This window comes from Hippoglossus hippoglossus, chromosome 12 (genome assembly GCF_009819705.1).
Source record: "Hippoglossus hippoglossus isolate fHipHip1 chromosome 12, fHipHip1.pri, whole genome shotgun sequence".
Taxonomy (NCBI): Eukaryota; Metazoa; Chordata; class Actinopteri; order Pleuronectiformes; family Pleuronectidae; genus Hippoglossus; species Hippoglossus hippoglossus.
The window spans coordinates 4,991,751-5,280,108 of record NC_047162.1 but is presented as its reverse complement, the minus strand read 5'-3'; the positions used below and the strand labels follow the sequence as shown (position 1 = coordinate 5,280,108).

The window sequence follows — 288,358 nt, the reverse complement described above, 5'->3', positions numbered from 1 at the left end:
TATAAAAAGGAGATAGTATCGCAAGGCAGAAAAACCTCATAGTATAATAAGGTATAAAAAGTTAATAGAATAGTAAGGCATAAAATCCTAAGAGAATAGTAAGGCACAGAAAATGCCATAGCGTAGTCAGGTATAAAAAGTTAATTGTGTAGTAAGGTATAAAAAGGCCATAGTTTAGTAAGGTGTATGAAGCCCATAGGAGGGTGTAAAAAGCTTATAGTGTAGTAAGGTATTTAAAGTTCATAGTCTAGTAATGTACAAAAACGCCTCAGTATAGAAAGATACAAACATGCTATATAATAAGGTATAAATAAGGCCATAGTTTAAGGTATACAAAGCTCATAGTATTGTAAGGCATAAAAAGTTAATTGTGTAGTAAGGTATAAAATGGCCAAAGTATAGAAAGGTATAAAAATGCTATTATAGATTAAGGTATAAAGGGCTCAAAGTTCGAGTAAGGCAATAAAAGGCCATAATATAGTATAAAAAAGGTCATATTATAGGATGGTATTAAATCCTCATAGTATAGTGAGGTATAAGAATGTGTAGTACGGCGTGAAAGTCGTAAGGTAGAGTAAGTAGAGCTAATTGTCATTGTCATGCACACAAACTTCAAAGTATAGGAAGCAAAAACGATAACAATACACTGTATTCCATTCCTCAGCCTTATATGCTGAGGGAATAACAAGAGTACATCATCATCTTTGATTCAACGACAAAACCAAAACAAGAGATGTTTCTTTAAAAAGAAGTGTTTTATTTTGTTTTTAACAAAGCCCAATACAGATTTGAAGCAAAACTGGGGAACACTGGTGAATCTCAATCCAATTATCATGTCTGGGACACCCACAAAAGATGAGCCTTAAATTAAAAAAAAGACACCTAAAATAATCATACAACCCAGAATTGGGGTAAGGAGAATAATGGTGCATGTTGTCCAAGAACTAAACAAAAGAAAAAGAAAATATTTTCACAATAAAAGTTCATGCCAGCAGCTGTTGGGGAGGTTAATTAAAGTCAGACGACTTCTTGTAAAAAGAAATGTCGGATATGACGTAATAAAGAACCAATAAAACCTAGGATAAATGAGGGTTAATATCAATTTGCTAAAAATGTAATCTCGGCTGAATAATTTGGTCAAGTGTATCTACATTTTACACTTTGAACTCAGTTGTGTACAGTTCGTGCTGTACAACTGACCTGTCATCGGGGGGGGTGGGGGGGCTGTTTTTCCATGCTTCAATTTCTCACATGGTCGTATTTCACAGCGGTTTTCTCAGAACAGGTGAAACACTGGTATCGTTTCTTGTCCACATTTCTTTAGACAGGAGGCGAAACAAGCAGCGACTGTTGTTAGCCTGTTTACACATGTAGACCTTTAACTACAAATAGAAATAAGTGTGCCGGCCGAAGAAAGCAATAATCAAGATTACATTTACAACTCATTTGTTTACGCAAAGATATATGAACAGTTTAGCTCGACAACTGTGTGGACCATGCCTACATTTTGAGGGACAAACCTTTTGAATCATTTCATGGCAGGTATATCTATGATTTAAAATAGGTTTATAAAATATATACTATAAACAGCAGACATTTTGTCATCTGAGTGATCCAATTTGCAATTTTTCCCACTTAACAAGGGGGACAAAAGTAGTTCTGGTGCCCTGACACTTAAAACACTGAGTCGTTTTCAACTATTTTCTGAGGTCTCCACCAGCCCACTGGGTCGTCACCATTTGTACCAATCACGTGATGGTGGACGTGTAAAACTAGATTAAAGATGGGGTCAAGTTAGGATTCCACTGGCACGTGTTATCTTTGAACTATGAATTACAGACTATCTGAAATGAGCTGCTCCACCCATGTAAGCACAGTGATTTTCTGATACAGAAAAATACTAAGCGGACAATGTATAGTGATCCTTAATAACAATATCCATCGGTTTGAAAACACCAGTCTACTTTCATATATTCTCATGTGGGAACATATATATTTTATAACAAAATAAATCTATACTGTTTTCATGGTTGTGGTTGATAAGGGTTTTACAATCCCATCATCCCATTCTGAGTCATCGAACCTTCTTTGTCTATTTCAACCAAGAACTGCATGTAGGCTTAGCTCTGAGAAATTGTGACTGAAGCAGCTCGAATACTCAAAAGGCTCTGCCTGAGAAGAACATTAGTTTGAAGCCAGAAAAGACTAATAAAATACTAATTTTTCCATCTGTATACCTGCTGTTAAAGTAAAATAATAATTTCTATTATCTTTAAAAATCATAAGCAGTTTTCTTATTGTATCTCGGCATTTTGACACAAAATATCCTCTTGGATATTTACACAGGAAAATATATTTTACAAGCAATAAAACAAGCTTATATTGTGGGTTGCAACAGAATAAAACAATTCTGAAGAAAACAATGGAGAAAGAATTGCATAGCAGATCAGAATATAACTAAATAGGAACTGATCCTTTTTGGTATGGTGCACTTTGATACATGACTTCCAACATTTTCACAGATGTACATGAAATAGTGAGTCCATTCATAGTTTCACCTGCCCACAGTAAAGATCCAGTTTACTTCTGCGCTTCAATGCTCAACAGTTAGAAGGCAGGATGCCGACGTCTTGTCCACTCTGCTCTTGAAAAGTACATAGGAGTCTTTTCCAAAAAACAAAAATAAAATAAAATTAAACTTTGTTTAAAAGTGCCATTTTGCTACATTTATTAGCTGATCCATGGTTTGCTACTGAACGGTTAACACAAGTGAATGTGTTACACAGCCCCTGACATCACACAGTTTCCTGATTCTATGAGTTTTGGTCACATGGACAATCACACACTCACTCAGCTACATACACACAAACACTTGTGCAGAAACAAACGCATACATACACACACACACACATACATACACACACAGAAACACACAAATGATGTGAAAGGAAAAAGAAAGTGGAAAAAGAAAATTGTGGCCGGTGGGTACAGTTCCATCTGAAGAGTTTATCTGCTGCGATTAGACATTCCGGCTGGTAAAGCTTTGAAAAAGAACAAGCACCGTTGGGAAAAGGCCTCATATGTCCTCCACTGGGGGAGTTCAGCAGTTTCCGCTTGATTCTGTGCTCCCACAAAATGCAAAAGAGAAATCTACATTCAGACTCGCCTCGGGCTCGTGGTCAGGCAGAGTCATTGAAATGTTTCAGACTTTATTGCGTCTTTTCCTCCGTTTAAGTCTGAGTTAGGCACTAGAGCCTTGTTTTTAAATCACGGAGTCCCAGGACTTGAATCTCCAACTCCCATGAGGCCTTTTCTTGTGTGTCCATGTGGCTAAATCCAGGTCCTCACCGTCTCTGCTGGGTATAGACTGGGTACGCTAGCGTCACATTCAGAGAGTCATTGTGCTGGACCAAAGACGTGTGCTGGTAGTGAAGTACGAGTTCCTTTAATGAGCTGTACAGGTTGTACGGCTCGGCAAAGCCAAAACCTGAGGGGGTCTTGTTGATGACGCAGTGCTTCACCTCACCGTCCACGCTGCAAAGACAACAACAGTCACAGTCAGAATATGCAGTGTTGTTTCTGACCACTTTTTACTTGACAGACTTTTAATATCTTGCTCAACCATTAAGATATAGATTCATAATTTTTTTTTAAACAAATTATGGGCTCAAAATTACATCTGAAGAGCTTCTGATTGCTGTAATCATTTCTCCTGTTCAAATCAAATAATTGTTTGGTTCAAATATGTATTCCAAGCCTGATCGTAAAGTAGAGAGGGATCAGCAGTGACTTGTTTGGATTAACTTGTTTATACATAAGGAAAGATTTTAAATGTCCATTAAGAACAGGAGGAATTATTCCAGCAATCTAAATATTGTTGTGAATATTTTTTCAGACAGGATTTAAAAACGATTCTATCCTTTATCAGCAGTTTGAACAGAGCACATAAACTGTACATACACAACACTGCAGGCATAGCATCCTGCTTTGCTGCTGTCTCGAACCAGGAATGTTCCGTCTCTCTTGCCCTGGAGGAGAGCCTCCGCCTGTAGTCGATTGATGTTGCCCAGTTTCCAGGCCCGCTCATCGTGATGAGGAAGGTCTTCGTCATCGTCCACCATGGAATATTGACTAGAAAAAACGTGATGTACGCGAATGTTAGTTGTGAGGCAATACCACTTGCATCGTGTGCCATTTTGTTCAAAGTTAAATGACACTCACTCTTCTGTGTTCTCGTTCTTGATTCCAAGCCACTCGTTGAGTTTCTTCTGTCTGACTCCCTTCTGGGTCAACCACCTGAGAGAGGGAGAACACGAGGACGTTAGAAACCAGGACAGACTGATTTTGATTTTCTCTGGAGGGAAGCACACGGTGAGTTCCAGAAGCAGCGGCGCCTCTGTGAGAGTGCTACACTTACATGAGATATTGGTCTCTGGTCTTGCGGAGCTGGATGAGGTCGGGCTTGATGCTGTTCATCCTCTTGTCGATCTCTCTGTAGTCTGCTGCCTGTTTCTTCAGATCTTCCTCCAGTCGGCGTTTGCTGTCTACGATTTCACTTATCCTCGATTTCAACTTTTCGTAGTTCCCCATGATCCTGAAAACAACAGATTTCTTATTAATGAAACTTATTTTGTGTGAATGTTGCATCTTTTCAGCTGACATGGAAAGTGTGGCATCTTCTTACCTCTGGATCTCCTTGTCGTTGCCCTCTCTCCTAAATTTCTCAATATACTCTTTGCTGTACCGCTCTTGTGTTTGGCATTGCTCCTCGAAGATCTTTATGGTTTCGTTAAATGCTTCTATCGCCGTTCTTTTCATTTGGATTTCCTGGAAGAAGGAAGCACAGTATTAGTGCATGGTGTTCAGATGTCAGTGTCAAATTCTTGATAGTATTCAGACTAAGGGTTGTACTCACTTGTGATGTGCGGGTGTATTCTTCATACAGGCGGTCGTACTCCTTGTTCTTCTCCTGGTACTGCTGGTGGTACTCACAGAGCTTCCTCCCAACAGCTTCAATGTTGTCTTCTTTCACCACCTGATCCTAAAATCCATACGATTTGTGATCAACAAATGCAAAAGGCTGCTGCTAAAATGCTTTAAAAATAAGCATTTTAAATGTGGTAGTTTTTAAATGAGCTAAAGTCCTACCTGCTGGTGTTTGGAGACCGGGTACAGCAGCTTGACATCCAGCTTGGGGTTGTACTGAGCCAGTGACTCATTGCGATAGTGGTTGATGAGCTCAACAACTGAGCTGAAAGTCAGTGGGTCAGAGAAGCCGTACTTCCCATCCCGGTGGAATATCTTAATGAGCTTGTTGTTACCTCCTTTCCTGTTGACAAAAACGAGAGCAGAGAAATTGTTAAACCAACCGCCAACAATAAAGCGGTGTAGACAAGAGGAAATGATTCCAAACTGAAGGAAGGAGGGGGCTCACCTCAGAGTCAGAGTGTAGTCTCCGTGCATCTTCGTCGAGGCATCGCGCACCAAAAATGTACCATCAGCGGTGTCCCTCAGTTTTTCATTGACCTCCTCTCTCGAGATGTCTCCCCAGTACCATTCGGCGTCTTGCAGAGCCATGTTGTTGTTCATACCGTTGTTAGTCACAGATGTGGGCTTGGGCGGCTTAGGAGGTAGAGCTGTGAGGACGAGAGGAGTGGGAAGAGAATGTAAATAAACAGGCTGCAGAGGAACTGGAGCCTGTGTGCGCTCAGTTTTACAATAACCCGCCCACAGCTTGAATTAAATGCCTGATTTTTTCCTGACTCATAATGATGCATCTAATGAGACTGGAGCTATTTCTGCTGCAGAAAATACACAACACCAAAATTGACAGCCACAATGTTTGTATTTAATTTTGCAGGAAAAATCAAGCATCCTGCAGTCGTCTAAATCTCACACACACACACACACACACACACACACACACACACACACACACACACACACACACACACACACACACACACACACACACACACACACACACACACACACACACACACACACACACACACACACACACATCCTTTTTCCATTGATTTAATAGGGCTGGAAAAACACAGCACCTCTTCAGCAGAGAGAGACAGGCAGTGGGAGGAGAGATTGGGTGTGAGTCAGGGAGAATGAATTTCATTCAAGAAAAGGGGCTCAGTCAAAATATTAGCTGCTAATACAGCTGTGCATTATTATGCACATAAAACTGATGGCAATGAACACTGACACCAAAAACACAACCTTTTCTCATTCAGAAAGCAGGAAAAGGGTTTAAACACAGCAATTTTTTCTATTAACACTGTTTTTCCAGCAGCAATAATTCAGCTTTAATATTGAATAACCAGTACACAATAACCAGAATAATCAGCTTTTCCTGCTGCAGCTTTAAAGCAGCACTCAAGAGTAACATTGTGTCTGTAAAGAATCTTAAATCTGCAGCGGCTGCTCACAAGCTGACAGCTTCTCAGTAAAGCTAGCAGAAGCAGAACTAAGGTAGCAGGTTATTTTTAACTCACAGATCTGCACTGCCTTTGTTCATTCCCTCTGCATTAACACCATTGCTGCTGCTGCTGCTATAGACTTTTCTCATTGAAACTGCAAGCACCATTCATCAGACTGTGACATGGCATAAAATGCAGAGGTTTATAATCTCTGTAGAATGTAGCCTGGCAAATCAACCACACATACACATGTTTCTTATTCACTCCTCAATTCATCTGCTTTCCAACCTGATCTCACTTCATCTCTCAATTTCTAATTCTTTAAACCAGTCATGTGAACAATCCAGTCTTAAACATCTTCCTGCCAACAGCGTCACACTCACATTTCAATAAAAATACACCAATATAACATTAACTGCAACAATCTCCCTAAAGAGGCACAATAAACAGTTTTTTCATACATCCAGCTAAACGTCAATCTGAAAAACCATTAAGGGCAGCCTGCTCAGTAACGTGTTACATCACTTACCACAGCCAATCACACTGGGGGTCTGTCACCAACCACTCCTGCATCTTTCATTTCCTGAGAGCGATGAGGTCATTCTGAAAGCCCATTACCTTTTACCTCCCTGCTTCAATTCTTCACAACGCAGCAGCTAAATAGAAAACTGGAATAACTCATATTTCTCTCTCTGCAGCATCCAGCATCCATCTTAAGAGCAAATGCTCAGCATCTCTCAACTAGCAGAGGGGGGAAGGACCTGTTCCATGCTTTTTCTCTCTGATCCTCTCTCTCTCTCTCTGTCTCTGTGTGAGCTCAGTCGTTCGCTCTCCTGCAGGTTGCTCGGCCCCTCCTCTCTGCGTGCCGTGCAGAGGTTTAGTCCGTCCTACTGCTGGCACTCAGACAAAGCCAGCTCTGCTGCAGCAGCACGTACGCAGCTAAATTATAATGCTTGGCCTGGTCAGTGGCACCCAGAGCTCCCAAATACGCCTGTAATCCCACAGCGTGACACTCAGTAAGACAGAGATAGCTCCCTTGATTTCCTGAGTGAAATTAAAATAGAGCTAGTTCCTGGTAAAGTCTGAGGATTCAAGTGGAGCGCAGCCGCCATCCTTCTACATTCAATTAAAAGACGGTTCTTAAAACGCTACATGCTTAAGAAGTAATGAAAGAGATCACACTCAAAACAAACCAGTCTATTTGAATAAATGTTTAATAATGTCAAAATCTGAGACCTAAATGAGGAAGACAGCTAAAAGACAGCAAGTCTTCAACTATTTCTACAGGGTTTAAATAAGTTATAAATCTATTGTAGCCTCACACAACCTATTGTAGGGCCCATTTGAGCAGTAGGTCTGACAGTGAACTCTTAATATTCATCAGCATGTCTCAGAGAGAGCAATACAGAGTTATTAATACAGAAAGTAAGAATAGCTCATATCTACACGACATGCAAAGTGGCTCTGGGCAAATCTGTTCGCTGATAGCTATGAATAGAAGCTTGAAAGAAAACAAAAGCCTTTTATTCTTGATCTATTTTCTTAAGCTGTGGTATTTGTGTCTTATTCTACCCATGCAGCCCTTTTTGTCATAGCCCCCAGGCAAACGCAGCAGTCACACATTGATCCACTTTCGTGAGACATTTTTAAGAAGGTAAAAAAAGAAAAGCGGATCGTCAAACTTACGTTGCAAGTTGTGCATGTTTTGGTGAATCAACGCTTTCTTCTTTGTAGCTTCTCTTTTATTCCCACAAGGTGAATTAAATCCAACAGAGTTACTTTCAAGTCCGCCAGTAAAGCTCCATTTCATAGTTTAGGCCACAGAGAAAACTGGATGTGGCTTGTTTTAATTCTTAGAAGGCTACGGCTTTATGTGCTTCTTAATGAAATCCAGGTAATCCCCTCGGTGTGAAGCAGGTGCAACATGCGACTGTCTAGCTTACTGACTGCTCGGCTCCTGCTGCGAGTGTGGTAAGGCCAAGTCTCCTCCTCTATGCCTGCCTCTTTCAGAGCTTGGTGAGGCTAAGGCCTGCTTGCATGGAGGCAGGTAGTTAATGATTAACAGTAGCTGCTCTGGTGTCAGCACTGCCTCTTCTGAAAGCAGCCACTCGTGCCAGCTGTGTGTGTGCCTGCGTGTCTCTCTCTGACTCTTTGGTCACTCCCTCTCTCCCTTCGTCTCTGTTTGTAAAGGAGGAGGCAGGAGGGGGGTGTTCAGTCTTATGATTAACTTGCAAAGTTTCAAATATTTGCTGAGCTGAGCACTTTGAGGCAGGGAGGACATGTGGAGATCTAGGCAGAGGGAGGACCGATGGGGGGAGGAGAGCGGCCCTAGAAACTAGAAGCAGCCCTCGGTTAACAAGAAGTGCTCTGTGGAGTAGGCCGACTTTCAAGCCAACCAAATCAAAGTGGGCCTTTTGTTGCTTACTTAAAATAGGCACGCAGTAACTGGGAGGAGGCACGCAGACACCCCAACACACACACACACACACACACACACACACACACACACACACACACACACACACACACACACACACACACACACACACACACACACACACACACACACACACACACACACACACACACACACACACTTACTTCACACTTCACACTTCACAGAAACACATGTACAGAATGTTCATATGTGTTTACAAAGTAGGCTATTCTTTCTCTCTCTCATGTGGTGTCTGCATGACACAGGTGACTGAAACCAGTTTAGCACTCCTGAACTCAATTGTATGTTTGCCGGGGCAATGTATTAGCGTATGTGTGTCAGTGTGTATGTGTAAAAAAGAACTAAAAGCCTTTTGGTCTTTGCCCGTCTGTCCATTCACCCTTCTATCATTCACCCTACCATCTGTCCCACTGCCAAAGTGCTCCCGCAGGTGCAAATTACTGACAGCTGAGAGTGGGCCATGCACAGGACCATTATAAATAGCTCTAACAGGTAATAAAATGTTTAAACAGCCACAGCCAGTCCCAGGCCTCTGGCCCAGGCAACGACAGTGCTTTTAACTAGCACTGTAAAAACATAACTGTGCCACGCAACGGGCTGCACTCACACCACCACACCAGCTTCATCTATGCAGACCACCACTATAACAGCCATGAAAACTGACTTTGTGCAGTTTAGCATTTGAAATATTACCAGCCAGAATATCAAACAAGATTTTATCAATGGGCTTCTTCACATGCATTTTGCAGTTAAATTCAAAAGCTATACGAACACAAAAATCCAAACTATAGCAACATTGTAACACAAATTTGTACTTTGTAGCCAACACATTTCTATTGGAACCTTGTACATAATTGCACCATGTCCTTAACTTCTGAAGAAGTGTTGTTTATTTCTGATAAAGTAATTTGTAAGGTGCAGCTTAAACTTTAGAAACACTGTCTCCCTAATGCAAACTGTTCTCTATTAAAGATTAGGACATGTGTATCCACTAACCAGTACATGATAAAATACAAACATGTTAAACCAAACAAACCTAACAATGTCAGTAGTTTACGACGGCAGTGACCCAGTGGCCCTTCACAACTGCAGCAGTAGTAAGTCTCAACACCTTTCTTGAGCTATTAATAGGGTTCAAGTCTCAGGGTGTTCAGTTCATATTCTGCAGGAATTTAGTCCCTGCATAACATGCGACCATTTACTTCATCCGATAACAAATGCAGCAGCAATCCTTTACCAAAGAGCAGCAAAAATGCTTGATTTTATTTTTAATTAAACAAATTAAAGTTAATGTGTACTGTTGTGAGCAACAACACTAAAATCTGCAGAATTTAAATACTTTATGCAAAAGTGACATTTCAACTACCTGGAGCAGCCGGACTTTCACTCCACTCACTGGTCACCAGAACCTCGATGATCTTGATGTGAGTATCCAGGCTGGGTTCACAACTGTAGGGGGAGAGCAGGTTAAATTAAGTTTGTTTTACATCCCAGGTGACTTAGTGTCTCTGCTCCTCTGTGCTGGTTTCAATCTGATGGTAATTCTGGCTTAGCTACGATAATTGTGCAGCACAGCTGGTAAGTAGAAAAGCCCCAACCTATATCCATGTACAGCTAAAACCCATGAGTGCCTGACAGACTGTGTTCTGAATGTGTGTGCAAGTGTGTGTAAGTGTGTGTGTGTGTGTGTGTGTGTGTGTGTGTGTGTGTGTGTGTGTGTGTGTGTGTGTGTGTGTGTGTGTGTGTGTGTGTGTGTGTGTGTGTGTGTGTGTGCCTGCCTGCACAAATGACAGCGGCTGCAGGAGTGCATGTTTGAGTCTGTATGTCTCAGTGTGGCATGACTGAGCCTGCACACTTGTCTGTCGGCTGTCTGAGTGTCTATCTTTGACAGAGCAGAGTATGTAGAGGTGGTGCATGGTCCGGCTGCTTTGACACCAACCTGGTGGCTTGCTGTCTGAAAAACACAGGGCTGAAGATCTCGCCTAGGGCTCTAGCAGAGAGCAAGTTCTTGGAGCTGTTATGGCACACTCTAGTGAAATGCCTTAGCAGACAGTGGAGAGTTAGCCAGTATTGTGGAGGCAGGCTCGGGGTGCTGGCAATGCGACGTAGCAGCTGTGCACATTCTTCAGGATTCGCTACCTCTGTTGAAACAGATGAGAACGACAAAAAAGGTCAGCATGACAGTAAAAAAAACTGATAGAACATTAAACCCTACCAAGATCTAAGAGGAGTGTTAAATGAAACATGTTTCTTTAAACAATGAAGAAGTGGAAAAAGTGTCATGTGCAGTTCGGATTGAAGACCGCAGAGAGATTGTGTGGTTGACAATGAGCGTAAGGTACACTGGCAGGTGATTGGCTGCTTAGAGATGCTTGAGATAAGCTTTCAGACTTGTTTTAGTTCCTATTAACCACAGATATCCTGTTTCTGGCCATGTGACGGCAAGAGAATGCAGCGTTGCGGAACAGTGTGTGGTGTGAGAATTGTGTCTGCACTTGCAACCAATGCAGCAAGACACAGAGCAAGAAAATACACGGATTATATATTGTTTATAACATTGAGGATAAAGTGCATGAAGATATAAAAAGAAAAAGAGAGTGACAATGTTAATGTCTTCTTTACGGCCCTCAGGACACTCATGAGGTCTTGTGGTTTTTTGTTCAAAGTACTAAGTGGAGCATGGGTACATTACGTAAGCACTTCTGTTTCAGACACACTGTACCGAACACAAATGATCACTGAATCCGCTCTGACGTTTGTTCTCACCTTTGGCTGTGAGGACCATCTGAGCATATATTGCAGTGGGGATGATGGGCTGTGGAAGATCCTGCAGGTACCTACGCAGACCATCACATAGGGCCGAAAGTTCAAACTGATCCAGGTCTGCTGAGGGGGGATCTGAAATGCAAAACAACAAGCAGACAGAGTTGAATACTATAATTCATTCTTGCACAGTGAAATCATTAAATACAATCTTAGGTATAATCTCCAAAGTTATATAATGCAAAATGTAAACATGAGCATGGATGCAATAAAACCTTCACAAAACATGTCTCTCTCTCTTCTTTTTATTAATCTACGGTGTCTGCACACAGACATCTCTTTTACGTCACCTCACACATTTAGCTCTTTCCATCGTCACTGACTTTGTCAATAACTTTTTGTAATCTGTGAGACTTCCTCTTCTGTTCTGGTCTCACGCACACAATCTTCGGAAATTTGCAAGTTTCATATAGGTTGAAAAAAAGAGTTGATAAAAAAAAAAAAGGCTTACCACATTCGAAATACTGTCTCACTTCAAGTCCAGCTCCAGCAGTGAATGTTCGATATAAAGTGGGGTTATCCAGACCTGCAAATAATCAGTATAAGACCATTCATTAACATTTACTGACAAAACTTATAACTTTTACTTCATGAAGTCATATAAGTCATGGGTCATACAAGTCCAGTCAAATGTGGTTAAAAAGAGAAAATCAATTTTAGTCAATATGAATATGATGAACAAGTGCAGCAGAATGTCAGGATGTCGGACTCACCTTTCCTCTCGATGGTTTCCAGCAGTCTGGCCAGCATGGGTGGAGCGGTCTCTGGAGGGGAAAACTGCTCCGTTACGTCCAGCAGAGAGAGGCCTGGAGGAGACAAAAACATAGAAGATTTGTAAAGAAATAAAATTGGGCTCCTGCTAATTCTTCATTGTTTCAGTGCTTTGTCTAATGAACCTTTTTTTTTTCTGACACAAAATGCTGCCTACCGGTAAAAAGTTATCAACCAATCCCGACTGAAAAACTAAAACCATGGATATAGCATTTAGGGCATTAAAAATCATTATGGGTGTAATTCCAATATCAATCTGAGCCACATAACATATCTGCTACCAAATAATGTAGTGATAACCATTTCACCTATCTGAAATAAATTATTTTGCATTGAGAGTAGTGCATCTAAGGTTTTTTTATCCACACCGTTTTTCATTACTGTGGCAGGCTTTATTATTATTTTTACTACAAAAACCTTGTAGGATTATTTACTAGATGAATATATTAATTGTTGATGCCTTCAAATAGCTATTTTTCCAAACACACAAAACGTCAAGTTTCCCAGTTTATTAACACAAATAAAACAGCAAACACCAACAGTTACAAAACTCTTTTATATGAAGCCCATTTTTAAAATAGTCTAGCATCAGCTATTTGGCTTGAAATTGACTCATTTCAGCTATAATTAGCAATTTACAATAAAAGGCTTTATTATTCGGTGTATTAAATAATACCTCAGATGAACGACTGATGAAAGAATGAGAATTTGAGCAATGAGAGAGAGAACAGTTTTTCTCCTTTGCTACAAATGATTTTTCACATTAATGTAAAATGTATGAATATCTTCCACAGCATTTAAAGTATAGAAGAGCTTTGTTTGAAAAGCTTTTAAATTTAGACCTAATAAACAATACAAGGCCTGATCCTTCTGGCATTGAGTGTTCACAATGAATGGGTTGTACACAATTTAGGTGATTTATAAGTCATAACATATCAGCAAATTCATGCAACGGAATGAAGTCAGAATCTATGGTGAATGTTTATGGTAAATGAAAGAGCGAGGGCTGAAGTTGATCTGAACCAGTAACTGTTGATTAGGTGCAAGACTTATGAAGTACTGAGAACTTCAAAAGAAGCAGGTACGAGACCAAAGCACTGCTTTCAAAAGTAAAGGTGAATATTTACAACAGACTTATTGAAAAAAATGAGGTGCTGAGCACTGAAGTTAAGGTTTGCTGGACCAAGGAACTAAGCAAATACCCTGTGATATGAGGTAAGCCAGGTCTGACTTTTTTCCTCATTTTTCCTTTAGAACTTCGTACCCAGGTGTGGACTTGAAAGGATGCAGGGGTTGGCAAGGACTTTATTTGGATTTGCAAAAGTACATTTTGAAAGGGCACCCTTTCTGAAAGGCTCAACTGTTCAACGTAGAGTCTGCAGATTCAAAATGTTGAGAAACTATGAATGGAAGCCTTTCTAACAACCATATTTGTCTTTCTTTCTACCTTAAAAATTGCCACATTTTTTTGGAATCGCATATTAAAACTTCCAGCTACTGCTTGCATTTATGCATGCATGCTAGTCATTACCGAGGACCTATACTCTCCTACCAAAGAATGTTTAATCATGCAAATAATGAACCACTTCATCCAATTCCACATCCTCTTTGGCCAGCACAGCACACAGGCTGGCATGTTGCGTGTGAAGAAACTGGATTACCAAAGTCCTTCTAACCACAGAACGCACAAAAAACTCCATGTAGGACAACTGGTCATCTGGAAGACATTATTGGAACTGCAGAGCGGGAGGGGGGTTTTCTCAGAAGCAGTGAACTCTGAGATGGAACACCAAAGTTTCCCTAAATAGAGATCGAGACACGCAGTGCTGCCATCGCACACCTTGGAAGTGTAACCTTTCTCTCAGACAAGATATCCAACACGGCTGCCATTTTACAGCCAACCTTTTTCTGAGAAACTCAAATCACAACCTGAAGCTAAATTTAAACCCGAGACTCACCCACCTTTGCACTGTTCATATCTATAAAAATCACCAACGGCAAAATTCCAGGGTTGCCTGGTTTTATTAAAGATAACATTTCTGACAAAAAAAGACCGGACACTATAGACATATAATAAAACATCTGCTTGCAGCTTGCTAATAACTCCTAAAAACAAAAGACTGTTCAAACTGCTCCCAAGGTTTGTGTTTATTTACTCTATCCACCGATGGCCTATAAGTGACATAGTACAGGCTGAAGATAGAGTTGCTTCTTGGTACTGTCAACGATGTGATAGTTTCGGCGCCAATGGAATTGTATCAAGTAGCAGACAAAATATGACAGAAATGTTTCAAGCTATCAGTGATGATTTCTGAGATGCCTTGGCCCGAAATCAAACGATCAACATGCTCCGACAGGTCAAATCTTCTAACCATGGAAACGCATACAAATACACACAAATTACCAAATTTAGATGCTAAAACTAGGCAGCTTTTACTGCCAGGGAGCAAGCAGGTGTAACAAGTTTTACTAAAATGTTTTATAGTAGTTGCAAATGGCACATTAGAAGGATGCATTTTTTTGTAAATGTTGCATTGAAAATAACTTGCATTAGTAGAAAGATTATAATCTCTCTCGTCGATGTAATCAATGCCAGAAACAATATCAAATAGTCGTCTTTAATTTTATCCAGAGTTAGTGCAGTAACAATATCTATTACTGTTGTTTTGCTGTGTGGAACAGCTGAGGGGCTACACACATTATGAGACTGTTCAGATTTCCTATGGAAGCTGGGTTCTGTGGCAATTTGGGAGGGGAAAGTACGAAGACAGGGGCCCCTTGGACGTGTCTCTACAAGCCTGCATGTTTGCCAGACTCATGGTATCCCAAAAAGCCTCCGCCAGTCAGTAGTCAGTCAGTCAGTCAACCACAGGTCGAGGAAGTCAATGCAGCTGCCACTGGTGCTGCTGCGGTGCGAGGGGGACAATCACCCCGGCTCAAACGGTATGTCTAAACCGAACAAACTGCAGACTGTGGGCAGGACAGGGCTGGGGCACCACGGACAAACTAAAGATAGCACACACTTAGGTTAAATTTAGAGGGCCCACTCAAGTAACCTGCATTTTCAGGTTATGCCACTTCTTCGTGTCTGAAAAAGGTCTAGTTGTGGCACGCCAGTAAAAGTTGATAACCCACTGAAAGGACATCACACCATATATGACAGCACATTATAGAGCAAGAAGTACAAATTAAAATGCAAAAGTATAAATGTGGAGTACAGTCTCTGCAGTGTTATTTATGAAAAGGGCTGCAACTAAACTGAAGGTAAAGCATTAAGCACTCAGCAATAAAAAACGGAACTATAAAAGAATTGGCATGGGAGCACTGACATACTTTAACGGCTAGTAGTGAATGAGTGATACAGCTCTAGTCTGAGGTAAGTACAAAAAGGGAAGGCAATGTCGCCTTCTGCAGGTTGGAAGATGAAATGCAAAAGCTTAGCAACAGCCAATGAGATGACTGTTGCTACATATTGACAATTAACCCTATAGGGATCAGACTGTCACTGAGCAACAACCCTACATGTGTAACCAGTTTTCTAGCTTGTAAATGAGTTTGAATCACGATTCAGGCCAAATTTAAAATCTATTACTGGTTGAAGTTCATATTGCTTTTGTTTAACAGTTGTGTTGAAATTGCAAGGCACCCCATACAAATGATAACGCTTTTAATTATAATAAAATGAAAATGTAGAGAGATAATGTTTGAACAACTGATCAGTGAGCACAGACTGAGGGATGTGTCCCTTTCAATACTGGCTAAACTATTTAAGAATCATTGAAAACATTGTAAAACTGCAGCTCACTTTCCAAACTTCTGCCATAATGCAGACTCTGATTTAATTTTAGTGGCATTGTCAAAGCTGACATCTCTTTCAGTATCTTGTTCGGTCAGCTCTATACAAAAAATATAGAGAAGAGAAACAGAAACCACTTGAAAACATTTCCCTTTTTGTGCCATATACAACAAGTTAAATACGAGACATGGTTTTTTTCGCAGTCCAGTATTTCCCATTTGTCCTGTCAAACTGTGAAAAAACTAAAACAAATATATATATTAAATATGCTCAGTGATGATGAAAATAACTTAATGTGTCCTTTTGTTTGATAAATATATTTGAGTCTCAAGGAGAGACAGTGTAGAGGTATTTCATAATACTGGTAGTTATTTAACCCTCTGAACTTTAAGCAAAGTTTCTGAGTGTTTTTGCTCTTGTTAAATTGTTTTACTCGCTGTGGGCTCATTTTTGACTGCAATATAAAGTCCTGCAGTTATAATATCATAAACCAATACATAAGAAAAAAGGATGGTGATGTTTTTTTATGTTATATTTTCTAAAACCTGAAAAAATGTATTATGCCTTCAACCCTTTTTGTGGAAAGTAGTGAAACTCCAGTGTGAGTTTTACACTGAAAGGGTGTGCTCTAACTGCTCTGACAGTATTCCTCTGCTTTGCAAGTCCTTGCACATTGAGAGGTAGGAGAAGTAAAGTAATTGATTACATTTTTAATAGAAGTGACTGGCACCGTGACAGGAACTAGATAATTTACTTCTAGGTTGAGTATAACTGAAATGTTTCAAAAGAGCCTATGATCTATCAGGCTCAGATCATTATGTAACACCACACCTCCACAGCACGTGGCTCCACACACATATAGTATCTAGCTCCCTCTCTTAATACATAACATATTTCAAATACCCTTTCTGTTCCCCTTGACTTTGAGATCCTCTCTAATCTCACCTCTGCCTTATTGTACCCCTTCTTCATGTCTCTCTGTCTTATTCTCACTCTTTCTTAAACCTGCTTGCAGACATGCTCTGGCTCCAGTAAAGAAGATTTGCTAATTCAGCTTTGTGCATTTTTCGTGCATAACAGTTTCATTACTTGATTGTGTGCAGAGACTACACAATCAAGTAATGAAACTGTTATGCACGCTTTAATGCACACAATACCCTACAAGTCTGGATTTATTCACTAGTGCAGTTGGTGAAGAAAAATAACAAAGTACTGAGCTGAGCTCCTGAATATCTTTAGCCACTGGTAGCACAGGTTCTTCCAAGTTAAGAGCACATTATTCGAATGTTTGTGAACGAGAGTTGTTCTTGTACTTGGCTATAGGCAGTGTTGACGGTGATGACCATTTACAGGTGATGAATCGGTCCTTGCAGGTTTTGCGTTTATTACTGTTATTGTGCAACTTCAAAGTTTCAAGAATTGTGTTGAGCTGGAAAAAACTTGTAAGAAATGTTGTCGTTTTTCTTGTTCATAGGCTCAGCCACTCTCCCTGCAGCCTGCACTCTCATCATTTGTGTCTGAGTCAGGGACCTTTTGTTGGCTCTGTTGTTGTTTTTTTTAAATAATCGGCTGTAGAATGCTTCATATTTTAATCACAGTGACAGCTAAATGGATTGGTTGGTCCGGATTTGCAGGCAGGAAGAGGGCAGGTAGGGTAAGACCGAGTGAGCCAGTTATGAAAAAAAGTGTTACTTTTAACCACAATGTAGTACCTTTGCCGGAGGGGCGGGGGGGGGAAAAAGCCAACTGATTATCATGCACTCACACAAATGTGACCACGTGAAATTTTAACTCACACTCAAAAAACTTTGCAGTCTGGAGCCATACTCAGGCCTTAAATCATATTCCCTTTCTTCCTCTGGCACATCAGTAAACAGCAAAATATTGTAAGGCTCAGGGGCAGTGTAAAAATCAGAATCACAAGATGAGAATGTGCCAATTTTTATTTTTAGCATTTTGCTATTTTGAAACGAATGATAGTTGTCGTCCTAATTGTAGGCATTTACGACACTTTTAATTTAGATGAACCAACCAACCAACAACTATAATCAAGGAAATGAATTCCCTCTCAAGTGCTTTTGTTACAATTATAAGAAGCATAAATCTGTCTTTTACACATATTTTCCCAAACATACGCACTCACATTTAACGCTTCAAAACATTAATTTCAGACACTTCAGTCCTGCACCTCCAACTAACGACTGTAATGCTAAATAATAATATTTAGCAACTACAAAAAAAGAAATAGAACAATAAATTGCTTTACACCTAATAAAAAAATAATCTACCAATTAAAAAAGACAAAACTAATCCAAATGAGTCAAAATTAGCCTCGTACCAGCAGCATGTACACTGATAACAATGACAGTGTAAAACAGCAATCGCTGGGCTCCTATTCAGTGTGCAACCATTTATTGTCCAGTTGCATTGTGCACCAAGTTACTGCAATCAGCACTTAGCACAATACTGATTCATCACAAAGCTACAAATCAGTCTACCATGCAGTCTGTGCACACCCCTCCACACCAAATGAAGGGCCAACACATTCCTGGCCCCAGCTGCTTTTAGTTCCACAGTTGACACTATCAGTGCAAACTATCATGTTATAAAAGTCCTGCTTTGCTCATTCTGCCACTGACTTGGCTGGATTTAGTGATACTTGCATGTCCTTTCTGGAGAGAACTGCATTATATACCATTTTGAAACCATAACCAAAATTGTTGCATGTCCAGTCTTAAAGAGGGGTGAATTCTTATTGCAGAAAGAAAAAAATCAACAGCACTGACAGAAAGAGTGTTCAATACAGCAGATGTCAGCCTGAGTACCAAAGAGGCCCAGAGAAGGAGAGCTACGTTATCTCAATCTCCAGCTATGCAGTGTGCTCTCTCTGCAACAGCCTCAGTTGTATAGTGTGATCTCTCTCTGTCCAGTAGCCCCTTTCAAAATGTTTATTTTTCAAACAAACGTTCCATATAGTTTGCTTATGGCAAAAATATAGTGTAAATCCACACACATACGTAATGTTTACATAGAAGAAACTACCTATAAAATGCACCGACGACGGCCTTTTAAATACAGTGATTTATTTTAAACATCACCTGCAATGTCATTTTGTACGTAATGTGATGCAATGTTAGCCACACAAAAACATACTGATGAGCCTCAGTCATGCGAGAGGAGATAGCCCGAGGGCATCAAATATTTCCTTAAACAAGACCCGGCAAGTAAACTGAACCTTGTGAGAGCATGTAGAGTAACCACCAGTTATTCACATTTTTATCTCTAACATTTGGAAGAATGTTCACACAGACGGGCTGTTGGAAGATAAAGGGCAATTTTACTCAAAAAAACAACAGTGAACACAGAGAACCCAAAACATTTAACCATTTAGAGCCAACGTGCGGCAAAATTAATATCTGACTGTCGCTGAACTTCACTGTTATATAGTTTGATAAAATGATGACATGATGGACCCTTATTTAACACATTTCCCTAGACTTATGGTATGCATGAATTGTGTTTAGAACCATACTATGACTCTAAATTGAGAAAACTCTCAAAGACTATTATTTTCCATCTTTGATTTTCATTCTTTGTTACTTATACATTTGTTTTGCATCTGTAAAAATTATGCTTTAAAGGGTGATAAACAAAAATAAAAAACATTTGATCAATCCTGGCTTTCTGTATGAAATCAAACAAGCAAATGCAGCAATAGTTTGAAGTAAGAGGAGCTTCATTCTTTGGGTTTCATTCTTTGAGTTCTCTCTTGGCGGGCTCAAACATATGTATATTCTCCAAAGTGAGAGGCCCAGAAAAGGCGCAACACTTTAATGTAAAAAAAAAAAAAAAAGGCTGGGAGCTGGAATGAGGCAGAATAGTTTCCCAGCCCGGCCCTCTTCTCTTTCTCTCTTACCCTCTCCACATCTGCTGCACTCATGTAAACCCCTGTGGCTCAGAGAGAAGAGGCCCCTTTCCAAGCCTCCATTCTCCACCTCTTTTCCCCCTGCCAGAGCTGACTGTAGGAACTATCAAAACATTAAAAAAAGAGGAGGAGGAGGAAGAAGAAAAAAAGCTGAGGAGTAGGAGGAAGGGAGCGAGATCCCTTGGTGGTGTGCAATAAATCACAAACACTCTGGGAGCAACAAGAGCCCTGCCTCCATCATAGCGCCCTCAGCCCCTCTTCAAAGCCCCCTTGAGCATGCAGAGCCCTCCACCCCATTCCTGCTTCGGCCCCTCTGCCAAGCCCCTAACTCTGTTCCAGTCCTGATCCTTTTGCACACTATGCTGTGCACCGACCCTTTAGCTAGCACAGGGACTCCGTCTCCTTTACCCACAACCTTGGGGCCCCTTCTTCTCCCCCCTCCTCTCTGTCTCTCAGAGCCCAGGACACAGAGACTTTTCTTCTCCCAGTGCTACATTCACCCTCGCTCCGGGCTCAGCACTGCCACTCAACCACGACACGGCCATTCAACACATGCCCCCTTCATACTGCTCCTCGCTTACCCTGCAAACCACAGCAAAGAATTTCACAACAGTACCGCAAAGGGCAAAGACTGGAAACCTGGCCAATGACGGCTGCTCTTTAGGTGAGCAGTGAGCTTTAGGCACACATTCAGGCAAGCCAGAGCGCTTTTAAAAAGATACTAGGTTTGATTGCAGTTGACATTTGTGGTCTGAGAAATATCGCATTTAAACTTCAAGGGGTAATTTTCATATGCAGCCAACTTGAAATTCATAGAGCCGGAAATAAGATGTGTTAAAGTTCCAATACAGAGAACAAAAGCACTAGCATAGTATTGTGGTTATTGTAATGGAAAAATCCCATTATTGAACACAGTGAGCTGTCTAGCTTGCATATGAACACACCGACGTTTGGCTTGTTTGCCATCATGTATTAAGTCAAATCGATCAGATGTAGTCATTAGCCTGGCTTAGCACTGACAGGGAGGTTCACCACTTATCAAACTTTGTTAAAACTGAAAACAGCTCCACAGTTGTTATATTTACTCGCTCTATTTTGTCTAATGTGTGTACAAACAAAGATGTGAAAAAGAGCTGTTGGGGTTTCTGGATATATACTGTAGTACCTTCTGACCGAGAGCCACAGCATGCAGTGACAGCCTGGAGCATCTCAAAGGTCCTGTGCTCATAGAGCAGGTTGGTAAGTTAACCATAACCCTGTCATAAGCAAAACTCTTGTGACATGAAAATGTTGATGACTAGCTTGGTAGCTAACCAACTACAAGAAGTGAATAAGACAGCGATAAAGACATAGGAAGGCATGTCTAATTTCAGGTTTGCCTTGCTGTTCCACCCGGGCTTTCAGAGTAATTTGCCTTAATCACCCATACATAGTGATCTAATCATCTGACTCAACAGTAGATAAGGGAATTTAATTCCCTTAAGATGCAGCTTTGCACAGAAACACAGATGATATCCTCTGGTAACATATGGCTGGCACGAGATGCTCGAGTGTACTATAGCTTGGATGTTTGCCAGCACCATTGTCCTCTGGGGCTGAGCTTGGTTCACATTCAGTGCAGCTGGACAGAAATGGATAGAGATACTTGTTCTCAAAGACTGAAACGGTTGTGCGAAATCAGCAGTATTCCCTCACTTTATTCACGCAACTCCAGATATACAAGCCTCTCATTTCTGTTTTCACTCAACAATCAGTTATCAACATGGAGTCCGTGGACGGTCGGAGAAAGATCGAGAAGAATATTTACATCGAAACGCAACACACAAAAACACACAACCACCTATTAACACTTGACAAAAATGTGAATAAAATGTCATACTCCACGATATAAACTACAACTGAGCAAACTTGTCTGAAGTTCTGGAAAAAACGACTGTAATGACCCAATGAATGACGTTTTTGGACCACTTGAAAAAGCTAATTTAGCACGTCATTCATACAGCCATCTCATTTCTTCCTTCATCCTTCATGACCAGTAATATTTTCAAATTTAAATATAAACTCTCACTGATGTCAGATCCCATGTTTAGCTTTGTTCAAATGTCCATGTAACAGGCTATGTTTCTCTCTCAAACTCGTATGCTGAAATGCGAAACTTAACCAATCAATATGACTGATCCAGAAACAAGAAGATTATAGTACCATGTTCACAACTATAGATTTCATGGCTCGGTTATATAGATTTCACTGGCGCCAACAAAGAACAATGAAGCAACTGTCACAATACATAAAATAAGAACCTATATTTAAACTTTTGCTAAATATAGGGCTTGATTAAGTTGTGTAACAAATTCAATTTCTGCGCCATTACTGTTTCACTGTAGATCAACACAGTAGAACGACAATAACCACAACGACACTTAACTATTGGCGATACAATGTGTGATTCAGAGGAGTTTAGCCGTTTTCAGACATGACCTAAGGGAGGAACTCCGGAGAAATGTGTCCAGACTTTCTCTGCAGTTTGCCTTTCACACATGAACAAAGCAGAAGGAGGTTCTCCGCTCAGACGCATTCACAAAAGCAACAAATCCTCTATAGGATTCAGGTGAGGGGGGTTGCAGCAGGCTCTTATCACCAGAAACCCTCTTTGCCATCTTTGTAGATGTCTTCTAAGTGTATGGCTCTGCTTTTTCATCCAGAGATTTTGTATTGCTTTGGGGTTTTTTGTGTGTTAAAGCATCATCAACCCCCCACCCCACTTGCTCACAGTGAACACTACAGAGGATGTCTTGCTGTGTGCTCACATCGGCTGCTCTAGAGTTCCTGCTGATTTTATACTAGGGGGCCAGGCGAAAAAAAGAAACTCCAGAGGCCCTTACTCGGACATTTGCTTTCACAATCACTTTGACAGGAAACACACTATCTTAGGCTTTCTAACTATTGATCCCACTCTGACACATCTGATAATGTGTTTGTAGAAATTGTGATGTTTGATGTGATTAAGAAAATAAGTTAATTTTATTTTAACATGAATCAATAATTAAATTATTGGCACCGGCAGCCATTCAAATTATCTGTGTTCTGGTGTTAAACTCACCTTGCTCTGAGTCAGAGTCTGCCTCTGCCTTGCAGGTAGCTGGAGCAACAGGTAGGGGTCTGAGGGGCCTGGGCTTGGGTGTGGGGGGAGATATCCGTTTCTTCCCGAGGTACTCGACATATGTCCCAGGGAAGTCCCCTTTTTCCTGAGTGGTTTCATTGAAGCCTGGCAGCCATCCAATCTCATCTGGCCTCTGTTCCAGCCCATCAGTGTACCCAAGAGCCACCAGAGCTCCTTTGCTTACCAACAATGTGTCCCCCACATGCAGATTAATGTCCTCCTCCCTCTCCTTCTTGTAGTCATAAAGCGCTCTGTATTGATATCCTTCAGCACTCATACTGACAGTGTGGTGCGAAGGTGTTCTGTTCGAAGATGATCTTCAACCAGCGCAGTTACTTTTCAGGTTTCCCTGATTCTGCGTACAGTCAAAGTATGCTTCCAAGAAAACTAGTCTTCAAGAGTTTTTTTTAGAGACAAGATCTAGCTCGTCTTCATTCTTCGACAGTTGTTGTCTTTTCGGAGTGATTTGCAGTGCTCTTGGCGTGTCGCCTCACAGTATGTACCCATCGGTGAATGGCCTGCAGCTGCGATCCTGAGAATTCTCTCCAGACCTGTAAGATGAGAGTGGAGGCCATTTGCAACACATTGCATAAGAAAACTATTCATCACATAAAGGGTTTGGATGTGAAAGTTTGTGACTTCAGAATGTTATAAACATAATAATAACAGTGGATCTTCACGTATAAGCAGCATTTATATTCACAGTAAGAAAAGCATTGAAATGAATACATACTGCCTTGACTCAGTAATGTGCAGTAGGAATATATACTGATGACATTTTATTCAGCGTGTTTTAACCATTTAAATCACTGACTTTTACTTTTCTTATAACTTTATAATAACTATTGCAACTATGCCACAAGCCAAATTTGTGTTAAACCATATTGGCTTCGACAAAAAGGCATTTGAAAGGTTTTGAATTGAATTTGTAATTGTTATTTCATAAAATATTTTCATCAGCTACAATTTCTGTCAAGTTTCCACCAACTTGGGACAATAAGGTTCTTGGTACAGAGATCCGCACTGATTCGTTGTAATTACATCTCACAGTTTCTGACTCACTGGGTCGACTTAAATGCTTCTCAGCCAACATATGGTTGCTAACGTTAGCATTGTGCGTGACAGGTTAGAGTCACAGCGCTGTCAAGACTTTTTTCTTAAATAACAAACCAGCCCCGCGGTTCTATGTTGCGTTAATGTTGGCTGAAAGGTTTTCTCGGCCAAAGTGTGGCTTTGCAAACGTTTGCATGGTCGCAAGTTAATTCTGGTTTAACTTCAGAGTCCAGAGCTGCGTCTGTCGAGGGCTAGCTGAGTTAGCGGCTTGCTAACACCATCGCCTAGGAGATTAACTTCATGTCTAAAGTAAACACGATGATACTTTAGTAGAAGTTGAACTTGAAGCTAAACAGAAGCAAAGGGCAACGTGTCGTAGTTACAGAGGAGGAGAAAGGGAGCTTTACAGAGCTGGAGGAGAACCCGAGCCAACGCGAGAGAGAGAAAAGTGAGTGAACGCACTTTGAGGAGCGTGTCCATCTCATGACGAGCAGCAGCACGTACTTAGCAAACTGGACTTCAGCCCTTTAACCAAGTGGGTTAAACCCGAACACCTGCGAGTTACGTACCGAATCTGCACGAATCCCGCGGCTCCTTCTTCCTCCCAACACTTAAAAACGCTTCCGCTTGGTTAAACTTCACGGTGCAGGCGCGTTACCATCGAGACGCAGCCGCAGCCAGGTCCTCTACCGACATGGCCACGAGCGAAAAAACTCCTCCGGTCGTGTTTGAATCCGGTTGAACGAGAAGTACAAACTGTTACAGGTTCGACATAACGGCTCGGCTGCCCCGTCCCGAACAAACGCTCCCTTCTGCCTCCGCGGCGAAGGGGGGGGGAGACAAAGAGCGGGCGCGCATTGGCCCGCGTCCCCGTCAATCACGAACAGCACATAATCGGACCAATCGGCTCCTCGCTCGCGGCGGACACACCCCCCTTTAAGGCACTCCTGCACGCAACCCGAAACACCTATGGACATTACATAACTTGTGAGCCCAGACCTAATGTAAACCCTTTTTAGTTTGTACTCACAGACTAATATTTGACTTTCATTCATTTTACAGCTTTATAATCCAATAAGAAGTGGAGCTGGAGTTCAGATATCAGTTTACAGTGAGTGTGGAAAGCTACACGGGGCCTCCAGAGCACTTAACACCATCATCTCCTGTTGAATATGATTTTCTGCTTTGTTTTTTCTATAACTCCACGCTACTCTGAAAGATATAGTTGGGATACTACATTATGTTTTCAGGAAGTTAATATCCAGCACAAGAGAGCCTTTGTGTTCTTTCCAGAAACAGATATAGCCGGTACTGTGTTTTCTATAAATCATTATATGTTCTCAGGGTGGAAGCTCCCAAAAATCTTAAAGAGTCACCATCTGAGGCGCATGACTGTGAATGTGGGTGGCCTAATTATAGTAGGGAAAAGAGGGCTGGCTTGCAGAAATCCCCTATCAAGTATAAACCCTACTGTCCTGGCTGTGCTAAAAGAGGCTCTAAGCAGCTTTATGCAAGAGAAGGCCCCTTCAAGTGCGCCACAGTCACATCAGTGGCCGTCACGTCGGAGAATAGAGGAAGGAGCAGAGAAAACAAGAGGAACGCTGGTGTTGAAATCCACTGTTACTTGGAAACTTCAAATTTCAGCCATGGTGCATAGAGCCCTGTTAAAAAGCACCTTTGACGTCTTTATATGAGTCACGCTAGCAGTTTGCAATAGAAAAGTGCAAATGTTGCATTTGTCATCTACAACGTTAAACCACGGCTGCATTTCTTTTCAGTCCTTACTCCACGTATGTGATTGATGTCACAGGAGAGAGTATAAACTAGTTGTTCTCTCTTTCAGGTACCACATCAGACAGTGCCCAGTGTATAGCCACTGAATATTTAAAAATGACTTGTATTTCTTCTGCAGATGACGGAAATGAATATTTGAAGCACCAGACCATGTAATCCCCCACTTTGCCAGCACCACACCTCACCCCCTCATTAAATAGCCAGGCTCTGGTGACCCATCTGCTGCCCTGCACATACCCAAACTGCATTTTTAGGGAATATCTGTCACTGTACCCAGACAAAACATTCATCGCACTGGACTTTGTTCATGTTTTCCAACAGACGTTTCAGTGTGAAACAAAAGTACATCACACCTCCCATAAACTTTTGTTTGGCTTATTGCACAAGCAAGCTGTGTCAATATGGTGGTTATTCTACAAACAGAAAGCTATTCATTAAGTGTTGAGTGCAAGTGTTTGTATAGGAGGTGAAATCCTTGAACTTAAATTCATATGTCAAACAATGTTTCCATAAACCTGTCAGCATATCGGTTGTTATATTATGACTTTTCCATGAAGCATTTTCATATTTAATGCAAAGCTAAGAAGCTTACAATGCAAACATCCCTTATGCAGCTCTCTATCCTGCATACCGCTGAACTGGTCAATGGATATTTTGTAGTCACTATGTTTCCGTTTGCATCATTCATCAGAGGTTGCAGTAGATGGCCTAGCGCTTCCTTTTTGTACAGATTCAACAGACAAGATAAAACATGTTCACTCGTGAGCTTCAGAGGTGCAGCTCAGCAGATTTTGTTACGTTGAGCCAAGTTTGCTCTGTTTTGAGTCTCCACGATAAGCCAAGCTTAACAGCTGCCATCAGGTGGCTTAATGCGAGAGTGGTAGGGATCTTCGCAATTCGGCAAGAAAGTGACAAAGCAAATTCCCCAGAATGTTGGACTATTGCCACAAGTACTCACAGATTTTACACAGATCAGTTTTTTTAATTGTGTTTAATTCTTTCCTTGTAGAAAACCAACAAATTTCGCTTTTTGAACAACTCTTGATGTTTGTGGTCACTTAAATAATTCACTGGATAAGCACTTTCTGCACTTTCCGTTGACATACATTTCATGAAAAGAACTTGAGATCAGCCAAACTGTCAGGCCTCCCCGGCTTTTATCATGGTAATTTCCAAAGTGTGAAGTGCTCTTGGACCACCTACTGTGTCACAGCATTCCAAAACAATCTGAAATAGGTCAACAACCTCATACCTCAGAAATATTGCAAAAGCATTTAAAATCTCATCGTATATTAAATGGATAAAAACATATTGGATTGACGCCCACATACATAAACATGTGCTGCAGAAAGATTCAAATGGGTTTCAGCATCATTTCTCCACCTCTAAGCAAGTATGAGTTTGTGTTACGTTAAATAAAGAGGGGGGAAGTGCAAAAACAAACAAGAGGCACTTTCCTCTTCCAGAAGCTGTCAAAATAGTTTTCCTCTGGGGAGTTGAAGTGTTGTATGGGCCCTCAGACACTGAATTATAGCTGCAGGTATACGGCAGAGGGTTCCTTTCATGATGTGACAGTGGGACTTACTTTTTAAAGAATTCCCTCTGCGTGGATCGGCCCCTTAAACCATTAATCTATGCAGTGTTTTCAGCGTTTTAATAATGGCTAACTTTAGTGTACAGAGCTCTCGGGCTCCCGGCTGTTTATCCTCCCCCCATTCATTGATTCTTTTACTTTTGTGAGCAAGCTGAGAATTCTCACATGGGTAACCCCTTAATGCTCACCAACATAAGATGAACTTGTGAAATGCATCACCCACCAACGCCTATTCAAACACAAACCCTCAGAAAAGGAAAAAAATTATACTTCCTCCTTATGTTTTAAACTCAGTCAGCTTTCTGTGAAGTGGCCATTATCCACTGAGAGTAATGTAATAAAAAGGGACAACTTGAAAACATATTTAAGCATCTGTACAAATGTATAAATATGGGAACAAAATGTTATTTACTGTTCATTAGACATTTGTGCAACATTGAAATTCATTTATGTTCTGTCAAAGTTGTACTTTAATTGCCGTAGGTACTTTGTAAAATGACTCTAACTTAATAATGCTTCTTTCTGGTACTCTGGGGTTTCCATCCATCCAAACACAAATTCACATTGTCTGGAATGAACCTTCATTAGTGCAACATTTCTTTCCTAATTGATGATTTTCTGTCGCTAATTCAGCATCCTGCGAATTCTTCAGCTCAGGGCACAGACTTGCTTGTGTGCTTGTCTGTATAAGAACATTCCTCTGGTATGAAGGAACACTTCTCTCTACTCAACCATCAACTCATCAGATGCGGCAGACAATGACCTTCTTCACTGGACCGGTCCATAAATCATTCATTTTCACTATTAGTTACAGCTCAAGTGTTTTCTAGCCTAAGAAGTCCTGCATGCTTTGGAGACCATACATACAATGGAACAGGAGGGTTTGACTACAGCAGAAGCTGCATCTCAGAATCTGTGAATCTCCATTGCATGTTAGTGCTAACAATATGTAGACAGAATCTTATCGTACTGCTTGTCTCTCTGGTCCATTTGAACCAAATTTGTTTCTGTCAGTGGCAAGTTGTTGTATTTCCACATTTAAAATTTCAACTAACTAACTAATAAGTAACTGGAAGCTGAAGAAACAACCTTTAAACACAAAAGTGACCCGAAATCAACTTTTAAATAAACAAACTGTCGCCTCTACACATCCAGTACACAGAGTATTCATTTGGAGTCATGTTTCTGGCTACATGAATTATGGAAGACCATTGTTCACTTGCTTTTAGCTCCGCTTTGGTCTCCACTGACTCCTGAAAGAATCGTCTGTCTACTGCTGGGCTGGTAGTGCACAATACATTTTTTGAGATTTCACAGATTTTTTTTGTTTTACGTTTTGCTGCATCTGGAGGGGAAAAAACCCTGATGAGAGTGGACACAATAAAGACTGTGAGACTGAGGGGACCTGCAGAGCTGGTGAAACTCTGTTGGTTCATCATGAGTTACTACTTTCATATACACATTGTAATTTGAGCCATTGAACATATACAACTATTGATTATAGCAGCTTTAAAAGAAGTGATAATCTGGCATATATCAATGCACAGTGCTCTTCACATATGTTGTAAATTCACTGTGCAGATTATCAGATTATTTACATGTTATGGAAGATGTAACTACTGGAACACCCTGGATCTACAACGTGTTTCCGTACTGTGAAAAGTACTTGTTTTCTTTTTATGGTTTTTGCAATTGATAGAAATATAAACAATTCCATTGTAGATGAAACACTTTAATATTCAGTATAATGATAAATAATTCACCAAAAAAGTGGAGTGAGGAAGAAAATGGGAGGTTTGTGTACTGCCACGTCTCACACGAACACTGCTCCAAAAATCGACCAACTTCTGCCCTGCACTAACAAGACGTCTTGGAACCAAACACTGCGCGGGGATTAATGAATAATGTTGGCAAGGTGCAGTGGAGACTTCTGGGAAATCACTAACAGGTAGAAACCTGAACTCTCATCTAGAGTGAATGTTTGAACAGTTATTCTTTTATATTCTGTCTGTCCTCATTCTATCTTCTTCAAATAATTTGCAGCAGGTTTGATATATCACTCCTTAAACAGAAACTGCGACTGATTAGTCAGTTGTTCAGAAATGCTGTGCAGGTCATTTTGAAGTGTACTTTCCACATAGAGATTCCTTTGCATGTTTAAAACCTCAAGACTTCCTTTTGCAGTTCCACCAAACCTTTCTTCTTATTTCTGCCATCTCTTTACACTTCCTCTTTTTTTCTTTCCCTTTCTTTTCCTCAATGGATGTTCCCCTCCATGTTAATGCACCCCCCCCCCCCCCCCCCCCTCTTCTACTGCATGCCAAGGGAGCAAGAGGTGGGGACATGTCACGTAAACAAAAGAGGAAAAAATGGGCCACATCATGTGGAGGTGCAGCACAGAAAGTCGCACAGACAGCCAATGCGGCACTGGAGGCCCCCGTTTCATGTGTGCGCACGGAGAACAGTGACCTAGTTCGGCAGTGACATGTTTATGGCTGATGAGCACAGGCCAGTGATTTTGCGAGGAGAGATTGCACCCTTGCTCCAGGGCCCTCTCATTTGGAGCAGTAGGGCTTGAAACCATTCCAAGAGGCGAGACATGATTCTTGTAGGGTGGAACCTGGATACTCCTTCATGCCTGCCCCTGTGTCTTCTCTTGCTTTCTCTGCCTTTATGTCTCTATCTTAACCTTTCTGTTTGCAGCCACACATGGCTTTTGTTCTGTACAGACATTCATGGTCCCCAGAGGAACTCATTTAACGTTTGTGATCCCAAAACCTTTCCACTAGTGCCACCAGTAGGTCAAATATTCCATGTATCCAGTGAAATATCTCTTCTATAAATTGATTTACAAAACACTTCATGGTTCAGAGGATGAATCCAATTGACTTTGGTGAGCCCAACCTTTTTCTTTAATGCAATGAGTGTCAGCTGTACCTTGTGTTTTGTGCTAATGATCAAATATTAGCATGCTGTTAACACACTTAATTAAGATGGTTAATATGACAAACAATATACCTGCATAGCATCAGGATGTTTCATTGTGAGCATGTCAGCGTGGTTAAATCACATTTGTCACTAATCACCACTGTGCCCTGTGTAAAGCCTCCCTGAGTCCATTCATAATTTAATTCACTTTGTGACTTCATTGCCAATTCTTCTTATTTTGCAGACTTTTATCATTGTGATTCACTCTTTCAGATTTAGGTTAGGCTTACCGCTCTTTGTTCGTCCCTATATGCAGGTCCTTCATAGTAGTTTCCTTAAGTGCCTCTGGAGGGAACATCTCTTCTTAAATTAATAATTTATTATCTAACCAACGTGAGACAAAAGCATTTAGCTATCTCTCTGAATCGACATACAGTGAATGACAAGAGAAAACAGTGACCCATCAGATGCTCATTTTCCTTTCCTTGTCAAAATATATGTTGACTTCTTTATCACACAAGAGGGAATGGTGACATCAATTGCCCTATTCCCTATTACTTTAAAATTATACTTAATGCTCATTACACAAGTTCACTGGTTCAAGAGCAATAATGAGTCCTAATTCCTATGGCTGCGTTTCATGGTGTCCAAGGCCATGTGTGAGTTGCCACAGGGCCTGGATGATAGCCTGAGTGTATTCATTTTTCAGATTAAAGCCTCTGATGAAGAGGCCTGTTCTATAATTACAGGCAACGCCGCAGCCACTCTTTGCGAGATTCATGTTACCAAGGAAACAAGCAAATTAAATATGTCCCAGAGGGGAGTAAATATACCCTTGCTGTATGAGTGTAAGCTTATTTGATGTGTTTGCCACAACGCGCTCCCTGTGAGGGAGGAGATAATTCACCAAGATTGGATAGGAGAGAGGGCCAAGAGAGCGAGCCCACTGTGTAAGCCTGTCATACCATCGGTCAGAGAATAGGAAAGACGTTTTACTGCAGAACGAGCCTTCTCTTTTGACATTAATAATACTATTACAAAACCACAATGAATGATAACTTCATGTGGTTGACTTGGCGTCAAGATCAATTTCCACTGCTAGTCCCTCTGTTCAGTGGGGATTTATTTGGCCATGTTTGAAATGTATTCTGCGTTGAAAGAAAACTGGTCAACAGAATGGCCCGTCGTGGATTCTTACATCTGTGGTGCAGCCCAACGGATGGTGATGCCAGTCAAAATGTATCAACAACGATTGGGTGGACTGCCATGAATGTTACAGTCATGATTCCCAGAGTTTGAAGCTTAATTTTTTGACCCTCTGATGCCACCATGACGTAGACCCTTTTGGTTTATAGTGAAATGTCAGTGAGTTCACTTCTTTGGTCTACATTAGAATATCTAAAACCTAAATTATTGGATACAATGCAATGAAATTTGGTACAGATATACATGGTCCCCAGATGATGAATCCTAATGACTCAAAAGATCCCTTGAATCTTATTACACCACCACCAGCCTGTTTTTCTACTTCAGCAGACATTCACTTTTTTGTGTCCGAACCTGACCTGAGCTCGAACTCCTCCCAGATTACAAACATGTGTTGGGTACAAAATCAAGTAGATGGCTCAGCCAATGTAATGAAACCCGACCAGATCCGGAAAAAAAATGTGTTCACACCTGTTCAGAACAGGTCTCCACAGGGGTCGGTTATCTACACTCAAACTCAACCTCAACTGAATTTTGTGTTCAGTGCTTTGTAGCCAATTTTAGCATGCTAACACACGAAAGAAAGATGATAGACATGGTAAACAATATAACTTCAAAATATTAGCATGTCACTGTGGGCCCTCCTAGTACGCTGAAGATTAAATATGCAGCTTGACAGAGCTACAAGCAAGGCTTTACTTATCTTGATTTCTCAGCTTCTCTTAAAATATTTTTTTGCAGTAGCTATATTAGCTTTTATTATTTTTCTACACTGTATTATTAGTTTTGGAGTAACTTTTGGAAGAAGTAATGGAAATGTATGCAGGAATTTGACCCGTAAAGTAGGACACCACTATTACTTTGTCAGCAGAAACACTAGGTTGAAATATATTTGAGTGATATGCTGCATGTAATATTTCATAGCTAATAACATCAATTAATGAACTTTGCTATAGATAGTCCCAGGATTTCCTCAGCACTCAGGACAGAGCATGCACTGTTCTGTGCCCCTCTCTCTCTACGCCAACACCGGGATCTGTCCAGCTATTTCTCACCTGCATTTCAAATTCGTCAGCAACATACAGCGAGGGGTTTCAAACTGTCGATTTGAATTACATGAGGGGGCTATAAGATCCAGCTGCAAATTGAATTTCCTGGTAGATACTCATCCATCCCCCCTGTCACTGGCACTGCAGGACTGCTGTTACATTTTCAGTCAGATTGGAAGATACATTGTTGGAGAGATTCTGTTAGAGCCAGTCTCGCTGACATATTCTACAGCTTTTAAAGTGAGTAATGTGTTAATAGTGCAAACGTATTCAGTTCTGTAAATGTTCGAGTCAAAAATGTATAATGTGCACTATCAGTGCATACTAGTCTTATGCAAAATGGAACTCTTGGTTATAAGACAGACAATTTTGGTGATGACATATAAAATTATACACAGTCGACAATCAACAAAAAATCTAATATTGACATCTCCATGTTATTATCTTGCCCTTGTGTTGTCTCGATCGCCCTGAAATTGATGTTTAGTTTTATTGCAGAAATAGCTCTTACTCACAAGTGCTCTTACTCACAAGTACAAGGAATTAGGAATGGGCAAACCTTCCAGAGCACAGTCAACCACTGAAAAACAGTGTGGTGGTAGAGATCCGACGTGGGCACCTACCATGACTTAAACATGACTAGAAGCGCACAACAAAGACCGCCACCAGATGGAAACCACCTGGGAAACAAGGTTGGTCCAAAACAACATGGCGGCGAAATGTGACGGCCGAGCTGAAACAGACTGATCTGACAGGAGATGCCCAACACGTAGCCCAGGACAGGCCCAGATGTAAACAATGCCTTCTGCCCCTTAAGGGACGAAGAGGACTAAGTAAGTAGGTACTCCTCATCATCATCCTACACTTGCAGTCAAATGAAAACATATATTTGCATCTAAAAATGAATATTTTTAGTAGCCCATGGAAAAAACTGATGAACATAAAGGAATGTAGTTTTCTTAATACAATCTTAACTTGCTAATTGGTAATCTTGTGTTGCTGAATGAGCTGAGAGTTTCACATTTTGTGTGGGTAGATTCTCAAATGTGGAAACAAGCCTTTGGTTTGAGCCCAAAGTCAGAGGTAAAACTAGGATCTATCAACTGTGACACCCAAGATATCCTCTCTTTTTAGTTTGATTGCAGAGATACAGCCTCTTTCATTATGTTCAACTTTATGACTCCAAAAGGCAAACAGGGCTCTCACTCTGCCTGCTAACTTACATTTTAACCCAACTCTGACAGCAGATGGCAAGAGAATCAAAACACGTCGAGAAGATGGCAGAAGGAAGAACAACTGAGGCAACAGGAGAAGCGAGGCTTTGATAGCGGCGGTGAAAGAGAGGGTGTGGGCTCCAGAGACCAGTTAAAGCAACGGATGAGCAATGAGCTGCTTCTTTCATCTGGACTACACATCCAGTTCCCACCACATAGGTATCAGTGTGCGGGACATGATGGAGAGGGCACTGCATTGTGTGTAAGGCCAACCATCTGGCATCATAAAAAAAACGCTGGGAACAGAGAGGCCCCGCAGAATGTCCATCATGTGCGGCAAACACAAGCTACATTGAATAGTACTTGTCAAGACTGACTTGTGGGTTTTGCCCTAACAGCGATTTTTGTCAGAAGTAGGGCAAACGCATGAAATATTTCCTTTTTGAAATTCAAGGAGGAAGGGGTTGAAATTCATAAAACACACTATGAAATGCATCCTATATCTAAATTGTTTATGAATTAAAAAACAAAGATGTTTACGTTATGTGCTGCATTCTGTCTTCTTGGTTAGAGGGGGAGAGAGAGAGAGAGAAACATTTCCTGGGTTACAATAAACAAACCAGGTTTGGGTTGGGCTTAGTTAGTTTTCTCTCAGGCTTGGTTGGGTTTGAACATAAAATTGCAGGCACGCTCGCATAGCAAACCATGAAGCATGTAAACAGGTGCTGAACTGACAGAAAACTGATCCTCAACCATTTTATTAGTTGAGTAACCTATTGAGTTTATTAGCAAGAAAAAAAAATGCTAACCAGTGTGCTTTTCTTTATTTTCATTGTAAGATTCATATGTTTTGGTTTTGGACAAAATAAATTGTCAAGATGTAACCTTGGAATCTGAGGAGTTGTGATCTTGTTTTTTGACATTTTATAGACATATTATATTGGATAAACAAATAATCAAATCATCAGCCGATTGGTAAATAAAACAAAGTAAAGTAAAATAAAACAAATGTCTGTTGAAGCCCTGATTGTGATTTAGTCAATAGTTATATTTTGTCAGTCCTTTTTCCTTCTGACTAAAGCATGATAAAAAAAGATTCACTTATTTACAATACAATGTTTTGTTAAAGCCAATGCAGGATGTCATTGACTTTGCTATGTAAAGGTATAGTTTCTCATAACATTTTATGGAAACGCGAAAATAACTAAAATCTGTAATCTGCGATTTACAGAAACATTGTGCTCCAGTGGTCCCATCCATTAAAAGGTCTCTGGACTAAATGTAAAATTGTAGACAGCTCACGTCTGGTGCCACTGAATGTGCAAGCTTGCACAGGTCTGCATGACTGGAGGCGCAGACTGTCTGTGAAACTGGAATAGACCCATAAAACTGGATCGAGCATTGTTTGCTCCATATAATATTAATTCAGCAGTGCAGCCCTCTGCCAGGGCGTGACTGACATTTATGAACATCGCTCCAAGGTTGTTTATCTTTCTAGGAAATGATATTAAAAAAACATTGCAGCTCAATCTCCCTGTCTGATCATGGCACAGATGTCACATCTACCAAGTACAGACTAGGCCGAGAGACTAGTTTGAGGCCTTGGCGGATGCTTTTATCCAAAGCGACTTACAATTAGTGCATTCAACATCTATGAGGGACCATTTAGGGGTTCAGTATCTTGCCGAAGGACACTTCCATTTTTTACAGAGCAGGCTACATCAAATATCTCTTCTTTCCTACTAAATAGCAATTAAACAAAATCCTTTTGATTCTTTTATCCCACTGGAAATTTTGTTTTATACACAAGTTAATCAAATATACCTTGGCAAAGTTCAGGTCCACCATTTGTATGGACACTGACATCATATTTGCAATTAATCCCTGGCCTTTTTAAGAAGAGGAGGTGCATGTGTGAAGAGTGAGAGGCTCTGACACGCTTCGAACACGTGACTCAAAAATGAAAAATACAAAAAGAAAACAAATACCTGCGATTGAAAAAGCGTAGCATATACGTAGAAGACACACGAAGATGCCTGGAGAGTTTGTGGTGATAAGAGCTGATGCCAGTGAAAGGCAAACTCTGGGTAAACTCCATAGTCACTTCTCCGGATTTTACCCGCAGGTCAAACAGCTATATACTAAACATTGGCTTAAATTACAAAGGTTCACGAACAAGATGTTGTGATTTCCTGAACCCCTTACTAAAGCAGCCTTGTTGCTTAAGAAGACATTTGGTTTTTCTTGGTTTTTTTGGCAGTGGTACTGCCTTTGATTTGGCCGTCTCTTGGGACAGTACCATATCTGATGAAGGGTGTAGAGAGGGTATGACAGAGGGTTCCAGTCTCTGTTTAGAATCAGACATCCTGTCTGCTCAACCCTCTCCCTGCCAAACTCCTTTCTAATATTAGGTCCTCCTCAACTCTAAACAATTATAACATCTCTCCTCTCTGGAGCTGCCCCCTCTGCTATTTGATCTCCTTACAAAAAAGTGTATATGTTTGGAAACGCTCAGCTTTCAAAAGTGCATGTTAACGTTCAGTACATGCTTCACTGTGTCTGTAACAAGACTGTCTATGGCCATGCTGGCAGCTTAGTGAGGCTTTGTGAGGCACTTGAGCTAAATGCTAACATCTGCATGCTAACATACGGCCTGTAATAACACCCTGATGTTAAGTACAGCTGAGGCTGAGAGGTAAAACGATCACCAAAGGCTTCAGAATTCATCCTCTGGGAGCCATGAGTATATATCAGAACTTCCTGTCATTGTAGAGAAATGTATGCCGATACAAATAAAGTTATTACATGTAAGCTAAAAAGAGTGGTGGGTTAGAGGTAGGAGTGTGAAGCCTGGAAGGACCCCAGGCCCAGCAGGATAGATTTTACTGTACAGGTGCTTTACAGTACAGTTTTTGCCACTTTTCCCATTAACACACATTCCTACAGTGCATAGATGTGCAGCACTTTCTCCCTCACACATCACTCATTCACTGTCAGCACAGCCGTTAGGGGCAATTTACAGTTTAGCATCTTGCCCATGGATACTCTGGGGAAACTGGGGTTGAACCCGCAACATTCCCGTTTTTGGACAACCTGCTCTACCTCCTAAGCCACCGCGAACCCAAAATGAGCCCAGATGAGGTGCCCTGCAGCCAGTAGCCCCTCACCTTAACCCCTGACTGTATTGGAACATCTCTCCAGCCAACAGATAGGATTTTGGTCATCTTGAAGGTATGAATGTGTTTAAGTAAACTTATCATCAACATCATCCCCACCATCATCTGTGTTGGATGACCGAACCCTGAACCACGTGTCTCAGAACTCCCCTCCTCCATTTCCAGTGTTGGAATTGAAGACAAAATACACAGATTTTTGTTATCGTCTTCAACAGTGTTGGAATGAACTGTCTGAGTAATCTGATTTCCATAGTAGAATTAATGTCACAAGTATGTTTCGAGTGAAAATAAAACTGATTTAATTTTGTTTCATAAAAACATACTATGCTCCCTTGTATTCAAAACCTCCGAATGCTTATTTGTTCTGAGCTTAAATCTCAGAAACATTGAGACATTGAATTATGTAAATTTAATTAAAATGGAGGAATTCTACGACTTATTAACAGTGATGTATATAAAAGTAGGAGAGAGGTCACTCGTGGTGATGAACCCAGGCAGAATTATCACTGGACTCTGCAGCTTTCCTCTCTCTACTGAGCGTTTCAGCATCATTCAGCACATTACTCTGGTTTTGCATCCCACAGATTTACTGTTTTGGTTCACTTCCACCGCTGCCATCAACATTGGTTCCAGATGCAGCAGCGGTGTTGGTGTTCCCAACTAAATAGCTCTGAAAAACCTTCTGTACACAGCTTGCTCAGGACTGAACAGCAGACAAAATTAACAATGAGCTGGTGGACATGTAGTTGAGGATTAGGCAGAAGAGCCAAGAGCCAGATAGTGGTGGAGAGGAAATCAGAGCCAAAAGAAGGGTGTTTATTGGATAGTATAGCCACATACACAACTCCAGGTATTGTTATTCCATGTCTGTTGAAAAAAGACAACAGTTTTCTGACTTGTTCATTAGATCAACTTATAATTTGCCAGTGCTGCGTGTGCAGAGTGTTCCAGCTTTACTCCAGATTTAACTTTCAAGATTGTCCAGTTGTGTAAAATGTTTGTGTTTTGATGGTTTACACACTTGGCCCTTCATCTCTTGCTATGAGTATATTTTTGTTCATGTTTTTCTGTCTCTTGACTACTGCTCACAACAAAGGGTTACATTAATGGATAGAGCAAAATTAGTGGCATAAAATCCAAACAGACACTCTGTTGTAACACTACAGGGCAAACAGCAACTTCTTCTAAGGGCTTATTACTGGATAATTGGAATGCACATCAATATAATTAGCTGCCTGCTCCTGACTTCATGCATTCATGTGTGTAAAATGGTTAAGTATTCTTTCTTAGCAGCCTTGCGTTTTTCACAGCCTTGTATTTTTTTTCACATGAGCGGTCTGCATGCCACAGGAAATGTTATTAGGGACAAAATCAGTTCAATGTTGACTGAAGCCTCCATGTAAAATCTGATTTCCATCGTTCTGAATGACTCTGACCCAAAGCCCAAATCGATCTTTATATACTGTCGCACAGTTGCCGCTCAGATAACTACAGGCCCTACAGTTTTTCTATCCATGCTTTGTCAAATATCTCCAGATTGAAAACAGATAACAAACACGGGGGAGGCTTTTAAGTGCAACTCCCCTGGGCTCATTGGACCATGTTCTTGTCAACAACTAGCATGATAGAAATGGTTCCCTGAGCGCTGAGGGAGGATCAGAAATAGATCTAGTCATTATAGATGTTAGCCTGCAGGCTTTTAATGCACGCTTTTAAATAAATACTACAGAGTAAGTGGTGGTGGTGTGGGCAGTATATCTCTTAACATCTAAATAACACCATCTACCACACTCTACAGCTATTTTTCTATAAGACCAGTGGATACTGTGTCCCTGTGGGCAGGCTGTGTATTTTGACATTGCTGTCCACTTAGGATGTTGAGGATGCTACATCATCGGGCTCAGAGCAAAGCACTGAGAGAAGGCGTTTTTTAAAGGTAGAGTAAGCCATTCTTATAATATACACGTCTTTTCAAAGTCAGTGAATATCTTCTCTTGATCAACGGATCCAGAATTATTATCATTTGGCTTATTTCCTAGTTTGCCAAGATGTTTTGTTCGGGTGGTGTTAGCTACAGTGAGGTTGTTGGTATCACTGTCTGCAGTCTGGCAATGTGAGAACATCACTTCCTCTCTGCATGTTAGCTTTAACCCAACAATGTATAGACCATTAATTATTTGTTCCACCTTGATCAGCTAAGGTTGTTATTTCCTTTGTTGTTGAGTTTAAATATCAGTCTCCAAATTTGTTGAATCCACCTTCAATGCCTAGTTTACACCTACAGGCGATTTACACTACATGAGTTTTAGCTGAATTCTTTTGGAACTCGTTGTCAACCCCAAGTCAACAGCCAATCACCAAACACGATGTAGGAACTGTTTAAGACCGGATTTGAGAGACCCGTCGACACGTCGCCACCTCCGACAAGATTTCTTGCAGGTATAATATCTAGATGAATTTGCGACAACGACAGCCATTCGGTTGCGTGTGACCACCTGTCACCCGTCAGTCGAGTAGAACGCACAATGATCGCAAGACTCCTGATTGTAAGACTGAAAGAAGGAAGCTGCGTAGTCTGAACTTGGCATTAGAGAATAGGCTGAAGGCTTCTGCTCTTGCCGTCTACTCATCCTATAAAAATCTGCACTCTTGTTTTCCCTGCACTCCAGTAAAGAGCCCGGGAAAGTGACTGTGCATTAAATTTTTAGATATGCTTCCAACAAATCCGGGTTATGCAGTGCGCGATAGCACAATCTGCAGTTTTATGGATGTGCAGTATTTCGGGATCAAATGTTAATTTCATAATGCCAAGTCATCAATTCATTATGTCTTGGTTGTAATAATCCACTTAGAGGGCAGCAAAATTAACCTCACTTTAGGAAGTTGATGAAAAAGAGAAAAAGAGCTCCTTCTACACTATCATGCCATAAATACTGCATTAGTGGGGCCACGTTTTTGTAGAATTTTCCAAGAAAGTGTTACAGCCTGAAAGGAAAACAAGGCTATTGAGGTAGTCCCTGGGGGGACTACCTCAAAAGCCACAACACATTGGCAAAAGCTAAAACTTAGCTACAAAAGTCACACAACGGAACACAACAACAATGGAGACAATCGAGTTACTTACTAATAAAGGCGTTTACATTTTTCAACAGCACGAGTGCCTGGGTTGATTTCTTTGTTTGTATTAAAGTGTGTTACATTCGTTTTAAATGACTGCACCTGTTTCCCTTTGTCTTACAAGACTTGAGACCACACCTCTATGGGTTCCCCCTATTTTTAATAAAGACTGTGGTCTTTCAGTTTGAGAGCAGGACTTATTGATTTCGTGTTCAGATTTTGGAAAGCTCTCACTCAAAACCCCACTGAATTATTGACCTGTTGACCCCCGCCAAGTACAAGTACAGGTCCAACACGCGACACGCGGGAGAGAACCAATTTTTCCAAGTGATTTGTGGGGCTTTCATGAATTGTCATTTGTCTGGCCCTTGTGACCAGTTTGCCTTTAAGTATTGGTCAAGCATGAGATGTGTCTACATGATCAGTTGGAAATGGCTCCAGTGTGTTGGATTTTTCTGTACATTTACAAAATCGCACTGGTCCGCACACTTCATCATTTATTTCTCTAATTTGATTACTTTTCCTCTGCGAGTTAAAAGAATAAAAACTTGCACTTGTACAGTTTCCAGTGAGCACAAAGACCTCTGCATCTTTGTCTGTCACTCAGGGCCACTGGTAATGAGAGACTGCACACGTCTCCACCAAGCTGATTATTGCACAAGCCTATAATCTGTGAACATCTGCAGCTTGACTAGTCTGTCGCCACTGGTCTGCGCAGTGTGAGAAATCAGCCAATCCCACATTTTGTGGACTTTGGCTGCAAAGAATGACCTCATAGTCTTTGCTCAATTTCAGCACACATGGAAACACAGGGCGCCATATTGATCAGGGTTGATTCAGGATAATCCCTCATATAGTGTTAGTGGGACTTAATTAGAAGTGTATCACAGCAGTGCTTTGCATACATAAAATACATCATACTTACATACAGTACATAAGTATTTCCATTTTCTGCCACTTGACAATTCTACTTCACAACATTTCCGAAGAATATATATTGTACATTTTAATCCAACAAATAGCTATAGTTCCCTTTTACAATTTTACAGAAAAAACATTTGATGACCTTATAAAATATGATGTGTTGTTATAGATAAACAACCCAGCAGTGCATTGAGTATTTATTTAGCTCCAACCAGCTACAAAAATAAAATTCTATTTATACACTTTGTACAAGCATTAACAATCCAATAGTACAATATTATTTCAACATTGTGACAGTGATACTTTTATTACCGAGGAGGATATGTTTGAATCCCGGTCAGCTTGTTTGTAGATTCATTTGGTTTTCTGTTACCAAGATTACACAAGAACAACTGGACACATTTCCACAAAACTTGGTGGGGGAATGTGTTATGGGTCAGGATAGAAACAATTCAAGTTTGAGTGGATCCAGACCAGCCAGTAGGTCCAGGATATTTTTGACACTTCCTTTATCACTGTGAGACGGGACTTTTTTCAATATTTTCCTCAAAGAATTATTCACGGATCTTGATTTAAAAAATCTGTTTTCACCATATTTATGGTTGTGCGCAATTTGATGCAGATCCAAATAAAAATCAAGATTTTGTGAATGTGATTGTGTTTTCATAAGGGGACTGTTTGGACTGGAATGAACTCTACTGAGTGAAATCATAGTTTAAATATAGGATGTGAATACCTCTTCAAGTTAACTGGAGAGCTGAAGCTGTGACAGCGAATTATATTCCAAAATCTATAGTGAGGAATAATATACACTACATGAAACCAGGAGCAGTTTAGCATCATGCATAAACCATTAAAAACAACAAATCCCAAAAAATAAAATCTCCACCTAGTAAGGATGAAAACCTGGTATTGCAAATATCTGCTCAACACAAATGTGACCTTAATAAGGTGCTTCATTAGCTGTACTTTTTCCCAGGTTTCTATTCCAACAGTAGCTCATTGTTGTGTTAGATCTTTAGCTGATGAACCGAGCAGCTACGTGTTCCTGGGACCGTTAAGACTGTGCCACGCTGGCAGAGCAGGCGAGGCGAATACGGTCGACTCCAACTTAAACAGCAGAGCGTTTTACTCCACTTACTGAGGTAAGTGCATTACCCACTAATCAGTGCCTGGTCGTACTTGTTAGTGCACGACCTTCCCCCATCATCATGCCAAGGTAAGTGCTTCTGGCAAATTAGCTCAGATTTGGTATTCATAAGCAAAGCATTTATCTTTGAAATTAAGGGAATTAGTTTTCTGGTTTCTCGCTTCTGCAGCCAGGACACATTAATGCACACATTATATACTGTTGTAAACAAACATAATGAATGAGTTTGGAGTTACTCACCTAAGCACAAGTGTCCTTAAACATGCAAGAACTGATTTCTTTTGTGATGTAAATGTTAACATCATGTTTACACAATTTCTTTTTTTGGGATCGGACCGGTCAGGTGGAAACAAATCAGGCTGTTAGCACCTGAAGAGACAACAGAGGGGGGAGAGAAGGAAAGCACATCCGCCCTTTGCTCCTGTCTGGCATGAAGCAGATATCATGCTCATGTCTCTATGCTAACTATGTAGCTGTAGAGCCACCACATTGTCAGCGTAGCTTAGCATAGCATAAACACTGGAATCAAGGAAACAGCAAGGATGGCTCCCCAAAGTAAAAAAAAGAGAAGAAATCTGCAAACCAGCTCTTCTGAAGCTCAGGATAGTTACACTACATAATAAAAACCACAGTGTCTTATCTCTACATAGTGAGCTTTAAAGGTGCTGGTAGGTGTATTGTTGTAGATACACCAGGATATGATATGATATGATACATTATAATACGATACGATACTACAGTACAATACTAGAGTACAAGACTACTATACTACAATGCAACACAACTCAATAAGATACGATACAATGTGAGGCGAGCAATATGATACGGTACGATACATTACAATATGACACGATACGATGTGATATGATATGAGGTCATGCAATATGATACGATACAAAACGATACAATGGGATGCGATACAAGAGACTTCATTAATCCCTCAGGGGGGACATGGAATGAAAAGGACAGGCAGGAGAAAATCAAACATGTCTTTAGTACAAGATTAGTGGAAAGCACAGCAGCACGGTACCAATCAATGAGATATGTAAATAGCAACATTACCACATCGTCTGGAAACCATCTATCATCGTCATCGGTGACAGTGTTCATTAAAAAATGCCCTGCAGCAGGTACAAAGTGTCCCTGGATCTCTCACAACCCCCTCGGCTTAGATCTGTCACTGAAAGAGCTCCTCAGCTCACTGAGAAACATTTCAGGGGTCAAACCAATAATGGATCCTTCCTTCTTCATCGGTTTATTGACTAAATAGCCAAGTTAGCTGTTCACTCCTGCTTTCAGTCTTTATGCTAATCTAGGCTAAACATCTGCAGTAGTTTCATATTTATATTAAGTGTAGAATCCTTATCCATGTGCTAACAGATAAAGTAGCTATCATACTTTTATGGTCAGTATAGCTGCACTAAGAACTTCATATGAAATTCTGATGGAGTCATCCAGCAGAATCTTAAAAACTGTGCGTACTTTATGACATCAGTTGTGCTCTCATTTTCCCTTTCACAGTCCAAGAACATTCAGGTGAAACATTTACTTAGGGCGGCTCGTATTACAATCCAGTACATAACCTTTAGACAACCCCTGAACAAGTTTTGGCAATCAGTCATGGCAAAAGAGCCTCTTTTGATTCCCTGGTTATCTGGGACAACCTCGATCCTGCACTTACGCTAATCCGTCCGTTTCAGTGCCATGCAGCCGGTGCCTGTGACACAGGACTGAACCAAAGCAGATTTCCAGTGATCTACAAACCGTGGCATACACAGGGTCTGAGCCAGGGCCTCTTACGCAAATTCAGCCAGCTGTGGCTGTTTGGGCAGTGAGTGCTGGGAATGTGTTTATATAACTCTCATTTGGGCTTTTTTCACTTCACACAGCAGGTTCTATAGATAGCTGAGAGCATGCAGTTAGGATTCTTTTTACTTAATAGCCTTTTTTTCATGACTACTTTGTTTTAAGGCAACAACAACTTTTAAAACGTTGGTCCGCTGCAATCAGCGTTTATTTGTTTTGACCTCAATATGACCTCAAATGCATAAAACATACAGTATGGCGCATTAGTGATGCTTATACCAGTTCATACATCATAAACACACTTATTAATTAGTGGCACTTCTGTCTTTTAACACACATGTGATTTGCAGTGTAGATTCAGTCCCAAGACGTGGTGACAGACTGTATATATGTGTATATGAGCACGTACAAGTCGACCAGCTCATCGTGGAGTTCAAAGTCTGGTTTCAGTTACTATTTGAGCAGGACAGTTGCAGCTTTGCATGACAGAATTACAAAACACAACCTTTAAACTCGCCAACCAACTTCCATGCCACAGAGACAGGGTTTGTTTTCCTCTGTAAATATATAAAAAAAATCCCAAATTATCTTTAAATTATTTAACATACAAGGTTCTAGGCAGCAATAATGACAATAAATGGATTTTGTTTTTGCACATTGCTTCATACTACACGTACTGTTCAGTCAGTGGTAAATACAAAGGAATAATCAACAAGGACAACGGGTGCTTACATTACCGGCGATGACTCACACTTTGCTGTGGGCTCAATATGTCCCTGTGTACAAACAATCCGCAGGTCTGCCTCACTGCAGATGGGTGTTTTTAATCAATCTGATTTGTGAAATATTGAAAACAAATTCCCACATCATACTAAGATCTAAAGCTAAATCATGCCCATAAGTGAAGGCTGTGCCGAATGTTAGCGGGTGAAAGATTTAGATTTTTAAAAGGTCAACCTTTGGTCAAACCTCTGATGTGATTAAGATTGAATGCAGATGGTTTGATCAAAATATTGGATTATGGACACTTTACCATGAACCCTGTATGACTGCATTTTCCATGCAATGATAATCCACTGAACATTTTTTTTTACTGGACTGTGGTTTTCCTACTGCTAACATGTAATTACACGGATGCACAGCTTCAGAGATAAAATTAGCTTGATGAAATTTGTAGTTCTTTCTGGCAGAAATGTTCCACCAGTTCAGATACAAGCTTCTCCTTCAGTGTTCGCTGTATTTTTAAAGACACTGTGACATTATCATACATTATAAAGCATTTTAGTTTACTTAGCATTAAGCATTGATGTTTACTCACATCAAGTGTGTGGGCCTGAATGTATCACTCCATCAAAAATAAAAGCCTCAAATAAAAAACCTTTATGCGATCCTTTTACACTATACACACATCTGGCACAGTGTTGTGCACTGGCATGATCAAGGGGCATAATAATTGTAGACAAAAAGCAGAAATTAGGTCAGCATTGAGGACCTACCAACATTCTCTTATCTAAGTCTTGGACTCTCCTAGTGATTCGCTAGGAGAGTCATCAGTGTCCTGGTCGCCAGCATCAGAGGATTCCTCCCCCCTTACCCAGCTGTATCTGCCCCAGCATGAGGGCAAAGTCTTCAGCAGACGGTGCTGGATCGGGTGTTAAGTGTGGAAGGTCTGTCGAGGGTGGCTGCGTTGCTCTCAAGAAAGATAGAGTTAATGATTTCAGAGGACAAACAATCGATTGTATGTAAAGATGAGCGACATGACTGCTCCCAAAAAGGGACGCCAAAGCCACCTGGTGGCTGGTTACAGTATTGGTGACAAATCTCGCCTCCTCCATGTTAGTTGATGGGACATGTAGCAAACCAAAAATTCAAAGTAGTTCTTATCACACTGATGTTTGTCCAAGTGCTTGTTTTTCAGATAAGTTTGGTTTCAATTAGGTATTTTATGTTATAATAAATTACAGCTGAGTGGGACTTATGGTTGGTTGAGCACGTACATTCACTCCATCCCCCGATCACAAGGACGCAGACTCTGGCTGTCAATGACATCTTTGGCACAAAATGGCAGCGTTTGTATCTGGGATATTTTAGCTTCATTTCTGGACAGTGGGAGGAAGTGAATGTGATGGGTTACTGTAGGTCATTTTCATGGCAGACATTTTGGCACTTCATGCTTGAACTGAACAGAGACATTGTTAATATAAATAATTTCAATTGTATGTTACCATTTATCAATATGATAGTTTTCATGGCAATATAAAGTGAAAATCAATCGACGAGTCATTATCAAAATGAACAACATGTTAAGATTCATAGAAGTTAACTACTTGCTTTTCTCCCTTTATTCTGCAGTGTTTCTAACCTGCCACTGTCAGAGGAAGCAGAAATACATATGTACTGCATATACGACAAATCGCATGTGTGATCTTTTGCATTCTAATTACACTGAGTTAACGTGTTCTCGTCCTGGATCAAGTCCACAGCCATATCTGCACGTCTCTCCCACCATGTATCACCGCCTCCATAACAGTGGCTCAGACTCACGTCCTATTTTTCCTGAGGCAGAGAATCAGCGCCTGATCTGCACTAAGCCCTGGACCTTAAATCCCTCTCAGACGCTCATTAATGCGCTCGGTGTGTGGAACCACACTGAGGTCGTTTCATTCTTCACTCTCCTAAGCCCAGACCCCTGTCTTCTGTCTGACAGGGGGATCTTCCCCATCCCCCGGTCCTCCCCCTCTTTTTTCATCCTCTTTCGTTTCCTCTTTAACCGCTGTCTTCAGTTTGACTATCTTAGCCACAGTTTCAGAACGGGTTACAGGTTTAAAGCAAAATGTGTGGCAAGAAGATACGTGTTATGTTACGTTTAACAACAGATCCCATGTCTGTGCTTTGATTCCCATGTAAACAGAGACAAAGAGGACTCTGAAGACTCACAGTGGAGGTGGTTTAAAGTTTAGTCAGGCCCATGGTTTCCTGACTCAAACCAAAAGAAAGCAAAAAGAGTTCTGTGGTCAGCTGAGCTGCGAGTGTGACTGGGCAGCAGAATGTTAACAGATATTTCTGTTTGCAGTTTTGGTTCATTTCAACAGTGATAAAACTACACATAGGAACCAACACGTTTAAAATAATTACCTTGTGTGCCATTTCAAACAATGACATTCTGACACTGTGCTCAACGGGAGGCAAAGTTCAGCTCTTTGGAGGAAGGATACATCCTCAGAGAACTGCTGATCATATGAGAGCCATATGTTGACCATGTGTGTGAAATCCCCTTTTGGTAAATGGAGATATGATATGTCTTTAAGTAAAAGCCAACTTGGTCAGGAGAGGTTTTCTTCTCTTCTTTTTAACTTCAGGGCCTGAACTTTGTTTGTACCCACGGTCATTTGGCAAAAATAATAAGCACTAATCAATATTCTAATAAAAGCATGATGCTGATCATCCGGATAAACCTACAGATAATTACTTCCAGACTCACCTCTACAGAGCATTTTAACATCTTTCAGATCATTATCATCAATATTTATGATTCACAAAATGAACAGTTTTGGTTCACTCTTACTCTTCATGTCATTGTCTTTGTTTCCAGATGCATTTTTTTTATCTTCGGCAAAAAAAACTAAGCATCACACTCTACACAAAAAAAGTCACAGAAAGATATTTCCCTCAGGTTGGTGGAGACCAAAACTGAGGTAAAAGAAGGTTGGAGATTGGACTAACATTCATTAAAAAACTAATCAACTCCAACTAATGTTCATCTGTGTCCATTTCTGTAAACAGCCAATACGTAACAAAGTTCTGTTTACATTCAGAGTTACTCACCAAAATGCTCTGTGCGCATCCTTGAGGCCTGATGAAGATTGAATACATTTCATTTTGCTTAAAAAATTTGCAAAGCCAGTTTTTGTTTAACCTACATTTTACATTGTTTACATCCATGTTGGCTCACTGCACTTTTCTTCTTCCTTTTGTTTGTACAATTATTTTTGACGCTCCCATGCAGATTGCTGCCACCAACTGTTGGTTACTGGAACAGCGTGAAACCAGTGTCAGAACAGTTCATCACATCCATTGAGTTTCCAAAGCTTTGTCTAAAGCTCCACTTTCATGCAACAGACTTAAATCCATTTCCTATTGTTAACATCAGCAGATAGACATGGGCTAAAGCTTGTGGGGGGTTAAGTGAAATCCAAGTGAGCGCATTTCAATTGCCCAATGAAGACCAGCAAGTTGAAACCTGTTAAACTCCTGATCTTATCTCTCAGACTCAGAGAAGTTTCTGTTTCTATTAGAAATCATGTCTCGTCCTCGGCTCCACTGATGTGAGGGGTGCCACAAGGTTCTATTCTTGGTTTTATTCTTCAGCACAGGGCCAGCCAATCTACCTGTCTTTTAAGCCAGACAATGTCAGCCGCTTGACTGTCTTAACAGAGTGCCGAACTGCCATAAGGAATGGATAACATTTAACTTCCTTCAGCCAAATTCAAACAAAACAGAAATAATAATCTTCCGTCCCGATCAGCTAGCAGGCAAATTACAAGAATTTCTCGGCCCCCTGGCAACCAATATAAGAACAGCAAAAAATATAGGCATCACATTTGATTCTCAACTGAATTTTGAAGATGTCTGATCCACTGAGCAGGCATTCCCTCAGGTTCGTCTTTTAACGTTATTGTGATAAAAAGGCCCAAACACCTGATGACGCCAAGGTACAATTTAAGATTGAATTTACATTACACTCACCAGTCTGACAGAGCTTAAATATGGTTATCAACAATTCCTGGTCTCTCCCCCCCCCCCCCTCTCTTCTCTTCCCCATTTTCTATGCTCACTCCAAAGTTATTATTATATTATTTAAAAAGCCAGTAAGAGGACCTTGAGGTAAAGGGGAACAATGCCGATTTTACACATAAAAAATGAAATGAATCACGATCACCAGACCTCTGTAGCCTTCCCCTAGTGACATGAAGCTACACAACCCGATCTCCAACCAAACTGCAAAGCACCAGCTTCTGATCAAAACATAAAAAAACAGCTACTCTGGATTTATGCTTCCTGTTTCCTACAGAACATTGTAAAATGAAGTCAAGATATAATGATGCAACTAAATATAACATACTGTAATGACACAAGCAGATGAAACAGCATAAACTCACTATCACAGACACTGTGCATCCCACATGCAAGTTTAAAAGAAAGTATTTGATGACCCAGATTCTCATTCAGTGATGTACACACATAGTTTGTAAATACACCCAACATTTAGCAGCCGTACACAGAAACCACTGTATCATCCCGTCATACATCATCCTCTCCTCTCACTGCAGGTTTTAATCTGCATGCTCTCTCTCTATTTTGAGCTTTTCACGTCCCACACGTCTATTTCAAACTGAGCATTACTTCATCGCAGCTGCAGGAATCTCACTTATAACTTGAAAACTGTTTGTTTATTTTATTGTTGCAACACAGGCCTTTTTCTATGAGTTCTGAAAATAATAATCCGCTGCTGCTATTCAAGACCCTTCACAGCCTCCATATTGTGTACTTTAACATTCACCTCGCCCACATTCAACCAGCTGCCGTCCGCCCCCACACACAAACACACACTTCTCCTCGTGTCTACATTGCATCACTCCTGTTACTTTGCAGCGAGGAGAGAAAGACTGTGCGTTACAGACGTACGTTTGTGGGAACTGTTGCTGAATATGGGCACGTATCACAGGATCGACGTCCACGCTATGGGGAACTCATGACGGTTTGAACTGCGTAATCGTGGATGTTGTCACCACTGATTCATTTGTTCTACTTAGTGACCAAGAGGAACTAAATTAGCTGCGCAGGCTTTAAGGAGCACAGTCAGGGTGGTGTTGTCTTGAAGAAACTAACAACAAAGAAAGTGGAAAAACACAGAAACCAGATATAAAGTTGTGTTCCCTCACAGCAGCACTAGTTTTTAATCATTCTAGTGTGAGAGCGAAGCCTGTCCCACATAATAAGCCCGCCCCTCCCTGTGTGCGTGATGGTCCGAAGCTCAACTAGAAGCCATTAGTTGCAACATGAGATATGAGAGCTGGCCTGGAGTTCTGGCTTCCCCCCAAATCACAGAATGTACTTGAACGAATTCCAGCAGCAAAAGTTAATATGGGCCAGAGTGGATTAGTGTATCTGTGTCTCAGATTGCATGTGTCTACAGAAACAAGTAATCTTCCCAACACTGTTTTCAATGTGTTCTATTTTAGTATCACTCACTTTTCTCTGTTGTTTTAAAGACATTTTTAAGAGGTAAAGTCAGGTTTCAAGTGAAAACACCAGAGCTACAATACATTACTGTTTACATGCTGCATGAGGCGTTTGAGAATGTTTGAGGCCCGAGGCATTTGCTGGCTTTGCCAATTTTCTTGCGACACCCCCGATTGCCTGATTAGTTGACATTCATGGTTCCAGTGGTTGAATTTTAATGAGTTTTTTTATCCACTGACCTTATATTGTGCCACATTTTGAATTTATTTGTTGAAATCTCACACATCTACTGGACAGACTGGCACAGCATTTGGTAGAAACATTTATGGTTCTCTGAGGATGTCTCCTAATTACTTTGATGATAAACTTGTCTTTTATTTTGAAGGAGTCGAGTCTCTTGAGGTGGCAATACCAGTTGGTTTGGTTCAGACTCAAATATAACAACAACTTTTCAATGGATTGCCATTAGATTTGTTTCAAGGGACTTTGGCGCTCCCCAGGCAAAAAGGACCTGGGGGGCCCTACAGATTTGTCCTTGCTGTAGACTAATGTAATCAGCCATTCTCGGGGGGCCCTCTCAGTTTGGGGCCCCAGGCAAATTGCCTGCTTTGCCAACCTTGTTGCAACACCCCTGATGCAATGTAGAGTTTTTTGACATTCAAGCTCCCAGAGGTTAAATCTTTAAAAGTTTTGTGATTCACTGACTTCATATAGTGCCACATTTTGAACATATTTGAGGATGTATCTTACCGACTTTGGTGATCCTCTGACTTTTCTGCTAGCTCCATCTAGAGGTTGCCTTTTTTAGTTTTAGGTTAAATGTCTCAACAATTATGACAAGAATTGCCAAGAGAATTTGTTTACATTACCGTCGCCCTACAGGTGATTGGTGACGTGCTAGACTTTTCATCTAATGCCAGGGGCAGATCCAGAGGCGGGGTCAAGAGGCCATTTGCACCAGCTGAAATCTCATTGGCCTCTGAAGCGCCCCTGTCCTGTCAGTAGTCTTTAAAGAACTAGGCTCTTACTAATAGCCTACTAACAATGAATATGAAATAAGTTGTTGTTCACAAGAATTTTTTTAAAGCTTCTTTTAAGTTCACCATGTGTAGAAGAAGAAACAATTAAAAAAAAAAATTCACATATGTGTGGCTTTGCTCAAAGTTATAGAGTTAACAGTAAACAGTGTATGACTTAAATGTGCACCTCACTGAATCAGGAACTGTGTCATGGAGGTTGGACATACGATTGGCCCCTCTGTGTAAAGTGTGTCCCCTTTATGGCCCCTGATATAGAACAATCCTGTCACTGTCTAACCAGAAATTAGTCCAATACTTTACGTCTAAATACTTGCAAAACTAAACCCATTCTCCTCGCCCTCAGCTCTAGCCTGCGTTTTATTTATAGTGCTAGTTAGCAAAATGTTAACATGCTAGACCAAGGTGTTGAACGTGGTAAAAATACAGCATGTAATATTAGCATTTAGCTCAAACCACGGCCGCGCCTGATTACAGCCTCACAGCTGCTAAAGTGGCTGTAGACTCCCACTCATTCATGGTTTCTAACTCGTGTGTCTGTTTGCACACGTATGCACTTCCCCGCTTTCAGCCCCACGCCGTGTTGATAACGATGCACATGGTTGGTCACATCATTAGTATTGATCTGTCTCTCTAAAATGGATAAAAAAAACCCAGCCAGCCTCCGCTCTGCGTGGCAGTCGGACCGACAGCGGAGATACATTTTATTTTCCTCACGATCTATTGCTTAAAAAACTATTTGTTGTGTTTTCAAGTGGAATTAGGGGGGGGGGAGGACACTGAGAGACAAAAGGGAAGAAGAGTCAAAGCTATTTATTCATACTAATGAAGGAATAGGGATGGGGGGGTATATGATAGACTTTAAAGATTGGATGACATGCTAGCTCCCTAAAAAAAAAAAGCCTAAGCATCTTGATTGCCCCCTTGTGGCGGCCTGCAGCATGGTCCATAAATCCCTTCTCCATGCTAACAGGACATGGGCCAAACTAAAAAGTCAAAGTGTACCGCAAATACATTTTTCTTAAAGATGCTTTCTGTCCTTTTAAGGTCGTTCTTATCACACTGAAGTTTGTTGAAGTGTTCAAGTTGGGTTGTAAAAATGCCATTATGATTGACAGCTGAGACTGATTTGTGATTCGTTGAGCTCCATCCCTCAATTGATTCTGAGCAGACTCTGGCTCCAACTGCACATGATGGCAGTGATATTTTGGATGGTGGGGAGAAGTGGAGATCCGTCGTCCATCTTTAAACAGTCTACGGTTTGTAGGAGATGGTTTTGTTTTCCCTGTAACACAAAACAAAAACAAATTGACACGCTTTAAAAATATATGTTGATAAATGATGTGAGAGAATGACATCATCGAGATGTTGTTTATCATGCCGTGTTTTACATAAATCAGCGAAGAGAGCGTGTCAAAGAAAGTGAGATATTAAGAATGTTGCAGCTAATGGTATTCTGATATCCACAGATTAGAGGACGGGGGGTTAACACTGTGTGGATTGCAGCCATGATGATATATAGGCCTACAGCTGCAGTGAAACATCAGAATGGGGAAATTGCTCCCTGCTGAGAAACAAGTCAAAGATGCAGCACATGGTAAATTAATGATAATAAATGAGATACCACTGCACCCTCCTCTCCCAGGGGCCCACCCCATTCCCAAGCTCTAAGAGGATTTATCCCTATTCATTCCTCCGTTTAATATTTTTTGCTTAGTAATCAGTCTGTGGGGAGACGGCTCCATCTGCACCATCAACACTCTAATCGTGTATAAAGACAGTCGCTGAGGATCAACAGGGACTTAAAGGGCCAGATATGTCAAATAATGCAGGGAATATTAATTGTTTTCAGCAGAAAGCACCTGTGATTTATAGATGCAGGAAACAAATGATAGATTATAATTTAGTTTAAAATACAAGCGGAACAAAGATTAATGTTCTTTATTTTACTGTTTGGACTTAGTAACTAGTAATCTGTATGAAAGAGGCAGTTTAAATATGCAGCTTTATCAGATTCGCCTTAATCTCCAGAGGATTTCCGTTCACTATGTTGCACCACATCAGACCTCTGTATCTGTGCTGCCTACATGTTGCATAACACAGGGCCTATCTAAGCAGTGATGTTTGCACACAAGTGGAAACATACTGCCCCCTGTTGGTAATACCCTCTACACCATATACATATATAGTATACATCTTTTTGCATCATTCCATAAAAACTGAATAATAAAAGAAAAATTAAGTAATTGCTTTCTTAGCATCTGCTATTTTTTTACTAAAAGCTCATTTTAAAATGTATATCTGGATTTGCCTGTTCAGATGACACATGTTCTAACACACTGACAGTAAATGGAATTTATTACATTTGGGTGTCCAATTTGAACAATGGTTTGTTTTGTGTCCAATTCCAACAGATATACATTTCTTTTTTTTTTAATTTGAAAACAATTTATGTTTTTGCTAAATTATTTGGAAATCAAGGACACATAATATAAACAGACACAGCTTTTTCAATGGTTGTAGAGATGTTTGTGATCGTATTAGGATTAGAGGCAATTGAGTCCAATAATTTGACCCTAACCCACAGGTAAGTTGATTAAGCTATCAAAACCTAGTTAGTTTTTTTTTTCAGTTACAGTAAATGGAATTACACTGAAGGGCACCATTTGAACACTGCTTGTTATTCAATATATTCATACAAAATAACATTTAAATTTTTTTTCTAATTTAAAACCTTTTTATGAACATAAATTCTTTATTTTGTCAAGTACAACTCACTTATCCAACTTTAATAGCATGCATTTCAATGGTTTTGGATTATTCCATGTACTCGTAGCAGGCCTTGCAGGCATTAAGTCCAGTATTCTGATACAGGCGATCTTTAACTATCAATACTTAGTCATTACAAGCAGTGTAATAACCTTTCTGTCACAGTTTGCCAACTGACACCAAGGTACCCTGTTTTATTTTTTTTAACTCATTAATTGTAAAATGTACACTACATTGTCTGCTGTCATACTTGTAAATATTAAGCAGTACATTGTTCTTTCCAGAAAAGTTTTTTTTTTTTTACATGCAAGGATAAACAAATTAAAATTTGAGAGAATAATTTATAATTCCATTTTATTTTCAGTATTACGCAACATTAGAAGTATAAATATCTGTTTTAATATACAACATCTATGACATCCATAGAGCTTTCCTTGAGCAAAATACAAAACTCAAAACACTTTTATTGCACATGTTCTAAAAGACAAACCAATGTAAGCGAGTTCATCTAATACTAGTTTTGCACAGAGGAGGAAAAAAACGAAAGACAACCGAGGAGACGAGCAGACAAAGAAGAACCTGACGTAAGAAAAAGACATTGATTACGGCACAAACAAATGTTCTCATTACACATGGTGGTGGTGGCAGGGGAGCAAAGTCTCACACTACTATAAACAACATCATCTGTGACACAGAACAGAGATTTGGCAAATCAACAATATACAAAATATACATCCATGATGCTTTGTAAACAAACATTGAATGTGCTTCGAGGATTTTAAATATCAGTCATCACAGAAAATGAAGAAAACCTGCATGTTTAACTGGTCAAATAAAAGTCAGTGATTCGTTTCAGTGGGGAATCCATAAACCAGTTTTCAGTTCCAATTTTCCTCTTTTCTCACCTTCTGAACTGACGCCTGGCAAAAAATTAAGGTGCATTTATTCTTTATTCACAAAACATTAGCAATACATTTCTAAGATCTAATGCAGGTACACATCAGATTCTTTCAACATTAAAATCTCTGCCGCCTCACGTGTCATTCTCGGACGCAGATAAACTATTTTCTGTGTCCTGTTAAATGAAGTATTTTCTCTTTGACTTGTCAACATTGAGTATATGTAGTAGACAAGGTTATTGTTATTATATAGCCAGCACAACAGAGCAAATACTGCATTACATACTTAGTGTCCTAGACTACTTTCTGGCTGTCATTTTAGGGTTTGTGATGTAAAAGGCATCTACAGAAACGTGTGTAAATTGCAGAAAGTGAATGCTGATATATGACGGCCTATATGTATAGTACCAAGTATTTGCACATTAACATCAAATGTATGTCATGGATATGAACTATGCAAATAATCAGGATTCCTTATAGAAAATCTTCTGCTCATTACGAAGAGTCTGAAACACAAACACAACATTTTTAACAACACTGACTGAAGCCTGACATCAAAGCTCTTTGAAACACCGACAGTGAAGCACTCTGGGAACTCGCTCTTACTCGCGATTGAGCCGATATCACTCTACACGGATGGAACCACGGATGATGCCCAGAGACTTTAGAAAAACAAAACACTAGACTGCAGTTTTGGCCGTTGGCGAACGTGTGCGGAGCTGCGGGTTCGTCTCATTTATCAGACACAATATTTCATATTTTACACAGTCGTCATTCTACAAGCTGCTGTCAGCCGGCGACCACGCCATCAGCGGGAAAGACATTCCTGGGAAACGCAGACAGCCCTCACAGTTTTCTTATAACAATGCTACATTTTTTTTTAGAAATAGCCCAGTGACCCCCTCGTGCCTTTTCTTATCTCTCTTCAAGTGGATTTTGGAACATGTCAGGAGGAGGGTGCCTCTGATGAGATACATCACGTTAGCTTAGTTATCAAGCGGATACTCTAAATACAAACATGACACTGCAAAAATCTATACATATGATACAAACAACAATCATGAAAGCCCATGTATCCCAGTTTTACAGTATTATCATATATTTTCACCATATTGCATAAAAATCAAAACTATATGTACAGATGTCAGAGGAATGTGAATAAACACCACATCTTGCTAAGAACAGCACGTTTGATTTCCCATAATTCTAAGGCCCCCACACTAATTCATGATTTCAGAGATAATTCTGTGTTTTAAATTTTTTTAAGTTTTAGGTGAAAAGCACAGGTGTTCCCTCCGAGTACCACGGCTCAAAACCCAACTTTAAAAGTGTCTGGTTTGACCAAACAGACACGTGATACATTTATTTAACTGCTGAGCAAAATCGCGTGGTCTACTGCATTAAAACGACTTCAACATCAGGTCCTTCAGGTCTCGAAGTAAGAGTGCAATTCAAAATCATTCATGGCACTGACTACAGTATGTCATAACCTCCAAGGCTCCTCTCTATTGCCTCTGACAGACTGATTGCACGAAGCATTCTGTGACGAACACCGACTTCCAAACATTCGCTTAAAAGTTACTCACTTCAGAAAACACCAGAAATGATCGGTGACATTCAGACCTAAACATTTACATATGTTGTCATATCTCATAAGATGCACACAGGTGCACGCACAGACGCATCTACCTCTTTATCAGCGTGTAACAGCTTGCCCGGTCCTCAAAAATATACAAAAAAAAACAAAAACAAAAGGCATGATGATGTTTGTATGAACCGTTTCTAACATTTTATTACATCTGGATTCTGTGAGCTGATAACGTCAGCTGCTGTTTTTCTCCTTGCTCTTTACTTTTTGTTGCCGGAGCTACGTGGTGACTCCTTCTGCTGCTTGCACCTGCCGCCATCTTTGTCTGAACTGTCTTTCTGTGCGGCAGGAGCGGCTCTGGATGTGTCTCGTTTTGTGTTTTTCTGCACGGACGCCACATCTTGAACCGTTTCTTTTTTCTTCCTCTCAGCCTGCTCCTTGCGGCCAGAGGATGCCAGTTTGTCAGGGGCGGCGGTTCTGGTGTCCAGGCCCTTGTGACTGTCTGGTTTGAGCACGTCAGCTTTGGATATCTTGGCTACCGTCTCCTGGGCTGAACAGGTGGAGAGCCTGGATGAGGCGGCTCCACTGCTTGGCGAAGGCGTTTCTTTCTTCACAGCAGGTTTTGGCAGCACAGGAGGTGGATGAGGCTGAGAGGAAACATCCCACAGCGCCCTGAGCTGCTGCTGCTGATGTGGAGGACCAGCATGAGGGGAGTGAACGTCTTTTGGTTTTGAGTCGTGATGGTCTTTAACCACTGGGGCTTGCTTTTTGGGTGAGGGGTCTTTATGTTTGAAATCAAGACTTTGTTTAACAAACTGTGCTGGAGCTGGAGAAGTCTTAAGAGTCGATGATGAAGGGACAGTTTTCTGAGGGAGAGATTTTGGCTTCAAGTCAGTGTTTTCTTTTCCTATAACAGCTGTGGTTGCTACAGAGCTTTTGGGCTGGGTCTCTCTTTGCTTCACGTCGGCGACAGTGGAAGAATGCGTCAGCTGCACCGATTCCTCCCGCTTCACGTCAGCTCCGGCGGACGGCAGCGAGGCTTCTTTCCGTTTGGCGTCATGGGTTATTTGAACGTTTGCAGTCGACAGCGCAGACTCTTTAGACAGATGTCTCTGTTTTGAATTTGGACTGACCTTTACGAGTGAGAGAGGAGCAGCTACACTGTGAGGTTTCACTTCAAGTGGTTTTGACTCCCTCTCTGTCTTCCCAGCGCCGTGTGGAGCAGGTTGTGGCCCAGTTGCAGTTGCTGAAGCGGAACTTTTCAGTTTGGTTGAAAGAAACACATTGTTTTCTTTCACACTGATAACAGTGTTCTCTCTCTTAAAGGTGCCGAGTTCTGAATCAGATGATTTGTGTAGTGTTTTTACAGCTGGACAGTTTTTAGAACTCTGCTCTGAATCTGTCACGTTCTTTATCTTTGCTGGTACAGGATCGTCTTTCTTCTGCAGTGACGTGCTGTTGCTCTCTCTTTGACCAACGAACACAGTGTTATCCTTTTTATTCAGGCTCAGTGGGACTTCTGCAACATTTTGTGATGAGGCGTTTACTGCAGCAACGTCTCTCTTAAGCAACACTTTTGAAACCGTGGCACATCTGTTGATTTCATTCTTCGAGCCTGAGCTTCCTGTATTAGCGACCACTTTGACAGACTGCACAGTGTCCTTACTAACGGGTCTCTCACAGCTGTCCTGGGCTTCTGGTTTCAAACCGCAGGATTTCTTGTCGTGTACAGAGCCTGAAGTGAATGCAGATGTTGTGATAGAAACCTGAGGTTCGGGATTTGATGAGCAGATGTTCGGCTGTTGCAGTTTTGAAAGCAAATTCTCAGGAACGTGTGCAGATGCTGGTTTGTTCTGTACATTAACCATTGAAGCAGAGGTCATGTGCTGTGTAGTTGTATCTGGTTGTTTCGCGCAGCCCTGACGCTGAACTGTGTCCACACCGGAGTTAATAGTCTGTTGCAGTGAGACTGGTGATGCATCATTGGCAGCTGCAGCTGGAGTCTCCACTTGTGCGGGTGCTGGGGAAGTTTTTACCTCTGGCTTTGGTGAAGTGAAAGAGACGACTGTCTTGGAGCTGGCACTACTTTGTGACGCTGTGTGTGCTGTGACCTCCTGCTGCTCCACTTCATCCTCCTGATCTTCATTGCTGACTTCCCGTATGGACGGTGTTTTTCCACAGGAGGAGAAGTGGGAGCTGTGCCGAGGGCCTCTGTGTTCGTGAGCCAGCGATGAAGTGGCCTTCATACCAGCCCTGCTCTCTTGTTTAATAGTAAAAGTTGAGGCCTCCACTTTGCTGGTTGGAGCCTTTAATGAGTCACTGTGTCTGTCATGTGTTTTCTCATCACTTCTGCTTGTTTTAACCTCTGAGGGTGAATTATTTGATTGCTCTTTGGAGACAACTATGCTATTTAGAGAAGAAACAGCTTCAGGGCTGGGGGAACATGTCAGGGGGCTCTTCAGCTTGTCTGCAGTTTTCAACTGGGGGATGGTTAACTGTCTCTCAGTGGGGCTCTGGAGCCAAATTGGAGGACTTGCACAAACAGAGTCGCTTGTGTTCTCCGTCATCTTGGATAAACAAGTTTCTGTTTTGGAGACTCTGGGCCCAGAGAGCAGGCCGATATCGAGGGTGCCCTCTAGAGGTTTGAGAGAGGAGACATGGCGCCCTTCGAGTTTATATTCAGACGATGTCTTTCGGAGGGGAGACTCTGCTGAGGAGATGAGCTGTAGTTTTTCCACAGCGCTCTCTCCTCTACCGGAAAACAGCTTTGGGGTGAGGCCTTCAGGGCTGGAGTGAACACTGCCCAGTGCTGCCTTCATGTGCTCGTGAGACATGGCTGTGTCCAGCTGGAGGCTCTTTGACCTGGTGGAGCCAAAGTGGAGGTTCTCATGGATGCCGGCAGAGAGTCGACAGATGCAATCTTCTCGATCTTCGAATGACAATCTCTTCCTGGTGAACTCGATATTGGGAGCTTTGAAGTCCAGTCTGTCTGGCTTCATATTGTCTTTACCCTGCCTGCAGTGCTGCCACTCTGGGTGAATAGAGCAGAGAGTTGTTCGGAGTCCTCCTTCGTTTTCACTGCAGCCACCAGATGGTTCAGCGAGGCCCTCGGAGACTCGTGTGTTGAGTTTCTTATACAGAACGTCTTTAAGGGCGGTGCTGGCACCTTTGGCTTCCAGAGGGCCACACTCTGGGCTGCTTTGAGATTTGTTTTGAACTCTGACCAAAAAACTTTCATCCCTGTCATCACCACACAAGGGGGATGAGTCAGATTCTCGCAGGGCGTCTTGCTTCTGTAGCGACTCCCTCCTCTCCGACCACTCCTGTCTCTTCACAACTATCTTGGACTTCAGTTTGTCCTTGTCGAGCTCCTCTACTGACTCCTGCCAGCCCATCTTGCGGCAGGTGGGCCTCTTTAAGCAGCCCTGCTCAACAGGCCGTACACGGCTGATTGCTTGTGGCTCGCAGGCAGTTTCTTCCACACTCTGCAGGATGGTGTAATCCCGCTCCCCAGGCCTCAGCTCCTCATCCTGCACCTCTTCTTGGGTCACTTCCAGGCTGTGTTTTCTGGGACACAGGTGCTTCTTGTCTCCTGTGTAAGAGGGGGACAGCTTCTCCTCAGACTGGACTCGTTTTAGCAGGGGTGACCGAGGAGGCTCAGCACTTTTGGGGCGTACAATGTGGCGCACAATCGTTGGTGGGGAATGTATTTTGGCGGGGAAGGCTTGATTCGTCTTGGAAATGGCAACAGAATGTCCACTGAGAAGGGAGAGAGGGTGAGCGCTGAGGTGATGTCGGCTGGGGGGTGGTGAAGGTGTGCGAGCCAAAGGAGAAAGAGGAATGCTACCAGCAGACTTGCGGCGCCCCTGACGGAGCCGCTGACCCGGCAGTTTGGGGCCAAGGCCGTGGAGCGTGCTGGGACGAATGTGGCCAGAGCCTGCAGGGGAGTTTGGAGCGCTGGAGCTGGGAGAGCTGCTCTGGGAGGAGTTGCCACCTGGAGGGTTAAAAGGATAAAAACAGAGGACAGCAGTAATTAAGTATAGTATATGGAAAAATAACAATATTCATGCTCATCACAATAAGCTAAGATCTCCACCTGACTGGGTGAAATCTGGTGTGGGGCGGAGGGCAGCGGTAGGGGAGCGAGGGGAGATACTGTGGGTGGGGGAGCCGGGGAGACTCTCACCAGATGACAGAGAGTGGTTGAGAGAAGAGAAACTGCGGCTTGTGTGCAGGAGAGGAGAGGGCTGCATGGCAAAACGCCTGAACAGGGAGCGACGCCTGGAACAAAAAGAAAAAAGAAATTAGTTCACTTTGAAAAACTGAAAATTCCCTTTTTTATAACACCTTCATCAAAGAATAAACCCACAACTTATAACAGTTACTAAAAAGGACTTTAGGTAGAGCTAATAAGTAGTATAATGTGTACTTTTATTATTCAATACTGAAAATCGATAAAGTTGTGCTTATATATATTATTATAATTATTATATATTATGTATTTTCTAATTTTGTAGAGCATGGACTTTGCATTTCCAGGTTCTTTTAAGTTATTTTTTAGAAGTAAAACAACCTGTTAGGGTCCTACAGGCTAATCACACACACCAAGATTCCTTCAGTGTTGTCCATCTGCCCCCTAGAGGCCAACAGGAAAGAAATATCTAGACACTGAGATCACATAATTTGCTCACCTCTTTAAAACAATTAGTTTTTCTACAATGTACCAGTGCTTACAGAAGTCTGAGCACGGCAACATTTTCCTCATGAATTTGAGATATGAGTTAATTTAGCCAAGCTTCAGACTATCATGTTCAGGACATTTACACATCAACACTGTGTGTATATATTTTGAAACCACACATCTATTGTACAGAGAATCAGAATCTGTGAGTTTATGATTTCTGTACCTTTCTGGTGTTTTCTCCTTCTTGGGTTTCTTGGCACATCTGACCATCTTGCTTCTGTAGCTGTTCCTCCGGGCTGGACCCGTTTTTATTGACGTGTTCTCGAAGGGGGTTGTGGAGATGGCCACTTTACTACCACTCTGAAAAGGAAGGGCACAGCCGTGAATCAACAGGACCCTTCATATCCAAAGTAATGAAACCACATTACTGTGCTTTATATGCGTTGTTAAAAGATCAAAATTGAGATCAAACTACTCAACTGTTAATTTGTGATATCAGTCAGAATAGGCATTACATTGTGTATAGTAAATATGCAATCCCAAATGTCAATCTATTAATATTAAGTATTGTATCGCCTGAAGTTCAAAGATGGTTTTTGAGACTAACAACTCCAGTTAATTCTGGACTTTGTTACTGACCTTGTTCCCTTTCTAAAGAGTTACTGATCACTTGGTTGTAACATTTTAAATGAAAATCTACACTCAGTAATTTTACCACATAAACTTCAGCATCTATTATTCTCATCAAACTCAGCCAGTATTGTGACAGTGTATGAGCAACTGGTCCTTACATTAATAGGTTGGATAATTCAACTGTTCCCTAATGTAATTCTGAATTACATTATCAATTTCATCATCCACGCACCATGAAGAATATCATTATTACCTGAGGTGTAATGTATTAGTTGAAATTCATGGCCTTAGGCAGAAGGAGATGAGTTACACAGCTCTAGTTTCATGCACGTGCAGTTCAACACTTTTATGTCATTATTCAGAAAGTTTTACAGTTAATAACTTTTTCTGGTATTTGTGTTTCAAGGAATTGAAAACTGCAAGTCAGCACTGTCTGAGAAAATTAACAAAATCAGTCTTTGTGCAGTCATCGTCTCCGTCTGTCTCAAGAGCTTAACAACGAGGACATGGTGGTAACACTGGAAGAAGGTTCATCTTCTTCCAGGATGGTGAGGAGGAAGGCTGCTGAATTCAAATGTGGCAGAGAGAACCTGGAAGATGGTCCCTATCCTGGAGAGTTGGTCACATCACTGCTCCATTAACGCTGGACTAAAATTCACTCCTTCTATCTCAGGCCATGAACTTATTGTATTATTTATAATAGACTAACTGCAGGTTAAAGATAAAGACATGTTCTCATTTACCTTGAGCAGGAGCTCCACCACTTCAGTGTGGACCAGACCGTGGACTGGTTCTCCGTTGACATGAGTAATGAGGTCTCCAGCTTTAAGTCCTGCTTTATGTGCAGGTCCAGCGTCCTCGACATTCTGATCGACAGAGACAAGAGACATTTATTATGATCGGTTTGTCCCTGTAGTTCTGTTTAGAACATGGAAAACAAGTTATAAATGTAACTTTCGGCTCTGATCTGGTTCATATTCCCGCTGACTTATTCCAAACAAATCAAGATAAGGAAACATCAAACCATATAGACTTACAAGTGATTCACAGAGTTCTGTTGACTGACAAATATAAATTTGGTGTCTCACAGCCTTTTATTGAATGTAATGCGTTTCTTAATCCTCTCTGGTGGTAAAAGGATTATTAATTGAGACTGAAACTGGACATCATATATCATACACTGTGACCTGGTACTTACAGTTTACTAGACTATTAACGGTACAGGTTAAAGTGGGCCTTACCCAGACCATGTGATAGACAGTGTAGATGTCACTGTCACAGGCATACACCCGGATTGCCCTCAGCGTGAAGCCAAACTTCTTCCCAGAGCTGTGGATGATGATGGGCTGCCGTGGGTTGGTGGTACAGAGGGAGGAGTCTCGGCTGGGAGAGGAGTCTCGTGAGGACAGGTCTGATGAGAGGGAGTAAGGGGACAGGGGGCTGGCCAGCGGAGACACCCCGAAGATATCTGGAAGAATAAGAGATGATCAGCGCCTGAGCAGGTTCTTTTATTTAATCAATGCCCTCGAGTCAGCAGTGAGGTGTTGCTATAAAGCTCATGAGCCGGGTTCATTCTACTCCTGCTGTGGGTGACACTAATGGGATTTTCTCTCTCCCAGCGAGGCCTCTTGCTCCTACCCTGCCTGTTTACTCCCCTTGTCAGCAGCTTGCACTCTGCAAATAGCTCACAGCCACTCTGTAAAATGGAACTCACAGCAGGATTCATGTTGGGCCAATTTCACACAGATCTGTGGTCTGCCTTCATCTCTTTCATCCTGTTGCTCTTATTGTAATTCTCTAATCTTTACTACTTTGACAGTTTAGCTTCAATAAATGGGAGAACATTTTTCAGTCAACGTATGCGTATCTGTCTGTATGTCCACGCACGCTCTTCCACTTACCTCCAGGGATCATCAGAGAGAGGGTCCCAGTTGACACAGACTTCGGGACTTTAGCCACAGCTCCGGCCTTTTCTGCAGCGCTCTCCGGCCGCAGGGAGCTGCTCTGAGCACCCTGGTCTGCGGCGGTATGACTGGAACAGTCAGGGCTCATCATCTCTTCACCTCTGGGTGTCAGCTGGTCCAGATGTTCTGAGAAGCTACCTAATTATTACAGACAAACAAAACTATACTCAACTTTTTTTTTCTTTGTCTATCATTAATCAGTGATCAATTATAGCACCAGGGAGGTTTTGTTTACATCTCTGCTTTGTTTGTTGTTGGTTTGTTTGTTTGAAGATTAAACAAGAAGTACTGGACGGATTACCACGACACTTGGTGGAAGGATGCAGATTGGGTCACAGAAGATTAATAAAAGTTCGGATGCAGATCAGGGGAATTTGAAAAAAAAAACTTTCTTCAACGATGGATTTTTGTCAGCTTGGTTGGATTTGAGACGACTGTTGGGCCTTGGCGGAGGTACGTGCTCTGCTGATTGACATTCTAGTTCCTAAAGCAATATTTTTAGATTTTGGTAATACACTGCTCTCTTGCGATTGTTTAGAAGATTGACTGACCACTTTCATATCTGACTGATATATATATAAAGCTACAGTTGTTTCAGCTTAGCACAAAGACTGGAGAGAGGGAAAAGATAGCCTGGATCTGGAGGTAAGCTAAGCTAATCAGCTATTGGCCCTAGCTTCAATTTGACCCTGCAAACAAGGACCTCTTCTTCCAAGTGTCAGTGAGAAAGCAAGAAAAGCGTATTTTTCAAAGTGTAATATATCAATACTAGTCCGCAGTTGTAACAGAATAAGCCCATTCAGTCATCCTCAACAAATAATTATCATCATAATCAGTTTGTTGTTGCCAAGCCGACTCTACAGGACAATAAAAAACAGATACCTAGTGCTTTGTTTTCCCAGGCACCTTACAACTTATTGATTTTTCATATGAAACTATGCACATGTACAAAATCCCAGAGAAATATATTGCGGATTTCCAAACATTGTCATTTCGTACCAGAGAGCGTGGCTCCACTGTGGGTGCTGCCTGGGGTTGTAACATCAGGCTCATCTTGTGGCAGCTCTCCGATGGAGAAGGAGGTCTTGCTGGGGTCACCAATGCCTGAGGTCTCATCTCCTTCGCTCTCAGCGGAGATGGCAAACTTTGGCAGCAAGGTGGAGCGGGGGCCCTGATTCATATTGTCTGTGTCTGTCGAGTGGGACAACGAGGGCCTGAACAAAAGAGAGACAGGATTCTCATGAGATGAAAAGATCCTCATACTTTGTAAGAATGAAAATTTGTTAACTTAAACAATCTCTTAACTGTTTAATAACTTTACATAATTCCTGCTTGATTGAAGGTAGTTATACTTTTTGATATTAGTGGACCTCTAAGCATTTTAATGTGGTTTAGGGAAGAAAAGGTTATTTGTTAATATTTAATGATCTCTGCTGCAGAAAGATTGTGTTGTTTGACGATACTTTCCAGCTGTGAACCGTCAACAACAAGGCCCCGTACGCACCTGGTATTAACATGTGGTTTTTGTGATCCGATCACAAGTGGAGAGATCTAAGTACAGGTGTGAACGCACTCAGATCGGCTAGCGATCCAATCACACCAGACCACATTCTCTCCACATTATTCATGACAACAGAACTCAGATGTATCTGCTGGGGCTTGGCCACTTCACAGAACTACCTACCTGTATATAACATAATTAAAATTTGCTCCACCTTCCCTGCTTACAACAGTAAAATTGTACTCCTGCACTAATGCATTGTTATAACTGCACACTGTATGTTGTTTATGGATTCTAACATGAATCTTGATGGAGGTGAACATACATTTCAGCAAAGTCTGGCGTCCAGCTGGGAGAGTCCACAGTCAGTGGGCTCTCACTCTTCTTCTCCTCCGTCTCTCCTTTTTCCTCCAGGTGCCCACGAGACAAATCCAGGCTGCTGTAAACCTGACAACCGCACAGAAATAATGACTCAAGTTAGTACATGCAAGTGATAAATGCAGCACATACACATATATCTATACGCAGATGGTTGGAAACATACTGTCCGGTTTAGAATAAGTTACGAATATGACTGGTAAATGTAGTTATCCTGTATGCATAATGAAATAGTAATCGTGACCACGGCTGTTAACATTTGCATTTGAGGGGTGACCAGAAACACTGCACTGTCTGTGTAAATGGAGACTTTATCATGTCCTACAGACATGGAGTTCAGGTGCAGCTGAGGAGAAGGTTCACTTCCTCTGAGATGCTGCTTTTTGAGACACGCTCTAATGCTTTGTTTTGATGTGAGAGGGGAGCATACTGCAATGCAGCACAAAGACTCCAGGCTTGTATGACTGTATTGTGCATTGTGTTCCACATCAGAGAGGGGGAAAGAAGAAAAAAAAATCTGATTTGCGAGTGGAAAATATATGCAAAGCCGAAATCTACGCTTAATACTGTAGGGGTAAAGGGGAAGCTGGGAGACATGAATTTGCATACGAAATACCAATTGCTCATGTTTTCTCACCCACGAGAAAAGGGTCAAGGCAGATGAGGGCAATGACTCATATACATCACTAATGTCTTTGGCAGTAATGATGATGCAAACGTGTTAATGTCAGACTAGACACACCTTCGAGAATCTGTGAGAGCAGGAGGAGAACTGTCGCAGCTCCACATTGAAGTCTTCATCGTTTGTATCCTCTTCCTCTGTCTCCAGATGATGGTATCTCTCAGAGCGAGCTGGGAATGATGGGAAGTTTAGATTTCATATCTTTTTTCATGCACTCAGTTATTACAGGTTATTTTAAGTGCCAGGAGGTGATTTATGCAGAGGAAAATAGAATTTAAGGACGTTGAACTTCAGGCTTTTTTACTCAATTTTCACCCCCTTTCTTTTCAGGCTTTTAGTAAAGTCACTGCGTGTCTTAGACAGGCATGATATGAATTGTATTTATTTGTTGGGTGAATCAAAAATAACTTGACAAATTGACAAAACCTTGCCTGAAAGGATTCTGAGAAAATGTGTTTGTTCTTTCTCTTTTCTGATTTGTGAGATAACTCACTGTCAAAATAGCTGGTGTCATCTTCAGACTCCAGCTGAGGGATGAACTCAGCCTTCTGCCTCAGCAGCCCGTTCCAGTCCAGGTTGTAGAAAAAATGATGCTGCTTTACTTCAGCAGCTCCACCTGCAGAAGTTAAAAATACAATTTATTACTAGTTTTAATGTAATTTTCAGGACATATTTTGCTTGTGAGGAAAGAAAACACACACAACACTGGGCACTGACATTGAACTCTGTCAGTTGGACACAGGAGGTGAAGAAATGCTTATGCTATGTTTTCCTTTTCCCTCGTGGCTGCAGGCCAAAACCGATGTCATGACCATAAATTATGCAGTACAATTTCCTGCCTGTGACCTTTGGTGGAATAGCGGGAGCCTTTGTGAATGGCAGCCAGGCGAGGGGGGATGTAGATGAACACGGAGGTCCAGCTGTCTGCATGGTGCACAGGCTACATGCATCCCTCTGATTAAAAGCTTTTGTCCCGGGTCATGGCCACTTTTATAGTCTGCAGATTTACACTTTGCCTGTTCATGCATGGAGCTAGATTCATGGACTGGCAAGGTAATAATTGCAATTGATCAAAAGGAGGAGGTCAGGAGACCACAGGATAAACCGCTCTGCTGCTGGATGACCTCAATTTCTTCCCCGGTGACTTGGAATAATGAGCGGTGCTGAGGTGGCGCTAACGGTCACATGAGAATTTATGGTGGCCTGTCGAGTCCTAGCCGAGTTACTGGCTGTGCCACATGTCCTTTGCGTTTTTTATTTTTACCTGCGCCCATCCGATCCAGAGGGTTCTGTCTGAGCAGCAGGGTGATGAGCTCCTGAGCGTCCAGAGGTGGAGAATCCTCTCCTTCAGGCCAGTTAATCTCATCTGGAAAGACACGGCACATGCAACCAGCTTGAATCAGAAATGCTGCACATACATTACAAGCAGCGCATGAAGCTCAGTTTCTAATATAATTGTATGATTTGGTTTTGGAGCTGGAAATTGTAAATATGCCTTTGCTCATTAAACTAGAATGGCACTCAGTAGAGCTCATACATCTGCCACGAGCCAACAGTCCCCTTAAATCTACTTGTTTTTGTTATTTATTTGTTTTTATTTTCATGAAGACAAAAAATGGGGAAGCATAACCATAACTTTGCCCACACATTGAATAATAGGAAAATATTTGCTCCTCTTTATCTGATACTCAGGTACATATGAAAGCGAGGTTACATGGAACATACAAATGTACATTTACAGTAAATAGTATTGCTGTACACAAAGTAAGTGCAACTGTTCTAAATGCTGTCTGTGCATAAATTATCACTCGGGATTGGGAAATCTTTCAAACAATTAAATTATGATAAGAAGCATAAATGTATGTAAGATGACAACAATTGAGAATGGCTTTTCTCATTCTACAAATTAAATCTTATGTTTTAGTTTTGTACATTTTCCTGATGATGACGACTGCAACACTCACTTCAAAACAGCTTCACCAGCAGAGTCAAATCAAAGCTGGTAGGCTGTAAGCATAATGCTGAGTGGGATGATTTACATGTGCTCAAGCTATTAGGGAAACGCCACATAGTTAAGCAATGAGAAGGGGAGCAGAGCCCGCCTGTGCCATGCTGATTGTCAGCTCTGTGCACCGTTTGTCCCCCATTTTAATCAAATTTGGGAGGGGAGCTATGAATATGTATGTGAGGCCCGAGGCCACGGTGGCATGCATTCAGTGTGTGCAGGCCCCTTTAATTAACAGTCACTCTCAGAGGCTTGGTACAGTTTGATTGAGGGAATACCAAATCAGTCATGGCATGCCATTCATTTCCATGGCACAGACAGAGGCCGTTATAAAACAATTCATCTGAGCCGCACCGCTGACAAGACAAAAGCTCCTATTTTCAAGATAAAGATTTTCTCCACACCGCTGTCACCATGGGACAACAAGAGAACAAAGTAACATCATCATAATATAAAAACTTGTGGTCTAAAGTCAAGCTAAATCATTTACTGCCATCTGTTTTCTAGTGGCCCACAGAATTGATGAATTGAGAAATATACAGCAACTAATTCAATGTGGTCAAATGTTTAATTCATACCTACGTGAGGTTTGGGAATTTCTCCTGATGGGCTCAACAGAATATCTGTGCCAGATGCTGTGATACTTTGCCTAAATCAGCTCTTGCAGCAGAAAATATCCCGTTAAAGTCTGTATTATATAACGTAACTAACATAAATAAAATAGTTTATTTTCATCTTTAAATATAAACATCACAGAAGATGAAGAATTAGGCATCGCCTAATTTACTGGCAGAAATTAGCAAGGAAATCCGTTTGCTTCAAAGGCTTGATGATGACACTGGCCTGGGATCACACATCTATTAGTAAGGCTTGAGCAGCGGCCGAATATATTAAGAAATATCACAGAAAAGAAGAAGAGGGAGAGATAACACTGACCACTGATGACCTGTCCGAACAGCTCCTCCGGCGTGTCTCCAAAAAAAGGCACACAACCCACGAGGAACTCGTAGAGGATGATTCCCATCGCCCACCAGTCCACTGGCTTCCCATAACCTTGTCTCAGGATCACCTCAGGAGCAATATATTCAGGTGTTCCACACACCTGTAGAGAATAACAGTGCAAAGACGTATTATGAACATGATGAGGTTTGTAAATGATCACACTGTCCATCTCTGCAGTTAAATAGGATGTACCTGCTTGTCGGAGAACTCTCTGGCATCTTTCTCTATATGTCCCTCATACAGGTTAGTGGTCATGTTCATCAGCCCAACTTTAGACAACCCAAAATCTGTGAGCTTGATGTGGCCCATCGAGGTAACCAGCAAGCTGTGACGAAGAGAGACAAGAGGAAGAGGAGGAAAGGAAGGGAAGAAAATATGTTAAAATGTCACAATAAAATGTTTAAATCAGACTCCATGTCATAACCAGCAATTATCAGTTGTCTTGCTGGATGATTTCAAGATACTTTTCAGATATTTTTAGCATTTCGCCTTTATTGAAATGTGGAGAGAGAATGGCGAAGACAAGCAGTAAAGGGCCGATTGGGGCCGGAACCTGTTTCCACTGGAAGAATCAAGCTTCCATGCAGCAGTTTAAGCAAATGGACCAAGTTTATAAGTTTAACAATTAACTGAAGACTTTGAGTCTATGGCAGAAGTTCAGCTTTGAGATGCTTCACTTAGGCACAGCGCTTGTCAAGAAGAAATTTATGATGAAACTCATTGAAAAGTTATGAGTTTATCAAAGTTATTAGACTTAATTGAAATTGTGATTGATTTTGCCACATTTTTGGCAATTTATTCTGCAGCTGCCAAAGTATTTCATTCTTAACCTCGTGATGGCCGCAGGGAAAAGTCAGGGGACGACCTAAAACGATTTGGATTAATTCCCAACACACATTTAATGTCCGTACAAAATTTCCATGGCAATTGACAGACACACCGACATTACAATCCCAGGAGCTAAACCATCAAATTAAATTTATAATAATTTTATATCTATAATTAAGTAAAAAAAAATATTTCTACTTTAAGTAAAGGTCAATACACATAACTTTGTAGACCGCTCTTTGTACTGTGGATAAACTGGATATTTAATGAACAGATGCATTCAAAGAAATCTCTCTCCACACGACCTCTGATTTACAAAATATCGGCGTCCAAACAGGACGCATGCTAGGCCAGTAGTTAGCGATAAAGTCGACATCAAATATCCATCAATAAATACCAGAGAAGAACATTGTGAGCATGCTCAGTGAGCTTAGGGCCAAGTAATGTTGGGACGAAGCAGAATTACATTACTGAGTTAATGTCAGTAATGTGGCGCAGCGAAGCCTAATTTAGCTGCTAAACTGTAATTACACCTAGCAGCGCTAACCAATCAGAGAGAAACTGGTAAATTCAACGACATTGTCTGACACGTGCTCACTACACATAAGAACAATGGGCATGTGCGTGATGTCATCTTTTCCAAAATTCCTTTAACTTTGTAAAAATCTCAAACTTAAAAAGTGTGTGGACGGGGGAAGACGCTGCAGCCTCCTCCCCAGTGTGACAGCTGTGCAACAAATACTTTTCCCACAAGATCCTTTCAGAGTAAAGATGCAGTCATGTTGTTAAAGACTAAGAATATAAACATTTCTATTTTCATGGTAGTGTTAAAAATCCGTGAATTCTCACTTGTCTGGTTTTAGGTCCCGGTGGACAATGCCATAGTTGTGCAGATACTCCAGAGCCAGCACCGTCTCTGCAAAGTACATCCTGGCCATGTCCACAGGCAGAGGACCCATGTTCTTCAAAAGGGTGGCACAGTCTCCCCCTGTAAAGATCAATGGAGTGAAGTTACAGATGTCCTGGAGAATAGAGTATATTGCTTTCAGCAGCAGCAGCAGCACTGTGCACTGAAAAACATAGATGCTGACCTTCCACATATTCCATAACCATGCACAGGTGCCGGCGAGTCTCAAAGGAGCAGTACATGGACACTACAAACGGGTTCTCAGCAAAGGTGAGGATGTCTCTTTCCACAAAGGCCTGTTGTATCTGGTTCCTCAAAATCAGGTTCTGCTTGTTGATCTTTTTCATGGCAAAGCGCTGCTTAGATTCCTTGTGCCGAACCAGATAAACAGCTCTGAGAAAAGAACAGTTTACAAGTCAGTAGGGGAAAGAACCGATTAAGCTGTTTTGTTTGGCAGTGTCAGTGTCATATAGTGGAAACAGGGGGAAAAGAAACATAAAAGGGGGATGAATAAAAAAAGAAAAAGCTAAAGATAACAAAATTCTGAAGGGATTGTTTGTTTGTGTAAATAACATTTCATGACGCTTAGATAATCTTTTATAGAATAAAATGTCTTTACCCATAGGCACCATTGCTGATGAGTTTTGTCATCTCAAAGTCCAATTCACAGGGTTTTCTCCGTGACCGTAAGGCTGTGCTCAGGCTCTGACCCTGAGGGCAGCAAGAGACACACACATTAAAACAGATCAAAAAGATAAAATCTGTTTTTCACTGTTACGCCTGTAGATAAGACGGAGGAGATCAATACCACAATCAATTTCTGAGTACTCACAGAGTCGTCTGTTTCTGGGGTTTCTGCAATCCCACTGTCACAGCTGGTCAGCTGAGCAATTTCTATGGAGAAAACATAACTCATCACAGATGCAGTTTATAAATAAATCTCTCAAATGTTATTTTTACAGCATGTATTGTAAAAGTGAAATTCAAAATGTTTTGCAGAGGAAAGAGAAGCTGATAATAACAGAGTAAATATGTAAACTTGAAAGCAAACCGAATAGACTACTGCGCATGAGGAATACAAATTATGAGAATATGGTCACACAAATAATAGATTCAAAACAATTTACCAAATGAAAGACAATTGCAAATAAAACAAATAAGAGGAGAAAAACATTTTAAAACATGAATAAAATAAATGACTATGAGCATGTTGTCCAGTACAGTGTGAATCAGGGGGCAATTTTCTGTCCGAATCTGAGAAAACGAACCGATCCAGACCTACACCTGATAAGTATTCTGTTTTTTGTGTTTGATATTTTCCGCAATTACAGGCAACGCGACCAAACCTGACCACAACCTGGACGTCGTTTCAAAGCGTTTGTCTGAACCAGGTTCAACTCAACGGGACCCATCACCACATGGGTTTCTAACACTCTTTTGTGCAGCACAGACAAAATAAACTAAATGCTGAGGAATCAGGAAGTATAAACACAGCAAACTTTAGCCTTTATTCACCTATTAAGCCTGGGGTGCTGACTCCAATGTAATCGGAATTGAGAATAAATGAGGTGGAAATCAGATGTGGCGACAAAAACACATGTCTAAAATCACCACTCCAGAACAAGTGCTCATTATAAACCACCTTGCATCTTTCGAGTTTTTTCTCCCCTCTGTGTGTTTGTGTGCAACCATGCCAAAGTCCATGTGTGTAATTTCACAGGGGGCTGTGTGTCCTGTCCCCTGAGAGCCTGTAAACACATTTCCACTGCTATTTAACATCTGTCCTTCCTTGTAGGTTTGCTTCAGGCACACAAGGCATCGGGCAAACGGAACACAGGAGACACTCGGGGGAAATGAATGGAGACGCTGGCTGATGAGCCAGCCTGTGTGGATCTGTATAAGGTCTGTGGGGAGGCCATTCCTTTCTAATTAGTCGTAATGAATGTTGTTGGTTACTGAATCTGGTGAGACAGAGGGCCATTAAAAAGACAGTCTGTTCTATACAGGACATTAGCCAAGAATATCTTTTGTCTTTTAGTTCCCTCAGCTGAATTCCTTCATTTCTAAACAGCTTAATCTAAACAGTATTCGATTTGATCATATTTAATAAATGGTTGACAAGTTATTGTTGATGGAAGAAACAGAAATACTTCAGTGGATATATAAGAGCACTGTCGTTAATTCTCCTGTACCTTCCAGTGGATCTCGTGTGAGTCCCAGCTGACTGATGATGTAACGCGGGATGTCTGTTTTGATGCCCTGGCCCTCTTTAGCGTGCCCCTCTGCAGCCTCCAAAAGGTGGTAAAATTCCTCTGGGTCAAACTCCTGAAGACACAACAGCAGCAGCAGCAGCAGACTTTAGTATATTCTGCTATGAACATGCGTAGTTCAAGTAGAAAATGCAACATTTAATGGAGCTAAGCAACAAATATGTCCTACATTTACTCTCAATTATCTCAGTTTTTGGTTGTTATCATCTCCGGAGGGAAAAATCTACTAAATGCTCTATTTGTCTGTCTGTCTTTTACTCCTGAGCAGGTAGTGCACAGTGAGGGGAATAAAGTAAAACTCAGTATTAAACTCTATAAAATTTAGAAAAGCTGCAGGTGGTGACCAAACTCTTTTACATTACAATCATTTGATACCTTGTCATAAAAATGAAATCTATTGTTGCTGTATGTTCATTTAAGCAGGATGTCTACAAAATAATAATAACAATACTAACACACCTGAAAATGCATATCACGGTGACCTTTCGTGTACACTGTGCCAGTGTACACAGGAAGCAGATTGTCTCTTGAGTAGGTTGCTTAGTTACAACAAGGAGTTTATTTTCTTGGACCAACCATGAGGTAGAACATTCAGAACCAACAAGGAATCTAATGCAGGTGAGTCCATCATTGTTTCCAAATGTCTGTTTTTTTTTTTACCCCAGTTTCATTTTTAGATTTCTCCATTGATGATTTATTTTAACACTAAAACCTTGTTGTGTGGATGTAGCCTTAATTGCTTCAAATAACAGAAAATATTAACAAAAGTTTTAAGGGCAGTTGAGTGATATGAAACGTACCAGACATTCCAGCAACCGAGCAGGTCTGGCAATGACGATGAGGATCTTCTTCGCCAGCTCTCGGATGAAGTTTACCTCCTCGCTGTCGGATCTCTCTGTGGACTACATATGACCAGAGAAGATGCAACACCTCAGTATTTTACATGTTATGGTGGACTGGTCAAAGTAAGGTGTAGTCAAAAGGCAGCATGGTTCTCCTTAACCCTGGGTTTATGCTCATCATCTGTTTCCACTGAACAACACTAAACAATCCTAGGTCATTTCCCAACAACTAAACTGAAGGTACAACCTCATTAACACCGTTTCCACAAGACTTTCTGTAGAAAAGCCATGTTGATGTTTCGATTCCAAAAACATCTGCTTTCTGAAGACGTGCTCACCTCCAGAACAAGCCTCTCCAGTTTGTCAGTGAGTTCGCAGAAGTAGCTGGAGGTGATGAGTCCAAGCCGGCTCTTCTCCAGACAGTCACGGGCCAGCTCAATTATCTGGTGGTGGGCAAAGCCGAGCACGCCATCTGCCAAAGGGAGGACGCTCTCTGGAGAGTTGCTGCGGATGATATCCTGAATCCTTTCCTCCATCTGAGCTGTGGCCTGCAGTAAGAAGGGGAGGTGTAAGTTTGATAAAGCATTAGATAATGAACTTACTATAATATACTGTATTATTATATATAAATTATTTTGAACCTTTACCTTAGGAAACCGCTCCTTGTAGACGTGATTCATCATAATAATCTCATGGTCGTAACATGATGGAGATCTTCCCGGGCTGAAAAATAAATTAGAACAAAATCAGTGTCTCCAGTGGTGTGTATTACCACATGAATATAATGTTACATTTGCAGAAGTGAATTAAAAACCTGAGACTGCGTGAGCGGGGTCGCATTGCTGTCGCTCTGCGGCATTCATCCCCGGAGATGCTCTCAGTGCAGAAGTGCCTGGAGAGGAAGTGCAGTTCATCGGGTGTAGGCTGGAAGGGCAGCTGGTGCAGCTTCTCCTGTGATGAACAGGATGACTGGAAATGAAACAAATATATATTCAACATGAAAAGAAAAAAGAAGGAGATGGTATTTTTACATGGATCGAAAAAAGAAAAGACAAACAAAAAGGACAGTCCTGTATTTTGGCAGTTTCCCTCAGGTAACTGCCAAATCTACATTTTGGGAAATATGGGTTGTAGTTTTCTTGCAAAGGGTTTGATGAGAAGATTGATACAAACAAAATATCTGTGCATAAAATATGAAGGTACAGCCAGGGGTGGTCATCTTAGCTTAGCATAAAGTCTGGAAGTGTGTCCCTGTCACTCGGACAGCATCGACAGTTCACCACTGCTACATTCCCCAATGTGTGACAGTGAGTGAAAGACAAGTTCCTGCATGAGAGAGAGAACTGCGTTGCAAGCCATTTGCGGGTTACGTTGCAAATAGAGCTGCACACAGCTATACAATGCAGCAACTGAGCAAAACACCATGTTAGAGATCTCTGATATTATCATGAGAAATGTCAAAAGTTTGGGGTTCATTATGAAACTGTGGCAAGACAAATTTAGAATATGGCGGGTGAAACGCTGGGGAAATCAGAAGTTGTAAGATGCTATCAATCTCCTCATCTAACCCTGCTAACTCCAATGTCTGCATCACATTAACAGTGTATTTAAGAAACCGTTGTACTGAATGACTCAACTATGAGCCTGACTCACCAGTAATGCTTCTTATAGAACTTGACTCATGGGAGATGTGAGAGATATTTTACCAGAGCAACAACAACATGTTTCCTTCGATAGACGGGCTGAATGGCAGGAAATATATTTTTTGTCCAGACACCAGACAAAACAAAGACGCAATCTGTAATTCCAGTACATGTGTTGTCAGTGTGTGCACAAGTGTATATGCAGGCTGTGTCTGCTTCCTAAACTGAATATGCTGATTTATTTGAATACAATTGTTTTCTTTCGAAGTTGTAGAGCGAGAGAGAGAGAGATGCAGAGACAGAGGAAGTCGACACAATAAGAGACAGAGACGGGGGGGGTTGTGGGTGTTTGTGTTTGTTCGTGTGCCTGCTTGTAAGCCATGTTTTCTGTACAGCAAATCTTTTGGCCCTCTTACAGAGTGTTTGTACACAAAGACTCTCCATATGCATCCTCAGAGAAGACTAATCACTAGAGTGAGCCAGTCTCGTGTGAACAGAGCAAACATGAGAAAAGCTGAGTTGCACATTCAAGTCTTTTTATCTTCACTCTTTCTTTAGTTCTTCATAGAAACTATAAAGGAACCCGGAGAGCAACCACAAGGGTGATTGGCCACTTTATCAACATATTGCATATTCTGTATATGTACTGATATCTGATACATCTGGATCATTATCTGGATCTGCACCAAATTATATCTGTTAATAGATATTAACATATGCCTGATTTTCTTATAAAGATCTCTTCTAGAGAAATTCAGAATAATTTTGAAAATATCAATGTTAAAAAAGATGTTAATACAAATTTGGATCTGATCTGGATCCTCACCAAATCCAACAGGTTCTTTCCTGGCCACATCCTTACCGAGTTTTGTTGTAATCTGTCTAGTTTTGTGTAATGACACTAACCAACAGACAAAGAAAAAAAGAACTTTCACTGTGGTTTCAGCTGCAGTGCAGCAATTATAACTTAATGAGATGGCAAAACAACAACTGAGAAATCTTGGATATTTCCGTATTAGTATGCTCGGTCTTTGCACGACAGTGTGTGTGAACAGCAGCACATCTTTTTTCTACATAAACAATCAAGGTGAACGCCCCACATCAATACTAGACAGGTGTTGATTCGTCTAAATGACGGCTGGTGAAAAGACCTCTCTGAAAGTCTTTGGGAACATCATACCAGGACTAGAAGTTGTATTATTGAGTAATATGTATGACAGCTAAATAAAGACCTGTAGTTTAATTAAAATTAAATAATCAAAACATTGGTCAGAATAAATCCTCAAATCATTAAACCCATCTTTTAACTACTGGATCTTACAGATATGTTGGACCTTCTTTATTGTCTGATCAGTTGCGTCAGACTGGATGGAAGTATGATACTTACAGAGACAGTGGAGCTGGGCGTGTTGGTTCCATATCCAGAGGATGGGAGGGAGGCCAAAGACCAGCGGCGACCATCAGTCCTGTCCCACAACAGCACAGAAAAACAGCAAACTGTCACTTCCTAATCCAACACTGAATTGATAAACAAACAATGGATCAAAACACACATGTCCAGTTACTTAGAGTGATAGTCAGTGATGAGAATGTGTCTTAGTTCAAAGACAAATCAGCTAAATTGTCTTTAGGAACTGTAAATATGTCACATTTCCATGTTTGTAGGTAAAACATTTGACATAATTTCAACAGTCCTAATGATCAGATGGTTAAAGATGAACAATGCTCTGTCTCTGCTATTGTTCTGAATAAAGTCTTAACACTATACTGCACAGAAAAGCAGAAGATAGAGAAACAAATCAAGCGACTGAAGGTTAAACTGAAACTTGATGCAAAAATGACGTAAAACTAAATTTCAGAGTTCAGATGTAACAACTAATGAAGAATGGAGTATGAACTCTAACATGTACTTCACAAATGTGGGGAAATGAAAATACAAAAGCAAACTTAACCCTAATATGAAGTTACCTGTCTGCTCTGTGGCAATGACTGTGGGTTGTAATAAAAATACACAATAACATTATGGTGAGAAATGTTATGTATAAATCAACAGTTTTCGAAAACATAAACAGACTAAGGAAGCTGAATATTTAAACTTAGAGAAAAAAGTGTCTGAAACATTATTAATGTCTTTATTGGCCGATTTGTGTAGCAGTAAATCAGAGACTGTAAATAAAGATGGACGACTCTTCCTCCAACTGTCCAGAAATGAAGCCAAAATATCCTGGATACAAACACTGCCATCTTGTACCAAGGACATTATTTGGAGCCAGAGTCTGTGCAGGTGCAGTAAGACGATGGAGCTGCAGTGGCGAGGTCCTGCTGATAGCGTCAGTCTCTGCTGTCAATCATGATGTTTTACCCCATTTTTAAATCATAAAATAACTAACTAAAACCAAACTTATTAGAAAAATTAGCACTTGGACACATTATTATTTAAGAAAAATGTATTTGACGTGTACTTTGACTTTTAAGTTTGGTCCATGTCCCATCCACTAACATGGTGGAGGCAGGATTTATGACCTACACTGCAGCCAACCACCAGGTGGTGATCGAGAATGCTTGGCTTCACTTTTGGGGAGCAGTCATGTCGTCCACCTTTTATATACAGTCTGTGCTGTAAACTGAGTAATCGTCGTGTGTGTGTGTGTTACCTTCGTGCAAAGGAAAAATGAGCAGAGGCACTCGGGGAGAAATTTCTAGGACTGTCTTGTGGGCTTGTTCCTGCAGGAAAAAAGAGGAAGAAGAGATAAAATAAATTAAAAAAGGAAAACAAATTTTATGCAAAAAAGTCAACACTGGATTCCAAATCAATTGCAGCAAAAACATACAGACTGACAGCAAACCGCTCATGGTACAGTCAATTTTTTAAAGGTTACTGATGTCTGGACATTTTACTTGATATTCCATGAAAGATAAAAACTCTGTAATATCATTTATTATTGCAGTTCAGGTGATGAAAGAGCTATTCAGCTCAAGTGACATATAAATATGTGTAGGAAGTACTTTATACACTATTTTAAATTATAAATAATAAAACTTTATTTGTATAGTACCTTACATCCAAAAATGCAGCTCAAAGTGCTTTAGATACAATATAGATACAAATGTCCATCACTATGCGTAATTTACAAATGTAATTAATTGTTTGGTCTGCGTTTTTGCTATAATTTTTTTAAGCTTTGGGTGACCCCATCAAAATGCTCGTTTTGCAAATGAAAAAGCCCAGAAACCAAAGATGTTCTGTTTACTGTCACAGTGGAGCAAGAAAACCAACACCAAGACAATTGACTTCCTATTTATAGTAATAATAAAATCTTACCACAACAAACTTAATTTGAACTAGTACAGTGCCTGTTTTAAAGCTTACCTGTTGCTTGTCCTATGTTAATGCTCCGGAGCTACTTCAGAATTATTCCTTGTCATTAGTGAGTCTTCCTCAAATATACTGTCACTTTTTATTGTTTGTGTGCTGGATGTTGTGTGCGGAGTTTATAAATTGACAATACACATGCCAAGTGTGAAGCCGATAAAGTGAGATAAGTATTCCACATAGAGACAGTCAGACATATGTGGAATTAGTGGGTGGATGGACTAGAGGGTTATTGCATCTGACCCATACTTTAATCTGTCTCTAATCAACCTCAACATTAACCATGCTTTACATGAGAATACTAAATAGTAGTAAGTAAAGTAGGTTCAACAACAGTTGCTGTTGCTTGATGTATTACAGTAATAAATATTACAGTGAACTACTTTCACGAGTGTTTGAAACCAGGTCAGCAGCCGGGCAAACTTAATACATCCCCAGCTCATTCCAAAGTATCGTGTTCATAAACAACATCTTCCCTCATTGCACATTGTTGTGGAAATTTTGCAGCTACGCAGGCAGACTGTTTGGCTTCAAGTCAGATGTCATCTATATCCTCATATCTCTTATCCTACCTTACTGCCAGTAATTATAAAAACAGTATGCAGGGACCAATTTGTTGTGCAAAACTGTGTCTGAATGTCAAACAAGTGACGCCTGATGTCAGTGTACAGCGTCGTTGAATATTCTCTTCTCGCTGATCTTAAATGATTGAACTTCTGAGAGGCAGTGATTTGCTTTGCAGGTGTGATAAACCTGGAGAGGGCTGACACAGATAACTTATCAAAACTGCCTTGATGTTGCTCTAAAAATGTGTTCGAGAAACAAGGCAGGACCTTTATGTGCAGTTCAACTTCAACTTCAGGTTTATTTAAAGTGCACATCACGCAAAGAGCCTCTGCACATTTAGAAGGTTAAAATTTAACATCAGACTCTGAAAGTTCACATACACATATAACCGCACACAGGCAGAATCCCAAACATGCAGGTAGGACTGTTAATATAATAACAGGGCTGCCAATCCATTTAAAAACTTTAAAGTCTGGAGGGTTTGAAACTCAAGCCATCGCTTGTATTGAAGCCAGAATTGCCAGGCTGCCAAAAAATGAGAATTTGTGTTTCTTTTTTAAGTCGATTATAAAAATGTCACAGGTTTTGGGCTTGTTTTAAAAAATATGGTTGCTTGTTGAAGCTGTGGTTGCTTATTTGTCTTGTGAGAGTTGGCAACACTGTTGGTAGACATCAGCTCAGATTTGACATGACAAAATCTCTTGGATCTTGTTAAGGACTCTGGCAGCTGTGTTTTGGATCAAGTGAAGGCCTCTTGTTGCCGTCATGTTTAGGCCACAGAAACATGCATTGTAGCAGCTAATCCTGCATGTTATAGCAGCATCTATAAGGATTTGGGCTCTTGCACTGGACACAATGCGGGATCTTGAGTGTTTGACAGCTATAAGCTATTTTTCTCAGAAATGTAATACACACCATTGCTAGGTTCTCCTGTTGGTTACAGTGAAAGCTTTTGGTCAGATTAATGTTAATGTTCAATCTAGCTCCGATCAAACATAACAGCACATTTATGGAAATCCAGGTGCTTGCATGGTATTTGGCACAGAGAGAACTGCGATGTGTGAACACTGTGATGAAGAGTGTTGTGTGTGTGTTCTTTTACAGTCTGCATCACTGAATGTTTTTCAAACTTATTCAAACTTATTCAAACTAGTGGACGTTCGCTTCCTCTTCACACAGTGAATTCAATTTTCCTAATTTTATTAAAGAGCAGATTTTGCTGCCTGTTTAATAAATGCAACGTGCATAAGCATTGAATGACGAGATGTTGAGTTGAGACTGTTGTGTGTTTGCTAGATTCATTCATTTATTTATCAATGCAGACACTGCTGGTCCATAAAAACATATTTTTATGGTGGGAATGTGTTTAATAATAGTTAAATGTGTTGATTTCTTTTGGCCTAAAAGATGAGATAATTGTTTTACAATGATTTTAAAAGTGTTGACATCATCAGACAAATGTTTCTCGTTCTGTCCGTATGTTTTACTTTGTGCTGCTACAGCTTATATCTTGTGACATGTTCACAGTGTTATGGAAATACTACGAGGTTGATTTTGACTTATGTAAAAATACAAGACTCATGCGCTTATTCAGATGTGACATATTAAGTTAATGTGAATAAGTGCATGTCTGAAAGTAAGATAATAAAATATTTATGGTTTGAAGAGGATCACTTCCACTTACAGTATCTACATTATTTCCCCTAATAACTAAGCTGGCTTCTTTACCTACATTAGTTAGTCTTCATACTATTTTTACCTAGTTAAAAACAGAGGCTCAGGCCACTGAACGTATTATACTGCAGGGACTTTCTGTAGGGCACCAATTAGCCTTTTTGTTTCACATCCTTAGTGTAAAAACAAACCTATGGTCCAGTATTAATCAGGCATAATTACATCCCTCACTAAGGGGGGGGACCAAACAGTTAATTAACCACAAGCTACAATACCACCACCTCCTGTTATGATAAAGACGGGGCCTTTTCCTTTCTGGGGAACAATGATGGAGCCACTGAATCTTGTTAGTGATGAACGTCACCCATTTAATTGCACTATTATCTTGATTACAGCCAATTACACAGGATAACCTCCTCCTATGGGAGTTTGACGGCACCTTAACAGAGACTACACGTCATCTTCTCTGACTGCAAAACTTTGTCTGAGTGGAACAACATGAAATGTGGTTGTTCAAATTACATTACAGAATTACAAAGGTTTGATCTCCTAGACAACTACATGGAAGAAAAAGATCAGATCTACAGTATATAGAGACCTGCTCAATTATTGTACATGACAGGAATGTACAAGGATGTTTTTCTTACCTTTGGTACCGATATTACGTCTGAGCCACAATGTGAGGTCATCCCAAGCAGGAACACATTCGTTAGAGATGACCCTGTGCCTATCTGACTCTGAGTCCATCTTTACAGACTGAGCACTTTCGTTAGCTTGAAATACAGACTATAAACTCTGACATAGCCCCCTGCTTTCGCTGACCAATGCCAGGAAATAAAACGCCCTGTGGTAAATGAGGCCTCCCCTGCCTCTGCTCCTGTGCATTTCCTCTCTGCAGGCCACCACTTCCTCACCCAGCACAATCACTGCCTTTTTGCTCGCAACTGTACAGTTAAATTCTCACCCAAACACTACAGAGCTGACCTCGAACAGGGAAGGACAATAAATATTTTATGATTACTGTTTTAGTCCTTTGCTTTCTGCACCAGACAACCCAGTCTGCATCCTATGTTGTCAGCAGTGCTGCTACATTGTGTATGTTTTATTTCTCCATTAATAGGGTTTATCATGTGTGTATCTCTTGAATCAAAGAAATATAGATAAAACACATTAGTAGACATCTGTTTTGCACTGTACATATCCTTACCTGTAAGGGATGAGAGAGGTGAGTGAGGTCGTGGTAAACCTGAGGACTGACCGCTTCCTATCAGGCTTTTTCTGTTGCTCGTTCTGCAGCTGTAAAACCACAGAGGCAGATATTAGTCAAGACAATAGACAAAGAAACAACTTAGCACAAAATGCATTCACTGGACCCTGGTAACTGCAAGGCTTAGTTTTCAGGAAATCTTTTTATAACACAGAGGGATTATAGAACCAGCCAAAAGCCAGTGGAAGCAAAGAAAGGCCATGATCATTTCAATTTCAGAAGCACCAAAATATCTACGTTTTATTAATGATAACATTTAAATACCAGGGATTTTACTGAACTGACCCTCTCTCTGATTTGATGTGGTTTGAATTCCACTTTGAAAATTCCCATAAAAAATATTCCAAATTGTTGTTGTGACGACATGATGGAAATGTAGGTCACTCCACAACTGTGGTCCATAATAAAATAATCTTAGCAGTCCCAATGATTGCCTATTCATGGTCCCTCGGAAGATGAATCCTTCAGAATCCTTTTTTGTTTGCTGGTCATGTTAATACAGGGCTGTGACTCACGAGGAGCCACTGTGATCAGTAACATGTGACTCAAAAATGAAGCCCAGTTTTTGACCTTGAGTGAAAAATGAAATATTTTCAACAAACATGCAGACAGTGTTCAATGTCCCAATTAGTCATAGATTTATACTCTGAAATTAGAGAGTGTCAGTTGAAACGTATAAAGCCTGAAGAATATGAATTCACTTCAAGGTCAGAGACTCAGTGACATCCGCTTACATAACCTCCTCAGAGATCTGAACCAATTCCAACGGAATATTTAAAATGCTCTGTAGTAATTTCTGTCCTCTGCATATTATGAACAGCATAAATACAAATGTATACCATAGTTTTACTCAGAGTTTGAATATTGAAGCCAGGAGCTGTGAGGGGCATTAAAGGAAAGCAAGAGCAAATGCTGCCATGGCGACAGGATTGAGTCCTTTACTCCAGCGACAGCGATACATGACAACACTCCATGTAGGAGAGAGTGAGAGAGAAAGTGTCCAGTCACATTTTCAGCTCTCCCGCGTGTGTGTGCGCTGCAGCACTAATCACACACAACGATCACATGCACAAGGGCTTCTGCAATGATGCAGAAATGCATAAGCAGGCAGCCTTCATCTCTTTGTCAACACAGTGCTGCTGCAGAGACCTCAAAGCTTCAGTGTCACAGCAGCAAATACTAAAGAAGTGGTCATTTTTATTTGAGCTGACACTGATAATATAATTATTACATTTTGGATTCATCACTATCAATCATGGACTTTGGCTGATGTGAAACGTCCATGTTTGTTTTCTTTTACATGTCACAATATATTTTAGCAAGCCAGAGGTACACGTTTCACAAAGTGATAATTACAAACATTACACAGTGATAATTACACACATTACACATGAAAAACACATATGAGCTCTGATAGGGTGAAATATATTTGATTAGTTTTTTCAGATCATAAAAACTGCTGCATTTACAGTCACTAGTATCAGTATCACCCCTGTGGTTTGGGAAACTAATCAGCTTAAAATCATTCCGTGTGCCTCCAGCAAATCCTTCATCCTCACGCTCTCAAATTAATGAAAAATCACTACACCAATAGTCATATAAAATAAAATCAACATTTGACCCTGTCCTGAGGTCTTATAGCTGCTCCATTTGCAGTGCTAACAGTCCTGCTGTGTGAAAAATTTCACAGACGAATACACAAATCAGTCGTGTCTGGAAAAAAATCTAATCTTAGAGTTAGTTTTAGAGCCCTGAAGATCAAGCTGTTATTAATGCTTACTCTGCATGCATATTCGAGTGTTTGGGAGGGACAAGTGCAGATACACAGGGGGCCTGCGGTTTACTCCTGCTGGTGTTGATTATCTTTTGCGGACAATTTCCCACAAATGTGATGCATCGATTTAACATGAAACCAGACATATCAGTGGACACAGGGAGTTGGCTCCTGCTAAATGACTGAGCATTAGCCCCACACTAATGTTGACTCCATGACTATAGATGAGAGGATTCAAATTTCCAATGGTGCTTAGAGGTACACAACAAATTTCTGGTATTTCTATATTCCAACAAACAAAATGATCTTCAAGCAGGAGGTGATTAGTTTTCTAAATTGAAGTGATGAGGACCTGCTCACAATGAAATATAGAACATACCTGCAGAATATATTGAGAACGTTGCATTTTGAGGCTTGTGTGGAGAAGACGAGAGCCTTGTATCATGGTTTCACAAAAATGGTACGAGATTTGAATATTGAGGAAAACATCAGTTTGTACATGAGAGCCCCAAGAGTTTTCTCTTGCGCCCATTGGAGCCCAAGAGAAAACAAACTGAGCCTGGACCTGACGGACTGTTATATGGGGTCAGAACCCAACCCGAGCCTGGTAGAATGTATGTAGTCTGCACTGAGTTTGTGTGACCCTGTCCCTGACAGCAGACTCATGCAGTGTAGAAAAAAAATCAAAATAAATCAGGCCAGCCAACATGACTGACCCAACCCTGAATATCATTTCCAAATTTTGGTCCAAACGCTGCACATTTTGGGTATCCACACTCAATTATACATGCCCTGCAGTCTTGTTGATGGCCCTTTGTAAATGTGCTGCATTTGTATTCTAGTCTTAACGGCCACCGACCTTCAGATTAGTGGGACGGACCCACTCTACCTCCACAGCTGTAGCCTCCCCACTGTCACACCAAAATCTAAATTCATCTCCATAAATCAGAGGGGAAACCCAATTTGGACTTAAATCCTTGTTTACTCAAGTGGTTTTTCGGGCTAACCCCTGGGTTCAGCATCGTAGACACATGTCATGAATCATTTATCGTGGTGGGGAGGGAGTGAATAATATCTGGGTACACAGGTGCTCAGTCAAAGAGGATCAGATTTAACGAGGTCTATTTATACTCTCACTGTGGATTAGGCCAAGAGAAAGACACACTGCGGCCCAATCAACCCTCCTGTTGCCTCACCCTCTCACCAGCCATCCCAGTGTTTTGTACACCCATTAGAGAGCTGAGTGCCAGTCACGGAGACAATCACATGGATCACTTTACAGAAATCTGCCCACAGGTTATGATGGCATGCAGGTCGTCTTTGTCACAGTTGATGCTACGCTGAGCTCCGGTGGACGCACCTCTGTGGCCACAAACACGGAGTGATACTGTGATGGGATAGTGAGGCTTTAAACGGGGGATGAAGAAGCCCTGGGCGAAGATGATAGAGTGAAAGTAGGCCAGTGTTGTATGCTGTATACTGCAGATGTGTGATTCCTGGAACAGATCCATAGGAGGTTTAACAGTCTTGCTTATATGCTAAACCCTCAACCTCATCAAACCATTGTTGTATTACACATGAAATCTCCACAAGCCGACTACAGAGATTTTCTGCACTGACTAAAAATACTCTATAAAGATCTTATAATTTAAGTTATAGATACTTTAAATAAAGCATCATAGTTAAAATATTTACCAGCACTTATTTACTTTTTCCATCAGACTTTACAATGACCTACATTACTTCTACTCTTTATTATTACCAAAGTAATCTCAATCTGTCCAAGTCCAGTGTCTTAGATTTCATTGTGATTACTTATTTTTGGGTACGGGAAGATACAAAAATAAGATAAAAACCCTTTGATTCCCCGAATAACTGTGAATGTGGATAATCGGAAAATGTCTCATCCTGACCCATGTCAACGAAAAGCCACGATTCATCTTTTTACTTCTGCCAGTTTAGTTGCTCTTTATCAGAGCTGTCAGGTGAGCTGACAAAGCGCACTGCCAAATAAAATTGCTGTTTGTTGCGGACAAACCGAATATTCAAAGTCACAGACATATGACACATATGACTATTAATAGTAGTTTAAAAAAACTTGCTGCTTTGTAAGAAGCCCTGCAGATCATTTTTGTAACCAGCGACGACAGATGTTTACTTTAACTACTACCAGTTTCTCCATCTGAAGATGACATAGTCTCACAGAGATGCAGATTTGTCAAGTATCTTCTCATATAGTGCATGAGGTATCTACCTTAGCACCTGATAGAAAACATGCTTAAAAGTGGTAGATTGGTTCTTACATCTACAGTTTCTACAACGTTCATGAATTTCATATATACAGAATATATATATATATATAATGATGATATATATATATATATATATATATATATATATATATATATGAGTTCACCGTATTTTCTTTTCTACTTTGAAGATACACAACTACGTCAGCACTGAATTCCATATTTTGCTTATGATAAGTGAGTAAGTTATGATATGAGAAGTGTCAAACACTGTTTACTTATATCCGAATATTATTTACATAATAAAAATGCAAGCAAGGGATAGAGGACAATACTGTTGTGACATGAAGTGAAAAACATTCTCTACATGCAAAGTATTTTAAAGGTTAAAAGCCATTATAACTGATTTCATGTCAAGGTCATTTGCAATTTTTTTTATCTGGCCTCGGTATTAAATTCAATTAATCATCTTTACATTAATTTATAACAAAAAACATGGCTGCGTTTACAGCACAAATCTCCAGTTATCAATATCTACAGAACTAAATCTGACAGTGGTTTTCAAATGAAAAACATTCAGTAATGCAAGATGTCCAAAAGCAGCCAGTATTTCATGTTAAGCTGTTCTACACCATAAAATAGGTCAGGACAGGGATTAAAAATAAATATCAGTCATATGGGCTTCACCAATTCTGTAGTCCCACCATAAACAAAATACTGGGATAAAGTGGCTTAGCTACAAACCAGTGTCTCTACACTGACGGTAAATCCCATGAAGCTATAAAGCATTTTCTAAATTCGGCAAAGAAATGTTATAAAGTCAAACGAGACACAGTAGAAACAACATTTTCTCAGGCAGCATTTTGAAGAAGCAATTATCAATTTCTTGGCGATGGACAGAAATTACAACAACAAGAATCAGTAACAGCAATCTAAAAGAACAATCAGTGTTTCCAACTTTCAGATGTTAATCACTGGGGGTGACATAAGAGAAAGTACCTCCTGTGTAAAGAACATGATACCACCTCAACAAAAAACATTAAATTTACCCTTTTACTCACAAAGCAAATAATACACAATAGGAGAGCAGGGAACACCCAGCTTCTTATTCACGCTGGCCTCATAAAACAGCTCAGTTTACCTACTGTAAAAAAAAAATCATCCCTGCTGCAACTCACTGGTTGATGTTAATGTTAGAATTAACTCATGTCAAATCATCTGTTTGCTGGAAAACAAACAGAATTCTGTAACAAACGCAGTATCTCTTACAAAGAGTCAGGATCTGTAACAAATCACAGTTTGTAAATAAGTCTGTGAAGCTTCAGACCATATTACAGAAGAAATATGGTATTACTTCAAAATGTTTTGTTACCTCTTTGACCGGCGCAGACGGGCTCCACTGAAGAAATGTGGCATGTTAAAGTTGGACAGTACTGTCCACAGACTAGAATCCGACATTGTTTCCAAGTCATGCCAAAGAGGGAGAAGCAAAGATGGCTTTTGGAGACCGAGTGAGGAGGAGCGATGACTTTCAGGGTTCAGGAGGATGTAACCTCCAGTGCAGTCCTGACAGGTACTCCTACAGCAGCTCTCCTTAGGTCCAAACTTCCTCTGCACAGGCACATCTGCAGCCAGCTGCGGCATAAACACTCAGGCAGAGAGGACACGCTGTCCTCCTCTGTCCTCAAATAAAAAAGTAATCCAAGGAGGATCCGGAAAGGTACGCAGCGTGTGATCCAGGTCAGGTGTTGACAGCCTCCACTGTTGTGGGGATATGACACCTAATACCAGCGGATTTTTTGTTTTCTCGGCTCACTGTGACTGTGTGCTGTATCCCAAACACTCATCCTGCTGCCTTCACTCAACATGCTTCATATCATGTAACAGGCATCTACCACTTCACATCCTGTGGAGGGGGGGTTGTGAGGCAGAGGGGTACTGCATCATCAGCAGATGCTGCTGTGCATTCGCTGCTTTCACAAACTGGCACCCCTCCAAAAGTCTGGTGGGTCAGTGTATTAAGCAGGACCTATTTGAAATGGAAATGCTGTGCTTCTGCATGGATTTCTCCTGCTGCTGCATAAATTCATCCCTCAGCTGGTCCCTGCATAGACAGTCCATTCATGTGAATGGGAGCCTCACCTTAACTACATCACCTTTGATCCTTGACTCATGTTTTCTTATTGACTATCAGCAGATAAGCAGCCACACACAAACGACTACTGAAAGACAAGTACAGATCACAAGTTTCATCCAGCTTCATAATAACCACGTTTTAATTGTAAGCATTAAAAAAAGAGGTTAACTTTAATGATGTTAAATCTGACCTTTCAGAAAAGGAAAACTACCCTGGACTCGTGCGTGCACATGCACACGTAACACAGAAACTGGCCTTTCGTCAGTTCAGTGATGAATTTGATTTTCAAACCCTGCATGCATGTGTGAGTTTAGGAGTCGGCTCTAGACAGTAGCCTGTGGAGAGCAAAGTACCTCTGTATACTTTACAGTAGCTGCCAGGACTACAAAAAAAACATTCTAAACAAGATGAACCTAAATAAACCTCTCACTCAGAAACCTTAGTACCAAGACATTGATTACTTATATTCAAAGACTATTCTCCACAGGAGAGAGCAAAGTTCAGCCCTATAGACAGACTATTGGCTGAGGTGCAATGATTCAGTTCCAGAGCTGCGATAAAAGCAATGCATGTGTTTGCAGTCTGAGGAGTAGTGCATACAAAGTAGTTACTTTCATTTATCTTGTCTTAGAGATAAAAACTATAAAAACTGTCAATATTGTGCAATAATGTCAGATATCTATGAACCAAGTGAACGTCCCTTTTATTTGCCAAAAGTTCAACGGATTTCAAATATGCAAGAGTTTCAAAAGGCGCTTAAACAATTAGTCAACTAACAAAATTTAGACTAAATGAAGAAAATAATTTTCATTAATCAATATCTTCAAATTATTATCTTCATTTATCACACAAGGAGTAAAACATCAGGGGTAATATGCAGCACAATTTCCTAGAGCCCAGGATGTTGTTTTTAAATGTCTGGTTTTGTCTGACCTGCAGACCAAAGATATCAAATTTACTGTCACGTAAAACAAGCAAATTCTCACATTTGAGCAGCTGGCATACCAACATTTTTGGAAATGTGTAAATTTAAAATCAGGAGTTTAAGATACATCTTCTGGCAGAGGACAAATTTAATCATAAACCAAAATAAAGATGCAAAAACATATTTAGTGTGTGAAGCCTCAGTAGTTAAAAAACAATTACCCATGATGCTTGAAAATACATCCTCAGAATTACCTGGAGGTACAAATGAAAAATGACAAGGATTTCACAATACTGACAGCACCAGCTCTGTTGTCATATGATGGTCATAAAAATAAAATCAGGTGTCTAGTGTGACTGTTACAGTCACAGTTACAGTCAGACTAGAGAGACACACAGAACAGGAGAGACACATGGTGGAAAGCTTCACTATGGACGTGCACAGTCAGAGCTGAGGACCATCATGATGCTGCAGATGAGTAATCACTTGCTAAGAAGGAATCCAAAAGCTGAGGAGTAGAAACCGAGATCGAAATCGACAAAGGACCAGCACATAAAACCTGGTTCTACTTACATGTACCTCTTCTGTAATAAAGGCATTTTTTCAGTGTGACGTGTGTGACGTGTGTGTGTGTGTGTGTGTGTGTGTGTGTGTGTGTGTTCCCTCAGAGTGGCTCAGTCCGTCTCCCTACAGGCCAGTGTGACAGCCTTCACTCTAATTATGGCTCTGCTCTGTTTCTCTGTTCCACATAAGAAACGATGGCTCAGATGTTCAAAGTCAAACTTGCATAGAGCAGCATGAACAGGGAGGTCACCGGAAACAGCAGCTGAAAATGTGGGATACTGTCCTCTGACTCTCACTCACCAAAACTACCAGCTTTTTTGTTGACTGAAACCATTCATTTGTTTTTAAAAGGCTTTGATTGTGATATATTTGAGGGAGTGGAAGATGCACGGCTTCATACTGTATAGTACTGGTATTTATTTGAGTACAAAGGACTACTTTTATACAAGGAAATAGTGTAGTTATACCAGAACCTCAGAAAGGTTGCAGTTATATTAAAAGTTAACGTAAAGAGCTTCAGGTGATGGGTAGTAGTCTCACTCTCTTTCTCACACACACACACACGCACACACACACACACACACACACAGTAATTTTCAAGGCAACCCTATGTAAAAACATAGCGCTGCTGGCCGGAAAATAGAAAAGTACAAAATGTACCAAGTTAAAATAAACTGAAATGCTAGGTAGAGCTCATGGAAGCTAGTGTTAAATGTCAGTAGCCATCCTGATGAGCATTTTTACTTACAACTAGTCATGAAATCTATTGATAGAACAAAATATTGATCACAGCCACTAAACACTTGTAAGCTTTTTGATCCATGTAAGCAGATTAGCACTGCAAACATGAGAACAACAACAGAATACTCTTTCAGTAATTTGCTTTAATAAAAATATACAATACCTACATTGTGTCCATTTAGGAAATTACAAAATGACAACATATGGAAAAGAACTGTTGTAGCCCACTACTGCAACCTGTCATGTGCTTAGGCTCTCCTTCTTCCCACAAGGTTTTCAGGCCGTCAGTGTTTAACGACCATCCCTACCTGCTCTCAAATGAGTTCACTGTGTGTGAGTGTGTGTGTACGTACATGCCCTTGGTAGTCACACAGTGGCTCAGCGAGTTATTTTTCCATCTTGTTCCTGCTCTGCTAGCGTTTTGGGACTTTACAGTACATAACTATTGTTCTCTGTCATAGCAGCGGTATGTTACCTGAGTGGAGTGAAATCATTCACCCTTGTAACGGAGACACGGCAAAGTTAAAATTACCTTTAAATTAAATTGATAAAGTCGCAAAACTTGTCCGCCTCATAACTTTATATTCATGTAATACATATACAAATGTCATTTAAATGGTAATTGATGAAATAAAGAAAAGGGAAAAATATGGTTCCAATAATAATCCGCTTATAGTTTCCACTGTAATTCAGTTCATTGCACAGCATGACTGCAGTTTTGAATCGACAGCTCAGAGATATAACCGTGGCAGTCTCTAATATCTGATCATCGTGTAGGCTACATGTACACGGTCCTATGCTTAAATAATGATGAAGAGTAATGTCACATGTTAACTGGGCTTCTCATCTCTGATTGTAATACAAAGCATTGCAACATCAAACCTTGTGTGTTGAACATATCAGTCAATAAAAAAAGAACTGATTTCTCTACATACTTGTATGGAGCTGACTCAGTTAAATGCCTGGTGCACTTGACTCTGTATGAAAGCTGAGTGGAACAAGAGGAGATCAGAGGTGACGTGGGTGGGTGTTTCATCATTGATACAGAGAAAATTCTCAACATTGAGTGTTTTGAATGAGCTGGAGAAAAGAAAATGAGATTTCATACCAACATTTCTCATGACAAAATCTGCGTCAGTAGCAGCCTGAATAAAACCAACGAAACCTGAAAGAAAACATGGACTGTATCTCCCTTTTTATCAGTAAAACATAAAACACAATTCTCGTACGAGTCCAATTCTTTAGTTTTTAATGGTCGTGTTCTTTTCCTTTAGGGGTTCTGCAATTAAGTCACGGTTGGACTGTGGTTATGAGATATGAGTATTAGAGCCACGTTGAAAAAACAAGAGAAAAGATTTGCAGAATAAAGCAGTGATTTTACAAGAATAAGGTCATAATGTTGGCTACGTGTCATTTTACAGGGGGGATATCAGAAGATTAGTCTGTCGCCAGTGTTAAAATGGAGCATCTTGCTATAGAATAGGGGTCAAATAATGTCAAAACATTAAGCTATCATGATTTTCAGGACTTTGAAAAGATTGTTTAACAAATCATTACTGAGAAAGAACCACACAGACATGAAGTAAATTGGCACTTTTGTGGAGGAGGAAATGTTTGATATTGGTCGACTGTATAACATTGGTTACATCTGTGTGTTATTTAAAGAGGTTTCAATGTTTCACAAGAAACAATTACATTGGTTCAAGATTTTGGATCCTGGAGGAATGAAACTGTAGTGAGCGCAGATTCTCCAGACTGCATATTTAATTAAAAAAAAATGTCCCCTTTATTTTTGTAAAAATTACGACTTTATTATTTAATCTCAGAATTTTCTTCTTCGACATGGACCCAATACTCCATAGTAATGAGAAGCCGTTTCGGCAGAAAGTTTCTTAAAATGAATATGAAGTTGAATAAATTGCACAAAATGACAATGAACATGGTGAGAGAGACAGTACAGGTACACTGTAAGAAGAGAAAATCCACTAATCTAGAAGTATTGGCATTTCCTTTGACATCACACTCTATATTTGTACATAATTAACATTCAGATACAAAGCAGACAACACACTTGTACAAATTGATCATATAGGCCACACTTTAACCCTGTATCTGACAAACTAGTAAATACATTAAAACCAGTTAATTAACTTAGAACCACAACTAGATGGCTTCAACTTTAATTACCTATTTAAAGGTGAAACCCCAAATGAAGCCAGTCGTCGAACAAAGAGAGATTCAGAGCTTCTTGGAGTTTGAAGAGAGGACATGCTGTCCCAGACATCACTGATGCATGATAACCCCAGAGAAATTCCATATCAGTGACACAAAGCTCTTATCAGCAAACGCAGTAAGTACTAAATCAGAAACGAGTTTAGATTTAAGAAATAAGCTCGGAAATGGAACCATTACAGAATTTTTTTTTTAAATAGTGTTCGCTCCTAAATGAATCATTCGAGCCGGGACTCAGACAGATTGAGACCATTCTTCACTTTGATGTATTTCAAATGCCACAAATCCTACTTAGCACATGAAAGAGGAGCATAAACCTCTGAACAGTGAGGGGCAAGATGGGGGAAGGGGTGAAACTATCAACATTATGTAAGAGCCGTGTCCCCCTTTTTTCAGTGGCATTTCAAAGGCAGATGATTTGAGGCGGGCAGACGATATAACATATTTCAGCCTCGACAGATGAGCACAGGAGTGACTCAAACATGCACCAACAGGCCTTCACAACAAAATAGCTATGGTTGAAGAGCTCTTGCTTACCTCCAAAAATGAAAAGCGTGCAGAGGGCTGCACGGGCTGCAAGGGCTAGTGGGAGTGGGGCTCAAGCTTCGGGGAGTGAGGCTGCAAGTTAAATGGATTGTAGTGAATAGTTGTCTTTTATCTCACACACTCACACTCACACACACACACACACACACACACGACAGAAGCTAACCTAACCCCCCCCTCCAGCTCAGACATGTGTCTGGATGGAGACAGCAGCATCATGAAGAGTAAATATTCCCTGTCAGATGAAGTGAAATTGTGTTTATAGAGCAGATTCCCAAGGCATTTGTCTGGTTCTGTAATATTAGTTTGACATTGAGGATGTTTGACCCCCAATGCTGGTTCAATGTGAGCTACAATTGTATATGTAAGGAAGCCATTTGTGTGCTTTTTTTCTTAACATTTTCACTATATGATAACATGACATTTCACACAATATGTATGATTTTATCTGCTGTGGTGCTATGAATCTGAATCCACTTTGCCTATGGGGAAATTAATCTCATCTTATCCCTATTTTACTAATTTACTTACTAAAATTACTAAAGCCTTTACTGGGTGCTTGAAATCAAGCTTTAAACAGTGGCTCTCCTGTTATTTAAACTTCCACTGTTACCTATGTGATACCATGTATTCAGCTCTATTTAAACTAAACTTTCAGCAGTGGCACTGCAGAATATTAAATCAGGTAGAGGTGAGTAACCTCTACTGCAGTGGAAATCATCTAAAATCTAAATATTCACGTCTAATATGCTAAATTAATTGGGATTTTTCTTACTAACAATGAAGTATTTAAGTGTTTTCAGTGCATCCAAAACCTGATATCTCTTATTTCTCTGTGCCACAGAGCTCCATTGTTGTCCTAAAACTAATGAAAATGATAGAGACCTTCTGCACTGAGACATGTTTCTTCATTGTGGGCACTGTATTTGAATTCAATCCAACAAACACCCTTCTGTTGCAGTGAATACAAAACAATAGTGCACTAAATCTGGATTAATGATAAAAATAGTCCCCAATGAATGCAGTGTTTACTCCTGGTTGAGAAATGTTTGCTTAAAGCTACAATGCCCAGTTTAAGAAGTGTTTGTGACCCATTTGTCAAGATGCAGTGAGAACCAATAGGCTTGGAGTGTCACAGGGTGGTAGTGCACTACACAGGTAGTATTGAGTGCCAGACAAACACATTGTTGGTTGTGGTCTTTTTGTGGGATTTTTTTGGACCATGACAAAAATAAGGAGCCCTAATAATAATATATAATAATAATATATGTTGGCTGAACACAATGCATTGTCCTCATTGTCTATGAAAATTAGATAGAGGCCAATTAGAAGGATCATCAGTCACTTATCAGTCTCTCAATTTCAGGGTTTGAAGCCTCATGTGGAGGGAACCATAACAAATGCCTTGTTGACCTATATAAAAAAATGCATCAAGTCAATCAAATGACTGTGGCTTTGATGAAAGGGGAACCTGCCATGTAAACACAACCTTCAGTGAGTCACTGCCTTTTACCGTATTGATCACATCCAACAAACTAGACTCATCACAGGTGTGCTGTTAGCATGAGTGCGTTTTCTATGGATGTGTATGTCTGAGTGTGCATGTGCGTCACACCAGCAAATAAAGTACGTTGTGCGGCTGCGGCACTCTTCTGCGTGACACGTTATCTGTCTATCATCCACACGTGCATGGAGACATAAATGCATGAGCACGCACGCACACCAACACACACATACACACACAAGCCACTGTTGCCTAGCTGTGAAGGATTTGACATTAGACTTCCTGCTGCAGATGCTGCTGCTGCTAATGCTAACACAGAGCTTAAAGCAACACATATGACACAGAGACAGATGAAGCTGCACACTGCAGAGGAGCTGCCTGGTAGGATAACGGAGGAAAATACTCACTCTAGCGTCAGCCCTGGAATTCTCAGCCTCTCCCGCTGGGCTTTCATGGCTGAACTGTGCTCGTTTGCTCTGTTGTGGTCATGATATGCATTCACACTGCCTCCCTGCCTGCCTCCCTGCCTGCCTCATGCCTGCCGCCCCTCTTGCACTGACAAAGAGCCAAACCCAGCCACCACAGTGCGATGAGACGGATTGGCTTCCTTTCCCCCCACTGAAAGGGAGGGGGCAAAAAAGGGGGGGGTACACTTCTTGTTTTGGTCTTTCCACGTTCCACCTTGAAGCTGTCAAATGGGATCCTCAGCTGCCTGCAGAGGGCACAGAGGCAGGACAATACCCCTACTTCCCTCCCCTAATACACGCCCCCCCCCCCCTGCTCCCTCACATACGCATTCACATTTAACCCCCGGCCCCCCCCCGACCGCCACAGCGCCTCCCCCGGCTGGTGGCTTGCTACATAGCAGAAATGAGTGCAGTAAATTAAATTTACATTTTGTCTGCTGCTCCACACACAGTCACCTTGACAGAGGCTAGCAAGAGGCACGCGCCATACGATGCAATGTCACCACAACCAGTGATGTCATCTGTTAGGGAAAAACATAATGCACCACCATCTGCCGCTCCACATCAGTCAGTTCACACAACATCAACTGACTTCAGGTCAAAAAAAAAAAAAATACAAAAGCAGAGCTGAAAACTGAAGTTGCGGTGGAATTTTTTTATGACGTCATCTGTCCTTGCAGGCAAATAGAATAGTCAGTGTCGGTGCTTCAGAGAGGGAGAGGAGTGTTGGGTGTGATTGTGAAATCTAATAGTGAAAACAAATGTAATAAATCACGATGACGCAACAGATCGTCCTTGCTGCTGCACGGATTTAAAACGTCACTGAGGAGCTTATCATCAGTAAATCACAATGATGATGCATTCTAGCAACACTTATTTTGGCAGACACGTTACTGCCAAACCATCAAGATCCCAATAAGACTAAATGAATCATAACTTGGACAGGAAATTACCTAACAAGGTACATTATGACAAAAAGTGGGGAGTTATTCAGATTATTTGAGAGCACACTCTAAAAAAGTACCCAACTAAAATGTGTCTTCTGCAATAAGTCAGCTACAATAACTAACATCTGCTGTTAAACTTGGAGTGACGGGAATATAGAAATCAGAGCAGGACAGTAAGACATACAGATACTGCCTCACTCACTCATCCAGGATACCACTGAATTCTTTACCAGTGTGAGCATGTTTGAGGAGCAAAGAGCCACTGCAGATGTCAACAAACACTGAGGCAGGAACTGGAGCAGAAGAGGATGTAGAGCAGCAGGTCAGGAGAACAAACCCAGGGTCAACACTATTGTCCTATTTACTGTCCTCTAACTTTCAGGCATTTTCTTCCATCTTTAATCGTTTTCAACCTGATAAAATCTCCCTTGTCTTGCGTGGGTTTAGTTATGGACGTTATATTTAAATTTAGCAGAGGAGAATACATCAGACAGTATACACTGCATTTGTTTGTTGGAAAATGACCAAATGTCTATGAGACATAAATCCAACAGTTTCAGGAAGTTAGACAATTTCCTCTGCCCTACATGTGTCTAAATATGTTGCAGAGGGAGAAGAACTAATAGAGGGACATACAGTTTTAATACAGAGACATTCAGAGGCCCTGTTATATCCTTAAGTATACATGTAAACACTGCAACATCACTTAAGTCCCATAGCTATGGCAAACAGAAGTGTCACTTCTCAAGTTAAATATAAAACTATGCCACTAACTACACAGAATTTTCCACACAGTCTAAGCCACAGTACATTTCACAATAAGAAGTCTGTAAGGGCTCATCTGGTCAGTTTAATAGTCAAATAGAACTATCACATTTTATATATGAATTGATAAATCAAACACCCTCACCAGCTTAAAACCGTTTAATTTTGATGACACCAGTAAACAGGATAAAATGTATGCACTTGGAGATATGCATGTGTGTATAATTTCCTGCTACCACAGAAATGAGTTAATGCATTGAAACTAGATGGGTATCTACGACAACAAATCAGTGTGTTGCATGTACTTGCTATATGTAGCACACAATATTATAAAACAGACAAAAGAATAAATACTTAGCCAAGCTTATTCAACTGGACTGAAATCATTTCTGAAAGCTATTTGTCAGAGTAAATTTTGTTGTGGCTTTGGGTGAAGGTAGGTCACTCACCAAGCTTTTCATAATAATGCAGGAAAGCTACTGTACTTGGGTGAGAACAGCTTTCACTGACTCACAGCACAGTGTGCAGAGGAGCTTATATTATTCAGCCTGAATTCATTTGAAATCACTTCTACCTTGATGGAAAAGAAAAGTGGACTCTCATCAGTCATAGTTATCAGGTTTTTCATTGGCACAACACTACACACCATCATCTTACTTGTCCCTTGATTTGGAATGAGTCGTGTGTAGCTACACTTTATCAACTCATTTTAATTAATGCTGCAGCTCTTGTCTAAAGCTGCTCCGTTGTCACATTTTCTTGTAACGTCTTGTGACCACAGTATTTCATTGAGGTCACACTTTTTATTAAATATTTTAAAACATAGCATTAATGTTAAGAGAAGCTACAGTAGCTATTGAGACTTCCAGGACAACACATCATTTTAGCTGTAGGATATTTGTGAATAATTGCTGAAGCAGACAGCACTTTCCAGTCAGCACATGAGTTTATATCGTTAACTTTGTTACCTTGAGAACACTAGTGCTGATAACCCTGGAGAAGCTAGCAAGGGCAGGCCGCACTTTGAAAATATGCAACCGATAAATCCCACCCCCTCCGATTGGCCCTCTTGTCAAAGCTACGACCCCAAAACACATGAACGCCATATTTTCCTGCTTTGTTTTGGAATGGAAGTCGTTGTTTGTAGTGGAACTGGGAATTTTGGCTGCACTTTCTCTGCTATTTTTCTTTGACTCGCTCTGTAACTTTTGTTCATAGTTCTGTGCTTCAGCGGTGGACGTCTCTCCAGCTTGTGAAGACTCCGGTCATGCGCAGGAAGAGCATGTGCAGGCAGGCAGGTTGGTTAGTGACAGAGAGGTACGCCAGCCAATAATTTCATTCGATTGGTCCTGTTTATTACAGTCCTGCGTGGGCCATAGACACCAGCTATTTTTCATTTCTTTCAGACAACTGTATTTATTGATGGCTGAATCAGAATGTGAAGAGGATTTCAACACATAAGATAAAAGGTGTTTCAACAACTTACCAACCCTACTTTTAAACTTGGAATTCATTATCAGGTGCAAATTCTTCAGACAAGGACAGTGTGAGGCAATGCCAAATATGAATATTTGCAATACTGTGTCCTAGAGCTTTCATTTAACTTAGTATCAAGACATTTTAAGTATTTTTTCATTGAGCAGATATGGAGTTTCATTTAAAATCCATTTGTCATACGTGTTTTGACCCTCTGAGGTGAGACAAATACAAAATTAAATGATGAAAATTTCCATTAGTGCAACTTTAAAGTTGGAATCTATAACCTGGGCACATTTTTGAAAAGCAATGATAACAGTGCTGTTGTGGAGGACTTCACAAAAACCAGCTGAATCAGCCTGAGCAAAAGGTGAAAATGTGCCACCTAGCAAAGTGCAACACTAAGCCTGTGCTTGATTTAACATTTACATTATTCATTTCACATTTTGTTCAGACTATGTGTACGATCTCCTATACAAGTCTCATCAAGGAAATGACAGGATTTAGCAGGAGTAGGACGAATGAAAACGTGCATAGCAAATGAGTACTGGTAGATTTTGTAATAATCAAACGCAGACGTAAAAACAGAGCCTCCTTGGCAAGGGTAAAATCTCTGCATATGGTTAACCACTGACAACAACCTTATCTCATTCCAGTATCACTGAGGATTGATTTTAAAATTATATTACTTGTTTTTAAGTCTCTTAATGGTACAGCACCCTCATACATCTCTGATTGTTTATCGGGGTTAACCCTAACCCCACATATCAGACAAACTACCTCTGTTGATAGTTTTAGGAAACTAATCCTAAGTCTTTGTTTTAGTGACGTGTTCTTATTGATATCCTATTTCATGTCTTTGATTTTATTGTCAAGCACTTTGAGCTTCATTTTATGTATGAAAGGTGCTGTATAAATTAAATGTATTATTATTACTATTATTATTATTATTATCTGTAGTCGTTTGTCATAACGTTCATTAAGCATGGTTGACAGCATCTGTAGTTTGTGTATCACCATGAAACAGTATCCGTCATATCCTGTTGCATGGTGACGCAGCTCACGTAGTTGGGCAGCACAACATCTTTGCTGCCTCGGACGTGAAACTGCACCACCCTGTGTTTTGGATTTGTCAACAAATCCAGTGACCGCATATTGAGCTGCCAACACGAACAAATGATTGATTTTCAGTTATTTAATTCAACCCAGCAAAAGACTTCTAGTTATTAAGGTCAGCCTATGAATAGGTTTCAGTCATCGCTCTCCAATGACTCATGTTGAAAAAAACTTCACACATGACACGGTGTAAAAGGTACCATCCATCAGTCGCGAAATGTGGCAAAGGAATTTCAATAATGAATCCCACCACCGCTGCTGCTGCACCAGTCTGACACATTGAAATCAAGCGGTGCCCGACAGTCTTAGATGACAGCTACTTTATCAATCAAGAGAAGTCAATACATCCGTGTTAGAAGATATGGGCTGCGTCATGCTCACTTTTCTTGTTTTCAAAGTAACAAATAAAGAAAATATGGGACCGTTATTTAAATAAACTGCAGCTAAGATGAATCTGAAGCAGTCATATAAACTTTGTCATATCCAAACACCATCACCATGGTTACCAAGGTCAGTGGAGGCTCGGGCACTCTAAATAAAAACCAGTGCAGTTGGTGATCTCACAGCAGATCACTGCTAGTAATGGCTCACCTCCGTAACAGGAGATGTGAGGTGGCAGCGAGAGCAGCAAGGTGTCATGGGTAAATCTTTCTCTGCCATAAAATGTATCAGACTTAAACTAAAATCAATGACCAGGAAGTCCATTACACCTTCGCAGGGCTTAGAATATGTAACTCATCTGACATATCACTGGCCGAGTGTCACCTTTAAAAAAGCTACTGATAGAAATTTAACCGACCAGCAGAGGGACCAGTCGAGACCATTAGAGCCAACTTCATCCACGGTTTGATTCTGATTCAAACATAAAGTTAACCACATATATTGAAAAATGGAGTTCATTCTGTCCTCCAGCACTGAAACAGCGTGTCAAAGCACCTGAAGAAGAGTCCTCACACAGTGTGGAAAAACATTTTCTCAGAAAATGACGAATATGAATCTAGGAAGAGAGTTTGAATTTTTTTTTCTGATCTCTCACCCTGTAGTCAGAATGAGCCTCAGACTAACAGTAGAGTGCTGGAGAAATATCCTGGACATATTCTGCCTTGGGTAAGTGTCAGCGTGAAATAGTTAAAATGTTTGAAAAAGCCTGCTTCCACTTAAATAGAGTCTGACTCTTAGACATCTTTGGGGTATTTCCTCATAAAATGAAAGACAGGAGGAACAAGCTGCTGGTACAGTAGTAGAGAAGCCGTAATTAAAGAAAAAACATCCAACCCATAAAAGTTAATGCTGGTAGTTTAAAGTGACATTCATGTTATGATTACAGAATGAGGAGAAGGTTAAAAGAACTGTACACATGATAGGCAACACTGTGGCTGTCATAGAAATCACTCCCTCAGATTTGTCCAGCTTCATCTTTGTGTGTTTGTTCACTTTTTTACTGTATTATTTTTAAGGTTATCTTATTAGCCATTATCCTTAAAATCCTACGGTGGCCGAGACATCTCACACAAGCACATTAACAGAAAACACAAAAGCAACAACACAACTGAAGAAGCAACAACTTAACTACAAAAGCCACACAACGGAAAGACAAGGGAAGTGAGCGACAAGGGATGTTGACAATAAAACGTGCAGAGCTGCTTGTCTATTTGATGTATTATGGTGCATGTGCTTGGAGCAGCAAAAGGTGCTGTACCGTAACATCTCAGATGGACAAGCAGCACATTTTGAGAGGCGTTTTTACAAACAACAGCTCACTTGACTGCAGCAAGAAAAAGTAATTGACGGCAGACAGTAACTCAGTTGTCGCTCACTTCTATTGTGATTGTGTTTCTGTTGTGTTGCTTATGTAGTTGTGTTGTGGCTCTTGCATTCATGTTTTCTGTTAATGCGCTTGTGCAAGATGCGATATCCGGTAGAATAACGCAATGTTTCATCAAAACTAAACAGAAACTTAAAATGCAGTATGCTTACTTAGCAAGTTCCACTTGATGATTGCAAACCAACTCAAACTAAATTGGCTTTGCTAATTCTCTGCTGACACTGACTGAACGCAGAGTAGACTGATTGATAAAATGTGACCGGGCAACTGCAGAACATGTGAAACCAACAAGAACAACAAGAACCGTCACAAGTCACATGAGTGCCATCCGGATAAATGATGTAGCTGCTTTTGGGAGTCACTATAAAACGTGTTTATGATGCAGGTCAGTAGACTAAATATAAACACTTATTCATTAGATGTCAGACATATTTAGTGGCTCATTGGAGACCAAGAACATTAACATAGTCAGATCAGATTAAGTGAAGAGCTCACTCATACACTGGCAATAGATCTTGAGTGTGTATTCATAGTTCTTGAAATGATGTCACGTAACAGAGTTTCCGCACGTTTCAACAAGATACATGTAAGACTTTATGAGACCACAATGAATGACATGAAAGACCTATGTTAGGTGCGACAGATATGAAGGAATATGAAAGTCCCAGAAGTGCCAATTGAAGAAAAAGTGAAGTTGCCTAGAAGAGAATAACCCTGACTTTTGAAGACACGTGTAAAACCTGTTGACATAGAAACAGCTATATGATATATATCTTAAGCTATCAATTTGATAGAATTGATAAAATATTTCAAGTCGTATATTATCATATTCAAGAAGTTTAATATTACTTGAGTTAATATGAGTTGTAAATAACACTATAGCAGTGTGGAAAATAGAGGTTCAAGATTATTACATGAGGGTCCAGTTAATGAACACAGGCTACAGCAGATGCTTATATGCAACATATTTATAGGTACTTACAGACTGCCTCTTCTAGGTAGACTCAGCTCCTTCTGTAAAAGAAAAGACAAAAATCATTAGTATAAAAAAACAAACATCAAATAATATAATAGATTCACACAACACAGCCTTCCTCATGCATTTATTTCAAACATTTATACCAAAATTTGGTCATTTATCACGGAAAATGTTGCTTGGTTATTCACATGAAGTTGGTTGGACCTCAAAGCGACTTTGGAGTTAATAAAACACCAAAGCTGCATCACACTTTAAAGACAAAAATAAAGAAAGTGAAAATTAAGGAAGTGACTGAGGTTCTGTTGAAAAAACAGAAAACTGCCAACAGCCAACTGTGGCAGATTTAGAGCATCACAAACAGACACCATATGGAAGGAGATGACAGAGCAGTTGTGAAACTCTTACATCCCATCACAAACAACTGGGAATAAAGTTTAGAGACGGCATCTGGATTTTTAAACTGTTAAGTTAAATCACACAACAGCTCAACCAACAAAACAAATGAAAATACTCTCCCAAATCCCAATTACCTCTTAAATAGGTCCCTTATTAAAAAGGCATTAAACACCCAGATATAAATATTCAAATTGGAGTGTGGAAGTTAACTCTTAATTAATTGTCTTTTAGGAACAGACATCTTTGATTAAAAAAAACTAAAACTAAATTAAGTGTAAATTAAGCTCCGATAAGTCAGATAGTTACACAAATAAACTTAAATTTAAATGTCTGCTCATTTTCTGTAAATTAAACTATAGTTAATGTAAAACCTTTTGGATTCTTTAAGTAGGACTGTGTACAGCACACTGTATTTGTTCCTGAAACCCCCTTTGGAAGGCAGAGTTACTCAGAGGTCAGGGTTTGCTGTGTACTGAATCAGCTCAGCAAAATCACCAACAATGCTCCCATTGATTTATTGAGAGATTGTGCGTTCTCACAGGCGGAATACTTAGGGATAATACTGCATGCTGAAGCATTACAAAGTAAAGTATTTGCTTTGCATTTGTCATTAAACACATTTGACTCAGTGGGCAACACAATGTTGAAGTACTTTTCTTTTGGTCGATATTTTCTACAATTAATGATGAAATATCAAGACAATAATGAACCAATCAGCTTTAAACCTTTATTTTTAAGTGTATTTGCCTTCCTCCCTCCGGATTGTAACCTAGATTTAACTATATGCATGTTTCCTTATCCAATATTAGCGCTTTGTTTTGGTTTATATAATATTTATTATTATTCATTAATCATGTTTATCAATGATATATTGTAAGGTGTCCTCAGGTGTCTAGAAAGGTGCCAAGAAAAAATGTCTTTATTATTATTATCATTAAGATAGAAGTGTGTTTTTTTCCCATTGTTCCTACATTTGTCAAATGTGGACCTGATTCCAGGTTCAGTTGTATTGCAACAGGAGCATAAAGACTGATTTTCAATATCGTAATATACACTAAATGAAAGCTGTGGACACAGAGTCCTATATGGTCTCTATTCTCTCCCTAATACAATAGGGAATACAATCAGCTAACTCACAGATGGCAATTACAGCAAGTTAACTAAACTAAATGAATGTAGAAGAGTTTACATTTCAGAATCTTATTAGTTGTTATATTGGATCAATAAAAGCAAACAATCTTTTTTATTGAGTGAAGAGAGCATTTGGAAAGTATGTTTGTTACCCTTAAATATTCTGTCCTTGATAACTAGAAATGTGTCAGAAATCCCATGACACATTCCAACAACATGTTCCATACTTCTCTGTAAGCTGCCAGGAAGTAAAAAGTAAACTACATCAGACCACAACAGATGCTCCTGCAGCATCTGTTGATGTGCCAGTGCCACATGGACGACTGTGCACGACGACGAGCCACAGTGACAGGTAAGAACGCCTTGTACAGATCACTATATACCCTCAGATTTAACAGAGCTGTTTGTTTAGTAACAGCAGCTTTTTGTGAGGAAGGAGGTTGATTTATTTCACTGTTTTCTATTATAGCATTAGTCTGAGGCAAATATAAACTCCCCAGATCTTATTATTTCAAATCCCTCTCTCCTGATCTGTCCCTTTGCTGTAAAAGAGGGATGGTATACAACCCGGCTTTGGATCTGTTTTGTTTAGTGGCTACAAATCCCAATGATTTGATCAGTAGATGTTTCATTGTCTAATAATAACCTGGTAAGGGCGAGATCCTTTGTGTGAGACAGTCTAGGATGTGGGGTTGATGTGAATTGGTTGCTCCAGTCAGCAGAAAAAGTGCTAAGCCCCACTCTCCCTTTGCTATCAATTAGGGCTTAATGTCTGGCTTCCCCTGCTGCCTACTGAAGACCAAGGGCAGAGAGCTTCCTTGGGAGACATGACCGAGGCTCACACAACACTAATTACCAGCAGGGAATGACTTACACAGATGGGATATCCACCAGTCACAAAATCACAGTGTGAAGCCCATAATAAAGACAACCTGAGAGCAAAACCACCACCCCAATATACCAATTTATTAAAAAACACTTTGTAAATGTATACAGTATACTCGTGTCAAATATTTACATAGATGAAATAAGTGACTTTTCAATAATGCTTTTGAAGCTTGACACCATCAATACCTTTCTGAGTTAGAAGTTTCTTAAGTACTGAGGGTGAGTGTATTAAAAGTGCACCGTGTAACATGGTTTTAATGGAACAGTAGTGAGACACATCTAAACTCCAACTCTTCCTCTAACTAATGGTTGACTTTGTCTTTCTCTCAAAATATACAACAGTGATGATAACAATATGATATCAAATTCTTGCCACTGTAATGCTCAGCAATTTTTCTCGTCCAAATTCCAAAGCCGATACCTGGACTATATGCTTTATGAGATAATGTGCCAACACTTTGAAACTGAAGTCCTGCATACTGTCACATTTTTTTTAGCTGAGATTGTAGCCATATCTGACTACACTACCAGAAAATCACTTCTCCGCTGCTTTAAAAACAGTTCTTACTATAGTACCGAGAAAAGAGAAACTGCCACTTTGGGGCAGAGAAGAAGTAGTTTACGGGGGGAAAAAATTGTAGTTGTATCTGGGTGAAACTAACATACTTTAAAGACATGGTTTTGGATCCGTGCATTGATTCGCTAACTCGACAATCCCTGACCTGGCCTTTTGAGCAGTATCCGTGGCATTTCTGATGCTGTTATCGGTATCTGAACTTCTCAAAAGATTTCCACAAAAAAACAATCGTTTTTATATCATTCCTGGTCAGCATTTTTTTCTGGCAATGGCCATATAGTGTATTTTAAATATGACAACCACAGTTCCCACAGGTTACAATGGATGAACACAATCAACATTACGGTTTGTTGTTTTTATCAGTTTATCATCTATGAAAACTGCACCAGAGCTGTATTAAGTTAGTGCTAATACAAACCCTGTTTACTGCTGCTAGTTCACAAGTCACAGAGAGCAGTGTATTAGTCTGAGTGTAGTTCTGCCGAAGGAAAAATGCAATTGCATTAGATTTGGTCATTTTATGCATTCTTGACTATGGACCAGTTTGAAATAGAGCAGCTATTGATAGTAAATGAGGATCTGCAGGCAACAGATTTCACACCTTCAACTCCTGCAGCAGAGTTACCAGTTTCACTGTGTGGAAAAGAATGCAGGATGTCTGCAGTAAATCAGATGGTGGTTGCTCATGGCATAATGGAAAAAGGCTGATTATAGCCTGACTAATTAAAACTTATGGCTTATATTTAAACTGGGTGTGTTTGTTTTTCTGCAGTGTAAATAGATACCCGTAGTTCTGGTGTATTTCTGTAGCTGCTTGTCGTATTACACAACACTTCCGGTTACTACCAGTAGCCCATGACTGAAAACATAAGGCCTATAACTTCAGAGTCTCTGCACTCATTCACTGTAAACAGCACTAAGACCAGACGGGAGGAACAATTCAACGAGAGACCTCTAAATATTCAAGCAATAATCTGCAGGACTTTCCCTGAAAATCTACAAAAAAAAGTTTCCATTAGAATTTTACATAAAATGTTCTTATTTTTTTTCAAGTTTCGAATAAATGTTCTGTACGTCTGTAGTGTGGCTAGCATGCAGAGATGCAGTTTTTTCTTTCAGCTAAATCTTTTCATCGGGTCACTGTCTGTTCAGCATGTTCTCAAAAGAATCCTTACTTGAATACTCAATAACACTTGAAGCAAAAAACTTTGCATTGATCTTTTTTTAATTAAATCTGTAGTTTAAGGTTTATTGCAGATGATATCTTACAAGCTTCAAGCCGAGCCCTGCAAACAAATGATAAACAAGATTTAATTGAAGAGCCTTGGATTTGAAACTGAGTGAAAGTCGAGATTTACAATAATGAGACAAAAGTCCTGACGTGGTGTTTTCCCATTGCTTAACATAAATACAAGCAATTCCATTCAATTATATTATCTCTGTTACTGTAGACTACGGAGCCGTCAAATGAGCAAACTAGAGGGTTGTTACATGAAATCTTTTCATCTTAAAAACATCAGGAAGACACACCGGCGGTGAAAGTATACGTACATTGTTCATCCAGTAATGTTGAACATGTTGAACAGTCCTAACATGATGAGGCTGAAAAAGTTTATTGTTCCGCAGGGTAAATGTCAATGAATGACTTCTAGTAACGACACATCATCTCCAAGACACCACATCAAAGCTGTGCTATTGCTCTTGTGAAAAGGCCTATGTGCTTCATTAATAATTCTCCTTGATTCATCGAGGATGATCCTACATCTCAAGATCAAAAGTGGACTTGGTTGAACTGCGGTTTGCTCCTGACAGGCAGGAAAATCCTTATTCTCATATTAAGTCATAACGTGGTCAAATCAACAGTTTGCGTTACATCAGTATTTGTTCAGTCATTTTTGTTCTTCAGGCTCAGTGCTTCAGCACTTTCAGTTTGAAATAAAATAATGGATACTTCATCAAGGAGCAGAGGCTCAGATTTAACTTGAGTAGAATCACATCAATATTCTGTGTGAGAGATATCGCCTGCAGAACAAAAAAGTCTCAACTGTCCAAAGACTTAAGATCTAGAGAGTACATTCCCCTAATCTTTCCTATTGAATCTGGATGTAGCCTTGGGCTACATGTAATTTTAAAAGGGAGGAGGATTGTCAGGCAACACATGTCTATATCTAAAACACATGTTTTATGTTTTGTATCTATAGTTGATACATCACTACTCATTAGGTAAGTAGTCATAACTGCTCAGTGGAAAGGAAAACAAAGAACCAAATCAATGATTGTGCAACTGTATCAATTTCCTCCTCCCTTTCATTTGACCTCCAGTGGGTATGTTGTATGTTGTGAAGGTCTACTACAGAAATTATGACAGGCTGAAAAACAAATAACATGGTGTTTATGTTCATATTCATTAACTTTTAGGAATCAACCTACTTTATATTGAGTTAAATAAGAGTTTAAGTGGAATGTCTTCCTGGAGCAGAAGCCAAATCGATCAAGGAGTTTTTATTAAACTAACTTTGACTCAGTAAACATTAATCATGAAGGGGAGCAAGCTAGAAGATTGATTTTCCTACTGAATAAGTCCAAGTATAAAACATATCTATCCTGCATCATTTACACTTGTCATTTTGATGCATTTCCCGGCCAGCAGATAGTTACCGCATGTATGATCTTTAGTGTCACAGTTAAAAATGATTATAAAAATGGTCAGAGAAAATGCTTTGAAGTAAATGAATTCATCATTGGGAAATGGGCCCTTGGTTCATTGAGATGACAGCATATCTCATTTCTCATTTTATTATTTAGCATTTATATTCATTATTATGTTTTCTTTGTAATTGCATCAATTTGTTTTATCCTGTTAGAAACTAACTGTACCTTTGCGTTGAAAAGAGCCACATAAATTACGTTTTTTCTTATTATGAATATGGATGATGTAACCATGAAGTATAATGTGCTATCACAACGAATCCCTTTTGCAACAGAAATAAAGTGTTGACTAAGCATTCACACATTTTCAGCACAGTTCAGTGGTTTTATACTGTAATGAATAAACAAGCTTATTGTTCTTCAGAATTACCATTGGGAATAACAAAATAATATTAATCACAGATTTGAGCTTTGTTTTGTCTAAATGCTGCTTCAAAGACAGAGACCCCGGGTTTAACTGGAAATTAGAAGAGGTCACACTGATCAATGAAACCTGGTTAAAGTCTGGATGTTTATAAACCACCAATCACTTGAAATTTGATCATACAGACGCTGCACATGAGCAGTTGACTAATATTAACCCAGTTAACCCAAAACCTACTGTCTAAAGTCATATTTTCCACCATAGTGCCCAGCTAGATGTGAAAGATATTGATTTCTGCACCAGCGGGGGAAGATTCAACAGCAAAGCACACCGACACTGTTAGAAAGCTTTGCTGATTAAATCTGTTGGCATCCTCATATTTCTCCTCTCAGCGGGATATTAGGTGTCACAAATGTTTAATCCACTGCCTCATCCAATGTTGTAAGAGGAAAACAATTCATTTTAAAACTGGCACAGAGGATGATTGTTCTGTAATTTGATGATCCCCTGGTTTCTAATGAGGAGCTCCTTTTAATGCCATATTAAATCTAAAGCCAAAACAAATGAAGATATCCACATCCATATCCAGTCTAACTTCTTCATATACAAACGGGAGAGAAGTTATATTTCTATTTCGGTTAATACGAAAAATGTTCTGCAGTCGACCCCTGGTCTGATTCAATCCTCACCAACATGCATCAGGTAATATCCTGTACACCATTGTAAAAATGTAAAAACTCTCTGATGGCCACATTCAGTCTTGCTTGATAACTCATTTTCCACATCCACCATAGTAACATCTCATTAACACTGCCTGCAGATGAAAGCAAATGAAAGCAAAATGAAAGTATGAAAGGTGCCTCCAACCACAGTCTGGACCATACAATAAAGATTTAGCCCAACAAGAAGAGGTGGTCTCAGTCTAGATCGAACTGAACCATGTGGTCATCAACCATCAGGTTGGTGATGCTGGTAGTAATACCATAATGATATAACCGTTGCAATTTCTCCATTCAAACAGAAAGACTTCTATCTGCCAAATCATTAACACGGAAACGTCAGATGCACACACGCCTACAAACCAATCAATGTCAACCGTAGACACAGCCCATGTGGATGATGACAGGACGTATGTATGTCATAAAAAAGGTTTATGTGTGCTCCATAAATTGCAAAGTGATTAAATGTCATTATCAACAATATGAGGCTCTCAATATAAGTTATTGAATACTGTTGTGTCTAATGACATTGATATCATCTCACTTCTGTTACACGTTTGATTGCTATTGGTTGTCAATGAGGTTCCATTTGTTAAAATGCCAAAGGTATGCTATTGATTCATGACCGGCATTTGTATGTAACCGAATTCCAGACTAAACTGTCGCTGTTCAATGTTGACTGGTCTTTGTTAACATTTGACGAAGGAAATGTAAATGACAGATGCGACGTAACTCCGAAAGGATGAAGAGCTGGAGATGACAGAAGATTTACAAATGGAAGCAACTCAAAATGTCCAGTTTGTACAGTATTGACAGGACATTAAGATGTAAACTGTAGTAAAAAGTAGCACCGAATGGCAACAAAAAACTCAACAGTAGCTGTAAAAACCTTAAATCTTTCCCATGAACCATTCGACTTTTTTGACAAATATGAAAAATGAGCTTTCATGGCTGAGTTTATGAGATCGTTATTGATCCAGTAAAAGCTGCTGTTCTCCCCAGTAAATTTCAACCTTCTCCCCACATGGATGAGAGAAGAGGTAGTACAGCAACATTCAACATGGTCAGGATAATAATACACTAATTACACTGACCCTAAGAGCAGATACTGCATTTGTACAGCTGCTGTTAATCTACATAGAGAAGTCTGTCTTCATAGATAGCCAAATATAAGTTTTACTCTCCTTCTGATTATACATTCGCCTGATCAAATACATGAATTAATTGTTTATATACAACATTAATATGCTAAAAGAGCACACAAGAGGCAGTTCCTTGGATCAACACCAGAGGCTGCTATTGCACACAATTGTTAACAACAGCTTTGTGTACACTTTTATTTTCTGTGTAAAACAATCTCAATTATATTTCCTCTGCAGCAGTTAAACAAGGACATGTGTTTACAGAAAATATTATTATGAAAAATATGTATAAATCAATATTGACTGACGAAGTTTTGAACTTTCAAGTAAAAACAAAACAAAACTCAGTGTTTGGCTACTGTGAGCATCTGGCATTATATTCTATTCAATTTAATTTTCCAGTGGTGACGAACATTTTCTTTTATGATTTTTCTTCAAGGAGAACTTCATCTTTGAGTCTGACCCCTTTCACAGCATCAATAAAGTGCCACTGGAGCCCACACTAACTCACCATCACCAAGGACACTTCAGCAGAGAGGCGGCTTACCTCTTCTAACTAAAGAAAGGTTGTCTATCCCAGATGAGAGCATTTATTTGGTGCTTTAGTTAAATAATAAACTGTTAAATTGGCACAGAAACACTGTCTCAAAAACTGCCAGCTTTTAAATAAGGTTATGTTAACATGAACACGGTTTATGGTTGAGCCATCAAAACATACTCAAAAAACTGTAAGTAGACGTCCTCTCTGGTGCTGAACCATCATGTTCTGTCGGCCAGGCTGTATCCCACCAGCTGGCTCACACCACTTCACACAAACGGCTCTTTGGAGACACACAATGTCACTGCACTGGTGTGGTTAATACCTTTTATTATCAGGCAGAGTTAGATGGATGTCAGAAGCATAGTAAAGCTCACAATGACATATAGTAGCTTGTCAGGCTGCTGCTAATTAAGATGAAGGACATGCATATCATAGGCATCATTAAAATAGATACAAATCCTACAAATTGTATTTAATGAGGGAACATGGTGCCTGTACCACCAAAAACAGACTACAAACCAAGTGAGACACAAGAGATTCAACCACTAAGGTAATCATCTGGATATTGAAGTGGAGATCAGTCAAATACCTTCATTACAGATGCCTTGCAATAGGTACACTGACATATTTTTAAGGACAGAAGAAAACTGAATGAATGAATGAAGCATGAAATAACATCAAGCTTGGCAAAACCAGAGTAAAATACAATTCTGCCGACGTACTGCAAAATCAAATAATTTAAAGCATTGTCTTGTATGAATTATGTACCTATACACACACAGACACACACACACACACATACATATATATAAAAAAGACTTCACCTTATTCCACTCAGTCTCATCATTCACTGAGCTGAACTCAACAACACACTTTAGCTGAGCAATATATTTAGAGAACTCATTAATGGGTCTGATACTGGGATCCATAATTCTCCTGCGTATTATTAGTTAGTCTGGTTGTTTTCAACAAGTCTAAAAATAATTTCTGCACCCTGTCACATTCATTAGGCATCAACATGCACTGCAAAGCTTTCTGTACTCGTTCTTCATGACTGACGATCAAGTCAAAAAAAACAACCTGACGTCCTTAAGCTCGAATTTATCCACATTCGACAAGACATTGCTGAACACAAATGTACAATTTCATCTTTGTCAAGTTATCTTCATAGTTACTGTCAAAAAGACATAATGGCTTATTCAGTAGCTTTTCCCACAACCTTTAATGGGCTAAAACAAAACACTGCTTTCTGCAGTGGAATTTATACGTCATGTCCTGCCTCCTGCATGCTCTACACAGACGCCAGCCCTCGCCTGAGTATTCCAGAAATGTTGCAGTTGTTGTGAACGCCTCTGACCTACACAATCTCCTGCTGCCTTTTTCATAGGTGAAAACTGAACTCTGGAAAAATCCTCTGCCTTTTTTTAGGAGTTCATACAGAGAAACAGTCGGTATTGCACCCAGTGAGAAAGTGAATTAGCAGATTTCCCAAAAATGTTGAACTGTTTAGTTGTTAAATTAATCAATAAACAAGGTCTTGAAATATAAATAGAGCAAGAAGCACTACGTGACTTTTTTAAGATCAGCTTTGACAATGTTCTGAAATATATCAACAGTCTTCTTTTGAGGTTAAAGTTCTAAACGTCCACTCACATAAACCAGGTCTGACTGGAATGATGTCATCCCTTCCTGGCCTGAGAACGAATGGGAAATTGTGGAGCTGAACCGGTGAAACTCATTTGCTTGACAAACTAACTTCTGCGTTTCCTTTTGAATGTGAAAGTTAGCGCGCTGTGGCAGCTACAAACCACAGGGGCCACGACTGTGTTCGTTTGCTGCACGAAGGAGTCTTTGTCTCCAACAAAGGAAGAGAGAGATTAGGGCAACTGTGCACAAAATTACTGTTGGTAATCTTTTGATAAATACAGTTACAAAAAAGGTTATTGGTTTCTCCACAGAAACTCATTAAAAAATATTCAAAGAGCATAAATTAAATGTCAGCATTTGTGCACTTTAAATTTCATAAAGATTCATAATCACAGAGGAACAGATTGACACCAAATTCGTGACCATGAAAGTCAAATGTTAACAGCTTAATTCGAATAATTAAAACCTTTCTGAGGAAAAATGTGTTGTCAATATGAAAAACGTACCTTTGTTAATTGTGAAAGAAATGATGGATCAAAAAAGCCTATAGTGCAGACTTTTTAAATTGATCACAGCGTGTTTGTGATTTAAAACGCATGCAGTCGTTTGAGCTGAATTTAAATAAGGCTTCCTTATAACCTGTACACCAAAAACTGGAGTAAGCAAAATAATAAATCAAGAACAATTTATGCTTTTACTGTAACACCTACTGTAACACTCAGCTGGAGGAGATGATTAATGCCAAAAGGTCTTGGATTAAAGATCATATGTAAAAATACAAGCAATTGAATTCAGAACACTCTGTCCCCCTTCTCCACTTCCATTTATATCTCATTATTTGGTCGAGTACATAATTAGTTGTGACTGTTGTCCTGATCTGAGCTTAGACTTCACTTACGATGTCTGACACAAAGGCAGAAGCCTCAACTTGCATCCCATTAGAAAAAAAGTCAATAAACCTCAGGAAAGCCCTTGACACAACATACAGTAATCAATCTTGCTGTATGAACACACCGCTCTCATTCCCCCTGCTGGCAGCCAACACAAATAAAATGTGACAAATGAGGTTGAAGGAGGTTGTTTAAAAAGTAACAATGAATCTGTTCTCTCTTTATCTGTGCAGGGAAACAAAGTGATGCAGATTAAAACATTTGCAGCCTGGTTTCTGTCAGCTATTAGTTAATATCCTAATTATCCTCTTTGGTTCATCTAATGAGAACTGTCTGTACAGTTGAGCCAAGAGATTCTTACACATGCAGGACACAGGCACACGTCAACAGCGGAGCTAAGACGTGGCTCACTCTGTTCTGCCAAGTGTTAACACAGAAAGGTCTCAAAGTCCTAACCGTGTGCTGTAAAAAAGAGCAACCAACACAGGTGCCTCAGAAACAACACATACGTACAGAGTACAAAGTCAGCCTAGGGACACAGCGCCTCGCACACGCATGAGCTCATTTGCTTGCCTACCTGTAGCCCTCGTCTCCTCAGAATGCTTGACTCGTCCATGATACAGAGCTCCGACTTATCATGCCTCCCTACCGGTGCAGAGCCATGCTGCACTGCCTCGCTCCAGCCTCCCGCTCTCGCTCCCTCCCACAGGCTAAATCTGATCTTAGCAGCTGCTAAACACTTCCATCAGAAACTTATCTGATTGGAGGGGGGCAGTCAGCTGACACCTCCTCTTGTTCCTCTCCTCTGTAACTTCAGGAGTGAAGGAGAGATGGAGCGAGGAAGAGAAGAGAGAGAGAGAGAGAGAGAGAGAGAGAGAGAGAGAGAGAGAGAGAGAGAGAGAGAGAGAGAGAGAGAGAGATGGAAAGGGAGAGAATCAGAGGGAGGAGAGGCGGTTTTAATTTAGCGTAGCAACGGGTGGGGGCGAGTGGGGGTGTGGTGGGGACAAGTGGGAGCCCCAAGACTCATTTCTCTGTGCAGCCACGCTTTTTGGGCACTATAGGTGACCGTGAAAATAAGAGGATATCCTTCCAAGCATTGTTCTGCCTCAACCCCAACAATGAGTCTGGCATCCTGTCTGTGGCAGGCAGCCCAACAGATCCCCTGGTCTTATTCAAGTCAATGAGTTACATGGAGACTGCAAAATACCCACCTGAAGGTTAGGCGGGTGACAGAAACATGACGGCTGAGACTATAGCTCACACTGATTGTGGAAGCGAAAGGGGAAGACAGAGCATTGTGTATGGCAGAGGAAAATAATAGCCAGGCTGTTTAAGTAAAAAAAAAAAGGGCTCCAGACCTTTCAAACCTGCTGTGAGAATGTCACACAAACATATAGGAAACACCTCCTTCATTATAAACAACCCAATACTGAATCACTATAGGCGGAAATCAATCACACGTCGCTACATAACCTGTTGTGTACACAACTGCATATCCTGTGTCAATTTCCGACAATTTCATGCGCTGCTTCTTTCTCTCTCAGCGCAGAGTGACCACAGATTTTCACACTCTCTAATTCAATGTCCCCACACCCTCCTGAATTATTAGCATTTGGAAAATAAGTTGTTTCCAATGCCGCGCTGCCAATTCTAGCCTGTAATTCCGCATTCTGTTTCAGTCTGTGTTTTTCTTTGCCCCCCTTTCTCTTTTTCCAGCCTCTCTCACTCATTTCCTTTCACTGTGGTACTGCTCTGTGAATATTAAGTGGGCCCCTTCCATTCTCCTCATCTCCAGTCAAGCTCAAATTATTTCTTTTAGTGAGCATGGCCTGGGATGACAGCTACCAACCACTACGGCTGAGGTGCATGGGATTGTCAGACAGGTGACCACTACGTGGACCCGTACAACAGAAAGCTGATGTGTTGCATGGCCACCGTCATTTGTGCTGCTGCGCTGATAAGAAAGCCCAGAGTGAAAAGCGCAGGTCCGTGAAAGGCTAATCAGTCTGTTTTTGAATAAACCCCTTAAAAACTCAGAGGACGAGGATTACAGTAGTCAACTTTTTTCCAGCATGAACAATGCCGCCCAGATTACCTGAGGGAATTAACGAATCCTGTTATGTTCACCCGACAAATCTCGAGTCAATGCTCACTCTGTCTCTGCTTAAAGGAACAATTAGGGAAATTCAACATTGGACTTAATAATGAAGATGAGAAGCTGCAGGAACACAAGGGAGGGGTCATCTGTCTCATTCAATACACACAGACGGTCTATTTTTCTCTGCTGCATAATGTCTGTAACAAGCACTACAGCCACTAACCTTCTACTAAATGAAAGTATTGAATCTATTCATACATTGACAGAAATATTTTAACATTTAGCAAGAAAAAATACCAAATATTTGCTGCCTCTAATTGTTAGAATATGATTTTCTGGTGTTAGCATGCAGTACATGTCAGGAAAGAACCCATTAAACGTTGCCATCACATGCAACAGAGTCCAAGTGGCAGGTACACAGTCAAACACTAGTTCCTGAGTGCATGCCACTTGCGGGTACATGCACAACTGCAGCTGAAACTATGAGGTCTTGATTGTCTGCATGTACGGTGACAACTTTAGGGACGACAGCTTGAACACACACTGCCAATAATGCTGCACACAGCTATAGAAAATACCAAGGTAGAGATCCCTTACATTTTTATGAGCAGTGTAAAAAACGTTGTTTTGTTATGAAACATTAGCAGGACAAATTAGAATATGGCGAGCCAGCACAGTCTAGATAATTAATGGGAAACACTGCTTTGACATGGCGAGATAAAGCATTCGCCTTGGAGGAGGTATATGCACTCTTTTAGTTGTAATCTTAATGTCTTTGGGTGTTGCACGGTTGGTTGAAGAGAAAAGGCAATTTGTTATCGTGGGCTGTGAAAATTGTATTTTCAGTGTTTTCTGGCATGTTGGAGACAAAATTATATAAAGAAAAATAAGAAGAAGAAGAAGAAGAAGAACTTAGTACGTATACAGTGGTCAGTAAAAAAAAAACATCACACAAGAAAAGCTGCTTTGAGGTAGGTTTTGGGGGCAGCCATGAAAGCAGACAGTTTGTGCCAGTGGCCTTGGAGCTGGGCCACAGAATCGCCTCTGGGAAAGGTCCATGGGTTGTCTGTGACTCATTTCTTCCAAGCAGGTAGGCAGCTAGTATTTGCTTCTGACGCTGGAGAAAAAAGGGAGATCTGGCTCTGAGAGCATGCAGAGAGTACTGATTGAGTGACCCACAGGCTCTGCTCCGCCTGAGCTTATCAGACCAAGAGGCAACCTGCAGGTGTAAGGCAGGCAGAGGAGGGACACGGCCTATGAAGAGAGGGAAACAGTCAATTCCCTTCATACAAAGCAGAGCAAAGGATCCATCTGTCCAACACCAAAGGAGAGAGAATATCCAACCATGATAAAATTCTGTTCCAACCACCCAATGGATGAGGCAAGTCTTTAACCTTGACAACAATGCAAAGATAGTAACCAAGAAAAACCAATGGCTGCAATGCGTCACTATCAATTCAGTTCTGGTTTTTCCAATTTTTAATAAATTGAAATAGTCATGTAAATGTATGCATTGACAAGTTGAAGTGAGTCAAAAATCCAATATGTTTGCACTCAATTCATTTGAAAAGGAACAAAGTGACATTGAGCCTAACACAGTCACATCTGAATCTCAGACCAGAGAAGATTGTATCTCTAACACAGGGGATGACAGGAGCTGAACATCAGCTGTAACTACTTTATCAAGATTGACAGTTTCATTTCTGTCAAACCCACATGTTTACAGTAACGTTAAACTTGGTTGATAATTTTGGGATCTGTAGGGCCGATATATTTCCAAAGCTATTCGAACATAACAGGGCATGTGGACACAAGAGATTTAGAAGCACCTAATGAAAAGGAAGCTATATTATTTCATACAGTAACATAGTTAATACTATTCATGCTGCAGAAACTCCAATGCACAATTATACTAATGCTCCCTGCAGGGAAACTGCTAACTGTTATTAATTTATGAATTTATTTGGAGGCCTGATTCTCTTGAATATTTTCCTTCTCTAATTTGAAGGTTGGGGCATTTTGTGTATGTGTGTGTGTGTGTGCGCGTGTTTTCGTGTGGTTTACAATAAAGGCCATACACATTCTTGGGTAGAAGGCAGGTAAGATTAATTTATCTTCACAACATTGGAAAGAACTGCTGAAAAGGTAGTTAAAACATACAATATATACACCAGTCTAAACTGTATGTATAAACATTTTTACGTAAATGCTATTGCACCTCATGTTTGTTCACAAAAAGTCCAGATCCTTTCTTTGCAACAACAACCTGCTTCAACAACAATGATATCAGTAAAGGACATCACTGACTTCAATTATTAGGGAGAATGAGAGTCCACAAAGGCACAACATCAGGATTATGACAGTCTTATCTCCATATCACACCACAGGTGAAGTATTGATTTTCTGCCAAAGAGCATCACAGTCAAGAGAGATGTGCCACGCTAGTCAAATAGCCATGCACACCCAGGGGCATGACGGAGGAGCATGGAGGAGGAAAAGAGGCAAAAAGCAATAACGGGAGTCCTGTGAGGTGGAGGGGGGGGGGGGGGGCAAAGCCTGGCGGAACCAAAGGGGTCTTAAACCTGCAGTGAAGGTGTGGATGGGTAAGAGACTGAGGGACAAATCATGAAGTCCCTCTCCCTTTGTGTGTAGTTGACATTTTTTCTATCTTTCCACATTATTTTAACCAAAATATTAACAGCTGCTTATGTTAAATGCTTATACTACTGATGAAATCATAAGAATAGATATGTTTTGATACCAGCATGGGAAAAAGCCTGTGATGCTGCTGAAAATACCGGCGAGTATGCAAATCTATGTACCGATCTGTTATCATGTCTTTCAAGATTTTTCTTTTGAAGGCAATCACTTCTTCTAAACTTAAACATACAACATACAAACAAGAATTATAGCAATGTTTTTTTCTTTATGCACTGGTAAGTCTAGGTATACGGGAAAGGTGTAATGGTATCGGAGCATCTCTAGTGGTTGGAAATGACAATCTCAATCTCAGCAATCTAGATGCAGTAGCACAGTATTTGCTGGCAGCGCTCCATTTATTCATTGTCACAAAGTTCAGGGACTCAGTTCTTTGCAGTAATATAACAATCACTACAAATGACATAAAACTGCTCCGTCTGCATAACAGCATGAATCATCCGTTATTTTTTGGCACATTGAAGAAGCTGTTAAAATCCTTAAAGCACAGAATAAATCCCCAAAACAATACAAACGAGAGTAAATATTACCAAAATGTTCTCCTTGGGAATTTAATATCTCAGTGGAAAAAGAAATATAACGGCACCTTTCTTTTCAGCGCCCAGAAGCTGACGAGTTTGTCTCTTTCACTCCTCTCCGAAGGTCAACCAATTTACTGAAGGCAGGATGATACAATGACTGTAGATGAACCCCTGAGGTGCTACTGTAGCCAACTCGAATAGCAAAAGCTATGTTAGAGGTCCCACATTGTAGGAGTGTGAAATCTTTTTGATTGTAAAGCAGCTTGAGGTTCTATTCAAATACAGCAAAAGTATTAAAGTTGTTAATCCACGGAGAAATGCACAGTTCATTTTGAGAAACTGTGCCTTAAAATTAGCTGCTGAGCTTTCATAACTTCTTGACGTTACAATGGACTTCACTGCTCTTAGAATGCCCTCAGCACTGCCCTCGAGCATCCACCACCAGACCTTGCAGGATTTGGTGTTTACATGGATACATCTTTATTCGATCTTTATTGAGGACTCCGACACAGTCTCCAACAATCTTTTCAGCTTTTAAACTGTTGAATCCCTTCTAACCACCATTGGATGAATTATATTGCTGCTTTAAGTTTATTGTTCTATCATTTGTGTTGTATAATGACTTACACTTTGAACAGCTGTCTGTGGAGGCCAAACTTGCTTAATCACAGGGAGGAAATTCCCCGCCTGCAGTCAGAGCTCTGAAACAAGGATAAACTGATTGACAGCTTTGTCTCTGCAGCTGCTGCCAGGGCAAAGCATATTTCATATATGCAGTCATCTGCCTGATCATCCACCTTCTGATGTCACTGATTTTCACAGATTCTGTCGCTGTGCAAGCTTCCATGGCTGACCTCAACACACGCTGCCGGTCCACCCAGAGGGTCTTGCAGCCTAGGACAGAAAGCTGGAGGCAAGACAAGCAGGATCCACCCCTTCTGCATTGGACTTCAATTCTGCAACACCAAGGATGATCACCCTAACGCCACCAGATAATCTAAGGGTTTACATTAGAACCAGGCCCAAGACTCTGGTGTTTATCTCCACATCAAATCAGGGCAGAACATTTTTGTCTGAATTTGACCTTCTGATCGGCTCATTTCAGCAATGACTGACGATCTCAATCTGCCAGTGAGCTGTGGAACTCCCAGCCTGGAGATCTCTTCTTTTAAACCTCTGACCAAGAATCACTATTACTATATGGCATATTCTTATCTATGGGTGAAGTAAAATGGCACATGGTGGAGAGGGCATGTGATGCATCATGAGTGTGCACTACCACCCAATGCCCTTCTTAGTGACAAGCTCAATTTTCAGCCATATGTTTGCTAAATTAAATCTGCGAAAAATGATTGGGTGTTGTTCCTTGGTCCCAATCACCTTTACAGCCTCGCGAGGGGTGAGTGCAAAGTCTCCTGCATTAACTTTTGACTGAATGTATCATCTGCCATGCACATACTTTTATATCAAATACAATGTATTGGCAATATGTCCTAGAGCAATATACTCAATCCAAATACCTTCCAGTGTTAAATTACAGAACCTCACATCACAGATACCTGCTGTGGTGTGATGGTTTCAAAGTAAAAATGGTATTTACAGGCATCGGTAGATATTATTATATAAAACAGAATCTTAAAATTCTGGCAACCATTTCATTTAGCTGACGCTTTTATCCAAGTAGTGCATTCATCTATGAGGGGCCATTCGGGGTTGAGTATCTTACCCAAGGACACTTTAGCATGGGCTGGGATTCGAGCTACCGGCCTTCTGGTTGGAGGACGGCCACTCTACCCCTCAGCCACAGCCACATCATTGTTCAGATTTATTCAGGTCATTCATTGGTAAAACATAATGGTATCAATACATTGATTGGAGGATTTATTCATTGGAGGACAATTATGCTAGAGGAAATCATGAATTCATTCATTCACTATGCAGGGATATAACCAGAGGGATTCATTTGTGGCTTTTACAAATACAAGGATACTAGTGCCCCCCAGTGTAGGGAATGAGTGGGGATATTTTGTTCCTAAAATAACAGATACAAAATTAGATTATGTAAATAATCTGGAATGTCTTTGTGTTGTTAATGTTGTGTATTTTAAGTTAAGTAAACATACAAGATTATATCATCTTTTATTACACCTCAGACATAGTCTTAAGGATCATAAACTGTAGTAGTCTCATTACGTTGTTAGTGTAAACAAGGTAATGATGTCATAAGTCATCTGAGACACGCTCTTGGTTCAGGTTACAGTGGCTGTTTTTGCATTGACCCATTTAGATCATTAATGGTTTAAGTGTAAGTTCACAAAAATAAACTCTCAGTTAATATAAAAACACACACAAGCACACACAAACACAATCTTCACGAGCATTTCATTACATTAACCTTTTGTCTAACTGATAACACTCAGACACACACAGACACACACGGGGGAATGACTCATAGATTTACAGCATTGGATTAGCCTCTGCTTCTGATTACATCTCACTCCTCAGAAAACAAGATCACTACGGAGCACCTCAGGGTATCTATCAGTGTCATCTGAAAGAACGGTACGACCACGGTGAAGGTCATTTGCTTCATGACTTCATTCTCTTCAAACTAGAAATTCACACAGAGCTCTTCAAAATCTACTTTTCTGTATTTTTCTCTTTTTGCATTATTGTTTACGTTTGTTTACACTCCTCTAACTCAAACATGTATGCAACTATCGTAAGGGTTTATCTTTGGGTCTATTTATTCATCATTGAAAAATATGTTGTGTGGCTTGTCGTGTTTTATATATAAATAAATGTATTTATGGAGCACTTTTCAAAATAGTTCAGCTAAGTGCTTTATAAATCCAGCAGTGACAGTTAAATGCAAAATGTGTGAATCACACTCTAGTTTAGATTTTTCAGTTTGGCAAGACAAAGATTTACATTTTTTTTGGTTTTGAATAATTACACTACACAGTCCATTACAGTTTTCATATTTCTATTTAAACAAAATATAAAATTAAGGTTCACGTATCTATAGAGGTAAATGTATATATACATTTACAGCATGCACATTTAAATTGTTGTTGGTACATTATGTGTATTTCACACTGATGTTTGAAATCCGATATTCTGCTAACATCGCTGAACTGTGACAACCAGCTTCATCTCTGGACCTCCATAATGACAGATATCCTTTCAGAACATTTACTGAGATTACAAATAAGTATTGAATGTGACGGATAATGTAGTTTCATGCATATTTTTGGTTATGAAAAGTCCTGCTACACAACACCCCGTTCAGTGGAATTCACATGGAGCAGCTTTTGTTTTAACCGCACTCTGTTCCCAAAAAGAGGTAATTGGAGCATTCTGCTTTGATCGTGATAAGGGTCATTCTGAAGGTGTACTCACCAGGCTTGAGGTGAGGGAGGGGTCTGACTTTCCGAGATTCAGGGAGCACATGCGGACCAGGTTAGAGATCTCGGCCGATGGCTGCCATGCTGTGTGAGTCTGCTGAGGGTGTGTGGGTAGCAGAAGATACTTTCCTGCAGAAGAACAGCAGGATGAGAAGACTTAAAAACACTGACTAAAGCACATAACCAGCTGCAGAGGTAGAAAGTTGTGCTGAGAAATAAAACATGTGATAATGATCATTGCAATATAATTTTTATCAATAGCAATATAACAAATGTAAAATATATATCGATATAGTATTTAGCCATTGAGTAAGCACAATTAGGAGGTAGAACACATAATTGATCTACCTCAGATTTGTAAAATCTTTTGCTGTTTATCAAGTGTTTGTCATTCTCTGCCCCTAAAGAGAAGTTTAAAACCACAACTTTCACTCAGGCGCAAAAAATCTGAAATAATAAAAAAGAATCTGGTAATAACTTAAAAGAAATAATGTGACATTTATCATGATAATAACCGATCTCGACTGATAGGAACATTTATCATGAAATAGATTTTGGCCATTTCATCTCATAAAATAAAGTCTACTCAAGCACTATACTTGAGTACAACTTGTAGTACTTAATTTGTGTATTTCCAATCTGTGCTACTGTTCTTCTCCACTACATTTCAAAGTGAAATATTGTGTTTTTGCACTTTTATGTTATAGCTGTAGTTTCTAGTTACTTTTTATATTTATATTTCACATACATGAAAATATGTTCACCTTATAAAACATTTCCCGTCTAAACTTCTTGGTTTAATCTAAACAACTTCCCTCAGTGAAATTAGTCGTGAAACTATCCATTATTTCATTAATTCATTTCGTTTCTTGCCTCTCATGTCACAATGGCCGAGATTTGTCTTGTGACCCCCAGCTGCCAAATCCCAACGATGGAAACCACCAGGCCAAAATACTTGACTGTATGTAAATGTATAATTAAATGTCCAAAAAAACATATTTACATAAATGCCTCAATATAAACAATAAAGTGATGTAATGTATAGTAATAGATTTGTCAAATGGGAAATGTATATAATACAAATATACTTTTACTTTTTTTAAGCACGTTTAGGCTTCTACTACACTGCTGATGATCATTGTAATAATGTTTTTACTTAAGTAACATTTGAATCAAGTGGTACACATGTGGTGCATTTTTACATTAATGCAATGGTACTTTTACTTAAATAGAGGAGGTGTACAGTATTTACACCAGTGTGCAGGTGTCAACAAGCTACTAAATCCTAACCACTGTTTGTTCTAGAAAATACACTGAACAACTCCTGACCCACAAGAAGAGCGGGTAAATGGGGACTGAGGAGAGGGTCCAGTTCGTAAAATGAAGTAGAAACATTATCTCAACTGTCTGCTCAAGTTATAACTCTAAATCTGAAGCCCCTGACCCCTGACAGGTCAAAAGGTTAAATTAGGTCAGAGGAGAAGAAAGCCTATTAAGAGATCACTGACAATCCTAACTTTACATAACAGCAGCACCAGCACGCACCTCAAAGTCTCTTGAAAGAATGGATGCACCAACACAACAGCATAAACACAGAATAAGAATAATGTTTAAAAAATAATCTCCAAAGAATATCCAGTTTCAGTTTCCAGGGCTGACAGGTAGATGGCACTAAGTGCTCCTGCTATCGTTAATCGACTTCCAGCCACCCTCTTTATTCCTAAAACTGCAAGAAAAAGATTAACACATCATATAAACACCCTAAGCAGAGGAACCTGCAAATCATATTGTTCCACACTGGCACTCCATGAATTGATGATTCGTTTTTAGAAGTGTTGTCATATTTTATCCTCATGTGTATATTTCCATTTCCTGTTTAAACTCCGGGAGACGGAGAGGAGGAATAACAATCTTGACACAGTAAAGGAAGAGAAGATCTGTAGACTGTGCTCAACACACAAAGGGAATGTCTCATGCTTGTATGGCCTAAAGCTGGTATCTCCTTCATCCAGTGCAACTTGAAAAATCTGATTTGTAAAATGACAAGATTTCAAATGCTCTTGTTGTTTCAGAGGCATGAAAGTCTATTAGCCTTTTTTTCGGGAAACAATGACAGTCTGGGAAGAATTCAAAAGACATGGTGGAGAGAGTGAAAAATAGAACTGCCTCCGATGTTGTATAAGGCACACCATATCAGTGTTAAAGCATTTTTTTGCTTGGCTTTAAATTATGATTCATGCGGTTTTGTGTCATCCCAATTATTTCAGTAATTTTGCTGACACACAAACACCTGTAGAGCTGTGTTTAACTCATACACGGCCATTATTATTATGGGCAATTACTATTAATGTTCTGACATTTTGTTCCCTGCCTCTCTCTCCCCTCATTTCCTCCTGAAATATTTGTATGTATTTTCAAAACACACTGCACACAGTGCACAGAGATGTTAAATTATTCCCTTTCAAATTTAACAATCATTTATAAAAACAATACTTTGATGACAGATTGTGGATATTTTGTTCTGATGTGTTGTAAATGTGGCTACAAACCTATTTACTTCCAAAAAAATGTACATGTAACATTACTGTTGAAAATTGTTCAGAACATAGTGTTTAACCTGTGAATGGCTCTTCCTTGCTGCTCAGACTCTGTGCTTTGTTTATTTCACTGCCGTATATGAAAGTCAAGCTTCAGACACTTAGCTGTGATAGGAAATCCCCACCATTCCATATCATGAGTGCTTTTATTGTTGTTAGATGATAAATGTGTTCTTATCAGGGGGAAAACCTCACTGACCTTTATTGTGCTGCCATCAGCTGGTTTCATGGCTTGATGGCAGACAGGTTTTCATACCACATGGTAACATTTTGACATTAAACTGTTATTTTTAAATTTCTTGTTTTATTCTAGCAAAAACTGACAATTTCATTTTTTTAACCATGGGTGTTGTCCTCCTGACTGATCTGTAGATGATTAATTTTACAAAATTGCAAGGAAATATAATTTTAAAAAAGCACACTAAAACACTAAAAACAGACAAATATAGGTGTCAGTTCTGGACCTAAGTAAGTCAACCTCTGCAAAATATACAGCACATAAAGTAAGTGGATAAAAATATAGTAAAATGTTCTCCGCAGTTAAGACTGTGATCACTGCAGTAAAACCAAGAGAACTGAAGGGAGACCAAACAGGATGAGGAGGGAACGTTTTCCTCACTAGAGCCGTCACTTCACATCCCGGCATAAAGGAAATCTCTCGTCAGACACTAGTCAACACTTCTGGGAAGTCAGGTGTCAGGAGATTTGCGTAGGAGAGTTTCACATTCAACACAGGTATTTGCAAGGTCAGACCACTCTGTTCCCAGCCATGTGTTTTATCATTCCTGCATTAATGGTGTGAATTATACAGGAACAAATCAAATCTATACACGCAGTGCTGCTGCGGTCCTGTGTTTCAGGAATTTTTCATATAAGTATCTCAGTCAGACATCCCCTTGTTGTTTATCGTGTAAGACTCAAGGCTTTTGTCCCATCATTATCAATTCACAGACAAACTCTTTATTCCTCAGTGGTATTTAAAAGAAACGTCTTTTGTATTACATTTATTAAAGGCTGAAAGAAGCACTTGATGTCCTAACCACAACATTTTTAAAGCATGTGGTTATTCAGTACTTTCCTATATGACTAAATTTAGAAGCATATTTCAGCAAAATAATATATGTATTCAAAGCTTGTCTAAAGTTTGATCTTACTATCAACATTCAAGCATGTTATTTAATCAAATCAACCGAAGTTTTAAAAAAGCAACCTGACGTACTATCAAAATAACTCGGGTAAATTCAGTATACTGTAAAAACAAATTAAGTTATGTTCAAATCAATACCAAGAAGACAACTCCATCTCTATCACATCCTATCGCTAACTAGAAACAAAGACATCACAGTGATCTTGCTTTTATTACACAATCAAGACAATGGACTTGCGTCAGGTTCATGCTTGTTTATCCATCTTGTTTTTTTCTTCAATTAGTAACACGGTAAAGCACACATTCAAAGCTGTATCTAATGAAAACATAACCTTGAAAAGGTCAACACTTATAATCGGTGAGGTGAAGGCCGTGTGTGTACACCTCACATGAAAACTAAGCTGTATAGAAGCATTAAGCATCAACCTGTCTTCTGAATAGAAGCAAACAAAGCTGCGGTCAAAATATAAATCATCTGTTATCCTTCAGAAACAGGAATGTATCTATGCTCATGGGATCCACTCATTCATATCCAGAGGGAGGCTGAAACTGAGCAATTAAAGTATCAGTGTGTAGGATTTAGTGGGATCTATTTATAATTGTGTTTTTGTTAGTGTATAAATCTGAATATTGTATGACATTAAAACTCTCAGGGTTTTCATTAGCTTTGAATGAGTCCTTATCTACAGAGGAAGCAGGTCCACTTCCATGAAGACCACCATGTTGCACTGCATGTTTCTACAGTGGCACAGAAGGGACAAACTTTGACTTTTCTACATCTGAGGTCACTAATGTGCTGACTGCAGTTTAGATCCGGAAACAGGCACCATTCTCTCTGGATGAGGACATATAACTGAACAATCACTTAGAATTATTAAACCCAACAAAACATCTCTTTTGTTGCCACTGCAGCTTTTGTAGCCTTTACAGTATTGGTTTAGCATGCAGCCAGGGAAACTCACAGACCAATTGCATGTGTTGTGATTGCATGATGCTACTGATCATATACAGTTGGCTGCCATTTTCAAACCTCTCCACTAGGTGGCAATAAATCCTACACACTGGTTCTTTAATTACGTATCTCTTTTCATTTTGCAAGGATATTTGACATCAATTGATTGGTAGGCCCCATCTATTTATAAAATCACAAAACTAAGTTCTCTGCACACCTTACCTGACAGCACCCTCATTGAAACACACTATGTTTCATTAAAAAAGACCATGCAAAATGCTGTCCTGCTGACAGCCAAACAAAGTCAGTAAAAAGCTTGTTTGCCAACACATTCTTCCTTGAATCCTCATGGCTGCACAGATATATGTCAAGTCACCTTTTCCCAAATGTGTTACATAATCAAAGACCAAAAGGGAAGTAGGGATGCACGATATCTATCGGTCCGATATATTATCGGCTCGATAATGGGAATTTCATATTATTATTTACTTATTGGAATCGTAAATTATAGCCGATAAAACGTCCGATAAACACATCGCAGCTGGTCGCGCTCATGACGTCATTCATCCGTGCCTGTCCATACCAGCGTGATGTGTTTACGTCCACAGGCTAAAGCAATTGATGACAGTTTTTCGCTCTTGATGACCTTGATACATTGACATGTCTTATTTGACATGTCAAAATATTCAATTTAAATTCTTTTGAAGGAGAAATTTTCCTCCTCCACCTAAAGTTGTTTGACGTTTTCTGATGCACTTCACTAAAAAACTAAAACACTGAGTCAGAACAGTTTTGTTGTCTTAACAATGGGATATTAATTCATCCATATTTGCTTACCATATTTTGCAATTTTACCCTCAGATGTGGATGAACTACAGGCTATCAAAACTATCAGAAAGCATCCCACATACACAAAGTAAAAGGTTAAAACCATATGTGAAATGTATTACCTGTGAGACCGCCCCCAAGGCTCCTTCTTCGCACATTTCTTCCATCTTCACTAAGATGTCGTTTAAATTTGAGAGCAGGACTTAACCCATGAGTTATCTCTGGGTTACTGGACTTATGAAAGGACAAGGAGGGAGGGTAGAGGATGTGGTCCAACTAAAGAAAAAGACAAAAACAGCAGGGAATTAAAGATATATATGTATCCAGTTACTTTGTTAAAAAAAACAACACAAAAGTTCCTAAATAACGGTTTGTAGGGCCTTTATCAAGGTGTGGATATTTGCATATAGTCAACAAATACACCAAACAACAGTAAGCTATAGCACAGCTAGGATGCAATAAGTGAGCTAAGATCTTTACAAATAATGAGCTGGAAGGAAGTGAGGAGTTAAGATGGTGAATGATATAATGAATTAATTGGCCTATGAATATAGTTTAATTCTAATAATCAAGTACACACAATAAGTTCTGTTAAACTAGTTTATGAAGTGTTTAGTACGTTAGCGCTAATGTAAGTGCTTTGTCTTTATATTTTTGGTTTTCTCAGTCATGTACGCAGTGTCACAATTAGCGCTGCGGCAATTTATCATTTTCAATTTATCATTAGGGGTTTACAGATTGTCCAAATTTTATTCCTCCTTTTTCAGGTCTTATCCCAGAGTCATGGCTGGATCAATATTCACATGCATGCAATTGTAATGAGTTCTCCTCATTGAGTTAAATAATGAGAGATCAACAGGCTGCGCTATAGCGATTGCAGTGGGTTGGGATATCGTGGTTGCATGGTTCTGTAGCATGATACAAGATAGTGGACATTTGTATAAGATTGTTTCACAATCGATACACCCCAATTATCTATTCTTCCTTAAAGTTCTTCCTCGATTTCTTGATTAATCATGTTGTCTGTAAAAGCATCGGAAAAACAGAAGAAAACAGCCCTGATATATTTAACTGACAGTAATGTTAAGATGAGGAGAAACACTAATCAGGTATCAGGGGAAGTGTCAGAAATTTACACAGGGTAAAAATATAGAGCAAGAGGCTGTGAGAGTCTTGTCTTGTGAAGGGAGCATTGTGTTACAACCATGAGAAATACAGCTGCAAATCTAAAAACAGTAGGCAACCCAGAGGGCAAGGCTCAACTACTCAAGTGATCTAAGAGGGGGATTCCCAGGGAGTCCTCCATATCATGTTAATACTTATAGCTTAGGGGGGAAAAAAGCGTACGAGTTTCTCTCAAGTCAAAACTTGTGAGGTTTCCACACCCAGGGTGGCAGGATTTAAGAAGTAGGCCAGTATTCAAAACCTTCTGTGACAGTAATCAGTATGAATTCAAAAAAGAAATAGTCAGAAAGAGCAGAAGATAAAACATAAATGGTAAGAAAAGTAAAGCGCAATGCCTAAATAAAAGGACTATGCCAGGTTAGACATCCATTATTAACATACAATGCGGACTACAATGCATTTAACCAGCCCATATTGTTCTAAGAAGATAATGACCTTACATGACGCTCAGACCACATAACAATGCCCAGCGGAGTGAGGAAGAGGCCCTCCCTGAGAACACAAAGACACATAAATGGCTCAGAGCATGAGGTGAAGGGAAATAACCTCTGCCTCTCTACGGGATGATTTATGATCCCTGTGCCATTAATGACAACCAAGAGCTTTCTGTGTAGGTTGGCTACGCTTTGCCAAGAACGATGACATGAAGAGTAAGAGGCCCTGTTCAGACCTGGTATTAACATCCGTCCTGAGAGATCTGATCACAAGTTGACCGCATTAAGTTGTGTGATCACATCTGGTATTAAAATGTGTCCTTAATGTGTCTCCTGTGATCACGCATGATCAGCTCTAAAGATCTCATGACCCTTACATGCTACAACAGTGTTGTTCATTGTTTGCCTGAAATATATTATATACATTAAGGGAAAGAAGAGATATTACTGCAGATACCGACAATCCTGGGACTGAGCTCAGGCTGTGCTCTTACATTAGGAAGGGAGAAGAAACAGGGTCTTTAGCAGGATGGTGGAACATGTCTAAACAGACATCAACTCTATTTATACTGAGGTAGCACAGGCAGTACATTACATGGTCATATTTCATTTAGAAAGGATGTTTTAAATGTACAGTATGTATTCACAGAAGACATTTGCTTCATTATATAACATGCTTTACTGCTATACTATAAAAAGGGTTTCTGTGCAGAACATTCTAACAAGGACGTCAACTTGGGATTTGCAAATGAGCTGCTTTGTAGTGGTAATTTATGTAACACCGCAAGATGCCCTAAGTCATAGACAGATATACTCAGCGTTTTAAAATATGATTGGTGTGGTAGTCTCTGTCTGAACTGTGACCATTTTAAATATAAATCTTATATTGAGTTTGTATAAAAATACTTTAAAACTATATTCCTACAGTCATAGGTTTTTGTTGATCAATGTTTAAGTAAAATAAATGAAACCAAAATCGCAAACCTCTACCTGCAGCCTCATACATGTATTACTTATAATTTATTGTCTAACAAAAATTATGCCTTTCTCAAAAAGACAAGCACCATCACACACCCACAACCTAATGTTGAGCCAGTAACCACAGATGAGGCAGAGATGGAGAGCTGCGATACCCAAATGTTCATATGCATGTTTGTTTCAAATGATGTGGTGAAGCCTTAGTTTTTCCACTTTAGATAAGCCTACAATATATAAACATTTGCACAATAAATTAATCATATGAACATGTAGAAACCAAGAACTCAGAACATAAGTGCTAACAGGATATAATCTGGTAAACTCCTGCGTCACCCAGTCACATTGTTTACAGCCACAAGCATTTGGTTACAAACAGGTCATTATGACCGGAACACCTTGGATCATATTAATACACAAGCAGTGTGTGCCATCACCTGATGGAGGATGTCGCTCCGTCTCTACATCACAAAGGAAGTTGAAGACAATTCACAGAAAGCCTGCAGTGCTCTATGTATATTATGTTTAAGTCAGAGATATTTTAGTCACATTTTCATCAAAGCTTTTGAGTTAAAATTATTGAGCACAAGCTACGATATGACCATATCAATAATTACTGGTGTGTGATGTGAAATTATAAAAATAGGTAATATAGTCAACTATCAGTGTTATTTGTGCACTGCAGGGTCAAAGTCTGAAGTTTGGAGACCTGTGTATTTTACGTCAGAAATTGGCTTTCACTTGACTACGCAAACATGGAACAGCCAATAATCAATACCTTTAGCCACTTTCTCACTGCCTACTTAGAATGAGTAACACATCATGTATAACAATGTGAACCTAAAACACAAACACTAACACAGCTCTATATACTTTGTGATCCATGCAAAATGTTTGTCTTCGCCATCCTGACAAAGCAGAAATCAGTGGAAACTGGAGGGCTGCACAAGCTGGCCAGAGTTTCATCTGATTGTGGATTTGCTGAGCTTCAATGTTATCATCCAATTATACATGATCATCTGGTCGATCAGAACCCATGCAGCACCTTCAATGTATGTTACAAGACATTAGTGCAGTAATCTCCGTTATTAAAGGATATTTGTCAAATTTCTGCCAGTCCAGAACATCTGCACTGATTTTGAGAGTGGGTGTAAGCCCTTTAAAAACCTATTTAATTACATAGAAAAACTGCAGTGAGCCAATCTCCGTCTGCTTGCTGTGTGTACTGTGGGTAACACACACATTGCAGTTTTTGGCAGCAGCCATTGCACTTTCACCTACCACCATTTCTCCCTCCCTGCAGTAGAGCTCTTGTGTGCAAGATAAAAACCTGACCTGCTCCCCTTTCCTCCATCGACTGTTCCACCCTCAGCTTCAAACACAGTGGACAGTACCAACAATCCTTTGTTGTCAAAGCAAAGAACAGACAGCAAACACGTGAGACAAAGATGATGTAAAGCACAACACGCAAAGTCATCTGTGTTTACCCACTGAAAGATGGGGCAACCGTAACCTATTTGTATGTGACAAATAAGGTTTTATTACTATATTATATGTTTTTGCTTTAACACCATAATCATTTCTGAGAATACAGATTCTACCCTTTGTACACTAGACTGAACAGTCTGACATCCTGCTGCTCTTGTGGTCCACAGTACCTGGACCACAATATGCATGTCGCTTGAAACTCAACACTCTTACCCCCTTTCAATATTCCCTGCTACTCTAACGTGCATAAAAGTAAGGTTACACTAATCAACTAAACATTAAAATGAGAATAGCCATTTTTTGCCACTTAGGGACAGCAGACAAAAGTTGTGATACAATATTAACTGTTACTTTTGAAGTTGGTATGGTGACATTGTGTGCATGTATTTACACATCCAGCAGTTATGCAGCAGCATTATAGTTCATTTATAGTCCTTTTTCCTGGTAATCCAGAAACAGACTATTTTAGATTCTGCTGATACTTTCCTGTAGGTTCATCAATACAATTAACACTGTTCACATTATCACTTGATAAATATAAAATATTGGTTAAAGTAGCTTTAATAATCACTAACTCAAGATAACTTTAGGCTGCCAGTGAATGTTGTAAATATGAATTAAAAGGCTGTTGGAGTAGAAAGAATGAGTGGAATGGAGAAAAGTAGAGAGCCTCATACAGAAAAGGTGAATTAAGTCAGACAATTAGCAAAATAGAGTATAGTAAAAATAAAGAACTAAAGAATAATAAAAGTTAGTCAAGGATCTAGGGTGTATGCCAAGAGTCACCGAACCATTAATAGGAAAAGAGGAAAGGGAACCCTTCTAACATAGTGTAGATAAGACTGATCTGCAGAAAGCAGAGCAAACACTGAGGTTTTAACTCTGCTGTCGACCTTTACCAGCAAAACAACAAGACAAATGTTCGAGAGTTGGGAAAAGACACTCCACTGCAAAGATGAGAAACTTTTTTTCGATACCGGTGTATACACAAGCATGCACAGCTACCCAAACAAACTGACAAACAAAAGGACAGAACAGCAGGAAGAGCTGTACATACTTCACAGGCTAATACAAGAATGAAAGAGCAAGGCTGCACTTAGGGAAACAGTCCCCAAGGTCAAGTAATAAATACTCCAATGGTTCAAGCCAGAAAAAACTATGTGGTATTCACATACTTGTATGTGGTCCACGCACTGAGACCACTAGACTCAATTATGAAAACAACCCAAGTGCTGCTTGTAGTTGAAAACTGTGTTTTCCTTGAAACTATGTCAACAACATATTAGACATATTATGGTATACTTCACCTCCTCGCATGGTTCTGCTTTACAAGGTCAAAAGGTTTGGGTCATGATTTCCACATATAAAAATAGTAAATGTATATCATCAATACAAAGGGAAAATTTGCAAATGTATGCACACCCCAGGATATTAATTCCATTTGAAGCATTTGTGTTGACGTGTTGTAATCATTTCACTGAGATGGGAGAAAGGAGCCTTTTATGAGTATAGGAACACGGTCATTAGTCTGTTAGCGGTTGCTAAGATACAATGAGTAGCCATTTACCATAAAACAGGAAGAGACATCATTGGCTAATACTCCTAACCTATTTCCAGTCATCTCTGTCCCTGCCATTGTTTCTCCATCATACTCTTTCCTACACCCAACAGCTGAGAACAACATTCAGTGGTAATAATCACATCACACTTTTCACATGTGCATGCTACACACAACTGTAGAATACTAATATATAAAACGTTTTTAAAATTACACCAGAGACAGTAGATTGGTGCTTGTAACCTAATCTCTCTTCATCAAGTTCAAACTAATTTGACATGAAGCGCAATTCATGTATGGTGCTCTCTCCGCTGCCTCATTTGGGTGGAAAGGTAACAGGTGAGCCTGCGGATTTCTGATGTCTGATGTGCTTCTAGCCTGTATATCTTTTAATTCAAACAGGTCATTACAGTTCAAATTAATGTTTGAAATAAATGGGGGAAAAAAGTGACCGGCCAATTCACAAGGCGCAATTGAACTCATGCCATCCTTTGTTCAACTTGTACTTTGCCATTATTGATGACTAAGTAATGAGTCTACCAGTATATGTAAATTTCGAGCCTTCAAGCAATGACCATCTAATTTTGAAGCCTCAACTTTTTCAGAGTTGTTTTTTAGATTCCTAGCAGTGATTCATTCTTATTTATCAAAGCATACTGGTTCAAATGAATTTACTTCAACAACTTTGCATGAGATCAAAGGCTGTAATGTTACTGATGCTTCACAGTTCAACAAGATAATCACTAACTGTTCAGAGATCAACAGATCTGAGCACAGTTGCTTTAATCCGACACATATAATCTTTGAAATCCGGTAGAATCTGTAGTTTGTCCACATGAGTTTGGATTATCCTGACTCGATCAGTGATAGATAGCTAATTCATCAAAAGCTGAGAGCTGAATGAAACAGCTGATTGTTTCCAGCTGACTCGTTTTCAAACAAGAATGTGATGAAAGGGGTTACAATTATGCAATTGACACCAACATGCAATATCATACTCAAAGGGGGTAATTCGAATGCTCCCCTAAATGCTCTGGACTCACTGGCTGCAGTTGTGCCGCAGACCAGCTGTGTGACGGTTGTCTGTTCTTCACAAGGGCAGCATGTCCGCTACCTCGTATATCTACTGCATTTCTTTGAATACAAGTTGGATTATGTACTAAACTTAATGTCAGGACACTTCGGTATGATAACAATAAAAGCCTCGTTAGAACAAATTAATGGATTCAGAAAGTGAAACACTGGAGTGATTTTACTTTGAAACGGGTTCGAGAAGTGTTGGAAATCCAATTTTGTGACTTATCCGACAGATAAACATTGTGGTTGACAGCAGAATAAAGAGAGAACATGATCTTTCACCTGAGTTTTAATGTTTATCTGTTGAATTTGTGTCACAAGAAACCGACAGCAGTTTCTTCCCGACTGCTGCCAGCCTCATCAATAAGGCCTGGGACCCTTTAACCAAACTGCACTGATATCCCTGCCTGTGACACTTTACAAATAACAATAACTGTACATTTTGCACAATCCCTCTCACTTAAAGTATATATACACATAACTGCCTTTTTTGTGTTTATTTATGCTTGTAAATTGAGCCTTTAACAGACATCACAAAATATTAAATAGGACCCTCCTAAGTGTTTTTTCTTGGAAGATATCGGGGAGGTAGATCTCGGCTTATGTTTAGAATTAAAAAGTGATCTTGGGCTTGAAAAGGTTGGTGACCACTGCCTTACATGTTGAGTAACACACTAAATGCAGCACCATGCACACTGATTCAGCTTGTGAAGAAATCCAAAACCTGACAGGCCTGCCATGCCTTGTTAAGGTCACTAAGCTATGATTGGACAATTTTTGCTTGGGGGAGGGGTTTAGTAAACTGTCAGCTGTCTGAAGATGTGTATGAGGATTTTTGTTGCTGCCTCTGTAAACACTGAAAACCATGGGATTTCTTCCTTTTTCCTTTATAGACACCAACATGACTCCAGAAACAAACACATGCTGTGATTATATAATGCGAATGGCCTTGTGTGATGCTTACTGTATATGTTAGTGAACTGTGCTCAGTGAACTCTCGAGAGAGAGCATGTTCATTGCTCTTTTTCTCAGGGTCAACTGCAGTAGAACAAACTATGTTCTGGCTGACCTCCTCACCCAACATCTGTCTTTTTCAACTCTCCCCGAATTTATATCTGCCCTGAATTCCTCTTCCCTTGCTCTCTACACTGAGGACCGATTTACCCATGAGGAAAACAGCACACTTAAAAGTCTCCCGGCTAAAATCCAAATAACTCTTATGCTATCAAAAGCCTCCAAGGGGTTCTTCACATTTCAGTCAACCGACGAAAACTTTTCTTACGGTCCCTATTTGAACCTTGTCTTGCTCTGCCAGAGGGATTTAGTTTCCTGCGTTCAAATGCAGTATTTTGTTATTTACTTCTCTTGTTTCATACAATTTACCATGATGAGATTTATTAACTTCAGCATTAATAATTATTGAACCATGTTTATTTCTTATCAAGTTTTCCTTCTATTAAATAGAGTGCCTTGTTGTATACATTCCATAAAATCCGATGCACTGAGTTGCCTTCGGACAGGGAACAACCCCCATAAAGAATTTTAAAATGCGTCACTACAGAGCTGCATAACAGAATGATCACCTGGGTTGTGTTTGTGCCTAAATTCAGCATTTATCCCTAAACAGTTTTAAAGCAATCTAATATGAGCCCAACTAAACAGCTTGGGTCCGCAAATGTATCCTGAAAGTTGGCAATTTATTAGGTACACTTATGTACAGGTTACACTGTTCAATTATTGTTGAATTCTGTTACACCTATTATTTTGTCAACTACATAAATATCTGTGAGTATACCAGGATAAAAGGAAAGCTTCTCTCTATGTAAAATGCATGACTGTTCAACTGCAGCCTCCAAAATAATCATAAAGCTTAATCAAAACCTTATAATATAATTAACTTTTAGTGAGGTGCACCTAATAAACTGGAAACTGAGTGTATACTGGCATTTTCAATTACTTATTTACTGTAATCTTAAAGTTCAATGTTATTATTTAATTATTTAGAAAGAAACATTTATATTACTTCACATTCACAAGGTATATAACACTATAAGGTAGAGGGATTTTAAGGTGTTTATTAATGCACAGTTGTAAATTATTATTTCATTACTTATAACGTCTCATAGGACATATTTTATATAATTTTAACGGTTTTACAATATTGTCATTCATTTAACTGTTCATATAGCAGCATCTACTTATTGGTGTCTACGGAAGCTTTTACATACTTTAAATTCTACAAAGTACTTAAAAGAACTACATAACCTTCATTTAACCCTTGTTATGAATCCAATCAGCTATGTCAACAGGTGGAGTCTCTTACCTTGCTTCCCTCTGATGACGTAGACTGACCCAGAGTTAAATTCTGACCTAGAGACATTTTCTTTGTTTAAGTACAAACAAACTTTAGCTGCTGTATCCCTTCAAATGCTCAGTCATCACAAACAGGTGGATTCAACCCAGACATGGACGCATACAAAAGACGGCACAGGAGTCAAAAATCAACGATGGATCGAGGAAAGACACTGTCCACAGAGGGAGTGAAAAGAGTCTTAACCGGATTGTGGTAATCCTCTTAGCTGTGAAGCATACACTGACACTGGATGTCCCTCTAATCACCCTGCTTGGCTGCATGCTTTAATAAATGGCTGCTTATTCAGGGGCACACCACAGGGTTAGAACCACTGCACAGAGACAGAGTTAAACATTGTCAGACTGAAGCAAATATTGATACTCAAGCACACACAGATGCAATGCCAGACAGTTGCCCTTCCAACTTCAGGGATCAGACTGTAAAGATGCTATGATAAAAAAGGATATAGTCGGAGTGAAACAGATGGTGGAGAGAGGGATTCATTTTACACTCCCAGTTCAATTTGATGGTTTTACTCTTTGTTCAATGATTATCAGCTCAAGTCAAACCGTCAAGTTCACATTTATTTTTCCATTGATCCAACATCATTATCCACAGAGCAATATGATAAGCAAAGCGCACAATAACACTGAGTGACCTGTAACATCCCACTGTGCCAGTTGAGTCACTGTTTTCTTACACAATAAAAGCACGCCCAACCCCGCAACAAGCACGGCTAAGTATTTGGCTTTAGATGATATACTTTTACTTGTCTATTCTTGTCCCAGGTTTGGATGGACTAAAATTATTGTTGACACAACTCGTAGTAAAAGTTTCCCAAAGCAGAGAATAGCTTCTTAAAGTGGTGGAAGTGAATTTTTCAGCCACGGATTCCATCACTCTCAGTGATGTATAATTAACAACATGCAGAAAATTGAAATGTGCTGTTTGTCAAAGACATTAAGGACAGAGTTAGAGGAGAAAAGTCTCTGACATGAATGTTATAAGATGCAAACACAACTAAGATCAGTGGCCACATTTAACCTGACAGTTGTTTACAATGTTCAGTCACTTTAGGACACAATAAAACTGGTCTGCTCTCTATTGAGCAACCCTGTATGCACAAAGATAAAACACCAAGTCTGTTTACATGGAACACATAATTAGAGAAAGGTTAACTGTATTAAAGATGGATCTAAAATAACTTCCGCGTAATTTTCTTAAGTCTATTCATGTGGGCTGTTTGGTTTATTTTATTTTTTACAGTTATCTGAATAGTGGATAGAAAAAGAAGGTTAGAAAGAAATAAACATTCATTAAATAATGCTAAATAAATGCAACATAGATTTGATGGAAAGCGGAGGGGTAGCCGTCTAAAATCTGTTATGTATTAAACCTTGGGAGCACCAAAAAGAAGCTGTGAAGACGACATTTAAGATCGCCACATTATAAGTTGGTGAATTTGTTGGCAAACTGTTTATTTACACATCCAGCAGTGACAACACAACATTATCATTAATTTGGAGTTGTGTTACAAAGCATTTGCTGAATGTAAGTTCAATACTGGCTCTCCTTCTTGTTTGGTATTTGGTCTCTTCAGACTCCTGAGGGAGAGATCTGGCTCCTCAGCTGCTAAATGCTCCTATATGTCAGTCTGTCAGAGCAGGTAGTGTACAGCAGGTTTTTTACTGTTAATAACCTTGAAAGACATAGACGGTAGGTAGTCATATTCTTTCCTACAGCCAAGCTGAACGTACTGCAAAAGAGTATGACTGAGGTGTTTGGACGACTTTTTACAGCATGCTTATAACTTAATCACTGGGAAGGAACTCAGCACACAGTGAAATTACAAAGTATGCATGGCAGAAGAAAAAAATATTTTTAAACATGATCCACTTTAAGAATAATACCACTTTTAAGTGAGTGTTTTGTTTAATGCTGCATAGACAGCACCTTAGATTAAACACATTTTGGCTCTCACCCTACCACTAGGGAAGTGGTTCTGTTTGTTTTGGTGCTCACACTGTGTACCGAAGATAATCCACCTAACTGTCAAGTAGCTACTATGCCAACATCTGCAGTCATTGCCAAGAGTGAAAGAGTGAGAGCCTAGCATGTGGGAAGAATAAGAAAAGGTATTCTCTGTCTTTGTTCTTTGCTGATTTATGCCAAAATGACCTGCCCACAAGCTTATCACGTCGGTGGATATACAGGCTGCAAATATCATACATTGTTGAAATAATACCATTAGGCTTAAGGCTGAAACTCACAGGATGAGTCTGATCTTTAATGATCTTCTGTGGGAAACGCGTTTGTTATTTCAGCAACAAAAATAAAAGCAAGAAAATAGGAAATGGACACCACTGGCAATTTTTGTACTGTGCCATCTCTGGTAGAAATATGAAAGTATGGTTTATAGATTCATGATTATGAGAGGATATAAAAGCAGAGGGATAAAGATAAGGAATACAATTAACAACACGCCATGTAGCTTGGCAAGTAGTGTGTCAGACTCTGTGTGTTGGATTCAAGTATTACTTGAAATTTACAGCTGTTTGTAATAGACCTACAAATAGAATTATCTCTCAGGTTATTATCAAACATGTGTGTATAGTTATTATACAAAAGTTATATTGAAGCTCATTGAGTTAATCAGACTACAGTTGAGATTAACTGATGAGTCAACTATTTTGATAAGCAATTGATCTTTTCAGTCAAAAGTGTCAAATACTGTATCTACTGTTGCAGCGCCTCAAAAATGATGACTTGGGCTTGTTTTAATAATATATGATAGATTATATATATATATATATATTTGACTTTTGGACTGTTGGTTGGACAAAACTATCAATTTAAGGATGTCACTTTGAAACCACCAGTCACACTAATGGGAAACTAAAAGATGATTGACAGATTGACAGTAGCACCCTGCAACAACTATTATGAGTGGCTTTTTACAGGCTGGCTTCTGAAGGGCAGGCTGCAGAACAAACAGTTACAGTATATGATGTATCCATGGAAAGCAGGTGCATCTGCTGCCAATACTTTGCAATGACATGTCATAATTGAAAGTTATGTTATGTCTCCAGTGAGCTTGGGCCAACATCTGTTAATAAATCTGGATGCCATGTTACCTGGTTTAATCCATTTTGGTATTTTATCTTGTGTATGAAAGAAAGGATTATGCATGGGATAATCTCATTTTGACTGCAGATAATGTTCTCTGTAACTGCCCACCACATTGGACTGATTCAGATGCCTGGGATGAACAAAGACTCAGCAACGCCGAGTTCTGTGAAGACAAGTATTTGGGACTAATCCCATTGAGCTCCATAGAACGAGATGCACTCAGTGACACTCTGAAGACTCATTGTTTGACTGCACAGCAGCAAGACAAAGGTCAAAGTTCCCTGATTAGCCCTAGTGTATTGCAGTGGAAGGCTGCTCTTCACTGACAGGTCATCTGACCTCTTGTGGTGTTTGCGTCTATTAGGTTGAGAATAACAGTTCAAATTACATCTCCTCTGTTGCCAGCGTAAGATAGGTCACTGGTTTTAAATTCACTCCAAACTGACATTTCAAAGGGGAACAGGAGGGAAAAGGGCCACAGGGTTCATCCAATGCTGCACTGGCTCAAAATAAGGGCTGGTATGCTTTAAAATTCTACTGTAGGGACACTTATGTAACATTGCCTTTAACAACAAAATTACATTCATCATCCCAAAAAGAGGAAAAATATCATATAATATATGAAAGAAGTAGAAATTAAGAGACCAGACTTGCTTGCCTGCATCTGTGATATCTCAGCTCTATCTGTCGCCAAGCCAATTTAGCTGAGCACCACTGTCGGCAAACACGACACCACCCTGGAGTTATGTTCCAGGGGATGTCAGTGCCTGAGAAGAGTCTGCAGTTTGATGTTTACAAATACTGAATTAACATTGCACAGAGAAAGGCCAATAATTAAATGTGTTTGGGCTCATACAACATACAATATACAATTCGGGCCTGATCTGCAGTTTTGTGTATTTTCAACTTCCAGGACATAGCAAATTCTATATTTCATGGCGTCGGCATAGATCATGCAAAAAAGTAGTGATTGATCAGCTATTGTTGCTCTACCATTTCGATGCATTGCACACAAGATATTCTGAGTCAAAATGTTTGGAGTAACATGGATAATGTTGCACAATTATCTGTATTTTCCCCATTGCTCATATTAGACATCACAGAAGCTGACAATCAACCACACCTACAGCCTGAAGTCATGCTGCATGATTAAACAAATTTGTAGCTCTGGAGATCTGTAACACACCCTTGCATGCACCAGTTTAAATTGTTGTCATGCAAGCTAGTCAATCCAGTATGCAAGGGCATTCATGTAGTGTTATATAAAAGCATTAAATATCCATGTAGTGTTATCTAAATGAAATGGCTGAGACATTAATTCTGTTTCCAGGGTAAACACAACTGCACTCTCCTCTAAAAGATCAGGTTGATCCCAGCATGTGCCTCTAATGTTGTATCATTACATTAGTCACAGAGCTAAGCATCAACTTTCTGATTGACAGCAATCTTTGAGAACCCCAGGTTAATTAACTTCATGCTATACTGAAATCATTTACTAATTAAAATATATTTTAACTGTTGAACAATTAAAATAGGTTTTTGTCCTGTTTCTTAAGTTATGCTAATGATTTTTCCAAATCTAAGTAGCCACAAATAACACGTATAATCTTTTTGTAAAACTATTGTGGAAGAAACAAATATTGTAAAGGCACAAACCTAATTTACAGTTTATTAGATACACTTAGCTTTAAACAATACAGTCTGCAATAAATCCTGCCTTTGTATTGGATTTCATTTTTTATTAAAACTGTTTTATAGATGCTTTTATTGGGCTAGGCAATAACACAGGTTCTGTATATATACTGATGTATTACTCGTGCATTGTGCAAGCACACCCCAGATTTGTAAAATGTCTGGGGATTATCAAGCGTTTGTTATTCTTTGTTCATAAAGAAGAGTTTAAAACCACAACCTTCACTAGGGAGCAAAAATCTGTCTTAAAACTTGTTATATTTGATCTTTCTGGGTTTTTAAAGATTAGTCAGAATATCAGATATTTAGCTCTGTGACTCAGATTTATTGCTAATACATAAGAAACACTACCTGAGGCTAAGGTCAGCTGGTGAAATGACAAGCGATCATGCATAAGACAGGATTCAAAGTTAAAACAGAGAGCAGTGCAGCTGCTCACTGCAAGACTCAGAAGTACATGATGGATGAAGTCAGAGGAGTACACAGCATAAACTATACTTGTACAATGTACTGCATCTGTTGTGTAATTTTGGACTATCTATAATGCTTCATATTTGCTTAAAATATGTATTTTTTGGTGTCACAAATTATAGAGGAGAATCAGAAAAAATAATTATGTGCAACATCATCATTTTGCAGGACAGGTTCTATATCTATAGATTTAACTTTAACACTCTGTGTGTTCATCTAAAAACAGAAACAGAGTCCTATATTACAACATTATCAAGGGGTGCACAATATGGCCAAAAATTACATAAAAATCTAAACTTTCACATCGGTCTATATCTATAATTATCGCCATACATTTCATTATAATTCTTTTTAGGTTTAAAGACAGTTTTTTGCTCCTGAGTGGCTGTGGTTTTTAACTCTTATTTATGACCTGAAAATGACAAACACTTGACAAAGAGCAAAACATTTTACAAATCTGAGGTAGATCTATTCCCTGTTACCTTTGTTATATTGCTATTGATTAACTATATTGTTAAAATGATTGCCTCCGCCAAGGAGATAGTTTCACCTCTGTCTATTTGTTTGTTTTTAAGCAAGATTACAGAAAAACTAGTGTATAGATTACAGAGAAATGTGGCATGATGGGGTATGGGTCAGGGAAGAATTTTTAAAAAATCCTCATGGGGCAGATTATTTTATTCGCTTTCTTCAATGTTGGGAGACGGCATATTTCCATTGATTTCTCAGAGAATAATTAATGGATCTTGATGTGAGAATTTTGTTTTTAGGGTACTGATATTTATGAGTGAGTGCAATTTGGTGCAGATCCAAATAAAAACATGGATCTGATGAATTCATAAGGGGACTGTGCTCTACATGCCTTTACATGATCTAGCTTTTGTAAAAGAAAAGCAGCGAAAATATTAAAATGTCACATATCATTGTTATTTTAATACATGTAGTATACTCTACCACTTTCAGTTTGTATACAATTGTGTGAAGCTTTGTTTATAACCAATGGGGCTGTTTGTGTTATGTTACTTCATGTATGCTTTGTTTTTCTAATCCCACTTGGATGATTACAGCAAATTAAACTTGTACCCTAGTGTTAGCCACTGACTTCACCACATAATCAGTCAAGCTGGAGCCGGATGTTGTTGAGAACTAGTCTCTAAAGTAAAGTCAAAGTTAGTCAGTTCACTGTTTTCACAAGTCATCTGCCTGGTGACTAATGATAATCAAGGGATGACTGACACACATTTAATTTGACTCGGTTCTATTCCGCCCATGTTTGCATCCCGACTGGTTTTTAAGTCACAAGTTATTTGTGTGTTTACCTTCTCGTCCTCCTCACGCTCTTCCTCCCCCGCTGCCGCCGCCTCCTCCTCCTCCTCCCGCTGTGTGTGTCCATCGTCCTCCGCCTCGTTGACACTGTCGGTGTCCGAGCCGGAGCTCTCCTCTCCGGCTCCAGAAGCCAGTCCGCGCCGGGCAGCTGTTGCCTCCTCACCCTCGGACAAGGTGTGCGACCCGGAGGAGGACGACGACAGACTCCCGCCGCTTCCAGCCGCAGAAACACGGTTGAGCTCCATGACTGTTGTTGTTGCTCAGTTAATACCAGCAGCTCCGGAGACAGGACGACTCCATGAAGAAGCGAAACAAATTAGCCCGTCAACACACCTGTGCAGCCCCGTGAGGTCATCGGAGCTAAAAAAAAAACGACGCCGCTCTCTGGCGCAACTTTAATTTTAAAAAAAAACTACGTCACGACGAGGAGCGAACTCTCTGATGTCTCCTGTGTGTCTGGAGCCTGTTGCAGGAGAAGTTCACAGTCCAGGTCAGAGCCGCCGCCGCCTCCTGTGTGTGTCTCTGTGTGTGCGTGTGTGTGTTTTGCTGCTCCACGCTGCCTGTGACCTCGCTCTCCACGCACAAGTACAACGTTGGCCTAAAGAAACCACGCCCACAACGTGCGAGGGCGGACCAATCAGAGCCGCGCTGCTGCCAAACCAACCACATGAGTTTTCACCTTCTTTAGAAGTCCCCCCCCCCCCCCTCCCCCTCCCTCCCTCCGTGTTGAGCACATCAGTGGTGACAAGTGAAAGTGCACAACAGTGGTGAGGTCACAAGCAGGGGTGTAGAGAGAAAAACCAGGGGCCAGCCTCAGAGTCCCCCCCCCCCCCTCCATCATAACATCTAACACTCTTCTTTGTTCCTCATAATTACATATTCAGTAGCTGTGTTATAAAGATAATGAACTCATGGCCTCTCTCGTGAACACGATCAGTGCAAAGGAGTGAAAGTGCACAGACAACAGTGGTGAGGTCACAAGCAGGGGTGTAGAGAGAAAAACCAGGGGCCAGCATGTGCCGCCTCAGAGCCCCCCAACCTCCCATCCACTCCAGCAGCCTATTACAACATCTAAAACTTATCTTTTTTCCCTCAGAATTACATATTCAAAATGTGTGTTATAAAATAATGAACTCATGGCCTCAAAATGGTTTAAATGCAACACCAGAGCCCAATCGATACCTGTCCGGTAATGAATTAGCCTCTGGGGGCAATGCCCTCGTTTTGGGGCCTCTGGTGTAGCCAACTAATATCTAGGCAACATGTTCATCCTCCGTTCGCCGTAGACTGTTATAGCCCCAACTAGTTTTCTTTTATCACTCCAGTTTCTCCACAAAAAACACAAACAGACATTTCTCATAAATATTTTTCTCCCCAACACTGGCCATGAAAACTGCAATTTAAGACATGTCACAGTTTCACCTTCAAAGGAAGTACTTGTCTTAAAATGATCGTGTTTTCTGGGTAAAGCACTCCATCTCTCAGGATACCGTATACCAGCCGTACCATATCCTTCCGCACCAGAGGGCCCACTAGAGGCCACACTTGCACAAATATCTGATATTTATTTTAGATTTATTAATTTACTCTGGTGATAAACACATTTCGAATACTATACAGCATACATGAAGAATAACCATTATTTGAAGCCTTCACCAAGTCCATCTTCTTTCTGACTCAGTTTGTCTTGAATTAGAGTCACATTTGCACTGGAGCCCATCAGATAATATTTTGGGGCTTCTTGTGTTGTGACATCTGTTATCTGGGCAAAAATGTTGTCTTCCCTTTGCCACACATGCACCGTTGAGACTCAGACTATTGTCTTTTATAACGACAGTAGAATGTTTCTCTATACAAAACTCAAACAGCTATTGTAGGTGTTTAAAGGTCCAGATGACATTGTCTCTAATCTCTAATTAGCAGCTATCTGCATATAAATGCAAAGCGATTGCTGATGCATTTTGATCAATGTGTTCTCCCTTTTTTGCGCTCCAACACAGACAAGCAGCCAAAGCATGTTCAAACGTGATTCGTCAAACTAGAAAAGGAAAGCAGAAGTTGAGCCTGTGCATGAATCTCAACACATGCAACAGAAGTGGTTATTCGGTCATTAGTGATGACGTTTTCACAATGCATTTATGAAAGTCTGCATATTCAGAAGTTTTAGCAGATATGAGCCGTCATTACTCAAACAGTGTGAGGGTTTGCTTTTTTGCCTCACTTAAAGGTTTTCATTATACTCTAGGTGTGAGACAAGCATATTGAGGCCTTACAGCAGGGACAGGAGTGTTTGTTATTTGCTTTTGTGATATTTCTGTTTGCATCCTGTTACTTTTTAAGGTTATTGCTGACCAAATATTGGATATTACAAGCAACTGCTTTATATAAGATTGAAGGTGAGTGCAGAGCTGCAGAGAGGCTTTTCGCCTCTGGCAGATTAATGGGAGAACAAGCTTCTAGTGTCAGAACCTGCACATAAATCATTCTGCACAGTGAAGCTCAAACATCCACATGAAGCAACAAGAAGTAAACCACACTTTGGTGGAGACGTTTAAGTTGAAGTAGAGATGTTTTTTCAGCATAATCAAAACTGATATTACTCTCACACATTATGCAAAATTGCTATTATATGGTACATTGTTTATTATTGTTCTTTATGAATTATAATGTAAAGCGGCATTTTAATGCTGAACTGAACTTCAGGTGAAGTTCATTTTAATTTAAGGTCATAGCTGTAAGATAAATGTGGAATAAAAAGTACAATATCTTCCGTAAAAATGCAATGAAGTAAAGCTGTTAAGTTGAAAACAAAGGAAATACTCAAGTAAAGGTACCCCAAAATGTACTTAGGTACAGGATTTTAAAGGTCCACTGTAGGATTTAGTGGCATATATGGGAGGAATGGAAAATAATACTCATAATGATGTTTTTATTGGTGTATATTCACCTGAAACTAAGAACCTCTGGACCATGTTGCACTGCCATGTTTCTACAGTAGCCTTATATGGACAAACCCTGGCTCTAGAAAGGGTATTTTGCATTAACATGAAGAAATGCTAGATGCTACTCAATCATACGTACTGATCCTTTTAACGTACTTAGTTACTTTCCACCACTGAAGCTGCAGCTGAAAGGTAATCAGATACATGCACCAGCGATGTGGGTGTTTGTGCGAAGGCATAAATCCCAAACTCTTTATTGGGGTTCCAATGCAATCAAGCACTATCCACTCTCCTCTCTTCTTCTTCTGTTGCTTTTTCTCCCCCCATCAACTACCTGCAGTGCAACAGCGCCAACTAGCTGCCAACACTGAAAACAGTACATCAATTTAAAGTGAATGCAAAGAATATAGAGCATTAAATTAAGATTATTGTGCAACCATGTCCACTCATCAGAATTTCACTCTTACACAACTAAGGCAGCTTTTTAGGCATATGACTCACTGACAGCTCCTGGAAAGACGCCCCATGGTTGAAGTACAAGAGTCATGGGCCGTTCCCCGAATTGAAAGTGTAGAATTGCGTGAAAGCAAGAAAACAGAACATGAGGTCTGTCCACTTTCTTGGCCTGTGACGACCAGCAAATGAGAGATGGTGTCTGTGTCGCATGATTTGTTTGGTCTTCTGTCCTCTTCTGGAAAACATCAGTCATTTCAAATAACAGTAGGTTTTTCCACTCACATGCAACCTGATCATATTTATGTCTTTGTTTCTCAGAATTGTTTGTCCCCCACACTGGCCATGAAAATTGCAATTTGAGACATTTCCAGAATAGCAGTTGTTGGCATTAAGTGGGACACCTTCAGATTACACAGTTTTTCGTCTAAGAAGGTACTTGTTTTAGCTTGATTGCATTTTTTTGTTAAGGCACTACATCCCTTGGATACTGAATGCCAGCTGTACCATAGCATTATCCTCTCCCACCAAACAGACCCACTAGAGGTCATATTTGCACATACAATATTGGCTGTCACTATCAACTACAGGAAAGGAGAGGTACCACAGCCATGAGAGAATGCCTTCACTGTGTTTTTATTTATTTATTTCAGATATACTATAGTATATAACACATTTGCTAGAGGTAAGTCATGGAGGATCCCCTACTACCAGTAAATGTGTCATGACTGACATTTGTTGGTGCAGGACTACACCCCTGCATGATGTAAGAAAAGTTTATTTCATATAGTACCTTTCACAGAGCAAGACAAAATGTGCTTCACAGAAGTAGTTGTTTGAAATTTGACATAAAATCAGACAAAGCATTTGCACATTAAAAAAAAACATTAGGAAATATAGATAAATATACATGACTTCTATTTGAAGGCAACTACAAAGAGTGCAGATCTTATGTGAATAGGAAATGCGTTCCCTAGTGTCGTAGTCATGGTTTCGATTGTGCTATAACCTTTTGTTTTTAATTGCGAGCGAGGGACTAGTAGGAACTGGTAAAGCCCTGGTCTGAATTCTGAGTTCACCATAGAATGGGTTTGATGTGGGTCATCTTGCTAGATCCAGTCAGTGGCCTTGCAGCCAGACCAGTTGGAGGAGGCCCAGAGATGATTTGCTGAGACACGTGAAAATGGAATCGCAATAATCGAGTCTGGACGATAGAAGAGCGTAAATTATCATCTTCAGTTCCGGTTTTGGTACAGTAGGCTTCAGTTTTGCAATGTTTCTCAAATGGAATACACAATGAAGGGTTTGATGTGTTGCTCGAAATGCATGGACTGATCAATAATAACACAGATATTTCTAAGGAAATGGATTTTTCAGCTGGAGAAAGAGAATCAATACACTGGGGAACCTTAGAGGTGCAGTATCTGTAGCAATGTCTCGTGCCAAGCTTTTGCATCCACTCGTGCAAAGCATACAGAGAACACAGACACACACACACACTCACACACACACACACACACACACACGCACACACTTTCTGCCTAAATTGTCTTTAAAGATCCATATTCGTCCAGAACAAGTTTACAGTCAACAGCACATACTGCCCTAATGGCCTCCCCTGTTAAGCCTGAGCTCCATTTGCAGTGAACCTCAAACAGCTTCCTTCCTTTATGATCAGTATCACATTATGTCGTGGCAGACTGAGCTCTATAGAGTAAACAGACTGCAGAGTGTTGGGTCATTATACTCAGTCACTTCTTGAGCTAGTGTTGACAACCTGATGTATCAACACCAGAGAAAGTGTCGACCTTCACAAGGATCCACTGCACTGTTGCACTTCGACACTACTGTCAGGATCTGCACACTTAATTTGGCCCCCGCCCAATCATCTCTGTTTCTGAGCGCATGAATGTTGACGTCAATAACAAACTGAGATTATCTAATGGTAGTGCAATTAATTTAATTACACGTCCTTCACTATATTTAGCTGCACAAGGCTTCAAGAGATGGCACTTTCAACCACTTTGGTCCAGACTAAAATATCTCAACTCCAATTGCATACTGATATTAATGTTCCACATAGAATTAATTGTAAGAACTTTTTAATCTAGCCCCATCATTATTTCATATATCATGACAATCAAGTTACGTAGTACAATAAAAGTAGAAACTCCTTTGTTCCATGTGCAATTAACCTGCTCAATTTGAACATTTTATATAAGCATATTCATTTTAATAACTTCAGTGGACCAAGATAGTGCTGTTGTGGTGTTGCACTTTGTTTAGTATGTTATACTGTACTGCTTTAGTGTCTTTTATCTTGTGCACATGACTGCAAGCCACGTTTCCAATCTGGGATAACAGACGACTGAACTGAACTTGACTGTTATAAAGAAGACTCCAACATTATTTTACCACTATCTTGTGCAGCTTTTCTTTTATTTACAAACACAAACTTGTTTTTTATGGTTTTTGTGACTGTACAATATTGGTCACATGGTGTTTTTTGAGAAAGAAAACTATGTCTGTATGGGTGACTTTTGTGTTCACATTTATTCATGAACATCATAAACTTTATGCCTGTCTTAACGTATGAGAAACAAAGGTTGCTGCTTGTGGTGTTGAACCCTGCTGTGTATTCTCTCTCTCTCGTGTCTCATATAGCCGTGTTCACTCAGAGACTCTCCACTAGAGGACACTGTTTGCTGATGCTGCTGAACAGATGTTACAGAAAGCGACTGACCTGGATATCATCAATGAAAACTCAACATGCATTCTCTCTTCAGCAGTTTGGAAATAACTGGCTCCCCTGCTTTTGATGCACAAGGGTGAAATTGTTAAACCCAAAATAAAATGGATGTTCTTGACATTTTTTGAGCACAGTCCTGACTGTGATTCCTTCTGAAAGGAAACAGTTGGAGTCTAAAAGTAAGAATTATTCTGAAATTAAATAAATTCACAAAGGCACAAACACAAGGTACAAATATCCTTTTCAGGTTTCTGTGCAGACATATGACAAAGTATGCAACTACTGTCTATGAGACACTGAACTTAGACATTATTTACACAGACATATTCATAGGCTTGATTTATTCTATACCACATATAATTGATTATGTTGAGTTTGAATTCAAACAGTCCCCAACCCCATCCTGTATGTTGCTTTCATTATCAGGACCATTCAACATCTACGTCAGTCACGGTCACATGTGACTATTGAGAAGTTGTTAGAAAAAGTACGGTCACCAGGAAGTCACCAGAGATTAGATTTTCACCTCACTTCAATGATTTTAGTCATATATTTGTACAGCTGTCTTCTTTTATTAATTCCATTTACTGCTTATCCTTTGAGGGTCGTGGAGGGGCTGGAGCCAATCCCAGCTGACGTTGGGCGAGAGGAGGGGTTACACCATGGACTGGTCACCAGAGTATCACAGGGCGGATATACAGAAACACACGCTCACACCTAAATCTCCAACTACCAAAACTACCAAACTACCAAACCCCAGTCTGCATGTCTTTGGACAAACTCCACACACCAAGGCCCTGGCCAAACTGAGATTTTGAGGGCGAACTTTGCTGTGAGCTAACCACTTTACCACTGATCCGCCTTTTATCAACCAAAAACAACCAACAACTTACTCAGGTTGCTAAAATTCACAATCAGTGTTTGATAGTGTTCCTTAAACATGAACCTTGCATGTTCCAGTAAAAACAGTAGTGATGATAAATACCAGTTCAGTGTAGAAATGGATGCTCATTCAACATCAAACTAAGAAAACTAAATTCTGATCAAAGCAGAACACTGCGAGAGAAAACCCACATCACCTTTCAACTCTCGTTACCCACGAGTGACTTGCAGCACGTTGCTGATCTTAGAGATGATAAAGAAAATTGAAGGTGGGGAAATTTACACATGAGAAAAACTTGAGTGGGCAGAAACTTACTTATTCATCGGAAATTGATTTCCTGTGGCAAGGATCTTAAAAGTTATTTTCTAATTTGAATCATGGCTTTTGATGGAACCCATGCGATCCTCCCAGTTCCTCTAATCTGTTTACGAACACGTCTGTATAAGTATTTCTGAGAAAAGAAAAGTCTTCTTCTTCTGCCTCGTGTCTAATCAGACACCTTCTTAAATCTAAATTAAAAACATTGGCAGAAAACGTAAAAAGACAAAGCTTGTGCAAGCTTCAAACTTTGTTCCACAGCTGGCAACGTGCTCGAAAACAGTGTTAAAGATGAAGCTCTTGATAAACAGCGTTGATGACATTCTATTGGCCAGCTAGCTGAAGTCGGTGAAGTGTGAACTGAGCTTCCTGTGTTTGCTGCTCAGCACTGAAGAAGGAACATGCAGTAAAATGTACATGTGTGTGTCTCTGTCTTTGATTCTCCCTCTAAAAACACACATGACAGCATGTGCACTTGTAGGTTCCTTGTTGTAGTTCTTACTGTGTTTGGTGACAGTTTTCTAAGACCTCCTTTACCAAGCACAGGTGCAGCCTGTTTCTATAATGTGTTTAGGTCTTAGTTGTATGTCAACATAATAATACTAGTTCAAAATAAGTTTTTCAAAGAGAATTGTTTTTGCGACATGCTTAGTTTGTTGCAGTTCCTTTAATAATACAGATTTTAGCACGCTGTAATCAAACGACAAACAAGACAAACATAGAACTACAAACACACAGGACAGAATTGATCTCAGTAGACTCGGCTTGGCTGTGGAAAAGAATATGGATACCTACTGTCTGCCTGTAGTTTGCAAGAACGGGACCTTTTCAGGGTTATTCTCTGAGCTAAGATACTTTATCTTCAGTTATGGGAAGTTATTCTGGGACTCTGATATTCTTTAATGTCCATCAAACTTACATAGGTCTTGAATTTGAGTCTTTATGGTCTTAAAAGTGCAGAAATCCTGCACTCATGCATGGATGTAGGGTTAGGGTTAGGGTTAGGGTTTGGGTTGGGGGTAAGGACATCGATTTCCTGCAGACAATGATGAGACGACAGCTCTTAAATTCAACATCATTATTTGAAGCTCATGTAAAACAGGTAACTTCAGATTTATCCTAAACTAAACTAAACTGACCCACTGGGTTTTTAAGCACTTTTAGATTAACCAACTACACAGCAACTAAGTCTGTGTTATTAATAGCTGAGCTCCAAAGTTGAGAAGTTAAGAAAACAATCTCTCCACAAGATCTGTTTTGTATGTGATGAGTTATTAATTCTTGCTGATGTCAGTGATTGCTGACAAAGTAGAACCTAATTTTAAAATGCAGATTTTTCACTAAAAGCCAAACTCTTCAAGACAAATAAAAAAGCTTTGAATAAAACTTGCTTCTGTTTTTTTCCCTTGAAAAGTACAATTATTCAGTCTAAAATTATTTACATTTTATATAATCCTGCTGCACCACTGAAAAATACAGAATCAATAAATGAGTTACAAATGCAAATATTTGTCACTTCAACAGTTTCATTGCTGCACACACGATCCACCAGAATATGCACATGATTATCTTTCAAACTAGGTCTGATGTCAGGAAATCCAGATCAGTCTGCACAATGAAGGTCAAACATCCAAGAAGTCATAAAAAGAAACAAATCAAATGTTTCTGTGAAGCGGATGTAATCACTAATCATTTTCAGCCTGATTCATGCTTTATGAAACCAGGTACAGTCAGGGAACATCTCAAGGAGTAAACAGACTGTTGAGGCTCTGCTCACTTTTGGAAACGTGCATCTTTCTGTGAATTCATGTCTCATTGAAGGAACTCACCTCCCCAGATTGCACACAGTGACTATTTCACACATGTTATGTGTCAGTCTCACCTGATGGATGATTCATACACAGAAATCAGATTTTTTCTTACCTGGTTTGTATGGAAAATAATTTATTTTAACTACTCATCCACTAAAAAATGTCTGGCATATATGCATTTTCATAGATGCTGGTAAAATGTTCTGTAGTGTATTTAAGATGAGTATAAATGTTTATTCCACACTGATTTTTATCAAAACCAAACACAAGAAGAGTTTTTGTCTCCACCGAGGAGGTTATGTTTTCACCCCTGTCCATTTGTTTGCTAGTTAGTTTGTCAGTTAGCAGGATTATGCAAAAGCTGCCGGACGGGTCACCATGAAACTTGGATGGGAAGGATGTGATATGGGTCAGGAAAGAACCCATTACATTTTTTAATGATTTCCAGGGAATCTTTCATGGATCTTGATGAGAAGAAATCAGCTACAGGAACTGAAGAAAAGGCAAATCTGTTCTCTGAAATAAAAACGACTCCTCCCCTGATTCAAAGTGAAACATTTGCCAATCATGCCTGTCAGTGAGAGTTGTGCAATTTGTCACTCAGTTTAGTTCTTTGAAAGCAAAAAAAGCTTGAAAACGTTTTGAGTCACAGGGAACCTCAGAGGAAATAATCCATTGAAACAAGATACTTGACAGTCATTTCCCCTGGTTTATACAACACGTCTAACATGCCAGAGTGAATTTGTGGTGTGAAATGCTCACGCCTCGTACACTTAGCAGCTCTATTTGTGGAAAGAAGAAGTGCAAACTCCAAGGAACCTACAGTAAAGTCACTCCTATGTGAACCTTGTGAAAACTCGCCCCCGCCCCTCTACACTGAGCGTACAACTCCTTAAAAACATTTCCTCCTCGCTCACACTCGTCTGTGGGCATCAAGAGTACGTGTGGCAGCACGTTGTGGGTATGAGACCGTCTCACACGCTCTCTCTTGGTTTTAGGCATTCAGTCGGTCCTGTGAAACATGTTCGCTCGTAGATTTCAGTTCGATTTTTTAGAATCAAGATGTTCTTCGTGTCATCCACATCTTTTCATCCTTGGTAAGTAAGCTGTTACATAACTCGGGATTTTGCATTTTCTTTCTTTCTTTTTTGTAATTAATACATTTCTGCCAATTAACAGGTTAAATCTACTGTCCATTGTTGTTCACCCTCTAGGTCTGATTCTTGCTTATTTTCTCTCCTCTCATGTTCAAGCATCTGAAGGTTAGTTTTTTTTATCACAACATTTTGCCTCTATCATCAGTAATGATATCAGTCAGCTACGCAAATATCATTTTCTCAAAGGAATCACAGTATTTTCTGTGTGTTTGTTTTACTGTGAGATAACAAATTCTTGTAAAAATGACACAACATTGTCTGAGATTACTGATCTAGTTTCACACCATTTTCAGACCAAGTTCCAGTGATGTGCGGGTCAACGAATTTAACTTCCAAATATCAGCACTGTCGGCTTCACCCAGGTATCTGATCCATCTCAGGTTGAGTCATCAGCTGCAATAAACATTAGACATTTTTAAGGACAAAAGGTTTTATCTTAATTATTACTGTTTTGCTGCTTCTCTTTCAGATGGAGTCCATGATTTAGAATGTTTTGGTAGATATAAGAATCATGGTAAGAAAGAGTGTGTGTGGAAACCTGGAAACCACACATCAGAGAAGATATACACACTCGTACAGATACAGCAGTAAGTTTTATATTTTCTCTTTTCCAGCTCATAAATACTAGAGATAACTATTAAATAAATACATATTTAACACATTTGTAATGATTCTTTAAAGACAATCATTTAATTTCTAACTATTTCTCCTCCTAGAAGTGGAAACTATTGCAAAATACACAACAAAACCCCCAAATCCTCTAAAATCATCATGGTATTTGGAAAACTCAACCTGACTGTCGTCGTTTTTGAAAATGGAGAGTCAGAGAAATGCACAAAGGCAGTTTTCAGCGGTTCACCGAGTAGCCTGTGTGAGTCCCATGATCACATTGCTTTTTATTTATATATACGTATATATATATATATTTTTTTATAACTCTTTAACAGATCTTAACACAGATGATTTTTTTGTATTTCAGTGAGATGTGATCCTCCATCTAATGTGTCCTTCCGCCGCCGGCTGGGAAATCTACATGTGAATGTGAGCTGGCAAAAGGATGCCGTAAATAATTACTCTGTGAGGTATAAGATGCTGGTAAGCCGGTTATGGATCGAGGTCAGTATTCAAAACCTGTTAACACAAAATACTTCATTGTGCAGAAGAAATAAAAGTTAACTTGTAACTTTATGTGGATTAACTGCTGGACTGTGTAACTGTTGACACCCACAGGGGGATGTTGCCTTCCAGTACTGTGCACCTTATAAATATTTAATAAATTACAAAGGAATTTAATCTCATTTTAAGATTTCATTTTTTTAAAGGTCCAGTGTGTAAGATTTAGGTGAAAGGGATCTATTGGCCGAAACTAAATATAAAATAATCCTAGTGATGTTTTTCTCTAGTGTGTTTAATCTCAATTGTATGAATTGTTGTTTTCTTTACCCTAGAGTGGGCCCTATATTTAAATAGTTTATATTTAGTGGAGCGGGTCCTCTCTACGGAGGCCACCATGTTTTTTACAGTCGTCCAAACTGGACAAACTAAACACCTTTTGAGTTTTTAAACTGAAGGTTTCCACAGGTTCTCCTTCATGTTTGAAGTGGGGTGAGGTGAGAGCTATTCAGCTGCAACATGCAACTTCACCACTAGATGTCACTAAATTCTACACACTGAACCTTTATTTTGTCTTTCTTTTATCTTTTAATTGCTTGACACACAAACAATTTAGCGTGTCGATTGTCAATTTGTCATCATCCTGATGTCAAATTTCATGGTAGTGCATCCAATAGACTTTTTACCCTCAATAAACCATGAGGATGACATATCAAAAATCTTTAGGGTAAATCATTACGAAGCATGATTGTCCAAACAAAACCTTCAAAAGATATTCACCAGGATCAGTGAAATTTTGACCTGCTGGAAGCGCTGCAGGAAATTCATTTGGATACATCTTGTGGGGACCATGACTTCATGTCGTGTAAAGCTGACAATGTGGGATCTTGTAAAGTTGTAAAGTTTCAAAATGTCACAGATGGTGGCTCCTGGATTTAAAGAGAAGGTTGCAGACCCCTTTACTTAGCAAAGCCGGATCTGAAAAAGTTTCCCCTTCAGAGCAGACTGAGTATTATTGGGCAGGGGGCCTTAGAGAGACAGGAACTAAAACCAAGCATTTTAGACAGTTGAACATTTAAGCAGGCAAACCCTTACAAGCAATAACACAAATTAAAATCATGAACATGAATATGAGCATGTCTCCTTTGAAAAGACCGGCTCTGCATGGGGTGCTCTGTAAAGATGGTAATACATGCTCTCTGGCTAGAAAGGCTGTAACGGCTGAGTAGGCCTCCAGGGTTTGTACCCTTGCCACCAAGGGGAGGAACCCTTGTGAGCACAGCCCCATCTTGTGAAGCCAGCCTTGCACTTATGCCATGTGAACCAGGCAAACTCCGATCAGGGTAATTTGAGGAAATCAGTTTAGGGTTACAACAATGACTAAGAATGAAATATTTGGTCCTCAGAAAAAGAAAGTGGATTCATTGGTTGATTTCTATGTTGTTCACAGCCACCGGTTCAATCCCAAAACGGAACGAGATGCACAGTGGAGAATCTAAACTCTTCTCTGTTCTACAATGTACAAATACAATGTGTCACTACTGCTCCATGCTCCCAGTGCCCATGGAGTGAGACCTACACTGTCCCATCAGGTCAGTTTGTTTCAACTTTATTATTTTAACCTAAAAGAAATGATTTCTGTCCATTCTGTTAGTTGTAATAAATCATGATAACTAAATAAGAAGCAGTTGACGACAGAATTTTGTTTTTAAATAGTTTTGACTCCACTGTAGACAAACATCTGAACTATTGTTCCTTATTTTGTGATAACTAAACATCCTCTTTCAGAGCTGACAGCACAGCCTGTCATCGTCAACCTTGAAGACAGTGACATCGCAGAGAAAAAAGGCAGCAGGCTGTTCTCTCTGCACTGGAAGGTAATTTTTCAAATAAATATCTCCCTTCATTTTCCAACATTCACAAATATAAAGGGAAATATATCCACCGAATAGTGGTATTGCATTCACCTGAGAAGGAAAAAAATCTGAATTCATGATAATGATAATTTAATATGATAATAATATTTTGTATTTCTTTTGATTCAGACAAACAATCAAAGTTTTTCTTTATGAAAACAGAAAATTATCTTTTAAATTAAGAAAATCATGGCAGAGTTTTCTTTCCTCTCAAGTGAATACAATGCATTTACGTGTGTGCACATTACTGATGTGAGCTTGATAACAAAAGGAGCCTGTTTGTTAGTTTCCTGCCACAGAGTCGTATGACGGCTACTATGTGACCATTGCTAAAGCGTCAGGAGAGGCTCCGTTTGAGCGGATGAGCACGACTCGGCCTGAGATCAGACTGATTCTCTCCTTCTCCTCTTATCATCTCAACATCAGTGCTGTGAACAACGCCAGCATCTCCCCAGCAGTGAGCCACACGATACCACAGCGAGAGGACGTGCACAGTGAGTATACTCACTTTCAGAACAGCTCAGCCTTTTCAAAAGAAATTCAATCAAATGTCGCCACCATCAACACACACGGCCTGTGACTATAAAATTAGATTGAAAACGATTAAACGTTTGCATCAGCAGGTATTGTAGAGGGGAAGCTGAACGTGACCGTCCACAGCAACACATCTTTTACTGTTTACTGGAAAGACGATCTCATCAAAACCTACGTGTGCTTCTCTGTGGAGTGGATGAGAAAGAGACATAAAGCAGCGGCCATGTCCTTTTATCAGAAGGCACACAACTGGAGGACCTTATCTCCTTTACAAGGTCTGTACATATATGGACATGTTTTGGTCAGCCCTGATTTGCATGTGACTCATTTGTATTACCAGGTATTGAACAAAAAACGTGGTTGCAGGATTGATTATGTTCAGTGGTGTTTTCTTTTTTCAAATGAAGGAGGTGAAATATTTTTGTATAGACGAGGGTTCACATCCTGAACCCCACAGGATTAGATGACAAGATGACTTTGGTTAATTTCATTGCCTCTGGCTTTTAATCTCTCTTGTCTTTTTTCAAACACTTTAGCTACTGGATTTCAGGAGTGGATGTTGTCAGTTGTCATCCATTGTCAGTGAATGCTTGCCAGATACAGTCTGTATAAACATGTGATTTGCTCTATTACATTTCTCAGGTAGTTACAGGTTTCTATCCAAATCCATCACGATGTACCGACTGAAAAGGCCTGCACCCCCAATGAAGCCACATTTAAATCCACTAGATGCAGATTTTTAGTTGGATCCCCACTAAATTGCACACACTCATTGATACCAAGCTCCAAATTAGATTCACATACAACTCTCTGAGAAATCAAAAACTATTTTTAAAAACACCCTCACATCTCACAATGTTAAAGAAAGTGGGGGGGAAAAAACTTCATCCACAGCAAAATTCAATGGGTTCTTCCCTGACCCATTCCAAATCCTTCCATCAAGTTTGGTGGTAATCTGTCCTGTAGATTTTGTGTAATCCTGCAAACTAACAGACAAACAAACGGAGAGGAACATATCATATGATAAAATATATAATATAACATGAGACAGAGCTGATTTTCTTATGTGATTCAACGTATTTATTTTGTATTTCTCTGAGCTCATTCATTTGCTTCATTTAAATACGCAGAGCCCCTGAAGCCTTTCAAGAGATACAGCCTCACTCTGCACACACGACCAAACAAGGACACTTGCAACATCAAGTACATCAACAGGAGTGAGAGCACCTATGGGACAACACAGTTCTACTCCATCCAAGGATGTAAGACACAGTCTCTCTTCTCTTTACACTCTCTCTGTGTTTAACTGTATAAAGTCCATCGCCATACCATCAAAGACTGTAATGTTCATCATAAGGAACAAGAGAGACCCCCCCAGAGACAAATTGTCATTGTTCTTTTTTACCTGGATGATGGCAATGAAAAGTGAGGGGATTGCCAAAGTACAGTATACTGTTGGTGGCACCACAGTAAGTCATACGGCTCCATTCACTGGGGACAATGAATGTCTGTACAAGATTATTGTGACAATTCAGCAATTGTTGTTGAGATATTTTCTTCCCCAGAGCAATGCCCCAAACTAAGGTCATATCTAATAGGCCAATGCTGTGAGTTTCTTCTGATCCAGTCCATAACAAAAGAGTCTGACTGTTGTTGACATTGTGGCTGCAAAGCTCCAGTCAGCGCTCCCAACATCAGCATCAGCAACATAACGTGGAATTCAGTGGTGCTGCAGTGGTCGTCCATCCCGGAGGACGACATCCAAGGCTTCCTGCTGGGTTACATGATCCACTACACTGAGTACCACCACCGGGGGACGAGTACGGAGAGAAGTGAGTCACATACACTTCAAACTAACCCAAATAATATAAATGTACAATATATGGATTGCTTCCAGTAACACAAGCCTCTAAACACATGATTTCAGTGCTGTCTCAGTCTACATACACTCTGACCTTTGACCACTGAAATCTAATCACTTCATCTTTGAGTCCAAGTGACAACTGATCAAAATTTGAAGAAACTCCTTAAAGGCAGACTTGAGATACCACATGTTCAGGAGGCAAGCCACCGTGATCTTGATCTTTAATGACCAAAATCTAACCAATCAATCAGTGAGTCTTATTGAATATTTGAGCCAAATTTGAAGAAATTCCCTCGAGGCGTTCTCGAGATATCGTGTTCACAGGAACAGGAAAACTGGACAATCCGAAAACATGCCTCTGGCCACTGGCTGCCATTGGTGCTGAGGCATGATGTTGATATACTTAAAGAGAAACTAGACCAAGATCAAAATACATTATCAACATATTAAAAACTGTCCCTCTTTGCAGATATCCAAGTGGATCCACAGTTGGACACCTATGAACTGGGGCATCTGGAAGGAGGCACAGCGTGCCAGGTGCAGATTTCAGGTTTCACCCAGGCAGGAGCAGGAGTACGAAGCACAGCGGCCATCTTTACAACCAGCGATAAAGGTCAAATCAATCCTACAACTTTTCAACCTTTTTAAATCAAATTTCCGATTTTTTCCGATTTGCATCACATTCCAAAGACACGTCTTTACTAATCGTGTAACTTCCGCCATGTTTTTCTTTCCACAGGATATTTTCATTATTATCTAAATGGTTATATCATTCCCATTGCTGTTGTGGCCACTGTGCTGTTTTTTGCATCAATAATGATAAAGAGGTACATTGAACATCTCAAAATCTGCACAAACTCAGAAATTCTTTACATTGGCACGTACAAATCTACTTTGAAACTACTCTGTGCCTCTCTACCTACCATATCTACTTCATCTAGAGCCAAAGTCATCCTGTGGCCCAGCATACCGAACCCTCTGAACAGCAACGTAATGCAGAAAATAGCAAAACTGGTAAGCCTCTGTGCTATTACTAGAAAATGTATCACCAGTTATACACCAGTTTATTAAGGATTGTTTACTGGTGGATTCTGTTTTTTATTTCACTCAGGAACTCCTAGAGTCCATCAAACACCTGAACGTAGAAGAGTCCACAGACAGTCTTCAGATAGTAGAGAAAGAAGCTGTGGTCCCTCCCAACACATTAGCATCAGTGTTAGTGCTCCTGCAAGACTCCGAAGAGGAGGGACACTCACCAGAAATGACCTGGATCCAAAGAGACGCCGAAGAGCATGCAGCTGGAGAAATCGAACCCCTCCGCACTACAGACAACTTCCACAGTTCCCCTTGTGCCTTTTCAAGTGACTACACAACAATGGAGCTGTTTCAGCAGCAGATGCCTCAGGGCAGCCCGGCGAACCCAGCCATGTTCAGTTCAATGCAGGACGACGAGGAGATGGACACGGTTTTCTATGGTCAATGAATGTCAGAGTCAAGTAACAGTCCAGAGTTGGACAATGACGAGGGGGCCATACTGTTTGCTGGTAGTCGCAGGTCTACAGCTTGGATTCAATGAGTTGTAGATAATCGACAGCCAAACTACCAAGTGCATTTAGTGCCAACTGCTAAAGGGACAGTTAAGAGTAACTTGAGTAAATAAGGATTCAAAAAACCAGCTCATCGTGAAGAACATCTGAATGAAAAGTCTCTTTATTGAGTGTTGTGTTGGAAACAGAATGAATATATTGTTAGTTTCAAACTGAGGACGATCAGATACATTCAAGCTCTTCAAAAAAAACAGTGTCACCAAATCTGTACATCGAGCGCCCAGTCCAGTCCAGTCCGGCAGGAGAAAGTCATGTTTCTACAGTATATGCTCTATGTGGTGGATACACAGATATAAAAAAATAAACCTCTTCACATACTGTCAGTTTTGTTGGAAATGCTCTTTACTTAACTTCATCACATGTTCACCAATTCAAACTGAAGCCTCGTTTATAAACAAGAAAAGCAGAGGGGGGGGGGGGGGATGGATTTGTAAAAGCAGGAAAGACGGAGAATTTGGCAAAGACGTTCAAAAAGTATTTAAGTCTCGTTTTAAAAGTACTTTCATAGTATGACAAGCTTATGTAGAAACTCTTCTCGATGTGGGGCCAGTTCACAGAGACTTTTTTTTGACACATTATTAAATACTGGCTTTGTTAACACCAACATGACGACGAACAAAATTGAAATAAAAACCACCATAGCTTCAGGTTCTTCTGCTATTAAATACTACAGACAATACTTTCATATATAACATCTCACTTCAGCTATTTAACATCCAGAACAATAAATTCAGGTTGCATCTGTCAATAAGTCTCCATAGTTTAGTAGAATATTCTGTACAATCTATGTTCGAGGCACTTTTTGACCCTTCTGTGCTTGTGAGCGTTATGTTGAGCTGTGACGCGTCTCGTGAGTGAATTCAGCATTAGCGACGACTTCCTGGAGCCAACGCACATTCTGCACAACATCCTTTTACAGTACAGGCCTGAATTGTAACTATAAAACAGTAACTTTTTATCTCTCGCACCATCACAACAGAAAAAAGACGTGGGACGATGGGATCTTGTTGCAACTACTAGTAATGAGAAATAGTAAAAAAAAGCAAGAACATGATCACGCATGAAAACAGGAAATAAAGCAACACATTCATGTTTTGACCAAATGAAAAATGGATCTTTTACCATTCCAGACCGGTTCACAGAAACAGTTCACTCTGCGTTCTCATAATTATAGCACTTCAAGTCGTAAAATCAACACTTAGTCGTAGAGGACGCACGAGTTGGTGGATGATGGAGGGAATAAAGGACTCTTTCACAAAGTCATTAAACAGAAGGGAAGTGAGCACTTCAGCAGCAACACAAGTTATTACACCATCAATGTTTCCATGTTCTTACAGTTACTTATATTCTGTGATCAAGGAACATGTTTGTCTCACTCAGAAAATGGGAAGTTGCGTCACTTTCATAAATCCGCAGCAGCAGAATAAGAACTACACTTGAGGCCTCGAACAGACAGAGGGAAACGTAATTGTACCTCACCGTCAAAACAAATGACAAATGAGAGGAAGAGTTATTTTATTTTAAAAAATTCAGGTGGCTAATAAAGGAACTGGTTAAATTGGTAAAATAACCTTATCTTAACTGGTACGTCCTGGATTATATAATAATTAGCATTATTATTTTCCAATAACTCATGTGACTGGGCAGCGTCACTCTTTGAAAACAGTGATCTATGAAAGACCATATAAGGAACCTACAATTCGACAGGGGAAAAAACCTACAACAGCAAATGCAGCCATTTACAAAAAGTACGAACTCTGTCCTTCCTGTGGGACTGCTGCTCGGTTCCATCATGACTTTCTTCAAAATGACTCTTCTGAGAAAGCTCTGGAAGTCGTGTGTGGGAGACATTAAGAAGTCTGTGGTTACAGATTGCGACGATGAGCTGGTTCAGGCCCGTCTCTAATCTGCTGGTGCAGGTGCAGGTGCCTCGAGCTTTCCTATCTACATAGAAACAATAAAAATGCTTGAGTTCTTCAAGCAGTGAACAAACTGGTGGAGGACACTGCAGAATATGTACAATATCATGCAATCCAGTTCAATTCCACACACACGCACACACACACACACACGCTCATGTAAGTGGTTATCCAGTGTTTCTGTATGTATACACACAGTGGGTGTTGATGACATCACTTGATGCAACATGATTGGCTTCAGTAATGCTGTAACAGTCACTTGGTGCTGTCCACGTCGTTGTGAGTCTTGCAGCTGCCGTTGTGCAGGACGTAGGGCGATAGTGTCACATCCTCGCTGGGTGAGTCGTCTCTCTCACTGTCGTACTCGTCCTTTTCTTCTCTCTTGTAGTTGATTTCCACCTGAAATGACAAAATCCATTGGAATGAGTAACAATCAAACCCGATCAGCCAAGAAAAATAAGTTCAGAAAAGTACTTGAGATGAGAAACACATTTTCAGCGGTGATTTTTATTAAGAGAAGCAAAATGTCTCGTATCAGTTACATATATTTTGTGAGGAAGATTTAAAACAGTGGAAGGGGAAGAACCAGCCGACTGACTATCTGGCCAGCTGTGTGATTTTCCTTTGTCATACGTCGTTTGCCCTGAGAGTTCGAACAGAAACACAAAAAGCCACTAATAAAGCAGTTATGATGCAATTAAAATGAAACATCCTGCGATTGTTTTTGGGAACTCCCTCTGCATTCTTCTACCTGCTCTGGTGATAATAGAGGTACCTTAATAAACACAATGGGCTTAAGTGTTTCTGTTCCTCTGCTCTTTTTTAATCACTCACACGAAGAGCCTGTTTTATAATAAACTCATGAGTTAATGGTGTGTGTGTGTGTGTGTGTGTGTGTGTGTGTCTGCCGCTCGTCTCTGTCGCTCTTCAGATCATGAATCCTGATCCTTCCTGTCACTTTAACCCTGATGTCCTGGGCTGCGTACGTCAGGTGAACTACTTGCATTGGGCTGTTTTTTCAATGTGTTTAAATACGTGCCTCATAAACTCTAGAGCGAATCAAACGAACACAAAGTCAACCTCAAGCACTGTACGGGTGAGCGGGGGAGTTGAGGGGGAGGACACTTAAGACAGGATACTTCGGCACGGTAAAAGTCGACCAGACATATAATGTACGTCTGCCCTCATGCAGTGGTGTGTTGACACCATCTATAAATATATGTTGTGGAAACCCTGGGTGGTTTGTTCACTGTGCAAGAGTAACAGTGGCATTCAAAGGGGATCTTGAGCTGTAGCAGCTGATTAGAATGCCACGCGGGGGTCGAGTGTTCTGGAGTGAAACGCCGATAACAAGCGGTGTGCAAGCTTGCTGTGGTTTCTGATCAGAACTAATTGTTCATGTGTCGATTAAGTGTTTGAAATATCAACTGAAAAGATGAAGTGCAAGGGGTCTAAAACAAGACACTTTGTATGACAGCACTCACCTTTCAAAAGTAGGTCAGTGTTTGAGGTGGTTTGACAAAGGAGCAGTGAAAAACTCCACCTGATGATCAAGGTTATTGCGGTGGGGGGGCTGAATATCTGATCTGTGTGTCAGTGACTCCAGATTCTCCTCTACCAGCCTGTGTGTTTGATTTTGTATTTAGTAAGATTTTCAAAGGTTCAAGATTTGCTTGCTGTTTGACCACTTTCATAACAGCATGGTGATTAATATTCATCACTGAGAGACTTGCGTCACTTTCTTCACACGTCAACGCTGCATAATGATGATGAGCTGCATATTACCGACTGAAACCTGTTATAAATGGAACATGTCCTTATTTGGTCTGAGGGCTGAAGGTCAAGAGACACACTAGGAAATGAAGTAAGGGTTGTTACTAAGAAATGTAGTTGTATGACTGCACAGTGGGAGTCTGCATCACAGTATTATTAGTATAAAACTCTGGACATTCTAGGGATGGGTTACATGATTACATTTGATGCTTTACTATTTGCTTCATAAATCATTTTTAAAAAGTAAAACATCTTTGAATGTTTAATGTATTAACTCTGAATTAAATTTAGTAGTTACTTCAAATTGCAAGTTTTCTCTTATTTTATTAGATACTTAATGTGTTTTCTTCAGCTCCTCTCCTCAGGCAGACAGTACAGGGTTCCCTTTAGCAGGCACCAACGGTTTAAACACTCCTTTGTCCCCCTGTCCAGTAAAGTCAACTGTTGTTTTTATATTCCCATCATCATCCAACAGTTTTATCATAAAAGAATCATCCAGTAAAATATGTTGGTTACCTTTAAGAGCTGGAAGTTTCCAGTTCTTCAGAATTGAATATTGAGCGTCTGTGGCTGCAGCTCTTCAATTTAAAATCTTCATTTTGTTTCTACCTTATCCCGTTCTTCCTTTGACATTTTTTCAAAATCGATTACCTCAATATTATTTGAGCGAAGACGAAGAATTAATTACCTGCACATGATTTACCCATGACACAGTTCTGTATAAACTGCATGCTAATATTCAAAAACACGAGTGAGACCAAAACAGCTCACTCCATTTGACTTCCTGTTTTAGCGACACATTTGTATTCTACAGCCTTTTTATGACATGAAAATAACACTCACTTAATGTGTTGGATTTCATCTAATTTTTGTCTTCACCTTTAAGTCTCACAGGATAAAATGTGATTGTGTCACATATTGTTTTACCAGTTCTTAAACAACAACAGAGGAGCAGGAGCTGCAATTGTGAAACTACTTGTATTTAATTCATTGTTCAAACACCTTATTAAATTTAATTGTTCTGTAAGAAAAAGTTTAATACTTTAGTGATGATTCACAAAGATGACAATTAAGGTAAACTGCTCACAAAATGCATCTCCATTTGCTGGCAGATGTTTTTTTATTAAGCACATCTGCTGGCCATAAAGATCAGTTCACTGACGAAGGAAAACAAAGTCATTATTAATGACTTCTTTCTTCTGTAAGAAGGGAAGAACATTCTGGGAGGGAGCTCCTTCCACTCATCTGCTTTTTACGACACTGCAGACACCTCATTTATCTCCTCAGGCCTGTTTTAGTGAGGCTCGGCTTGGTTCATTAAATTGTCAGTAGTGAGACAGCTTTATTTGCCAATTCGACGACGAGAGACTGATCAGCAGATACTTTATCAGCATGTATGAGCATGGGGCAGTGTTAGTTTTCCCAAATCGTAAACCTTTATTACCTTTGCCGGCTTGGCCTTGTTTTTTATCCTGTCGTCATCTTTGCGGCTCCTCTTCCTGGACGTGGAAAGTTCCTTTCTGTCCCTGCTGCGCTCCCTCTTCTTGTCTTTCTTACTTCTGAAAGACAACGAGTACACAGAGCAACAATAAAATACCAGTCACAACCTTGCAGACAACAAACAGCTGATGTATATTGTGGACACATGCTGATGAATCCACCTAGAAGCACAGAAATTATTCAGGACAAACCTAGGACCTTTAAAAAGGTCACTTTTTTAAAGTTCAGCAGAGCGAGCTCTGATGGATTTACCTTTTTGTTGATGGTGATCTGACTTTCCTCCGAGGGCTCCTGGATCGATCCTTACTCCTCCTCTGGTGGCCCCTGACAACAACGCATTAACTGGATTAGAGCACAGCACAGATGGGTAACACACAAAAAAAAATGATACAGAGTAAAAAATATATATATATAAATTCAAGGGTAAACATTAAATAAACACAAACTAGGTATTAAAACGATAGGGCAGTATTTTTAACATGTAAATCAGCATTTATGAAACCTAGCCAGCCTCCAGGGTCTATTATATTATAAAAGCCTATGAAACCACCTTTGACCACTTCCCTTCCTCGCAAACAACCAGCACATCAGAATTAATCACAAAGACAGAAATACAAAACAGGGAATAGGTGGGTTCGCTTCTTGTAAAAAGGGCGAAGAGCTTTTATAGCTACAAGCTTAAAAAACTGTACTGTAAAGCGCTTTGAGTGGTCATCAAGACTAGAAAAGAACATATAAATACAAATACAGACCGTTAACATCGCCGCTGAAAAAATGCATGCAGGAGCACATGTGCTGCGATGGACAAGAACAAAACTGATTTTGCATGTACCATGTGTATTTAATCACGGGTGCACGTTGGGTCACGGGTCGCATGTTAATGGATCTGTGCAGGTCCAGATTGGACTTGGAGATAATCTCTAAGTAAACCAGATCCTTTGGAGAGTAGAACCATTTATGTTGTTTGTTCTAAACATACCTGGAGCGACTCCGACTGTGCCTCCTGTCTCTGGAGCGAGAACGCCTCTTGTGACTGTTTCGTGAACTGTGGGGCTGAATCCCTGGCCCCGACCTCTGTGACGGTCTACTCCGACAGGAGAAAATCAGAAATGGCATCATCATATGATAAATCACAGAATAAAGAGAGTAACATCTAAAGAAACTCTGGACTTTAAATGGACACCTGTGTTTCGATTGGGACTTTTTCCTGCGCGTTCTTGAGTGTGAACGGGAGCGTGACAGGCGTGACCTTCTAGACCGACTGGGGGATCGCGTCTCTGTGTCTGCTAGAGGAAGAGCAGAAGAGTCAGCATCGGTTTGCAACACAACCTTGTTGTTTTACAACTAAAACTCGTTGTACCTGGTTCTATGGCAGCAGCAATGGTCGACTGGGCCTCCCTCACCCTCTTCATCACACTCTCTAACTCCTTGGCTGCAGCCTGTGGCGTCATCTCTGGGGGTTTCACTATGGCATTATTGGAATGGTTAACCCTGAAAGACATAAAACGATATCAACTGTCACAAAGCCGTGAAGGGTAGTTCAAGATTACATAACCCATTTATTCTAGTATAGGACTTTGTAACTTTGTTTTAAAAAGTGCTACATGAATGAAGTTTATTATTATCACTATTTAGGCCTGATGCAACATATGCAAGTATATACTTTTATGACCGGGTGCAAAGTTTCTGTGCTTCTCCCTCTGGAGCCAGACGAGGGCACGGCCACACATACACGAAGGTGAGGCGAATATCGTGGGTCAAAGATCACACAAGTTGAACTCCACTTGAAGCCATGCTGTGATTTGCTTCTCCACAGGAAGCAAATGTTATATATTCACCTCCTCGCTTGCACAGGAATTTAACGGCAGGAGAGGATTAGCCACTGGTACATTTGTGTAACTAGGCCCTAAGACGTGTAAACTCGCTAAATTCAGCGAGTTTGCCTGCTTTGTTGTTGCTGTTTTTTTTAAGTTTGGAGAAAAGGCGATGATTGACAATTAAAGCATAATATTTGAGCAATCAAATGTTTTTTTAATTCATGTTTCTATCTGCTTCAGAGTCTAAGAAAATCTAGTTTTTGTAGATGTTGGCAGCTCTATCATGATCTCCAGAAAGCCCTAGGTTTTAGGTGTTTTTTATTCGGTAACTCAAGTCTTAATGGTTAATCATGACATCAAATAATTGTGGGTGAGTGTTAACGTGATGCAGGGCTTCCTTGTAAAATTATCATTTAACAGTAAAATACATACTTCAGGGGTCTGTCCCCAAACATGACTCCGTTGAAGGTCAGGGCTCTGGCAACCGAGTCCTGCTCCACGAACTCGACAAAGGCGAAACGCGTCGGCTGTGTCTCATCTCCTGCCATCCGCACAAACTTTACTTCTCCCACCTGCTTGAAGAATTCCAACAGCTGGTCTGCAGTGGTGGTCTGAAGAAAGAACCATGATCAAAATTTAACAGCATAACGTTTACTGGTGCAGAACGTAAAGGTTTCATTTTCTGTCTGAACCAGATTGGAGCTGCTGATTGTTTCCAGGTATAACTTCTCCAGCTCTTGGACTAACCAAAACTATTGGTTCATTATGAAATTGTAGCAAATTGCCGCATGTCCTCCCTCCTCACTCCCCCACTGACCTGCGCTCACTTTACATGTCAACAATAAACACAAACACTAATCAGAAGTTATGAGGACATGTACAGGACAAGAAGTGTACATTGTGTTTGTTTGATTCGCTCCAAGGTTTATGAGACACGTATATATAAACACATTGAAAAAAAAGTCCAACATTGTGTGCGCACGCAGTCCACACGACGTGACCTGCACAGCCATGACATCAGGGTTAGAGTGTCTGGAACCATCCGGATTCATGATCCGACACCATTGATTAATAACTACATAAATGTTTGTGTGAGCAGCGACAGACGAGCAGGCTTGATAATCGTTAAATAATTGCAATCGAGGTAAAAGTTTGAAACAATCGTGACATTGATTTAAAAGCCTCCATCTGACACAAATTCAACATTACGTTTACCTGTGAGTTTAAGTTGCCGACGTAGACGGTCCGCCTGATCTCATCAACTTTTGAGGGATCCACATTTCCCATGAGGGGGGGCTGGGAGAGCGCTGAAGCTGTGGAGTCAACACTGGCTGCTGGTATCCGGTTCACTAACGGAAGGCTCAGCTGAAGGTGTAGAAACACACAGGTTTTACTTACATGACACAAAATTATACAAGACAACACAAGAAGTACCCCACAAGAGGCGGACTCACGTTCTGGATCGGAGCTGGACTAGGAATCGGGAGCAGTCCCCCTCCAGGAATCAGACCCCCTCCAGGAATCAGACTTGGTGCTGGAGCGGCAGGTGCCAGAAGTGACAAAGCCTTGGCCTCTTCTGGGATTTTTCCTGCAGGACAGAAGCAGATATTAGTGAAGGCAATAGAGGGAATTTTCTGTTTCCTCTATGTCTGCACAATTAGCCCACTGTATTCTAGAGAGAAAGAGAGCATACACTTCCCCATACAACCTACAAGTGTGCTACTGTCTACTCATGGTATACTGGTGACAGGGCTTCCTTACTTTGCTTGTATCAGATTATTCTTTCCAGTCAATCTGAACTATTATTTTCAAGTGCAAAAATCTTAACTTTTCACCCAAAAACAAAAGAACACTGATTTTGTCCTTGGTCTCTTTTCATAGATCAAAAAATAAAAATAAAATAAAGAAAACCACAATGCAAAGAATGAGTCAACACTTTGATGCATGGGTCACCTGTACTGGAAACATATTGGTCATGAACCATACGATATCAAGCATGGGCGCTTTTCCGTAGGGGGGAGATCATTTCGAAGTGTTGGAAAGGTGTGCAACACAAGACAACCCCAATGGCTGCATCACTAATAGCACACAGGACATCAGATACAGAAAAGAACAACAATTTTAAAAACTGTAGGAAATGTTAACCAAGACTTGGCTATAAAAACAATGAATTTAGGAATTTTGCTCATCCTTTTCTGTTAGAGTAGAGGGCAAAATTCAAAAATAAGAGGAATAGCAACTACAAATTTACATCACAATAGCTTGAGGCACTGTGGATGAATGACAATTCAAGTTTTCTAACACTTCTGGTGCTGAAAAATTGTCTTAATAGGTAACGACGCAAAACATGAATGCATGTGTCACGAGAAAATAGGTTAAATGGACAATTTGTGTTATTAAACACCAAACATTGAAATAAGAGCTGTGGTGTGGTAACTGTGAGGGAAAATTATTCCAAAAGCAAATAGAAAATACAAGATTCTATCTTGAAATTTGGTGAGGTTCTTAGTTACTGGGTCTCACTTTGTTATTGTCTAGCCCCCTCACTACAGCAACAGGAGTGGGAGAGTAAAGGGTTAGTGATCCTCCTAGCATGTCCCATGTCATGTGTGACACACATCCCACCGGTATGCCGTAGCAACCTGGACAGAATTCAATCACACACAAGCTGCAGCTGTAGCGGAAAGAGAGAGGGGGGTGGGGGTTGGACAATAATCAAAACAACAAACCAAAATAACAAATATAAACACAACGCTAGAGTTAAGCAATACTGTAGTTTCTAGATAGAGACAGTAGAGAGTGGACAACATGGGAAAGTATGAAAGGAAACAAACCAAAAAAAGAAAAGAAAAATTAAATAAAAGAGACAAGGTGTCCATCTTGGAAGGCTCAGCGGGCTATTCTCCGGGTCACATTCCCCCTTGAAGGCTGCGTTGGCCCGATCGGGGATAGTGGCTTGGAAAACAATGCCTGACTCAGGCTAGTGTAGTGTAACAGCTGGGCCAGTCTAGTCATCTGATATGCACACATAATCACACAGAAAAAACATACAAAACCAAATTAATAAACTCAGTAGCCATCCAGCACCAAGTCACGTGGACAAAAAGCATCAGGTTAGAGGTGATTATCATTGTTTCACTGAACACAGGAGAACAACAGTGGCACCAAAGGGGAGACATTGAAAGAAAAGGAGCACCGCAAATGAAAACTGGGATAAGGGGGGGGTTACATTAGCTGTGTTGTTATGGTATATTCCCATAAATTAAGTAACACAAATAGCAGTTTCCTGTGTAACATGAGCTAGCAGGTCTTTACAGTGACGTTAGCCTGGATAGTGAAGTGTCCTGCGGCTGGAAAACATTCAACATGGCTCGTGTTGTCTGTACAAACCACCGTGTGTCCCCATACACAACCCTACTCTGTGAGAACATTAGCTGGTGGCTAAGTGAGCTGATACAACCCGTGTCCTGTGTCAAAAACAAAACAAAAAACAATGGCTGAAACAGAAATACTAGCCATTTGGAAGTCGTGCCAATTTCCCATGGGAGTAAAAAAAAAACAGAAGAAAACAACCAAAACCACCAAACGACTGAATAGAAGGGGGTGGGGTGGGGTGGGGAGAGGAAGGTCCACATGTCGAGTGTGTGTTTGTTTGTGTGTGTGTGTGTGTGTGAGCTGCACTCACCTTCCGCACATGGCACCACTATGAGAGCTCTGTCAACAAACACAGTGTTGGTGAGATGCTGCGCCACACCAACACTGGAGGGCTCCCGGTACTTTATGTAACACACTTTGGACGAGAAAGACAGCGGCGCGTTGCTGTGGAGGACACAAGTGCATAAAGATGGAGGACGGGTTAGTTGTACAGTGGGTGGGATGACGCTTTATTGCGGTTGTCTCGCGTGGACCGCGGGGAGGCCGCAGATCCGCGGCGTTGCTTGTGGGCGCGTGCCCGGGGAGAGGTGGTGCTTACTCGGGCGGGTAGAGCCGCAGCTCCTCGATGTCTCCCAGGAAACCGAACAGAGTGCGCATCTGCTCGCTGCTCACGGAGGAGGACAGGTTGGTGACCTGGACCACAGCGGTGCCCGGGATCCCGCTCATTGTGCACAGTTGACGGACACGTTGGCAAATCGGTCCCGGTGGTGTTTGGTTTAATGTTTGTTTCTCACCGCCGCTCAGAGCTGAGTTACACGGCTCATCCGGGCGGACGGTGTGGCGGAGAGATCCGTCTGCCCGCCGAGAGCCGCATGCACCTGACGGGAGCGCGCACAGCTACAGTGGAAGCACGCCAACAGTCGAAATCTGCCGTTTAAAAACGATATATTCTTGATTGTTGGAGTTTATAAATGACGAGAAATGATCCTATTGGGTCATCAATGATTTATTAAACTATTTCCTTGTGATTGGTCGGATCAGCCAATATTTCTGAGGCTTTAAATGTGGAACAATCCCAAACTGTCTAACTCAGTCAAATAAAGCTTTATTAAAGTTTGAAGTGTCGTTATTTAGTGTTGAAGTGTGACTCCATCTGCAGTCTTGTATTTGTAGATGAGTTTTTATATTAAGCTCTTTCTACCTTTTATTTGAATTAAATGATTGCACTGCTGAGCTGATCTGTTTCTACTCGTCCAACACCTTTAATTTAATGTTGACCCTGTGTGAACTTCACATGACAAATAAAACTAGAGCTGCTGCCATGTGATGTATGACAGCTATTTCCGCATTATTGACATTTATACAGTGAGTTTATAGATCTCTAGAAATAGTTGCTTTGTCAATCATTATATGGCTGTTGTGTATTTGATTAATTGCTGAGCCTTGTATCTCCTACAACTGAGTCTAATAAATCATTGATGATTCAATACGATCATTTATCATCATTAATAAACACCAAACAAGATGATGTACTTTTCTAACAGCACGTTGCCATAGAGACGATGACGACTGGTAGCGTGTTTCCGCTGTAGCTGTGCGCGCTCCCGCGATGTCAATGCATTTATCGGTGGGCAGAACTCGGCAAAACACCGGATCTTCATTGAGTTGTAATAGCAGTTATCAAACCAACCAATGGGCGCATTACCGCCACCTACCGTGCTGGAGGATAGAGCAGTTTAAATGGTAAGGGAAAAGACAGATTCAGCTGCAACATGCAACTTCACCACCAGATGTCACTAAATTCTACACACTGAACCTTTAAGAGAGACGTATAATACTCACACTGGTTTGCATGAAGGGAAATAACAAGTCTATTAATGATTTGAGTGGTGTTCCACTCACTGAACTGAAACAAGTGATTGGTGGATATTAACCATGACCCCCTGCTTCCTGAACCAGAAGAGCTGCGACTGACACAAATAAACCAAACTCGGGTTAGAGTTCTTAATTTTTTAATAGCTTCTTGAATGAATATTGGAGATAAACTCAGTTTTTTAAATACGTTGAAGGTTTTATCAGGTATTATGTGACCTTTCAACGTGTTTTCCTTCACAGACTTCCTCTACCATCTTTCTGTTTTCTCTGGTCATGATCAGCTCCGTCTTCCGACCATCTCCACATACAGGACATTTATATGTCCTTAAAACACGCTTTGAGTTTAGTTAGATGATTACTTTGTTCTAGTCTCAGAAATGAGAAATGTGAGTTTGTGTGTGAGCTGACAACATACTGATTTATATTTATCCATCTATTGCTGTAATGTTTCTTAATCAATAAACCAGTCATCACTCAGTCTATTGTACAAGATGTACTCTTCACAGGTGTTTAACCAGACACAAGCAAAGCTCAAGCAAACTTCTCTCACTGAGTAAAAGATACTACAGAGATGAACATGTCAGTATTTACAGGTGGAACTCATGTAAGCATTGTTGCTTCGTGTGTGATTGTAGTTGGCGTGTGCACGTTTTAGAGGAGATGGTTCATATCTACTTATCTGCCAGCACAGAGCCCCTCCACCACTGAGAGCCCTGCAGTGCCCCCCTGTGGTAGCAACTCGCATCATACATACAGTACATAAATGGATCAAATGGAATTCTTTGCTGGTTTATCACAGACTACATTTCCCAACAACCACCTCTTCACTACTCACTGCAATAACAAGCTGCAGCAAAAAGTGTAAAGTGCAAGATTAAAGAACACACACAAAGCATGCACACACACATGCACATCCATTCCTCACGTGCTCTATGCAAGTAATTTATTTACAAAATTGGTTAAGAGGTTCATCCTCATCCCAGTTCTATAACTTCCCCCTTTAGCTCAAACCAAGTGGATGAAATAAAGCAAAAGGATTGTTGGTAAAGAGCATTAGTTTATTTTCCACAGGTTACTTCAGAAACAGTTAATTATGTACAAAATCTGGAATGTTGGATAAATGCATATCAATCCTCTCACTGTGACGGTTTCCACAGAAACCTTAGAAATACTAGCTATACATTAAAACAGGTGCCTCTGCATTGCAATTTATTGCTGGTTTTACAATCGCAAGTCACTAATGCCATTAATAACTCTTTTGTCAAATTTGTTTAGAGTATTTACAATTTGATTAATAAGGTCTAAAGTCCATAGAAGACTTCTAAATAAATAAGAACAAATACGGGATCGTAAGAAACAGACCAACACGGATGACGAAAATGTTTGATCTCCGTAGATTGTCTACAATGTCAGACTGTACGTTTTTGCCGTGAATATAAAGTGACCATTACCCCCCCAATTTTTCCCCCTCTACTCTAAGAAAGTTACCAACAAAATTAGAACAAATAATAAACAGTAAATCTGTGTAAAATATAAGATGTTTTGTGAACATTGTTTTGTGGGGAAATGCACATTACGTTGTTTTCCAGCGAATAAATTTGACCAGTTTAAGATTTTGTTAAAAAATTGAGGGCACAGCTTCACTTTCAAACAGGACGACAAATTATTAAAAGGATAAAAAGTAAAATTTCTATCATATACTGTACAAACTATTCAGTGGTCACAAATGTACTGCTGGATTGAATGGACTCTTTGCTCTGTGTGTGAATTGGATCATTTCCACTTGTTTTTTGGAAACACGTCTCACTGAGTAATCATTTACCACTAACAGGCTGATTTCATGCAACGGACAGGTACATGGAACATTTGATGTTTTTCCTTCTGACACAGTTTGTTGACAGTCAGATGTTTTTCAACGGTGGAAGTTGTTTTCTTTGCACAGATGAACACCGGAAGCCGTGGTATTCGAAGTGTCCGACATCAAAAAGCATCGGGTAAAGTGACACAAACTTTCACTTGTACACAATGCAGAGATGTGATTTTTTTTTTTTCAAGCACTATCATACACATGTCCTGTGCTGCTTCATTACAAAAAAAAGAACACATTTCACGATATAAAAACCATGTAAAACCATTAGGGATTAGTAAAAGGTTGTGTTGTAAAAAAAAAAAACGCTATGTGATGTTGGTTTTTCTGAATGAAAATAAAGGCTTTAAAGTATTGCTTTTTAAGCCGTTATGCAGATGTACTCAGAAGTTTGTGGACGTGTGACTATTGCTCGAGTTCTGGGGTCAGAGGTCCTCCCCTATTCAAACAGTTCAAGGTCTATGGCACTTGACAACTTGTTTCTCCCAACTCTATTCTCTGTACAGCAAAGAAGAAGAAAAAAAAAAAAGACATCGCTCCAAAGGTAAAAGTAAAAAGTATGATTAAAACGTTTGTATAGACACAAAAGGCAAACTGTGGTCTTCTCCTATGTAAAAAAATAAAAAATGAAAAATGAAAATGAAACTGCCAGATGCTGAAACCCTTGTAAAACAAACACGCATCTCAACAGCGGCTGCCTGGAAGATGAAGCCCTTGAAAATAAAACACGAGTGAAACTTAAAAATGTTCGTATTCCAGTAGCTCTCTTTAGTCATCTCCTGCTTTCGCCTTCTGTCCACAACAAACTTGCTTTGGTTAACGAGAACCACCCACAGCTTCCTCTGCTTTAGATTTACGTTGTGGGAAAGAAGCGTTTTCGCTTTTTGGCGGAGAGATGAGACGTGAAGACTGATACCGTTCCCATATCTGTCTGTTAAGCAAGGATCCAGCTAGCAGCTTGTTGGCTTCTCTTAGAAGTGATAACTGGAGACAGGGGCAGTTAGTCAAGCTCTAACCAAAGAAATCTGCCTTTTCAGTTCACTAACGGACATGTTGTATCTCATGTTTGTGTGTAAATCCGATATCGTGTCATTTTACAGAGGGTTATAGACGATATCCTGACTCTGAGCCACCGCCAGTAAACCAGAGGCTCTGAGCCCAGAAATAGTTCGTACATAACCTCTTGTAAAATGTACCATGCCTCGTATTTACACTTTGGTGTTGTACATATTAAACAAATGAGATAAAATGTACAGATTCAAGGAGCTTTCCGTTCCATTACCCAGTCCCAGTCCCACTAAATGATCACATTAAGAGATTCTTGTGATCTGTTTGTTTCATACAGCGCAGGTCGTGGTCACGTCAGGCGATGAGCTGAGCGGCTGAGTTGCTGTGAGGATATTTGAGTTGGACTGAGGACAGGTGTATGTGACCTGGAGCGTGTTCACAGGTTTATGGAAGCAGAGGCGGATGATCTTCTCAACTCCTTGATCTTGAAAGACACAGACAAAAAGCAAAAAAAAAAATCCCCCAAAAAACCCCAAAATCAAAACACCACCTTGATCTACATTCGTCTCCACGTGAAAAGCACATACCACTGTCCTCCATATAAACCGCTTGGCAGACCCCCCCCCCAAAAAAAGGTTTCAACATCTTAAATAAAAGTGTAAAAAAAAAAAAGGCGAAGTGGATGACAGGAGAGAGGGAGCCCTGCCCTCCTAGTGGTCAATTCATGTCCATGCGCAGAAATAAAACCCAAATAATGATAAAGGATTTTAAAAAGTTTTGGACTAAGAAAAAAAGAAAAAGATGACCTGTACAGAGACCACAGTAATTATTTGCATCAGAGCATCTTCAGCTTCTTTTGTATAAAAATATATATACCACAGTGATGGCCGTTTGAGGACTCGTACTTGCAGATGTTTGCTGCCCTCTCACTTGGTTCCACTACATTCAGTGGTTTTCCCAGTTTGAATCAAGGCTGTGAAGATCTCGAGTAGGAATAGTCCTGACGGAAATCGACACATCAGCCTCTTCTGTGTATAAAAAATATGAGAGTCGACATAAACGTCTCTCTTCTTCTTCTTCTTTCCTCACATCCCCGCGCACACTCCACAGGTCAGTCTCAGTTGAGTCTATGCTTGCATTTCTCTGAAGATAATCATATCCACAGTGCTTGGAAAAGTCTTTAGCAGGGACACTGCGTTCCCGTGATCGATATTCACAAAGCTGTAGCCATTTGCCTGTGGAAAAAGAGAGAGGTTCGGTGAAAAACCCTGAAGACTCGTAACTTTTTACAAACACTTAGCCAAGAATTCTGCAACAGCAAAACAAAGCGCAGCAGTGACCGCCCACTTGTAGGACGGCTCTGGATGCAGAGGCAAATTTCCTGTTCATGAGATGAATCCTGTGATGAAACTACGCATCCCATCAACCATTGCAAATGATCCCTTGCAAACAACTGCCAGTCCGCATCTTATTGAAATTTACCTTGTTGTTAATATAGTGTTGCAATACATTGTAGTTTGTGTCCTGTATGTATACAATGCGTGCAACAGTTACAACACGATTTTCGCCATTATTGTAAACATTTCAATGATAACAGCAAGCTACACCAATCAGACACTATTACACATGAGGATTCAACATTGCGAATACATTATTATTACATATTTTTTGTAATCATCCAGACTTGTGTCTTCTACAAGAGCACATATCATTGTTTCACATTCAAGTAGCGGATGGTAAGTCTTCCTTGGATGGTTTCAGTATCAGAATCTCTATTCAGAAAATAAATGGGATTTGTACTTCAGGAAACACACTGTTGATCTCTATACCTGGATAATTTTATCTCCAGGCTGAAGAATCTTGGCTGCCGGTCCCTCAGGCTGGACCCTTGTCACATATATGCCCTGAAAGGATGGAGAATGTTTTTTAAAACATTACTTTCACATCTAAAGCTGACAGAGTTGTAGAAGACAGATGAGAATAATGCAGAGCACTACAACAAGAAATCTTATTAATGGTGTGTTTTTACATTGTCATCTGGATGAAAGGGGTTTCCTCGTCCTCCCACTCCTCCTGATATACTGAAGCCCAGCTCTGGATTCTTCTCCACTTTCACACGGAACTGAAACACACCCACATAGTTTCAGTTACTATTTATTCAGTCATTCATTGATAATTACACTGCTTTCCTGTATTAGGGCTTTCTAGCTAATGTACTTCTGAAATGAAAGGACTCAAATTCTGGTTAATGAAAAAGAACATCGGCAACGCCTAAGCTTCAAAGAGGTACCATTTCTTTGAGGTATAGTTTTGGCAGATGCACTAATTTGCCTTCTGAGAGCTGGATAAGATCAAAACAATTCTTAGTTCTGCAATCAAAGCCAAAGTCCAGCACTTTACTCGCTGTAAAATCGGTTTGTTTTAGTACAAATGAAACAAACAAGATTTAACATGTTATGCCTGTAGCACACTAGAGGATAATCAGCCCAATTTCGGGTAGGATTCAGCCCTCCGGACGATCCTAGGAGCTACTGAAGAAGAACTGAAACTTGGCTTCCTACAGCGTAAATAAGGCGTTTGTTTCCTGTACCACGTGAACAGAAGAAAAAGAGGACCAAGGTTAGCTGTTTATGCTAAGCTAAGCTACTGGCTGTAGCTTCATCATTGGACAGTGGTCCAATGATCATCTCGCTCATATCAAACTTTTCCTCCAATCAAACCTCAGACAAAACAATAAAGAATTCACTTAAAGTCACTTTGCAGCATCTCAGTTTTTTTCTTGTCATTTTCATGCTTCCTTCACCTCTTGCTGCATTGCTTCTTGCGGGACCCGGGGGGGTGCTTGTGGCTGGGAGACTTTGAGCATCAGGTAATCGATGAGCTGCTCTCTGGAAGGGTGGCGAGCCATGGGCATCTGGGTCACCTGGGTCATCTGAGGACGACCAGCGGGTCCCATCTGACCGTTCAACAAAGGCACCTGAGGAACAAAAACACACAGCGATGAAGTGAAAAGTTCCAGCAGGATTTTCTCTCAAGCTTCCTGGACCTTTCAACAAGTTAAATTTAGGCCTTTTTTAAGACCTTTTTTTAGAGCATAATGAATGAAATGTAAGAATAACATCAAGTGCGACAGATATGAAGGATAAGATGGATAAAGTGAAGTAGACTAGACTAGTAGACTAGACTCAAACCACAGAGACAGTAGGTATCCATAATCAACCAGAGCCAAGCAAAGTGTACTGCAATCAATTCTAATCAATCTTGTAGGCTCAGTTATTGGTTCCACATTCGTCTTGTTTGTTGTTTTATTACAGCGTGCCATTATCTGTATCGCTGAGAAAGAACTACTACACAGTGAGACATTACAAACCAAGCAGATATTTTAAAGCACAATCCAAATAGCATTAAATGATAATTAAGACATATTTAAACCTTTGTAAGTTCTGAACACCTTTAGACTTGTTAAGGGCTAAAATTCAGATGACTGAATTTTAGACATGCAGAAATCCTGTCTTTTCTTAAAAACAAGCCCTGTAGCATCAGGGTAAAATGCAGACAACATATGCAAGAACAAGTAATTCCACAATCAGCGAGGTTTACATTTTCATAACTACCCTTTCTGTGTATACTGCAGCAAGAAATATGCCGCTGTATGTTAAATAACCTACTTTTCTGTGGGGGTCCAAGGTGTAGCTCTGCTGCCCTTGTGGACTATACACATCATCCTGAAATGGAAGAAAGAGGGGATGAATTACACTGCACTCACTCCACTAAAAAAACATTTACAAACAAAGGATAATTGACAAACACATTTTTCATGTTGGGTAAATGATATTAGGCAGTGCAGTGTTGATTTAGAGGAGAGGAAAGGAATACATCTGATTAAAATGATGAAAATCTGTGATGTAACTGCCTATAGTTTCTATTCATACACTATGCAACACGTAATTGTGAGTATTAACTTTCTGATAATCTATATAAACACCTTCTAAATGCGAATATGCAGACTCTGTAGGAGAGGGACAATGTTTTGGGGCTGGAAGCATTCTGGTTCTGTGTCTAGTTTGACCAATCAGCAAGCTTTGGTTGCCTGAAGGTAAACACATTGACCGAAATGCATCAGCTATCTGCTTTTTAATCTCTTTACATCCATATGCAGATAGCTGTTAACAGAGATTACTCAGAATGTTGTCTGGACCTAAAACATCTACAAAAATCACCTCAGTTTGTGTTTTTTGTGGAGAACGTTCAAATTGTGTGATAAAGAAACTAGTAGGACTTTATACGGGGAACGGCATCTTGGCCCAGATAACAGTCTACACTGGATGCCCTGAAATATTAGCCGTGGCCAACAGAGGCTAATTCGTTGTCAGAAATGGGACGATCCAAGATTGACCTTCTGAACATGAAGTGAATCCTAAATGTCAAGTAGTGAAGAGGTTAAACAACAGCCTCAGACGTCTCTGGAGAAAACAGCCCTGCTATCCACTTTGTAGATCACTTGGATGCACACGTCTACATTCTTACCATTCACAATCACAGTTTTCATCCCCACACAGAAAGTGAGAGGTTAAGATGTGATTTTGATGTGATCAAAAATATTGAAGTGAACATCTAATTAGAGTTAAGGGAGAAAAGAAAATCAAGGTTGCTGGGATGTATTACAATCACAGGATGTGATCACAGGAGTGGGGCAGGTTGGAGGGAGAATGCACAGGGACAGTGATTATGACGTTAAAGAACCTGGCAGGTATAAAAGGGGGCACTTTGTACCATATATAACATTCAAATTACATATCTGGTTGTCAGCTTTAATGCAACCAAAAGTGGTATTTCCTTAGGGAGAAAGTAAGCTAAAATAATATCTTATAAATAATAATGTATTGGTTAATTTATGCAGTTCCATCACAGCTTAGGGTGACGCTTTTTGTTGTCAGCTGGATTCAGAGTAAATACAGACTGGCACTGAATGTGTCACCAGAATCACACAGCAGCCAGAAATATCTTTAGGTTTAATGCTTGAATGAGATGTAGCAGCCACACGCAGCCAGAAATATCTTTAGGTTTAATGCTTGAATGAGATGTAGCAGCCACACGCAGCTTGTAAGACTTTATATCATTTCTTTACTCGCTACAGCTCTGTAGTGGTCTCTGACAACAGCTTTACTTTGTTTTGTCCTCCTCTGATTCTGCCATGCAATAAAGTCGACTAACCCGACTGGAACATGGCACAACAACCAAGTGGGCCCCTTTTAAACATGTCTGTTTGAATTAAGCAAGAGAGAGCTCCACAAACATCCAGTTAGAACACATTGTATTTTCATTAGGAAACATCACGTGTTAGGGAAGGGTTTGTGAGAGATCTGATGTTTGGAGAAACTTCATCACCCAACATTTACTTTCACTTGTCTATAAAAAGGACAAGTAAAAGATGTCTTCTGAGCATCGGTGATCACTTTCTCACATCAAGGAGAGAAGGAAACAGACATTTCCTTATCTTCTATAGGATGTGAAACTAGCACAGGCTGGAAGCCCCGGCTCAGTGAGAGCTGCAGGGGCTAACGACAAGTTGACAGTACTCACACAGAAGCCCAGAGCTCCATACGGCTGTCCCTCTCTGGGACTAAAGACCAGAGACCCTTGGCTGGCATGCATATCCCTACAGCTGCCGTAGTGAGACCAGCTCAGCGGAGCGTTATTGGAATTATAGGAGCGAGACAGCGCATTCTGAACAGAGGGACGACATGGAACGACCAGCAGCAACCGACATGTCAGTGGTGGCCATGCAATCCACCAAATGAGCATGACATAAAAGACACAACAGACACAAGTTTACAACATACACAGAAAAAGAACATGCAGTGAATAAGAAGCATTTTGCAAACAGCTGGGTTAGTAGACATTTATAAAGGGTCAACTCCACATTAAAGGGTCAGTTCACTCAAATCTGTATTGGTACTTAGCCATACAAGTAAATAGAGTTTCATTTGTCCAGGCTTCGTGATGTATCCAAAAAAAATGTAGTATACTAAAGTTTCAGGTAAAATCTCTTTCCAAAAATCTGTCCACAATTGGACCGGTATGGACCATTTCTTTGGTAGAAAGTAGTTCCAATTAGAACTCACTCAGTAGAGCGCATACTTCCTCCAAGGCCCAAAAGTCCCCTCACCAAACCCCATTTAAATTCACTAGATCCAGATTTTTGATTGGATCGTCACCAAATTACACACACAGATAAATATCAGTCTCCTAAACATGGGAGCTTTTCCCCCCATCAGGATCCATGAATTATTCTCTAAAAAATCCACAAAAATGTTGTAAAATACAATGCTGCAAAGTGAATACAAATTCCTGGCTATGCACCCTGATCTGGACTCACACCAAAACATTATGGGTTCTTTCACACATGCACAACACAGCGGGAGGTTTTCTGCAAAGACACGTTCACATCTGCAACAAATCCTCTGCATTATTCAGGCGAGAGGTGGAGCAGCCGGGTGCAGCAGACAGAGATAGGAAGTGACGTATTAACTCTGCTGCAGTCAGTTTCTTGACAACATACAGACACTGCTGTCGGCTCTTATCACCACAAACTCTCTTGACATATTAGTCAGTGACTTCCACGTGTGTCACCGCTTTTTCACTGTGGAATATTTGTCTGCCCTTTCTTTCATTTTTGCATCTGTCGCGTGTTAGAGGCGTCATCAAACCTCCCACTTGCTCGCGGTGAATCCAGCGGGAGATCCCCCACTGGATTCACACATCAACTTCTCCTGGATTTCTACAGACTTTATACTAGGAGGTCAGGCAGAGAAAGTCCGCAGAAACTGCGGAGCGTCTGACTCGGACATTTGTGTTCACACATGCACCTCCTCCAGAGAGAATACGGAGGAACTGCAGAGTTCAGTGCATGTCTAAAGCAGCATTAGCAATTATAACAATATTGCCTGTAAATGTGAGCATATTCATGTTCATACTGAGGGATCTGGTCACAGGTTAACTACTAGAAAAAACTCCTTCAACACAAATTCCACACATTGTATCACATGAGTACTTTTTACCTTTTCAATTTTCTTGGCCTCGATGTGACGCATCACCTGATCTCTCCAGTCTTGCGGCACTCTTGCTGCTCCCACTCCCGCTCCAGGGCCATCCAGGAGCGAGTACTCAGACTTCACCCTGGTGTTGGGCCTTTTGCTGGGGCTGCTGTGCTGGTAGTTGAAATCACAGACGGACATGGTCCTCTCTGGAAGCTCGTGGGGCTGTGGCCTCGCAATGAGAGGCCTGGAAGCTCCGGGTACGTCGATACTGTAAGTGCGAGCTGACAGGGGCCTCTGCGCGGCCTGGCTCATTGCCAGCGGGCCCCTGGCGAGGGTGTGAATGTCCCTGTAAGTCATATATTCCCCATCGGGCAACTGCATGCGCCTTGGGTCACCCATTGAAGCTGTGGAGGCGGTGCTACTTTGCCTCTGCAGAGTGCTGCTGCGAGGCTGGCTGCCAGTAGAATGAAGTCTCTCCATAGCCCACATGTCCCCAGAGGGTTTAGGAGCCATGGGAGGCCCCCTTTGCTGTTGCTGTTGAGGGAAGGGAGGTGCCTGATTACGATTGGAGTAGTTGGTGTTGGCTAGTGAGTGTGGAGGAGGAGGGAGGTAGCCCTGGTGCTCTGGGGGCATGGCCGTCCTCTGGGTCCACATGCTCTCTTTCGGTATGGCACTGCTTGTGTATTGAATATTGTACTGAGGAGGAGCGATGCCCATGGCCATGCTGGAGGAGATTGGGTATCTGCTGGTGCTGGCAGGAGGCTTGGAGCAGGAGAGCAGGTCTGAGGAAGATGCAGAGGAGCTGGGGTAGACCTGGAGACTCTGGTCATTGAGTAACTGACTGGCTGACTTGCTCCTGACTATGCTCTGGCCCTGAGCTCCTGGCCCCGGACCGGCTCCTGCCATCCAGCTCATTGCTGCTGCCTCATATGCTTCATCATCCCCTTCAAAGGAGAACAGCCTCATGCCCCCTGTTTCCATGTTACTGACACTGTGGGACTTCATCACCTGTGGGGGATGGCACCTTTTGTCTGGAGACAGCTCCTCTGTGCTGCGAGACAGAGACATGTCACTGCTGGCTGTCACGCCTGTCGAGGCCACATGCACGGCAGATGGCTCCGCTCTCACTGCTTGACTTTTGTTCCCCAGACTGTTGAAGCGGTCACCGACCTGCTGGTTTCCATTCTGTAAATGCTCCAAGTTGTCATTGCTGAAAGTCTGCTTTCCGCCCAACTCCTCCCGGGTTACGGAACCATTCTTGGTTTTGTCCACCTCATCCAGCTGAAGCATGTTGTCAGTTGGCAGCTTGGAAATGTTCATATTGATCTGGTCCCACTTGGTGTAGGTGTCTTCCATGCCATTGTTGATTCCCTTCTCAATGAAGGCCAGTCTGGCTTCCATTGACAGGTCGTAGTCGCCCATTTTTTCTGGTGGCGTCTGCTGGGTTTTCAAAAGGGCCTGAAGGGACGTTTCAGAGCCATTACCATTATGGAGGAGAGGGGTGGTGTCTTTAGGCTGGTTCATGTTCTCATCTTCTTGCCTGAAACACAGGAAAAGACATCAGAATTTGTAAAAACAGCAGGAGGACGTGTCTCCCTTTTTACTCTGTTAACCCTTGTAGACTGGGTGCAACGTTTGTGTGTTTTGGAGCGTGCATCCGCGATGTCATAGTTTTCAAGACACACAAATATTTAAATGCATCAATTAGTCACTAAAATACTTGCAGAAAAGACTAAATATAATTACGGGGAATGTAGTTTGTTAGTGCTTTTAGCCTGCAAAAAAGTAGTGCATCAGACAATGACTGATGACCTAAATGAGGAGAGGGATATTGAAGCTGATCACAGCAGTTTTTCACTGATAAAAAACGATGAAAATAATAACGAAGACAAGACAGATCCAGACGATGTGGCTTCTGAGGCTCAGTCAGTTAGATTTATGGAAAAGGTGATCTCCAATGAAGTCAAACCTTTAAGCTAACAAATGTTTTGATTTTTATGTGTACATATGCTTCGGATGCTGAAAAATAAAACTTTCTGTAAACGCTGGCAATTCCATCAGCTCTTCAGAAAACCCTCAGGTTTTAGGTGGTTGTTTTCAAACAATTTTTTTAGAATACGTCTTTATTATTCATGTGTTAACATTGAATATACCAACCGGCTTTTCGGGAGGAAAGGCATCTTTGCCTCTCTCTCAGGGGTACACAGAGAGTTGTCCTGGCTGCTGTCCGTGGTCAGAGACACTGAGTCGGACATGCGTGATGGGGATGAACAGTTACTATTGTTCTGGTTGCTGTTGGCCACAGTGTCATCCAGCAAAGAGTCTGCATCTTTCCCATCATCTGATGATCAGGAATATCAGTTAGTGAATCAGTTTGATTTTCCACTGAAAAAAAGAACTGTTTTAGTGACTCAAAGAAAACCTTTTACCTTTTTTGTCCTTACTTAACGTCACTACTTTTGGCTGGTTGATGGAGATCTCAATAAGAGGGGGTCTCATCTCTGCTATTTTCATTTCCTCTTCTTCATCCGACAGCTCCTCAGAATCCTGGAAAATACAATCTCTTTCGTAAAGCTGCATTTTTCTGATAAAGCTTCATCATGTGCTTGCTGCACTTTTTGTTTGTAAAACTGTGAGAACTCCTTATAATTGTGAGTTCTAAATATTCAGGTACCTCAAGTGTGTCCTCGTGGTTCATCATGGAGCCCTCTGAGGATTTCAGTGGGACTCTGTGGGAGCTGTAAGACGTGTCTGAAGCGTCTTTAGAATCTGGTGCAGAGGGATTTTGGGCATATATATTGGCAGATACATGGGGCGCTTTGTCTGTTGCCACGCCGTTGGGGCACGGGGCCTCTATCACCTGCGCAAAAACAATCCAGATGTTTTCGTATGAAAAATGTTTCTTTACATGAATGTAGAATAATTTTCAAGGTTTATTAAAGAGGCACTAAAGTGAGGTAAATATAAAAAAGGAAAATGAAAGTGAAAGTGACACTTCTTTCCAAATAAAATATCAGTTACATATGAAGCCGACCTTTACACCCACATCCTGCACACCAATGTGGTTCCTCTCTTTCCCCGACTCGTCGCTTGACTCATCCTCCTTCAGCCTGTGAGCCACAGACTGGGCTGTCTTCACCATGTTCTTCAGCTCCTCTGGATATGGTGTAGGGTAGCGCTTCAGGTTTCCCTCCTTGAAGAGTACAAGAAAGCTTCTAATTAAAATAATCTTGTTGCACAATATGGTTTGTCAGAAGACAGAGGTGATGGACAAGCAGTGTTTAATGGGAAGTAAATTGATAACAATGTACATTAGGAACGTGCAATACAATACAGACACTTTTCCCTCAGATACACAGGCACTAGGGATTCATAGAGCTATCAGTCAAACTAGGTGAGTAAAGACCCTTATTCCCTCTGACAATATTTTAATTACATGAAAACAGTTAAATCAAAAAGAAAGTTGATCCCAAACTATACTCCAATAGCCCTTAGAGCGGAGGTAAATCATATCAACCCAGTTATTTTCCTTTCAGAGCTGTGACACTAACCCTCGGTGGCGTTTCTCTCTCATCCTTGTCCTCGTCACACTCGAAGGCCACCTGAGCTCGGTGCTTGCGTTGTTCCTCCCACAGCGCCGGATTGAAGCTCTCCGAGTCAGAGCTGGGAATGTCTGGAGGAAAAAGCAGAAACCAGGACGCAAATCTTTTATTACTTTTTAAATGAATGCTTTGCAAGTCATCCCCCATGGAGTGAAATTCATGCAAATGCCACTAGATGGTGCAAAGACACCACAAGGCCTTCCAATAAACTGAAGGCACTGAGGAGGAACTTGAAATTGAGAATTTGAACAGTGTAGACTCTCAGAAATGTGGTTCTAATAAATAATGCTCAAATGTTGAAGACAAAAAGCTTTAACAATGCTTGAGCCTGTGCTTCAAACTGACATCACTGAATATTAAACTATTTGACATAAAATCGAGCTATATTACGAAAAAAACGCAAATATATAAAAAGTACAACAATTAACAGTCTTGCAGGATTTAGCGGTAACTTCTTTCTAAACTCTTTATAATCTCCATCACATATATATACCAACTAATTATTCAACTCAATCTCACACCTATACTGTCACTCCTTTTTGAAACAAGGGCGTGATTACTATTAAAAAGGGGTCATGGTGGTTGATATAATGGCGCAGCTTTTCTAAAACTTTGCAGTAACGTCATACATCTTATCTATTGTGTCCGGTTGTGTCTGACGATGTCTGACACCTGATAGAAGTGAATCTTTTAAGCTTCTGCATGTGAGTGTCTGTGGTTTCCTGTGTTAAAAGGCTCTTTGCCTCTACACATATAGAGAATACTTGCTATCATGCAAGCTAGTTATGAGAAGAGTGATTATATTCGGTTCCTTCGAAGCCAACGTCACCTGAAATTAGATCATATCAGGAAATCTGCTTATCTACAATTTAACACACATTCCAGATTGTAAATGTGCAGTGGATATGAGTCACTGGTGTTTACTCTCCATATCAACAAGTTGTGTAACATTATAATTGCAGTCAGGTTATGACTGATTCCAGTTTCTTAGGAGAGCACAAGGAAACAGATCAAGTTTTCTCGGAATAAATTCCTAAGTAACTATAAAAAAAACTGTATAAAGCAGATGACTGGCAGACAACAAATAGAGGCCAGAACTTAGATGCACTAACATTTCAGGTAGTTGGGCTGACTGGCAGTCACCCCCTCTCCACCCCCCCACATTGACTAGGTTTCAGAAATCGGACTATAATGATGTTTACATGAGTTGCTAATAGAATATTCCATTCATGTTCCCACGTTACAGAGTATAGTCTGATTATGACTGACTGAATGACTGACTGAATGACTGACTGAATGACGACTCAATGACTCAACACTACGTCCTACTACTTGTTCACACTCTGACTCAGGATATGTGACGACGAGCAGTTGGTAACTGTCGTACATTGATGTCGCAAAATGTTCTGAAATGATGGGTTAAAGTTGTATACATGTCAACTTAATGTGACTAAGGTCAGAATACCCGACATTTCTTAATTGGATTATTATTATGCTGTAAAATGCTGTGACTGTTACATGACAGTGTCTTTTTGAGACTATTGGCTTCATGTAGATAATATCACAATATTGATGTCCACGTAAACGTGTCTACTGTCCATCACGATGTTTAACTGTAGACGTTGTCATATGCTAATTCAGTAGATGTCACCCAATCCCAGGTGCAACACATGGCTGGAACCTTGAAAAATCAAGCAGCTCATTCTCCACCATTTCAATCATTTAAGAACGCAGATCTTGAACCACTAATTACTCCAAAGCGAAGATGCGACAGGGTGAGTGCAAGATGTCTGGTGCAATAGGAAACCAAACCAAACTAACAGATGCTCGACAGGAGGAGAAGACTTTGTTTCAGATAACGATGCCCCTCATAAAATATGCATTCAGGGATCCCTGCAGGTCACCTCCAAGACTGCTACCATACAAACGGTAGTTGTAGTCATGGGGATGCCCGATAATTTGACATCAAAATACATTAAACTTAACTAAAAATCAAATTGCTCACTTATTTGATTCAGTTTTGTATTTTCATGCTTGGTGCATAACATCAACTTCCCCAAACTTTGTCAGTGTTTTGTCTTTGTAAACTGTGCTTATATAAGTCATACTAGCGAAGTTGTATAAGATGAATGAGTGCTTGGTAGTACTGATTAATTAATGCGCCCAAATCTTTAACACCCGGCTCTGCTACTAAGAAGTGATTAGTGAAATTAGGTTAGAAACATTTTCAGTTTGAGTGTGTGTCAGATGAATAATGATCATGAAGGAATATAAAGGAGAAATGATGGCGTGTTGAGTGCACAGTACTCACACTCCTCTGTCCTGGTTTGCTGGGGGAACATGTAGTTAGTCAGCACAGTTTTGTGCGTCTCTGGATCCTCCTCTTTCTGCAGAGGGATCAGGGGCTTTGACTGTGGGAGACAAAATGTACGTTTGAGGGTTTTATCTGCAATGAACCGTGCTTTGTCAAGACACTCAGTGCTAAAAAAATCGTGGAGTTCACTGTGCCTGGCAGGTGTCATCATGAAAAAGAACACAAAACCACAGGGGAAATAACACACCACAAGATGTACCAATCCCCCACAACTTCCCATCTTTATTCCAAGCTGAATTTCTTTCCTTCACCTGGTTTTAATGAGACGTTACTCAAGTACATCACAATGTCTCTTCCTGTCGTCCATTTCCTGATGAAATAGCTTTAAGTCCCTTAGGCCCTGTTACACCTGTGGCACCTGCCCAACAGTATTCCTGTATCTTAGTGCTGATGTCACTGTTGCCTCACCTGGGTTTATTTTATGCAATGCTGACACAACAGGTGCAGTACTCCTGACTCTTACTGAGAAAAGATAATTTATGTAGCATCTTTAAGTTCTTAACAAGTCAGTAAAACAGCAGGACATTTTCACCTGCTACCATGACCCCAAAACATCAATTATTGTTTGTATAAGATGGACAGTCCTCATATGAAACCACATTTAAATTTACAAGATCTGGATTGGTATTTGGAGCTGCACCAAATCACAAACATTCATAAACATCAGTCCCCTACACATGTCTGACTTTTTCCTTTGAGAGCAATGAATTATTCTCTGAAAGGAACATGTTGGCTTATTCTCAGAGAATCTGCTGCTTTTCTCTGTGTCGTATCATTGTTAATTTAATCTATTTGAGATTTATTGACTTTAAAGATGTGGCCATGGTGGTGTGTAAGACATTTTTTCACAATTTGCTCACATTTTTGACTATTCATCAATCACTTGAAAAACTAATTAGCAGATTATTCCATAAATTATTCCCTGGGAAATTGTCCCAATCTCGCAATATTAAAAAAGGTGGAAAAGAAAATTCTGGATCGACCTCCTGATCCGGCTCTGGATAAAATCTTTGGATAGGTTCTTCACTGACACAAACCACATCCTTCCACCAAGTTACATGGAAATCATTCAAGTAGTTCTGCGTAATACTGCCAACTAACAAACAAACGCTGATGAAAACATAACATCCTTGTTGGAGGTCATAAAAGCCGTTTCCAGCACTCTGGGCCAAAAGGTGAACTCTGAGTTGATGAACCCTGAGATGGGAAACCCTGAGTGTTCACTTCCAGAATGGCTGATCAGTGTTAGTTCAATAATCTCTGAGCACGCTCACAGATTTAAGCATGCGAGGGTGAAAAAAGGGCAGAGCAGAGCCTCCGTTTTAATTGGTTGGAGCCAGAAGGATAAATGTGTGGTAAGAAATGTATCTCTACAAACAAATACTGCAGCAGCAGTGAAAGTTATTAAGTTGGACAAAATAATCTGCAAATCATTAATACTATTACATTATATTTAGCATAGTCCTTACAGATGTTTGGCAGCAAAACAAAATGTCGATCAAAAACACAAGTTAAAAAATGAAAGCTCTCTAATTGGACCTAGTAGTAGTTGAAAATGCGTCAGACTTCAAACTAATTGTAAATTAGTCTGTTTTATAATGAATTAATTGTAGTAATTGAAAAACGAAAAACGTTTAAAACAAGAATATACACAGCCTATTTAAAAAAAAAAAAACATTTACTTCAGTTTTTCTATGTTTAAGTCTTTTCAACCACAGGCAGCCTCAGAGATATTACATAATCTACAATATGACACAACTATGATAGGAATGTTCCATCAGTGCGACTAATCACACCATGAGAAGGGATTATTTATAGATGAGTGTCATGTGTCTACAGCTTCGCACAGATTTCTCTTATTTACGTTGATTAAGGTAGTGAAATGTTTCAGAGCAGTTGACTTCATGTTCACACTCACAATGTTTGAGACAACCAGTGTGTAGATTGTATTCAGAGCTGAGAATGAAGCCATGTGTGATATTTGAGTGTATGCAATTGTTTCTACATTGATTTCTACATAGATCCAAAAAGATAAGGTTAGTAAATGCAGCTCTTGGGAAACACACTAATCAGGATTTTTATTTTCTCCCAATGTGCAAATAAATGAGCTCCAATATGCTCTTTGATACAAGCTGTATGAATGAGGAAATGAGGACCATGGTGAGGCCTGAAGGAAGGAGAAACTCTATGTTTGATAAAGCAAGCAAGCAGGTATACACAGGTTTTTGAAGTGTGGGTAAACCTGCCAAAAAAAAGGTGATTGCCTCCTTTCCCTTTGCCAGTAAAGGAGCTTGCATGTCTTTTTTCCCCCTGGTGAGTCATGTTTGACGTCAGAAACTGAGAAGCACTCTCACCACACTATGTTGGCAGTATTGTATTTTGCACGACACAAAAAAATAAAAAATAAAAAAAGAAGAAAAAAACCACTGTTCCCAAGATGTAAAAAAGTGAAAGTATAAGTTCATTCATGGCTGTTTACGTGCAAACACCTGTACGTTTAAAGTATGCCATTATGTCATGCAGGAAGAGGTGCAGCATCAGCGACTAGACTGACGTCATAAAGAAGAAGAAATTATTGCATTTACCTGGGTCTGATGTTTCCATCACTGTCGATAAAAACCTGCGTCTACTGCAGAGGCATTTAAACCAGGAGTTTTAGTGGTGTTTTTTGGCCAGTGGAAAAGGGGCTGTACTGTGGTAACTGACCTAGAGTTTCCCTCAGTGCTAACAAACTGACTGACTGTAGAGAGCTCTTTAAATGAGATAATAAATGAGAAAATTCTTGGATTGGATTCTGTATTCAATAGGTAGCTGACTTGAGGCCAGGGCGGAGGAGATATGGGCTTTATGTCTCCTTCTGAATGACAGGTTTTCTGCAAAACTTTGATAGAGCTGCAGTTTTTCTGTGAGAATAATCCAGCCAGGATGAGAAAAAGCATGAATAATTGATTTTCAGAACACGGTGAGATTCAACAGACTGTAATTTAGAAATATGTATTAGCTGGAAAACATAAACAGACTGAAGCAATGCAGTATTCTCCTACTTCACTGGGCCTTTACACATAAAAACTCACTACAAATATCGATATGAGCAGTTCATCGAGTCCTTTCCCATGTAAATCTAAACTGCTATGACAAAGTGGGACTGTGAGACGCTTCCTCACACACGAGCTGGCCAGACTTTAACATTTCCACCTCTGTTAGGTTTATCTTGTTTTCAGTCGAGGGACACATCAGCCCAGGCAGTCGTCCAAATTTCAAGTACTTGCCTTGACCTCTCTACTTCTGCTTTACTAGCTGCAGGCTTGTCTAGATCACCATGCTGTCGCCCTTAAACATTTACTATAGTCAGGACATTCATTAGGATCCTCCTTCACTTTGAAGAAGTAGAGTTAAGGTCATTACCACCAAGTCTGACCTACATTACCATTCGGCAAGTTTAGATCAAATTTCCTTAAAGTGGTCATTTTTAATGGGTTTTCCTGTGAGATACTTGGCCTAAGTAGATTAATTTATAGCTCGCTGCTGCGGCAAGTTATGTAACCTGCTGCCATGACAAACCCAACAGAGCAGATCATTATCGGATAGCTCTGAACTCATTAACAGCTGCTGTAAAACCTGTGTGCTTGTGACTTATATATAAAGTAACACATGTGATCTTACCTGATTTTCAGACAGCCACATTGCTGTCATCTGGTTCAGTTTAGTGAAACTGTAAGGAAGATTCTTCAACCTGCAGTGGCACAAAAACACAGGTGCTCAGTCATGGGGTTAGGCACCAATAACCGAAAACACTCTCACAACCAGTGAATGGTAAGGTAAACAACTTATAAAATTGTGTCAGAATTAATATCTTAATTATATATAAGTACCGTGCCCCTGTAATGACATTTAGGAAAAGAAAATATATACTTATCATCTAGTTCCCACGACTAAATAACTCATGGCCAGGACTTATTATCTCGTTCACATGACTTAATAACTCGTGGCGACAAGTTATTAAGTCGCTCCCACGCGTTATTATGTCTACGCCATGAGTTATGAATCTGTTCTTTAATAACGAGACCTGGCGAACTCATCATGGAAACCCCTTGATGAGACATGAAACATTTCACTTAATCACATGATGTAGCCTCTATAATGGGCTATGGTTTAACACACACACTGTCTGCACTGACTCTGATTGAGGCCACACTGTGATAGTGAGGGATTGACATGTAGCCTGCCTGGTGTGCGCGGCAGGGTTAATAAGACAGTGCTATACTTTTATCCTCCCCTTTAAGTAAGTTTATCCTCAGAAATTAATTATTTATTTGGAATGGGAGATAGCTAGTTTACAGATTTACCTTTTGATGCACCCCTCCCACCTCTCTCTCTCTCTTTGAGACTTGGGCAGACAGCTCTCACCAAAATGACACTACCCTGTTGCACCCTTCTTAAAAAGGGAAGTTTAAGGGAAGTTTAAAACAATGTCTGGTTTGTTAAATCAATCCCCGCTGCTAACACACCCAGTAGATCTCAATCTCTCAATCTCAACAGGTTTCCAAATGCGGCAGACGCATCCTGTCACCAAAACACTACCAAATGCGCACAGCCAGGCTTCCAGCGCACTGGACATTTAACTGTGCTTGCTCACTTATTATCTTGTCCCCACGCGTCATTATGTCGTGGCCACACAATATCTTTTCATCCCAAAAGTCACCCGAGAAGCTCCTTATACAAGGGTCTATAACTGTGGCCAAATTGAATTTTTTACTTAAAATATATGTCAGTGCTGTGGGGTCCTAGCCAAAGTTATTTAATGTATTTGGCACAGAGCAACACAAGGAATGGAAAACCCCCAATTAAAACCTCAAATCACGCCTCAGCTTCCAGACTCATTCATTCTGGCCAGAATTATGATCCTACGATCTCCATGTTGTAATTAGTGGATTACATTTCTGTGTGTGTGCGTGTGTGCTGTCTCAAGAATGAAGCCAAGACATTCTTTGACCTTTTCAGCAATTTAGTGAAGCAATTCATGAAAGGCTTCAGGAATTCCTTTTCAAAAAGCTACTTAAAAATGATTTGATGGAAGAAATCTCAAATAGATTCAAATAACAATGATACAAAACAGAGAAAAGCAGCAAATCCTCCCATCTTTTTTTTGCTTTAATGAGTTTTAGACGGTAATATTCGAAAATAAAAAAAACTGGAAATACTTTTGCCCTTGCACTGGACCCTCATTACGCATTAGTCCAGACTCACTTGTTGTTGCTTAGATTGATGACTTTGAGCCTCTGCATGTCTCCCATCTCCTCAGGCAATGACTCCAGTTTGTTGGAATGTAGAAACAGCACAGTTGCGTTCTTCCAGTTGCCCATCTGTGAGGGGAAGAAACCAAGGTTTTTTACGAGCCGTTACAGATGAGCAGGCTGACATGCCGTGCCACCCAACACATGTACACAGACATATATACACTCACCTCCGGGGGAAGCTGGGTCAAGAAGTTGTGATCTGCTGCAAAGGTGCGAATGCAAACACACTGGCCGACAGAAGACGGCAAGGCTTCAATCTCGTTGAAACTGCAGTCCAGCTCCTCCAGAATGTGCAGCCTAATACAAGAGGAAGCCAAAGGAGAAAGACAAGACTATAATTGTTTGGTATGTACCTTTTCATTTCTAAAAGGTTAGATGACTTCTTCTCTCAGGTCTTCCCTCAGAAAACTTCAGCTCATTTGAAATTCTGCAGCCGGAATCCCAACAAAGACAAAGCTGAGCAGATCACACAAGGCCTCCTGTCTCTTTGCAGTCTTCTAGTGTGTCAGTTTAAAGTGCTGCCGTTTGTCTACACATCTCTCAGTGGCTTAGGGACCAAAATACAACTTTGACCATCTGAACCTCTTGATTTCTCAGGTCATCAGGTGGAACTAAGCAGTTAGTTACTGTGTGTGCACCACAGAGGATAACAGACATGCACAGACTTTGACTGCCATTGGATTGTTTTGTCTGTTTCACAGCAACATTTCAAACTGAACCAATGTTCAAACAGAAGTGCGGTGCAGCTGGAGCTTTCTGCTGGATGAAAAATGCAGATGTGCTCTGGGGGATTCAGATAAATGCAAAGTGAGTCTAACCTGCAGCAGAGCTGCTGTGATAAAGCACCATCCAACTCCAAAACTCAGGATTTAACCCCCTACAGAGCAGTAACAAACAAGGCTGTGCATCCCACAGTGCACTGAATAAGATCAGCTATGTATAAATGAAAAAATCTGCTTGTTTAAGCTAAAATCCTTGCATGGGATTAAGATAAACCATAGGCTTTGTCACATAATCTGTGTCAAAGTACACAAGGAGACACATTCTAACATTAGGGATAATTGATGGTGTTTGGAAACAATGGACTAAAAATTAAAATGTACAGATGTAATAGTAATTGTCAGTTGATGTATGTGCGTTTCCTTCGTGTGGGAGTGGTCTGATTTAAAAAGAACTAACACATGGCTGGATTAAACTAGAGCCTAATCTGTGTGCCGGACCACAAAGATTCAGAGTAGATGGAGGGTCAGCATGTCAACCTGGCTCCCTCCCTCCCTCCGCAGCTGTTGACTGCTGGGTTCACCTGTCTGCTGCAGACGACATCAGTCTGAGAACAGCCATGGTGGATTTAATCTGTCAGCACAGCATGGGAGGGTCATCAGGCCAAAGATTAACATCAACTCCTCCTCAATGAGGCAAACCTCTGTTTCCATAAAAACAATATGGCAGCCTCAGAACCATGACATTTCATCATTGTGATTCAGACTCCATAATCACGGCTGTTATTAGTTACTCAATATCATCAGCAATAGAGTGGAACACATTGTGCTTAATAGAATATCTGACAGACGTTTCATGTGATCAGTGGATGATGGATGAGATGAAAATGGCACAATAATCCACGGATCCCTGGGTTTATTCTGACAACATTAAAGCTACTGCTGCAACGCTCACCCTCCAACAGAGTCTGGTAGGTACATCAGCTGGTTCTCATCCACTTTCAGTGCAGTCAGTTTCTTCAGCGAGCCTAGAGAAAGAGGAAAAGAGAGAGCAACTGAGAGAATGAGAGAGATGCATACCACAGCTCAGGGCAGTTATTGATTATCACTTGCTGTTGCACCACAAAGAGGAATATCAATTATAGCAGTTAATCTGATTAGTTTGTACTGTAAATGAGTTCAGTACCCTGACTACTGAAGCACTGTCCATCTGGACTCATCTGATTTTATTAGTCTGAATATCATTTACAGTAGCAAGGTCACCAAGTGTGCTGGCAAGATTATAGGTGACCCCTGTCATCCTGGATGTCACTTCTACCATCTGGTAAAACACTCGGGGCCATCGAGGACAGCACAACACATGCAAACTTATATTTCCCTAGAGATGTGGCACATTAACTACAGCAGTCACTTCGAGGAACTTTCTTACTGTGGCACAACTTTCATGTACCTAATGCATCTTTGAACAACTGTACAACGTCCATATAAAACTGTAATATACTGTAAATAATAGAGTGAATTAGAAGTGGCCTCAGACTCACATATCAAACACGCTTGGTTCCTTTACATCAGCTCCTTTAGATTTTACACTTAAACTAAACAACCCATTTGTCCTTTTCTTCATTTTATGTTTTTGAATGCAAATGAATAGTCTGCATAGTTGTCTGGTCTGATGAAATACAGCAATTCTGATCCAAACTGTGATTCACTTCTCCCCAGGGATGAAGAGAGGTCAATCAAAATATATGCATTATCAGTTTGGTCCATCCATACTTTGATATAAATGTGATCCTTTACCTCCTTTCTTTTACTCATTCTCAATTTCCACTTATCAATGATGGCAAAAGGAGCTCAAAATAACCATATAAAATGATAACAATATTTGTGGCATAATCTTGAAATGTTATTGGATAAAAGTCAACATTACTGCGATTTGGACAACAAAGTCTAAATGGAACTAGAGAAATGGTAATTGCATCCTCTGTGAGGATTTTCATTAAAATTATTGAAAATTGGTGAACTTTTAGCTGTAGTGTTTAGATTACTACATAACAACATAGGAATAGACCCTGTGATAAAAAAAAGTGTTTGGTAACAGCTGAAAGAGAGATAACGGTTTCATTAAGGACTTTCCTGAAATAAGGTGTGTGTGTGTGTGTGTGTGTGTGTGTGTGTGTGTGTGTGTGTGTGTGTGTGTTTTATAATCTTTACCGATGGAGCCTGGCAGCTGTGTGAGGGCATTGTTGGAGAGCAGGAGGTCCTGCAGACTCTCACAGCCGCAGATTTGCTCATCTACCATCTCCAGGTTGTTCTTGGACACGTCCAGGTAGACCAGCTGTTTCAGCATCCCAATCATCTGGCCAGATAAAAAGAGATGCACAAACATTTACACTGATATTCACTTCAGTATCCTTACTGGATGTAAGATGATTTTTGGTTGTATACAATAAAAAACAATCCCAAATGTTCTCAGCAGTGAGGTTAGGTGAGTATGTCTCAGGTAGGAGTACCACAGACATCATGATGACATATCTGCGTTTTCAATTTTCTAAACAGAAAATTGTATAAAAGAGAAAACAGTTGCTTTGTTCAGTTTTGCTTGATATGCTTGACAGACGACAATACTTATAAAAGACCAGAGTGTGATTACAGCTGATGCCATTGAAAGGCTGGCAGCAGAACTAATGCTTTAATTATGACCCAGTTACAAACAAGCAGGTCATTTGGATGAAAAATAAATCTCTTGTCACACATTTGGACAATCAAAGCATCATTCTAAATTAATTACTTTCAAAGAAAATAACCTAAAAGCTGAAGAACATTTGCAAAAACCCTAAAACCATCTAATTGTGTTCAGCCAGCGAGAGAGCCCTTCCTGAACTGCAGCTCCTTCACTCCTGAGAGCTGAAAGTCTGATGCAAACTGACTGTGGTTCGGTTTGATGAAAATTGAAGCCGACACTGAGTCTGAAAAATCACAGGAGATAATCTCAAGATGAGGTTTTGGGGCACGGCGGGGACTGAAAGTATGGAGATTGGAGAAATTGACTGTAAATTATACCCCAGGTAAAAACGTCAGTCTGTTCCCATCCATCCACAGTTCCTTGATTCCAGTCAGCTGCTCCAACACCTCAGGCTACGGATGTAAAGAGAAAAAACGGCTTAAGTGGTGTGTGTGTGTGTGTGTGTGTGTGTGTGTGTGTGTGTGTGTGTGTGTGTGTGTGTGTGTGTGTGTGTGTGTGTGTGTGTGTGCGCGCGCGCGCGCGCCTGCTGGGACAAGACCTTAATTCATAAACAAGCTAAAAATGAATCATGGGGCAATTTTTTATTCTACTGAAATTATTGAGTAAGACAAATGCTATCTTGCAGAGAGAAAAAACACAGAGCTTCCATTTCAAAAATGGAGGAGAAGGTAAGGGAGTAGATTAAGGAGGGAGGAGGTGAGGTCACCAGCAGAGAGGTGCCCTGGGCACTGACGGTGCAACTGACAGATACTCACCACTTCAGTGAACTCATTACTCCCCAGGTCCAGCCTCTCCAGCTGCGTGAGCTTCTGCATGCTTCTACAGACACAGAGGATGGACAGGGAGTGAGACACTAAGAATCTATATATATATATATATAATATATAAAATCACTCAAAATGACCTGAGTGGAAAACACTAAACTGCACCCATCTGATAAAACAAAAGCACTAGCCAGGATTACAAGCAAGGTGGGCCATGCGTTTCAGACAGCAAGCCAAAACGAACCTTCCTTTATTTCACCTTTAAGGTTATCTGTTAATTTTCAGGTTGAATTTTGGACAACACACATCCACTGCCTTTGTTACTTTCACTGAGTAATTTTACGAGGACATAAATACCGTTTAGAGCTCCGACGTGACAGAAATACGCTTTGAATAATGGAAACTGTGACGTATGCTGCTAGCCCTAAGCCATGCCCCAGAATGTTGTCTCCACATTCAGGTCACAGTCTCACATTCTCGACTGCATCGTAAACAAGCAGATAAAAACCAGGACTATTCCGACTTTTATTATTTTGAAATGATCACCATGTGAATGAAATATTCAAGAAGGCTTGAGTCCCATTCTGAGGGGATAGAGTGAATAAGTATCACGCTTACTTTGTCATAATCTACTGACAAGATGCCTGTGAGGGCACTGACGACCCAATGACAAAAGCTTATAGCGTCAAAAAGATGCAGGAATAAAATACAATTCTATATATAAATATATAAAATATTATAATATAACATTTTCATATAATACACCAACTTCATGTGTCTAAATTATAAAGTTCTGGCATGACAAAGAATTTGAATCTGCAAACCAACTTTAAGCAAGACAAGGAGAACGAATAGACATTATAAAACATAGATTTCCTTAGAGTGAATCACATGTTTAAAAAGTACTTCTCACACAAAAAAACAGAGGAAGAGACCATGACTGGAGGGGAAATAGAGATGTTCTTGTTCTGTTTGGGAACAGATATGATGTTACTTTCACAGCAGGGATGAAGTGTGAGAGTGAGACCCAGAGCAGGGATGGAGAGCGGAGGCCCACAGACACCAACATGTAGTCTGTTTTGTTTTTAGGTACTTCTCATTAAATAAGAATGTCAGACATATGGTGCAAATTATAAACATGCTTTAAGGCCCTATGGTGATGTTTTTCTAATGCTTGCTGCAATATGAAAACATCCATCATGTTGATGTACTTGAGCATTAGCCAGCTTTGTCACATTCTTACCTCAATAGTTGGCGGGAGCCGCATGGACCCCCATATGAGCTGAGAGAGGTAAGAATGAGATTTGCTGGCTCTTCAAGAAAGCGTATTCGTCAGTGAAAAAAAAAACTATGGCTTGATCCCAAGTTATGAGGAACTCAATAGCCTTCTTAAAAATTCAGACACACATTTGGTATATGCATACGCTTGGTGTGTGTCTGTGCACTGAGAGAAAAGAGACAGCACTTTCTATGTGGAAGCTCTGAAAAGCGCCCCTTTGTGCACGCACACATTTGTTTACATCTCTGAAATGCTTGCGTGTTGCTCTGGCAACGTTCCCGATCATTAGTCCTTTTCTTTGTCAGGGCTCCAGCCTTTAACAGGTCTGGCATCTGTCACATAAACACAGCGACAAGAGAGGATCTGCTGCACTGCACTTTGGACACTGCCTGACCTGTCAGTAAGTCAATGAAAAATAAGAACAAGGAAAAGTGAGAGAGATTAAAAAAAAAAAAAGGGAAAAGTCAGCCAACAGGGAGGAAGGACGAAAAAAAGGCAAATAAGGGAAACAGTTTCGCTGAGAAAATGGGATGGAAGTAAAATGGAACGAAACTGCAAGTGAAGCATGACGGAAGACAGAAAGAGAAAGTAGATCCCCCTGTCAGTCACCTGGAGCTTTCTCAAATATCAGTGGGAGGTTCAGTCACCCAGAGGGACGCCAACCTTCTCAAATGGTGAAATAACCCTCAGCACTGTCTCAGAAGAGGGTTATAAAACCTGTCACAGCAAGCAGCCAAGTAGAGGGTGCTCTTATGTAACACTGGAATTAAATACTACAGTTAGCGGTGTGGAGAGTGAATCTAGTGGTGTGTGTGTGTGTGGTGAGGTGGGGTGAGAGGAAGGAGACTCAGAGGTAGGAAGGGTGAAAATCCATGACACGCGTCAGGAGGCAAACATGACACTGACAGTGACACTGCTCCTTTATTTTGTATTTGTGAATGTAGGATATTTGTAAAACCCAGAAAGTAAAAAAAACAAACAAAAAAAACACTTACTTTGGCAACATCTTTAATTGGTTCTCCCTCAGCTCCAAGATCTGTAATTTTGTCAACCTGGAACCAAGTAAAAAATGTTTTATTAAATGACAATTACACAAGTTTGAAAATAGTTTTGTTAATCATAACTGTCTGGTTATCATCTTTGACTTAATACATACATGACACAAAATGGCTGCTAAGGTGTGCCCCCTGATCTGGATCCACTACAAAATTGTATGTTTTCTTCTGTGGGCTTTACTCCACTTACTAATCAAGCAATCAATCATTTACATTGATTAAGAGCTTAGAACATTTTCTTAATTAAAGTCTTTTGTCATAATCAATATTCTGTCACCAAACACAAACACATTTTTAAAGTCAAAGAAACAGTGTACTACACAGTTCTTTTTGTATTATTAAAATTTGATTTACAATCAGGTAAATCTTGTGCATCACAACCATGTCAGTGTCACGACCCCAATCAACTACTGAATGTGGCTTCACATGAAACAGACACAGTAAAACCTTTTATTTTATTAGAAACAATGTCATCCTAATCCCAAACCGGAGAACAAACTGACCTGCCAAAGCTGGCTGGTAAGAACTCCAAAAAGGCATCGTTCAGGTAGAGCTGCGACAGACTCAGGAGCTGCGTGAAGCCATCTGGGAGCCTAACAACACACATTGTACAGGAATCACATCACACATACTGCAAAGCCAGAGTTCTGAAAGTCGAAAATGTATGCGTCACATTACATCAAAAGGCAGTAAATTAATTATACGAGGTCGTGCTGTACTCACTTTGATATGGGATTCACACTGGCTTCTACAATCGTTAGGACTTTGCAGTTCTTGATGTTTTCTGGAAACTCCTGGATACCTAAAGAGAAATACACAAGTTAGCGTCAGTGGTTTAAAAACACAACTACGCAACAGGGATTAAACATCTGCGGTGACGTATCCCAACCATTTTATTACTGTTGGCACAAAACAAATGACTCATGTCGAAATCAAAAGGACGAGGGATAATGCAAGCCATCTTGCTCGTGTTCTGCAGGAGCAGCTTTGCGAATGTTAAACACAGGTGGTTTGTGAGTACAAGCAGGATGGCTGTCTGCCTGAACTCTGAGCTCAGGGTGCATTAAGAGTAGCTCTGCACCTTTCTTGTCTAAACAACCACAGAGAAGTGCGCTTAAGGTGACATAATAAAAGAAGGAGAGGAAGAAGAGGAAAAAAAGAGCAATGAGTGATAGTCTGCAAGTCCTCATGAAATGTCCACAACGTGCACATTGCAAGAAAGAGGACGTGACCAAGTCTCAAGGTTTATTTCCACCCACTTTGTTTTGTGTCCACAACACTTTGCGCAGAGTGCTTCGTGAAGAAGGATAAGCTACTTTTAATGTCAACATGGCACAGCTCTGTTTCATGAAAACCCCACCACATCCTTAAACATTTGTTTGATCTGGGCTGTCTCTGCACTCACTCATTTATATTAGAATTACCCTTTTAACCTTTCTCCTTCGCCATGAAAGAGGTTTTGCGGCTGAGCGAGTATCCTCTACTTCAGCTCTGCTTAGTTTTAAGGTCACAGAGTGAAGATGGAGCATCTTCCACAGTAACCTGCACCGTGAACAGTTTTAGCTTGCGATGCTTAACATCCATTTGGGAGGCGCAAAGGAAAGGTCCAATTAGTACGTTTGATGTGTACGTGTCGATATGTTTGAAGAATAATCGCCATATAGTCGCATGATGTAGGCTAAGAGCAGGCTGGTTAATAGAAATGTACATTTTAGAATATAGGTCAAGATGGTGAATATCCCTTGTAAGGTCTTCTGCACAATTTCAGTTACTAATTACCACTTCACACACTTTGACTCTGCAGCGTTTTTTGTTCTTAACATCAAACTAGAGCAACATAGTGTGAAGTTATTATCAAACAGGAAAAATCTAAACACAACCAGTACAAAGCTCTTAATCATATTAAACAAACAGAGGGTTTATCATCAAGGAGGTAAATGTCACACTAACAATTGTTGTCACTTCCCACTTTGAAACTACTGAGATGACACTTATATGACACTTATAATCAGCTCAACTGACTCATCTACTACCGGGTTTTTTTCCTGCTATGCTACAAAGATGGAGTCTAGTGTCATGCAGGTCTGTGCTCGTCCTCTGCTTCTATCTCTCACATCAGGGATTTTGAGTATTGCCATCTTGTGTGGTAACGTGGCAAACAAAAAATGCTCTAGCGTAATACCAGAGAATATCTGCGGAGCAAATCTAAACACTTTCCTGGCAATATTGTTCTTGAGAATTATCTCTTTTCACTGATCAATGCCAGTAGCCATATTGGCAACACAAGAGCAACTAGGACAAGTTACACGTTTGATCTTCACGGGTCACTAACCCGGGGACTGGGGTCAGTTTTCAGGCCTCAGAAACATGATCTGATGAAGAGTTTTAAATGACCTTAACCTTCCAGTCAAAATGACATCGAACCTGAGTGACATTTCTGAAGAAAAGATGGCCATGTTGCTTACTGTTTTTGCTGACATCAAGCTCCCTGAGATTGATGAGGTTTGCAATCGCTGCTGGCATCACTGTAAGGTCATTATCTGGCATGCTCAGCCGGTGTAGTAACTGGCAGTTAAACAGTTGCTAGTGGAAAAAGACAAGAGATATGTTTTTTTAATCAATAAGTACAGCTGAACAAGAATACTCTGTAACATTAGAAAACCAACAACATCGTCCAAAGCTTTTAATAAGAGATTAAATCATCTGACACCCACCCACACACAGTAAAACATTTCTATATGTATGTGTGCCTTACTTTAGGCAGTTCCTCGATCTGGTTGGCATCGAGATAGAGTTCCTGCAGGGTCTTCTCAAAGCTAAAGATCTCCTTAGGAACAGTCTCCAGGCTGCAGTGGGAGTAGTCCAGCGATGTTACCGTCTCCTCCTCACCCCGCAAGCAGCGGCAGGGCACCAGACGAACAAACAAGCTCCGCTTGGACATCCTCAGTCACTAGAGAGAGAAAACGGAGAGATATGTAAAGTGAGTAGAGGATTAAGAGGAGTTAAGGAGGTAAGTGGTGTACGACGAGTACTGCTTTCACAATTCAGCTTCAAGTGTCCACATTCAGAAGTTTTTATCTCACCTCTGTAACACATACAGTATGTATTGTTTATAGTGCAGGCTAAAAATAAATATACACATGCAAACACTGATTTCGATAACTGATCTGAACATCTGATTCATAACCATGTGACTATAGTCTTAAATGTCAAAACAGAACACCTGCTGTTTTCTTTGCACCAACATATGGAGAACAATGAGAGACAAAGAAATGATGAAACTACACAGGACCATATACTGATCATATCAATGTATTTTTCTATTCTAAGAGAAACTTGATCTTTTTTATTAGATCACTCAGCTGTCAGCCATTACAGAGCAAGAGGGATGTTTTAGAATAAAGGTTCATAGCTTTAAGTGTAACAAGCAGACACAACTAAAGTAGAAAAGGGAACTGGTCAAAAACCATAACCCGAATACACAGTGAACACATTCCCAACACCCTCAGTTCCTTCTATAAAGGGGGAATTGGTGTATTTGTCAAGCCAGGACTTATTTTCATACGTTTGTTCAATGTGATTATAAGTCATGACAGCAATACACTCACCAGCTCCATTGTACAAAGTCTCTGACATTTAGTAATAGAGAAGTAGTAGTAGTAGTAGTAGTAGCCCACTCGATCCAGTTTCTCTCAACAGATACAGGGATTTCCATGGAAACATTCTTTGTTTACATTCAGCAGGACTTGAAGTGTTTGACTACTTGATAAGTTTGAGAATCATGTAAAGCTACAGGAGGCTTATGCTCTTTGTCCTAATCAACATTTGCTCTTACCACGTATCTATCGATCTACTAATTTCAGAAATCTGCCGGTATGTTGAACGCATATCTGCAAAACTCTTCATCTTATCGGCTACACAGTTGACATGTGTGTTGTTAAGGGCTCATGGAAGTGCAGTCCCAATTTGGACATGCGATACGGTCAATAATAATAAACAGGTGACCACCACTGTGTAGCAGTGGCTGCTGGGACTCATGTTATTGTTCACAACAACAGCACGTTCAGGATAACGGGAACAACAACTGATTCTTCAGTTTCTGAGTACTGAGTTGAGCTTCACTTTAACTTAAACTGATCTTTGAATTAACCGGTGAACAGCTATGTGCAGCAGTGACTTCACGGTTTTGCGGACTGAGTCAAGCAGTCGGTCTTTACTTTGCCACAGCCCAAATACTACAAGTTACTTTTACAGTTTCAGAGAGAAAGCTGCAACCAGCCTAACCACAGGTCAAGCAAACAGCCCATTACAAACAGGCAGGTTTAGAATGGGCACTGCACTAGGCTCCAAATCTCCACAGTGGTGGTGGCCAGTAAAACGCAAACATAAGTGGGTGACAAGCAGGTTGTCAAATACTGAAAGTTCCCCTTAACAAGTCATCACTGTTAAGGAACTACACTTAATAAAATACAGGATTCAGAATCTGGTCAAAAAGAGACCATGGTGTGAAACCTTCCCAATAGTGTCAGTAGATCCATCATAGCTGTTCAGGCACTTCTGTAGGACAATTCAAAAACAGCCACGGGTTACATCATACACAGTCAATCCTAATATTTCATCCAAAGTATTGTTCTGCCAACATGCTCTCACATTTGCAAATAGATTACAGATGATCACTGACAATGAGTCATCATTTAGACCTGAACACATATGGCTTAAAAAAATACAAATAACAGGCCTGTCAATTGTTTTTATCCATGAAAAATATATCTTGTCCCAGTGGAGCCTGATATAAAAAGCAATTTTCTCTTTTATTCGTGGTAAAAGCTGTTTTCCACTTCTAAAATGTCCATAGGTATGTATAATGAGCAGCTTTTCAATACCATGGATAAACTGGAGCCTCATTTGAGTTGAAGTGGAGGGTAAAAATGCAAAAAGGAAGTAGGCCATGAATCAGCTGGCATTTTGGATCCTCGACTAGTTTTATCCAAAAAACTATCTCCACCACAAAATAATGACATAAAAGCATGAAAATATCTTCGGCTTCGAACTGTTTGGGAAGATCTCGCTGGACAGATGGGAAAGGAGCTGTAAACCTGTCCTTTAAACTTGCTACAAGGGTATGTACATATAATTTTATAGTTTGAGTCAGGTCAGTAGTACAGCATGCACTATGGAATGTGCTCTGGTCAACAGAGGCTTTGTTCTGTGGTCCATGTAGAGAATGTGGCTTTTCCTCCCCCTCGTCTTAATCTAAGCGCCGCCACTGCACATAATCTCAGAGTCCTTCACTCACTGCGTACACCGACCATCTAACGGAGATGTTGTGTAAAATTGTGATAGCCTTGACCCACGCCATCAGCCACACCCACACAGTCGGCCTATATGTGGATGTGAGCACCTGCTTGTGTTGCAAGTTGCTATAAGGAACTATGCCAGTCATTCTCTGGGAAATTTGGTCAGCTGTGTACAACCAAGCATCTTCAATATCACATGTACATATTTTGCATGTGTGCATAGAGGGACTTTCTCGAAACAATGCAAAGTAGATGTAACTATTTTTGGAGACGCTCAAAATACGAACTGTCCATCATGTTGTTATGGAACAACACAAAAACTACAAACTCCTACTAAGCTTAAAAAAGACAAACAAAACACTTTTCAATTTCATAATAACAAAATATCATAACAGAATAAAAAAAATGGATAAATCTGACTCACGGGAGGGACAGTTGGGTATCCCTCCATCTAAACCTCATTAAAAATGAGTACATGTATGAACATGCCCACACTCACATGAAGTATGCCCCACCAAGAGCCTCCCACACACTCTTTGCTATAACAGCAGGAAACTCATGTATAAATACACCGACTAATCTGGTCTATCACCAAAAAGGATGACAGAGGGCTTGGCTCCATTCACTCTGAGTAACAAGCACCAAGCGTATGAATGACGTGTGCTAGAGTGGGAGGAGAGGGAGGACTGGCAGAGGAGGGAGCATGGTATGGGTTAACAGAATATGGGGTAGTTGTGAGGTATGCAAGCGAAAGCAATTTAGAACCAAGAGCAGATTAAGGGATCATGAGAAAGGCTGAAGGGAGAGACATATATAGTTTGAAAGAATAACACGGCAGCAGAGGCAAACATGTTATAGCTGGTAGAAGAATTTAATCTCACAATTTAAGGATGGGTTTTTAATGATAACTCCTGATGTGAAATGACCTGAAAATCTGAATGCTGGCTACATTACAGCATTACAAGACCAACGCCTCTATTTTAACAAGGGCATGGTCAATGTGTAACTACAGACACTGGCTTGTTTTCTTTTTTTCCCCAGAAAACTTTATTGATGGCTATCGAGACTAAAGAGGATTTCAACAAATAAGAAAATAAGCGTTTCAGAAACATATTACCAACCCTAACTGTAATTATGTGTTTTGGGTTTAATATGCAATAAACCAATCTCCATCTCCTATTCCTTTGAAAAGCCAGGTATTTATATGTACCTTGGCATATTAACAAAAAATGGTGGATTTGCCAAGTAGTAAGAGAGGATGCTACTCAGCAGAAAAGATCTGCTCATGTTCAAAGTGAAAGTGTACGAGCAAACCATGGAAACAACAAGACTCCACCAAAGCTCCCTGAAGTGAAGCTGGCGTGGGGGGAGGCAGTGTACTCATGTTGAGTACCTGGTTATGTGGACATGTATTATTATCTTGATAGCGTGCCCTAACTGAATTACTCCACGATTGACCAGGTTTATTGCACACAACTGCTTTCTGCTGCATCAAGATATCAATGTGGAAACAATGTGCCACGACACACGTCACTTTAGGACCAATCATTGGTGCTTATTACGGAGAGTCCATTTTAACGAAGTAGGCAAATGGCAGGAAGATGACAACTGCATCAGTATGAAACTAGCAAAGACAGATTGTGCTTACCATCTGAGCTTGTTAGCATGCTAACATTTGCTAAATATTTTAATCCAACTATTTTAATATGTAACAATAAATAAAATAATTGATAGCACTATAGCATTGATTATCAAAGTTTGTGAATCTAGAATCTAATAATTTCCCTCTGTGCCATAGAGCCCTGTTATTATCCAAAACCATAACCTAAAATAAGCCATACCTTTGGGTAACATGTTTCTTTATTACCACAAACATGGCGGCAATAGTTATTAAGTCAATCACATGTACACTATCATGGTGCCAAGCAAATACTCACTGTATGAATACAATAATGAAAATAGCCCAATAAACATATACAATTTACTCCCGTTTTAATATTTGCTAAAAGCTTTGACAATATTGATACATTCACAAAAAACAACCTTTACAGGAGGAAATTCACTTGCTCTGAATAGGTCGGAGGTTTGTGATACCCAGCATACAACAGCAGCAACAAATAAATGTACAAACATTATTTTCTAAACTGTGCATTATACCTGTTACATTTGCATAACACACCATTGACAAGGAGTTAATCCGAGGCATTTCTACCATGTAGGCCGAGGATAGAGAAGACGATGGAGGGCAGATAGATGAGAGGCATTGTTTACTCTAGGAGACAAAGAGAGTGAAATGGGCTGGATAACCATGGCCTAACAAGGCAGTCTATCTGTCTGGCTGAAGCTCCTCCAAGAGTAATCTGGAGGGCAGCACAGTAATGAGAGCCACACTGCATACAACATAGATAGGCTTATCCACTGACCTACATGTTACTGGAATGATGACTGCCTCCACTCACCCAGCTTTAGTCCATCAACAGCTTTTGACTTTTTCACTAAGAAAGTTCAAGACAAGCAATAGAGATTTCCAGACATGTTAAGCTCTCAGATAAGATTTTCTTTTTTAGCCTACTTATTTAAGCAGCACATTTACTAATCGGGGGGCTAGTAAGAGCTTGGCCTTATCGCAGGGGAATTGGTAAAAGCATAAGAAACATGTGGTGTACTGTGTGAATGGTAGAAGTATGACTCTACAGAATGGCAATGATCATTGGCAGTTCCTCTGTGCAGCAGTGAATGAAACAGTCCAGAGGGCAGGCCTGCCACAGATCCCCACTTTATTCTCCCAGTCAGGAGCCAGGAAACCAACCCCCAGTCACAACCCTCTCCTGCAACTTTAGTGCCTCCTGGGTCAGTGCTGTTGCCATAGGGACGATGGTCAAGGGTAGAAGCAGTTCTCTGACCCCGGAAGTTATACACAAAACACACAGCTGAGCTTACTTAACTGCTTGTGTGAAAGTTACTGACTGATAAAACAGACAGAGGAGTTGCTAGGCTCCACACACTGCAGTTAAAGCAAACGAAAAATATGGGAGGCAACTTCTGCATGAAACAGATACTTTGACTACACTATTTCATACTTGAAATGTCTGAGTGTGTTTCCCTACGGTCATTCAGTCCTCCACTGTAGCCAACCAGGACCCATTGGCCTAGTTTCACTTTATCCAGGAGAATATGTTGGGAACAAATGTGTCCCTGCTACCAAAAGTCCAATGTTTGTTTAAACTACTTCATCGAGCTGGTCAAAGACCATGGAGCTTTTAGAGAACATGAAATAACCAACACTCAGTATGTGTCATTTGTGTTTTGTCTGTGTGCACACGTTTTTAATGGGTTAAGCGGAAATGCAAGTGCCGTGTTTGACAGTAGCAAGCAGCTTGTGATATTTATAGCAAGTAGCACTCGTCTGGTTGATATGGCAGAATGTGATTAGTGTGGGCTAGCTCTCGCCTTATGAAAGGAGCTTTTGATCCAGATTGCAGTGGACTGTTACGGGTTTGCTGGGACACAGCTGAGATTTTATATTAGAGAATATAGCTACAAAAAACAATGCACAAAAACACATAACCTGCACAGCCTGTGAAACACACATGCAATGGCTCTGTCTGTAAAGGAAGAGGAAAGGATAAGTCACTTCCTCAATCCAGGGCGGAGTGCAAGTGGGCTATACAGTATGCTAGAATGTAAACGTCAACCCCTTTCATATGGGATCATATACTTTGCCAAGACCCGAGACAATCTGTGTGTCTAAGAAGGATTCACACACAAAACCCTTTTTTTATGATCAAACTTCTTGTTGCACAAGATTTAAATAGCATAAGTTTCAACTTTATGAGAGCAGACTAAAACCTCTTTCAGACATGCACAGAACTCCACAGATACTAGTTTTATCTGGGGAAGGTGAACGTGTGAACACAAATGTCCGAGTGAGCGGCTCCGCAATTTCTGCTGACTTTTTCCCGCCTGGTCTCCTGGTATAAAGTCTGTAGAAATCCTGGAGAATTCGATGTGAGAACACAGCGGGGGATTCACCGCGAGCGATTGGGGGCTTGAGAGAACTTCAAACCCTATCCCAGGTGAAAAAGTGGTGTGATACACTGACGAAAATGTCAGGAGAGTTTGTGGCGATAAGAGTCGACGACGGTGTCTTGTGTTGTCAAGAAAATCACACGATCACCGCAGCGGAATTAATACGTCACTTCCTGCATCTGCCTTCTGCACCTGGCTGCTCCACCTCTCGCTTGAATAATGCAGAGGATTTTTTTCTGTTGCGAACGCGACTGTGCAGAAAAACTCCCGCTGTGTTGTGCATGTGTTCAAGGCAAACTGCGGCTAAACTCCGTAGCCAATCCTCCAGATATTTCCCACAGGTCATGTCTGAAAATGACTTAAGTTACGACACTTCTATGGAACGCAACTTGCAAACACTAATCAGTATGTTTCCACTTGTAGTCATTTCAGAATGCTGTGAGAATTGTCAAGGGCTATACATTTTACTTAGTGTTCGTTAACACACAAACGTTCAGAGTTCATGTGTGATTTTGCACAGGAGACTTCCATCATCTGCGAACTGTTGCTGCCCAAGTCATTTAATTTACAAGGAAGTGCTTTTGAGAAATGATATATCTGTATAGATACATAAAGGGGAGGATAAATCTCTACACTGAAGGGCAGTGTATAACAGTTCATGGCAGTCTCTCCTCTGGGTACCTCATTAACAGCATTACATTCAACTCCAGCTGGCACAACAGGAGAACTGCTACTTCTCAATAATGCAGTGGGATATCGAGCTTAGAGGACAACAGCTCAGCAGCTGACTAAGACACACAGATCCATGGATCCGGAGTACATACTCTTTACACCTACTATTCCCTGGCACAGTTAAGACACATATGCATGTGTACTTTCTTATTTTACCACTACTGGCAGAGACGACATGCTGTCTTTCTCCCCACCAAACAAATGGTCTAAATAAACATAGGATAAAATCCTCAAATACAAAAACTAAGCAGCACTAAACTATGGCTGAAATGGGAGAAAAACAACCTTTTTGTATCCATAGTGGGGGTTTACAGCTTAGTGGAACCTGAAGTTCCAGTTTCACTCTCCCTTTGGTTTTGGTTCTCACCAGCGTTCTTTGCTCTCAGTGGTCTTGCGTGACTCTCAAACAAAACCATGATTGTTTTCTTTGAATTCATGGTGAAATGAAGGCAGGTAATCTGATCTGTGACAAGGACAAAGTGCCTTTTACAGCATCTTCCCCAATTTTCTACTCTGAGTGGCTGCTATAGACTGAATCACAAGAGTGAGACGTACATCCACTTGAACATTTACACGTAACCTAAACACATTTGTATTATATATACTGTATTAATCTATTCATAATGTAGAAACATTCTCTATATCAGAATATGTTCAAGTAAAATGTATTTTTGCAACACAAGGCCACCGTACCCCATATATATGCACATATAGTAAACACTGGAGCTTGAGAAAAACTGAATATTATTTGAAAACTTTCTATCATTGGGACACATAAGTGTTTTTTCTTTGTGTAGAATCATAAAAATGAACATATTAACACAATGAATGACTCATGAAGTACAGAATACAGTTAGAGTCCACAAAGAAGAAAAAAAATCTTTAGACAGACAAGCCACCATCTGTTTTAACCATTCCTACAATACTCGGTTTTGACCATGGACATAATGTGTTTAATGATGCAGTCCTCCAACACACTATGACGCACAACAACACGCCCCCAATCTGCTTTAGCACACTTGGCTATTTGTTTAAAATGTTAATGTTTGTCTTGGAACAAGCCCTATGGCTTTGTATCTTATTCACAAATGTACATTCCTGCTACATACCAACATAAAACAAAGTATAACTGTATAACTCCGGTCACATCAAGGTCACTCTTTGTTTATGCACACCCCTGGAGACTTGGGTAGAATTTAAATTAAAAAAGTTTCCAAATCTAATGAAAGTGGTCGAGTTCGGGTGTTAAGTTGGACAGATGGAAACATTTTTGATGCAGGGGGAAAAGTGGAAGTGGAGTTTTACACGTTTTGTCCCCACTACTGACATGTGGTCTACCCACATGACACTGTCTCATGCTAGTCTAAGCATAAATGTTAAAGCACACTGGTTATGGAGAGTTTCAAATGACTGAAAAACTAAATTTAATGATTGTGTAAAACCAAACCTTGCGATTTATGCAGGATTTCAATGCTTAACTGAACATACATTTAAATCTACATTTAAAAAAAGGGTTCCTTTGTAGTTTTTATTTGAACCAGCCATTGTGTGTATCATTGACGTCTAACAAACATGAATGTGTTCCCTTCCCCATTCATGGTACTGGTTGTATACATCAATGATTATCTTTACTGCTCAATATGGAAAAAAAATATTGTGATATTATAATATTTTTGGCTATATCACAGAGACATGAAATCACATCTGATTGAAGTTGTAATAGAAAAATATATATTTTATTTTTTTCTATCTGCACTCTCTGCCTGTCGCATGGTACAGGGGATTTCAAATAGTCTCAATCCATAGTGTCTTTAATTCCCTTAGAGATCACTATCATAATTACGCAAATTAATAATCCCCTTGTTATTTCTTTGGACACAGATGGGCCCGAGGCAAATTAATGCAGTCGTATTTTCACTCCAATTATTCAGGCCGCCACAACGCTGAGGCTATAGAGATATCATGGTTCCCCTGGAGAACGACGAGGGCTGAGACAAACCACTTCCAAAGGTTATGTCCTCTCTCCCATGTAACACGATGACTAATGAGCATGTTTATCTTCTGACCTCTCACGCAAGCTGGTAGCAGACTATCCTGCAATTCACCAAGTCCACTAATGTCCAAATAAAAAATATATAGAGCATCCATGGCTTAATAACATGTAGTTGATCTGCTAATTACCAAAAATGTTATCAATTTAAACAGAAATGTGCAGGATTAAATTTAACAACACTAGCGTTAGCTTAGTAATATATTGGCTTCATATCTTTAAACATGGATGCTAATCACAGTATGTGAAAAAACTTGAGCCTCTAACTTGGGATGTGCATGCTCATTGCTGTTATAATATTAAAATTATTGAAAGACCAATATGTAGTGCTCATTGATTTTTGTCAAGTGTTGTCACACAGTCTATATCATGATCGACTAAGCAATATGCTACAATGAACGGACTGGTGAGAATGACAGCAATCAGATTCTGAACAGCTTGAATAAATGAAGGCGATTATTTTACTGGCAGCAACAACAACAGTCTATTATCTGAGTGGAATTTCAGAATGCCTGCATCAGTAATTCACTTCATCCCAGTCTAAACAATTTCTATGGCTGCTTTCAGACACTGGGGTATGGACATTTTCTGGAAGGGCTGTATGTGAGAATGTATATGTTCCGGGTCAGTTGCTCCAGACATGTTCCAGACCTTTTCCTGCCGGCCCCCTAGTAAAATGTCCAGAAAATTTATAGCGAGCCATTGGGCGTGTTGATGTTTTGAACATTCGGCGGTCACAAAAATGGAAGAATACAAACGTGTCAGACCCAGACAATCTGGGAAATATGTGAAAGGCAGACATTTTCTGGAGTTTATGACATCAGCTACAGCTACATAACAAATCTACATAAATTTTTTATACTAGAAGTTAGTGAAAGACTGCATTAAAAACTTTTTCCTGTCCACGAAAGACAACATCTGAACTACAACCAAAGCCTTTCATAAGTAGCTTGTTGTGTCTCTCTCTGAAAACCACTTCCTGGCTTCATGGAGGCTGATGACAGTTCTGCTGAGATGCGGAAGACCAGGGTATCCTGTGTGACAAGTTCACCATAGCTGACACTTGACGTAAACTATTTCAAAGTCAATACAAGAAATTTTGAGCTCAAAAAGCATGAGATTCTCAAACAAGAGCTTCTTGTAAACATCTGTCCTGAGGAATTGGGCCTGTCTCATGAAATGAGAAAACTAAGGGGGAGAGCTTCTTTTAAAACACTGTTTTATCTGCAAGTGTTGATCACTTCGTAGGGCAAGTTGAATCTGAGCCACAGGGGAAGTTTGTTAAATGTGTGCAGCACAGCGAAATAAACTATATCTGGTAAAGCTAATTGAATAAATTCACTTGCTTTGTATTCCATGTGAAACCAAGAAAAACTTCTAATCAGAAGAGCCTTGTTTATTGACAAATGCTAGCAGGTATTAGACTTGACAAAGTGCAAAGCTGCCTTATCGAATTAACTATAGCATTATCTCGTGCAAGTATGCTGCCTCCTATAGCAAAGCACTATTTTTTTCTCCTTTCCCTCTCCATATGCCTTTTTCTGACCCTTTTCTGCTACCATTTCCCTTATAGCTTGATGCCCCAATATTCAAGATCTTTATGATAGAAACACACCGCAAAACCATCTACTTTGAAAACGAACTGTGACAAATAAAAAGCTGCAACATGAGTTCTAAAACTGACCTGCTACGTTAGCAGGGTTTAGGTTTTGCATAAAAGGTTTTCATGAATGTTACATCATCTATATTTGGCCAATTTTTCAATTTAAATAACTGCTGGTGATTCCCTTTACCCCGAAGGTATGTAAAATGGATTAGCTAGTAGAAACTGGCTTCAAGCAAAACCTAACCGAAACCTATAACTGGAGTGTTACTACACAGTGCTTTACATAATGCATTTCTACATGTGTGCATGTAGAACTAAAAGGTGAGAGGTCCTTCGAAATGGATTGCTTGAGGGTATTTTCATCTTCATTATGAACTCATTCAGACTAACCAGGGCAAAGAGGGAAAGTTCTCTGCAGGTTATAAATAGTTGCACAAAAATCTCTTCTGCCGGTAAGTTCTTACTTAAATATGAGATCAAGTTAAATATGAGTCTCCAGGATTCATTGCTGCAAAGAGGAGACCCGTAACAATGAGATTAGCTCTTGTCAACAAAGTTGCAGTAAATAATGTGTTTATGGAGTAGAGTCTAATGTCATTATATTCTGGTTCCTTGTCTGCCCATATTCAATGTCCTAAAAAAGGATATAGGCATTCTATTTGTATCATGAAATCAATCATCACGACAGTTAAGCAACATTATTTGGCTGACCCTAACCAATTAAAGTTTACGGTGCTCCTCAACAGCCAAGCTATCATCTTAATGCAGTCAAATATAACCCACTGCACTAGTGGTACAGCAGCTGCTCATAACGCCTCCTCACATACTGTAAAAACACCAGAATGTCTTCCTTATGCATAGTGTTGTGACTGTGTTAACATAAACAACACTCAGCTGTTTCAACTGAACATTCAGAGAGACAGCAAAATAACAGATAATTTGCTGACATTTTAAATGTAATTTTAAATTGACTAAAAATGACTTTTCAACTTCAATAGTTATTCCCTTCTTGAAATGAGGCTGTCTAAACATAGAATAAATCTGCCAATCACAACATCTACATAATGTCACCATTGTTACTTTGGGTTTTATATAAAACATTTGAGTTAGGAAGACATGCAAAGTTGTGAGACAGCCTGTATTTTTAATGTAAATTCAATTTCAATCGAATTTGCATTAGTTGTAATGTTATTGTACTGATGTACAGCATGTGACAGACACACAAAAAAAAAAGTGTCAGGGTTCATTCGGCTCAGAGATCGGTTCCACGTGACACTTGAATACACAGTTATCTTATTCAGTGTAACAGTTAATTTTGAACCATGAAGTACAAGAGAAGCAGATGATTGCTGTTTACACTGAACCAAGTATGTGCTACAGACCAATGTTGCTTGTTCCGTTTCCAACTCACAGAGCTCAAGAGGAGCTGTAGGGCTAATAATCTAGGCTACTCCCACAGATGGCCGGCAATGGAAAAAGCAAAGGAATGGATAGTAAATTAGCAAGAAGGACATAAAAGGCGATAGCTATATTAAATCTTAACACAGTGGAGGTAAATATCTTGCTTTTGATTTGTGTGGTACTTGAAATCTATGTTTACAGTAAGTTCAATATTAAATGGACATTGTATTAGTCACTACAGCAGTTCCTAAAAACCTCTCCGAGTCCTATCCATGTTTGACAGATGATGCAGCGGAGAGCTATGAAGGACGAGGTAACACACACACACAGATGCTCGTCTGCTAGTCAATATGAGATAGAAAGACGAAGGGAGTGAGATGCAGTTTGCCAAGTCTCAATAACCAGGACAGACACATTCAGGTCAGAGCATGTATCTATGCAGACAACTGCCACATTTCCCTTGTTTGCCTCCCGCAGAATATAGCTGTGCAAATCATATACATTTATATATTTACAGCTCATATTCACGAATCACATTTTGCCTCATAGGGCTTAACACTACAGGGTGCAACATCCTCTGTCCTCACTCTCAACTACCGAAAAAAAAAATAAAACCCTGATATCACGATATACATCCTGGAATGGTAGAAAAACATGGATCATTTTATATAATGCTACATCGTTTAGTTCGTTGTGATGCACAGTCTTAAGGAAATATTTGTTGTCGATTTGAATGGCACTTTGGGTTTTTCCACACTGCACAGACAAGAAATGTACATGAGGGCAACACAAACAGAAAAATGGAGACGAGAGAACGTGACACAGAGAGAGGTGATTACCAACAGAAGGCCTCAAACCAGCTAAGGGGAAAATAAGGGGGTCGTACCTAAAAGAGGTTTCTACTTCTTTCACATGGGTATGAAAATCTGACACAGATCAGAAAACCATGTGAAAATTATGCCACAAGCTGGTCCCCACAAAAGACTCAAACACCACTAACCTCTTTGACCTTTAATGCAAGAATCTTTTCAACAGTATAGAGAGAGTTCTATGGATTAGAACTACATAAGTATAGTCAAATGCTCAAAACACAGAGACTTATGCCGTGACACACCTTTTTTTTAATATTGAGTAAACACAAGGAGCCCAAGATGACAGATCACGAAGTTGGAGACTCCACCTGTGCCCCTATGACACCCTGAAGCAATAGCCTGGCTTTCTTTTTTTTTTAATATATCACAGAGCAAAACCTGGCAGCAAATTTGAACTATACCTGATTGTCTATATTGGGTAGGCTCAACAACCCACCACTTCTCATGTGTGGCTGAATGGTGCTATAACAGTTGTTAAAATGGCATGTATTGATTACAGTGCTGAAAGTGCACTCACATAATGTAGCCCCATAGTCATCGTGTAGCAGTCCATCAATGATTTTCTGCCCCACGTATTTTGGTGTTGATTAATGAACAAAGAAAAAAGAAATCCCTATAATGGACAAAAAAATAATGATTGTGGAAATGAGAGACTAGAATGTTGACATTGGTTTGAATCCAAGTTTCAAAGGTGGATAAATGCCAAGCCTGCAGCGGAGTGAACATTATGCAAACAACATGGTTATGAGTTATGGGAAAAGCCAAGTAGTCAAACAAGTAAATGTGGAAATACTGCAATTCAGACAAGGCAAAAGTCCTTCAGCTTTGAAAGGCAAACCTGTTCTTGTCAACTAAGCTAAGAAAGAAGAGCTGCCTCAAGTAGCAGTGAGTTGACATAACAACACTGGCTGCCTGTCATTCAGTTGTGTTGACTTCACTTTGCGGGTCATAAGACTTGCATCCATAGCGTCCACGAGACAGACACTTTATGGTTTTTGGGGACTGTCTGGACGTAAAGAAATGTGTTATCTATAGAGTATGACTTTGGTCAAACTTAATAACCTTGTTATCCGAATGCAGGGACATTTGTGTGAACCCAAGCAGTAAACATGTATGTTTGACTAAATCATGACTGGAAAGGAGAGAAATCTAGAGCCATCTTAAAAGGTTTCTATTACTAACTGATATACACAGTTCAACTACAACATTAAAACAGGTAAATGGTTTAATGCAGCGGCTGATCTGGGCATGAAAATAATAAAACATACAAAATAAATGAACTCTTCTAAACAGGCCACATGAAGTCACGGTGACTGGTTTTATGTTGTGGTTAGTAAGTCTTTTTTTCCCCCCTTCATTTGGCCAAGACCATAGACTGGAAATAAAGATGGACAGTGCGTCTCCCTGATCTCCCACTATCCAGAAATTAAGCCAAAACACCTCGGATATACCTCAACAACATCGGTGGTAGCCAGAGTCTGCGCAGTAGCGATCATGGAGATTGTGCCATGATCCAGAGGTTTCGTCGATAGACGCGCTCGACCAATTGTTAGTCAGTCTCAACTGTCAATGTTTTATAGCATCAAATAACTAATGAAAACCAAACTTACAGGAAGAATTACTCCTTGAATATTCATCAATGGGATAACAATAAATAAACAACTTACTGGTAAAAAACTATTGAACATGTACTTTTACCATTTAGTTTGATCAATATTCCATCAAATAACATGGAAGAGACACGTATAAGATCTGTAATTCAGCCAACCACTAGGGTGTGATCGAGACACTTTGGCTTCACTATTGGAGAGTCGCTGTGTCGTCCATCTTTGTATGCAGTCTATGGCATTGACAACATGACATGTGTATGAACAGTCAACACCCTGAGGGCGATTTGTACTTGGACTCTGTCGTTGAACCAACAACGTAATTTACAACCTATTAGAATTAACAACCTCACAGTTCTTGTGGGCCCATAACTTAGCTTTGTGTGAAAACTGTCACAGTAAAACCAATTATCAATTTCTTTGACTGACAAGGTTTAACTGAAGCAGCAGCAGCAGAATAACAGTGAAGTCCCAATAACAACACCATCAGTCTTGAATGTCATACTGCCAATTTCAGATTACATGAGTTAAACATGATATCTTTGCTGCTTCAAGTATTACAGTTGCCATATTGTATCAAGGTCACACAGGTCAGAAGCTGTGAATAGTGAACTGATCATGAAATATTTTTAAATTGAACAGTGTCTAGGGGGTAGCTATTTCCTGACCTTTTAAGTTGAAATAGGATGCTGAATGAGGACAGAGCTAGTTTGGCAGGTGTATCATGTATCTTGGCCTCCAGGAGAACTGGGTGGGGCCGTCCTGTTGTTTCTTGTTAGAGTTGGACTAATGTTCGACATTACATCAGATGAACACTATTCATACAGACAGGGTTACTTCAAGAAGTTTAGATATGAATCCAAAAATACAAACCCCATAAAAGATTCAGCGTACTGCTGATGTATTTAATGTGACAGGTAGGGTAACTGCCAAAAATAAAACACTAATAAATATCACAAAGCAAAAGCCAAAAAACGTTATCTGGGTAAACTGCAGGTTAGAGTTGCAGAGGGAATAAATAGAACATTACATTCTAAGAAAGGGAAATTACATGAAATAAATGGGGTGCTTTACATACCTTGTCATTTAGGACTCAAGCGCCTGGATGCCAGTGGATGGCAGATGACAGCAACAATTTGCTTATCTAATAAAAAAAGACAATGAAAAAAGAGAAATTAAGCACCAAACAAATTAAGCAATAAAACCACTAGCAATTATCAAAAGGTTTAGGCCCCATTGTAAACGTATATAGATTCCTCTTGTCGCTATAAGTATAATCATGGATTGATGTTACAAAAACTTGAAGCACTGGTAGAACCTGGTCCATTTATGGTTGACACTACATCACCTTAATAATGGTAACCAAGCGAAAGGTTACAACAGTATGTTGAAGACTATCATCTGAGAAATAAACAGATTTTATCAGATGACTGTGTGAATATACAATTTTTTTATCATTTTGATAGGATTTAAATGTAAAAATATGATATTGGTGTCAGTGTAACAATGAAACAAGAGACTATATATCATATAGTCATATGTATTCATATATTGTATACTACTGTGAAATGATATTCGCAAACTCCTTATTATACTCATATTCATAATGGGTGTAAGTTCATCTTATCATATCTTAGAAAGTCACTTTTATTATATATTGTCAGTGATCATTTGTCTAATTATTTGTAAGAGGAGACGAAAAACTGCCCAAATCTAAACAGACGAGATCAGATTATTTTGTGTTATGTCCATGTTCCATGGTGCATGTTAATTAGCATTAAAATTTGGGTCAAAGGACCCCTCCTCTCTGTCATCATGTTAAGTTATGCTTGTTAGGGGTTGGCTTTGTAACTGTGGAAGCTACAAAGGTTCAGTATGTTCGACAAAAATATGATTTGTCAGCAGATTTTTCAGTAAACTAGAGAGAGCTGTTGAATGGAGGCTGAATTCATTAAGTTTCGGAAATAGAAAAGCTCCTCCTACAAGCCGAGTTAGGGCTGCCAGAGGGGACACACCAAACGCACAAAGCAACACATTTTACATTTTCAGCATACCCAACTCTCTCTGCAAGTCTCATTTTATCCTGTCAAAACATTGAAATGTTGTGAGTTAAACATTTACAAAAATCTGAATGCGATCACGAAGTAGTAAAAAAAGCAAATTAAACTAACATACATAGAGTTTGTCTACAAAAAACAAGAAGCTGAACAAGACTCAGCCTTGACATGTGACATGATCTTGCTTCTCAGGTTAGAGCAACAATACGAGAGTGTTGTTCGTGCATGTCTGGAAAAGCATTAGCCTTGCCAGCTGATCTGAGACAAACTGAGCCAGCTAAAAGATAGGATCATCCCTCCACTATCCTGATCGAGGACAATAGAGCCATAGAGCAGGAACGAGGGGGAGAGAAAGAGGCAGCAAAAAAGAGGAGGGGAAAGAATTTTTTTGACTTATTCATAGTCTCCCAATCAGCTGCAAACACACTGGACTGCACTGACACTCATTAGTTTCTGCTCCACTTCCTCTTTGGTGCCTTTATCCTCATCCCATCTATTTGGGATTCTGAATCTCGCCAAACAAAAGTTCTCTCCGTCGCACAGATGAATAAAGCAAGAGAAGTGTCAATTTTCAAACTGGGGGTGTGATCTGTGGGGGGAAGGGGAACACTGCTGCCACACTAACAGCCTCTTCTCCCATACAGACAGCCCCATCGCGAGCACACTTTGAAACCAGAAGTATCTGGTTGAAGGAAAACACCTGTGCCCTATGTATATGAGCTCTGTCTAAAATGTACTTTGCAAAATACGATTCATGTGCCTCTTCCAACGTTATCAGTGTTTCTTCTAAGTTTTTTATTAGCAGCGTGGGCAGCCCTGAAGCCCCCTCCACCCCTGCGGCGCCAGTGTTGTGCAGAGACTGTCATGCACCTCACGGGAGCACGCACAGCTACAGCGGAAACCCACTACCAGTTGCAATCATCTCTACGGCAACGTTCTGTTTAAAAACTATATATTCTTGTTTGTTGGCGTTTATCAATAATGATAAATTATCGGATGTTATACTGTTCATCATCAAAGATTTATTAGACTCAGTTTAAGAAGCATTTCCTTGTGATTGGTCTGATCGGGGAATATTTCTGAAAATAAAAAAAGTTTTTTAGACGTAAAGTTTTCTAGAAATAAAGTTGCATTGTGAATGCATTATTGGGCAGTTGTGTATCTGATTCATTGCTGAGATTAGCATCCACTTCTTTTCTCGATTGTTGGATGAATGAAATTATGAATTATGAGACATAACAGCCCAAAATATAAGTTCTTCCAACAAACGTGATTATACAGTACATTGCCGTAGAGATGATTATGACTGGTAGCGTCTTTTTCGCGCCCGCAAGGTGCATGTAGTTCTCGGCGGGCAGACAGACACAGTCTCATAAACTCCAGAGCAACCAAACAAACGCAAAGCAAAACCCTAAGTACCGAATGGGTCCCCAGAACCTCTGACCAGTGACCATCAACGTGCAAAGTGAGTGCAGGAGCGAGGACGCCTGCCCTGATCCCGAAGCAGCGGCAGCATCCATCCTGCAGTGGTGGGTTGGTATTGTTCGGTACCTGATGGCTACTGCCTGGGATATTTTAGCTTCATTTCTTGAGGAAGTGGATACATGTCGCCCATCGTTATATACAGTCTATGGCCAAAACTCATGCACTAGATCAGTGAGTATACTGTGTACACTGTGCTGCATGTGATTATACTAAAGTTTCCAATTTGAGACACAGCAGACGTGTGTAAGAGAGGGAGAGACAGAGAGCAGCAGTGGAGCAATTAAGCGCTGCACACCAAGTCACGGAAACACTACATTAGAGATCTTTTTTGTCACTTTGAGAAGTGTGTAAAAAAAAAAAAAAGATTTCGGTTCCATAATGAAACTACACCACCACAGTCTAAGCAACATCTTCAGATAACTCATACATTTGTATTTTTCTAGACACCATTATGGTGTAATTAGAGAGACAACTATCCAGTAGTGTGATAAATGATGTAACTAGCTTTTTAAACCGAAGGAGGGCAGGGCTTATTTCTGCTCTTTAAGCTGCCAATCACACAGATGGAGCCAAGTAATACAGTTGTTTATTTGTTTGGTTTGCTATGGTAATAATTACATTATTTTTCATTACTGGGCTAATTCACTATGAGTAATACAGGTCTTTCTGTTTCGTCAACCGGGCCAGTGAGTTCCTCTGCTCTGCTAATAGACTCTGCAGAACACTGCAAACCAAATTTAAATTTGCTCGCTCACAGACTGCAAGTAAAGCTGGCAATGACCACGACTTGTGAGTCCTTTAATACAAGTGGTAAACACACGTAAAGAATGAGCGATACCTAACCTGTAACCTGTCCCATGACCTCACAGGCAGGCTATGGTGTATTGGGGTTAGTGAACGAGGCGCTGACTACTGTGTCTGTTCAGCCAGTTTAAATCACAACACACTGCTGCACCTGAAAACCAAACGCAGATCTTCTCTGCGTTCTCAAACCTATCACATTGCCTGTGTGCACAGATGCTATTTCAGAGCTAGTGTAGTCACTGATGTTCTATAAGTACCATCAACATAGCGCAATCTCCTTCAGCAACAGGAACAAAAAAACAGTTCCTTAAACATGTAGAGTAGAAATTAAATGTATAATTACTACTGAAACATTTTAGTCTGAGACACAAGAAGAGAAACTACTGTATCTTAAAGGACCATTTTTGGTCATAGAAAATGTGATGCATGTGGTAATTTGCATTATGAGCGGGGGGGGAATGATCTGATCTCAAGTTCAGATATGTTCGAGGCACATACTGAAAACAGACTTGAGCTGCTTTCTATCATAACTGAATGTAAACACAGCTAGGTTCATATGAATACAGGGTAGTAGGCCAGAGCTGGATCTGAGACTGTTCCTTAGGGACGCTGTGCCTCGTCATCACCCCGGACTAGCGGGAAATCAATCCTGGGAAACCTGTCTCATGACACTGATTATCGACGGTTTCTGTTGACCCTACCTTCTCCAGTCCAGCTACAAAACATGGACAAACAGTCCACCACATGCAGCAGACAGATCCAGATGAAGTCATTTACAATGGCAAAATAGATTATGAGTAGCTGAAAATGTAGTATTTATCACACATGAATCAAATAAAAGAGTCTGGTGCCAAATAAGTGAGGATTAGTAAAACTGCAGGTGGTATCTAGCCTCACCAATGGAGCGTTTTACAGTACACAATATTTATAAAATAAAGTATTAATGATTTCTGGCTGCATGTTCATCTGTAGTGAATATGACTAGAGATGAACCAGGTTGCCCTGGATAAACCTTATTTATAAAATTCTCAGGGCATTTTATTTGCAGGTTTCATTCTCATATTCAAGCAAAAAACAGCTTAATGTGCAGTAAAATAGTGTTTCTATCATTCTGCAAACATTTTGCCTGCTAATAGCCCATTTCTAAGGTTATTACTTAAGCTTTCCCTCCCTTATGCCTGACAGGAATTTTGGACATAAAACATTATGTAGTACCGTTATATAAAATACATGACTATACATCAAAATTGTGCTGTTTGCTTTATTCTGTGCCCAATACTCAGACCTCTTACTTTATGTGGATAGACACTGACCAGCATTCTACACTCAAAAACAGTTACTTTATGGAGGCAGCTCTATAGGTGATGTTACAACAGAGCAGTTCTTACCAGATCTACTTGTGAGAACTCTTTTCTTTCCTCTTCTCCATTTCCATAAACAAAACAATTTCAAAATTATTCCATTACATAAGTTCCTCTAGAGAATTCCGTCATATTCTCTGTACCAGTACCAGTAATATATTTCATTTTAGTTTTCAGATACATTATGCAGGGGGAGAATGGAAGCTGTTCACAGCAGGCTCCTATGTGGTTTCGTATTTAGACAGAAGACACAAAATTGAGGAGGGATTTTTCTTTTTGAAAATATTTGCCGATATACAGAAGACTGAAGGAACAGACAGATGCTCTTCTAATTGGGTCACAAAAGCTGAGCAATGATGAAGGAGGTCTGAATGTATAGATGTACTGTATGTATGTGTTAAATGTATAGACTGGAATGTCAAATTGTTATGTACATTCCCACAAATACCCCGTCATAGTCTGTTATGAACTATCCATCCTTCTTTGTCTTTAACAGGCTATTCATTAAACATTGATCTCTGTCAGTTATAAATGTACATACCTGCTATTTGTTAGGTCAGCTTTAATAGCCACTGGGCAACAGACCAAGAAAATGAAATCTATAAACGCTGTCTTCATCTCTGACTGATTTATCATCATGACAAACTAAGTGGTCCTTCAAATGTTGCTGTGATGCCACCATCTTTCCTCAGAGAATAGATCTAAATCCCATGCAGCGACAAAATAAATCAATCAATTACACTCCAAGAAGAGACATTTGTGTCTACATGAGTAACAATAGGGGAAAAAATTGTGATGTCACAACAAATGTGTTTGTCAAAGAAACGTCTAATTTGGCACAAAAACGTGTGCCAGTGCTTTGAATGCAGGCTGAGTGAATCAGTGGGTCTGAAACAAGCTATTAACTGGAATGGCACTCATTAGAGCGCATATGTCTGCCAAGGCCCAATATTCCCATATATTCAATCAAGCTGCACCAAATTTCACACACACTCAGATATCAGTTCCCTAAATGTGCCTCATTTTGTTTCCAACAAGATCCATGAATTATTCTCTGGGAAAACTGAAAATGCTGGAAAAGGAACCATCTCGCTTTGTTTAACAGAGTGGAGAGAAAAAAAACCTATAGCCTGCCCCTGATTCGCCAAAAAATGTTAAGGGTTCTTCTCTGACTCATCCTTCCACCGTTTCATGGAAATCCATCAAGTTGTTTTTTGTGTCATAACCTCCTTGGCAGAGGTACCATCAACACATGCCAGGTCTGAAGATAGCCTGTACGAAAAGAGATACATCCATTTCAAGGCGATCTACCTTTAAGAGTCATGTGCCACTACTGTGACTCTGAAAACTAATATTTAACAATAGCCGACTAATTCCATGCAATCATCAGAAAGGAACTACAGAGTCATAAAATGTTTGCAGCTGTTTGGTAACACCTGCTCATTGTGATGTTCTCCTCAGTTCCTCGTGCTATGAACAGGATTCCTCAGGTGGCTGAGTAATCCCATGACTTTGCCTTTCTGCCACATGACTACAATTACCAATTCAAAACTTAAGTTACCGCCCGCAATTAAATCATCCATTGTTTGACACTTTCACCTCATTCGAGGGAGTAGAACGCTCACACTTGTTTGCAGCCAACAATTCATTCAACCAGCGGCTTCTGTAGTGATTAAGAAGGCTCATGGAGGTACTCAGAAAAACATGACTAAGACAAACTTCTACCCAAACCAGTCCGAGCACATACACGAATATTACTAACAGCTTAAACAAAGATGTTGCACCAGTTCAAACACTGAAACTGTGTGTAGAGCGGAGCGCTGCAGCAGAAATGTGTTAACTCTGTGTTGACGCTGCCTGTTGGAATAGATGTGACACACACCAGAAACAAAAAGGTACAGGGTTCGTCTTCCTCTCAGTGACTTCTAAGGCAAACATGTACGATGACGTGAAAGTGCCAGTTACATTAAAGGACACTCAAGACGTATTATAATTATCCCCCACTGATGTGATCCCTTTTGTCAAGGTACATTACGCTGAAGATTTTAGGGACTTAAACTTAACTAAAAATGTATGAAATGAACCACTTGCCTCACACTATTATCAGTTGATACATCAGGTTATTATTACCATGTTCCAACTGGATTAGTTATTAGTGCATTATTATCCAATTTTTTTTAAGTGTTCAAAAGGTTTGACTGCCACTTCAAGTAATCTTAATAAAATATGTTTTTTTACTAAAGCTCAAGGTCTTCAAATTACTTATTTCTGGCAAATAACAAATTAGTTTCACTCTATTTGGATAATTAGAAATATAGAAAGCGCTCTGAAGCTGGTCATCTGACAAGATTTCAATCACCTTCAAGAAGTAAATATATTGCCACCTAAGGAAACCAGGAAGAGTTCAGAATCGCTTAACAATACAATGACAGGCTGTTTAAATGGAAAAAAGGGGTTTTAACCTGGGTGACCGGGGCCTAATTCTTGGGAGTTGTATTTGTTCAACCCAAAGTGAGATACAGAGATACGGGAAAAATTCACAATGGGAGCATTATGGACTTTGGATTAACTATTATGCAGCCAGAGTGACATTTTTGGTGAAGATAAGGAAATGTGACTCTGCAACGTTAGTTGAAAGCCTTTGTCAAGTCTTTTATTTTTTTCTGTCTCCGAGTGGCACAACAAACTGTTGGACGAGTGTGTCTGTAACTGCACTGCTTTGACACTGGTGTGAGAAAAAGAACAGTACAGTAAAGGGCCTTTGTTTGAGGGAACCTTATCTACGATTCAAGATAAGGTCTGTTGTAAATGATCAAATGTGAAACTTGATAAATTAAAGGCTCCGCCAACATAGGATTTCAACATCACAGCGGAAAGTTACTGCTGTCACAAGACTATGTGCATGTTTCTGTGATTTATTTCATATATATATATTGAAGAACAGCCTTACATAACATTTGCTGTTAATTCAATGAACTATCAAAAAAATGCACTATAGCAAAAGACTAATACAACAGTGAATGCATATAGTTTGAGGAAATTACCCCAAGGTCTGGACACACTGAAGTTTTACATTATGCATTCCACCAGTCAGCATTATCATGAATACCTGGCTAATAATCTACAAGCAGCTGGCTACCCGCTCTTGGATTGTGGGCCTACAACAATGACAAGAGGCAGCTGGCAGATCCTCGTCTTTGTTTACATTATTATCACCAGAGCAAGAATGCCCTTTGAAGGCTGATCAGATCCAGTGTGCGTTTTACGACAAGACAATGGCAGCCATCAAATACAAGGTATGAGGTTTAAGGCAGCAGAGGCTTGTCGCTGTGTTGCAAGAAGCAGGCCTGCAGGAAATTCACCTGCCTTTCAAAGTTCACGCAGTGTTTGTATCATAACAACACAAGTGCATTCTCTCTATGGCAACAAACAGCAGCTTCCTGGGTTGGTCCAGCTGGGTCAACTTTGTTTTGCATTGCAACGTGAGATCATCGACAGGGATGTGTAACTCAGTTTATCATCTGCATGGGTTTGTAGATTATTATTCAGACAAGGAGAAGATCTAGACTGCACGCATTGTGTCGTGCTGAAACCACAAAGCACTCCATGATATGAACGGAAAAACGACCACAGACCTGCTGCTATTTCCACCTGATCGTTGTTTGTGTCATGTCCTCTCGAGGTGTCTCGGGGCTGCTGCGCTTGACAGCATTTCCCCACAGAGGTGACTAACACACACTTCGAAGAAAAAACACACAGTGGCTGGACCTGTTAAATTCCTCTAATCAAACAGAGATTAGCTCCCTCCGCATCTTTCTCAGTCTTAACGGGATTAAATTACATTAGGAGTTAAGTGGGGAGGGGGTGGGGGGGCAGTAATCTGATTAGCGAAGCGTGTGAGAAAATGAAAACGCCGATATGTTGCAGTGCAGACGAGGCTAATCCCGGCTCCGTCCGCCGAGGCGCAGTGAAGATGCTCCGGCAACAAAAGATGTGACTGCGGCTGTTGTTGAAAAACGACACAGTGATGTACGTGCTGCGATGCTTTGTTCTTGTAGATATAAAATCAGGCTATTTACTGGACGTGTGGATGCGATCTAACACAGACGAGCACCAATGGAGCCTCAGTGAAAATATGTAACCACGTCCAGCTGTTGATGTGCAAAAAAACAGCTGCTTAAACATCTCACTAGCTTTTTAAAAAAAAAGAAAACACTTTTTTTTTTATTCAAACAAATGTGACTCGAATAATTCACGAACCAGCAGAGTTCGTGTGATGTCGCACAATCATTGTTTCAGTGACGGGACCACACAGCACCAGAACGGGACCTGGACGCTACGCTTGCAGCTAGCATCGGTGTTAGCATGTTGTGTGGGGCCCCACAGGCAAAAAAGGCAGAAAACTAGCCCAAACAAAAGAGACTCACCTCAGTCAACGTGGAGTCGCTGTCTCGGTTAATGGTGTCCGGGCTGTGGGCGAGCTGCGAGTATCAGAGAAATACTGAAGCAAGTGGACATTAGCGAGATGTTTGGTTACTTCAGTGTGGGTCCTTTTTTTTTCTGTGGCTAGTGTTAGCAGCTAGCTAACGCTGCCCACTTAAAGAGGCACCGTCTCCTCAAGTTCTCCCAGCGAGCCGAAGCTTCTTCTGTCCTCACTTTTTAAAATATCCGAGCTACTCAATTAAAAGACAACAGCCGGCAGAGTGCGAAGCGAACAGCGACCGCACAAAACCGGGTCCTCAATGTGTGCGACTTTAACGACGCGGAGCACTTAGAAGTAAAACAAAATCCAAAATGTCCACGACATTCAGCAAGGAAATACAAAAGGCAAAAACGACCTCCGACAGAGCCGAGCAGCTTCCTCTGAAGTGTGCCGCGCCCAGATGTTTTCGCTCATTATCTCCTCTGCGTTTGGAAGAAGACACATCTGCAGCGATGGCGACGGTGCTAATGAAAGGTAGAAACGCAGGTCGGCCGGAGCGGAGGTGCTGCGCTACATCCAGGCTGTTTTCAGAGGAACACGACGCGGCTGCTGCTTCCTTCTCCCCGCGACCTCTGCGCCTGCACCAGGGGGCCGGCTGTCCGCCTCCAGTCCAGCTCCCACCGCCCCCTCCAGGGACGACGATGCTCTCACTGGCTCACCCGCACACTTTCACCCTATTCCCCCTGTTCCCCTCGTCCACAGCCCCGGCAGACATTTGTTTCTTATTTATTCCTTAACGATGAAAATATGGACCAGAAACGGAAATAGAAATCTTTTATTTATTATTTTATCAAAACAATCCACATCCATCCATGAAGTTGTTATCGCAGTTTCTGGGAATAAAAGTACAGACATTTTTCTTTTTATTCAAATGGAGAAAATAGTTATACTAGGGATTCAATTATTATTTCTTTCTTCCCTATAAACTCACAAACCAGGCCTTTGCAATCCTGAGGCGCCCCCTAGTGTGTGATTAACATTCCCCCCCTGCAGGTGAATTTAAAATATGGAGAAATATGAACCCTTCTTCACAAAAAGAATGCTTATGATTATATCTTAATTTCAATCTGTATTAAATGGCTTTGTGGATGATGTCTGCGGACTGTGGGGTTTTACGACGCCAATATATCTTCTTGGCGATCACAGTGAGGTTTTGTGAGCCTGACTGTTAGTAATCAAAGGCAGATCATGTAGAACGGCCCACATCTGTATGATTTGGTTAAACACATTGTTCACAGATACAGGAATATTTGGGGAAATTTTACTTATTTTCCCTATTTTTCTGAGGCAAAAAACAAACAAATGCCTTAATACTATACTAGTTGTAGTTTCAGCTGATATCAAACAGGAATATTGGGCTGGGATTTTTCAATTAAACTCAATACATGTCTATAGGCTTAATTAGCATAAACACAACAACACAGATTGCTTAGGCATTCAGGTATTAAGTAAAACAAGATAAGAAAGGTAAGATGGGGGTGAGTGGACAACTTCTTCCAAGCTGAGGAAAAGCTCAGAGTCAGACTTGTGCATCTCCCCTGGTTGAAAACATCCAATCATGTATATTAAGTCCTAGTGGTTTAAACAATCTATCTTTCAGCTTTTCCTTAGTCTGCAATATATGCAACTTTTACCAACGTGTTGACTGCATCAACCTTAGAGGTTATAAACAAGACCAGAGCTTAAACTAACAATTATTTTCAATGTATTTTTTAAATATTTATTTAATATATGTTTTCTTAATGTCAGAACATAATCAAAAAAGCTGTCACAACTTCCCAGAGGCCGAGGTCGCAACTTTACATCTTTTATTGTCAAACCAACAGTCCAAAACCCACTGAAAATAATAAAACTCAGAAAAGCATCAAATCCTCACACCTGAGAAGCAGAAATTACAAAACCCTAAACAGTGTTATAATAAACTTAGTGCAAAGCCATTTTTCTATTAACATGGGTTTTCATCAAATTAGAAATATATACTGCTTTAATTCTCAAAAATACTCTTAGAAGACTACATCAAACTACAGTGTTTATGTTTCCCTAATCAGTCCTTTGCATTGAAAGAAAGCGTCCTGGCACGGTGCTCGTCCCAGGTAGGTTTCCAGCATGTCCATTCCATCCACAGAGCCACCGACCTCCAGGATCACCCTCCTGTACTCTGTTCCAACCTGTGTTCAGGCACAGATGTGCTCGTAAAGACATTTTACACAGAAACAAGATGAATATTTACAATCAAACATATAAAGATGATCCATGACACCAACCTTTGGATTCAGAATGCCTTCCTTTTTGAAACGACTGAAGAAAATGTCCATGGAGTAGACTTCACTCCACAGATAGCTGTAGTACTGACCGTCATATCCTCCAGCCAAGTGGCTGAAACTGGCCGTCATGTTGGTGCCTGCAGAGAACATGTCTTTGTCATCATAACAAAAGGGTCATGGTTCCAAATTATTAACATATATTCCAAAAAAGTTCTGGGTTTTATACAGGATAAGAAACTCAAAGGTTGCCAGTCCACAGTGGGGTCTTAAATTAATAATCCACTAATAATTATAATAATTATTTATTCCTTCTCATAGGAGGCAACAGAAATGTTCATGCATGTATATCCTAAAAGACAATCGCCTTTAGGTCAATTACAAATAAAGCTTCTAAAAGGTCTTTTTAAAAAGTCTTTTCAATAAAGATGTAATATATATCTTTGAGTCCAGAACAATCTGTGAAATGACAAATTTGTTAAATAACTTTTCAAACCACTTAAATACATTTTTTTACATTTAACCTCAATAAATGTCAGGTGGCGCAACCAAATATCTATAAATATATATATTTTTCTACAATTTATTTTGAGTGAAATCTTTAAGTATCCCTTTTCTTTTTCTTATAGCTTTAAAATCATAAGGATTAGAAAAATTGGAAAATCAGAAACATTTCACACATAATGCCATGGGATTAGATTTTGAATTAATTCTCATTAAAGTACAATTTTTTATAGTTTTCTTAGTATGCCTATTTGTTGGGACAGTTGCACCACCCCCACATTTAGGAGGTTTGAGAAGCGCAAAATAATTAAAGAATATTATTATTTGAATGTATGAATTTGACTCAATCAATTTTGTAGAATAAATATAACAATTCGGACATCAAAATATGAATGTCTGTCATTGACCCCTTTGTATGCTGCTGACTTTAAAGAAACCACTGACCTGGTGTAGCAGGAACACCCAGGATCTCCTGGCAGTGCTTTGCAAACACCTCCGCTGTATCTGCACAAGGGCTGGTGTGTAGCAACTGGTCCACTTTACTGAGGACCACCTGACGCAGGTTCATCAGACCTGAGGGGGAGAAACACTCAATGTGAGTATGTTTAACATGTCAGCACGTGACCAGATTTGATTCGTGGACAGATGTGAGAGAGTTTGGTGTCGGACCAGTGTTGGCCACTCTGGAGGCGATCAGTTTGTCCAGCAGGTTGTCTGGAATGGCGCTGCCGTCCTTGTAGTGGCGAGACATCCTTCTCAGGGGCTCCTTCTCCCAAACCCAGTTCTCCAGCATCTGAGAGGGAACTTCCACAAAGTCTGTCTCCACCAGGGTTCCACTGAACTCTGAAAAAGTAGTCTGACACACGCAACAAGAGAAGTTCAGGCCCTCGCATTCTAATTAAAAACACAACACATGGCGCACTGCTAAAATGGAGCTGTTGATATACAGTCAGTGGTCCACCTTGGAGCAGAGCTCGTGCATCACATGACCAAACTCGTGGAAATAAGTCTCCACTTCGTGGTGCTGGAGGAGGGAGGGCCAGCCTTTTCTGGGTTTGGTAAAGTTGGCCACCATAACTGCCACCGGGAGCCTACGTTTTCCATCTGGTCCTCTGCAGCCAGGCTGGAGCCCAAAGCACGCTGCATGGCCATACTTCCCCCCCCTGGTGGAAGTTAAGGTCACAGTGCCACACAGTGAGGATGAAATCTGGACATGAACAATGATGACATTACAAAGATCAAGAGCTCTAGACACTGAATGCTTAAATCTCATTATCACCCCAGACAAGGAGGCTATGTTTTTATCTGTGTTTGTTTGCTAGTAAGTGGGATTGTGCAAAAACTAATGAACGGATTACCATGAAACTTGGTGAAAGGGTGTGGTATGGGTCAGGAAAGAGCCCATTGAATTTTTGCATATATCTGGATCAGGGGCTTCATCCAGGAATTTTCTTTCACATTATATAAAATTGCAAGATTGGGCATTTTTCCACCTTTTTGTTAATTTCTCAAGAAATAATGCAGAGATCTTATTGATACAAACATAGACACGAGTAGTGTGCAAATATCTATGAACAGTTCAGATTTGGTGCAGATCTGAATAATGATACTGATTACGTGAATTCATTTTTTTTTTTTTATTAGTGGGGTGATCTTTATTTTCAGATCATGGATATTTTGCCTACTCCTAATGTAAACACTTAGCAGACATTTGGTGTGTACATGGTATATGTATACAGCCTGGGTGGAGATGTGTATATGTGTGTATTCTCTACCTCGGGTGCAGGTCCAGGTAGAACTGGCCGATCTCCTCCCCTGTCTCTGTGTCGTGGGCTGAATAAAGTTTGATATTTTCGTGCCACACATTAGCACGTTCCACCTCAGTGAACTTGAGCCCCAGCAGCTCCTGGTAAATACCAAACAGTCCCTCCGTCACCACGTCGAGCGGGAAATACTCGATCAGTTTGTCCTTGTTCACCGCAAACTTGCCCTGTTCCACTTGGTTCATGTAGTAGGGCATGTCCCAGGCGTTGATCTGTCCGTCAAACTCATAGCCCTTCATCAGGCACTCCCTTTTTTTTAGTGCAAGAATATATTTCCTCTCCTTGATACCTATGGGCTTCAGTGTCTCATAGAATGCGTCTGTAAAGCAGGAAAAAAGAACCATCAGTTCAATAAGTTAGTTTTTGTTTTGGTTGTTTTGACATCATTTAATTTCTATCTTTTTTCTAGATGTGTTATTTCAGATCCAGTCTCAGATACAACAGATCACAGAAGAATACATTAGGTTCAGTGTGTGCGATATAGTGACATCTAGTGGTCAAGTGTCAGACAGCAGCCTTCACTAGCTTCCTTTTTAGCTCATGTAGGAGAAACTACAGTAGCTCCCCCTCAGCCACAGATAACATGGGGTCAGGAAACAACTTTATATTAAAAGTATAAATCTTCACTATGCAAAAATCTAACATCCACTAAACAAGGTTGTTGTTCGGTAGAATAGTGGCTATGGAAGTATTAGTAGGAGTAGTAAGTCTCACCATTTTGACATTTAAAAGCCTTTGATTTTATAGCACTGAATTATTTTGTAATGACCTTTTCATTTTCACTTTTATTTTTCAATGTTAAAAAATTCAGAAATTAAAATTCAAGGTTTAAATTTTCAAATAATACTGTATATCTTGTACTGTATAACTGTATGTTCTCAAAGTCAGTTTCTGCCAATAGATTCCCCCTAAATCCTGCACACTGGACCTTTAACTTGCTTTTACATGCTTCTCTGCTTCTATGACCTATGTAAGGTGTCTTTGAGCATCGTTAAAGGTGCTATAGCAATACAATCTATTATTATTATTATTATTATTATTACTTATTTATTATTATTTAATCTCTAACAACTTCAGGAGGATTTTTTGTCTAGACCGTTCACCCAAATCATTTATCACACTATTATACTGCAAACATCTTTTTAGTAGTTACATACTGTATATCCCTTATACTACACACCCTCTCACAGTTTTGCCCTAAAACCAGAAACTGGCCACACACATCGAATCCCTTCCACTTGACTGTGTGAATCACCACTACTTTCAACAGCCATAAATTACCGTGTATTACATTACATACAAGAGGCATGTTGTGCAACATACGCCCCAGTACATTACCAGCGACAGTGTCATATTTCTCTTCTTTAGTTGAGCCTGTCTACTCTCCAATCCATCTGTCCAGTTTTTTCCTACTGCAAAGCTTTGCAGATGGCATGAGACTTGAGTATTCCTGTGCACCTGCCTGAGAGTGTCAGAGCAGACATACCTAGAAAGTCAGACACATTGCCTGCATTCTTGGCCATGTTCATTTCCAGCACGTAGTTAGCATGGCTGCTGTAACCAAGTAAGTCTGCGACCTTTGCCTTCAGCTGTATCAACTGTTCCAGGATTGCCGTGTTTACCTGTAAAAAAAAAAAAGAGCTGCAGAATTAGCTATGAAGATCAGCTAATTTATACAATTTTACTAAATATCTAATTAGAATCATTTAAGTTAGGGTAGTTAGAGTTTCAGTACTGGGTGATTTGGCGACACCTGTGGTCAGTGGTGGTATCAGCAGGTGAAATAAAACAACAATGTCTAGAATTAGGGAATTTAATACTTCTTCTGTATATTATTTGGTAGAAATTGAGCAGAGAAGAGTAACTGATGTATCAGTTTATAATGCAGCCAAATAATTTCTTTTCTACCATTATTTACAATAATATTTAAGACTCTCCTGAATGGCTGCTGTTAACATACATTTCTGGAACAAATACATCATGTTTCCTGTCACACTAAAAATGTGTCCATCTTCATTTATAGTCCATGATGTGAAGAAGCAGAAGTAGGAAATGTGTTTGTAGCAGTATATAAATTCAGGTCTAATATGACTGTAGGAGAGTGAATAGGAAGTTGTCATCCTAGATACACACATAGATCTTTTTCTCACAATTCCTCAAATTTTAACCCTGTAATCACTGGATGTAAACAATTAAATGCCCATAAATATTGTGGAAAATGGGATTTTGATTTTGTGTTAATCAACAGGATTACAACTTTAATCATAGACACAAGTAACAGTTTCTCCAGGACAGGATCTGCTGTGGGAGAAAAGGTGACTGTGTAGGATACTCAGATTGATGATCAGCCTCCAGTTACCTCTTTACACCTGCTGTGAAATGCTGTTTCCATCTTCCTCCTGGTCTCAGGGTTGTGACACCTCTTCATCAGGGGGAAGTAATGAGGATATTCAAGTGTCACCTTGTACTTCCCATTCGCTGTCTTTTCCAGTCCGTTGAGATAACAATCAGCGAGTCCACCTTGACAGCAGAGGACAGCACCATAAGTGAAAACTAGTTAAATCCTATTCATACCAGCAGACTGACGGATTACATCTTGTAAGCTTACCCAGCTCCCGCTCAGAAAAGACGAGAAAAGTGTTGTCCTCGTTCAGATTCTGGTTAAACTCTATGGAGAGTTCACTGATGAGCTTAGATATTCTTTTTATTTCCTTGAGAGAGAAAAGAAGCAAAGAAAGAAGAAAAAACAAGTCAGGGATTATTCAGAAATAATAAGCAGGAGTTATAAACAACAGTTACTCACGATTGAACTTCAAAATACCAGACTAGCACCTGCCATCACTTCAATGATTGTCTTATAATCTTTTTGTGATTCTCATATCTCGAGAGCCGTTCACTTGGCGTGTGAATCGTTAAAGGCCCAGAGAAGTACAGTGTTGAGTTTGGTGCAATTTGGACACATGACATGTTCAATATCAATAAACATTGAATAACCGGCGCTCTGTAGCAGCGGTGGCTGAGACTCATCAACGTGATGTTGTTGTTCACGACAAAAGCAACAACAGCTGATTCTCCAGTTGGTGGTTCTGCAGACTGAGTGGAGCTTCACTGAACTTTGAATAAACAGCTCTTTGTGCAGCAGTGTTGGAGCAGCTTCAGGGTTCTGTGGACTGAGTCCTGCAGCTGGTCTTTACTTCCCGTGGCTGAATAACCTCATGTCACTTTAACAGTTTCAGATAGAAATCTGCAACCAGCATCACCGCAGGCTAAGCAAACAGCCCGTTTCAAACAGGCAGGGTTAGAATGGGCATTGTACTAATTTAACAAATACATATTGTAGACCCTGGACTGGTCACCAGTGTATCACAGGGCCAACATATAGACCAACAACCATTCGCACTCACATTCAAACAAACGAACGGTTTAGAAATGTTTTTTAAAAATTCCTCGAGCCCACGGGTGGAACAGTGAGGAAAGTAAAAATTTCTTTTGAAAGGAAAACATGATTCACAATATCCTTGTGACATGTGGAATTGGCAAGTGAGAAATGAGGAGTGAACTGCATGTGTTTGGACTGTGGGAGGGAGCCAGAGTACTTTGAGAAAACCCACATAAAAACAGGGAGAACATGCAAACTCCACACAGAAAGACCCCCTGCCGGACCCGGATTCAAACCAGGAACCCTCTTACTAAGAGTCGGCAGAGGTAACAACCCCCCTACGTTTTTATACAAACATCACACATTACCTCTTGAATGTCCTTAGACAGGTGCAATCCTCTCCTCTTGCCTAATGTAACAAGTCTGTCTATGAACCTCTTTTCCTCGGGTGAAACGTCGTCTTGGAACTTTCTCTGTCAAAACATTTTCACATTAGACAAACACAATTCGTCATATAAGCAGAATTCCGAGCTTTATAAGCCGCTATAAATATGTCAGCCAGCGCGGCCTGCATGGAATAAACATGTCATCAGCTACTGCTGATTAAATCAGATTGAATTTCCCTCCCAGACTAAAACAGGAGCAGTGCTGGGATCAACTGAGGCAACGGTATCATTGGTATTTATCTAAAATAACTCGGTACTCACACATCTATCATCTGTTGCCCTCTGGCTGACATTAAATGTGAAAATAATCTATTACAGGCTTGATATTGTGATAAATGCATTAAATCCTCACAAATTAGACTCCATATTTTTATGGGTAATACCACGTTAACACCTCGTCTACTATCTTCATGAGCCAGTGACCTAATTAAAGCAGTTTTTGTATCAACCTCTCCCTACTTCATGATGTCAGTGACGTGTGCGTTCGAGTGGATGTGACATGAGGTTTACCTGCAAGGCCGTAATCCGCTTGAACACGTCCTCCCTCATACTTATCTCCACATCAAACTCAGAAAGTTTTTTGTCGGCCTCTGTGCTCGCTGAGCGAACCTCTTTGGAAGGACAGACGTACTGAGGGAAGTCGAGAACATGGCGGGACGCTGAGGGCACAGAGCAAACGCAGAGGACACAGTGAATGTTAACTGTGGTTTGTACACCATATTAAGACTGCATAAAAAATAGCCATAAAAAGTTAGGCTGGTGTTCATATAAATGGACTTGTCAACAAATGTTACAAAATAATCGCTCAGTTACTGATTTCCTACTCCCTCTGTAGGAGACTTATGACCCCTGGAGGTGGCTGAAGGATATTGATGTGAGATAGTAAAATATAATCTGCATCACCCATGTTGCACATTTTTGCAGCTCATCGCCTCAGAGGTGATGTGGGGACAAATAAAAAAATGAAAAAGTCTGATGACTTTTTTATTTTCACGATTTTATTTTATACGTAACTAAATGTGATTTAATTTGTTGTAACAGTTATGGCAGAAATATTGAATTTCTAATCGTTTTTACATTTTATTTTGATCTCTGGTGAACGTCTGTCAACCTCATCCAAGGGGTCCCCACCCCTGGTTTCTCAACTACAGAGTATTTACAGCGCCAAGAAGATACAGTATATGGGGTCGACTTAAAATAAACTACAGTGATGACTCGCCAAAAAGCAATAGCTCATTACCTCGGCCAAATAGGTTATGTGTCCAGCCCTGTTTATTTCTGTATTTGTTTGTTTGGTTTGAGCAAGATTATCGGATGGATTACAATGGAAACAGGTGGAAGGATGTGGTATAGGTCAGGAAATAACCCATTGGTGCAGATTTAACATTTTTGATATTTCCACCAATTTCCCAGGGATTAAATTATAGATCTTGATGATAATAATCAGACATGTTTAGGAGACTGATATTTATGACTGTGTGCACTTTGGAGCAGTTGATTGAATTTAATGGGACTGTTCGGCCTTTTCGGAAGTATGCAATCTAATAAGTGATTTAGCGGATCAGGTTTTCGGACACTTTGTCTTTTTGTGGGATTTAAAAAGGACATGAAAATAATGCTGATTACTACCTGACTTGATACTTACATGCATAATCCAGTTTGACATTAGCCAGGGCTTTCAGGGTGTTTTCAACAGTGACATGTTCTGTGCTCAGGGACCCAATGTCATCATAGGCCTTCTTCACTCTGTTGATCAAGTTGTCTGTCGTGGCCCTGATCTCTTCTGGAGACAGGTCCCATCTCAGTGTGTTTCTCTGGTTCCCAGTCTGAGAGCAGTCTCTGGCGGACACCACACACACATTCTGGATGGTCATCCTCAGGAGATGTTTAGACAGGCTGTAAGAAACAATAACCATCATAAATTCCACATTAATTCCAGACCTATACACCCATGGAATATCCTATTGAGAGTGAGCAGGGGATCACAGCAGGTGGCACGAAGGTATGGCAATAAATTATTCTTCTCTTTCAAGCCCCCACTTGAACGTGCTCGGCATGTTTCTAATGCAAGCTATGACCTTTTCCCCGTGTCCACACTCAGTGGGTCGGGTTTCACGACATTGCAATAACGGAAGCCATTCAAAACAAAACCACAAAAGCGTGCTGGTGCTGGTGGCATAATGCGTGAGGCAGCTGTGGCACTGGAATGAAGAGTTATTTCCGAGTGTCACTTTAATATCAGGAGAATGTGTCAATAAAACACACACACACACACACACACACACACACACACACACACACACACACACACACACACAGCAGCAGTTATGCATGAAGAGTTGTGTAACATTTCAATCAGCAGACTGAGCAGCAGCGGCTCTTTGGAGAATGTGTGCGTAAAATGAAGCGGGTACCTGCAGCAGAGCGTGCGGCTCACCGCAACTCTTAACGCACACATGCGGGCGGTGTCATGCGTTTCCCTGTGCAACAAACACACGCTCCTGTCTTCTTACTGTACTGTAGGTCAGTGCCACAGGAAGCTGAAGTCTTTCCTGCCTCTCTCTCTGTCTCTCTTGCATGTGGAATATGCCTCTTGTTTCCGCTGTCAACGCGCAGGCGCAGAGGACGTAGGGGAGGACGCACAGGAGGAGGACGCGGAGGAGGAGGAGGAGGAGGACACGATCCATCCGACACAAAGTCCACATGACGCGGTAGCAGCAGCCGAAAGCTGGATACGACCTGAGGTAGGTGGGCGGGGGTGGAGGATGCTTAGTGGTGCTGATGGTGCTGATGGTGATGGGGGGGGGGGGGGGGGGACACACACACACGTTGATTAGCATCCGTTGGCAGATTGTTGTTTATAAATGTGCCATCAGTGTTTGCAGGAAGCTGCCCCCCCCCCCCCCCCACCCCTATTTGTGGTACCTCTCCTCGCGGTGTTTTGACAGAACGGCTGCGATCGTTTCTGCAGACAGCCTCACACAAGCCGTGCACAGTCGAGCCGAGCCGAGCCGTGTCATCAGTAAAGACAGGCTGCACCCATGCCAATGCATCCAACGAGCTAGAAATGTGAATCAAATGTGTATATGGAGCCTGTGTGATGACTACAAGCACACCTCGCCTCCCCTTGTGGTATTACATCACAGCTCCTGCATACGTGCATGTGTACGTGTGTCAACACACGCTCACGGAGAATTGGGGGTGTTTGTTGTAGCAGATGAACATAACAACGCATGGCTTCAGCACGTGAGGGGAATATGAGGCGATGTTTGTGTCTGCAAATGATTTCCCCAAAGGGACAAATTACCCTCAGGGTGCTGGGCTCTCTTCTTAAACCCTCCTGCACAACATGGGACTGGCATGGATCCGCAGCCTGTCTTATAGTTAGCTCGTTTTATTATAAACAAGAAGCCTTTCTTTCTTTTCATCCTCCTTTACGTTACCTTGGAAACCAGCCAAATGCGCCACCGGCATCATTTATAGCATTTATGTATGAGAGGCTGGGATTAGCATGGGAGAGAAAAATGATAACCTACTTTATTAGGGGGTATGCACCATGTGAACAAAGGGAACCCTCTACAGGAAGGGACCAACAGATATGATAAACTGCAGGGTTTGTCTTAAATGATGTCAGGCATTAATGGTTCACATTCCTAAACAATTAAATGCATGACCAACAACCAATTGATATAATCTGAGAATCTGTGGACAAGTGGGCAGTTGGGCAGTTGATAATCCAGCCCTGAATAATAATAATATAATACCCCACTATGTTTTACTACTACCCCTTTAAACCAATATTTATTCATCCTACTGTTGTGTTTTTATTATGTTTAAATTATTTTAACTTAGGCACAGATTGCACTCTATGATTATCGCATTTTGAGATTATCACACTACAGATATGGCTTGAATGGCATAAAAACAAAACTTGAAACTTGTAATGGGATGTGACAAACTTTAACAAGCCATTAAAACCTTAGTGTAAACAAATATTATGGAAATTATGTCCAAGGATGACAACACTTTGAAAAACCTGCTTTATTAATGCACACAGATATGATTCATGATGATTTATTCCATAAATTAAAGACGGTAAAAACATATTTTCAGTCAGACACGAATACACGGTTTGTGCCAAAGTTTGAAAAGGTACAACACTTAATCTTTATAAATGATGAGGACGTATTTAATTTCAGTTTATTTAGTCGTGACTGTTTATGCCATAGACAAATACATTGTAGTGAATGAAGATAGAAAGACTTATGTTATCTGTATAATGTTATTTATAATGTGAACGCAGACACATGTAGATGTTGATCTGTGTTAAGTCACAAAAACTCATTGGGACTTTAATCATCGTGAATGTATGATCATGTATCAGCGTTGCAGTTCTTAAGCAAATCATTTAAATAGTGTAACGCTGTGTGGGTGCTTTCTGTTTCTCTCCAAACAACTTCCTGTTCCCAGCAGTTTCCAGGTAAAAATGGCCGTGGAGAAGCGCCTGGCGTTCTCTATTGTGCAGTTCCTACGAGATCAAACACATTGCGGAGCTTTGAATTCGGATGAGCAGGAGAGCCTGGAAGGTAGGTCGGCCTGCTGTATCACTTTTAAAGTATATAGGACACTGCTCTGGTCCTGTCCACTTCACAATGAGCTGAATGTATGTTCTCAGTTCACTGTCCCAATGTACAGGGAATAAACAGGTTTTCATCTTCAAAGAGAATCATTGATGATCAGAAATCAGAGCAGGATGTGCAGTGTGTGTGGTGCTGCGGGTGTGACGGACAGGACCCTTTAAACGCCTTTATCACCATCACAATACGATGCTAAGACCAGTTGTTTAGCTGTTATTTAACCATAAATGTGCTGTCGTTGATCTCATTAAAATGATGCTGTCATATTTTTCTGATCCTCCACTACAGTTGCGATCCAGTGTTTGGAGACCACCTTTAAGATCAGCTCCAGTGACTGTCACCTCGCTGTGCCTCAGCCGCTGACAGAGATATTCCTCAACTCCCTGCTCAAGGTGGGTTCTGCACAACACACTGCGCCACTGCCTCACCACGGGAGGAAAGTACTTTCTTGTGTTCACTGTATTTACGATGCCTGTCCTTAAATTGTCCTTAAAAAATACACACAAAACAGCACAAGATTAATAAACAATGCATGACTCACAAACAGATAACCCGTGATATAGCTATAAAATAGAATAAAATGACAAACAGCAGATCACCCACGACCACACGGCTGATTCAATCTTATTCAGTCTAAAATGATCCATTTAGAATTCAGTGGACAAAGACTTATTTTCCAAACAGAAAAATCGGCTTTTAGAATTTATGAAATGGCACCTGAGCATACTGTTGTTGTTTTTTATGTATATGGTGCATATACAGTACCTGACCTAGTTCAGCTTTTACATCATCAAGGAGATGGTTAATACACAGAAGCAAATTACATATATGTCATGTTATCTACAGTCGGCGCTGTACATCTTCATGATGGCTAAAATTTTGACTTGTCAAACACAGGTCAAAATAATACTCATCTTCTTTCACCTAAATGTTGACGTCATCAGTTACATTATATCTGTTGTATTCCTGCCAGCAAGTCAAAGCATCCATCATATATATATATATTGTTCATTCACGGTAAATTCCACATCAGTGATTGCACTGTTTTTCTGTTTTTACTCAGAACGACAACATCACCATCCCAGAGACGACCCCTTCTCCAGAGAACATAGAGCAAGCGGAGCAGCTAAAGAATGAAGGTAACATTACAACTCATTTACATTCTGGTAAATAATCTTTTCATCTTTCATGGGTTTATGCACTTGAGTGTTTAGTGAACAGAGGAGGGACAGTTGCACAAGAGCAGACCCCTGCAGAACTAAATGTACCACACTATTTATTCATGGTAATTATATCTTATCATTATTCAGGTATTATGATGTTTTCTATGTGTTTTGCCCTGAATCTCTATCAGTACTGATATCAGGCTCAGCAGTGCTGGTGCAAATAGCTGATTAATCGGTTGCTTTGATTGATAGAAAAGGAAACTAATTCGATAATTGATTAACAGACTAAATTCAGACCTTTTTTTCAAGCTGAAATGCTAAAAACATATTGTGGTTCTAACTTCTCCAATGTGAATGTGTCTTACATTGTACTAAATGTTGTAAATATGATATATGTCTTTTTGGTTGAATAAAATAGGGTTATTTGAAGGCCAACAATAATTATCATTACTAATTAATCAGATGAGCATTTCCCCAATTAACTTATTGGCTGTTGGTCTATAAAACATCACGCTGTCATCAGAAAGCAGTGAAAATGTATATATATATATATATATATATATATATATATATATATATATATATATATAATGTATAATATAATAAGAAAACAGTGAAAATGTTTATATATATATATATAATGTTCATTTTCACTGTTTTCTGATGACAGTGTGACGTTTTATAGACCAACAGACGATAAGTTAATTGGGGAAATGCTCATCTGATTAATTCGTAATGATAATTAGTGTTGGCCGCAGCCCTAAGGTTCTTTATAGTTCATATGAAAACTGTTAATCTGCCTCAGGTTGAATTGCTGTTAGTCTCACAGCATCCATCTCCTTAACCTCATCCTTGCCGTTTCTCATATGTTGTGTAACTGCAGTCCAAGTACATGTGTCTGACCTGAAGTGAACGATCCAGTATTTTATTTTTAGGGAATAATCACATGAAGGAGGAGAACTACAGATGTGCGGTGGAGTGCTACACAAAGGCCATTGATCTGGACCTGAGAAACGCTGTGTACTACTGCAACAGGTATTTACATCAGCATCGTTTCACACTGTTTTGCACATTCGTCAAAAGTACAGCAGTCAGGCAGAGATGAGACAGAGGTATGGTAGCTGATGTCTTTGGGTTGATGGGATGTAATGCTTTAACTGGACCTGATGGTGCTCGTGAACTGAATCCCCTCCTTGTGCACGGTGCATATGAATTTAATTAAACCAACCAATTGATTAAGGAAACCATAATGTCCTCTGCAGGGCTGCAGCTCACAGTAAACTGGGAAATTACACAGAGGCCACCGGTGACTGCGAGAGAGCCATCGGGATTGATCCGACCTACAGCAAAGCTTATGGACGGATGGGGTGAGTTCTAATAATGTAATTTACTGTTAAAAGAGATAGTGCTATTGAGTTGTTGTGCTCTTATAGTCTGCTGCAGAACGTTCAGAGGTCTGTGTCTCTCCTCTGTGGCTGCAGGTTGGCTTTAACAGCCATGAACAAGTATCCCGAGGCCATTACCTTCTTTAAGAAAGCTTTGGTTTTAGACCCGGAGAATGACACGTACAAATCCAACCTGAAGATCGCAGAGCAGAAGCAGAAAGAAGCAACCAGTCCAGTGAGTGAAAACACACTCGTCGTCTGTGCCCAAGCAATAAATCCCTCTAAAAGGATTAGAGTTCTGTTTCTCTGTCCCTTCTCTTTCCTTCTTTTGTTTCTTTGTTTCTTCAAATACTGTCGCCACCTTGCTGCCCTTTATACCCTCTCACAAAACCTCTTACGCCCATCCACTCACACAGACACACACCTACAACCATTAAATAATAAATAAACCTCCTTATTTTTTCCTCTCCCTTTTTAATTCAATTCAATTTTACTCATATAGTGCCAAATCATTATATACATTATCTCAAGGCACTTCACATATTAAGGTTGAGACCTTAAAAGTAATACAGAAACTCAACAGTTCCCACAATGAGCAAACACTTCTCTGGAGAGAAAAGCTCCGTCATTAACTGGAAGAAACCTGGAGCAGAACCAGACACTAAACACTTACTTTGTTTGTTGTTGTTCTTGTGCCCTTGTGTTGGTCACCACACTGTATTGCAGCATGAGTAATAAATAATAAAAAGAAGTAAAACAAGCTGTATTTACCCGTTAGCCCTAATTTTATTATCTAACGTGATTATTCTTTTCTTTCTATGAATGTGTTCGACAGGTAGCTGCTGGATTGGGATTTGACATGGCGAGTTTAATCAACAACCCTGCCTTTATTAGCATGGTAAGAGCATGATTTATAATATGAGCACTGTACATAAAACTGGCTGTGTATTAGGAACAATAGAGGCTACGAGCTGTTGGGGAAAGTTACAGTTCCTCCTGGAGACAGGTGTCTTCTGCTTGTTTTGTCTCTGGCGGGTTTAAATTCGATTTCTTTCTCCCAATTAGTCCCATGAGAGGGACGTTAATCAATAGTTTATTTTGAAATGGAAAAGGACCTTTCAGAAGGCCGACTTATTAGCAGGGTTTTATTGCTTTATAGCAACAATGAGAGACATTTAACTCAGACATCTGTCCAGAGCACCAGATCGTCCTTTCCTCCAAAATCACCAAATTAATTGTTGCGATAAAACATTTAGAAAAGACCCAAGTAATTTCAGCTTTGTTTCTTTTCACAGGCGGCAAGTGTGATGCAGAACCAGCAAGTACAACAGCTGTAGGTGTTTGAAGTCGAGTTTTAAAACATGCTCCTCAGACTTTAATGCCGTGTGACTCACTGTCACTGTGTCTCTGTTCTGGTCAGTATGTCAGGAATGATGACAAACGCAGTCAGGGGTCCTGCAGCGGGAGTGGGGGGACTGTCAGACATCTCCAGCTTGATCGAAGCGTAAGTTCACTCAACTCAAAAAACACGATCACTTTTTCACATGAGTTTTATATGAGTTATACAGGTACCATTTATTTTGAGAGAAAAATGTTAAAGGTAGTGGTAGTTTGACATTTTGACAATTATTCCCTGGAAAATGGGTAAAAATGACTTAAAGAATCCTCCCTATCTTGCAATGTTAAAGAAAGTGAAAAAGATATTCCTGGATCCGCCCCTTTGTCTGAATCCAAGGCAAAATGTACCTGGTCCTGTCTTGGCCCATGTCCCGTCCTTCACCAAGTTTCATGGAAATCCGTCCGATTCTTTCTGTTTCTGCATGATTCTACTTACAATCAATCCAAACCTACAAATAGACGATAGACAGAACCTCCTTTCAGTTTTTAAATCCAGACGGAAAACCGTAACCTTCTTTTACACTTTAAATCTTTTAACCTCTTTTATTCTGCTCTTTGGATTTTATTTTTTAAACTAATTGTTTTGAATGGTGCTTTTTTGGCTTTGAATTGATTTCTTTTCATTTTCTCTCTGTCCCTGTACAACCTTGACTCCACTTATGTGAATGAAATGGGCTTTAGAAATAAAACTGCCTTGCCCTGCACATACACACTGTGGCACTTCACTGTGGTCAAAGCATTTCTCAACATCATTAAGTGGTTGGAGACAAGTTCGAACAGCTTGTGTTATTACTCTTTAATTATGTTCTGTCCCCGATGCCCAAACAGACACACAACAGTGACTCTTCTCAATCGTTTATCCCAGGAAACCCAGCATGATGAGAAGCTTTCGGTTGTATCAGTATCCGGTTTTATCTGTTCTGTAATTGTGAGGAGATAAAATCGGAGATGTCGCACGTTCTTTCACACGTTCAGTGGGAATATACTGTAAATGTCATCTTGCTCTGTCTCTCTCTCTCTCTCTGTGTGAGCTGTTGTTGTGGCAGAAAGCAATTCAGCAGGTAAACACAGTTATCTCATCTCTGTGTCAGGGGACAACAGTTTGCTCAGCAGATCCAGCAGCAGAACCCGGAGCTGATCGAGCAGCTGAGGAACCACATCCGGAGTCGTTCCTTCAGCGGCAGCGCAGAGGAGCACTCATGATCCATTCAGGTCATTTTCCTTTTTTCACTCCGTCCAGAACTCGTGCCCACACCTGGTCCTGTGACAACATCTCCTCCACTGGTTCCCAGTCCCTCAGCACATCCAATTCAAAACCCCAGTCCTCACCCACATAGACCTCCACAATCAGGCTTCTTCCTGCCTCTACCACACCCCCTCACATAGCCTCCCCACCATACCACACAGGGCCAAGCATCAGACCTGGGGTGACAGAGGTCTCTCAGTAGCTGCCCCTTCCCTCTGGAACTCTCTCCCCCAACACATCAGAGAAACCCTTACTCAAAACTCACCTCTTCAGAAATGCTGTGTATTGTAGTCATTTTTAATCTCTTTTAATCTTTTGTAAAGAGTGTCCTTGAAAAGGTCTTTACAAAAAAACATATAATTATCATTATTTCCAATGTTTAAAACTAAATCCGAGCAGAAAATGTGTTAAATACCAATTATATTAACATGAAATATTTTCTTCTATTCCAGCCTCACGTTTATTTTTATTTTTTTTCCAAGGAAGGGCAACCATAAGGCGCGATTACAATCTCTACACCCATTTCTGAAGGCAGAGACGAGGATGGGGGTTGAAGGCACTTTACTGTGACTGAGCGCTCTGTGGGGTGGACGGACGAGAGGGCCTGGAGGCTGGACCACGAAACGGAGCATCCCACACACATTTAGGGCGAAACATCTCATCGTAAAAAAGATTTTAAAAAAAAGAGGCAGAACATGAGTAAATACTTTCTTCAGAGCTTTTACCGCAGAGGTCGTGTTTTACATGTGGTGAAATCCTCTCTTGGTGTCATGACTCGAGGATGCTTCTGTCTGTAAGTCACGATGGACAGCGGGGGGGAGGGGGGGGCGATGTACTTTTACAGCATTGCAGGGAACATTTCACCTTTTTGTTCTCGTACAACCGATAGAACATCAGGTTTACAGCTTTGTTTGTATATTGCATATTGTTTGATATTATTTTTGTAGACAGAACACGCTGTTATATATTCAGTGCTAGATCACGTCAGACTCACACCACTGCTTCTAAATGAGCAAGACTCAACTTTTCAGACAACAGTGTAATTGTATAGCAGTGTTATATACAGCCTGCGTTATGTTGTCATTGCACTTTAGCAAACATTCCCCCCCCTCCCCCTTTGAAGCCCCCACTTGATTCTTCATTAACTTGTAACAACTGATTCAGATTGATCATTTTGCATGCACTCAAATCTGGTGTTTGAGGTCAGATGCTTTATGGAAACTTATAGCTATGCTAAGGCAGCACAATGTTTTGTCTAAAATATGTGAATAAATGTCTTGGAAATTGATCGATCGTGCACTCATGCCTTTTTTTCCTTCTGTATTTGTCATTATTAAATGACATGTTTAATGCTACATGGAGTAATAATAGTCCTCAGATATGCTCATAAAGAAGAAATGTTACTCGCACTATAGTCTATAAAGTGACCATTTAACATAGTAAGATTAAGTCTTCAGAAACCTTATTATTAAAACATTCTTTTCTATCTCTTGAGCATTTTCAAGACAACTAGAAATACAGCACAGCGGCTGTATAGCTCCAGCGTGCATTCATGAGGTCACCGTCACCTTGACCTTTGACCATCCACATCGAATTAGTTATTACATTTGTGGAAAATTTGAAAGGATTCTCTCGAGGAGATCTTAAGATACAAGATAAAAAGTGTTGAAACATCACAGTCACCTTGACCTTTGACCTTCAAATTCTAATTAGTTCATCCTTGAGTCCAAGAGAATGTTTTTACCAGATTTGAAGAAATTCCTTGAAGGCGTTCTTGAGATATCACGTTCACAAAATGAGTCAGACGTACAGGCAACCCCATAACATAATAGCTCCGGCCACTGGCTGTCGCCGGTGCAGAGGCATAAAAACCACAGTGGACCATGAAATAGGTTTTTAAAAGCAATAGGAATTTAAAGATTACAGAGATTTTATTAACATTTATGCACATTTACATTATAATTTTCAAACAAGGTGATTGTTTGATTCATATTATTCACAATTTATTTTTAAAATACAGCATTATCCACTTAGGTTGCAAAAAAGAGTGAAATGCATAATTTCACAGTTGGTCCACTTATGTCTAAAATGCAAAAAAAGGTTGATAAAACTTCTAGCACTCGTTGCTCGTATATGGGCAGACCACACACACTTGTGCAATGTCATCGTATTCGTACGTCCTCTTCAAAAATGTATCTGTCAGTCTCAGTCCAGAAATACTCTGAAACAGAGCAAAATGTGATGTTAATAAGCAGCAACAATATTAGATTGCAGCATAATAATGATAGTTTTCCTAAAAAGATCAGCTCATACCTGGAGACCCTGCACAGACGAGAGGAGAGTGAGGGGCAGAGAGAGGAAGGCAGCAGGACTAAGTTTTCCCAGCTGACGCCCTGATACACCGCACCAGTGGATCGACCTGGTGTTACACATCTCCAGCTCCAGGTCCATGGTTCTTTCACTGCAACAGAAAGGCTGGATGTTAGAGCTGCTTTATCATAATCAGTCTGTTCAATAATTTAATCACATTATCCATTTGGTACTAGTGAAGGTTGTCTCAGGGGCTGTCTTGTTTTGTCGGGACCTTCGGACTTTTCAGTTTGGTCTGAACCAGAATTACAGGTGTGAAAGGAGCCTTGGAGAAAAGGAACAACATTTTGTCCGACCAAAAGAAATCCGGATAAAACTGACCCATGGGTTGGTTTGTTTGCAGTATGTCATTCAAAAGTCTTTAGTCAGCTCCCTAAAATTGTAATGTGAAATAAAACTAACCGGATCAAATGTAAACAATGCTAAAAGGATATAAACCTGGGTTCTGACCATGGTCCAGGCTCTCAGGTGTTAAAACAGTCTATTGGACTGTGGGACTGTTACCTGCAGTTGGTGATTTTACAGATAATATCAAAAGGCTCTTCAAGGTTGACAGTGTCAGGAATCATCTCCAAAGAAAGCCTGATATCTCCATACCCTGGAGCCTGGAGGACACACAAGGAGAGCAACATCGTGAAAATAAACATGTAAAAAGTGAGATTATTTGAATTTAAGCTGCACTTCCACATCAAGACAGAATCCTGATACCATTCTTTGTAGCTGACTGGTCTGTAACCTCCCCCTCTCCCCGAGGTTGGTCTTCCACACTATGTCGAGCTTGCCTATCACCGTCACACCCTTGATGACGCCGGCCTTCTCCGCATACTCCGGCTTTGGCTTCAGGCAGTACAGGTACTGCCGTGTGTCCATGGGCTGCAGGTAAGACATTTTGCCGAATGTGGACTCCCTGGCAGGGGAAACGTTACAGACGAGAGCCAGTGTTAAAGCCAACAAATTAATGTATTCACCTGTTTTCATCCAATTACATCCACAAGGAGGAGTATGGTGCTTTTACCCCAGATCTCCAGATGAGACCATGTTGAGCTCTGTGACGTTGTACATCATGGAGGGCTCTAGAGAAACCTTCTCCATGAACATAGGTGAGGTGGTGATGTTCTGGATCTGAGCCTCCAGGAACACTTCATCTGTCTGGAGCAGAGACGACCGGTGTCAAACCAAAAAGTTGCTGCTTTGCTCCCAAATAAGCACAACTGCGTATCTCCAAGGCGAACTGAGCAACGCTTTGATCTTATGTATTAGGATTACAAAGAAGGGTTAGGCTTGTGTAAAATCCTACTGCCTTAAAAGATATGTTCACTTTTTTTTCAAGACAGTCTTAAAACCATAGTGACATTCTCGTGTGTACATTTGGAGAGTTATTTATCCCTGTAATTATCCTCCTGGCTATAAAGAGACACTTTCCTACAATATTTCACTGATTCTCAAGTTTAAACTAGAATAGAACCCAGTAGAGTGCATACCTCTGCCAAGGTCAACTGTCCCCTTATGAAAACACATTTAAATTCACCAGATCCGGCTATTTAATTAGATCTAAACCAAATTCCACACTCATATATCAGTGAATTATTTCCGGAGAAATCAAGGAAAGTGATTAAAAACTTCTCACAATGTTATTATGAGTTCTTCCCTGACCTATAAAACACCTTTCCACCAAGTAATGGTGGTAATACGACCTGTAATTTTGTGTAATCTAGTTTAGAAACAAACAGACAAATGGACTGGAAACATATCCTCCTTGGCAGATAAACAAAGTGAAGCTTCTGCAGACTGATATATACGACACAAGTGGACCTTATTAAAAGTTGTTGTTTTTAGGATGATGTCTGTCACTATTCCTCTACAGCAGCTTAGCATCAAAAATGTACCAGGAAACAGACAAATGGAATTGAAGTTTAAACTGCTAAGAGTGTCTTTTAGCACAAGAAAATGTCTGTGGGCTTTTGACCCTGTTCAGACAGGATATAAATATCAGTCCTGTGTGATCAGATCAGAAGTGGTTAGCACTAAGTCTGTCAGTTCACACCTAGAATGTCTTCTAAGCTCTGAGTACAGATGTGAACATACCCAAGACCCTTTGAGACGCATTCAAGATCTGATCACTGGAACCACACTGGAAGGTGGTCTGCTGACCGAGTCGTTTGTTGGTGTGAACGCAAACGTGCCCTGCGCCACAGTGAAAGACCTCCAACTCAACTGATGTTCTCTGACCTGCTACATGTTCACAATGAACCAAACATATGTTTACTCTTCTCAGTGAACATATGATTTGTTCTTGTCTACCATTGACCACATGTTGATTTTCTACCTGGTTTTTCTACACCATCTTTTCATAGCCAGCATGGACAGGAGGAATCATTACAGAGAGCTTAACCCTTAATACGACCATGTGAGTAATTTCTAAGATTGACATGAAAAAAGGTGAACCTTTCCTTTAAGCTACACTTAAGGTGATGGCAGAGTTAACATTTATATACCGGACAACAACTTTAAACATATAAACACTTATTAGATCATCTTAACTCTATTACGTTTGCTCAGTGGACCTTTGAGGACAGCGTTAGTACAAGTGTTGAACAGCAGACTGCTCAGTAGTGGTTGCACAATGACTGATCTGAAGTCTTTCAGTGAGGTCTCTCAAGCATCAACTAGTTGTCTGATTTTAACCAATCACGTTATTCAAAGCAGCCACATTATCTGCATCTGAGACTCTTAGAGGAAGTGAATGATTGTTTTCTTCTTCTGTCACCTGCAGCAGTTTGTTGTGGAACCAATCTATTTACAGATGTCTGCGGAAGACACACAGACACACTGCTCCTGACCGAGGGGGTTTTAGTTATTCAAAAAATAGGACAAATAAATCACATGACATCTGCAGAGTGAAGGCCTGTGCAGAGTTAACCCGCACTAATATGACTCTCTCTAATCTTACATTTTAGTATAATTATTGATAACCAATAAGTTACACCCACTGATTGATGAAAATAAGAAACTAAACATTTGTATTCAAGTGATAACTAATAAAATTGCAATATTAAAGCATAGATAAATATAAACTTTATAATAATATAAAGTAATAATTATAAAGGGCCACTCTGCATGTGACCATTTTAACCCATTGCGATTTAAGTTTCTTTTGATGTATAGAGAAATGGTATATTTTATTGTGTGGTTGTATATTAGATTTAGATTTAACATATTCTATTTAAGTAGATCTGATATGAAGACAGTGAGATTGACCTTGTTTGTGGGATGTGTGGAGTAAATGTATCGATTGTATATTTTGTTTTGTTTAGTATATGTTTGTGGGTACTTAAACATTCTTATTTAGTATTAGTGTTAATTATAATGTAACTACAATTAACATTCACTATCCTCTGCTGACATAATTGGTTCTGACGTTGTTAAGCGAGGGAAAAATATCTAATCAAGCACCGTACATGATTTGACATGGGCCTGTGTGATTCCTGGTTTAATGTAGGCAACTAGTTGATGCTTAAGGAGCGTGAGACTCAGTGGTGTTTACAGCCGTCACATACAGTGCAACCTCTACTACACAGGGAGATACAATGAGAGAGAAGCAGAGATTAGTTCATGCCTGCAATTCAAAAGCAGAACTGACCATGAACCATTCTGAATGAGGTTAATGATAAGTCACAGCGCTGAGTGTCTCCGTTTCATGCAAAGCAATTCCAACCAAAACCTGAAACCTCACATTTTATTACAAACACTATCATCAAATATATTCCCTCCATTAACTAGGAATGACTGAATAATAAATTAGCATATGAAGAAAAGTAAGTTAGGTTTTATCACCACTGACAATCAGACTGTAATTAGTTTGATAACATTGTAAACTTCAGTACGCATTTGAGAAACATCATTTCTGAAATATAATCATTTAAATCTCAATGAAAAGAGAATGTCAACAATCATAGAGGAAAAATGATCATCTCCCCAATAAGGATATATTGTATAATCAATCCAGTTCCCACCCACCACAATTTGACACCACAAACTTCAATTAGGAAGTCCAAGCCCTGTGTAGGATGAGTTTGCAGGAAAGCATGAGCGTCCAACGAAAGGGCAAAAGGACAATAATGGAAAGTTCATGTCGAGGACTAACAGGTTAGAATGAATCAAGACAAATTGTTTTATAGCTTTAAAAGTCGAGCGGATTTTCCAACACTGATGAATCACTTTCCATTTTTCTACTTTGCTCCTTTCTGGACCAGAAAGACAAAACAAGCCTGTTGCACCAAAAAGATTAAGAGACATTAACGTTCAGCCATGAGAACAGAATAAACAATTACCACAGAACTGAGGTCACTCTAATGGAGAAAATAAAATACAAGACACAATAAACAAATGAAGTTACATGCCAACGATGATGACAATGAATATATGCAGACTAATATAAAAAGCTACTGGTATGAAAATGAGGAAAAGCAAAAAACATCTAGCAGGAAAACCCCTTCATCTCCAGGTATTCAGATTTCTGTTAAATCAACTTTTCCTGAAGGTGTAAGGGTTTTTCCATGAGACCAATCACACACTAACTCTCTCTATTAGCATATAGAATGTTTCCTATGAAATATGATCTGAAGCATGTTACACATGCCCCATAAGAACTTGCATGTCATACAATACAGTTCTTCTATTTGCAGGACGACGTGTTGAAAGATGTGCAGCAGCACTTTCTATCTCATCCAGTATCCTGCTGCAGCTGCTGCTGCCCGTGGTATTTCAAAGCGGCTGACTTACCTCTGCATTGTAGAACTTCGTCTTCACATCCAGCGGCTTCAAAACCTGATTGAAAATAGATTGGAGACTGAATGTTGTCGTTTTCTCACACTGTGTCTCCATTGGCAGGGGGAAAAAAGGAATAATTTCCATGCAAATATATTCCAATCTGACTCTTAATCTTTAGGTAAGAAATGGAAATACAAGGCTTTCCTAAAATGTCACGGGCTGCAACTTGCTCACAAACTGAGGGCTGAAGACTGAAATAAACTAACTGCACAGCCCACATGGTAATGGCATTTGCTCTGTTGTAGACCTGTGACATTTCTCAGGCCTCCTCAAAGCTTCAAGCGAGTTAACCACTGTCGTCTAATGAGAACGCTCAAATATTACTTACCTGGAATTTGAAGAACTTCCGAAAATAGAGCTTCTCCCCATATTGTGTTGTGTAACTGACTGCACAGACTAAGCTGGACATTGGGACAGAGGAAATAAACGATTAAAATAGCAACAAACACAACTAAAGCTGGTTTTAGACATACACTGATAATAAATCTGGATAATCTCCAGACATTCCCCAGCGGGGCTGTGAAAATGCAATTGTCCCAGAGAGAGGCCAAAGACTTTCTCCACAGTTTCTCCAGCCAGCTCCCATGGTAAAAACTACAGATTTCCAAATGAGTCCATGTAAGAACACAGCAGGAGATTCTCCGCAGGATTCACAAGTGGACTTGTCAACGTATCAAACACTACAGAACATGATGGACTTGACTTCCCTTTAAACTACGTAAACAAAAATAACCAAAGAAAAGGAAAGAGGTGAGTGAGTGTGTGTTTGTCTCCCACAGTCTCAACATCCAGATTTCATTCCGTATATATAAGTAATTCCATTTCAGTCTCCCCCACAAGCCCAACACAGTTCAGTTGAATCCAGTTCAAACAACGAAAAACAGATACACAAAAAATTATCTATTGCAGGTTTACTGCGGATCTTCATTAACCAACAGACAGAGAAGCGTCTGGGTGGCTTCATTTACAGTGTTCCTATAAACAATATATATAAGATAATACAGATACAGATAATACAGATTCAAATTGAGCTCTACTTTATTTAATTGAATGAATTTTTTTTCTTTATCCTTCTTCACATTTTCTATGACAGTGCTCTTATATCTGAGCTCATCCGTTCTTCCTGTACAACACTCTTGATTGTACCGTTGATCGTGTGTTAACTTACCTAAGACAAATACAAATTGAAACCTGAACTACAATTAAGCCACTTATTCTTAAGGGTAAAAAACATTTGCCGGGATGACAGTTTTTGATTAGGGTTAGAATAAAATTAGGGCTGAAACACTGAAAACACTCACATGTGAGTTCCGATTTCTTTGACTTCGTGATGGATGACATCATCGATGCAGCTTTCAGGTTTGAGCTCGCCTACTGCAGAGTTTGACGCAGAGAGGTTGAGTCTCTGTGAGCTGGTCTGGAGGTCGGCCTGGGAATGATCACATGACATCACATATTGCATCACACGACAATAACGTGTAAAAGAGACGTGAAAAATGTATAACACATGTTGTTTTTTAACACTACCTTCACAAGAATGTCCTTCACAACTTGGTTGCTGTCATTGTGCACACTGATGTAACTGGAGAAAGTCTCTCCGAGGAAAATATTTCTGTGTAATGCAAAGATGTGGTAAAGTCAAATCACAGTCAAATCTAAAGCTTGCTTTATAAAAGGAACTTCCAGCTTCTTTAGTTCTTAGAATGTTTTAATTACCCAAAGTTCTGTGGTAATGTGAGCATCTCCCCGAGCATTAATGTCTCTGCTCCTTTAATGGTGGAGGGGTCCTCCCTCATAAGTTGACCGAACAAATCTCCTGTAGAGAAAAAAATATGAAGTATGTGTCAAGTTTGTAACATGTCAGTGAATTTGCCTCCCCTTCTACCAAGAGCAGTCAAAAAACACTGGACGGAATGATGTGATTGCACAGTTAATAATATTTGAATCAGAGGGAAGAAGGAATTTAACCGACAAATAGTGTTCAAATAAGTTTTGTGTAAGTAATTATAATTCTCCAGAGGACAAGACATACCTGAGCCCTGAAGCTGATAAGCAAACACCCAGAGTTATTATAAATCTGACAAAGAGTTCAGTCAGTGCATCCCTACTAGAGCGGCTGAGGTCGCATCTATCCTTTCGAATCTGTCCGAGCCTGAGAGAAAACTAACCGAGCCCGACATGAACCTGGCAGGCTCTCTGTGTTTTGCGTCTGAACCCGACCCCAAATGCACCTGATGAGCGCCGCACTGAGCATACTGACACGTATGGTTATTTTAGAATTGTAAGGTTTCGATCCTTACCAATGTAAAGCGACTTGAGATAATGTTTGTGATTTTGCGCTAAACAAATAAAATCGAATTGCTTGTTTCCCTGATTATAGACATGTGCATTGTAAAAAAGAAAAATTACTGTAAATGTAGTACCTACACAATTACATAACCTTACAACTTAAAATCTTCTTACATTCCCCTCCCACCTCACAGTAATTCTGCAAGCATCGACTACAACATTAAAAATATCAGTGTGCATATAAATAAAACTAACGTGTCCATTCTATACTAAGCTTTTGTCAAATTCTTAACTAAAACGAGACTTGGATTTTTCCCTTTAACTAACATAATCATATTCAGCACAGGTACGTCTGTACATTTTGCCCAGCCTGCAGGTGGGAGGAGATATGTAGGCGATGGACACTCTTGTTTTTCACATGGTAAATTCAGTTTTCTATGAAAGTGTTTTCCATCCTGCTGGGCAGATCAAAGAGACGGAGGAAAGACGTTAAAAGATCAGGTTTCAAAGCAGAAGAGCTTTGATAGGGTTCAAATGTCCGTCCTTCAGTTCAACAAGCTGACCACATGTCACTACACGTGTTGACCATTTCACTGACTTATACTAATAATACTAATAATAATACTATGATGAGACCATTAAGACTATTTCATTTACATGAAGCTCTAATATGAATAATAACCAGGACATCAACATGAGTGAGTCTGTAATTGATGCAGGAGTTTAACTTGACAAGAACAATGACTTTATGATTCTAATGTCCAATTCAAACAGTTAATCTTTATGCTTATAAAGAAACTGATCTCAACTAATATAAATAGCGATCCTACCTGGAAGTGACAGTGTGAGTAATGGTTTATGTGGAGCTCAGTTACCGGTGCAGGGACCACATTGCTCTGTGCTGCGCTCCACCAGAGGCAAATACAAATACTCCATCTATAATAATCTATAATGCAGATGTACACAAGGTCTAAAGCAAATGCTACAAGTAATGAAATAGACTCATTTAATCTCTGTTTTGTTTTCAAATGCTTGTTTACACACTGCGTTTAACATAATATTTTATGAGCTCAAAATAAACTTTTACAGCATTCTCTGATGACCCCTTCAATAATATTTTAAAGACAGGGTAGGACAGGAATAGGGATAGGATATAGTTAACTTTAATGACCCCAAGGGGGGAAACTGGTTAGCCATCATAAAGCAAAAACATTCCAAAACGTCGACGGCAACATAAGCCGTTTTCAGACATGAACAATTGGGTCCAAACTTTCTCCGGCGTTTGTCTTTCACACATAAATACTGCAACAGGAGATTCTCCACTCAGATGCGTTCACAACAAAGTCTCAGGAGCCTTCAGGTGAGGGGGGGTGCAGCAGGCAGAGGCAAAGTATAAAGGTATAACATATAAATTCTACTGCAAAGATCAAGTTTTGGTTCACAGCACATCGACACCGGCGATGGCCATAATCATTAAAAAATCTCTTGACATCTTCGTCTGTGTCTTCTATGTGTATGACACCGCCTTTTCATCCTGAGATATTTGTTTGTTTAAATTTTTTTAATACAGTCAATTGATTAGATCAAAGACAAAACATTATGCAATTGTGCCACTATCCAACCATGTAAACAGCATACAGATAAGAGCAGTAATCACTCAAAGTGAATGAATAATAAATGCACAGAGATAAAAACTGCTTCAAATAATACTACACAGAATTGTTGTACTAATGTTCATGTTTGCGTTTCTTGCCTGTTCTTTTTAACTATGAGCCATGTGATGAACTAATTATTACAATAGTTAATAATAGATAACGCTGCTTCTCATAATGACTCACAAGCTATTTCATTTCTTTAGATAACTAAACTCTGTAGATGTTTACATGATTTCATGGACATTCTCAAAGCCTTACATTTCCTTCAGGCTCAGTGCTTGTTTGCTATCTCTCACCTGGCAGATCTCGATCCTCACACGTCACTGGCAAGTTTGTGAAGAGCGTTGGTTTGGTCAACCGCATCACTGTGAAGGAAATAAGTGACATTGGGAAGTAAGTTAGTTGCCATGATTTATGTTTTCACATATTTGAAGTACAGTATTATTAGTGACAGTTATCTCTCCCACTTTATGAGCATATCCTGGTGTCAGTAACAAGTAGCAACCAAGTGTCAAGCGCATGCAGGTTTTGTAAATTATGATTATTTATTTACAGATAATTTTTGTTTCACAATACTTTGTAAAAAACAGTAAATGATTAAATTATTTTCTGTTCAAGCAACTTTGCAAAATCCGACAATATTTAGTTTAGAATTATGTTTCAAGAAAAATAAGCAACTGTTTCACATTAAAAAGTAGGAACCAACCAAGTTTTGGCATTTCTGCTTAAAATCTTTTAAAGAGAAGTAGTCAGTAGTTATTTGAATAATTACTTATTTTTACTAATATATATTATAATTACTACCTGTTGCAGCTTTACTCTAAAGCAGTCTTGAGTTGCAAAGCACAGTGTCATCATCTTATGTACACGGAAGGAACTTATGTAGTGTGGATATAACATTTGTTTTTATAGCTTTACACTTTATTATATTATACTATACATTTAAGTGCAAGAATTCCCAACAACTGTGTAAACCATTACAAACTCATTGCTCCTGATGTGGCTCAGGCCTGCAACTAACAAATATCTAATTGTTGTAAAGTTATTACTATCAATTAAAGACAGTACTTCTATAATTAACAAAGTACATTTTTCAGTCAAGCAAATGTCAGAAAATAATAAAAAATGCCTGTCACACGTTCACTGAAGCAGAATGTGACATCTTTATTGCCGGAAAAAACCTCCAAACCCTAAAGATTGATCGATGTCTGCTGATTAATTTTCTTTCAACTGACTAATCAATTATTCTGATCACTATTTGATGTCAACTAACCGCAGAAGATAATAACTATATTTACTGGTCCCACATTTACAAACTGGGATCTGGTGACAGCGTCAGGCTGTTGAAATATTGAACAGCCGGACACATGATTCGTCATCTCTGCTGACATTATGACGTAGCTCCTGCTTTCAGTTTGGAAATAACATAAGGACGAGAAAAATACTATTTAAAGATACGAGTCCCACAAACCGTCTTATTTATACATTCCATAAATGTAAACGTCTGACACTGTTAGCACTGTTAGCAGCTAACAGCAACAACAAATGACAACAACCTGCTACAGTGAAACATTAACTCATCTATTTCACTCCTGAAACAATTTTATACAATCTATACATTGTTTTTATGAGTCTAAAATACCTTTTAATGCGAGCAGGTGTTCCTGTTTAGCCTGATTTACATCCATTTTAACAGAGGGAGCTGTCTTATCGGGGAGAAATTAGCTGCTAATGCTAAAGCTACTGCTGCTGCTGCAGTTTAGCCCGACAGGAAACTGTGTTCTTCGTCTGTTGATTTGGGACGCTCTCAATGTGCAATACTGCCTCTCACAGTCCGGGGTGTGTATTACAACAAATCCTTTATTAGTGTGTCTCTAATAATAATAATAATAATAATGTTTATAATTAATAAAATACATATAATTATAAAAGATAATACAAAGTAAGTTAGTAAAAATGTGACTTTTAAAAGGCGAGCGAATTTTAAATAATTTATCTATGTATGTTGACAACTTAACACGTACATTTTCATCACCTTCAGAAAGTCTGTACATCTTCTGCCCGCAAACTAAAAACACACCTCTTCCGACTATACCTTGAATAAAAGTTTAAACTAACAATTTAGTAGCACTTAAATGGCACTTACTTATAACACTTTGTAGTTTGGCTTTCTTGAAGAAATAATACTTTCTTGATTCTTGTTGTTCTGGGTTTGTACCCTCATGGTTGAATGCACTTATTGTAAGTCGCTTTGGATAAAAGTGTCAGCTAAATGAAATGTAATGTAATCACAAAAGCCAAAGTTGTGATGAAAAAGAAATATATATTTTTATTTTTGGTTGACACCTTACTTGTTGAGTTCAGTTGATAAGAATATGTCATCTCATCACACACTATAAAAAGTGCAGATGGAGCTAACATATGGTAAGAATTGTCTAGTAGATGAAAATTCTCAGCATAAGTCGTAATTACCCTCACTATTGTTGGAATTTAATTTGTCACTGTTGTTTATTTGATCTGCACACCCCATGTAGATGTTGCACTACACTGACATCTAACGGTCCATGTATGTATTACACTAGTGTAAAACAAACAACAGCTTTCGTTTATTTGTGTAACAAAAAGTGACTCATATTATTAATAATGACAACTACAACGACACTACTGAGACTCCAGAACACCCATACATTGTTAATTAAGTGTTTAAGTAATTCTACCCAATTAATCAATTAGATTTAGTTATTGTCCTCTTCTGGAGGCCAGCGACAGAAATGACCAGGTCTCACAGGGTTTTCAAGAATCAGACAACCTCTCCAGAGGAAAATGTATCATGATTTATTGTTTTATTGATATAATTCAATACATGGTTTATTCATATACATCAAAAAGTGTTTCAAACATAATTATGTAAAGTTAAAATGTAAACAGTTAAAATGACTGAAAATGATTATTCATCACACTCATCAACAAATCTCAGAACAACTTCAAGAAAACATGACAAGTCCTCAATCAGTTGTTGTCGTCAGTGTGCAGGAGCTGTAATTCAAATGACAGTTAAATTGTCATCCCATTCAGAACAAACAGAGACAGAATGAACCAGTAATGAAAACTGCAAATACAATGAACATAAATGAATATCTGAACATCAAACCAAAAGGATTATTTTTTATCTTTAGGTGGTCGCTGATTAACAATAGTATCATGACCACTATTTCATTACATCCCCATACTCACTTGAACACGTTCCCCGTCTGTTTCTGGCCTCTGCCATTTGTTTTTGGACAAGATTCCAAAGACAACCAACCCAAAGGCCACCAGGACGATGCCGAGGGAATTTGCAAACTTTGCTTCCACGGGCAGCGAGCTGTACGGCTCCTCACTGCTTCCATTACTGCGGCAGATGGAGAAATATAGTCGGGGAAGGATTTCTGTTACATTGGGCATTACTTTGTTCATCATAGGTGAGATCATGTGTTTTCCAGTTGAAACTGTTTTTTTGGTACAAAAATCCAATAGCTAGGCCATGAGAGATATGATCACATCACAACTGTTTATTTGTATTTACATTGGCTCGCAGTTTGTATTAACATTGATTTTCAGATTTTATTGATTCATTTTAAGGCTCTACATGATCTGTAGAGGCTGTATCTCTGATTATTCAATCCCCTACTTACATGGGTGCAGCTTGTGATCTTTAGGGAAGGGACTGCTGTCACTTCCAGACTCTGGGCTGAAAACTAGGGGATTAGAGCGTTTGCTATCAGAGCCTGAACACTCTGAAATGGATTGCCTGAGGAAATATGGCTGTCCGAGATGGTGTCTTCTGTTAAATCTCAGCTATACTTGTACTTTTCTTGGAAATCATATTCCTGAATTTAGGGTTCCAGGCTATTTTGGTCCTTTATCTCTATTATTACTATTAAAATCATTACTTATGTACTTTCTTCTGTATTTTAAGGACTTTCTATTGTGCAGCTCTTTGTGTTGAAAAGTGCTTCATAAATAAAGTTATTAGTATTATTAAATAAAGAAGGACACTGAGTTGTCACCAGTTGGATTATTTGGGGCACTTACAGCGTGTACAGCAGTTTCTCATTGATGCCACTGATGCAGGAGATGAGACTGAGGATCAGGATGGTTTTTCCCAGCCAGACGTGAACAGGTTTCAGGGAGCTTCCGAACCACAGTGGAGAACAAGGAAACAAGAAACCAGCCAAGCCGAGGATCCACTGTCCATCAGCATCAGGTGAAAAGACAAGGGGGAAAGTGTTTTCTTACTGTGTCAGCTCTTTGCTGGTACCATAACACTTAAATGTGTAAATATTTGCCACCTTACCTGAAGTGCAAACACTGCGACAGTACAGATGCCCACCCAGCTGTGCAGAGAGTAAAGGTTGGGGATGTTTGCGCCTGTGTGGTAATCGAACACAGCACACAGGCCCACCACAGACAGGAGCAAACCCAGAAGCATCAGTCCAGCGTGCACCAGCTTCCAGGTGAGCTTGTTCTGTTTCCAGGTGAACGGGATACGATACACAACAGCAGCTGCAGATACAAAAGAACAGAGACATTATTTTCTCTTTCATAATTCGCTTTGTTCTGCTTTTAATCCAAATAGATGAATAATTACATATGATTGAAATCTTCACTTAAGGATCAAATCAAGAAGTTCGATTTTATATTCCCATAACGCATTCATCCAGTGCAATCAACGCGTTTCAGTGTCTGTTTGGACAGATTAATCAGGTTTTCAGGGATCCTGATTGCCAAATAAAATCACGCTAAAATTCAGCAGAGGCTGAAGTAGTCTGATCCTTAATATGGGCCCATCCGATAATCCCATAATGCAACAGAGTAGCATCTTTTGTTAGACTCTCCCAGCACATAAAAGCCTACACCTCCTGTTAGTGACACAGGCTTTCTGTTAAAAATGTCACAAAGTCACAAATTGCATCACTACATCAACATGAAAATGGTTATTCTCTCAGACTGGGAGAGCTCCCCTCAGAAACACAGAGCACATACAAAACAATTATTCCACAGGCAGCGTAGTGTCACACCCCTTGTGACAAGTTAATGAATGGTCATGTGTAAATTGGAGGATTGCCCCCTTTAGGGCTGGTATTTTGTTATCGTATGGTCGGCTGTACACAGATGTTCTGCCAATAATGGAAACCCCCAATTTTTCTAACATAGATAATTTGGTAGAATCTTTATTAAAGGGCCTGCTTGTGTTTTAGTTGAGGAACAATGAGGCTACACTTTGTCGACCCTATTTATATCAGTGGAGATTGACTAAATCACAGAAAACTACATCCTTTAAAATGATCATTTGATTTGAAAACGTCCTGGAACAGTGTCAACAAAAAATATGATTTTCAATTTTATAAATTTTAGCTAGGGTGTATCTAAAGCTGTAACTCAATGTAAAAAGTATGTCATAACTTCAGTGTGGCATCTCACCGTTGCCGTACACAACCACCAGTCCTGACACCATGAGCACAGGATGCCAGTTGAACTGCAGGGCAGAATAATCCCAGGCGAAGCCCCCTCTCCAGTGTGAGCTCCAGCAGCTCACAAACAGCACACAGAGCAGGCCCAAACACACACACAGTGTGTAGGTGGAGTAGAAAAACACAGACGACCTCATAGCTGTGGGTTTGAAAGGAGGGAGAGTAAGTGTTACGTATTATATCATAAGTAGAAGATAGTGAGTCTTCTGTACTGAGTGGTACTGGTACCCTGGTGTACTGAACCAGTGGTAAAAGAAGTGCCTGAGGTAAAAGTTATGAGGTTACAAGTTCAATTCAATCCTACCTACATGTATTTATGAAAAACAACAGCAGTATTATTATAAGTTATAGTATTTTAAGATTTGTATTGATCTTTTAATGAAATATAAAACAACAAAAACAATAACAACAATGATAACAGGGAAGGAAAACAAACAAACAAACAAACAAACCAAAAAGGGAAACAAAGATCACATTTTAGTACATAAATACTTTGACATGAGTATTTGTATTTATATATTTAGTATTTTAAGCTAAATTTATAAGAAGTATCAAAAGTAAAGCTACTGTAGGATGGAATATTTAGTAGTGTCACACACATACACACAAACACACACACACACATACACACATATTTTTTATTCAAACAAATATATTTTTAAATATGGCAGCACATAAAACATATACAACAAATAACATAACAATAAAAAATAAAAGATGATTATAAAAACAACTTACATAGTGTTTTTAATATTGCAGTTGCTTAAATGTACTTTACATTCCATTACTCTTCAATACACACTTAAGACTCGAGTAAACATTTTTCTATTGAGTTAGATTTAATTTGAATTTTCCACAAAAATAACAATGTAAATGATTTTTACTCACCTAACGATTGCTTTTCTCCTTCATAGGAATCCTGCCTCTTCACTCTCTTCACCACCTAAAGATCGTCGTAGACAGTGGCCGTGTTGTTCTGCCTTCTTTGTTACATCAACTCGAATGATCCTAGCTGACAGCATCCAGCATGAAAATTGTGTCTGATGGTTAAATAAGTCTGGTGGTAAAAGTGGGGGTGTAGGGGGGGAAGTCTAGATCAAAAAGGTTGTGACACGGTAGCAATTTCCCCTTTGCATTATCCTGATTAGTGAAATAATGCATCCAAGTGTTAATCATTAGTCCTTGCCGTGCAGTAAAAAATTATCACAGAATTAGATTACAGGTTTTGCAACATAACTCACTTTGTGCTTGTTCATGTTGATGTGTCATGCACTTTTCATATTGTTACAAAACAAGTATGAAGTGAATCATTATAAGACATAACACAAGTACTGAAACCAATTAGGTTTAGATGAGAATGGTTTTCTTCCAAACTATATCAAAGGCAAATCAAAGGCAATTCAGCTTTACTATTTTCATACTATTTCATGACTTGACTATAGGTTGGATAAGTGATCATAACATCTATTTTCATGAAACATATAGTGTAAAAAAGTGGGAAGTGTAGCAAGCATAAAGACACACGCTCTATGTATCATCTTTTCAAGCTAACCCACAAACTGCTGGATGACTTGCATTTCTTTTTGTGTGCGAACTTCCTTATGACACAAAGGTGTGATAACGAGTTCTGCTAAGCAGCCATGATGGGGCCGGAAACATCTCGCCATGTCATCTAATTTAACACACATACCTCCACAATGAATAAAGGCTCCACAGTGAAGCGGCAACCCTGACATGTGAACAGAAGCAGATGATGATCACAGAGGGCCAGTCACAGAGAGAGAGAGAGGGGGAGAGAGGGGGAGAGAGGAAGAGAGAGAGAGAGAGAGAGAGAGAGAGAGAGAGAGAGAGAAACGTCTGATCAATGTGTAATCTCATTTTACTTTGAAATGATGAAACATGAAGGCTGGAGAATCTTGGAGCTGAGTGGCAATTTTATTCCTTTGTTAACAGCAGTGAAAATTCCATCATCAACTATTATTACAGTGACAAGACACAATTTCACTTTATGATAGGCCTGCAAGTGTGTGTGTATGTGTGTGCAGAGAATAATGAACAGCTACACAATTCTACACATCATAGAGAAGCACAGTAACTGGAGCACTCAGGGCCATGTTGACAATGATTTGTCTGGAACAAATGTTCTCATCGTCGTCATCCTCCACAAACAGGGACACAAAGTGTTGACTCTCCCAGGGCACTTCCCGAGTCTGAGAGGCCAGCACACGGACGCACTCCATGTTTTTCCTGAAGCTGAACTTCTCGTCCTGGGGAAGCGGGGACGAGATCTTATCATCCCCCCCGTGCTCGGAGGAGATGAAGCCGTTCATCCCCAGAGATTCTTTCGTGAGGAAAACACGTACATTCCTGTTGCTGTAGTTGCTCATTTGCAATGCAGTGTGGACATTTCCCATTTTGTTGTCCCTGATGTGACGGGTGTGATCGGTCAGGACTGCAGGGCTTGCTGGAGGCGGTTTTCTAAAAATAAACAGTGATACTCTGCATAACCTGCATTCAAATATGTGCACAGATTACATTTTATATGTTTAAAGAAAATATCCACATACAGATATATTATTTTTGAGTTATCATTCTTTGTTGCACATCAGCCCCAAGAGTATTTGATCCTGCTTTTTACCCACATACTGAATGAACATCTGACAGCAAAACATATGAATCTAAGCCATGATCTTATATAAAGGAAATTATAATTAATAAAAATATTAACTTTTTAATTATATTGAAAAGCAATGATTAATCTTAAAAAAATGTGTTTTACATGTAGTTAATACATCTCACCACCCACTTCAGTGTCTGGTCGGTTTATACAGTATATGAACGGAGCTGACATTGGCTATACCAGTATATCTTCCCCTGTATTATTTGTTGAGACTTTCAAAGCATATATATTCTTTCACAACTCTTTTTTCTCAACATACAGCAAAATCCATGATTCATTATTACAGTGATCAGCTAATAAAACTGTACTTACTCACCATCTTCTTATTTTGGATTAAAAACGGAATAATTTCTCACCTGGTGATGCGGCGAAGGAGCAACAGACTTAAGCAAGTGGCAGTAATGCACTGTGGCTCTCTTTCTCATCTGAGGGGTGTGGGTCTGATAATATGCAAAAATCGGAGAGGGAAATAAACTGTATGTCGCTGCTTGATAAGAGGAAACCACATCCATGGGCCATTTTATGTTTTCATTTTGCAGAGACCTTAAAAATAACTGTACTGTACATCTAACATTAAGGTTTGGCTCTAACGTAATTGAATATATTGTCAAGTTTAGCTAAGAGGAGCCAAATGCAGAAGCTTTAACTGAGGAAAAAACATGTGTTGACGGACAAAACAGGAAAACAGACTATTCACACAAGGTGAACACAGGTGAAACACACCGGGAACAGGTGCAAGGGCAGGAAACAGGACAAAGACAGGAAGCAAAGCAAGAGAGACACAAGGAAATACGTTTAAAAATAAAACAGAACAACAAAGAACTCTGAGCTTAAACAACCAAACACAGAACACAAATCCAAACACAAGGAAAACAAGGTAAACTTAGAAATAGAAAACAGAGACAGAACAGAAACAGACAATCTGAAGTCCAGAAGATTCACACCTCATTACATAATATAATTCGTTTAAGGTTTACCACTGTGAGAGGGATGGAAAGTTGCCTCTTTGTAATTGCAGCACCTTGTTAGACAGAGCGGAGCCTCAATCCGCTGCATGGCTTTACATATACAAAGTGGAAAATGTAATAAAGATAACAGGCGTTTGGGTTTATGATGTCTTCTAACACGTATGCTCAGCACAATGAGGATGTGGCTGCTGCTGATGTCCCTGCTTGTCTCTGACCTGTCCCCTAGCAGAGATGGGGACAAGGTCACGGATTATTACAGAAAACTGCTCCTCAATGGACGGGTGACTTCCGGAGGACCAAGGACCCAACCTGAGCGTCGCTGCATGTGCGTCCAGAGAAGCCGTGTGTATGTTCGCGTGCAGCACAAGCAAAGAACCTTCCCTTTTTACTTGGCATACACAGCACATGATGATCACAGGCATAGTTTGACTCATCGGCATTGGACAGAGATAATCCATTGGAGTCATGTTCCAGCGCTGGTATGTCTATTTCTGTCAATATTGGTGTGTAAACATTTTCTTAATGAACCCACTAAATGGCTTTTTGTGTCTGCTCATGTGTAGTTCTCCCATGCCACTGTAATCCATATCCCCCACGAGCTGTGATCTCTCAACACATTGCTATTTCCATCGTATGACATGTGTCGGTGTTGCTGCTCTGCTGTTTGCATGAATTATCAGCTCACCAGGTGGGACTGCTGCAGTTTGCGCGTGTCTTACAAATCCCCTGAGCATGAAGGCGATGATACAAACAGTAACAAGCAGGTTCATTTTCCCCTTCTAATTTCACACTGGTGATATAAGAACATCTGACGTGCAGCATATTTTTGCACCTGTTTGGAAGTCAAATTCATTTTCAAGCTGTTAACGCTTTCAGCTCAAGCAAAATGTTACTGTGAAACTCCCGCTCCTGTCAGGACCTGTCAGGCAGAATACATCAAAAATGAAACGCAGTGTAATGTTTCTTCATGCTTAAACTGACATGTCGAAATGGAGTTGAGTGCAACCATTGTGGAATGTGAATTAATCCCTTTGAGAAACTGATCTCCTCTCTATTTGCACAGATAGCAATGCTCTGGGTCAACAGTGTGTGTATAATGTATTCATGTGCTCAGAGAACTGTGCCCTAATTGTAAGTCAACTGAGCGTGGAGAGAAAGAATTATAAAAAAATCTCACTTCCTGCTGTAACAATCTAAAGGCTACAGCCACAAAGCTAAATGCTAACATCGCTTATAATGACAAACAGTGCAAACATATAAACATAGAGATGTTAAGCAAGTACCGTGTGTGGTGTTGCCACTGTCGTAGTTTTGCATGTTATCATAAGTAGCACTGCACACACAGCACAGCTGATGCTGGTGGACATGTTATTAGTTTCAATGTTAACCATTGACCTGATAATTAAAAGTTGAAGAGATCAGTTCATGCTTAGGAGGAGACAGTTCTTGGCAGAGATGTTTCACTAAAAACAAGAAATGTCAACCTCATGGTGGTGTAAGATGAAAAGCCAATTGAGGGAATCTGAATCTTTTTCCCTCTGGTCTTGTCACCTCAGGTTGTTTCTCTTTTCCTTGAAGAGGGAAGAAGCGTTCCAGTGATGCACATTAAAAGCAAAGGCATTCGGACTGGTGGTGATATTTCCATGGATGTAATTAAAGATCGCCCTAATCCGGGGCCATCATGGCTCCTGTATCATTGCACAGCAGCCTCAGTCCACAATTTACAGGCCTTCTCAAAGGAGAAACCCAAGAGCTGGGCTACGTCTGAGGTTATTTCCTGTTATCTAAAAGACGGTGACACAAGACCAGCAATGAAAATAAAAAAAATGTCCCGACACATCGCAGAACCACAAATGAGACAAAAAGAGGGCACATGGCAGACGACAGACTTTAGAGTTTTCAGGCAGAATGACAGACAACAGTCTTTAAAAGCTTCAGTCGGTCAACATGACATTTTCCAAACTGCCTCTGTGCACTCTGGCAGCTCTTCAGTGAAAAATTCAGATACATCACAGTTAGAGATACAGAGTATCATGAAGGACCACGAACACTTCAACTTGGACAAGAGTCTTCAGAAAGTACTTTCTTTAAAAGCTGCTGCCGATGACGACGGATTCGCCGTTAAGTGGCAGCTCTTGTCATTCTCCAGCGAGAATAAAGAGTCCAAAAATAGACTGCGGTTTGAGCTCAGGGCCACTCAGGATGATAATAAAGGAGATTTCAATGGGAACATAATCACAAAACAAGCGGCGGAGCTTCGGCGCTCAGAGGGAGAAAGTGAAGTCGAACGATCGCACACAAATACGGTTGAAAATGAGAACCGGGAAAGATTAGCATACACCTCACAAACAGACTCCACATATAAAATGGGTGATAATGATGTCGATCACAAACCTGTGCCTACTGAGGTTGGAGAAGACGCCTTAATCATGTTGCTCCTTCCAGATGCAGAGACGCAAACAGAAACAAAAGTCACTCTGGAAACAGACACTGGATGGAAATCAATAAATATACCCATAAAGGAGCCGGCTGACCCCCCAGCCAAGGAAAACTTTAGAACAGAAGGAGATGACTCAACGTGTCAATGCTTGGAAGAAGCTGTTATTTCATTAGGCATCTATGCAATACAGAGAGGAGAGAGAATAGATATGAAACCAGCAGAAAAGGTGTCTGGATATACAGTCAACCAAAGGACAGGAACCGTCGTGCCGTCACCTCCCTCACACAAACCGATGGAAACAGAAAAGACAACAACAGAGCACACAGCACAGACAACAACAATAAACACGGAGATGAAACAGACAACTGCAAGGCCAGAAGTCTTCGATCAGAACAGCACAAAGACAACCGACGGACTGCCGAGTACAGAGGAGACCCCGACATCTGCGCCAAGTCCAGGGCCCACGCCCAGATTGATCAAATGTAAAACAACCAATGCCGAATCCACGCCTAGAAAGTTATTCTCGGGCCTCAGGATGAGAGAAGACGTTCGAGCAGCGGAGAAAAAAGGAGATATGACAAACGCGCCAGAAGCTGGAAGGGAGGACAATGATCCAGGAGGGACCTCGTTTTCAAAAACTTTCAAAACAATCTTCAAGCACACGACAAATCTCCCAGAAGTAAGTGAAGTTGTGTTATCAGACGTCTAAGAACATCCTGGTCTAATACAAGTTTACTCTGTCCTCTACTGATCGTCTGGCAACTGCTCAGAACCAGACAATATGCTGAAATGTCATTTTTTGTTGGATTTACCCAACAAGATGCACCATGTTAATTAAACTGCTTTCGGACATGCACTGAACATGTGCATGTCCGTGATACAATTGGCCCCTCTGTGTAAACTTTATGGCCCCTGATCCGCCACTGCCCTGTTTCTAATCTTTGTGTTAAGCTGAGCTACTCGCCTACAGGCTGAAGGTTGGTATTTGTGGCGTCGGCCTTTTCTTCTCACTCTGCTAAAAAGCAAGTTGACAGATTTTCTCAAATGCTGAAGTTTTTCTCAAAGATAGAGATAAAAAACTTCTATATCCTGCAAGATGGGAGGTAAAACTGGCAGTGCTGCAAGTAGGATAGAAATTAAGAGAACAACCAGTGAACAGATTCTTGAAAGTAAAAATGATGAATTTCCACTAATATATAAAATTGTGAAGCGTGAAATCTGATGAAAGTTTTCCTCCACAGTCGACAGACAACCCGGTGCCGCTCTGCAGAGGTTTAATCCATCGCACCGAGGCCGGGTGGAAACACTGCACGGAGAGATTTACAGCAACGGGATCAAAGACGATTTCCTCAGGGGAACCTACAACCGCGTTTAGGGGAACAGGAGAACCGGAGACAGAACGTGGATCTGTCAGAGACCACGATGGTAACCGGCTTAATGATGATGAATTCAATCATTTCTATTATTTTGATGGAGTATTCAGAAGAGTTAAAAATACTTCCCACACCCACCACAAGAGTCAAAGAAAAAGAAAAAGGAGCCATGACAACTCAGAGAATAGAGTCAGTCCCTCTGTGAGAGGAAAAAGTGAAAGTCTCCTCAGTTATATCCAACGTCTCACTCTGAGGAACAGGCTGAACCACATCCAATGATCAGACACTGACCATGATGTGCAGAGAGGAACAGACTAAATCCTGAAATGAAATCAAACGCACAGAGTGTGTAAAGGATTTGAACCTTGTAAAAAATACATTATCAGTTGATCATTGACAGTGCTGATGGAGACTGAAGGTGATCTTTATGATAACTGCAGGGGAAATCAAAGGCACATGCTGTACGTCCACCATGGCCAATCCTATATGTATGTCTAGCTCCTAAAACGTAATTCTCGACAATTGTTTTTACACCGATATCCATAAATGATTTCCTGAGAAATTGAGATGGAATAGTTTCCCTGGCCCATAACCCTTTGGTACAAATCAGTTCAGCTCTTTGTTGCGTAATCCAAACAAACAAACACAACCTCCTTGACCTTGGCAGAGAGCGCATAGTAGCGTCACGACTCAACAGTCCTTTTATAAAACCACATTTCAATCAACTACATCCAGACTTTTATCTGAATCTGCACCAAATTCATAAATTTGTTAATACATATCAGTTTTCTAAAAATGCCCGATTGCATTAAGATCAATAAATCATTGTCTAAGAAATCAACCAAAACATTTTTTCCCGCAATGTTAAAGAAAGTGATCAAAAAATTCCTGGATCTGTCCAAAAATGTAGTAGGTTCTTTCTCCACTAATGCCCCATCCTTCCACAACATTTCATAGAAATCTGATCAGTAATTTTTGCGTAAACAAAAAAAACAAACAGACAGGGGTAACAACATAACCTCTTTGGTTGAGGTAGTAATTGTTCACTAACAATAGCATCACCTACTGGCCAGTATATGAAATACAATGTCCTGTTTGACGGTTGAGTCAGCCATGTCACATTGTTATCAACTCAACACGAACAGATGAATAACTGGTGAACAAGCTGAGAACATACAAACCTATAGTGCCTCTATGAGCGCTGCTCTACCACAAAACACACAATATAGGGAATAAAAGAAATGTTCAAATATTTTTCAGCATCTCTTTGGTTTCACAGCAGAATTTACTCCGTACAATTTAAATGAAGCTGTGGATACACGATTAAGTATTGTAACTATCAAGATATCAATGGGCTTTGGAAAGCTATCTATGTAGCATTATGTAGAATTGACCGTAAACAGTTTACGTACCATGATTACTCTTCTAACCCTTTCATAACGGGCAGCTACCATGATTAGACATGTGGGGTTCTTTTATTAACTATAGGCTCATGTAATATTAAATGTAACATATGTATAAAGATTATAGCTCTCCTCATCTCAGATAATTCTTTCAATACTAAGATTATGAAGTCGAAAGATGTATATAATTTGTGATCCTCTTATTTTAATAAGTTGTATGTTTCAAAAATAAATAAAAATGTTTAAGAATTTCACAATCTGGCAGAGCAATGGTTCAAATTCAAAATACTTGATACTTTTAATTTTCTCCAGTGTACAAGAACAATGAAAACATCAGTCACTTCACACAGAAGTATCTGTACAAAACATTTATTTGAAATTGACATTAAAAACAGCTTTTTGTCATATTTGCATAAAGTAAATCTGAAATCCATGACAAGCAAACAATAACTAAGGGTGAGGGACATGATTTTAAATGGCTGGACAGAAAGTTGTTACACGAGGGATGTTGATTGAACAACTCAGGACTTGCAATGAAATATGTAAAAAACAGAGTATATATGTAAAAAAAAGAGACATACACTCACTCGAACATGCGCTGAAGCCTATTCACTGCCATGCTACTTCCAAAAGGCTGAGAGGAATTTAAAAGAGGAAAAATGGAGGAGTTAAAAAAGAAGCTGGAAGTGAGAACGTTAGGTGAGGAAGCAGCGTGTGTAGGGTCCCTATAGAAATTGATGCAGGCTGTATTTTCATTGTCTGTCAATAGATGGCAGTGCCAGCACTGTAGAATCACTCTGCAGCAACAATATATAACTCTGTAACTCTTTATACACGAGACGGCAGAAAAACTGGTTTCAGCTGTCACAACCTGAGCTGCACCCACTCTGGTTCGCATTTCTTCAATAACTTCATACCTCACTATATTCATTTGGGTTGATAGAGCCTGTGCATATGTAAAAATGTGTACAGTATGCTTTCAGTGAGGATTCAATGCTCTTCAGACATTCTTATGTACACTGGACAGAATCGGGGGGGGGGGGGGGGGGGGGGGGAGAAAACACATTTGAGCTTCTTATTGAATCCAGAAAAGTTTTCCTTCATCTTCCTCTGAGTCTAAACAATCCGTACCTGCACCTCGAGTCACCGCTGACGTGTGGTCGGACTATTCGGTCAGACGGTTAAACTAACGACAGCTGGACTCAACCCGCCGTCATTTCAACCCTTCAAATTTGACACGTTCTACTCTTCAGCATCAAGTAAGATTCCACACTGTTGTGCACGTGCTGTGAATGGAAAGTCATTCGTGAGGGTTATGGCACACGCAATATTGACAAATCAACGAGAAACGGGAGTTCGAACAAAATATCAGTCACATCTTGAAAAAATGTGATGTCAGTCATTTTTGCCCTGTAGCTAGACATCATAACAACATAAACAGACAGTGTGCTTGTTTTCCAGGGTCGCTTTTGGCAATGGTATAAATAATAAAAGATAGTTATTATTCAATACAATAAATATATCAATAAATAAAAGCGACCTCTGAAGTTTTGTAACTTACTTGAAAATATCATGGAAACATTTTTTTAAACTGTCGAAAGTTGCTCTAACAGAGACAGCCTTTGTGAAATTCCTTCTCCAACGTTATGTATGAGTAGTAACACTGAACACGTAAAAGGCCGGACGAAGAGGTTTCTACAATGTGACGTGGTTGTACGAAGATTTATGAATCACTATGCTCTATGAATGAATCATAATTATAGAAAAATGTGGCCGAAGTATATTTAGATCATCAAAAGGCATTGAAGAGGTAAGTTTTATGATTAGCAAGACTGCACATTAACTGTTGGCAGAATAAACGGACAAAATGCTTGTAGACACAACAAACAAACCAAAAAAAAAAAACATAGCATTATTGTAGTTTTAATCCTACATGTGCCAGAGGTCAGTGCATCAGTGAGGCACAGTATAAGTGACCGTAGTTAATGCCACTTCTACAAACCAGTGTATATGCTGTCTCCAGGTCGTGTGCTGTGATCTGGGTGGGGGACCAGAAGAGCGACACACACACACACACACACACACACACACACACACACACACACACACACACACACACACACACACACACACACACACACACACACACACACACACACACACACACACACACCACACACCAGAGAGACTTTCAGTATTTGGCTGCGTGCTGCTTCGTAACAGTCTGGAAACACGCAGCGGTTGGAAGTTGACGCCTTCAGGTTTTTTTTCCCTGCTCTTTTTCTGTTTGGGTTGCTGGGTTAGCTATTAGCACAAACCTCCTTCTTCTCCGTGTTCATTATAACACGTCGGTGTTTGGCAGATCCTCGACATCCTCAGAGTGCTCATCAGTATGACTCGACCTTCCCCTTTTTGTGTTTTTTTTTCTTTTTAAAACTACTGGCTTCTGAATACATTGCCGGGCCGCACAAAGAGGTAAGCCTGTTCGTGAGGACACAACGTCCACCGACAGCGTCTGTGTGCTTTTTATTTAGTCTTGTATTAAATGTCCCCTGTTTGCGTCTGCTTCAGGGGCGTGTCTGCGTGCTTATAGTAGCCTCTCTGCAGCGCCATGTTGGCGATGCTCTCTGCCGAGCGCCGCTGGCCCATGGTTAGCAGAGCGTCTAGCAGGTCGTTGATGTCGGCTTTGAGTCCCTGCCTCTGCATCCAGATCTTCAGTAGTTCATAAACTTTGTCCCCGGGGGGGCTGTTTTCCGCGATCCGATGCTGTTGTCGCTGACTATCCGATCGATCGGAAGAACTTGTTTGTGGATCCCCCGTCCAGGTGCTCGTCAAACAAATCAAAGCTCTTCCTCAGGGATTTTTCTGACCCTTTAAAAACAGAGAAAGTTAATTGTGAGAATAATAATAGTAAACTTATTCATATAGCATGTACAAAAAATCTTAACAAGAAGTAAAAACCAAAAAATGTTTTTAAACCAGCCAAGGCAGTTGACTAAAAGGACATTGGCCACATAAGAGGCAAAGACTAAAGTAAAAATGGAATAAAATTAAAACAAATTAAAACCAAAAGTTTTCAAATGCCATAATAATTACCATGAATTTTAAAAGAAAGACATTTTGAAATGTTATCCAAATGCATTTTCTTACAATGGACCTATAGTGGATTGTTAAACTTATAAAAAACGAATGTGGCAACAGAAGCGCGCATTGTCTCTATATACGAATTTGGAAACAATCGGTACATTTCAGTACATTTCCCTTCCGGGGATGTGTTTAAAAAAAAAATATTCGAAAGGATCAAACAAATCTGTTAAGCCATGTCTTGTCTAATTTAGCATGAGAAAAAACAACGGCAAAAAAACACTGCATGCTCCAAACCCCTGAAGGATATGGCCTGACCGTCCATGAGATTATTAATCTATCAAGCAGCTAATGTGAGATCTTGAGGAGATACTGTTTATTTGACTTCCCTGTGGACTGACATGAACTGCAATAAACTGTGTGGTTTTCTGTGAACAGTGAGCCGCCTTTTGGGGCAAATCAAGTGCCACGAAAAATAGCTTCAATAGCAAAGAACAACACAAAAATAAGAAATGGCTCTGGAAGTGGAAATGCCCCCCCCCCTCTCCGCCAGCAGGAATCTTACCTTGTAGTGGCACTAGTTGATGTCGCAGAGGATCGTCCTATAACGAGAAAATCCAAATATAAATTGGTGAACATGTGAAAATGAAATATCAGACTTGAACAGAAAGGAACTGAATCTTTCTGGTGCTTCTTATCTTCTCCCCTCACCATGTCTGCAGGGGGCAGTCTGAAGGCAAGGGGGCTCTGGTGTGGAGTGCTGCCAGAGGAAGCCGCTGTGGGCAGGGCGGACAGGCTGGTTTGAGACGAGCTGGTTGTGTTAGGGAGGCTGTCCCCTAGTCCCCGGTCCTCGTCCTCCGGCGGAGACGACTTGGTTATCCCGACCTGGGTCTCCTGCAGCAGGGGCCGAGACTCCGGACGGGACTCCTCACCCTCCAGACCTGCATTCTGATTATTCTGCCGCTCCTCTGCTGTGGCTCCACTCTCGTCCTGCATGGTAGAAAGAGGATGAACATATAGTATCTAGATTATGTCAGCTAATTAATAATACTACAAACAATAATAATGATAATAACAAAAATGTATCATGACATCAAAAAAACAAGACATCACTCAGGGCATGATTACACACAATAAGGAGGTCTAAAAAGGTGCGTTTCAAGTCAGGAGGTAGGTGGGGAAAGGTCAATGTGACGTATATCTTGTGGGAGACTATGGGCTTCACATCTGAAGACCCCATAGAGGATAAACAGACAGGAGAAGGTCAAAGCAATGTTTGACAGGGAACCGGTGTGTTTAATGGAGGACAGGGGTGATGTGTTCTATGGGAGGGGTTCTGGTGGTGATCCCGGCAGCTGCGTTCTGGGGCGATGACATTTTACGGAGAAGCGCGAGAAGGAAGACCAGAGAAGAAGAGAGTTGCAATAATTGATACGGAAGGTGACGAGGGCATTTTCTTGAATTGGAGCTTAGCTTAGCGCTGGGTGTTAAAAAAAAAATGAACAGCAACTTCCCCGATAGTGACTGCTGGCACACAAGAACAACAACAATCAAAAAGAGGTAAACATTGTGAAGTAAGTTAACTTACAATGGGAATCTTCACAATTTCACTGGATTCACAATGGCTCTTTGTGCCTGTTTGAAAGAAGAAACATAGCATTAGGGACTCATCCTTATTAAGAGAAACTGCATCACAGAGGTACAGTACATGATGTCAACTCACATGGTAATTCACATGAACGTTGCTTGATCACGAACCACCACACAGCCAGTCCAATCAACAATATCAGGATGATGGCCAAGAAAATATAAGATATTAAAGGAACCACTGAAAAAAGAAAAAGAAAATGAATCAGTACAATTCAATTTTAGACACACCAATCTACAATTTTTAGTAGGAGAAAAGCAGCATGAAACTGTGAAGTCACCTGTTTCGGCTGTGGTGGAAGGGGTCGGAGAGGGAAGGGCTGTGGAGGTTCTGGTCGGGGACGGATCCCGTTTTCGACACCCTGTGTTCGAAAAGGGGGTGCACTTCCTCACCTCCTCCTCCCCTGGTTTACACCTGCAAGTTTGTACAACGAATTAATACTTTTCAAGTGATAGTTAAAACATTCAAAATGCAGCACGACCTTTGGTTCTTCTGATTGTAATTCTGTTGGGGGATATAAGCTTGTACTTTCAGCCCGAACCAGCATTTATCCCTTTATCAAACTTCCAGCTCCCTCTGTAGCTACAAGAGGTTTTTATCATCTCTTTCACACATGTATTAGTAACTCCCCAAGACCTGAAAACAAACTTTGTTGTGCAAAATCAGTTCCCCTTAAGTCATTACTAAAAAAAAAAAGGTATCTTAAAGAGAAGTAAACCAGACGTACTTGACACAACGTTTGCAGACTTCACAGGCCTGCTCTGGCACACAGAAGGTCCCCTGTTTGCACTGGCACTTGGTGTCTGTTGTTGTTGTGCATGACGCCGTTACAGTCTGATCTGTGAATATAGTTGAGAAAGTTGTGAAACAGCAGACATGTCGTAAATAATATCATAAGAGGGAGGGCCAGGGATGTAAATCTAATCAGATTTAAATAGATCTCTACAAAGACAAACAAAAGGCCACTCTAAAAATGTGTACTAAAAAGTACACAGACAGATATGGAGCCATGTGATTTGATGAAATGATTTTCTTAAGCGACTGATACATAGATACACAGAGGGCATTATGTGCTTTAAGGAGCAGTAACACTGACAGAGAGCCGACTTTCAACCACAACATACCAGCCCCTGCATTTCCCCCTACACAGTAAAATGTAAAGCAGTGTTCCACACACATCTGTTATCACATCCAATTCTATGAGAAGAGCTCAAGAGACGTACAAATTAACTGTCCAACCTAGAGTGAGTGAGTGAGGAGTTCACAACTTCATCTCACTTTGAGAAGCGAGGATAGTGTTTAATAATCACATTCATTAAACCCAAGACCAATCACATAGTGTTGAATAGGAGAGAACATGGTGGACTTTAAGCTCATTTGGAGGCAGTTTGCAGTTAAGAGGTATCGTTTGAAGAAAAAAAAACAAAAAACGATCCAATTTTGTCTTCCTGAATTTCTCCTCATTTTAATAGCATAATGAGTGAGGGGTATCTGGCAGGGTTCATTTATTAAATTGAGCTCTCAAAGACAGTAGCCAGACACAATCAAAATTAATCACACGCCAGCAGTCCACCTCCACAGGTCAACCTTTTATAGAAACCTAAGGTTTATGCTCGCCAATTAAGGGAAGATTTCAGCATTAGGTGCATTTGGTAGCAAAACATGAGCATTCTCAGTTACAAAGTTTATAGTAAGTTTAAAAACTCTGTCAAGAAGCTTTTCACATATTGATTACTAATGAGGATATATGACGAAATTAACCTGGATGTGTTACGTCAACTTTGCTACATGCTGAGAATAACTTTGCAAAGATTCAAAGTTCACGCTCAGTAATCTGTCCGTAAACACTTTATTTCCTTCATCTGGGAATTAATGAGGAGCTGTAAAGCATTCTGTTGATGAAATGGAAAAGATGTGTGTATTTTATGGGGAGACATTCATTTTTTTATCTCTGTGTAAGTCTGAGGTTGAATATTTCGTTAAGATAAATGTTCTCAATAACCACAAAGAGTTTCAGTTAAAGTATTGTGTCTCTCCAAAGTGATTTTCTTGTGTATATATATCATAGTTTGGTTTTAATTAGTTATTTGATGCAATTAAAGATAGTGTGAAGAATCAGCTTGATAGACGGCTGAGACCAACTCATGATTGGTCAAGCATGTGTATCGGCGGGACCTCCACACCAGTCATAATTGCGCAGACTTACTGACGTCAAAAGCGCAAGACCGCCGCACCGTATCTGGAATGTTTTAACTTGATTTTGGTACATTGGGAGGAGGTAGAGCTGCGTCATCCATATTTGTTTGCAATTTGTCGGATATACCTGAAAAAATCTAAGGTTAGTCCGACTGACGACGGCACCATTCATGGTTCACCAAATCAGCTCACAGTATTCAGGTCATGTGATGCATCATGGCTGTGAATGTGTTCAGATGAGATGTGCCGGCTGAAAGGGGAATTTCGGCGCAACTTTGTCAAGATGGATAATTGTCACAAACCAGAAGAGTTATGACGTTAAAACCTTCAGGCCGAGCACATGCCCAGGGTTGGTTTTAATGAGTTAATACAATATTGGGCTGGCAAGCAAGGAGCATTATTATATACACAACTAAGCTTATAGTGTGTTCTTTAGGTAGTAAATGATTGTCTCAAATGAAATTAATTTTCAATAAATCAGCTAATTATGTTTTTGTTTTGAAGCCTCAGTGAAGACTATTACAGAGTCTAGAAAGTTATCATGCCAACAGGGACAATGGGTTTGGTTGTTATTATATTAATGACATAATAATCCCAATCAAATTACTATTTTCCAACAAAACTATTTCCCGTGGGGCTTGTCTTATTTGTTCCAAAAGACAGGGTGTAAACACTCTGGTGGGACAATCACATTTCTTACATAACAGTTAGCCATTAGATAAACGCCCAGCCTGCAGCACGACCAGCATCTCAGATATATCACCCAAATATTGAGCCATAACAAATAACTGCTGATTAAAAGTGAAAATATCAGATATAAACATTTGAAAAATGCTCATCGATCGAACTTCTGAAAATATCTTACAATGATGCTATTGATTTCTAAAACAAATGGTCCTTGCAAGAAAAAATGTCTTAGAAGAGAATTTGCACACAGAGGCAAAATTAAAAGTAGTTAAACAAAGCGGACCTTGTTAATCATTTTGGTAATTCAGTCGAATAGAAATCAAGTTGTTGTTGTTTTTCACCCCAGTGGAGCCATTTTACACACTGTTGACACCGCAGCACTCTCGGCTCCCTTCACGCTGCGCTACAGAAGCTCATTTCAATCTGAGATATGCCGTGTTGGACACACACTGTGACTGGTGCCTGAGGAAAGTGCTATTGTAGGACAGTTACATATTCATGCTCGGCGTTGACTGCAATGTAACACACGGAAGTGAGCAACAATAGCCTTAAAAAGGATGTGAGTCAGGGTAAAAGCAAACCTCCATTTAACATAATAAACCAGTTGGCAACAAGTCGATATTGAGCTACCAGGAGGCAGCTGGTGTTTGAAGAAAACACTATACTTCTTGATTCTGTTATTTTATCACATTGGTAGGTGCTTTGTACAAGTCTGGATGTTGTGGGCGGAGACGATGAGGAAGTGAAGCGTCCCTTTAGTCCAAATTGAACATTAACACATTTTTCTGTGTACTTCCTGTCTAATCTAAGCCATTAATACAGCTTGTTTAATCAGAAGCTAAAGTCAATAATAGAATGTTCTGATTGAAAACCACATCACTAATACAAGTGAAAGAAATATTTTCCATAACATTAACTCTGGAGAACGTCCGCCCAATCAGGTCTAGACACTTCCCGGAGTTAGCCGTTACATATGAATAACAGAGCAGATTTTCTGGGTCAGATTCGTTCGGAAAATCTTGTTGGAAGTAGGTGTGCCGAGTATCTCGAGAGTAGCATAGTAGTCTTTTTACAAGATTCTATTCACTTTAGAACAATAGTTGTAAAATGTTGTTGGCCATTCAAATTAATACAGAAATCACAAATAATTGACCATTGACAACAGTGTCAGCCCTTACCACCAAAGGTTTCGAAACTCGTTGTCTTTCCAAGTTGACCTCTTCATCTGTGTCTTCTACATGTATGTCTCCTCTTTTTCATTCAGAGATATTTAAATTATTTTAGTATTTTTCAGTTTTGTGTCCGTCATGTGTTAGAAATCTCATTAACTTGCCCCCTTGCGGAATTCTCTGGTTATAATCCTGCTGTATTCTCACATCAACTTCTCTGCAGTTTATATGAGGGAGCTGGAAGGAAAATCTCTGGAGAATGACCGCAACAACTGACTCGGACATTCGTGTTCTCACATTCAGCTCCTGTGGATAATTTCAGGAGAACATCCGGAGTGCATGTCTGAAAGCAGCTTCAGGCAATGCTTTAAAGAGACCGTAAACCTGCTGCATCTGACACCAGACCAAGATTCATCCAATCAACAGTAGCCTCGTCAAAGATATTTCATAAAAGGAAGTTCACCGGTAACAGCACAGTTTGTTTCACGCCAAGTTTCCTTTGGTGTGTTCCCTTTCATTTTTAACCTGTTTTTATGTTGCAAATACGTTTAAATTAGAGCAAAAAACACACAAAGCTCTATTTTAAAAAGTGCAATGAATGAGCACAAAACACACCCTATGTAACACTAGTCTCTTTTCTGTAGCTGCAGCCTTTCATTGGACACAAAGACGCCCAGTGTGGGAGACAATGGGACACAGCCACACCCAGTTCACCCAGGTAGGGCAGACACACACACAAGCAAGTCTCCCGAGACAGGTAACATGCTCACATTCAGTGTATGGAACAAAACAACAAAGACACGCCCTACTACTCCCTGTAACATCAGAAAATCACATTTTCATAAGTGCATGTGAAAGGCAGGGGGCGCAGACAGTAAGGTGTTAACTTTCCAAAGCAATATAATATCTTTGACAAGTTGGATTACAGGAAACTACTTTTATGTACGGTTTTTAAATTTAGTTCAGTGTTGTTTTCATTCTTCTTTTTTTTTTTTAAACCTTGCACTTATTTTCCGCATTCAGATATGACAAAGCCATTTCCTGGCTCAACCTGACATGATAAACTAACTGTAGCTGTCCATAGACAAATAATAAATCAAACATGTCAGACAAGATGGCAAATATTTACTTGTTCCCGCTTCTAAGATGTGAATATTTTAAGGTTTTCCACATTGCTGAAAAGGTTAAAGGTTCAGTGCAAATTTAGTGATATCTAGTGGTGAAGCTGCATGTTTCAGCTGAATACCCCCTCACCTCACCCTCCCCTACCAACATGAAGGGGAGCCTGTGGTAGCCTCCAGTTGTCATAAAAACTCAAAAGGTGTTTAGTTTGTCCAGACTGAGCTACTGTTAAAAAAAAAAAAAAAAGAGAGGATCCGCACCAGATGTAAATATAAAGTATTTAAATATAAAGGGCCCATTCTAGGGTAGAGAAAACAACAATTCGTACAATTTAGATGAAACACTATTGAAAACATCACTAGGGTTATTATATATAAAATTTCTGCCAATAGATCCCTTTCACCTAAATCTTACACACTGAACCTTTAATTGAGCCTCTTTGGGTCTTGGAATGTTAGTCAGGTTAAACCCTTTTCAAACACATTATGAGATTGCTCATGTTGTAACTGACAACAATATTGCCAACCCTCAAAACTGAAGTCTTGCATACGATACGCGTTGCTGTTTGACTTGTGGGAATGCGTTAAATATTACCAAATTGATGACATTTTAACTCTAACTCACATGACAGTACTAGAAATAGCTTGTTCTTCGCCACTCTAAAAAATATGTACTTGCCAGTGGCAGTTCAGTGCAACTGCTGTATTAGAGCAGTGAAGAAGAAATGATTTCTGAGGACATTTTTAGTTTGTTTTAACTGGGTGAAACTAATGTTCTTTGAAAATGTGGTATCTGATTGGTACATGTATTTGTGGACTGCAGATGCCTGACCCAGCACTTTTTGCAGTATCGGAGGCATTTCGAATGCTAGTTTCAGGATCGGAACATCTCTAATTTAGAGTAAAAAAATAAGGCATATTTAGGGGAGTGTGTGTAATCTGGTGCAAATCAAAATCAAAATCCAGATATAGGAGATTTAAATGTGGTTTCTCAGGGGATTAGACTTTTAAATCAACTTATTGGAGAACAATGGAGATTTGCTATAAGAAAAAAACGAAAAAAGACCAGGTTGTAAAAAAACAAACTAGATAGTATATTAACTCTCAATCAAACTTTTACATGATCATATGAAAAACCAGAGTCAAGATGAAGAGTTACCTAAACGGCAGTGGGTGCACGGCAGACAGCGGTTCATCCCGTTGGAGTGCTCCGTGTACGTCTGTCCGTGCTCACAGGGAAGACACGTCCCTTGCTCTTGATCTCTCTCACAGGCCTTCTGCACATAGGTTCCTGGAAACAAAACAAGAGATCACTCAGACGTCAACTCAGGTGATTAATGGTTACACTCATTTGTACGGCCACATCCTGACGTCACCAATGTGATGCATTTCCTGCTGAAACAGGATGTTGGGGCAGGACATGCAGCTTGACATTTACGAGAGTAAAGTGTTATCTTTGCTTAAATTTATTAACAGTTTGACATGAGATTTTCCAGGAAGACGTCCACATTTCTTGGTGACTGGAGGTAAGGAAACCAATTTACTGAGCAACACAGCACTTTGACCTCCTCCAATGGTCGATTGTCACACTTTGAATTTCTATACTGAGTTCATGCATGCTGGGAATAAAACTAATTGATTCTCATGTGTTTTCAGGATTTATCTGATGCACACATGAAAAATAACAACAACAACAAAATGGCTGCAAAGACGTCTTAGGTTGAGCGCAGTGAATATTCGGTAAAGTTTGAAAGGCCCAGAAATGTTGGTACTGGTCAAATTGTTTGGTTCAGAGTAAAAACTGATTTTCAAAGTTCATCCAGGCCAAAAACATTAGGCCTGATTAAATAAAAGATCATAGTGACGAACAGAAGCAAACACATTTAATTCCATTAAGTTGTCACAGTGGTTTTTAAACATGTGTCAAAACTGACCAACTGGCAAGAATGCAAGAAAACAGAATTCCAACGTCTCACACACACACTGCTCTGTTTTATATGTTCATATCCATTAATTCTAATAATAATAACTTTTAATTGTCTAAATATTATTTTGTACTTTTGTCTCTGTGGACACTGATGAGGCCTCAGCTTTTCACTATAAGAAATGAAGTTGATTAAAGTAGTTACACTTTCACTGAATCTGTAAAGTCAAAGAGACACAAAACAATGTGATGAAAGTAAACACAAGGTTTTAAACTGTTAATAAATGTGTTCATGCAGACATTATTCAATAAAGGAGCATGTGTTTTAGAAATGACATATTAGTTAATAACATTGGGGATTTACGACTGCTGAATGTGTCTGTATGAAGTTTCGTTTAAAAGGAAAAAAACTGAAATACAAAACCTGAGTTGATTCAATAAAAAACAGGATTTCTCAGTATTCATAATGGTAAATTCAATAATTGCATTAGCCTAGCAGCAGCATGCAGTAATTGCATCTTGACTAAATAAGTTAACGGCTTTACCAAATTATTTACATAATAAATAAAGATATTTGGTACATTGAAAAACTCCGTCAGGACTTAAGAATAACCTCAGGTTTCCTGTTTTTTTCCCTTCACTTGATGCTTCACTCTGCTTTAATGGGTTTGGGATGGAGCAGCTCCTGGACATCGCACATTCTTTCCACACCAGGAAAAGAATGGTTGCAAAACTGGTTTATGATACAGTTCAGGTTATGGGTTTGCTTTGGTTAATGTCAGCTCTTTTATATTAGAAGACACAGATCAATGCTTTAAGGTGCAAGAAACAAGTTTGATCTTACCAGCCATGGTAGTGGGGCTTGTATTATTTCCACTTTATTTTATCGACCAAGTCGGCCCAACAACAGCCAATTGGCAGTATATGCACTTATGCGCAGAGGCTCACGCCATTATCGGCAAATGCAAGTATGGTCCGATGACGTTGTGTTTACGTGTGAGTGCAGATAATTATACAATATATAAATTAATATATATAATAATATATATATAAATAATAATAATAATAAATAATAAATGCCAGTTCGTAGGTTTATTTAGATAGTTGAATGGATGAAAAAAAAAAAACTCAGCCAATCGCAGATAGAGGATATATTTGTTCAATTGCCCAACCCTAGTGTTTTGGTGTGTTTGTCTGTCAGATTGCATCGCCACACTAACATCAAACTTTCCAGAAGTGTAGTCGAGATCTGAAGGCTGAGTTTGAAGGTGGGTTTGGTTCATTCCGTGTGGACTGAGCACTCATGTAATAATGTAATAATCCGAGTGGTCATGGGTTGACCGGCGTGATCCCATCACAGCTGAAGGGTGATTGTACATTGTACACAATGTGTTCCTCCTCACCTGCATGGCAGTTGAGGCAGCAGAGTGTCTGGTGGTGGTACTGCTCGTTCTCCACGCAGGTTCTGTGTTGTCGCAGCGTGAGGTTTCTGTATTCTTCGCCGGACCACTGCGATGCCGGAAGGTCCGCTGAGTGACACACCAGCCCAGCACTGAGGAGCGCTGCCACCAACACCTGAATCATCAAGGTCAGGGTGAAAAACAGGGAGGTGGACAAGAAAAGAAGGGAAGGGGGGAAAAAAAGACAAAAACTTTGCTTTATCATGTGTATCCACATTATACAGACTCACCCACCCAGACTCATTAGATAAAGGACAGCAAAGAGGAGAATCTATCTTCATAGGAAACCTTGTGTGAGCAATCTACAGCTTAATGTGAACCATCTGATCTGAACATCTGCCGTGGGAAAGCAATTACGGGAGACATGCAGCTGGTCAGAACTGGAGGCAAAACAATCCTGTGTGTGCATAATCCAGAGCTACACACCAACTACCTGCAGTGCAACAGGCAGCCTAACTTAATTATTTCATGATCTAGTTTTCTTAAAAGTAAAAGAGTCTGCTTCCTCCATTGTGGGTGTACCAGAAAAGGTTTTTGATAAGGTATCTCAGCTAACACCAGCACGGTGCCCATATCAAATGGGATTCCAGAAACCCCATTCATGTAGCAGATAATAACAGGCCTGTGTAGGTGGGGTACTGAGAAGAATATGGCCGAACACTTTAGTGTGGCCCCCGGGCGCTGGTGTTTATTCACACGCTTTTCACCATGTCAATGTGAGAAGGCCCCATTCATTGGCAAACAACACACTTTAGTGCCTCTACTTCAAATGACCCACATTCTTAAACCCCGGCTCTTTGAATGCCGCGACATGCGACACCGCTACGAAGCGCCTCAAACGCAACGCGACACCTCCTGGGTAAATGAGAGGCCTAGATCTGGAGGTTTTGTCTCTCTCTCCCCCCTCTCCCCACCTTTAGCAGACCAGGAGAGAAAGAAACAGGTTAGGGTGGAGCGGGCCAGGTTGAGAGGGAGAAAGAGACGGAGGAGGGTCAATAAAAAAGTGAGACAATGTAGACAACGGGCTGAAGATGGGATGTTCTAGTGGGAATACAGAGTCTTAAAAAGACCGTGTGGGAGAATGAGGGGAAGAAAGGCTGGAGAGCACAGAGACAGACGTAGAGAAAAGAGGGACAGGCTGGGGCCGAGACCAGCTCCTGACGCTAGACTGGGCTCTCTGGAGGGCCGCCATGCCTTGTTGCTCAAAGGAACTTTCCCCTCTCTCTCGCTCTCACTCTCGCTCTCTGCCTTTTCCCTTCACTCTGCTCACGTCAGACTTTCCAAAGACGCTAAAAGGCAGACGTGGAGGGGCAGACAACCGGCAGAGCAGTCACAATCACACCATTTAGATCTATCCAAACATTCTGGGGAGTGGGGAGGCAGAAGAGAGACGGAAAGGGGGAGGGAGATAAAATGAGAGAGGATGGGAGAGGAGAGGATGGGGGGGGGGGGGGGGGGGATAACAGCTTGCATGACACAGGGTGAGTCTTTAGACTTGAATACACTGTGTGTGTGACTGCTGGTGGGGTGGGGGGGGAGTAGAGGGACATGGAACTGGGGAAGCGAAGTGGAAGGCCGTGTGAAAAGGCAAAGAGAGAAAAATGCGTATATAAGCACATGTAGCAGTGGAAAGAAAGATGGGGGGGGGGGGGAAGACAAGCCGGAAAGAATGAGCTGCTGCATTGAAGGTAATCCTACACCTCCGCAGAGCAGAAGGAGAAAGTTAAATTTCAATCGGTGCCCCCAAAAAATATTTTTATCCAGGTGTGAGAAGCTACTAAATCACTACAGCCAATCAGAAGTCAAAACTCAAGTGTCTCTTTG

General features: G+C 40.2%; 10 protein-coding genes and 2 long non-coding RNA genes across 23 annotated transcripts in view; 3 read left to right on the top strand and 9 right to left on the bottom strand.

Moving 5' to 3' along the window:
* Window positions 1-736: 736 nt before the first annotated feature.
* Window positions 737-25,239, bottom strand: pik3r1 (phosphoinositide-3-kinase, regulatory subunit 1 (alpha)). 4 transcript variants are annotated; one of them, XR_004615556.1, is made up of 16 exons: window positions 24,990-25,239; window positions 23,308-23,918; window positions 12,429-12,521; window positions 12,167-12,241; window positions 11,659-11,790; window positions 10,832-11,033; window positions 10,259-10,341; window positions 5,435-5,636; window positions 5,149-5,329; window positions 4,916-5,041; window positions 4,685-4,827; window positions 4,418-4,594; window positions 4,222-4,296; window positions 3,961-4,131; window positions 1,201-3,534; window positions 737-1,166 (listed from the first exon to the last, which is right to left on the bottom strand). XR_004615556.1 is itself a non-coding variant. In XM_034601380.1 (15 exons), exons 2-15 carry the CDS (start codon window positions 23,642-23,644, stop codon window positions 3,345-3,347), a joined length of 2,187 nt encoding a protein of 728 aa, XP_034457271.1. In that variant the 5' UTR covers window positions 23,645-23,918; window positions 24,990-25,239; the 3' UTR covers window positions 737-3,344. The 4 variants fall into 4 exon arrangements, 1 of the variants encoding a protein (XP_034457271.1); XM_034601380.1 differs by having other exon boundaries at window positions 737-3,534; XR_004615557.1 differs by lacking the exons at window positions 10,259-10,341; window positions 10,832-11,033; window positions 11,659-11,790; ... (2 more) ...; window positions 23,308-23,918; window positions 24,990-25,239 and adding an exon at window positions 8,121-8,544.
* A 29,525-nt stretch (window positions 25,240-54,764) lies between these two features.
* mast4 (microtubule associated serine/threonine kinase family member 4) lies at window positions 54,765-145,072 on the bottom strand. The gene is given in 33 exon segments (XM_034601363.1): window positions 54,765-60,687; window positions 60,689-60,720; window positions 60,723-60,908; window positions 61,011-61,195; window positions 61,822-61,958; window positions 62,975-63,097; window positions 63,473-63,699; window positions 64,133-64,333; window positions 65,195-65,409; window positions 66,022-66,143; window positions 66,817-66,926; window positions 67,250-67,372; window positions 68,021-68,122; window positions 69,698-69,863; window positions 69,956-70,088; window positions 71,441-71,579; window positions 71,683-71,891; window positions 72,118-72,209; window positions 72,331-72,392; window positions 73,691-73,823; window positions 74,569-74,670; window positions 74,949-75,158; window positions 75,258-75,333; window positions 75,425-75,579; window positions 77,641-77,719; window positions 78,222-78,242; window positions 78,908-78,977; window positions 83,075-83,163; window positions 94,294-94,374; window positions 103,385-103,416; window positions 123,125-123,258; window positions 128,776-128,929; window positions 144,335-145,072. Coding segments are annotated over 33 exon segments (7,665 nt in total). The 5' UTR covers window positions 144,587-145,072; the 3' UTR covers window positions 54,765-57,174.
* Window positions 145,073-153,997: 8,925 nt separating this feature from the next.
* Window positions 153,998-155,242, top strand: LOC117771752. Its single transcript, XR_004615638.1, has 4 exons — window positions 153,998-154,594; window positions 154,712-154,759; window positions 154,954-155,016; window positions 155,124-155,242. It is a non-coding gene; the product is annotated as an uncharacterized LOC117771752 (long non-coding RNA).
* A 134-nt stretch (window positions 155,243-155,376) lies between these two features.
* Window positions 155,377-162,119, top strand: LOC117771750 (interleukin-31 receptor subunit alpha). Of its 2 annotated transcripts, none has more exons than XM_034602483.1 (12): window positions 155,377-155,525; window positions 155,634-155,770; window positions 157,218-157,359; window positions 157,556-157,644; window positions 157,970-158,177; window positions 158,307-158,492; window positions 159,348-159,479; window positions 159,891-160,049; window positions 160,551-160,694; window positions 160,821-160,908; window positions 161,023-161,095; window positions 161,193-162,119. In XM_034602483.1, exons 1-12 carry the CDS (start codon window positions 155,426-155,428, stop codon window positions 161,562-161,564), a joined length of 1,830 nt encoding a protein of 609 aa, XP_034458374.1. In that variant the 5' UTR covers window positions 155,377-155,425; the 3' UTR covers window positions 161,565-162,119. The 2 variants fall into 2 exon arrangements, with proteins under 2 accessions (XP_034458374.1, XP_034458373.1); XM_034602482.1 differs by having other exon boundaries at window positions 159,345-159,479.
* Window positions 161,761-172,945, bottom strand: srek1 (splicing regulatory glutamine/lysine-rich protein 1). Of its 3 annotated transcripts, none has more exons than XM_034602485.1 (11): window positions 172,671-172,939; window positions 172,383-172,516; window positions 170,152-170,285; window positions 169,913-170,062; window positions 169,130-169,308; window positions 168,241-168,371; window positions 168,064-168,166; window positions 167,860-167,964; window positions 167,133-167,204; window positions 166,825-166,936; window positions 161,761-164,006 (listed from the first exon to the last, which is right to left on the bottom strand). In XM_034602485.1, exons 1-11 carry the CDS (start codon window positions 172,796-172,798, stop codon window positions 163,863-163,865), a joined length of 1,392 nt encoding a protein of 463 aa, XP_034458376.1. In that variant the 5' UTR covers window positions 172,799-172,939; the 3' UTR covers window positions 161,761-163,862. The 3 variants fall into 3 exon arrangements, with proteins under 3 accessions (XP_034458376.1, XP_034458375.1, XP_034458377.1); XM_034602484.1 differs by having other exon boundaries at window positions 161,765-164,006; window positions 166,825-166,939; window positions 172,671-172,945; XM_034602486.1 differs by having other exon boundaries at window positions 161,765-164,006; window positions 166,825-166,939; window positions 168,064-168,163.
* A 2,039-nt stretch (window positions 172,946-174,984) lies between these two features.
* On the bottom strand, window positions 174,985-230,201 carry erbin (erbb2 interacting protein). 3 transcript variants are annotated; one of them, XM_034602083.1, is made up of 27 exons: window positions 229,424-230,198; window positions 220,368-220,433; window positions 204,451-204,645; window positions 204,161-204,278; window positions 202,419-202,497; window positions 202,199-202,288; window positions 201,636-201,692; window positions 199,353-199,416; window positions 198,915-198,989; window positions 198,066-198,210; window positions 196,810-196,882; window positions 195,303-195,432; window positions 195,086-195,201; window positions 193,502-193,571; window positions 189,776-189,875; window positions 187,414-187,535; window positions 186,897-187,055; window positions 186,537-186,722; window positions 186,292-186,409; window positions 186,020-186,203; window positions 183,884-185,402; window positions 182,406-182,549; window positions 180,491-180,547; window positions 179,626-179,799; window positions 178,852-178,944; window positions 178,652-178,726; window positions 174,985-178,057 (listed from the first exon to the last, which is right to left on the bottom strand). In XM_034602083.1, the coding sequence occupies exons 3-27, from the start codon at window positions 204,634-204,636 to the stop codon at window positions 177,950-177,952; spliced, it is 4,242 nt and encodes a 1,413-aa protein (XP_034457974.1). In that variant the 5' UTR covers window positions 204,637-204,645; window positions 220,368-220,433; window positions 229,424-230,198; the 3' UTR covers window positions 174,985-177,949. The 3 variants fall into 3 exon arrangements, with proteins under 3 accessions (XP_034457974.1, XP_034457975.1, XP_034457976.1); XM_034602084.1 differs by lacking the exon at window positions 182,406-182,549 and having other exon boundaries at window positions 174,992-178,057; window positions 229,424-230,179; XM_034602085.1 differs by lacking the exons at window positions 174,985-178,057; window positions 178,652-178,726; window positions 178,852-178,944; ... (2 more) ...; window positions 182,406-182,549; window positions 183,884-185,402 and having other exon boundaries at window positions 186,073-186,205; window positions 186,293-186,409; window positions 229,424-230,201.
* Window positions 182,556-183,274, bottom strand: LOC117771574. Its single transcript, XR_004615615.1, has 3 exons — window positions 183,168-183,274; window positions 182,964-182,966; window positions 182,556-182,762 (listed from the first exon to the last, which is right to left on the bottom strand). It is a non-coding gene; the product is annotated as an uncharacterized LOC117771574 (long non-coding RNA).
* Window positions 230,202-231,264: 1,063 nt separating the features above from the next.
* Window positions 231,265-240,474, bottom strand: nln (neurolysin (metallopeptidase M3 family)). The gene is made up of 14 exons (XM_034602902.1): window positions 240,307-240,474; window positions 239,538-239,788; window positions 238,403-238,551; window positions 237,815-237,919; window positions 236,676-236,778; window positions 236,427-236,587; window positions 235,554-235,689; window positions 234,020-234,386; window positions 233,206-233,407; window positions 232,914-233,100; window positions 232,689-232,817; window positions 231,744-231,880; window positions 231,430-231,647; window positions 231,265-231,380 (listed from the first exon to the last, which is right to left on the bottom strand). Exons 1-13 carry the CDS (start codon window positions 240,348-240,350, stop codon window positions 231,510-231,512), a joined length of 2,109 nt encoding a protein of 702 aa, XP_034458793.1. The 5' UTR covers window positions 240,351-240,474; the 3' UTR covers window positions 231,265-231,380; window positions 231,430-231,509.
* A 42-nt stretch (window positions 240,475-240,516) lies between these two features.
* On the top strand, window positions 240,517-249,012 carry sgtb (small glutamine-rich tetratricopeptide repeat (TPR)-containing, beta). Of its 3 annotated transcripts, none has more exons than XM_034602905.1 (12): window positions 240,517-240,636; window positions 242,366-242,478; window positions 242,818-242,921; window positions 243,593-243,668; window positions 244,631-244,730; window positions 244,958-245,062; window positions 245,177-245,315; window positions 245,916-245,978; window positions 246,376-246,413; window positions 246,501-246,584; window positions 247,570-247,690; window positions 248,177-249,012. In XM_034602905.1, exons 2-11 carry the CDS (start codon window positions 242,379-242,381, stop codon window positions 247,679-247,681), a joined length of 921 nt encoding a protein of 306 aa, XP_034458796.1. In that variant the 5' UTR covers window positions 240,517-240,636; window positions 242,366-242,378; the 3' UTR covers window positions 247,682-247,690; window positions 248,177-249,012. The 3 variants fall into 3 exon arrangements, with proteins under 3 accessions (XP_034458796.1, XP_034458794.1, XP_034458795.1); XM_034602903.1 differs by having other exon boundaries at window positions 248,207-248,379; XM_034602904.1 differs by having other exon boundaries at window positions 240,519-240,636; window positions 242,363-242,478; window positions 248,207-248,400.
* Window positions 249,013-249,613: 601 nt separating this feature from the next.
* trappc13 (trafficking protein particle complex 13) lies at window positions 249,614-260,660 on the bottom strand. Of its 2 annotated transcripts, XM_034602036.1 has the most exons (13): window positions 260,511-260,660; window positions 259,165-259,233; window positions 256,641-256,740; window positions 256,452-256,536; window positions 256,226-256,353; window positions 255,253-255,325; window positions 254,877-254,921; window positions 254,426-254,443; window positions 251,110-251,243; window positions 250,803-251,001; window positions 250,599-250,699; window positions 250,038-250,185; window positions 249,614-249,945 (listed from the first exon to the last, which is right to left on the bottom strand). In XM_034602036.1, the coding sequence occupies exons 1-13, from the start codon at window positions 260,554-260,556 to the stop codon at window positions 249,838-249,840; spliced, it is 1,254 nt and encodes a 417-aa protein (XP_034457927.1). In that variant the 5' UTR covers window positions 260,557-260,660; the 3' UTR covers window positions 249,614-249,837. The 2 variants fall into 2 exon arrangements, with proteins under 2 accessions (XP_034457927.1, XP_034457929.1); XM_034602038.1 differs by lacking the exon at window positions 254,426-254,443.
* A 1,217-nt stretch (window positions 260,661-261,877) lies between these two features.
* On the bottom strand, window positions 261,878-265,385 carry LOC117772195 (cytochrome b ascorbate-dependent protein 3-like). The gene is made up of 6 exons (XM_034603170.1): window positions 265,270-265,385; window positions 264,332-264,520; window positions 263,205-263,413; window positions 262,943-263,097; window positions 262,103-262,259; window positions 261,878-261,904 (listed from the first exon to the last, which is right to left on the bottom strand). The coding sequence occupies exons 2-6, from the start codon at window positions 264,516-264,518 to the stop codon at window positions 261,878-261,880; spliced, it is 735 nt and encodes a 244-aa protein (XP_034459061.1). The 5' UTR covers window positions 264,519-264,520; window positions 265,270-265,385.
* An 8,213-nt stretch (window positions 265,386-273,598) lies between these two features.
* tnfrsfa (tumor necrosis factor receptor superfamily, member a) overlaps window positions 273,599-288,358 on the bottom strand; it is a 24,650-nt gene continuing 9,890 nt past the window's right edge. The window contains exons 2-10 of the mRNA XM_034602039.1: window positions 286,478-286,649; window positions 284,310-284,441; window positions 278,705-278,816; window positions 278,258-278,391; window positions 278,053-278,157; window positions 277,918-277,964; window positions 277,041-277,319; window positions 276,895-276,931; window positions 273,599-276,116 (exon numbers count right to left, since the gene is read on the bottom strand). Of these exons, the coding sequence (XP_034457930.1) occupies window positions 276,025-276,116; window positions 276,895-276,931; window positions 277,041-277,319; window positions 277,918-277,964; window positions 278,053-278,157; window positions 278,258-278,391; window positions 278,705-278,816; window positions 284,310-284,441; window positions 286,478-286,649 (1,110 nt within the window). The 3' untranslated portion in view covers window positions 273,599-276,024. The remainder of the gene's footprint in view (window positions 276,117-276,894; window positions 276,932-277,040; window positions 277,320-277,917; window positions 277,965-278,052; window positions 278,158-278,257; window positions 278,392-278,704; window positions 278,817-284,309; window positions 284,442-286,477; window positions 286,650-288,358) is intronic.

What these genes read in the sequence shown, in the direction of transcription:
- pik3r1 (XM_034601380.1), bottom strand. Translation starts at nt 23,644, where the DNA reads ATGAGTGCTGAAGGATATCAATACAGAGCGCTTTATGACTACAAGAAG. An exon ending in GATGGTCCTCACAGCCAAAG is followed by an intron (nt 11,034 to 11,658) that starts GTGAGAACAAAC and finishes CTGTTTCAACAG; the next exon opens with AGGTAGCGAATCCTGAAGAA. An exon ending in CGGTCTCCAAACACCAGCAG is followed by an intron (nt 5,042 to 5,148) that starts GTAGGACTTTAG and finishes TATGGATTTTAG; the next exon opens with GATCAGGTGGTGAAAGAAGA.
- trappc13 (XM_034602036.1), bottom strand. Translation starts at nt 260,556, where the DNA reads ATGGATGTAAATCAGGCTAAACAGGAACACCTGCTCGCATTAAAAG. An exon ending in TGAAGGACATTCTTGTGAAG is followed by an intron (nt 256,354 to 256,451) that starts GTAGTGTTAAAA and finishes GATCATTCCCAG; the next exon opens with GCCGACCTCCAGACCAGCTC. An exon ending in TGTAAAATCACCAACTGCAG is followed by an intron (nt 250,186 to 250,598) that starts GTAACAGTCCCA and finishes TTTCTGTTGCAG; the next exon opens with TGAAAGAACCATGGACCTGG.
- nln (XM_034602902.1), bottom strand. Translation starts at nt 240,350, where the DNA reads ATGTGTGCGTTAAGAGTTGCGGTGAGCCGCACGCTCTGCTGCAG. An exon ending in AGCGGATTACGGCCTTGCAG is followed by an intron (nt 237,920 to 238,402) that starts GTAAACCTCATG and finishes ATGTTTTGACAG; the next exon opens with AGAAAGTTCCAAGACGACGT. An exon ending in GGGTGTTCCTGCTACACCAG is followed by an intron (nt 231,881 to 232,688) that starts GTCAGTGGTTTC and finishes TGTTCTCTGCAG; the next exon opens with GCACCAACATGACGGCCAGT.
- LOC117772195 (XM_034603170.1), bottom strand. Translation starts at nt 264,518, where the DNA reads ATGAGGTCGTCTGTGTTTTTCTACTCCACCTACACACTGTGTGTGTGT. An exon ending in TCGCAGTGTTTGCACTTCAG is followed by an intron (nt 263,098 to 263,204) that starts GTAAGGTGGCAA and finishes GCTGATGGACAG; the next exon opens with TGGATCCTCGGCTTGGCTGG. An exon ending in CAGACGGGGAACGTGTTCAA is followed by an intron (nt 261,905 to 262,102) that starts GTGAGTATGGGG and finishes TTTGAATTACAG; the next exon opens with CTCCTGCACACTGACGACAA.
- LOC117771750 (XM_034602482.1), top strand. Translation starts at nt 155,426, where the DNA reads ATGGTATTTGGAAAACTCAACCTGACTGTCGTCGTTTTTGAAAATGGA. An exon ending in TAAGCCGGTTATGGATCGAG is followed by an intron (nt 155,771 to 157,217) that starts GTCAGTATTCAA and finishes TGTTGTTCACAG; the next exon opens with CCACCGGTTCAATCCCAAAA. An exon ending in CTTTACAACCAGCGATAAAG is followed by an intron (nt 160,695 to 160,820) that starts GTCAAATCAATC and finishes TTCTTTCCACAG; the next exon opens with GATATTTTCATTATTATCTA.
- sgtb (XM_034602905.1), top strand. Translation starts at nt 242,379, where the DNA reads ATGGCCGTGGAGAAGCGCCTGGCGTTCTCTATTGTGCAGTTCCTACGA. An exon ending in TCCTCAACTCCCTGCTCAAG is followed by an intron (nt 242,922 to 243,592) that starts GTGGGTTCTGCA and finishes GTTTTTACTCAG; the next exon opens with AACGACAACATCACCATCCC. An exon ending in AAAGCTTATGGACGGATGGG is followed by an intron (nt 245,063 to 245,176) that starts GTGAGTTCTAAT and finishes CTGTGGCTGCAG; the next exon opens with GTTGGCTTTAACAGCCATGA.
- srek1 (XM_034602484.1), bottom strand. Translation starts at nt 172,798, where the DNA reads ATGAGCGGGATCCCGGGCACCGCTGTGGTCCAGGTCACCAACCTGTCC. An exon ending in CACAGTCGGAGTCGCTCCAG is followed by an intron (nt 167,205 to 167,859) that starts GTATGTTTAGAA and finishes CGTTGTTGTCAG; the next exon opens with GGGCCACCAGAGGAGGAGTA. An exon ending in AGATCACCATCAACAAAAAG is followed by an intron (nt 166,940 to 167,132) that starts GTAAATCCATCA and finishes GTTGTCTTTCAG; the next exon opens with AAGTAAGAAAGACAAGAAGA.
- erbin (XM_034602083.1), bottom strand. Translation starts at nt 204,636, where the DNA reads ATGTCCAAGCGGAGCTTGTTTGTTCGTCTGGTGCCCTGCCGCTGCTTG. An exon ending in GCTTGATGTCAGCAAAAACA is followed by an intron (nt 202,498 to 204,160) that starts GTAAGCAACATG and finishes ATTTCTCTTTAG; the next exon opens with GTATCCAGGAGTTTCCAGAA. An exon ending in CTGGAGATAAAATTATCCAG is followed by an intron (nt 178,058 to 178,651) that starts GTATAGAGATCA and finishes CTTTTTCCACAG; the next exon opens with GCAAATGGCTACAGCTTTGT.